Here is a 271,042-nt window from a genome sequence, read left to right on the forward strand (position 1 = left end):
CGAGTAGGCTTTAGTTTATAGGCGACAAGCGCTTATCACGATATCGCATGGAGAAAGCACGTATGAATTTTACAGACACTCATCACAATCACAAAGTTCGAGGTTTTAGGGTTCTTAGGAGTAGGCTTTAGCTACATTACGCGCGCATTTAATGCTATCGCGAAGGAACAAAGTCCATGTCATATCCATACTGTAAACATTATGGAAAAACATACACAAACCCCTCAATAGATCTGATCGTTAATAACTGGTGACTATTCCGATCCCACTTGACAATGTACTTTTGATTCTTGTAGCCTAAATAAATAGTCGTAATGCCTGAATGCACCCATTCACAAGTCCTTGTCCCGAGGCCATCACTATAAAGACTTTTGGTTTAGATTTGAAAATATCTTTGACAAAAGTACAAGTATGGACTCCGAAAATACAGTTAGTACAATATATAGCCGAGTGTATTAAATATCTTTTGGTACAGTTTAGTGTCAGTATTTTGTGTTATACTTGTACTTTTGTCAAATACATTTTGTTGACATTTACTGACACATTACGCGTGCATTTAATGCTATCGCAATGAAAAAAGAGCCCGTTTCAACTGCGAAATGCCAATTTCATTATGATTTAGCCTATTCTTGTGTTTTATTTTATTTTCAGCTCGTTTTCTGTGTAAAATCAACGGGTCGGGCGACGGAGCTTTGATAACATGTCACAATTTGGAATACCTCGTTCTTCTAATTTTTACTTTGAGAAAAAAAAAATTCTATGCAATTTACCATTCCAACCATATAAAATTCGTTTTTAATTTGTCAATGTAATCCCCCGCGTCTCCAAAATGTAAGACCATCACATATTTGCTGAGCGAAAGTTTTTGGTGAGATGTCTCAGTTTGAGAAATGTGTCGCGTATACGTCTATGTCACGGTCCACTCACTTAATACTATGCACAGTGGTGGAACGATACCGGCGGCACAGAGATACGGGATTTAAGTATTAAATCTCTTGTGTGCACATATCATGACTGATGCATTTTCTCCAATAGGCCATTTTCGTAATGTAACCAAATTGAATGCATAAGTCTGTGTGGACTGTCTCAATACAAATTATTTCATTCACCTAATAAGAATAATAGTATTTCAATAGTCAGAATGCAAACTGCATATATTAAGTGTTGCTTGGTAGGTCAAGCCATAATGTTTTTCCAACCTGGCAACAACTTATGTATGCAGTTCGGATTCTGTCTATTAAAATACTATTATTCTTATCAGGTGAATGAAATAATTTGTATTGAGGCACTTCACAAAGACTTATGCATTAAATTTAGTTACATTACGAAAATGGTCTATTCCAATAGGGTCCATTCAGTTGGAAACCTTTTGATATGAGGAACAGTGTCCAACGAGGTGCACAATGTAAATTGTAGAAAATATATCAATTCACATCGTATGATGAAATACACAAGAGGCATGGTTCAACTTCAAAAGCGCTTTCGATTTATTCTCATCAGAAGAAGTTAGCAAGTCATGGAAAGAGACAGAGAGAATGATAGAGAAGACAGAACAGAGATGACAGAAATTACTGAAGGTGTACAGACTACCTGTTTTCTATACACCTTAACACCTGATCCTAAACATAAAAAAGGAAACACAGGATAATCAAAGCCGTAAAATCAACTTTTACTCCATAAAACGGCTTCTTTATCCTGGTCCTAATTTGAATACAACTGAGTAACCATATAATAAATTATATACCGTGTGAGTCAAAACAAGTTTACACCTAAAAAATTGCTTATCATTTAAAAAATCATCTTTAAACAGTAAATTATTATACATCTTATGAAAAAGTGTTTTATCCCAAATCATTTGATTTCATTTTTGTGTGGTATGTTTTCGCGCTTGGATGAACAGGAGACATTGTTTGCGAGAGTGCAAAATTCGACTTGCGCCAAAGTAATACCTACAGTATGAATTATGTTGGGATTAGTGGAGAGAGAGAATGAATTGAATGTATCAAATGAAACGCATTGCATAGGCCTATGTTTTTCCAGAAGCAAAGTCAAACACACACACACACACACACGCGCGCACACATGTTCGTTGATATTTGATATTCGATATTCGACATTATTTTGTGGCATTCAATAGCATTCAAATGTCAGCATGAATTGGCTCCTCTCTACTTACAACAGCTTCTCAATGAGTATCATCTAATTAGGCAGCTTCGTTCTAGTTCAAAACAGTTGTTTGTCCCCCTTACGGTATCTACAATATCATATGGGCATAGAGCATTTCAATATGCAGTCCCTCAACTATGGAACAAACTTCCCTATTAATATAAAACAATTTTCTTCTCTTGATATATTCAAGCCTCTGTTAAAGTCTTACCTTTTGCAAACGTAATTTTGTACCATTCTTTGTACAATACAATGTATTATACATGTACATGTAGTTTCAGTTTGGATATTCATCATGCTATTATGTTTTTTTAATGCATTTCTTCAGTATTCACTTTTGAATTTTTTCTGTTTGCACAGCGCTTAGAGACTTAATTGCAATTTGCGCTATATAAAAACTGAGTATTATTATTATAATTGTTATTATTAATTTTGTTAGGGATGTTATTTGTATCTGCAAAGGCCGAATTAATACCCAAATCCCAATTACTTTATTCAAACATCACATAAGCAACTTTGGCGCAAGTCGATTTTTGCACTCTCGCATACAATGCATTCTGTTCATCCAAGCGTGAACACATACCACACAAAACGATTTTAAATGATTCGGGATAAAAATATTCTTTTAATAAGATGTATAATAATTTACTGTTCATAGATGATTTTTAAAATAATTAGCAATTTTCTAGGTGTAAACTTTTTTTGGACTCACGCTGTATAGCTATGTAAAACCTTAAAGGTGAAATTTAAAAGAAAATTACAAATATGTCAACTAATGTATCACTAGAAACTGGTAAGCTAACAGATGGCCATCGTACAAGTTTTAGGTCCACTACATATCGGGTGATTTATAAAAATAAAAATACAACCACCTCCATAGCAGCTGGGATAAACGAGAGATCCGCCGGGAAAATAACGATGTTTTAATGACGTCATTATATGGACCAATACTGCCCAAGCAGACGACATCCCATAGAGAATGAACATAATTGCAAAGCTATTATTTGTCAAATTATGATGAGTTTAGTGAATATAAATGTAATGGCATGTCAAACCATTAAAAAGGGAATATGACCCGATTCTGATAAATAAAATCTTTTGCTTGTAAATACACAGGATAGGGGTTAATTAACAATCAAAGAATCCAGGTTTCAAATTGAAACCCCCCCCCGGAATGATATTAAGGACGGCATTTGTTCCCTCTTGAAACGCCGAACATACCGCGGTGTGTGCAGCTGAAGATGCAATGGCGTCTTATTTTGTTTACAAGCGAAAGATTCCTTTATTTTTGTATCGCTGCATTATTTTGTCATCAAAATAAAACCATGCTCGGGGTTTAGAGTGAGGCAATAAATTATGAATTTAACCTGACGGTAGTGAAGTAAGAGAAAGAACTCAAGATAAGATGAAAACACAGGCACTGAAAACGTGTGAGATGCCATGGGACATCGTCTGCTTGTGCAAACCATGTCCATACTGTGATCTCACATATCTCGGCAGCGTTCGGAGAGCTCTTCAGGTGCTATGCCGGGGCTGTATTTAAGCGTTTTGTAATTTATAATAATCATTACTCCGAATGTTTCCATACATTGAATTTTGATAACCTTGTCGAATCAAAGTTTCAACTTTGCAATAATAAAAATAAAGTTATTTTTTAAAATCAATGAATATCTACTTTAAAATACTAATTTCACCTGATGAGAATAAATCGAAGCGCTTGTGAAGTTTAAATATATATATATATATATATATATATATATATATATATATATATATATATATATAAATATATACAAATGAAAGAACTAATGAGCCTCCTTGCAAGAAGAAATTAAGGAAATTGTGATACAATTTCTCCTTGTACAGATCGAAGGATCATTATGTTCTTATTTCTTGTGTTTTTGTTTTTCTCGAACTTCGACCAGGAATCACTTCTCTCTCCCCCTCTTTCTCTGTACATACATATATATATATATATTTATCTGTGCGCGTGTGTGTGTGTATGGGCGTATGTTTAGGTATGTGGTGTGTTTGTGTGTGTGTATGTGTTGATATCCCATTGAAAATTGCAACTAAACGTATAAAAGCTCATGATACTAAGATAATACATAACAATTCATACGAGAGAAATGGCTTGTATAGTAATCGAATAATGTACAAAAAGCGAGACAGAAATTTATCGGATTAATGAAAACACATTTTTTGGATGTAATAAAGACGTCGTTTCATGCTGCTTTTAAAGCCAAATATAGTGATGTAATATGCGACAGCACTTTGGGTACAAACATAAATAGCGTGCTCTATTAAGCGAGTACATGTATTTTGTCTATATTAATATCTGGTTGCTAGGGTTGATTAGGTCAATAATTTTCTCTGGTTGACAGGTATTATCTTAATTGATGTTCCCATGGTAACAGCATACCACTAATTAAACATTTTTATGAGATCTAACCACTTACAATGTACTGCCGATATCGCGTTATAAGTATTCAGCCCACGCACCCGCCCCCCTCTCTCTCTCTCTCTAATAAATATTTTAAATTCTGACTGTAGTTGACTTGAATCTATTTTTATGGTGTGTTGATAATTTACACAAATTATTTTGCTGAATGGTACGACAATGGTATATCGCCAGAGGGCTGTTAGTGACGGGTTGGGATTTGAACCCGCAGTCCTTGGATCGGTAATCAATTCAGTGAACCTCTAAACCACGAAATCTTATTGCACTCGAGGCGTCATTTCGATTGCGTCATTAATTGCGCTAATCAATTCCGTGATGGCAGCTGAGCTAGCCCATAGGCCAGTGTGATTCCATGACATTTGCTCCGGCGACAATTGCTCCGCTGTGAATTTCATACACTAATCGAATGGCTAACTTCAACCCTGGATTCAACACTATACCCTACCCTAAACCTAACCCTAAACCTAACATAAAACCCTATTGAAACCCTAACCCTAACCCTACATCTTAGACGAAATAAAGCCCGGAGCAATTGTCGCAGGAGCAAATGTCGTGTCACCGCCAGTGTTGCAACGCAATGAATGTACGCGCACTGCTCATTTGCTGTCACTTCCTGTATGACGTCACTGATGCATTTCCACATCAAGCAAATGACGCGTCGTTCGCAATGGACAGCGTGTTTACATTGGTCGCATCTGTCTGTCCGCAGGTCCGTATGCAAATGAGCAAATCCGCGATATTTATTGATCGAGAGCAAAGTGCCTCTAGAGTCGCTTTTCTGTAATTATTGATACCATTTACCAAACACCGCGCAAACTTGTAGCTTATAGCTTATAGCTTGTAGCTTAATATGCTTATGTTGAGCGGAAGCGAGGACACACCCTAATCCTCTCTGCACCATAACGTGTGTGGGCGTCGACAATGCTCCTGCGAATAATAAGCTCTTATCAGCATTATTGGTCAGAAAAAGTACGCATGACCTTACTGTGTTAGTTTTAATTTCACCATATGATTAATAGTTTATTGGATATCTATGCGATACATAATCCCTGCCCACGCTTTTTAGTTATTCTCAACTTACGACGATTGGTTAGCCAGTGGCGTAGAGTGACCATGTCCAGTCGTTGAGAGGTGGTGGATGGGGGGGGGGGGGGGGGGGGGGGGGGTGGTTCATCTGTCTTACTGGACATATTATTAAATTCAAATATAACAATTATTATCATCATCATCCCGTGGGTCCTCTATATGGGGAGGAGTTTGGGAGGGGGTGGCGGGGGGGGGGGGGGGTATCGTCGGTACCGCTCTCCATCTCGTATTTGATTATGCGGCGTCCGATTAAAGGTGGGTGTGAAAGGCAAAAGTGGTCCTGCTATTTTCGTTCCACTTCCCTCTCCCCCTTTCTTCCCTTTTTGTCTTTCTCCTCCCTACCCTTTTCTTCTTTTTCCACAGTGTTCGTCATTAAATTAGGGAGGTATCCCCGTGCCCCTTTAGCTACGTCCATGTTCCTAGCGAGATCAAGCTCATTGAATTGACCGATGTTCGTCCATCTTCACGCGCATCATCCTCTGGGCATTGTAGCCCGCATGTTTTTTTGTAACCTGGTGCCGGGCAGAGTTTGCTCATAATTAACATTACATTTGAAGTTCTGATCAAAGAGACACTGCGAGCATCTACTTCGTCGTCAAACATCCTTGGCTCCGCAGTGTATTTCAAAACAAACTGATGCATCATCTATTGTCTAATACTACTCAATCAACGAAATGAGAGCACTGCCTCTGTAACAAGCAAAATCATTCCTTGTGATTGTCTCTTTGATGGATATTCCCACCTCCTGCGGTGGAAATTTCATGTTATTTTGAATTAAAATAATTACCCGTTTGGTCATCAACGCCATCTTGCATAGTATTCATGCTATTTGGGATAACTTTGAAGCAGACTTCGACCATGATGACGACCCTGACGTTACTATTGTTATTTGGATTAATTCAAGCATCTTATGGCAAGTATTTACGAAAAATTGGCTCATACGCGATTCATTTTCGGATTTGAAACTTAATTTTCCATTGTAAAGAACGCACATTTAAGAAATATAAGGCCTAAAAAAGAGATGTGTTTTGCCCTTTGCGACCAACCCCAAAATTTTGAAATCTACGGTCGGCTTTTTTAAAAGATTATTTTAAACCGTTTTTTAGAAAAAAAAAAAAATGTATTAAAGTATTCAAAACTGAGAAATATCAGCCCATTAAAGAGAGAGTAAAAAAAAAAAGAAAAAGATTTCCGACCGACCGACCTATGGTTTGGCACCTAAAGGGCAATAAAACATCTTTCTTTCATTTTAGGCCTGAAAGCCATTTTTTTCCTCCAAATTGTTGTTTTCGTCGTATACCTATTCTCATCTATATAGCTTATTTACTTGGGACCGTTTGCATTACCCATTATCTATAATGTGAGATTTCGTGAACTTATCATCACCCCTTTCCTATTGTCCCTATTCTTTTAATCACATTATTCATTCGTGACAATACCAGTAAATACTGCATTTCAAAAATACTAAACTATTTAGAGATGTGTTCTATGCTATCGCAACCAGTTTCCCATGCTATTATTATGGTAATGCTATACATCTAATGTCTTTTGTTGGAAATGTGTTGATTGGGAGGGGGGGGGGTAGTAAGAGATGAGTGAATTTATTAGTTAATAATTATAAGTCCCGTTTTGACAGCTCTACATTGGTGGCCAATGGAATATACTTGTTTTCCATTGTTTGCATTGTACTGCCCCAAAGTACAACTCGACTTTGATCACTTTCGTTACAGTAAGACAACTCAGATCTTCTAACTCTTCTCTTCTTGTAGTTCCGAAACAACAAAATCGACCTTTTGCGCATGCTAGATCAGTTTTATGGAGATATTTACCGAAGCTTCTTGAGGAAATAACAACCGTAAACTCATTCAAGTCTTCTCTTAAAACTCACTTGTTCAAAATCGTTTTTGATTAATTCAATATATCCACATTTCATCTTTGCCATTCATTTATATTTCCTTAGTTTATATGTGTGTCAACTTATTTCTTTGATCTACTCTTTATTGTTCATGTCCTCTGTATTGTAATTTAGGTCAAATTACAGAGTACATTTTTCATGTATACTGTTAGTGCTTGAGTATATTATGGAAAATGGATATTATTAATATAAATTCATATGTCTCCTGTTTCATTTCTTATAAGTGAGCGTTAAAGCATTTTTTTTGTGTATGTATCCAAATTGTTTAATTCATTAATACTTCTTGCCTTATTAGTTCTAGAATACTAAGAAAAAGGAAATCAATTTTTTTTGTCCATTCATAGTTTTTTCTGTAGTTGATGTTTAACATTTTTGTTTATATATACAGCGTTCCTATATCCTGGAATGTATAAAATGTGGTATAAAACAATTCTCATCATCGTTATTACTGCCGGGTTTCTGATATTTTAAAGCTTTTATTTCCATCTGAATGAAATATATTAGAAAAAATACTGAACGGGTGAATAGAATATTGAAAGAGTCTGATATTATGTCACATGTTGTTTAATATCAATACAGAAATCGGAATCCAACCTTAATAGCAAACTTTTCTTTAAAACAGGCAGAACAATCAAAGTAGCAGACTGCTGAAAGTTTGAAAAAAATCGGACAGAATATGAAAACTTATGATTAAAAATAACACATTTGCAATCACTATAGGTATAGACTTTTCAAATTGGCTGAATCGGTCATATCGCTGTGATGTAGTGGCGGACAACTTCCCCATTCGTTTCACCACACACAATATCTAAGATATCAAATTAAAAAAAATGTATGACTCGAGATGGTCTTTTTTTTAAGAGGACCTGTAAGAATATTTTCTCCATAACAATAGTGTCTCAAGGGTGAAGGCACTAGGGAGAAAACAGAAATTAGTGATATTTGTGTACACGACAAATGGGATATAAGCCTCACTACGTTGCAATCCACTGACAATATTGTAAATTTAAGATTCGCATAGCGGAAGCGGTCTCTCATTTTAAACATTCATAAACTCCTTATAACAAGGGGTTGAATTGCCCTTTTAAATGTGGCATATCATGATTTATTTCATAGGGGAATTGGGGGAGAAAAAGAAGTACGCAACACATATCCACGAATGATTGTGTTAAAGGGACTTGGTAACATTGTACAGATGAGAGAAAATGGTGCTAAGGTATTGACTTTAATGGTAGATAAACAATTAAAGATAATCTGAAAGTTTGAGTGAAAACAGACCATTATTAATGATAGAAATGGGGAAAACTGACCTGATCGATACCTTAATTCTCCCAACTATATTATTACAATTTGATTACATTTTAGGTTAATGCAAATCGTCACAAAGCAATTAATCGGCTCTATATACCATTCCAGATATGTACGTGTTGACATATGTTTTTAAAGCATGTGTTATGTCTTATTTTGTTATGGAAAACCGGTTGGGAAAATTCAAAAATGGTTAGGGGAATTTACTGTAAGAGGGTGTTGCACAGTGACGCCTTCAGAGAAAACAATAAATATCTTTGTGGTTTGAGAATTTGTTCAGGATGTTAGAGGGTTAGTGCAGTAGAATGAATATAATAAGTAACATTTCATACGAAAATTACGCATTTTTTTCATCAACCTTCAACAATTTTACTGAGTCACTTAAAAACAGAGATTTTCACATTCCAGAGGAGGGGGAGTTAAGGAATGATGGGAAAGTTAACAATTCCTACCAACAACAACAAAAAAATCACCGTTATAATCCAATTTCTATTTTCTTGCCATTGTTTGGAATGTTTAAATTTGATAGCTGAAGCTTTACTTGGGTGGAATTTTTAAATTCAATTCAATCAAACAAAATAAGCGGTCGAATGCATACGCCGTTCTCGTTGGGGTATTGCTAGAAGATGAATTATTTACATGATTTAGAATTTCATGAGTTTGGAAGTATTACAAATCCTCTCAACGAAATTTGCCCATTATTTTCCATAGCAGCTACAAGGCCAAAGGAAAGTGGACGCTGAAAATGACACAGATCAGCACAAATTGGGGGCGGTGGGGGGGGGGGGGGGGGGATAACACAAAAGCAATAAGCCTACAAGATCCTTGATGATTAACGTGTAGTTGATGATAAAGGCCAATGGGAAATTGACATTTGACGGTTCGATTTGTCACCTTGTCATTTGCGATGATACGCGTCAACGTTGTTAATGTGTTTGCTTTAACTGAAGGAGTTAATGCATCCTAAGTAATTAACCTGGTTCCTTCATAGGTGATCTGTGGCGTAGATATAAAGAACGCAGGGGCCCACCCCCTCCCATTGAAGTACAAACATCAAGGGAAAGATATAGAGAAAGAGAAAGAGATAGAGAGGGTGAGAGGGCGAGAGGGTGAGAGAGAGAGAGAGAGAGAGAGAGAGAAAGAGAGAGAGAGGTGGAGAGAGGTAGAAAATGGAATGGGGGATGCAATTAGAAAAGAAAATGCTTCCAGGGGAGTGGGGTACTGTCCCCATCGAAAAACGAAGAAGAAAAAGGAATATACAAAATGAAGAACGAGAGAGAGAGGGAGGGGGCAACGTGAAATGTTGATACGACTCTCTAGAATGTTTTATTCACTCATACTTCAGCTAGAATTAGAGAAAGAACGGACCTACCCCCCCCCCCCCATCCCGCACTGCCCACTCCCTCCCCGCCAATGACAAAATTGCCATCTCATTAATGGCTGATCCCACAATACGCTACAGTACACTGTGTACACATTACCTGCTTAATGTAGAGACGGATTTGAGACCCCGAATTTTAGATGGAAAAGTGAAGCTTTCTGTTTAGGCGTTGGTATCAATTTTTAATGGGATTTTAATTTGCCGGCCTTCAGCATTCCTGTAACGAGGTTTGTGTCATAGATGGTGGAGGGAAAGAGACATCGCAACAATTATAGATTATATGACAAATGGATAAGTAACACAGTTTTATTCGACAGCAAAGAAGAGTGACAAATATTGTCGGAAGCAATAATCATGGCAGAAATAGTAGAAGTAGCAATAGTAGTACTACTACTCCTATTAGTAGCAATAGTACTAGAAGTAGTTGAAATAATAATATTAAAGAGAAGGTTGAGTTTTGGGAAGAGGTGAAAAATAATTTGTGAGCGTTATCATTCTTATTATGCAAGTGTGGAGGAACATCAGATAAGACATGTTCCCTGAAAAGCATGGCTCTTTAAATGCCTTTATATTCTAAATATGTCATGTAACATCGTAAAACTCGGGGGTAGGATTTTTACTCCACGTGTTCGTGTAGTCCCATATACATCTTTCTGTGTACAGTGTTTGTAACTTTACGAAGACTTGGCCAAATTTATTATCATTTTGATGATTCCAGAACATTGCATTACACACAAATGCTTATATGCTAGATCAGGCCTTCTCAACTAGTTTATTAGAAGTGCCAAAACAAAAATGTAATGAGGTTGAAGTGCCAACCTGTATGTTTGGTGACTGTGATGCGAGGGAGCGTAGCCGATACCGGGTGGGGTACAGGGGGCGAAACCCTGGAAGCTAGTGGATTTTAGGGCTTTTTGAAGGCCAAGATGTGGCATTTTTAACACCTTTCTATTCCATAAAATATCAATCACAATCTCATATTGAAGTGAAATAATTAGTACAATTCCTGGGTAAATGGAAGTAAATTTATATGTAGTTAATGTGTGCAATAAAGACGGAAAATGTCAAAATCAAGTGAAAATCAAACAAACAAAATGGCTTGGTTACATTTTGGACTCTACTTCGACTGCGACCTTTTGATTTTGCTGATTTTTTTAATTTTAGAATATAGTTTTTTGATTTTTCTTTCTTTAATTTTAAATTTTTATTTTTATTAATTTTTTTTATTAATTTCTTGGAACAGCCGCGCGCCACTCCAACTGACCGCATGCGCCACAAGTGGCGCGCGCGCCGCCAGTTGAGAAGGCCTGTGCTAGATGATCAACCTTTTCTGATCGATTCCACATCGTTTCTTTCACAATGCAATCGCATGACCAGAACTCAACTTCATCTTTAATAGCAGATGTATTAGTAGTTTAGTACTAGTATAGAAGAGGGAGAGAGAAAAAGAGAGAGAGAGAGAGAGAGAGAGAGATTAAGATGATAATGATATGAAATTAAGGGGCCTACCCAGGGTGTTAGAAGGGGCAACGTTCTGAAATCTCCATTCACTTAAATTCATCTTTTTTTTGGGGGGGGGGGGGGGAGCAATCCCATCAGCTCTCCCATGGTTCCGAAACAGGGGCCACCAGAATATGTCATCCATAAATTTCACAATGCAATCACATGACCAGAACTCAACTTCATCTTTAATAGCAGATGTATTAGTAGTTTAGTACTAGTATAGAAGAGGGAGAGAGAAAGAGAGAGAGAGAGAGAGAGAGATTAAGATGATAATGATATGAAATTAAGGGGCCTACCCAGGGTGTTAGAAGGGGCAACGTTCTGAAATCTCCATTCACTTAAATTCATCTCTTTTTTTTTGGGGGGGGGGGGGGAGCAATCCCATCAGCTCTCCCATGGTTCCGAAAGAGGGGCCACCAGAATATGTCATCCATAAAAGCGCCCACTTTTTGTTTCTGTTTAAAACATTCTTTCGGGGGGGGGGGGGGAGGGGGCGTTTCACCTAAACAGCCAACCCCCTCCTAGACCTTCATTATCATTTTGATTCTATAACTTGGCTGCTATCACTAAAAAGAGATACGTTTTCAATAAACTGAAGGCAAACGAAGATCGTTGATAACAATATATGTCAATATTTGCACTTTCTCATCAGCTCTCGGAAGAAACAATAATTCTCAGAGCGTTCTGCTAAAGCAGCTCTTAGACAACTATGGACCAATCACAGTTAGACCTGTGCGTGACGTCAGCCGATCAACGAATGTGACCTTCAGATTCCTTCCGGTTGAGCTCATTAAGTTCGTAAGTAAATATCATTCATTAAAATTCAGTTTACGTTTTTAAAAAAAGATTCAAGATGTATAGGACAGGGGGTCCGGGCACTTAGAACATTATACAGTTGTCGTGTTTACCAATGGATAACATGAACAAGAAGCATCATGTAGACTACCTAACATGGATAAGTTTATCCTCGATGCCATTGTCAAGTATACAAATAATACACAGCAATGAGGAAATTAGTAAGAATTACCAACACAAGGTACCTTTGGAAAAATCTAACACGCCCGAGGCAATAGCCGAGGGTGTTTGGACTGTTTCGAAGGTGGCGTGTGGTTCATTTTAAATGCCCGAACAAAATGATGTGTATTATTTGTTTTATAACAAGATGTTTTATTTGTTTTATAACATGATTTTACTAATGACCGGTCATTAGTAAAATTAAGTATTAGACAAAATAAATGCCTGGTCACATGTACGCTCTCTACGTATCCTTGATTAGGATCCGCTTCATCATCTTATAATACACACTATCAAAGGTTTCAGAAGTTATGCGTTTAAACCTTTTACTAATTAATGTTTAAAATCACCTTTCCTGATATTCAACCTATCGGAACAACCGACATGTTGGTATACGCATAATTCTGTTAGTGAAACCATAAACGTACATTTATGGTGAAACTGCATCAGTATTGCCTATACATTTCTCTTAATGGTCGGTGTTGTTGATATTAGGAACATTACAGAATCTCCGGAATCCACCAGACTTTCAAGTACCGTTTTTCGCTCCAGAGCATAGAATTTTGTAATTATTGTTCTTTCACTTTTCTGTTGACAGGACGAAGAAAACCAACAAGCGAAGCTGTCGGCATACATACGAATGGTAAGATTTTGTTCAGTAGATAAACTTTCTCAAAAACGTATTCGACATTATTTCGGGTACATTTTTTGTTGGTATCTTCCTTTTATCACACTTGACAGGAGCGCGGTATATACAGTCTTGATCTATTGTTCCTTTGAATAAGCCAGTTCACTGACAGATACAATCTGCGCATGGGCAGATGAAGGTCATTTGTACCAAAATGGTAAAACCCACAGAGATGAATACTGGATATGCGCTCATGAAAGTTATGTAACATTATTCATGTATGCACCAACGGTACATTCTATGATACGCTAGTGGAAGTATTCATTTCAAGAGGTCAAACAAAAGGTATTCATGAAGCACCTCTAGGACTTTGGCAGTTATTATTCCAAGATGCTCAAAGTGGAACTTCTCTATGTGTAAAAGGTCTGTGGATATTTGGGGTCATTTGTACCATGTGCTATCTGTAAACTCCCTTATTGTTCACATAAAGTTGAAATACACGTGAGATTATGAGCGATGTATCATCATATCTGCCTCAAGTATTTTTTAAACAAAGTGGAACAACAATCCCCAACAATTATGACGACACAGTGGCTGTAGCCCCTACCGAATAGTAAAACACATGAACAGGAAAGAGAGAAAGGGAGAGGAGGAGGGCAACGTGCAAATAAATTCATAGGCCCTCTTGAACGCCCCCCCCTCATTTTATATCTTGGTTTTTTTTGTGTTGTCCTCGACTCTCCGTAGGTATATATGCACCTTATATTATTATCATTGTCATTATTATTTGTATTATCATGAATTATTTGTATTAATGTTATTTTCATTATTATTATTAATATTATTAGTAGTAGTAGTATAAGTATTTATTGCAAATTCACGTTATTTTTTTATTCAGATATGGACGGATGAGAACATGATATGGGATCCCTTGGATTTCGGTGGCGTCGATTACGTGACCGTAAAAAAAAACGATGTCTGGCTTCCCGACATCTGCCTCTATCAAAAGTAAGATGACGTCATTATTAAAGAATCGTTTTTAAGCTGAGATACACGGCCCTACGTGTTATCAGTGTCTGTAATATGATGTAATATTGCAGCCCGAAACAAACTGCGCTTCAAAATGAAGAAGAAGTGCCTCAAAAAAAGGAAAAATCTTTGAGCGACCGGTTTTACCATATTTGTTTTCCCCAATAGACTGTAGTGGTACGAAAACCGTTAGGAAAACGCAAAATTTGATTTCGATTTCCAATCATATGTATCTTGATAATCAAACAGGCGTTCGGCTTGTAAAAGTCATGGGATTCCTGACTGACCTACCGGTTTATAGCTGTCATTGCAGCATGAGCTAAATCCAGGATTTTGTTTCACAATCTGAGGCAAACTTACTGGATCCCTATAAACAACTGTTTAAATCTTACTTCAGGCCCATAAAACGTAGGGGTTCTGGGGTTGGAGCAAAGACTCTTACCCCTCGAAACCACCCTACCCCCTTCCCCTACATAATATTAGAACTATCATTACAAATATGTATATTTTGCTCGTCAAAGAATTCAGGGGAGAAAAGGGGGACGAATTTCATCAACTCCGTTTGTTTAAACATACGTGCATGTACAGTCCTTTCAGCACATTAAGAGAACCGATGTTGACTTTGTTTTCGAATGAGTAAATTGTCACGCGCATGTATTATTAGAAAATTCAAATACTCGATCGGCTTCTCGCGAACGGTCGTAGTTATGATTATGGGGGATGTATATTTTAAAGACATGAAGCATCTATTATGAAGCGCATACAATTCGCAATAAGGTGACCTTCACATGTAATTACTGTCGTAGAATAATTTTCTTGTCGCTCATTGTCTCCCTATCTGCCTTGCTCTCCCGCGGGCCGTTGATCAACCATATTGCCCTTGTCGCTATCCCCAATTTTTACCTAGGCTTTATTTACCCCCCTCCCCCTCTCTCGTTCATTTAATAACATTTAAATGTCACGTTATTTCCTCAATGTCAGCGAACTCTCGCAGGGACCTGGGGTCCGTTTCATAAAACTTGTTAATTATTACCACTGCTACATTTCTATGACAAATTTGCTCTCAGCCAATCAGATGCCATGATTTCAGAAGCTTATAACAGTAGCTTGTAACTTGTTATTTGATATCAAGTTTTATGAAACAGGGCCCTGATCCAGGGTTTAACCCTTTGCTTACGGGAACCTGGTGGTCCCTGCATGTGTTAAGCCTATGGGACTTATAGAATTCGGTAGTCAACGGGTTAATGTCTGCTTTGTTTAGCGTCTGTTTCGTAGATAACGGCTATGATACAGTGGAAAACACCCTTCACTCAGACAGGACGTTAATGCACCTTCGCATAGTTTGAACCCCCTACACTATTTGTAAAAGAGCAGGGGAACCCAAGTCTAGTGGTCCACCTACACTACCCAATCCGTTATACAGGGAGGAGGGACCCGAGGGTTACAGTGATTCAGCTCATTTTCTCCCTCTTAGGCACATGGGACACCAAATACTCAATAGTACCAATTCAAAATAAAACTAGACTTTAATTCGTCACTTTGACGAATTAGGTGATACGTATGCTAATGATTTACACAATGAAGAATGCATTTTCACGATTTCATATCGTTATATAAAATGCTTCTCCCGTTATGATCTATCCATATATATATATATATATATGAATGAAGGCAATGACAAACGAGAGCGAGAGAGAGAGAGAGAGAGAGAGAATATGGCCCGGTTCAAATTCAGTTTTCTTTAAATCAGACCCAGTACTGAGGATCTTTCGATGTGCCATGTTTTTGTTATTTGATGGCCTTTGAAGCTACATAGAAATGCCGTCTTTTGTCACCAAATATTGTTCAAATAGCATTGTAGAGACGATGAACAACTACGAACGCAAAGTCGTTAGCCATGAGAATGTCAATTTCTATCAACCAAGTAGAATCAACTGTTTTTTTCTTTTGTCACCAAATATTGTTCAAATAGCATTGTAGAGACGATGAACAACTACGAACGCAAAGTCGTTAGCCATGAGAATGTCAATTTCTATCTCGTTCTGCTAAATAATCCGAACAATAGAATCAACCAAGTAGAATCAACTGTTAAACGAATTTATCACGAGTTCTGAAATTTCAATTTGTTACTGCACGTCATAATAGTATTAAAGAGCAGCAATGGCGAACGATTGTCGCTAAAATTCAAAAATTGTTGCTTAGATTGATTAAATTACCACGAGACATCAAGCTACATACGGTAGAACTATGATCGACAAACATGATATTGTTTCGAAAACAGTCTGAAAACATTGGAGGTAGAATGAATAAGAGATAATGTGGTCATGTAAACAAGTGCATTATGTCCATGTTAATCCCCTAGTTCCAAAATCATGATTGTATTCTCTATTTATTTCTCCTATATAATTTATTTCAATTTAAAATAGAAATTCTAATGTTCCTTCTTTTGGCTTGATAATATTTCAGCAACGAATCGACAGTTTTGGTAGACATCTTGGATGTATCTTAGCAATACATTCTTGGCACATGACGTATTGTGTATACGATAATAATGATAAGAAGAAGAAGCATACAAATAACTATAAGAATAATAACAATAACACATAATTACTATAATAATGATTATAATTACGATATTTACTATGATAATCAATATAATAATGATTATTATGATACTGCTGCTATTACTACTACTACTACAACTACTATAAGAAGAAGTAAATGAAGAAAAATGGTAGGAGAAGAATCATTTCAGCGATATTAGTGAGTATATTCTAAATGATTGAGGTATACACGTGCATAAACATTACATATTCCGTGGTAAGAATAAAGTAAGCGAGGAAAATGAAGGCAATGACAAACGAGAGCGAGAGGGAGAGAGAGAGAGAGAGAATATGGCCGGGTTCAAATTCAGTTTTCTTTAAATCAGACCCAGTACTGAGGATCTTTTCATGTGCCATGTTTTTGTTATTTGATGGCCTTTGAAGCTACATAGAAATGCCGTCTTTTGTCACCAAATATTGTTCAAATAGCATTGTAGAGACGATGAACAACTACGAACGCAAAGTCGTTAACCATGAGAATGTCAATTTCTATCTCGTTCTGCTAAATAATCCGAACAATAGAATCAACCAAGTAGAATCAACTGTTAAACGAATTTATCACGAGTTCTGAAATTTCAATTTGTTACTGCACGTCATAATAGTATTAAAGAGCAGCAATGGCGAACGATTGTCGCTAAAATTCAAAAATTGTTGCTTAGATTGATTAAATGACCATGAGACATCAAGCTACATAGAACTATGATCGACAAACATGATATTGTTTTGAAAACAGTCTGAAAACATTGGAGGTAGAATGAATAAGAGATAATGTGGTCATGTAAGCAAGTGCATTATGTCCATGTTAATCCCCTAGTTCCAAAATCATGATTGTATTCTCTATTAATTTATTTCAATTTAAAATAGAAATTCTAATGTTCCTTCTTTTGGCTTGATTTTTTCAGCAACGAATTGACAGTTTTGATAGACATCTTGGATGTATCATAGCAATACATTCTTGGCACATGACGTATTGTGTATACGATAATAATGATAAGAAGAAGAAGCATACAAATAACTATAAGAATAATAACAATAACACATAATTACTATAATAATGATTATAATTACGATATTTACTATGATAATCAATATAACAATGATAATAATAATGATTATTATGATACTGCTGCTATTACTACTACTACTACAACTACTATAAGGAAAAGTAAATGAAGAAAAAATAGTAGGAGAAGAATCATTTCAGCGATATTAGGGAGTATATTCTCAATGATTGAGGCATACACGTGCATAAACGTTACATATTCCGTGGTAAGAATAAAGTAAGCGAGGGAAATGAAGGCAATGACAAACGAGAGCGAGAGAGAGAGAGAGAGAGAGAGAGACAGAATATGGCCGGGTTCAACTTCAGTTTTCTTTAAATCAGACCCAGTACTGAGGATCTTTTCATGTGCCATGTTTTTGTTATTTGATGGCCTTTGAAGCTACATAGAAATGCCGTCTTTTGTCACCAAATATTGTTCAAATAGCATTGTAGAGACGATGAACAACTACGAACGCAAAGTCGTTAGCCATGAGAATGTCAATTTCTATCAACCAAGTAGAATCAACTGTTTTTTTCTTTTGTCACCAAATATTGTTCGAATAGCATTGTAGAGACGATGATCAACTACGAACGCAAAGTCGTTAGCCATGAGAATGTCAATTTCTATCTCGTTCTGCTAAATAATCCGAACAATAAAATCAACCAAGTAGAATCAACTGTTAAACGAATTTATCACGAGTTCTGAAATTTCAATTTGTTACTGCACGTCATAATAGTATTAAAGAGCAGCAATGGCGAACGATTGTCGCTAAAATTCAAAAATTGTTGCTTAGATTGATTAAATTACCATGAGACATCAAGCCACATAGAACTATTATCGACAAACATGATATTGTTTTGAAAACAGTCTGAAAACATTGGAGGTAGAATGAATAAGAGATAATGTGGTCATGTAAGCAAGTGCATTATGTCCATGTTAATCCCCTAGTTCCAAAATCATGATTGTATTCTCTATTTATTTCTCCTATATAATTTATTTCAATTTAAAATAGAAATTCTAATGTTCCTTCTTTTGGCTTGATTTTTTTCAGCAACGAATTGACAGTTTTGATAGACATCTTGGATGTATCATAGCAATAAATTCTTGGCACATGACGTATTGTGTATACGATAATAATGATAAGAAGAAGAAGCATACAAATAACTATAAGAATAATAACAATAACACATAATTACTATAATAATGATTATAATTACGATATTTACTATGATAATCAATATAACAATGATAATAATAATGATTATTATGATACTGCTGCTATTACTACTACTACTACTACAACTACTAAGAAGAAGTAAATGAAGAAAAAGTTGTAGGAGAAGAATCATTTCAGCGATATTAGTGAGTAGTGAGAAAGTGCATACATTGTGTGTTGGCAAGCCAGAATCCGATAACCGGGGTAAAAATGTAAAGCGCTTAGAAACTCGGACATTCCCGACGTACATGTATTAAGCGCTATGTAAGCAAAAATATTATTATTAATGTTATCATTATTACAGTGTCGTCAAGGATTTCATCAGTTACGCAGATACTTACATTGTCGTGTCGAGCAATGGCACCATGGACTGGTACGCGCCGGTCATCGTAGCCACGTCCTGCCCCATCGATATTACCTACTTCCCCTACGATGTGCAGCACTGTAACCTGACCTTTGGCCCTTGGTCACTGAACACAGAAAGGGTGAGACAGGGCGAATCAAATATTTTGGTCCCCCTCCCACTCCCTACAAAAAAGGGAAACAAGACAAGAGTGCACTATTTTTAAAATAGGCGTCACATTTCTGGATCTTATACACAGACCTCATTTAATTCGCACAGGGCGTTTGCTCGCGGTTTTCAAACATATTCCATATCTGAATCATCCTTTAAGGGAGCTCGGTAATATGTTCATTTGAGAAACGTCAATTAGGTTATGAGATTGGATATGGCCGTTTGTGGCATTATGAGGTTTTCTGGCTTTCAACGTCATGGGCGTCACTGTGAGAGGGTGAGGGGGAGGGGAAGGGTGGGGGAGGAGGTTAGCATCCAGTGGCTGATCCAGGGTTTGCCGATAGGAGAGGGCCTAAAGGTCTGTCAGGCACTACCTAAATGAGATGAGAAATTATTCTTGCAATGATCAAAGCTACCGCCTGCTGAGTTTACAAACCTGGACGATAACTGCTAAAGCATACTGCTCATTTTCCAATTCGAGTTGTTTGAAAGTTGTAAAACTTTATTTATTCCTTCAATAATATTGTTCCAGGTCCGTTTTCAAATTTCAACCGACGCCGATGCCAATGTGGACTTATTCCATAAAAATGGAGTCTGGATACTGGAAAAGACAACATCCAGAAATCAGATCGTTGAATCGTGTTGCTACAATATCTCTTGGTCCTCAGTCCAGTTTATCCTGCAAATCCGCCGTCAATCGAGTAAGTATACTTTCTAATACCATAATTAGGCCAAATACATTAATAAATCCATTGATTAATTCATTCATGTGTGCATTCATTAATTCATCATTCATTCATATATTCATTCATTCATTCATTTATTCATTAATTCATACATTCATTCATTCATTTATTCATTCATTCATGCATCCATGCATTCATTCATTCATTCATTCAACCAAGTCATTGGTCCAATGGACATTTAAACATGTAAAATTGTTTTGCTGAAATCAACAGGTTCAAGTATAATTTTCGCATTACAGAAACCTAAGTCAATCGATGACATGTTACATTACTGCGATATATATATATATATATATATATATATATGATTAAAATATTAATTTTGGTTAAAACAAATTTTAAGCTAATCTTTTTTTTCACATACTATTGAAAACACCACTTAATTAATTCCTTCTTTCTCGTCACTTCCTTCTTTCCCTTTTAGGCCCACCTAATTTTGTTATATTTGAAGAATTTGAGGGCATCTAAACATAAGGGTAGTTAACAAAAAATCATTAATTTATAGCAATATCTTTTTGAGCGTGTGTAGTGCATATATTCAGATAAAATTACTTTCAATGGAAATGTGCTAGCATTGACTCAATGGTAAAAAAAATATGAAATATCAAGTAAAATATGATGAATATTGAAAAAGGTTATATTTGCATATATAAACAGAGTACATTTGTATATTTGAGTAGGGTGCAATTGCGGACTCAAACCGGGTACATTTCGATATATTCGTCACAAATGCAGGTTTCTACACTCGTACTGTCGTTGTCCCATGTATTCTCCTGACGGCGTTGATGGCGCTCGTCTGTTGGCTTCATCCAGCGTCTGGAGAGAAGGTGACCTTGGCGGTCAGTAACCTTCTGGCGTTGATCCTCTTCCAGCAGCTCGTTGCCGATAGACTGCCACCAAGCGGTGAGACTACGTCCATCATTGGTAAGTATGCCTATACTAAAGAGGCGGCTGAGGAGAAACACAAATTGTCTTTTTCTAATTCTTTGTACGTCGGTTTGGAATAAAATCTTAGTAGACCGGATCCACACGTCCTTTGAAAAGAATCGTTCATCAAAATAATGCTCTTAAAATTATTAAAAATAGCCTATAACAAGAGATACCTGAAAAAATTAACCAAACTCTCAAGCCACATATATATGTAGTCCCATTAGCCCATTCCTGGTTGCAGTGCATTAAAAAAAAAAGCAAGATTCGTTTTTGTTTTACGCCCCTGGCCCCCTTTAAAAAGTTACTAATCACGTGGCACCCTCTTCTCATCTTACAGTGATTTTCTTCATCGTGATGATTGGGTTGAGCTGTGCAGAGGTGGTCTGCTCCATCGTTGTCCTGCGACTCTACCATACCGGTGGAAGGCGGCAGATACCCAACTGGTTGAGACGCACGATGCTGCACCCGTTCATCATGCGTCTCTACACGAACGCAGAGTGTACCACCATGCTGCGTGCCGAGGATAAGGCCAACGAGTAAGTATAGCCCGATGCCACTAAACAATCATTGACAATTATTTTCATGCAAACTGCTTATCCCCGAAAACTGCCCCCTTGAACAAATCTATCTCCTATTAAGTCAATGTTGCCTTGTTAAGTAGTACTAATAGTATCAACGCATGTTTATGTAGTATTTCATATTTTGTTGTCAAGGGGGTGTTTCATCAACTCAAATTGATTTCGATCTTGAAAAACAATTTCAAGACCGAGTCAATTCTAGGCTGTTATTGGATACCCATCAAGTTTAAGAACAATTTTAAGGCTTTAATCTGTATAAATTATGTTCTTTCCTTTTTCAGACTCCTGATTATGAATTCACTGAGTAATCCGACTCCACAAAACAACACCATCAACTCAACACAAAACCAAGAAAATGGGATGCATGTGGAGAAGAAAGCAAACGGTGTCGTCCAAACCATCAGCCAACTGCCTGAATTCGACACTGTGAGCATGCGCTATGACCTGGAAGTGCTTAGCAGGACGTGGCAGGAAGTGGCCATCGTCTGCGACAAGTTCTTGTTTATTCTTCTGCTACTGGTCACTTTTGTCGCTTGGTCGTATCTTCTTGTTAGCTTTCTGACGATGAAGGCGTATTAGCTCAGTCGGTAGAGCAGTGGTCTCGTAATCCGGTGACCCGGGTTCGAAACCAAGGCGATCCGCTTAGGTCCCTCGTAGACGACTTAAAGCAGTCGGCCGTCTGGTTGCTTACTTACCAGCATATATGCTTTCTTAGCAGTCAGGTAAAATAACCACCACCACCTAAAAAAAATAGTCAAAACAATGGGACTGAATAGACAGGGGGAGATGAGGATTGCCTCATGATAATATACCCTTGCCTACGTTGTAACTGTAATAAGTTGTCAAGAAATATTAGTTTTATGCGACGCATTCAGTATCTCTTGCCTAAGCAAGTACTAGTAATGATTTAAATTAATCCCTTTTAACCTCACATTGACTCCTGCAATATTACAAGAGTTCAATAATTACAAAAGCGCTATGCTAGATTTATGCTACATGCCTATTTGTGTAAAAGTGGCACAATGCCTGGGTGTCATGATTGACGAGGAGTTACGTTGGACGGAACATGTGGAAAAGGTTATAAAAACTGCTCAAAAGATACAAGTGTAATTGAGCGAGCCAAACGTTATGTTCCAACAAGATCTCAGAAACTTCTATTTAATGCAATCGTACTTCCTTAATTTGATTATTGTTCCTCGGTTCTATCAAGACGTCACCTACTTTGAACAGTCTTAAACACACTCTAAAAGCCCTGTTATCTGCAGATGACGTGTAAGTTAACCTTTGGTTCTTTTTCGTGCGAAGCTGACCAATTTTCCCTAATTGCAAAATTACTAAAGGTTGATATGGTTAACCCTATATTATGCATACATACATCTAATGTATCCATTTTCAGCTACCTTGTAAACAACCTACGTGTGTAAGTTAAAGTGCAATCGAATGTAAATATGTACAGTATATAACAATGTTGGTATCCCGTGCCCGTGTGTTAAGCTATATCAGATTATTAAAAATGTATGCTTTCAATCATTTTGTTGACTTTCTTTTAAATACGTGGTTATCATCTATTCTTCTTTTTATTTTCCATATTTTAATTTATTTTCTATTAAAATTGAAAATTCCATTCACACATTTCTTGTAATTGATCAAGGATAATTATTGAATGAGCAGTTATTTCATGAGGATACCATTAAATTTGTACTTCACCTGTTTATATGCTTGTGTATCTATCTATGTTTGTTTTTTGCTGCTGTTATTTTTATTCTTATCAAACAGGGCCTCATTAAAGATCACCAAATTGGTGATATGTGCCACCCTGTATAAATATTAGAAATAAATAGATAAATATCATCTTTACTTTCTTTCACGAGGTGATGTAAATACTTTACCATTTTAAATGCACTCGCAGCCAGTTTATCGTATTAAATCTGAATTGTAATTTTTTGGTAAACAATTTTTAGGGGTTATGACTTATTTCTGTGTTTTTTAAAATCGTAACCTCGTATATTTTGTAGTCTTTCTTAATGTTTATATTTTCATTGTGTCATGTAATGTTGAAATGTGTGTACGTATTTATAATTGTACAGACAGGGTCACTTGGAGGAGCAATATTCGTTCATTGAAAGGGCTACCCTGGATAAAGAAGACTTGAAGAAAACAAATAAATAAAATATAGCTTTATAATTATTTAACCATGGTGACAGGACAACAATAATAATAATAATTATAATATTTGTGCTTATATAGCGCTTAATACGTCAGGAGTGTCCGAGTTTCTAAGTGCTTTACATTATTACCCCGGTCATCGGATTCTGGCTCACCTGCACACAATGTATGCACTTTCTCCACTCCCTGGGGAGCATTCCGACAATAGCTACTCGGCTCAAATTGTTAAAGCATACCAAAAGACTGAAGTATGGTCAAGGATCGTGGTGAAGCATAATAAATGGCTTGATTTGCCCCCCCCCCCTTTGATGCCACCGACCTATAGGAAGTTATGTAAAGGTCAATACGACGAGGGACGATTCATTTTGTGTATGCTATTCCAACGGTAGAAAACATAGAAGAAAATCATGACGCAAACATGATTCGCAAAATACAATGTTCTTCACTTTAATGTAATAAAAGAGTGGCCGTATTAAATTTTTCTTATCGTAGTTCACGTACTAAAGTTTACAAAATCACAGCATTTTTGCTAGTTTAGTCATCGTTTTCAATTCAAAGTCTGACGATATAAATGTCAGTCAGATACAACTTCGGAAAAGCGAGCACCCCGAAATCTGCGTATAACGCATCATGAATACCGTGTGAGTCAAACAAAAAATTACACCTAAAAAATTGCTTATCATTTTAAAAATCATCTATAAACAGTAAATTATTATACATCTTATGAATAATTTGTTTTATCCCAAATTATTTGGTTTCAGTTTTGTGTCGTTTGTGTTGACGCTTGGATGAACAGGAGGCATTGTTTGCGAGAGTGCGAGAATCGATACACGCTAATCCTCGCTGCACCATAACGCGTGTGGGCGTCGACAATGTTACTACGAATAATAAGCTCTTTAGGGGCATTTACACTGTGTTCCAAACACGCCAAAAAATGTCAAACCGGAGCCTGGCCGCGATGTTAACAAGGGCAACTACGCTTTACCGGCAGACATGCCAAGCCCGAAACATTCCAAAACGAAGTGTGATCTTTTGGCGTGTTTTGGCGTGTTTTGGCGTGTTTTGGCGTGTTTGGCAAGTATGAACGCTCGCAGTTGTAACATCGCGATGTTAGGTCACGTGACTTTAGGAGCTGAGCTAGCTGCCGTCCTTGAAGAAAATGATAGAACGATGTAAACAAAGAACAACATAAGAGAAGATGATAGAAGGAAGAAACAAAGAATAACATAAGGAAACACAAAGGAGGAAGTGGTAGAAGGAAGACGCAACGAATAACATAAGGAAACACAGAAAGAGAAAGTGATAGAAGGAAGTGATAAAGAATAACATAAGAGAAGGTGCTAGAAGGAAAAACAAAGAATAACATAAGGAAAGACAGAAAGAGGAAAGTTTTTGCATCGGAGTGCCGCGCATGCGCATTACCAACTAAAACACGCCAAAACATCACTGAGCTTTTCAGTCGGTGATGTTTCCGCACAAGTGTAAACGGGTGCGCGAAACATCGCGACTTTTCAAAATGAGGTATTTGACAGTATAAATGCGCCTATAATAATTGGTCAGAAAAAGTACGCATGACCTTACTGTTTTAGTTTTAATTTCATTGGATATATATGCGATACACAATCCCTGCCCACGCTCTCTTGTTATTCTGAACATATGACGTAATAGCCGGTGGCGTAGCGTGACCAGGTCAAGTCGTTGAGGGGGTGGGGGGGGGGGGGGGGTGGGGGCTCATCGGTCTTACTGGATATATCATGCAATGCAAATATAACAATAATTATCATCATCATCACGTGGGTCCTCTATATGGGGCGGAGTAGGGGGGGGTGGCGGGTTGGGTATCCTCATTACCGCTCTCCATCTCAAATATGATTATGCGGCGTCCGATTAAAGGTGGGTTTGAAAGGCAAAAGTAGTCCTGTTATTTTCGTTCCACTTCCCTCTCCCCCTTTCTACCCTTTTCGTCTTTTCCCTCCCCGTCCCTACCCCTTTCTTCTTTTCTCAGTGTTCGTCATTTAATTGCGGAGGTAGCCCCGTGCCCCTTTAGCTACGTCCCTGTTCCTAGCGAGATCAAGCTCACTGAATTGACTGATGTTCGCCCATCTTCACGCGCATCATCATCTGGGCATTGTAGCCCGCATGTTTTTTGTTAGCTGGTGCCGGGCAGAGTTTGCTCAAAATTAACATTACATTTGAAGTTCTGATCAAAGAGACACTGCGAGCACCTACTTCGTCTTCAAACATCCTTTGCTCCGCAGTGACAGTGTATTTCAAGCAAACTGATGCATCTTTAGTGTCTAATACTACTCAATCAACGGAATAAGACCGCTGCCTCTGTAACAAACAAAAGCATTCCTTGTGATTGTCTCTTTGATGGATATTCCCACCTCCTGCGGTGGAAATTTAATATTATTTTGAATTAAAATAATTACCCGTTTTGTCATCCCCGCCATCTTGCATACTATTCATGCTATTTGGAATAACTTTGAAGCAGACTTCCACCCTGATGACTACCTTGACGTTTCTATTGTTATTTGGATTAATTCAAGCATCGTATGGCAAGTATTTACGAAAAGTTAACTTATACGCGATTCCATACCCTATGTTATGTCCCACAGAAATCATATTTGGATTGGATACTTAATATGCCATTGTAAAGTACGCCTAATTAAGAAAGGTAGCGTATATAAAGCCTAAACAAAAGAGATGTGTTTTGCCCTTTGCGACCGACCCAAAAATCTTGAAATCTACGTTCGGCTTTTTTAATTATTTTTTTATAGCGTTTTTTAGAGAAAAAAAATGTATTAAAGCATTCAAAACTGAGAAATATCAGCCCAAAGAGAGAGTAAAAAAAGAAAGAAGATATTTCCGACCGACCGAGTTGTAAGAGATAAGTGAATTTATTAGTTTATAATTATAACTCCCGTTTTGACATCTCTACATTGGTTGCCGATTCAATGGCGTACAGAACGTAATATTTTATTACTTGTATTTCATTGTTTGCATTGTACTGCCCCTAAGCACAACTCGACTTTGTTCAATTTCCTTATAATAAGACAACTCAGATCTTCTAACTCTTCTCATCTTGTAGTCCCCAAAACAACAAAATCGATCTTTTACGCATGCTAGATCAGTTCTATGGAATCAATTACCAAAGCCTCTTAAGAAAATTCAATTGTTCAAAATCATTTTTGATTAATTCAATATATCCACATTCCATCCTTGTCATTCCTTTATATTTCCTTAACTTATATGTGTGTCAACGTATTTCTTCGATGTACTCTTAATTATTTTGTTCATGTCCCCTGTATTGCAATCCATGTCTATTTATAGTGTACATTTTTCATGTATACTGCCAGCGCTTGTGTATATTCTAGGAAATGGATAATATTAATATAAATTCATGTCATTCATGTCTCCTATTTCATTTTTTAAAGGTGGGCGTTATAGCATTTCTTTTTTTTATGTATCCAAGTTGTTGAATTCATTAATACTTCATGCATTATTAGTTATAGAATGCTAAGAAACATGAATCCAAAATGTTGTCCATTCATAGTTTTTTTCTTCTGTTGGTATTTAAAGAGAAGGTTGAGTTCTGGGAAGAGGTGAAAATAATTTGTGAGCATTACTCTTTCTTATTATGCAAGTGTGGAAGAAAATCAGTTAAGACATGTTCCCTGAAAAGCATGGCTCTTCAAATGCCTTCATATTCTAAATATGCATGTAACATCGTAAAAATCGGGGGGGGGGGGGCGGCTTTTTACGCAACGTGTTCGTGTAGTCCCATATACATCTTTCTGTGTAACTTTACCAAGACTTGGCCATATTTCTTATCATTTTGATGATTCCAGAACCTTGCAATACACACAAATTCTAATATGCTAGATGATCAACCTTTTCTGGTCGGTTCCACACCGTTTCTTTCACAATGCAATCGCATGACTAGAACTCAACTTCATCTTTTACATTTAAAAAAATATACATTGTTCCTATATCCTGGAATGTATAATGGTGATATAATACAATTCTCATCATCGTTATTACTGCCGGGTTTTAGAATTTCTTTTTTCCAGCTTTTATTTCCATCCGAACGAAATATATTATTTAAAAAAATACTGAATGGGTGAATAGAATATTGAGAGAGTCTGATATTACGTCACAAGCTGTTTAATATCAATACAGAAATCGGAATCCAACCTCAATGGCAAGCTTTTCTAAAACGAAGCAGAAAAAATCAAAGTAGCACACTGTTGAAAGTTTGAAGGAAATCGGACAGAATATGAAAACTTTATAAATATGAATGATTTATAAGACAAAAAGTTGCAATCACTACCTGTATAGGTATGTGCTTTTCAAATTGACTGAATCGGTCATATCGCTGTGATGTAGTGGCGGACAACTTTCTCATTCGTTCCACCACACACAATATCTAAGATTTCAAATTTAAAAAATGTATGACTCTAGATGGTCTTTTCTTTTAAAGACAGTCAATACTACTGGGCCAGAAGGGATTAGACCACACAGCGAGGTCACTGACAGGTGGCTATCTCATTAACTCAGCTCTCAACTAACGTAATAAAAAGGGGATCATGGGGGACCAACAGGCACCGATTGGGGAAGTTTTCTATATAGAGGGAGCAAGTAGCTATAAATAGGACAGTGGGGCTTAAGAGGACCTGTAAGAATATTCTCTCCATACAAATTACGTAGCGTCCCAAGAGTGAAGGCACTTGGGAGAAAAAAAATGAAATCAGTGATATTTGTGTACACGACAAACGGGCTATAGTTATCCGTCACCACGTTACAATCCACTGACAAAATTGTAAATTTAAGATTCGCATAGCTGTAGTGACCTCACATTTCAAACATTCATAACTTTCTTATTGCAAGGGGTTGGATTGCCCTTTTAATGTGGCATATCATGATTTATTTCGAAGGGGAATTGGGGGAGAAGAGAAGTATGCAACACATATCCGCGAATGATTGTGTTAAAGGGGCTTAGTAACATTTTTCAGACGAGAGAAAGTGGTGCTAAGGTAGTGACTTCACCGTAGAGGATTAAAGATAATCTGAAAGTTTGAGTGAAAACAGACCATTATTAATGATAGAAATTGAGAAAAACTGATCTGATCGACTCCTAAATTCTCCCAACTATATTATCGCAATGCAATTACATATTAGGTTAATGAAAATCGTCGCAAGCAATGAATCGGCTCTATTATACCATTCCAGACATGTAAGTGTTGAAATGTTTTTGAAGTCTGTTTTATGTCTTATTTTTTTATGGAAAACCGGTTGGAAAAATTCAAGAATGGTTGGGGAATTGACTGTAAGAGGGTGTCACACAAGTGACGCCTTCAAAGAAAACCCTAAATCTCTTTGTAGTTTGAGAATTTTTTTTCTCAGGATTTGTTTGCATGTTAGAAGGTTAGTACATTATAAGGAATATACTCCTTTCATACAAAATTTACGCCGTTTTTTCATCAACCTTTTAACAATGTTACCGAGTCACTTTAAAACATAGATTCTCACGTTCCAGAGGAGGGAGTCGAGGAATGATGGGAAAGTTCACAATTCCTACCAGAAAAAAAAAAATCACCGTTATAATCGAATTTCTATTTTCTTGTAATTTTCTGGAATGTTTAAATTTGATAGAGCTGGAGCTTCAAATCCATCCTTCCCCTTTTTACTTGTGTGGCATTTTAAATTCAATTCAATCAAACAAAAATGATTAGCGGTTGAATGCATACGCCGTTCTGGTTACAGTCTAGCTAGAAGATGAATTATTTACGTGATTTAGAATTTCATGAGTTTGGAAGTATTACAAATCCTCTCAACGAAATTTGCCCATTATTTCCATAGCAACTACAAGGTTAGAGGAAAGTGGACGCTGAAAATGAAACAAGTAAGCACAAATTGGGGGCGGGGGGGGGGGGGGGAAATAACACAAAAGCAATAAGCCTACAAGATCCTTGATGATTAAAGGTAAAGACCAGTATTGGAAACGCCCCAATTTCAAAAAATGAAATAGAAGCTCTTATTACCAATCATGTGAAAGAATATGTTTTGACTAATACATGATGATAACAAATTAGCCGGGAATCCGCCTACTAATTGATATATTTGGTAAATTAGTTTATATATTGGTATGTGAGAGATAAACGCACGTGTCGCGCACGTGTGCGTAGTTCCATATACATCTTTCTGTGTACAGTGCTTGTAACTTTACAAAGACTGGGCCAAATTTCTTATAATTTTGATGATTCCAGAACCTTGCAGTACACACCAATATTTATATGCTAGATGATCAACCTTTTCTAATCGATTCCACAACGTTTCTTTCACAATGCAATCGCATGACCATAACTGGTCTTTATCTTTAACGTGTAGTTGATGATAAAGGCCAATAGGAAATTGAAATTTGGCGATACGATGTGTCACCTTGTCATTTGCGATGATACGCGTCAACGTTGTTAATGTGTGGCGTAGATATGGGGAACACAGGGGCCCACTCCTCCCATTGAACTACAAACATCAAGGGAAAGATATAAAGATAGAGAAAGAGATAGAGAGGGCGAGAGAAAGAGAGAGAGAGAGAGAGAGAGAGAGAGAGGACGGGCAGAGAGCAAGAGAGAGAGAGAGAGAGAGAGAGAGGGTGAGAGCGAGAGAGAAAGAAAGAGAGAGCCAGAGAGGAAGGGGCAGGGAAAGAGAGAGAGAGAGAGAGAGAGAGAGAGGTGAAAAGACGTAGAAAATGAAATTGGGAGGCAATCAGAAAAGAAGATGCTTCCGGGGGAGTCGGGTCCCGTCCCCATCGAATAACGAAAAAGTTAGTAAAAAGGAATATAGAAATTAAGAAAGAGAGAGAAGGACAGAAAGAGGGGGGGGGGCAAGGTGAAAGGATAATACGACTCTTTAGAAGGTTGTATTCACTCATATTTCAGCTAGAAATAGAGAAAGAACGGTTCCCCCAGCCCCCCCCCCCCTCCAATGGCTTCGATGGCTGATCCAACAATACGCTACTATACCGTATATAATTATACGTAACCTGCTTAATTCAACCCCGTCAATAAGAGACGGATTTGAGACCTCGAATATTAGATGGAAAAGTGAGGCTTTATGTTTGGGCGTTGGTATCAATATTAATGGGATTTTAATTTGCCGGCCTTCAGCATTCCTGTAACGAGGTCTGTATCGTAGATGGTGGACGGAAAGAGACATTGCGACATATAGATTCTATGACTGGATAGTTTTATTCGACAGCAAAGAAGAGTGACAAATATTTTCGGAGCAGTAATCATGGCAGAATTAGTAGAAGTAGCAATAGTAGTACTACTACCCCTATTAGTAGCAGGAGTACTAGAAGTAGTTGAAATAATAATATTAATAGCAGATGTATTAGTAGCTTAGTGCTAGTAGTATAGAAGAGGGAGAGAGAAAGAAAGAGAGAGAGAGAGAGAGTGAGTGAGCGAGAGGGAGAGAGAGAGAGAGAGAGAGGGAGAGATTAAAATGATATTGATATGACATTAAGGGGCCTACCCAGGGTGTTCGAAGGGGCAGCGTTCCGCAATCTCCATTCACTTAAATCCATCTGTTTTTTTTTGTTGGGGGGGGGGGGGGATCAATCCCATCAGCTCTCCCAAGGCTCCGAAAGAGGGGCCATCAGAATCTTTCATCTATAAAAGGGACGATTTTTTGTTTCTGTTTGGAACATTCTTTCGGGGGGGGGGGGGGCGTTTCACCTAAACATCCAACCCCCTCCTAGACCTTCATTATCATCTTGCTTCTATAACTTGGCTGCTATCACTAAAAAGAGGTATATTTTCATAAAACTGAAGGCAAACGAAGATCGTTGATAATAATATCGAGCTAGATCAATTAAATGATGGTAATAGCATAAGTAGTAGTAGTAGTAGTAGTAGTAGTAGTAGTAGTAGTAGAAGTCGTAAAAATAACAACAATAATAACATTAATGATATATGTCCATATTTCGCCCTTTCCTCATCAGGTCTGGGAAGAAACAATAATTCTCAGAGCGTTCTTCTAAAGCAACTCTTAGATAACTATGGACCAATCACAGTCAGACCTGTGCGTGACGTCAGCCGATCTACGAATGTGACCTTCAGATTCCTTCCGGTTGAGCTCATCAAGTTTGTAAGTATATATCTTTCATTAAAAGTTAGTTTTCGTTTTCAAAAAAGGTTCAAGATGTATAGGACAGAGGGGGTGGGGGGGGGGGGTGGGTCCGGGCATTGAAAACATATAGTTGTCGTGTTTGCCGTTTGATTACATGAACAATAATCATCACACCCGAGGCGATAGACGAGGGTGTTTGGACTGTTTCGAAGGTACCGAGTGTGGGTAATTTAAATGATGAATATTATTTGTTTCATAAGATGATGTTTTATTTTTTTATAATATGAGGTTTTATAACATGATTTTACTAATGACCGGTCATTAATACAATTACGTGTTAGGCAAAATAAATGCCTGGTCACTTGTACGCTCTCTACCAATCTTTTGATTAGGATCCGCTTCATCATCTTATAATATACACTATCAAGGGTTTCAGAAGTTATGCGTTTAAACCTTTTACTAATTAATGTTTAAAATCACCTTTCCTGATATTCAACCTATCGCAACAAAAGACGTGTTGGTATACGCATAATTCTGTTAGTGAACCTGCATCAGTATTGCCTATACATTTCTCTTAATGGTTGGTGTTGTTGATATTGGGAACATTACAGAATCTCCGGAATCCACCAGACTTCCAAGTACCGTTTTTTCTTTCATTTTTATTTTGGCAGGACGAAGAAAACCAACAAGTGAAGCTGTCGGCATACATACGAATGGTAAGATTTTGTTTAGTAGATAAACTTTCTCAAAAACGTATTCAAAATTATTTCGGGTACACTGTTGGCATCTTTCTTTTATCACAGTTGACAGGTGCGCGGTATATACAGTGCGTCCCAGAAAAAACGAAACCGAGAACTATCGATGTTTTATCATACCTTAGTCACATTTATAATTAAGAAATGACACATATTTGGAAAGCTTAGATCTTCCTCTTTAATTTGATGCAACTCACATGATGCATATTTCACGCATGAGTGATTACAGTCAGTTTGAAGAGAGAAAACCAAAAAGTTGTTTGGCGGACGGTATCTGAATTTCAAAGAGAAAATTACATTTCTAGAAAGTTGAGTTTCTGCTCTTTCATATGGAATAACAAAGTTCTGTTTGTTTAAATTAGTGCTTGCATTTCCATAATTTTATCAAACGAATTCGTTTTCACTGGCTGCCTGCCGTAGCAAAAAGCAGAATTGACAAAAGACTTAACTCCGTTTCGTAGACAATCTTCCATGCATAAAGTCTTTCGTCAACGGCTGATTGCTAACGAAACGGAGTTAAGTCTTTTGTTAATTCCGTTGTTGCTACGGCAGGAAGCCAGTGAAAACGAATTCGTTTGATAAAATTATGGAAATGCAAGCACTAATTTAAACAAACAGAACTTTGTTATTCCTAGCTCATTTTTCATGGTTGAGGTGTCATATGAAAGGGCAGAAACTCAACTTTCTAGAAATATGATTTTTTTTCTTTGTAATTCAGATACCGTCCGCCAAATGACTTCTTGGTTTCCTCTCTTCAAATTCATTTAAATCACTCATGCGTGAAATATACATTATATGACTTGCATCAAATGAAAGAGGAGGGTCTAAGCTTTCCAAATATGTGTCATTTATTAATTGTAATTGTGATTAAGTTATGATAAAACATTGATAATTCTCGGTTTCGTTTTTTCTGGGACGCACTGTATAGTCTTGATCTATTGTTCCTTTTAAATGTTCACATACATGTGCAATCATGAGCGGTGCATCACCATATCTGCCACATGTATCTTTTAAACCAAGTGGAACAACTATTCCCAACAATTATGACGACACAGTGGCTTTAGCCCCTATCGAATTAAAAACATGAACAGGAAAGAGAGAAAGGGAGAGGAGGAGGGCAACGTGAAAATAAATTCATAGGCCCTCTTCAACGCCCCCCTCATTCAATTTCTTGGTGGTTTTATTTTATCCTCGACTATCCGTTGGTATATATGCACCTAATATTATTATCATTATTTATGTTACTATTATCATTATTATTTGTATTATCATTAATTATTTATATTATTGTTATTTTCATTATTATTATCAATATTATTATTATTATTATTATTATTATTATTATTATTATTATTATTATTATTATTATTAATTGCATATTCACGTTTTTTTTTAAATTCAGATATGGACGGATGAGAACATGATATGGGATCCCTTGGATTTCGATGGCGTCGATTACGTGACCGTAAAAAAAAACGATGTCTGGCTTCCCGACATCTGCCTCTATCAAAAGTAAGATGACGCCATTATTAAAGGCATCGTTTAACAATGTTAAATCTGAGATGCAGGCCCTACGTGTTATCAGTGTCTTTGATATGGTGTTATATTGAAGCCCTAAAAAAAAAATTCGCGCTTCAAAATGATCAAGAAGTGCCTCAAAAAAAGTAAAAATCTGTGAATGACCGTTTTTTTTTACCATACTCGTTTCCCCCAATAGACTGTAGTGTTATGAAAAACCGTTAGGAAAACTCAAAAGTGGGTATTAATTTCCAATCATAAATATCCTGATAATTAGAGAGGCGATCGGCTTGTAAAAGTCATGGAGTTTCTGAATGACCTAAAGGTTTATAACTATCATTGCAGCATGAGCTAAATCCAGGATTTTGTTTCAGAATCTGAAACAAAGTTACCGGATCCCTATAAACATCTGTTTAAATCTTACTTCAGGCCCATAAAACGTAGGGGTTCTGGGGTTGGAGCGAACCCTCCTACCCCTCGATACCCCCCTACCCCCTTCCCCTACATAATATTAGGACTACCATTACAAATATATATATTTTGCTCGTCACTTTAGGGGAGAAAAGGGGACGAATTTCATCAACTCCGTTTGTTTAAACATACGTGCATGTACTGTCCTTTCAGCACATTAAGAGAACCGATGTTGACTTTGTTTTTGAATGAGTAAATTGTCACGCACATGTATTATTAGAAAAGCCAAATACGCGATCGGCTTCTAGCGAACGGTCGTAGATATGATTATGGGGACGTATATTTTAAAGACATAAAGCATTTGGAAAAGCCTAATACGAGACCAAACAACAACAAACTGACAAGAACCAAAAAAGTTATCATTTTGTTTCCACGAGTCATTTGGCTCCAAACATCGAAATTTGGGTAGGGAAACCTTTCTTTTGTGTACTTAACGCTTGCAACACTGCTTTGAAATGGGTACATGCTGGCCGGTTGTGCCCTCATAAACTATTGGCCTCATAGTCCCAATCCACTATGGTTCTTACTCCATCACAGGTGTTATGGTCAAGTGAATACGCTGCCGGACTGTCAATCACAAGGTCCGCGGTTCGAGTCCCGCCGCGGCACTAATGTCCTTTGGCAAGACATTGATCTACATTTGCCACTCTCCACCCAGGTGTTAAATGGGTACCCGGTAGGATGCGAAAGCCAATGTGATATGCTTAGCAATTTGGGCGTAGTAGCTCTTGTTGGAATGCTCCCCAGGGAGTGGAGAAAGTGCATACATTGTGTGCGGGCAAGCCAGAATCCGATGACCGGGGTAATAATGTAAAGCGCTTAGAAACTCGGACATTCCCGACGTGCATGTATTAAGCGCTTTATAAGCAAAAATATTATTTTTATTGTTATCATTATTATCACAGTGTCGTCAAGGATTTCATCAGCTACGCAGATACTTACATTGTCGTGTCGAGCAACGGCACCATGGACTGGTACGTCCCGGTCATCATAGCCACTTCCTGCCCCATCGATATCACCTATTTCCCCTACGATGTGCAGCACTGTAACCTGACCTTTGGCCCCTGGACACTTAACACAGACAGGGTGAGACATAGCCTTTTGACAAGGCCTCGTGACTCTGACTATTTTGCATCCTAAACAGCGGCTGGGATGAGTCTAGATACTGAACGCGCGACCGAGTGGCGCTAGCCACGAGGCCTTTTGCAATCTAGATTTTACTGCTCTGTATGAATTATTCATTACTTTGGATTTATTGACCAATCAGAACGGCCATCTTCCAGTTGGCTTCGTTTGTGATTCGTTCATTATCAAAACATGTAAGAAAAGGTAAAAGACGTAAATAAGTCTTGTTATATGAGACATATTGCTCCGTTTATTCTCATTTCACAACGCCCCCTATCGTCAGAGCATCGTCAGAGTCAGCAGCCTAACATGTTAGCCTATGGACGCTTAAAAAAAAAAAATCGTTAATATTTGTTTTGTTTAAACAAAAAGCACATCCACCCCGACGTACGTTATCACTAGCTCTTTCATTTGAGCCCTCATGTCTCATTGACTTTTGAAAGTTCACCCACCGTAATTTTTCAAAATAGGTTGCAAGCTCGTCATTGCCTATAATACACATGTGAAACAAGTCTAACTTTGGACTCAGTTTTCCAAGCGATTTGAAGATTATAGGTCGAGCACACAAAACATAAAAAGCATGAATTATCATAGATCACTTCTGCCTATTTCATTTTTTCCATTTCATCCAACCCCCCACCGAAATTTTTCAATTTAGTAAAAGCAAACATTTTGCCGAGGTAAGCAAAAACAAGAATATTCATGAACGGTCAGACAATACATCCTTTTAGTACGTAACGGAGAGTGAATGGGAATGGGCGATGATCCGTGTAGGAGGTAGAGGTCAGTAGTTTGTGCTGGCAATGTTCACGCGAGCGAAAATGAGACAATCGGAGCAATATGTGAACATATAAATGATAGATTCAAAATATCACATTCAAATCTATTTTACATGCAAAATTACAATACAATAGGAAGCATTTGATGACTTATGCTAACAATCATAAATGAGATAATTGGACTTTCCCTGTATATAAAATGAACCAGTCCAACTCGTTTTCGTTTCATGTAGAGGTCAGAGGTCTTAGCCCGGACGTCATTCTTAGTTCATAGTAGACCATGTACGTACTACGTAGAGTTTACTGTGCTTGTGTGTGTGTGTGTGTGTGTGTGTGATGGATACTAAAAGCTGACGTCATATGCGAGGATACGTTCGCTGATTGGACGCTACCATTTCGGTAGAGAATTCCAGTCAGAAACAAATATTAACATAAGAAATACAATCTAGATTACTAAAGGCTACTTGGCTGCGCTATTCGCTCTATCGTTCACTCGGGTTTTCGCGATTAGTCTCTTTTTAGTCGTTCGGCGTCTATCAGACATGTGGCCTTGTTTGGCTGCGCTACTCGCTCTGTCGTTCACTCGGGTTTTCGCGATTAGTCTCTTTTTATTCGCTTGGCGTCTATCAGACATGTGGCCTTGTTTAAAGGCTAGCTGCGCTACTCGCTCTGTCGTTCACTCGGGTTTTCGCGATTAGTCTCTTTTTAGTCGCTCGGCGTCTATCAGACACGTGGCCTTGTTTAAAGGCTAGGTGAGACAGGGCAGATCAAATATTTTGGACCCCTCCCACTCCCTACAAAAAGGAGGAAACAAGACAAAAGTGCACAGTTCCATATAAACTGCGCGGCTTTTTAAGATAGGCGTCACATTCCTGGATCTTATACACAGAGCTCAGTTAATTCGCACAGGGCGTTTGCGCGCGGTTTTCAATCATATTCCATATCTGAATCATCCTTTAAGGGGGCTGGGTAATATGTTTGAGAAACGCCAATTAGGTTATGAGATTGGAAACGGCCGTTTGTGGCATTATGAGGTTTTCTGGCTTTCAACGACATGGGCGTCAATGTGAGAGGGTGAGGGGGAAAGGGCGGGGAGGAGGGTAGCATCCAGTGGCTGATCCAGGATTTGCTGATAGGGGGGGGGGGGGGGCTAAAATTCGAAAATCGTGCCTACCAATATTGCGCTCAGTGGGGGGGGGGGGGGGGAGGAGTGGGGGTAGTGAGCATAATTTTTTTTCTCGTTTTTGTCCCTGAAAATTTGGAAATTAAAACTTCCTAACAAGTCATGAAATTGATAATTGTTTAATTGCATATCAAACAAGTTAAATCTTCCTGGGCCGCCAACTAAAAATCAACGTTTATTGCGTTTATCAAAGTCAAGTTTGAAATAAAGAACTGTCTACCATACATGAAAAGAACAAAATCCCAACCAAATTTGCAAACAAATGTGTGTGTGTGTGGGGGGGGGGGGTGTGGTGTGCGTGCGTGTGTGTGCGTGTGAGTATGTGTGTGTGTGTGATAGATAATATAATCAATAATATAACAAATAATTCAATGTTAATAATCACCCGTCACTGTAACATACAAATAATGATTAAAAGATCTGAAATAAAAATCCTTGGAGTTCATTTCTTCACCATGACCGGCGCAACGAAATAAACACAAATAATGCGTATAATGGCATTGCGTTAAAATGACGCTTTGCTTGGCAACGAGAATATCATATTATGTAGTGTGTAAGAGAAGTAGGAGACCGAAAATGAGACGGAGACAACTAATCACAAAGTACACTATCCTGAAAATGTCTGTCAGGCACTCCCTCAATGAGATGAGAAATTATTCTTACAATGATCAAAGCTACCGCCTGCTGAGTTTACAAACCTGGACGATAACTGCAAAAGCATACTGCTCATTTTCCAATTCGAGTTGTTTGAAAGTTGTAAAACCTTATTTATTCCTTCAATAATATTGTTCCAGGTCCGTTTTCAAATTTCAACCGACGACGATGCCAATGTGAACTTATTCCATAAAAATGGAGTCTGGATACTGGAAAAGACAACATCCAGAAATCAGATCGTTGAATTATGTTGCTACAATATCTCTTTGTCCTCAGTCCAGTTTATCCTGCAAATCCGCCGTGAATCGAGTAAGTATACATTCTAATACCATAATTAGGCCAAATACATTAATAAATCCATTGATTAATTCATTCATGTATGCATTCATTAATTCATCATTCATTCATATATTCATTCATTCATTCATTTATTCATTAATTCATACATTCATTCATTCATTTATTCATTCATGCATCCATGCATTCATTCATTCATTCAACCAAGTCATTGGTCCAATGTTCATTTAAACATGTAAAATTGTTTTGCTGAAATCAACAGGTTCAAGTATAATTTTCGCATTAAAATATTTATTTTGGTTAAAAAAATTTTTAAGCTAATCTTTTTTTTCACATACTATTGAAAACACCACTTAATTAATTCCTTCTTTCTCGTCACTTCCTTCTTTCCCTTTTTGGCCCGCCTAATTTTGTTATATTTGAAGAATTTGAGGGCATCTAAACCTAAGGGTAGTTAACAAAAAATCATTAATTTATAGCAATATCTTTTTGAGCGTGTGTAGTGCATATATTCAGATAAAATTACTTTCAATAGAAATGTGCTAGCATTGACTCAATGGTAAAAAAAATATGAAATATCAAGTAAAATATGATGAATATTGAAAAAGGTTATATTTGCATATATAAACAGAGTACATTTGTATATTTGAGTAGGGTGCAATTGCGGACTCAAACCGGGTACATTTCGATATATTCGTCACAAATGCAGGTTTCTACACTCGTACTGTCGTTGTCCCATGTATTCTCCTGACGGCGTTGATGGCGCTCGTCTGTTGGCTTCATCCAGCGTCTGGTGAGAAGGTGACCTTGGCGGTCAGTAACCTTCTGGCATTGATCCTCTTCCAGCAGCTCGTGGCCGATAGACTGCCACCAAGCGGTGAGACTACGTCCATCATTGGTAAGAAGAGACGGCATGAGTAGAAACACAAGTTTTCGTTTTCTAATTACGGTGTACGTCGGTATGGAATAAAATCTGTTAGTAGACCTACATGTCCTTTGAAAAGAATTGTTCATCAAAATAATGCCCTCATAATTATTCGAAATAGCCTATAACAAAAAAAAATGAACAAAACTGAAATTCACTTTGTCCCATTTCTGTTTGCAGTGCATTAAAAAAAAAAAAAGCAAGATTCGTTTTTGTTTTACGCCCCCCCCCTTAGAAAAGTTACTTATTCACGTGACACCCTCTTCTCATCCTACAGTGATTTTCTTCACCGTGATGATTGGGTTGAGCTGTGCAGAGGTGGTCTGCTCCATCATTGTCCTGCGACTCTACCATACCGGTGGAAGGCGGCAGATACCCAACTGGTTGAGACGCACGATGCTTCACCCGTTCATCATGCGTCTCTACACGAACGCAGAGTGTACCGCCATGTTGCGTGCCGAGGATAAGGCCAACGAGTAAGTAAAGCCCGATGCCAGTGAAAGATCATTGACAATTACTGTCCTATTTACGGACAGGTTATCCCGGAAAAATGCCCCTTGGACAAATCTATCTCCCATTAAAATCACCCCTTAGGTCAGTAGTACTGATAATATCAACGCATGTTCATGTAGTATTTCATTTTTTGTTGTCAAGGGGGTGTTTCATCAACTCAAATTGATTTCGATCTTGAAAAACAATTTCAAGACCGAGTCAATTCTAGGCTGTTATTGGATACCCATCAAGTTTAAGAACAATTTTAAGGCTTTAATCTGTATGAATTATGTTCTTTCCTTTTCAGACTCCTGATTATGAATTCACTGAGTAATCCGACTCAACAAAACAACACCATCATCTCAACACAAAACCAAGAAAACGGGATGTACGAGGAAAAGAAAACAAACGGTGTCGTCCAAACCATCAGCCAACCGCCGGAAGTCGACACTGTGAGCATGCGCTATGACCTGGAAGTGGTTAACCGGACGTGGCAGGAAGTGGCCATCGTCTGCGACAAGTTCTTGTTTATTCTTCTGCTACTGGTCACTTTTGTCGCTTGGTTGTATCTTCTTGTTAGCTTTCTGACGATGAAACAATGGTAACAGGCAGGAGAAGATGAGAATTACCTCATGATAATATACCCTTGCCTACGTTGTAACTGTAATAAGTTGTCAAGAAATATTAGTTTTATGCGACGCATTCAGTATCTCTTGCCTAAGCAAGTACTAGTAATGATTTAAATTAATCCCTTTTAACCTCACATTGACTCCTGCAATATTAATAGAGTTCAATAATTGCAAAAGCGCTATGCGAGACTTATGCTACATGCCTATTTGTGTAAAAGTGGCAAAATGCCTGGGTATCATGATAGACGAGGAGTTACGTTGGGCGGAACATGTGGAAAAAGTTATAAAAACTGCTCAAAAAATACAAGTGTAATTGAGCGAGCCAAACGTTATGTTCCAACAAGATCTCAGAAACTTCTATATAATGCCATCGTACTTCCTTAATTTGATTATTGTTCCTCGGTTCTATCAAGACGTCACCTACTTTGAACATTTTTAAACACAATCTAAAAGCCCTGTTATCTGCAGATGACATGTAAGTTAACCTTTGGGTTTTTTTTCGTGCGAAGCTAACCAATTTTTCCTAATTGCAAAATTACTAAAGGTTGATATGGTTAACCCTATATCCTGCATACATACATGTAATTTATCCATTTTCAGATACCTTGTAAACAACCTACGTGTATAAGTTAGAGAGCAATCGAATGTAAATATGTACTTGCTCTCGGTTCCCAGGAGTCGTACACGCTTTGGGGATCGATCTTTTTCTGTTTCCGCACCACGTCTCTGGAACAATCTCCCTCAGGCTGTACGATCTTCTCCTTCTCTCGCTATCTTTCAACGTTCCTTGAAAACCTTTCTCTTTAATAGTTGAATTTATATATTTTTGTGTACGTAATTTTATTGTTTGCTATCAATGTCAATTAAGTAATGTAATGTTGTAAAGCGCTGTGATACACATGTATGTCTGTAAGAGCGCTATATAAATGCCAATATTATTATTATTATTATTACAGTATATAACAATGTTGGTATCCCGTGCCCGTGTGTTAAGCTTTATCAGATTAGTAAAAATGTATGTTTTCAATCATTTTGTTGACTTTCTTTTAAATACGTGGTTATCATCTATTCTTCATTTTTTTCTCCATAGTTGAATTTAATTTCTATTAAAATTGAAAATTCCATACACACATTTCTTGTAATGAATCAAGTATAATTATTGAATGATCAGTTATTTCATGAGGATACCAATACATTTGTACTTCACCTGTTCATATGCTTGTGTATTAATCTGTTGTTTTTGCTGCTGTTATTTTGTTTTATTCTTACCAAACAGGGCCTCATTGAAGACCACCAAATTGGTGATATTTCCCACCCTGTATAAATATCTGAAATAAATAGATAAATATCATCTTTACTTTCTTTCACGAGGCGATGTAAATACTTTACCATTATAAATGCACTCGCATCCATTTTATCGTATCAAATTTGAATATAATATTTTGGTAAACAATCTTTAGGAGTTAAGATTTATTTCCGTTCTTTTAAATCTTAACCTTGTATATTTCGTATTATATTTTCAATGTTTTATGTAATGTTGAAATGTTTGAAGGTATTCATAATTGTACAGACGTGGCCGGGCTATATTTGTTATTGAAAGGGCTACCCTGAATAAAGAAGACTTGAATAAAACAAATAAATAAAATATAGCTTTCTAATGATGTAACCATGACAACACTGAGGGCAACAAAACTGAAGTGTGATCAAGGATCATGGTGAAGTATAATACCTTGGTATGATTTGTCCCCCCCCCTTTGATGTCACCGACCTATTGGAAGTTATGTAAAGGCCAATATGACGAGAGACGAATTATTTTGTGTATGCTATTCCAACGGTAAAAAACATAGAAGAAAATTATGACGCAAACACGATTCGCAAAATACAAACATTTTCAGTTGAATGTAAAGAGTGTTCGTATAATTTTTCTCTTATTGTAGTGCACTTTAATACTAAATTTTTACAAAATTACAGCAATTTCTAGATTAATCATCGTTTTCAATTCAAAGTCTGACGATATTAATGTCAGTCAGACACAATTTCGGAAAACCGAGCATTCCGAAATCGGCGTAAGACACACGATGAATATAGACAAATATATTGTTAAGTCATAATGCTGTTGATACATTGTAATGCTTGTAATGCTTGTAACAAAAATTACCTAATTTCCTGCCAGTAATTTACAATTTCTGTAATTTCTGTAATCTCTTTCATGTCTTCTGTATCATTCTATGTCTCTCTCTCTCTCTCTCTCTCTCTCTCTCTGTTTCTCTCTCCCCCTCTCACTTTATATCACATAAAACCCTCCATGTTTGTAATTATAAGACCGCAATACAGGTACTATGTAATATACATTTTCAAATTTACAATGACATTGTATGTAATATGCTTCTTAAGTTTGATGAAAAATAATGTTGTACCGTGTATTTGCATATATTTTACTACATTCTTCATATTACCATTAGGCTGTCTCTCACTTTATATCACATATAACCTTCCATGTTTGTAATTATAAGACCACAATACAGGTACTATGTAATATACATTTTCAAATTTACAATGACATTGTATGTAATATGCTTCTTAAGTTTGATGAAAAATAATGTTGTACCGTGTATTTGCATATATTTTACTACATTCTTCATATTACCATTAGGCTGTTTCTCACTTTATATCACATATAAACCTCCATGTTTGTAATTATAAGACCACAATACAGGTACTATGTAATATACATTTTCAAATTTACAGTGACATTGTATGTAATATGCTTCTTAAGTTTGATGAAAAATAATGTTGTACCGTGTATTTGCATATATTTTACTATATTCTTCATATTACCATTAGTTTGTGAACGTACACTATTTGATACTTTTCCACAATAATTACAGCCTCTTTCAGTCTCTAGTTGTGTCAAGCACAGAGTCTAGGTGTGAGTAGACCGTGCAATCGGCAACATCTCTTAGTTCAGACATTCTGGCGCACGTTACTATGACATACATGGGTTTGTGCTATGGGCCATCTACGAATAAGGGGTTTACAAATACAATCTGCGCATGGGCAGATAAAGGTAATTTGTACCAAAATGGTAAAACCCACAGAGACGAATGCTGGATATGTGATCATGAAAGTTATGTAACATGATTCATTTATGCACCAACGGTACATTCTATGATACGCAGGTGGAAGTATTCTTTTCAAGAGGTCAAACAAAAGGTATTCATGAAGCTCATCTAGGACTTTGGCAGTTATTATTCTAAGATGCTCAATGAAGTGGAACTTCTCCATGTGTAAAAGATCTGTGGATATTTGGGGTCATTTGTACCATGTGCTATCTTTAAACTCCCTTATTGGTCTATTCATCATGAAGCTGTAGTAGTACATTTCTGACTTCTTATTTTAAGTTATAATATTTCCATTTTATTTGATATAAATAAAAAAATGTTAATAGTTAATTGTCCTTCTCCAAACATGATTTGTTTTGAAGAAAAGGGAAAAGGAATCAGTGCGGTCTTCAGTATTAGGGACATTAAAAGAATGTCACAGTACCTTAAAACGACGTCACACGTAGCAGTCCTCTATCTCGAAGGGCAAATCTAACATTTCATATAGTTACCGCAGGCTGAGCTGCTGGTTCAAGTTGAGGCAATAGTGGGTGTCGAATTTCAAAAAAATAAACAAAGAAAAACAATCGCATTTCATCAGACCCTGATGTGTTTAAAGGGGTAAATATACGGAGGGGCGGTTTTTGTGTACTTTGAAATGCATATTGGGGTTTGGCAAGGGGCAGGGGGCATACCCTCCACCCCTTGAATACTGCACTGTCGGGCATTTGTATCATTTCATGTTCTTGACAGAAGATGAATGTGACCATATTTCCATGATGTGGCAAAAATATTGGCAAAAATATTTTGCTCAAATCTAAAAATATCTAACAGCTAATTTGGATTAAGCGAACAATATGTCAAAGGTGTCGTCAGGCTAAGCTGTAGATATAAAGACGCATTTCAAGAAGAACTAGGAGAGAGAGAGAGAGAGAGAGGGAGGGGGAAAGGGATACAGAGAGATAGACAGAGAAAGAGAGAAAGAGAGAAAGAGAGAGAGAGAGAGAGGGGGAAAGGGATACAGAGATATAAACAGAGAAAGAGAGAAAAAGAGAGAGAGAGAGGGGGAAAGGGATATAGAGAGATAAGCAGAGAAAGAGAGAGAGAGAGGGGTACAGAGAGAGAAAGAGAGAGGGAGGAAAAAAAAAGATACAGAGAGAGAGAGAGACGGGGGAGGTGTTGGAGGGACAGTGACAATACGAATAGAAAACATTCTCACCCCGGACTTCTTAGTTCATATTCTTCGGTATACCCATTCAGCCCGGTACCCTCAATTCACGATAATACCCCCCCCCCCCCCCCTCTAACGATTATAACGATCGGGCCTCATTTTAAAGCTGTTACTTATCATATTTAGAACATGAAGGCATTTGAAGAGCCATGCTTTTTTTTCTGTCTCTGATGTTTTCCACATTTGTATAATAACAAGGATAATGCTCACAAGTTATTGTTTACCTCTCCCCAGAACCAGAACTCAACCTTCCCTTTAAGGTTGCGTATGTTGATCCTCCCTGAGATTTTTTATCTTTGACGACAATAACACATGTATGTCCTATCCCATTCCTAACACTATATTTGTTAAATGAAATTAAACAAAATATACCATAATAATTTAAAGACAATAATGCATCACAATGAAGGCGGAATTCAAAGAATCTGACTTTCTTTGAAAACAAAACAAAAAAGTTAAAGATTTCAAAAGAAATGATCTTAAAGATAAAATGAAAAAATGAGTCTATTTGCAGAAGTTACAAACTAATTGATCATATTGTTCTGTTTAAAAAAAAAGTCGACTTACATTTGTATTTATTATTATATATTACCATACAAATATTTCACCACAATTTCTGAACAACTACAATGACAAAGGTGGAACCAAATCAAATTACCTTGATTGCGATAGGCAGTGTGATCTTGTATGCAATGCATGCACATAGAAACAGGTAACAGAAAGCCGTGCTGTTGCATATAGTTCTTATCGTAAATAGCCTTTGTCGCTGGTTGGCGCCCTTCGCGCAAAGGCCTCTGGGATAGAAAAGGGAGCAAACACGATCCCGGCTTTCGGAAAGCCCAACGCCATACGTTTTGTGTACAGTAGTACTACCTGAAGTCCAAGCTATTTTTAATCAAATTTTCTGCTCTTTCAGCCGCAGTTTGTAAACGATTTGATACTCATACCCAGAGCTACAGAAATAATCTTTGTTTTGTGGTTCTTCACTGCAATCATGGCAGACGGAGCTCGTCGGTTTTTACAGTTTTCAGCCACTGAACTCAAGAAGTTTTTGAGGGATAGGCGCGTACCATTCAATGATGAAAAGCACGCTGAACTTGCTGAAAAAGCCTACTTGGCAGAAAAGCTTGATTTGCAAGTACCCAGATAACAATACGGCGTTGGGCCAACGTCGGCCATGGTCGGCAGGGTCGCAGTCGGCAAGCCAACGTTGGCTAATCGTTGGGCCATCGTCGCCATTCTTTACTGATTAATGGTGGCAATTGGTTGGCTCATTCGACGTTGAGCCAATGTTGGCTGAACGTTGGTCCATTGTCGCCATTTTCACTGATAAATGGTGGCTATTGGTTGGCTATTCGACGTTGGGCCAATGTTGGCTGAACGTTGGTCCATTGTCGCCATTTTCACTGATAAATGGTGGCTATTGGTTGGCTATTCGACGTTGGTCCAATGTTGGCTGAACGTTGGTCCATTGTCGCCCTTTTCACTGATAAATGGTGGCTATTGGTTGGCTATTCGACGTTGGGCCAATGTTGGCTGAACGTTGGTCCATTGTCGCCATTTTCACCGATAAATGGTGGCTATTGGTTGGCGCTTCGACGTTGGGCCAATGTTGGCTGAACGTTGGTCCATTGTCGCCATTTTCACTGATAAATGGTGGCTTTTGGTTGGCTATTCGACGTTGGGCTATTGTTGGTTTAATGTTGGTCCATTGTCGCCATTTTCACTGATAAATGGTGGCTTTGGGTTGGCTATTCGACGTTGGGCCAATGTTGGCTAAATGTTGGTCCATCGTCTCGATTATCACGGATAAATATTGGCTATTGATTGGCTATTCGACGTTGGGTTAACGTTGGTCCATTGTCGCCATTTTCACTGATAAATGGTGGCTATTGGTTGGCTATTCGACGTTGGGCCAATGTTGGCTGAACGTTGGTCCATTGTCGCCATTTTCACTGATAAATGGTGGCTATTGGTTGGCTATTCGACGTTTGGCCAATGTTGGCTAAATGTTGGTCCATCGTCTCAATTATCACTGATAAATGTTGGCTATTGGTTGGCTATTCGACGTTGGGCCAATGTTGGTTGAACGTTGGTCTATTGTCTCATTTATTACTGATAAATGTTGGCTTTTGGTTGCCTATTCGACATTGGGCTAACGTTGGCTCATTGTCGCCATTTTCACTGATAATGGTGGCTATTAGTTGGCTATTCGACGTTGGGCCAATGTTGGCTGAACATTGGTCCATTGTCACTATTTTTACTGATAAATGGTGGCTATTGGTTGGCTATTCGACGTTAAGCTAAAGTTGGCTCAACGTAATTGGTCCATTGTCGCCATTTACACTGATAAATGGTGGCTATTGGTTGGCTATTCGACGTTGGGCCAATGTTGGCTGAACGTTGGTCCATTGTCTCAAATATTACTGATAACTGTTGGCGTTTGGTTGGCTATTCGACGTTAGGCCAATGTGGGCTGAAAGTTGGACCATCGTCTTAATTTTAACTTATAAATGTTGGCTATTGGTTGGCTATTCGGCGTTGGGCCAATGTTGGCTTCATGTTGGTCCATCGTCTCAATTTTTTTTTTAAATGGTGGCTTTGGGTTGGCTATTCGACGTTGGGCTAACGTCGGCTGAACGTTGGTCCATCGTCTCAATTTTAAATTTTAAATGTTGGCTTTTGGCTGGCCATTCGATGTTGGGCCAATGTTGGCTGAACGTTGGTCCATCGTCTCAATTATTACTGATAAATTGTGGCTGTTAATTGGCTATTCGACGTTTGGCTATTAACGTTGGCCCAATGTTGGTCCATCGTTTCAAATTTTACTGAGAAATGGTGGATATGTTGGCTAATATACGCGACGTTGGGCCAACCTTGGCTTAACGTTGGTCTATATCGTCTCCATCTTTACTGATAAATAGTGCATGTATTGGTTGGCTATATGACGTTGGGCCAACGTAGCAAATACGACCTAGTACCGCTACATCCGGGTAAAAAAAAATTGCATGCGTGCGCATGCCCATGTGCTCATGCAATTGCAACGTACGTCAGCCATATCCTGTCCATTTGTCTGGATCAGTTGCCGGGGAGTACCAACACTGCATGGTAAATGAATGATTTTCTTTCTCTTTCAACGTTATTTTTGTGAGCATGTCGCGTGAAACTGATAAATTGTATAGTGTGAGAACTCCCCGTCACAAAGCGAGGGAAATAGCATGAGAAATTGTTAAAGTAATCATTGATAATTCCCTGTCCAAAGTGAAAGTGCATGAGTACGAGTGTACCGCTCGGAAGTGTGAGTGATGGCTATGATGGCTATGATGGGGGCCGAAGTGTCGGCATCAGATGCATTGAGTGTTTGCCGTGATAAATGTTAATATGTTCCTGACTTAGAGTTAGACCTAGATGATGTATTGATGCATCATGTTGCAGCGTCCGTGACAGTGATGATGTTCATCCCAATATGCATATCGACCATGAATCAAATGATTGTGAATCTGTTGGTGTTACAAGTGTTGAAGGTGCTGATGCATTGTTGGAAAGACCTATTGAATCAAATAGAGCTGAATGGGAAGACGCATCATTTTTTTATGCATATCTAAATGATATTATAGTCTCTGATACTTTCAGATTTAGAAGTAGGTCTATACTATACTCTGTAGTAGCTCAATATAGACCCTATGCTGATGATGATTCAGTTCGAAAAGGAATAAATTACGAGATTGGGCTGTGAATTAAGATATCCCGCTAGTACATGTTTCTAGCCTCCTGAAATCTTACAAGGGAGTGTGCCAAGTCTACCAAAATATGCAAGAACTTTGTACCAACACATTTAGTGGATTGTGAGTGTGATGTGAAAGAGGTAGCTGGTGGGAATTACCCTCATCTTGGCATTTGCAATCATTTAAAGTCGCAATTGGCCAAGAACCTCAATTTGATCAAATAGTAAATGGGAAAAAATATTGGGGGTAGGGGTAACACTGATCGATCCCATAATTTTCATTCACAATTTGCATTCACAAATTTGATTATTGCTGCATTTTTATTCTCATTTTCAAATTAGTTTGTATTGTTTATGCACATGTATATTAAATTGCTATAATTTGAACTGAAGGTAAATATTCTAATTATTTATTTTTAAAATTCTGACGTTCTTTATTAATACATTCAATTCTATATAGCTCTTCCAAATCCCAATACTTTTTTCTCCCATAATCCCTACAATTCTGAAATTTAAATATGAAATCCTGCATTTCATATCGTCAACTTTACAACAAATTCCAGATTCCTCTACCCGTTCAGATCCAGCTACCCCTACCTCGATCATCCAGAACAGCATCAACAGCACCGAGGACCCCTTCGACATCGACCCCATCAACCTCCAGAACACTGTCGACCCCAACGACCCCATTGACCTCAACATTCAGAAATATGGGTATGTCATTTGGCATTTTATTCATTTTGTATTTAGTTATCCATGTAGACAGGATAGCACTTCTTGGTATTCGTTATAGTTGTGCCCTGCACACAAAGTACAAATGTACTGGATTAATGTACGTTTGTGTAGGACATAGCTGCTAACGGATGCTAGTATTTTTTTCCTGATTATATTGAGAAACTGCATTGTGATCACTTACAAAACTATTCAACAACAACAAATCTTGAAATACTGCTTATAGCAGTATTTTTTGGGAAACAATTCTGAATGCAGGGTGCTACAAAAAACAAAACACAGTCAATTGATTTGTTTCTTAAGCAACTAACGATATAGCTTTGTGTTTTTGTTTCTACTTTGAAGCCCCTCGAGCTCTCTCAAGTATTGGGAGCTTACATAAATACAAAAAAAAGTATTGGGAGCTTCACATTTCACTTCAATGTCATAATGATGTGAAAGAAAATGCCACTCTTCTTCAAAAATTTGTCCTAAAAATTAGAAAGAATACAAACTTACTAAGGGTTTTGTGTTGTATGCAGAAAACGCAAATTTTGTATTATTTCATCCATATTCTACTTCAAACACATTTGTTAGGGCAATATTCTATTTGCAAAAGTGTCCGGGTGTTAATGACATCCTCTTTTACATCATACCATTTAAGTGAGGTTGTGCCATCTATTCTTTGGCTAATTTTGGGATCCAACACTTAAGAGGGGCTTTAAACTGTTATCAATCAAGCATCTCAACACTGAGCAAACAGATACTATAAATTGGTTCTTTCTATTGAAGAATATTACTGCCATTTTACCTCAAATGTATATTTCCTTTGTTAAGAAGAGTGTTTGATGCTATTCTAATTAAACAAGACAAAATAAAAGAAATCCATTCCTTTCTAATTTCCATACGTCTGGGTCATTCGCTCTAAAGTTTGAACGAAGTTATTTTCATGACAAGGTACTTCTATCCATGAAATTTCATCAAAACTAGGGAGGATGTGCCACTCAGGACTACTTCCCTTGAATGCCGTACTATTTGATTAATATCCGTACTATTTCAAGGTGATGTTTCCATGATCTGCTTTTAAATCTTGTTTGGTTTCTTTCTTCTTCTTTTTTTTTGCCGCAGATGTCGAAGTTGTACCACCACAAGCTAGACAAGATTTTGATTCCGACTAACCCGTTCTTTAAAGGTCCATTGCCTTAGGAAATTAAAACTTTTATGTCTTGTATCAAGACCCTTTTAAAGCAACATAATAACAATTGTTTCATAAATAAATGCCTCCTTATATTTTTTACAATTTTTTGAAAACCTCTCCAAGTTGCTCGTCTAATGGTGGACCCCGCCCCTTACAATTCTCAGAGTTCCTCGGAATGATTGACCACAGGATTAGTGATGTTATATCAAGAACGATCTCCGCTTAGGCAAGCTACGGTGCTTGCTAGCCAGCTCTGCAGGCATTATGTTTTGTACACAAACATAAACAATAACTTTTGTTATTAAATAGTGTGCTATGCATCTTTACTTGTTATTTATTGTGGTGAAATTTCACTAATGGCCCAATTTTAAAAAGAGAGCTATACCATGAGTCGAAGAAGGTCGTAATTGATTTGAATGCCTGTATAACGTGTCAACTAAATGCATGCTATAAAGAATTTCAAAGGTAAGAAAAAAATGTTTCATATATCTAAGTGACTGAATGTTTTTCGTACTACCTTCTTCTCAATTTAAAGAAATATTGAAAGTGGTATATCAGAGTGAAGAAACTTGTGTTTTTCCCTTTACAAGCTCTGCTCTTTCTTACTTCACTTTCAAATTTCCTCTCTTGTTATATAAACATTTAGCGATTGCTTTACTTCACACATTAAAGCAATGTATACTATCCCTCCTAAAAAAAAACAGTTTGTAGATGTGTTAACAATAGATATGGCGACGAAATGTATCAGCATCTCTGAAATGCCTAAGCATAACAAATGTTGGCAATTTCTCTGAATTTTATTTTTTATTTTTTATGGAACATTGTTTACATTAATTGCCTAGTTTTTGGTATGCAAATGGTGGACACTTTATTAATTTCTTTATATTTTTGTGCTGTACATATGTAGAGGAATCTTGTCATAAGCAATCGTGTTCGTCTGCCAGAAAGTTTGTTTTGTTTTACTCGGGAAGTTGTGAGGATTGTTTATTATATTCGTACAATGAATTTCAGTATGTTATGTTGTGTTACGTGTAAGCGACAATTCATTTTATAACAGCTCCTATTGTCCTAGCATTCATTGATAGTAGGCCTATATTGTGACACATTGAGATACCTTGAACTTGAAACTATGTTTACATCTTTTTCGAATTCAAACGAAAATACAAAAGAAAGATGCACAATAATTGTATTCACATTTACAACAGTTTGTTTATTACACATAAAATAAAGTATGTTTTATCACAAAATCAGTTTATTTTCCTTGTTCTTTTGTTTTGGAGGGAGGGGGATGTATTCAGAGCAAATTCTAAGAAGCACGATGGTGAACTTTTCATTAAAATGGGACAAATAAGTTGTTATCAAGTTTTGATAGTGATTAAAATGTACAAGATAATAGACATGACGAAATTAAAATAACATGTCCCTCTTGCTTCAATATTGTTATTATACATATCTTCCAGCGGGATCTAGGTCGAGTTCTATAATGAACTTTTCTAAAATTCAGTCTAATTTTGATGAAATTGTTACTATCTTAATTTTGTGGATTTTGCTCTGTTTATTTATTTAATCCAATCTTAAACTACTTGGCTTTTCCTTGTCACGTTGTGATGCATGTGTTTGAATGATTGTACATGTCCGATGTAGTATGATCTTGACGATGTTCTTATGAACGGACGACTGATGTTGGTGTGAATATGTTTTTGAGTTGGTGTTGGTAATGTCAGAAGAATGTTGGCATGAACTGGAAAGGGGAGGTACAACGTCGGCACATGGTGGGATACGGGTTGGCATAACGTTGCTTCTACGTCGGCAAATGGTGGAGAAGAGGTTGGCATAACGTTGGTCTAGCATTGGCACATGGTGGAGGAGGGGTCGGCACTTGGTGGGAAAAGGGTTGGCATTATGTTAGGACAACGTCGGGGAGACGTCGGCACATATGGTGGAAAAGGGGTTGGCATTACGTTTGTCCTATGTCGGCATATGGTGGGATAGGGGTTGACATGACGTTGGTCATACGTCGGGGGGACGTTGGCCCGATGTTGGCGTAATGTCATTTCGTCGCTGTCGAGCCAACGTTGGCCCGCCGGCAAGAAAGCCGTTGGCCCAACATCACATTGACGACGATGGCGCAACGTAACAGCCCACGACGTCGGCACATGGTGGGATAGGGGTTGGCATAACGTTGGTCCAATGTCGGAACTACGTCGGCAAATGGTTGGATAGGGGTTGGAATAACGTTGGCCCTACGTCGTGGAGACGTCGGCACATGGTTGAAAAAGGGTTGGTATAACGTTGGGCCAATGTCGAGGAGACGTCGGCACATGGTGGGATAAGGGTTGGCATAACGTTTATCCAATGTCGGAACAACGTCGGCACATGGTGGGATAGGGGTTGGCATAACGTTGGTCGTACGTCGGCACATGGTTAAAAAAGGGTTGGGACGACGTTGGTCCAATGTCGGAAAGACGTCGGCATACGGTGGAAAAGAGGTTGGCATAACGTTGGTTCAATGTCGGGAGGACATCGGCACATATGGTCGGATAGGGGTCGGCATAACGTTGGCCCGATGTTGGCTTAATGTCATTTTGTCACTGTCGGGCCAACGTTGGCCCACCGGCAAGAAAGCCGTGGGCCCAACATCATGTTGGCGACGTTGGACCAACGTAACAGCTTACGTTGGCCCCACGTTGGCGTAACGTCGTATTGTTATCTGGGTAAAGCCTTATGATGAGAAAGCTGAGAATAAAATAATTAAGTGTCAGCAGGAAAAGTTGATACTTGATGATGGTTTAATACGACTTCCAAGACCAGAGACGCTTACAAACGGTTGGGAAGATGGTCCTGCCAATCTGCCTGACATATCCCGTGATCACATTGACACCCGATACCAATACAGTTACAGTAAAGTATCGAAGCAGATTACCCAAAGTTGCTCAGTAATATCAGAGCAGAATATGTAATCTGAAACCCAGGTGACAAAGTTGCTCTGGTAATGAACTGGAACTATTGTCACCTAGGTTAGATTTATAGAACAGTAGTGAACTGTAGGATTGAGTAATTTGTGCGCCCTGATAGTACACTGGTCTGATGAGTTTTCTTTACTCCAGACTTTACCTATTTTTAATCGCATGGGCAATGAAAATATAAATGATATAAAATAAAACGCGTGCATGCTCCTCTGTGTAAGTTGTTCATGTTGTTTAATGTTCACTTATTGATTTAGATTTTGTTGGCACTGACATAACTTTTTTTAATTAACTTTTTTAAATATTTTTAGGGGGGTAGGGGCAATGCTTCATGCATGCATAAACAACGAATTAAGCAAGATCATAGCTTTAAAAGAACCTAGCGGTAAAGAGTACCAATTGATCACCAAAACAAAGGTTGTAGTGAAGTTAGGAGTTTCATTTGTTCATAGGCCGATTGTATAACATTTTAAAAGAGCTATACATTGATATTACCCCTATTTATAGACCCTCGATTAACATAAAATCGTCTTGTGAGTAGACTATTACCTCTTACTTAAATGTTATCCAGATTACGGTAGCCACAGTAACGCACTGTTCCTCTTTATCACCTGAGTATTATAGTGTCTCTCCTTCTTTCCTCGTCCCCTTCTATTCTCTCGATCCCTCATCCCCATTCTCCTTTGATTTTCCCCTGCCCCCCCCCCACCCCCCATGCACCCCTTCAGCCATTTCCCTCTCTTCGCCGTAAACCCAATCATCTTTCCCCCATCCTCTCTAAACTCGTTCTTCCGCCGGTTTGCTTGCTCATCCCTCCCCTCCTCCCCTTGCCTTACCGCTTCCCTTCTCTAGCTCTCTGTTTACCACTCTCTCCTTCTTTTTTCTCTCCCCTTTCATTCTCTCCTTCCTCATTCTCCTCCAACTTTCGTCTTCTACCTTTAATTCGCTCTTATCCGTTAATCCCAGTTTATCCAATCCTTTCCCCTAGTTCCTTTACTCCCTTTTCCCAAACCTTCATCAACTCATTCTCCAGTCGGCCTGCTTATTCCGCCACCCGCCCCCCCCCCTCCTCAATCTTCCTTCCCTCCACCCCGCACGCGCTCTTTCTCCCTCTCTCTTTCCCTTCACTATCCTGCGCTAGCTCTTCTTATTTCCCCTCATTTCCTAAACGCTCCACGGAGTATACGCCCTTATTCCCTTACCCGGCCGGCCGCCCTCTTAAATCCAAAAGAATGCCCCCTTTCGCCTTCTCCCCACCTCCGCTCCCTTTTCTCCACGTCTTATTAATGTTGGTCCCTCTCTCGATCCCCCTTTCTCCCTGCTTCCCCTCTCAAGGCGCGGATCCAGGATTTCTTAGGGGTGGGGGCCCAATTTTTTTTCTTTTTGCTCCCGGAAATTTGAAAATCGCGCCAGCCGAAAATGCGCTCAGTGGGGGGTTGGGGGGGGGGGGGGGGTGGCGGGTAGTAGTGAGCACATTTTTTTGGGGGGGAAGCCCTCTAAAATTTGCATCCCCCCCCCCTCCCCCTTGAACGCCAGGGGGGGGGGGGGAATCTCCCCAAAAAGGTAAAATTAACGTGTTTTTACACGTTTTATTTTTGAAGGGGGGGGGGGACGGCCCCCCCCCCCGATCCGCCACTGCCCCTCTCTTACATCGCTCTCTCAGCTCCACCGTTCCTCTCTGTTTCCTCTACTTTTTGTTCCCCCTTTAACCTCCCGTTAGTGGGGTAGTGAGCACATTTTTTTTGGGGGGAGGGCCCTCTAAATTTTGCCCCCCCCCTTGAGCGGCAGGGGGGGGGGGCGTGGGGGGGGGGGGGGTAGGGTAAAATTAACGTGTTTTTACATTTTTATTTTCGAAGGGGGCCCCCCCCCCCACCCAGATCCGCCACTGCCCCTCTCTTACCTCGCTCTCTCAGCTCCACCGTTCCTCTCGCTTTCCTCTACTTATTGTTCCCCCTTTAACCTCCCCTTAGTGGGGTAGTGAGCACATTTTTTTTGGGGGGGGGGGCCCTCTAAATTTTGCCCCCCCCCCTTGAGCGGGGGGGGCGTGGGGGGGGTGGGGTAAAATTAATGTGTGTTTTTACATTTTTATTTTCGAAGGGGGCCCCCCCCCCCCCACCCAGATCCGCCACTGCCCCTCTCTCTCCACCGTTCCTCTCGCTTTCCTCTACTTTTTGTTCCCCCTTTAACCTCCCCTTAGTGGGGTAGTGAGCACATTTTTTTTTTTTTTTTGGGGGGGGCCCTCTTAATTCCCCCCCCCCCCCTTGGTGCTCAAGGGGGGGGGGGGGGGGGGCGGGGCATCTCCCCCAAAAGGTTAAATCGACGTGTTTTTACACGTTTTATTTTTGAAGGGACGGCCCCCCCCCCCCCCCCCCCTCCTCCCCGGATCCGCCACTGCCCCTCTCTCACCTCGCTCTCTCAGCTCCACCATTCCTCTCTGTTTCCTCTACTTTCTGTTCTCCCTTTAACCCCCCCCCCCCCCATTAATTCCTCTTTTTCCCCCTGCTTTCACAGAGTCTATATCACCTCCCATTTCTTGGTCTTCCTCCTCTTTCAGCCTAACATCATATATCGGGCATATATCATTATTATTGTCCCACTCATTTCTAGCCCTTCCTCCATTTTCTTCCCCATTTCATCCTCTTTTTCCTCATTCAATCCATCTCCTCCCTTCTTCCCTATTCTACTCTATATACCTCTCTCTTCTACCTCCTGCTCCCGCCCTCCTTTACCCCTCCAATTCTGTTTTCCACACTCAGTCTCCTTCTCACCTCGTCCCCTTCTATTCTCTCGATCCTCCTTCCCCACCCTCTCTAAACTCATTCTATCGCCTCATTCGCCGTCTTGCTCATCGTGTTGATATAGGTGATATATTACTATATTATCCTTGTCTCCTTATGTAGAAAACAAAACCTGTTACAATACAAAATATGGGGCACCTATCCCTCTTCACCAACCTCTCCCCGAATCAAAGAATATGTACAACTCATGGTTGGGAGGAACAAAAATTTAAATTTCCTCATAAAAGGAATCAATGTTACTGATCATGCTGAGCTTATAATGCAGTCGCTTGTCTTCACACATTCTTTATATATGAAACAGCCCCGGCAACTGAGTGGCCGGTGGCCGCCAATCACACTGCCCAAATCGCGTTCCAGAGAAGAACAAAGTCCACACAAAGAAATAAAATTCTCGACAAGAGTCAAGTGTTGAAGTGGATAGTAACTTTATTACAATTTATTACATATAATCATGAAAAGTCACATCTATGGGCTGGAAGCCCCCAACTCTGCTAAAACTTTAGCACCTCATGGCGGCAAAGGAAATGAGGTATGAAACAAAATGAGGAAGTCATCCGAAAAGTAAAAGCTCGTGCCAATTCAGGAACTGCTTCCCATTTTATACCTTCTGACACGTGTGTTGCCCCTTAATAGGGCGTGTCACTACGAGGCATTGCGTCAAATTAATCCCTGGAACCATATACACCCATATTAAAAGGAAATTTATTAATTTTGCGAACTTAACCTCCAGAGTTGAGCTCACCGGACCCACCATTACTCCTCTACAATCCATTGATGTGTATTGCATGTAGTCCACAGTCAGGAGGGTCACAAACCCCTCTACATGTACATCCACTGTCACATCTTGATTCTTGAGATGAACTCGGTAGAAGTATCCACATTGTTTTGGAGTTGCATGCTCCTTCTGGTGACTGCTCCCCCCTTCAGCTACTAGTACAGAAAAGTCCAATGGCATCCTTGTACGCAATTCCGACAAGCCGGCTGTTCATGAATAAAATATAAACTATTTTCAAATAGTATACAACTTTAGGAAGTCAAGCTGACATCATCAGTGTATTTCTTCTTCTTTTTCTTCTTGTTCTACTTCTTCTAGTAAGTAATCTTCAAAGAGTTATTCGTTTTATAAAAACATATTGTTCGTTCGACAGGAGTACATTCCTTATTTTCCATGCTTATCAGCCCAACGACAGATCCCAGATAATTATAATAATACATGGTCTTCATGGTCTGAAATGAAATTACTGTATTACCAAACATGCTTTTCATTACTAATATACTACGTTTGCGTAAAAGATCTAATTAAACATTCAGACCATTGTTTTTATGTTTAAAATCACCAATCCAAACGTTGAACTTGGGTTACTGTTGTTAAGAAAATATATTGTGAAAGTGGGATGGGTTGCATGTGGTAAGGATGTGTTGCATGTTAACAATTGCAACAGAAAGTTCTCGCTCTTCTATGGGGCGACTTACTTCAGACACTGTCATCTGGCCTCCGAGCTTTAGACAGCAAGGTCCTTGTCTACCATATCATTGTGAGCTTCTCATTCTACCCTTCATTTGCATGAAATACATTACATGTACAGGCACCTGTTTGTATAGAGACATAAAATAAATTCACTTTTACGGCATGTTCATGAAAGCAATGTGAAGTACTAATTATAAAGTGAACAGCAGGGTAGGGTTCTTGCAGAATTTCTAGAACTCGCAGTAAGGGTGTAATAAATATAAACTTTGAACAATACTGGTATGTAGAAAGGGATTTAGGGTAGCCCGAAATTGGGTCTGGCAATGTTTAATACATTTAGGGTTGACATTATGTTTAGCAATGGATCCAGGATTAAAGTTAAGAATTCATTTTGTGTTACAACATAACCAGTACATAAATGCCAATAGAGCACGTTGTAAAAATCGCTGAATTCTTTTAATTGGTAATACAGTGCTACATGTTTCACAAACTGCAGGCCAGTGTGTTTTTACTTTATAAAATCTATTTTAAATGATACTGTGTTACATACTTTTTTCTCTTCCACTCTACATCATGTTTCTGCTTTCACAATACAGAGGAAGATTTTAAAACTACCATTGATGAGTAAAAGATACATGCAGCTCCACCAGCACCTGGAAAATCAAGTTGTACAACACCTTCTCCTGAGACAATTGCTTCACATAATTTTTCTACACTATTAAACTTCATCCCTAGGCCTAACCCTAAACCTAAACCACCTTAATCACAATTCCAACCCTCAGTCTAACCCTACACCTTTGACAAAATAAAGCCTAGAGTAGTCGTTGCAGGAGCAAATGTTGAGTTACTAAAAATGCCATGACAGACTCATATGCTATGAATTTATCTCTGTTTCTTTCCCTGATTTGTTAAAAAAACATTGTAATATGCATTATGAATTACCAGTCCATTGTGCTTCGCTCATATATTGCCAGGCACAAGAGGCCATCGCTTAGAGGTAAGGGGCAGAACATCAAGACTGGAAGTGGAACCTCAAGGCACCCCATGATCTCTCAACAGCAAGCCCTTCCTCTCCATCTCTGGAACCGAATTATAAAAATATTCAATAAATATTAACCAAATATGTAAGAATACACAAAAATTGCATTATTTTTTTTTCTTCAATTGTCTTCAATGTTTACTTTCTTTTTCAGCAAAATATGAAGGTCAATTATTTTCTTTTTGCTTGTCATTCTGTTTCGTGTATAGGACTCCCCCCCCCCCCCCCCTCCCCCCATCCCTTCTTCAAGGCCTTCAAATGTTAATTATAAAAAAATATATATTGGAAGTTAAAATGCACTATAAATAAACACTACAGCAACTTGTTAGTAGACATCTTGTTGCACACATACCATGTAGCCACCCCTGAATCGATACTTCTCATACCAGCCCTTTGCATACCCCTCCAACTTGGCCTTATTTAATGCCCTCACCCATTTAAAAATTTCCTTTTACTTGACTAACTAAACAGGTGAAGTTTTAAAAAGTCCAAGTTAAAAAAAAAATTAAAAAAAATTACCTTTTCTTGTTGTGGACGGTTTTCTCCAGGACATTCTTGTTTCAGGCACATACTCAAAGAAGCAAGCATATGGTAATACACTCTGTATATTTCCTGTAAAAGAGAGGGGGAAAATTTATTCTTAAAATAGCTAGGTTCACATTCAGACTCAGTGACTGAAAACAACAGTCACTGCTACAATGTTTGCAGTCTAAAGACTGAGAGTAGAGACAGAGTCTTGACGTAAACTAAGAGACATAGAGTCAAGACTGCGCCAAAAAAAGATCAATACTCTAGAGTAAATTTAGAAACCACTAGCATGACTAGGCACCAGACTACACTACACTGCAGAGTGCAGTATACTTCTTCTCCTTCTTGAAGATAATCTGCCTCCTATCCTTCAATACCGGTACTGAAGATTCTTGCAGATGCCGTATATTCATGTATATATATATATATATATATTCGGCCTGAGTGGGGTGTGCAGGTAGACCACTACATCAGGTTTTTCCCCTATTCTTATACGAATAGTGCCGTGGGTTCTTAACGTGCAAGGGTAGTGATTATCCTGTACACGGGGTCTCCTTTTAACATCCTATCCGAGACGGATTGTTTTCCATGTAACATAGCCTGCGTCTATGAAACAACAAGGGGAGGGGCACGTTAACACACAACGCTTGCTTCAGTCATCCGCCTGGGTGCGATTCGAACCCAAGATCTTTGGGCCGACAGGCAGACGCTTTACCGACTGAGCCAATTTGCCTCCTAGTCCTCCTACTGTCTACCGACTAGACTCTAGATTATTTACATTTCTATTTTAATTCTAACTTAACTAAAGTCTAGTGAAATCTTTACTCCAGGGAGCTCCGTCACCGAAGCCCTTCGGAGGCCGTAGGCGGAGTTCTCTGAAGCATGTACATGTATAGCATGGAGTTAGTGAAATCTAAACACTGTTTGGGGGTTTGCAGTTTATTGCAGGAGTTGTTGTTTTGGCTGCTTACAGCTTAGCCTGCCCTTGAAATAAAAATGGAATTTTCAATTCTAAATTTATTAAATCCGACAGCCAAGTCCGGATAACAGCAACGGATGACAGTAGATCTACTACTACAGTATACCACTCCAGCAAAGTATAGACTGATATAGACCGAAAGCTTCAGTCTCTGATATCGACGGTTGTTCTGCTGAAATTGCATCTGGCTCATCTGACCGCCTCTATACATAGACTGAAGTACGTCCTATGGTGACTGAGTGGAACAAATGGTTTGGTTCGGCAGGACCGCGATGAATGAGATATGCAACAAGATTTTTACTCTTTACATCCTCATATATTCACTTTGGCTGTAAAATTACATTTGACTATATTAACAAATAAAAAATAACAAAGAAATATCTACTTTGACTTACGATAGCTTGCTCATTTAGATCCTACATTAACAAGTCAACGCAAAGCGTAGCATCCCCTCGCAGGGTACAAATGGCCTATATACATGTACATCAGAACAAGTTAACTCCATTGGACTATACTATTATATTACTAGGCAAGGAAGTTAACCACATTTTCACATATATGACCTTTCACCTTTCACCTACATACTCGGAAATTAAACTTAGCCTGTATTTTGATATCATGTACCTTCATATCAAATTTCATTAAAATCCGTCAAACATTACCGAAGTTATTGATCGGAATCCAAAATTGTTACGGACGCACGCACGGACGCACGGAAGGGCGGACGGCAGTGTTTCTATATCCCCTCCGACTTCGTTGCTAGGGGATAATGATTAATCCGAGAAAGTCTTGTAGTCAACATGATTCGTTGTCAGCCACCTGGTTTTTAGATGATGAATATTCATTTTTTCTAGACTAGTACTAGCCTAGATCTAGTAGTAGTAGACCTCTAGGTGTCATCAATTGTCACTAGATCTAAGTAAAGTACACATTTTGAGTGAAATCAGCTGAGTTTTGTAAAGTGCTGTGTGAAATGTTGAGAATCAATAGCACAGCTTTTAATGGGGTCCAGACAACTCGCCACAAAGACAACCCGCCCCAAGACAACCCGCCACAATACCCTGGACATCCCGCCACAATACCCTGGACAACCCGCCACAATACCCTGGACAACTCGCCACAGCCTTTTCGGACAACTCGCCACACTTTTTCCCATCATGATTTCTAGATCTAAAATGAAATGAAATTGTAATTTTTCATGATTTTCGTGCTTTTATAAACACAGTCATTACAAAGAATAAAGAATAAAGTTGATTTCCCTAATTGTAACAATAATATATATTGAAATGAAATTGTCATTTTTCATGATTTTCGTGCTTTTATAAACACAGTCATTACAAAGATTAAAGTTGATTTCCCTTGTAACAATATATTGAAATGAAATTGTCATTTTTCATGATTTTCGTGCTTCTATAAACACAGTCATTACAAAGAATAAAGTTGATTTCCCTTGTAACAATATGATCGCAAGAATGGCTGGATTTCTGAAAAAGGGGCACCTACAAAGGGACACATCAACAATAATAAAAACCATTTTTAGATATTTGTATAAAGGCCTACGCCTTCATCAAGATTGTGAATACATTACCACGAATGACATCCATATTTGTTTATTTCTTTACGTGGAACAACATATTGTTTAAGCAACGTACTTCGCAATTTGGTGTGATGAACTGAATATCGATTTTCGAGCAAGCGAGCTAAAAGTATAAGGTCCCATTTGAAAAATTACATGATGAATATTAAAGACAATCTAATGAAGAAAGACTGAAAAGTTCTTTTCTGTAATTATGAGTAACATAATTAAAACATCGGAGAAAGAAAAGTAGGCACTTATCAGAAGGGAAAAGGACATGTACAAAATGATAAGGGGGCACTTTAGGGGAACCTGAAAAAGTGGAGGCACAGTGCCCCCCCCCCCTCCCAACCAAGAATGCCGCCTCTGACTGTGGGCAAAAGTGCGAAACTAACCCAGAAAATCTAGAAATAAACCAAATTTCAATTTTATATCGCTGGTCAACTGCCCCCTCCCCCATCAGTACGCCAGTGCTTCCAGGAGGCCTATCCTTCTATGAATTCCTACCATTAAAAATTATCAGAAGGGAAAAGGACATGTACAAAGGATAAGGGGGCACTTTAGGGGAACCTGGAAAAGTGGGGGCACAGTATCCCCCCCCCCCAACCAAGAATGCCGCCTCTGACTGTGGGCAAAAGTGCGAAACTAACCCAGAAAATCTAGAAATAAACCAAATTCCAATTTTATTTCGCGGGTCAACTGCCCCCCCCCCCCCCCTATCAGTACGCCAGTGCTTCCAGTATCCTACCATTAAAAAAATTCTGGGACAGAAAAATGCAGCTGTTATAGACCTCTAGATCAAAAGTATATTATTGTTACAAGGGAAATCAACTTTATTCTTTGTAATGACTGTGTTTATAAAAGCACGAAAATCATGAAAAATGACAATTTCATTTCAATATATATTATTGTTACAAGGGAAATCAACTTTATTCTTTGTAATGACTGTGTTTATAAAAGCACGAAAATCATGAAAAATGACAATTTCATTTCAATATATATTATTGTTACACTTAGGGAAATCGACGTTATTCTTTATTCTTTGTAATGACTGTGTTTATAAAAGCACGAAAATCATGAAAAATGACAATTTCATTTCATTTTAGATCTAGAAATCATGATGGGAAAAAGTGTGGCGAGTTGTCCGAAAAGGCTGTGGCGAGTTGTCCAGGGTATTGTGGCGGGTTGTCCAGGGTATTGTGGCGGGATGTCCAGGGTATTGTGGCGGGTTGTCTTGGGGCGGGTTGTCTTTGTGGCGAGTTGTCTGGGATTCCTTTTAATACACAGCCAGGACGCAGGAGGCGAGTTTGCTCAGTTAGTAAAGCGTCTGCCTGTCGAAGCAAACATGGAGATATAGATCTAGGTCACGTCTACTAGAATAGCGCTTAATACAAATGTCTCTCAGCGCCTTTACTTTAGGCCTAAGCGCTTTACAACAAGTATATAGACCCTAAATATTATTAGATCTACTATCCTTCTTCTTCAAGATAATCTGCCTCCGGCCTCCTTCAATACTGAAGATTCTTCAAGATGCCTGCCCTAGAATCTATACCATTGCCATATAGTACTAGGCCTGATTGGGGTGTGCATGTGGACCATTACACTAGGGTCTAGATTTCACTACTTACTAGACCTCTAGCTATAATTTATAGCTACGAATAGTGCAATGAAATGGATCTTTGCAAGGGTGGTGACTCTCCTGTACACGGGGCCTCCATTTAACGTCCTATCCTGTTTTCCACTTGACATAACCTGCGCCTATGAACAAGGGAAGGGGAACGTTAACACACTTCAGTCATCCGCCTGGGTTCGGGTCGAACCCGGGATCTCCCTTCTTAGATCTAGACTAGACCTATATAAAAATTCAATATTATTTATTATTATTATGCAGCTAGACTATGTGTGTTCAGTAGACAGTAGGCCGTAGGGTCTGTTGCGAAAATGCCCGGGAGTTCTAGGGCGGGCACTACATGCAGCTTCCGCTCTCAGGTCGCGCCTGAAATTGGGCAATTTAATTAGATCCGTCTAACTTACTTAGGCCTACTCATGCACTCGCCCCGGCACACGAGCTCTAACTCTCAGGATCAATCTTTGTTTAACCTCCGGAAAGTATTCAAATATCAAAAAATACATAAATATCACCTTATGAATACGAAATTACGGAATAAATATGACATGTACTTACAGGATTTCTACAGAAAACCGTGTCCAGCACCGAAGTTGCCTAGCTGTTACTGTATGTTGTCACAGATAAGGTCGTTGTTGTTGTTGTTGTTGTTTGGTATTATCGGCGTTTCATTCTTTTTTAGAATATTTACGCCTTTTACTTTATTTCTTTCTTTTTTTTCTTCTATATTTTGGTACTATTTGTAAATTCATACTCATCTCTTTTTTTTTTTTTTGGATAATATAATCTCAGATCTACTGGTCCATGAAAACCCCTCACCGCAATTGGCACCTTCCTGCCAGACCGGCGCGGTACATTGCGCAATCTTCTCGGCCATCATTGGCCTAGGCAACTCTGGTGCCGGTGAGAGGATTCTGGGGTAGATCTCCAGAGTCTCTTGTTTGGGGTTTACCGTCCTCAATCCGTCTTTACTCTTTCTTACCTTTTCTCTTCTAGTATTTTTCCATTTTGTAAAACCTTATTTTTCTATCTAAGTAGGTATCAACATCTTAGGGCATTTGGTTGTCGTGCGATATGTGCAAAAAAAAAAAAAAAAAAAAAAAAAAAAAAAAAAAAAAAAAAAAAAAAAAAAAAAAAAAAAAAAAAAAAAAATTAGGAACACTCAAAACGCCTCGTTCTACGAACGAAACGGATCAGTGCTCTCTGGGTCGCACTTTCTGTTGATTTTAGGAGTTTCATAATTTCGTTTGGGCTCGTTATATCACTTTCCATTATCAGCATTGCTCTTTCTATTGTATATGTTGGACATTCCATCAGATAGTGTGTTATTGTTTCAGGGGTGTTACAGTATTTACAATTTTTGTTGGCTTGGCCAGGTTGGGTTGTTTGGGATACCCATACTTTTGAGGGGTCTGCGTTTAGTCCTATGTTGCAAAGTCTGAGCCTACGAATTATGACTTCGCAGTCTCTAAAAAGGGTGCTCTCAAAGTTATGTTGAATTGTTGGTTTGAAAGGTCTTACGTTTGTTTTATTGTAATTTTGCCATGTTTCTTCCCAACTCTTGTATAGTTCTATTTTCAATACTGCTTTCATTTCAGACAAACATAGCTTGTTATTTATTTGTATTTCTTCAGTTAGGGCTTGTTTTGCGAGAAGGTCCGCTATTTCGTTTCCCTGTATTCCACAGTGAGAGGGGATCCATTCTAGATGGACTTGAATGCCTTTGTATGCCAGTCTTGTGTATATATACTTGATGTCGTTTATGAAGTTATCTGACTTATCTCCTTTCATTGATTGCATTGAGAGGAGTGCGCTGAGGGAGTCTGTGAATATCACAACCCCTGCGTGCAGGTTTAGTTGTTCAACCCATAATAGGGCAATTGTTATTGCTGCTAACTCTGCTCGGTAGCTTGAGGTATGGTCTGTAAGACGTTTAGATTGTCTTATTGAAAAATGTGGGACAAAAAAGGACGCAGCTGCTGTGCCTGATGGGGATTTTGAGCCATCCGTATATATATGAAGGCTGTTATTCCATTTTGATTTTATGAGTTCTATGCTTCTTAGTCTCATTTCACTCGGGTTATCATTTTTTCTTATTGATTCAGTTAGTTCAATGGATATTTGGGGAGTGTAGTTGTGCCAGGGGGGGATAGGAAGTGGTATGACTTTTTCTGTAATTGAGTCTATTATTTTTTCATTTTTTATTCTCAAACCAAAAGGTTGTCTCACTTTTTTATTCTTTAACTTTTCAAATTGCCAACATGGTTGGATGTTTGGTTTTAATGGGTGGTTTGTCATACGGGAAAGATGGACGTGATACTTTTCTGTCAGCATTTTCCTTCTTAACTCAAGAGGGGGCTCGTCCATTTCCACCTGTAGGGCGGCGAGGGATGTGCCGTGTAAAGCACCTGCACATATACGTAGGGACATGTATTGCATAGTGTTTAAAACTTTTTTGGAGCTTTCGCTTGCCGAGTCATATGCCTCGCACCCGTAGTCTAGCATTGATCTTATTAAAGATCGATATAGCATCAGTAATGTTTTTGTGTTACTTCCCCAACTTGTATGAGCGACGCTTTTCAGGATATTAATTTTTTTTCTACATCTGTTTCTGATATCTTGTATATGGGTATTCCATGTTAATTTTTTATCAAACGTGACGCCAAGAAATTTATGATTTGCTTGGAATTGCAGTTCTTTTTCTTTAAGTTTTATTACGGGGAGGTTTGTTCTGTTGCTATTGCTGAAGAGCACCGGGGTACTTTTATTTTCGGAGAGATTAAAGCCCCTTTGCTCGAACCAAATTTGTAGGTTGTTTAAGCAGTTTTGAATTCTATTTACTATAAAATTAATGTTAGGTCCTGAAGTCCAAATGGCGCAATCATCTGCGTATAAAGATATGGAGACTGAGGGGGTTGTGGGAATTTGACAGAGCATAAGGTTGAACAGGATTGGACTTATGGTACTACCTTGCGATAGACCGTTTTCTGTGTTGTTTATGTGCGACAGTGTATTTTCTATTTTTACCTGGAATGTTCTATTTCTTAGAGAATCGTTTATAAAGTTTAGTGTTTTACCTCGTATACCTATATCATAAAGATTTGATATCAATCCGTCTACCCAAAGTGTATCATAAGCTTTTTCTATGTCGAGAAAAATGGCGACTGTATGCTGTTTAATGGCTATGTTTTTCTGTATTTCATTTTCTAAACTGACGATACTATCTGTAGTGCTTCTATTCTTTCTAAATCCTATTTGGAATGAAGGGAGTATTTCCTGTTTTTCGATGAACCACTGTAGTCTTACATTCACCATTCCTTCCATGATTTTGATGAAACAAGCTGTGAGTGCAATTGGTCTATACGATGATACTTTATGAGGTTCTTTGTTAGGTTTTTTGATTGGGATAATAATTGAGTGTTTACATTGCCTTGGAATTTGCCCCGAGCTCCAAATTTGATTTATCAAATTTAGCATGGTCTGTTTTGCTGATTTCGTGAGTTTTTGGTATATTAAATATTTAATCTTATCGTGTCCGGGGGTAGAGGAGGAATTTTGACGTTCGATTGCTGCTTCTAATTCTGATAGTGTGAAATTGTCGTTTAGGACTGAGGGAAAATTTTCTGGTTCTTTATTTTTAATTTTCTCTATATTATTTGCTACGTGAGTGTACAGTTGGGAGCTAGGGTCAACTTTGTGTTTAGTTACGTAAGTATAATCTTCAGCTATCTTGTTGACCTTTTCCTGATCGGTAATATATTCTATATCATTTTCTTTTAGTGTTGGTAAGCATTCTTTTTTTGGTATGATATTGTTGTATCTTTTTATCATTTTCCAAATTTCTGAAGTCGGAGTGAATCTATTAAGCCTGGAGCAGTATTTGTTCCAATGTTGTCTTTTTGCTTCTCTTATTGTCTTCTGTGCAAGGGCTTTCTTATTTAGGTATTCGTAGAGATAATCTTTCGTCATGTATTTGATGGCTTTATTTTTGGCTTTGTTTCGTTCTTTAATTCTCTTTTGGCAGTCTTCATTCCACCATGGATTGTGTGGTTTATGTTTTTTTGTTACTGTTGGTATGGTTTCCTTCATAATTTTCTTTGTGACGTTTATGAATTCGTTGTAGTATTCTTCTGTGTTTTCATTTGGAGTTATATTGGATAGTTCTGTGTCGCATAATTGTTCAAATGCTTTCCAGTCTGCTTTTTTGTAACTAAGATATGGTTCGTTTCGTTTTGTATATTCTCTTTCATGTATTTCTTCTACAGGATGTAGATTGATTTGTATTTCTATAGGGAAGTGATCACTTCCTAACTTATCTTGCTTTACATTCCACTGACATCTATTAGCTATGGAGGGTGTTGCTAAGCTTAGGTCTAGACAGGATAATTTTCCCGTATGGTGATCCATTCTCGTACCTGATCCATCGTTTAGTATTATAATATTTTTATTTTCAATAAATTCTTCTATGATGCGGCCATTTACATCGGTAGTGTTACTGCCCCATAATGAGTTGTGGCTGTTAAAGTCTCCTAGGATTAGCAGGTACTTTGGGGTAGCATATTCTGGAATGATGGCCTTAAGGGTATCTATGTCTAATCGCTGACATGGATTGTAATAATTTACTACTGTCATGCAGGAAGTTTTGAGGTGCAGTTGAATAGTTTGCAATTCAAAGGTATTATGGAGTGTTATATTTTTGAAATATACAGAGTTGTGTACGTAAATGGCGCATCCGCCTCTCACTCCGGTTTTTCTGTTGCGTGGTATACATGTATAATTTGGTATTTGTAATATATTATTTTCTGTAAACCACGTTTCTTGAATGCACAATATATGGTAAGGGTTATTCCTGCGTGACAGTAGCAATTGAACTAGTTCGTCCCCGTGCCCCCCTTGGAGACCTTGGGCATTCCATTGTAGTATGGATAGTGCCGCCATGAAAAGGAGAATTTTAATTATGTTCTCCATGGTGTTTCATTATTTCTAGCTCTTCAGGTAATATATTGAGACATGTCTGGGCTTCTGCGAGAAATTTGTTCATCTTTTGTGTTTGTGGGATGTCTTGTTGCATTATTTCTATGACGCGGAAAAGAAACATTAGGAGATCCAGGGAGATGTGACTTCTCCCTGGGAGATCAGTGTTCTTGGCTGTGGTAATGATGTTGGGTTTACCGTGACCACCGCTGTTGGAATGTTGAATTCTCCCCTGTTCTACAAATACGGAGGGGGTAATAAAACTTTCGCTTTGATTGTTTTCTATTTCAATGTGTTGTGTAGGGTCTGTATTTGGTCTGCTTTGTGTGGGAATTGTTTTACTCTTTGTTTCTTTCTTTTCTTTGTTTGTGGGTACTTTACTATTGCCGTTTGTGCTCGATTCCTTAGAGTTAGTTTTTTCCTCTACTTTTGTTGCCTCTTTGAAATGTTTCGTGGCTTCGGCATAACTTATTTTCTTTTCCAAGCGGATTTCTTGGACAATTCTTGCGTTTTTGGCTTCGATGCATCCTTTGAATGCTGCTGAGTGGTTTCCTTTGCAGTTAACACAAAAGGGATTAGATTTTCTGGGACATTGGTCGAAAGGGTGGTCTTCTCCACACCTGACGCATCTTTGCTTGCTATTGCATTGCGAAATTACATGTCCCATGCGTTGACATTTGAAACATCTGGGGACAGGGGGGATGAATTCTTTTACTTTAAATTCCTGATAGAATAGTATGATTTGTTTTGGTATCGTTTTACTTTCAGTTGGATATAGTTGGATATAGTTGGATATAGGATATAGGCGCGCGCGCTAGAGCGAGCGCGACAGTGCAATTAGACTCGTTCGCGAACTATCAATACATATTATTGACTATATAAACTTGTTATTTGTTTTATGAAACGGATTTTTACTTCTATCGCAGATTGAATTCTTAATTAGATGTGTTATAAATAACAAATTTGTTATATTTATTCGATTCTGAGTTCAATGCTGCGGATATATTCGAGTCTCTTAAGACTTCTGGTGCATTTGAGTCTTGAACAAGACTATTCAGTCGCTACCCTTGGTAGGCTGTTCTTAAAGAAAAGATCCGCAATTGTCAATGACTGCTAATTTGTGTCGATCACGTTGTCATTTAAGTTGTAGGCAGTTTTGTTTGTTAAAGTTCTGTTTCAAAGGGAAACAATTATCTTCATAAGCCAATTAAGTCGAATTCAGAAGAATGTTAGATGGTGCAGAGGTACAGCTCAATTAGACTATACTGTGAAACCAGGGCTTGTAATAAATGGATTCCGCATCTAAGAGGGCCCTTTGAAGCAGTCCGTTGCACCGAGAGTCTTTTTTCCCCCTATCATAATCCCGTTAATCCCCCACCCGGACCGCACAGCTCGTAAATCTCACTCCCGAAACTGAGTGACATAGGGCTCGCGAAATGCATTGTTGGAAATACACATCGGCTGCTATCGACAAAAATGGCGGCGTACAGTAGGGAAGAGTATTTGGTAGGCGACGATTTAGACTTTCTGACTGATTTTGAGGAAGATTTTCTTGAGCCTGGTGTATGGGAAGTTGGAGACCAATACAAGTTATGCACGTGTGAAATTCCATCAACGGAAAATCTTATTCGTTGCAGCGAACCAGAATGTACGGTTAAATGGTTTCATCGTGAATGCGTAGGCCGCTCCATGTAAATAGGCAGTATTTGAATACATGAATAGTCAATACACTCACAACATACAGTACAAATGCACATAATCATCCCGATGCGGTTGATCGGCAAGTTTGACAGTAGACTCACAATTTTAATTTTTAAATTATTCTTTCTAACATCAGAAAGTTGAACAAATTGTATTTTAATGCTCTTTAGGTGTCATCAATCGTCACTATAGTACTGCCTTTGAATGAAATCAGTTGAGTTTTGTACAGTGGTGTTTGAAATGTTGAGAATCAATAGCACAACTTTCAATACACGGCCAGGGTAGAAATGCAGCTATGTGTGTTTCCACCAACAACATCCAGCATGTACAGCCCAGCGAGCACGGCGGCTTTCGCGTCGCCGGCCCGTACTCGGGGTGAGAAGTGGTGATGAATTGACAACTTCTAACCCTCATTAAACCAAATGCGCAATTATACAACACAGTTTCATTTAGTTATTTTAAGAGATAAACTTATGGACTACCTTCCTAGCTATGTAAAAATTTCGGAAACTTTCGGAAAATGTCAATAATTAGAAGAGAACGTGATGATGATGAGAAACTTGCATTCACTCTAACTCACGATTTCCTTGGTCGATTTCGCTGGTTCAGATGGCTACGTCTTCAGAAGAGTTATCCGAGCACAGCGAAAGCATTTGATAACCAATAGCAGGTTGCCTTGTGCCATAAGTTGTCGATTTTGTATTTTTGTCTGTTATAGCTATATACATCTTCAATGAGTATGACGTCATTTTCTCGGTGACTCGCATGGCTTCAAAGCCTTTTTTTTACGACCAAGTGTTTGGAGAGCTTAGGGAAGCAGGCCGCGTTGCGTAACACTTCGTAACATTTGGATCGCCAGAGGGCATCTGTGGTCTGATAAGGGCGGCTGTTGATGGATTTGATGGCTGAAGAGGGTTACATTACTTGTTGTTAAGCCAAGTTAATCTTGAATATCTTTCCCTCGGGAAATTCTTTCGAGACGGAATCTCCATTAAAGTCTCACCTCCCTGGTGAAACTAAGGTCAGTATATAGCTAGAGAAACACTGATAATGAATATATGATGATGACGATAATAATAATAATAGTAATAATAATGATAATAATAACAACAATAAAAACTTACAATAATGATAATAAACCATATGTTTGAGGCTTGGAGCTTTTATGTCACTGAGTCAATTCAGTTCGCACCATTTGACAGTTTTGGTTAAATTATGCTCTCGCCAGATCAGACATTGAATATATATTTTTCAAATTAAAACTTTGTATGTATTTAAAAACAAAATTGAATAGCGGAACTACAATTCATCGCCCCAGATTTAATACCGCTTGAACACTCATGCTGAGGATCAATTTACAAGAAACATAATAGCATATATACCTCAAAGTTAATTGTGCTGAAAATAAAGTTTATTGAGGGGGTGCATTAAAAGAAAACATATGGAGATAATGAATAATAACATATGCAAGGTAAACCAAAAAAGCCCAAATCTATACCATATAGATGAATACCAAGGTTTGATTGTTCTAAAACGACTGCAGGATTAAATAAATTCCTATTATGCGAATGATTTATTTAACATGAAATGGGTATACATAAACATTGTTAATATCGTGATATCCAATAATCATACAACTTAAATAGTTTCATATTATACACACTAAGCAGTGGCAAACCCTACACACACAACAGCTCTTACATCTATTTGTCACATATTGCAGCTATAATCTTCTATAGATTTCTTGTGTTAGAATATTCACCACATAATGTGTATAATTTTGTTAGTTTTACACTAATTATTATGGAAAGACATAAGAACGTATTAGGTTCAACTTTGCATATGAACTGCATAATAAATAAATGGCAGGAAAAAAAAAATCTGAATTCGTCTAATTGCTACGCAAATTCTACCTTTAATTAAACGTAATTAAACGGCGTGATACACCCTTTCCTGCATGTAAAATACACGACGTGTAAATCGATTTCCACACAATCTGTCACGAATGGGATCCATCCTGAATGGAAAAATGTGTATGTACGAAGGTTTACAGTTCGAGATGGTGTTATTGTCCTGTTTAGGTACTTTGTTCAACTTTTTGTCTTGCGCTTTAAATTGATGATTCAAACTTTGTAGAGTGATAGTTCATGCCATTACATATTTTTAGAATCAATTTTTGAAACACGGTTACATTAAAAACATATTTTAAAAATTAATTAACCTAATCTATTTTGAAGAGCGCCCTCGCTTTTATCCTCGTATCGACGTACCTAATAATATTGCACTTTACTTTTATGTCAGCTTTTTTTTCTGGTCAATAATATAGAGGTTTCTTTCAGCTAGATTCCTTTCGTGTGCATTCAACCTTCTTTCAAATTGGTCTTACAACTGATTGGATTCAAATGTTTGTCCCTAAACGGAAAATGTGCTTAAATAGCGCATTGTTCTTAATATGTGTGCCATGTTTTGTCAATGGAGGCTTCTAATTGTAGCCACTGCCCCCTTTTAAATATAAGACGGATTATCTACAAACTATATCAAAACCGTGTAACAATTTAGGAAATTTATCAAGGAGAATTACAAAAAATGATTATAGATTATTGAAAATAAAATTTAGCCATGCCCATACATTCAGTAGAATTGCCTTAGTAAGATATATTGAATGTCTTAAATCATAGATGTAATTTTAATTTTAACGGGGCATTGCAGGAAAATGTGAAAAATAGTATTTGACAAAATATTGTGCATCAGTTTATAAAATGTACATTGTATGAGTGATGAGGGGCAGCATTGTAATGAAAAGCTTGACAATTTTGGCCCTAGAATATAGTTTTTTGATTTTGTTGTTACATAAGAGGGTTTTCATGACATGCAGTGAAATCACAGGGTTATATCAATGCCCTTCTAGTTCCCAATTTGCGACATAGAGTAGAGAACACCGATGTGTTTTGAACAGCTATCATGTTTCTGTGGAGATCCAGAATATAATCTAGCTCTGAGCAGATGTTTTACTTTTCTCGGAATCTCACAGCCCTTAGTCCAAATATATTTTTACTTTACTTTAGCGGCGTCCTACCGGTTTCTCGTAATATGATGGACCAGGACTCCCCTCTCCAAATCTCAACAACCCATTTCACATCAAGTCTCTCTTAATCACACCAAGGCACAGCTGGCAGCCATTATACTTAAAGTATGTGGCGTCTACACTCAGGGGCGGATCCAGCCGGCGAAAAAGGGGGGGGGGGGGGGGGGGGGTAAATCTTGAGAAAACAATTTAGCGCCGACTAAGCCGGCCGGTGAAAAATGAAAAAAACGCGGGGGGGGGGGGCTGGGTGTAGAAGCACATTTTTTTGGGGGGGTACAGTTTTAGAGGAAAAATTTAGCGCCGACTCAGCCGGCTGTGAATAAGCGGGGGGGGGGGGGGGGGGGGGGGGGGGGTAAGAGCACATATATATTTTTTTAATATATTGGGCCCACTTCGTGAGAAAATATTTAGCAGCGATTCATCCAGTCGGTGAATACGCAGGGGGGGGGGGTGTAATATTTTGTTTTGGTGTGGGCGAAATTTTTTAAAAAATTTTTGGGCGCCGCTTTTGTTTTTGTTTAAAAAAAGGTTAAATTTACGTTATTATTCTATTTTTTTAAACATTTTTTTTAGACTAGAGGGTGGGGGGGGGGGGAGCAGGGCCGGAAAAATCGCCACGTGGATCCGCGTCTGTCTACACTGACTTAATGGCACAAACGAACAATTCAAAGACATGAAATTGCAAAAGAATAAATCTCATCCAGTTTGAAGTACATGTAGTACAATACTGATAAAATCGTTTATTAAAGATATAATTCTTCTGTCAATATTGTTAGAAGAAACACATTCTTGGTAATAATATAACGTCGGGTATTTAGGGTAGCTGAACAACAACAAATGTAAAAACACATAGATGTTTATACAGGCAAATAAAGTACAAATTGCATTCAGAGAAAGGATCCATCACCAAAGAAAAAAACAAATTATAATAGAACCTACAAATGTACTCGTTATTACACATCTCATGATTGCAATTAATATAAAGATGTCAATACAAGTTGATACTATGAAAGAGAGAAAAGACTAATGCACATGCCTCTCAAAAAAGACATACAAAAGATATAACCTCGCACTCATCAGAGCGAAACTGGAGAACATAGAGCCAAAATAACTACATTACTTTAAGATCCTTTCCTATCCAATCCAACAAGTCTGAAAATTTGAGACAAAAGGCATCATTATGTAATTGCTGAACTAACCCAATTACACATTCCTCTATCGATTGATTTGCTTGAGAGGAATACCTATAGGGGGGGGGGGGGGAGGGGTATCTGAAATGATATGTGACATCCCATCAAGGAGTGAAAAGAAAAGTAAAGGAATGCAACATGATCGACCCCTCCCACATATGCTCCAACTTGAGATTCCAGTTATCTGTCTAAACAATTAATTCAATTAATAAGAGCAGCAGCCCCCCCCCCATGACATCAGTGCCCTCTCAGTAACTCAACCCATGCTAAACTATTAACACTACCGATTAATTATCAAAAAACCAAGATCATGACAAGATATCAGTTGACAAGTCTTAAACTGCCTATAACAGGAATATCAATTATTTAAGTTAAACTTACACTGTACATGCACTATGTATTTTCTGAGAAGACTGTAGGTATTTGTTTAACCTTTTCCCTCATAAAAGATAGAGAGATTATATAAAACTTGCACACCAGAGAATTCGAAAATTTACCAGCAATTACCCTTAGCTTAATTACCTAATGTGATGGGTGTATTTTTGCTACCAAAGAATACATGCCAAAATAAAATCAATATGATTTTAAAGAATTGTATACATTTGAATGTGGGCAATTCAACTAAAATTGACCATGAGCCGAACTCATGAAAATTGGCAATGACTTCAAAAATATATATTTCCTGTAATGACAAATTTAGTACCAAACACAGGAAAAAAGGTATACAAATAGGAAAAAAATCACCCCGTTCTTTTCTTTGAGTAGAATAATAATATTGAAAATTGTTTACGCATGGCTTAATTGGGTTAACATCTAGCAAGAACTTTAGTACCCCAAAAATGCTCCAAAAAGAAATTGTATAGCAATTGTAAATAGTATAACCTTATATTTAAACAATTATGTTCAGAGTATAAGCTTTTGTTGATACCTAAATAAGACTTATTACTTATTGAGCTCTAAAACTCATACAGTTTTGAATTAAACCGACAATGGTTAATGAAAGAAATGAAATCCCATCGCAAACACAAATAAAAGCAGTCACAAAAAGTCAACACCACCCTCTCCTCAGAAAATACATGCCTATAATTGTGATTTCAAAATTCTGTAATAACCGATACATTGGTTAATTGGTGTGAAAAACCTAAATACAAGCTAAACATAATGAATAAAAAGATTGATTAAAAAGATACTTCATTCTGAGATGACTCTTTTGTAATTAATCAAAATTGTAATAATAATCATAATGCATGTAAGTACTTTAATTGCTGATTTAGAGAGAAGGAGAAAAAGTACATGAGAGGGGAGGATAAAATAATGAAGAATGGAAAAGAGAAGAATGAAAAACAATAATATGGTAAGCAAAAATAAATAAATACAAACATGACAAAGATAATTAAAATCACAGTTGGTTGTTAAGGAGTTGTACGATATAGGGAATAATTGAAGTGCGGTGTCTCTCAGTTCTACAATAGGGTATAGTTATGTGTAGAGAGTTTCATAGTTCATGGCAAGAGGTTTGGCGACGAGTTGGCGATAGAACATAATTCGATCTGGTGATGACTTAAACAGTTTGAGAGAAAAGGATTCAAGAAGGGCAAGACGGCAAGAAGTTAGACTCTGGAGAGAAACGAGTGGTTTCATACAACTGTTCTTATCCAAGGATAATACAGCAGACACGTTTCTGCACTTTCTTCAGACTGCAAGATAACTGTTCGGGAAATTGATGTGGACCAAACTGGAGAAGCGTATTCTAGCGAAGATCGGATATATGTCGAGAAGATGTCTGCTAGATCTTCACATGATACTCTGAGATGTCGTAAATGTATAGTCGCTTGCCGGCACTTGATATCATATCAAACACTTGGAAATTCCATTTGAGATCTGACTGTAACTCCCAGAATTGTCGGAGTGGTGCAGTTTTGGATGGCCTTGTGGTCTAGGTGCAGCATTTGAAGGGCTGGTTGGATACACTTGAGGAAAACTTACTTGGATTTGGTTTTGAACTGCTCACGTGAGTAAAATTCCTTGTCCATTACTAGCTAGTACTTCTGTACTTGTCATGTCTAGTATAGTTACACAGAGTCCAGTTTCTCTCCAACTATTCAGTTACATACTGTGCAATGCAGTGAATGCTCCTGATGGTAAAATGTATCTAAATCACTGACTGTTCTTGCCCCTTTTAATTCTCCCGCAAGATGTCTGAAATGACCATGGTTATTTCAAAATCGCATGTCTTTTCAACTGGAGTTCACCATTCTTTGGGATGTGCTGTTTTGTTTTGGGGAAACCAGGTGAATATTGCTCCACTGATAACTTTGGTCGAGCCATTTGATGCAGTGTTGAAGTTGTTCCTTTGCTAGTAGCTCTATCAAATAAAAGAAACAAAACAGAAAAGAAAAAATTCATTAAATTTTGATAAAAAGTGAAGGAATAATGTAATAACGGATGCTGAGCTTGAGCAAAGCTGCAAAGGAGATAAAAAGAGGGACACCAATCAGACTACTGTAAGATAATTTCTCATTTCAACACTTCGACACAAATTTCCTTACGTGCTTGAGGCTCTATTTTGTTTCCTTTGCAGGACTTTATCTGTTTCAAAGTATTGCAGACTGCTGGCCTCAACTTATCTTCACATTACTGATTTTTTTTTTAATAAATAGTGTATAATATAGGCTTAAACACTATCATTTTAATCTTGAATAAATACCCTTTTTACTTTGTACAGATTAATGTGGCACATTTAAACATTAATATGAATATCATAAGTAGGTGTTTCTTCTAAATGATCCAACAGATGCAATACTAATTGGTAAAGATCGAAAATTACATATCTTGAAAACAGTCCAACATGAAGAAAACTGCACGTTCTCGCAAAACAGTTTATGTTATGCCTCAACAATAACGTTTGCTGTAAAAAGTGCGTGACTATTTCAACACTCTATGCTAGTGGGAGGCGGGTCCGCCAAAACATATATCTTGAGATCAAAGTATCATTAGATTAAATTTTCATTCCTGGATTTTGTACAGTTTGGGGTTTCAGAGATTAAAAAATAAAAAATAAAATCCCTCCATTGTGTAAATTCTATAACGTTATCTGTATCAAACAATGTGAGAGTTTTTTCTATTGGCATAAAGAGAAATCCTTATGTGACCTTTGACCTACTTACCCCAAAATATAATCAGATTGTCTTCCTAAAGTGATACATACATGTACTATTAGCAGGTTTGAAGTTCATACCTCAAATGATTACTAAGATATCGCAATTACAAGGCTTAAAACGCATTCATTAAAAAAAAAAGTGGCAACAACCAAAGGAAATTGGAAATGCCCTTTAGGCTCCCTGCACCAAAAGCAGGCATGGTGTTAGGACTTGTATGTGACAGAAGTAATTGTGAGGCAAAAGAAGCTGTGAAGGTGGAAGGATAGCGAGGATATCGTACATGATCAAGAATGTCAAATGCAATCAGATCTATAAACGAAACTTAAAACAGAATTGGGTGTACAGAATCATGCTACTTGTATGACATCAAAGTATGCCCCCCCCCATGCCCCATGCTAAAACAAAATTCACTCAAATGTGAAGATGCAAGGAAATTTATAAAATTGACTTAATCTCTGGGAAAATCACAAATGATGGGAACACTGGATGTAGCATTAGGTGTATAGGATCATGCTACTTGTATAGCATAAACGTATGACCCCCGCCCATGATGATTATACGACTGAGAGTGCGTCAACCATGATCACTGCTGTTAATGAGACAGCCCCACACCCATTGCTGCTTCGATGTACTTACCCCAATATGTAATTTCTTTCATAGCAGGTAATTAGCAGGCAAGTGGTTGTGTCTAAGGGTTGAATAACAGCTTCAATTGAGGCAAAGTGTCCCCAGTGCTGTCAGCTGCACCATAATCAGGCACGGTGTTTAATAGGACTTGTTACAGAGGTAATTGTGAGGCAAAAGAAGCTGCGAAGGTGGATGGATAGCAAGGATCTCCTACATCTTCAAGCATGTTTGGTTTCTGTTCATAATTGATGCAATATTAACATGAAATTACACTAATTTTATGACAGCTAGCATTCAAATCAATGTGAAGATGTAATCAAATTTATAAACGTAACTTAAAACAGAATAGGGTGTACAGAATCATGCTACTTGTATGACATCAAAGTATGACCACCCCCCCCCCCCAAGGCCCCATGCTAAAACAAAATTCACTCAAATGTGAAGATGCAAGGAAATTTATAAAATTGACTTAATCTCTGGGAAAATCACAAATGATGGGAACACTGGATGTAGCATTAGGTGTATAGGATCATGCTACTTGTATAGCATCAACATATGACCCCCGCCCATGATGATTATACGACTGAGAGTACGTCAACCATGATCACTGCTGTTAGTGAGACAGCCCCACATCCATTGCTGCTTCGATGTACTTACCACAATATGTAATTTCTTTCATAGCAGGTAATTAACAGGCAAGTGGTTGTGTCTAAGGGTTGAATAACATCTTCAATTGAGGCAAAGTGTCCCCAGTGCTGTCAGCTGCACCATAATCAGGCACGGTGTTTGATAGGGCTTGTGACAGAGGTAATTGTGAGGCAAAAGAAGCTGCGAAGGTGGATGGATAGCGAGGATCTTCTACATCTTCAAGCATGTTAGGTTTTCTGTTTGTATTAAAAAGATGCAATATGAAAATAAAATTAAAAAATTGCTCAAACGGCATTCGATCACTCCAATTTGAAGATGCAAGCAAATTTATAAAATTGACTTAAATAATGTTTGGAAAAATCACAAATGATAGGAACCACTAGATGCTGAATTGGGTGTATAGGACCACCCTACTTGTATGGTGCAAAGTATAACCCCCCCCCTTATGGCTTATATTCATGACTGAGAGGTCAACCTTGATCACTGCTGTCAGTGTAAGGGTTGAATAACAGCTTCAATTGAGGCTTAGGGGGGGGGGGGGGGGGCTAAGTTTTCAGAGGGGGGGGGGGGGGGTAAAATGTCCTTTTGCGGTAATTGTCAGGGGTGATTGTCGGGGGGGGGGGGGGGGGGTAATAGTCTATAGAACCCTATAACAACACGTACTACACCGATGCAGAATTAGGTGCATAGGATCATTACCCCCCCCCCCCTCCCTCCACTATAAATAGCTTTCCCTGAATTGTTCAAGTCAGTGCTTATTGTGTACTACTGTATATGCCCTTTGCTTGTTCGTATTGTTAGATTACAACAGTAATTACCAAAACAATAACATTTTTTTCTTCAAAAATAGAGTTGGGCCAGTGTATGATCCTAAGAAACAATTTTACCAAAAAAAAATTACATTGATAACTCATTTCAATGAAAACATATAAAATCTGATTGATTAAAATATAATGAAATTATAACATAAAGAACAATTAATATACTCCATCTACAAAATATTCAGTGAAAAATCCTGGTTATTATGTGTTAATGGCCAATAACATGCTGTCTGCTCCATAATGCATCATCATTCCATTTTGCCATTTAATGGTCCCAAATACAAAAATAGATAGTTTTTTTTTTTTTTTTCAAATCTTGTGATGTGTATTTCTAACAATGAGTTATTCCTATCATTCTCTATCTTTATGAAAAAGAAAAATAATAATTGCAAATTACAATTATGGATGTGGCTCTTTTACTTGTCCTTGCATGGCCCTAGCTTGACTTCCTGCAGGGTACTTTGTGCCAAGTTATTTCTCTAAGAGTGGAATTGATGTGAGGAATATTGCCATTTTCAGTAGGGGCACTGGTCTGAGAATGAAGATTGTCCGCATAAACAAGAATATCCTGGTAAACGCGGACAAGTCTCGACCTAAAAAAATAAGGATAGTCTGCAATTTTCACAGACGTTTTTTCTTCTTCGGTGCTCTGCGGGTACAGGGTTCCTGATCCGCGTGCTGGCAATTAATGCGAAAAAAACGGATTCCGCGTAATAAAATACCCCCAGTTCACCGTCTACTTTCTATGGGTTGTCCGTCTTCCCTAGGATTTATTGTTCATAAAAGTGTAAGTCTCTGCGTAAGTGTAAAATGCATTATGGAGCATCATCGCGGAATTCGTTTTTCGCATCACCAACGCGCGGATCAGGAATCCGGATCCTTCACAAAAATGTGGATGATCCTTATTTTTCTGGATGCGAATGGTCTGCGTTTACGAGGGTATTGTCGTTTATGCGGACGATGCTTATTCACGTACCAGCACCCCTACTGATTTTGTGAATAAACCATTGTTGTTGTTTTTTATCGTGTAGGCCTATATAATCTACAGACATGTGCAAGCATTGCGCACAATGAACCGTTAGGCTATACTGTGCAGAGTCCTTGAATGAGTGGTGGAATATTTCACAAGCATGTCAAGAATTTGTAGACAATATGGTCATCTTGACTATAAAATAATTATTTAAAATGAAATACCTACATAGTACATTGGCTATATAGCGCCAAACATGCCAAATGAGGAGAGTGAGCAGCACAAATAGCCGCAGTATTATCAAGGTTTGCCCAAAATTTCATTGAATTTTCTGTTGATCTAGACAGAGTCTATCATAAAGTCTATCGATGCGCAAACGCTAGTGAAACAAAGTGCAATGGAATAGTATCAAGCTTTCAAGGGGCATTTTTTGCAGTTTTTCAACGCGATTTTGAGCTGTGACTGTGAGTGTGAATCAGATGAAATTAAATAAGAGAACTGATTTTTTAAGGTTATTTAAACTGCAGTATGATTTTGAAGCATCATAATGATTTAGATCTATATTCAATATTCAATTGAACAATAATTTACATTTTCTCCTATTTATAATTTAGTAGGCATAGACACCTAGATCTAGATCTAGGCTACCGGTATTTGTTTTGTAGACCTAGAAATCAACATAGATCTACATGCATGTGTGGAAAAGTACTAGTAGTAGTAATAGGAAATCCAATGAGTTTTATGACGTCGATACCGGTTAATTAATGGCTAGACCTTATGCATTGAAATTATAGGAGTGTGAAGTGGAATTTGGTATGCTCAAGTTGGATGAATTTTGATTGTACAACACTTTTTCGTAGAAAAATTGCCAACACACACACACAAATAACGATAGAATCACACACAGAAAAGTTTATATTTGGGACTAGATCTAGATAGGTCTCATGAAATACAAAGGCAAATGGTTTTCAAACAATATTAGTCCTTATAATTAGACTCTATCGATTATTCCTCTGACTGAGATGAATATCTAGATCTATATATTTAAAACTTACGGTATACATTGTAGATATTTTTGGAGTGAAGACAAGGAACCACCAGCAGGGCAAGGCTAGCTGCGCCGACCAGCTGAAACTGTATCTGATGCTAGCCGCAGGTATGCGAGCTCTGCGGGTCTAGCGGGGACGCCGGCGGTCGACGCCAGTCCTGGGCGTACTGCAGAGAGCTAGCCTTGCCGGGTCGCACTAGCTAGCCCTGCCAGCTAGGCCGGACCCATGGGGAGCGTCGGGGTTTTAATGCCCCCTTTTCCTTCCAAAAAAAGCCAAGAATTTTCAAATAAATGTTCAGTTTACGCATTCAGAAATGCCTCAGAATGTACCATAAAGCATCTTATAGTTCAATTTTTTTCCGGGGCCCTTTGGCCCCGGACCCCACGCCGATTTAACTCTTCATGCCCCTCCTTTAAAAAAAAACTCTTGGATCCGCCGCTACAGCGGGTCGAGCATGATGTATTTCGCATAGGCTGCACTCCCTGATAATACGCACGCGTATTCCGCACAAGCATTCCCAGCAACTTACTGTTACAGAATATAATCTAAAGGCGACGATCTACAGAAGCTGAGTAGCGCGCGCGCTGGAAGACTTGTTTCCTCAGTATCTTACTGGGTCATCAGTATATTCTAGGTGACAATATAGTTCCAGTACATGACTATTGCAACTATATCACCTAGGTTATCAGATTATATTCTGCTCTGATATTAACCGACCACATTGGGTAATCCGCTACGGTACTTTGCTGACTCGATTATTGGTATCAGGTGACATTGACAGCTTCATCAAAGCTGGTGAGTTTTTTTTTTTTTTTTTTTACATCAAAAGGTTCAATAAAGGTTAAATGGTTTTAAAAATATGTATTTAACTGAATCATGAATAAAAACTGTAAGACTGAAGATAAAATATCTAGTGTAATTACGTCTAGTGTAGATTAGATTTGGAATCTTGGACTCTTATGTTGGAGCATTACGTCTCGTTTCTGAATCTGATCAACATGGTCATGGCAGAGGTCTATATGCAATTACTACAGGATTAAGCTGAGAACAATATAGTATTAATGACTGCTTTGAGAGAAATAGTTGTTTTATTACGCTCAAGGGAAGGTTAGAATTTTGCTATTCCCCGAGGCTTGCCGAGGGGAATAGCCCAATTCTAACCTTCCCGAGAGCGTATGAAAACAACTATTTCTCGAATATTAAAGCAGTCATTAATACTTTTATATGCCGAAAAAAAATAGACTAAAAAATGAAAAATTAAAAATATTTATCAGTTTAGTCGAAGACGGGATTCGAACTCTTGCGTACAACAAGAGGTGTACCGAAAACCAACGCTTAGACCACTCGGCTATGGCCCGCCGTTAACATGCTTGGCAGTTTTCTTTAATATATACATTAAAATGGATTGAAACCGGCTTCGCGTGTGATGAATGCTTCGCAAAAGCTCCATATACGGACTCTTCTTTTACTTTTGCAATGCATATTGGCACGAACTTAGATCAAGATCTATCGGCAGATGTTGTTTTTAATACTAGCAGTCATTAATACTTTTATATGCCGAAAAAAATAGACTAAAAAATGTAAAATTAAAAATATTTATCATTTTTGTCGAAGACGGGATTCGAACTCTTGCGTACAACAAAAGGTGTACCGAAAACCAACGCTTAGACCACTCGGCTATGGCCCGCCGTTAACATGCTTGGCAGTTTTCTCCAATATATACATTAAAATGGATTGAAACCGGCTTCGCGTGTGATGAATGCTTCGCAAAAGCTCCATATACGGACTCTTCTTTTACTTTTGCAATGCATATTGGCACGAACTTAGATCAAGATCTATCGGCAGATGTTGTTTTTTTGTTTTTGGAAGTTTATTTTCGTCTTCATGTCAACAATGCAAGATAAAATTGTCGGTAAGATCGATCGAGATTCAATTGTATTGAAATTACCGACCCATCCTTCGCACACATACGGCATCCTCCATCGCTCAAACCATTTTTTAACATGTAAACCTATGGGGTAACCATGGACGCTGACCAACTTTTTTTAATAACCATGGTTATTAAAAATATTGAAATGTTTTATGCATGGTTACCGAGAATTTTACAGGAACAGTTGAAGTTTATGAATGCAATTCGACCAATCAGATGGCTGGATTTCTTAAGTGAGGTATATAACAGCTGTTATAATCTATTAGTCTATTCATATATTAATTATTTGTATATATTTCTTTGCACAGGAAACCGCAGAACTGGAAGGGTAAAAACAGAAGGGAGGAGAACTCTTGCGTTTGGCAAAGGTCTTTACATGTCTGGTCATGTGCAGTCAGTCCAATATCATGACATCAACCCAAAGATTTGCTACTGCTTCGTGCGAGGAAAGGTATATATCAGTCATATTATTTTAGTACTTAGTAGACTTAGAATAGGTTCATATTTAAAAATAAAATTTATATGATATAATTGTTTAAAGAGAAATACATGTAGCTTAAATCACAGTGTGGCTATGAGACTATTCTGAAGAAGTAATGACTAATGCCAACACCATTATTTTGTACCTTAACCTTATAAAATAACATTGTTGTAGTGGTTCTTCATTCTTTTTTCTCAATGTATAGGTCGTTTCTCAGGTCAAGACTTCTGAGCCAGCATACTTGACATGGCTAGTGCTGCAGAAAGACACAGGAAGAATCTGCACAGCTGAATGCAACTGTTGCTCAGGGTAAGCATTTTAATAAAAAAAAATGCAGTCACATAAATTGTAGAAATTTCGGAGTGCATTACCACAAAAATTGACTAGACTTGCAGATGAAGCTGAATCCAAAGATTAAAGTTTCTTAGCTAATTTTAATTTGCATTCTAACCCTAAACCCAACCATAGATTTTACCTCAAATATACCCAATGCTTGCGTCATTTATACATTAAACATTTTAAAAATAATTAATTAGTTTTCGTAACAAGTTTTTGTGACTTCGAAATCATAACACTAAAAGGGATGGGTATGGAGGAAATTTTCTTTGTAAGTAATACTTTTTCCTTCTTATATTTTGATCTCGCAGTGTACAGGCCACCTGCAAGCACATTGCGGCTCTCCTGTTTACTGTAGCAGAAGTAGTGGCGGTCGAAGGGCGCCACGCATCCTGTACGTCACAGCCTAAAGCATGGGGCCTTCCGCCAAAACGGAGGATGAAAGAGGCTCTCCACCAACCTCAATTTACTGAGGACAATGAAGTTGTGGGAATGACAGAGGATGTTATGCATCACGAGCTAGGCAATGGTAGACTTAATCGTTCGAACTTTGACCCTAGACTCCATTGCCATCGTGCCAAACGAAATATTAATGATTTCGACCTAGACTGGCTCGCCTCCATCACAAACGGGAACTGTGGTTTGTTAGCGTACACCAAGCGGGAGCCCAATGAACTACGATCAACGCCGAACATTTCAGAGGTCGACAGATATGAAGAGGTAGTCTCTTGCGATTTCCCTTAGACTATGTCAGAGGCTCTTCAAGATCGCTCAGACATCCAGCTTATGGAAATAAGTACCCACCAGCAACAGGTCATCATAATAGAAACAAAACAACAGGCGAAGTCGAAGCGTTGGAAGAAACACAGAGTTACATGGTCGCATATCTGCTTAGTGTTTCTGGGGACTGTATGTGAAGCAGGTCAAGCAGCTGTGAGAAATGGTACTATCCATGACCTCTCCCAAGTTGCACGAGTGATGGGGTACTTTGGATCAGCCTGACAGAAGTTCGAGGTCCTATTACACGGCACCTTTATTCGTAAGAGGTATGGGTTGTATTGAGTATGCAAACTAACTTTCTTGAGTTGATCAACGTTGTCCAAGAATCAATCAAATGTAGTGTCCTGTCCTGGCAAGCTGAAATATGGCAAGACAAACTCGTGATGAAATGGTGAGACGAAATCTGATTTCGTTGAGCAGTTATTAAAACTTTGAATAGCGTTACGAATTACTGTTCCTCATGGCAACGGACCACGAATCGAATCTGATTGGAGAACGTTGTCCAAAATACTTTCAAAAGCAGTTATGAATAACAGCAAATTTATTTTACTTAATTTTTGATAAATTATGCACAACTTGTAATAAACAAAGATTACGTACAGCGAAACTTTGGGAAAGTAACAACCATTCGAAAGAGGTTAATAAAAAATTTCATCATAGAAATGTTATTGGAAATACAAAGAAAATATAAGATACCTCGATTTAGTGAAGAAGTTAAGAAAGTAATAAAAATGTTATAATGATCATTATGTTAGAAATTATGTTGATCTTGTATATAATTAATGTTACATTTCACTTGTTTTGTAAATAGTATATATCTATTTTGAAATGGAATAATAATGTCCCTCTGAAGAGGTAAAGAGAAAGAAAAAAAAAAGTAGTTAGACCTGTTCTTTATTTCAAGCTGAAATATTGCGCGACTTGTGATAAATTCGGGAGACGAAATTTGATCGATACACGTTGACTTTGATAAGTGCGGGAATCAATGAGGTTCCTGATTACAATGGTCCATGGAAAGTGAATCGAATGTGCCTCGAAAACGTTGTTCAAAATGCTATCAACATAATAATCGAAAGCAGTGATGTATTTTGTGACCTGAATTCCTGCTCGAAATGAGATGAATTCGTTAGCAACAGTCTTCAACTCGAACACAATTGGCTTTGAAGATACCTTTCATGATGTATTGATGTTATGACGTAACAAGGGAGAAGGAGGATATACCATCAAACAAAAGATCCATTCATGATAATGCTCTTTTCAGTTCACCTCGTTGTTTTATAATGTAGAGTTCTTTGGAGCGAATACAAAAGGAAGTTTGCTCTAAAAGAAAGAACAGGATATGTGGCAGGATTTCACGCTCGGGATTTAGGAGAGAACAAAAGATTGACATTCCAAGGGGTGTTTTAATTCAAAATAATTCTATAGCTCTTTTAGCCAGTGGAATGAATAGAATCTCTTTTTTTTAAGAGAGACCAAAAACTGTATTGAGCTAATGAAACATTCCTTTGTTAAGGAAAGAATAATAAAAAAAAGGAACTGAAAAAAAAAAAATCATCTATGTTATCATTTTGTTCTATGAATCGAGCTAACTAGGGCGGAGAAAAGTTAATGATGATGGGATTCATTTACTTCACCTCGCTGTTGGATAAAATTAAGGAGTGATCACAAAAGAAACAAAGATTTTAAAATAAAGAACATGAACTTTTTAGATCACAAGTGTGTGATTTAAGAAGAAGAGAAACAATTCCGTCTCGTCAGGGTGTGTTTGTTTTATATTAGCATTTTGAAGAAAGAAAACAAAAAATCACAGATCGGTTGAACTTTTTAGACCCCCCCCCCCCTTTTTTTTTATTTATTTATTTTTTTTTATATATGTATGTGCCCCCTCCCCCCAAACATCGAACTCTGGCTACGTGCCTGCATATGACCAAATGCAAAGTCAAAGGCCCGAATTCACAACGGAGGTCTGAGGACAGACCCGGTTTGATCAGACCAAGGTTTGTACAAACCTCGGTCTGAGCTCAAACCTGGTTTATTTTCAAACCCATTCCACAAAGGAAGGTTTGTATAAACCTTGGTCTGTAATTCCCAAACCTCCGACCAAGGTTTGTAAAACTAGTCTCAGCCATAGGGTTTCTAACATAATTTTTATGGGCTAGGGTTTAAATGTTAAGAATTGAAAAAACTGTTAAACTAAGCATTCTTAGTACGATCCGGACATCTTAATGAGCAATCTTGAAAAGATGATGGTTAGAACATCTCTGAAATAAACTTTTGAATTGTATTTTCATGAATTAATCGAACCAAACTGGCGCGCCGATGCAGAAAGTGCCCCACGTACTCACATTTGTGTGGTGCTGGTGAAGCACTCAATCTGACCCAGAACAAATTGACATCGGCACCTGAAAACCTTCGTTAGATAAATACATCTAAGGTTGTCAAGGGCTCTTTTAAATTAACTGTAAGAGTCTTATTGTTTTGGGGGTTACACATTCTTATCAATAAAATCACCTAATAATAATAATAATAATAATAATGATTTAATATGAATTAAGTTTTTATTGTGATTAATATATTAATTCATTTGATTGCAATTGTTAATTACTATACATCTATATAGTTATTTTGTTAGAATGGTCAATCAATTATTATTTTAACTAGTTCCCCGTTTGTTTCCCCTACTGGCTATTTTTTTCACATCAAAATTGCAACTGGTAAATGATTTGTTTCCATATAATATTAATTTTTAAAAATTCCTCTATGGCCATCTTTTCTTTCTCTCTCCCTCCCTGTCTCTTTCTCTGTCCCCGTCCCTCTCTCTTTCTACCCATTTTTGTTCTCTCTCCCTCCCTTTCTCTATTAATTCTTTTTCTTTCTCCCCTCTTTCTCTATTCATCTTTCTCTCTCTCCCTCCCTGTCTCTTTCTCTGTCCCCGTCCCTCCTCTCTTTCTATACCCATTTTTGTTCTCTCTCTCTCCTTTTCTCTCTCTATTAATTCTTTTTCTTTCTCCCCTCTCTCTCTCTCTCTCCCTCCCTTTCTCTCTCTATTAATTTTTTTCTTTGTCCCCTCTCTCTCTCTATTCAACTTTCTCTCTCTCTCTCTTCTTCTTTTTTGCAATGAAACACATAATGCAAAACCATGCAAACTGCAAACACACACATCTGCACCCCCCCCCCCCAAAAAAAAAAGGGAGAAAGAGAGAGAGAGATAATCTGACACATATCTATTTCGGTTATCTTTGTAAATATATGAAAGCAAGAATATTGTATTTGTATTTTCATGTTTTACATAAATAATTGAGCATACAACACAATAGTAATCTACCGTTTGTTCAAACAATGCAGTTCACATTTGTAAATTTTGTAGCATGCTTATATGAAATATAGCCCACTAGAGGTTAAGAGAGGCTCTGGAAGGCCAATTAAAAGTCTCACTGTAGCGCTATTAGCAGAAAGAAAATCAGAAATACAACAAAATGGGTGACGAAAATTCAAATTTGCACATAAAAGTTCTTTAATTCTGACTTCGCTTAGTACAGTAAATAATATTTGTTCGAATACTCTCCCCTAGCTGCCAACCAAATAATTTATATTGACCCACCCCTCAACTCAGCAGTACAATGCTAATTATAGTTAAATCGGGTGCATTTAATCTATAGAGAACACTTAATTACAAATACCGTCAGAGTGACAACAAATACTTATCAACTAAACATAACATCAAAAATATTCAACACCCAGGTTCTTGATGTAATGCTGCATAACTACGAAGTATTGTGGGAACACCAAGGAGGGGCCGTATTTTGAAATACTCTTAGTATTGATGAGGCATGGAACGTCCTCATCCTTGCATTTAATAAATATGCGCTCAATCACACATCTCCCTTTTTTGTGTGTGAAGTGTTAAAGCCCCACTGTACTACTTTTAGCTACTTGCTCCCTCTATATAGAAAACTTCCCCAATCTGTGCCTGTTAATCCCCCATGATCCTCTTTTTCTTATGTTAATTGAGAACTGAATTGATGAGATAGCCTCCCGTCAGTGACCTTGCTGGGTTGTCTAATCCTCTTTGGCTGAACTAGTACAGATGGCCTTTAAAGCACATCTGTGGTCGACCCTCTGAATGAAGAAATGGCTTCTGATGAGGCAGAGAAGGCATGGATACCTGCAAAATTGAATGAACAAAATAAACAATATCATAAACAATATTTTTAATTCCGACTTGTTCATTTTTTTTCTTGGAGGGGGGTGGGGGGGGGGGGGGGGTAATACTATAGAAAGGATACAATGTATTGTACACATAATCAGGAATTATTCAATCCTGTGTCACTAATACAAAAACTATGAGGTTCCACTTGACAACAAACTAATCAAGTTGCATCCAGATATCAAAAACATTAATTGTGATTTGTGAACTGAAATTTAAAAGCACATGAGCTCGTTTGAATTAATTACTTAATGCGAGTTGTTACTATATTACCAAATGAACATTCCTAACATGTCACATGTTGGCCAAATACAAAAAAAGAAACAAGATTGATTAAGAAAAAGAATAAACAAATGTTTTCATATAAAGAAATAATCTACAGTACCTACCCTATAGTCTATCTCCAAGAATCAACTGTTATTCATATGCCCTAGCATCAAGCTGTCAATTCAGTGCACACTCAGAAAAGATCCTGGCATCGTGGCTGCTACCAGTCCAGGCCACCTTGCAACGATACTAGTTATTTTCCCAGCATAATCACAGACAACCTGTCAATATGAAATAACATGTTGGCATTCATTAGTTATGAAAACTCACTCATTTCACACTTCAGATAGGCCGTGAAATGTATAAATTTCACTTGTTATTTATGGTAATTAATGCAAATGCAGTTGAATATGTGATAATTGCTTTTCAATATCTATTCATACAACAAAAATTGGAAGAAAATTCTAATTACCCTATATTTATTGACTGATGAAGTATTTCTTCATTTTTAACTCATGTTTTCATTGTTTATCTTGTAACAATGTAAACAAAAATAATCTCACTTTTAACAAAACATTTCGAGCCTAAAACAACAAATGCTTTGTTTGTGTGTGGGGGGGGGGGGGGGGGGGGAGGGGGTACCCACTCTCGCATCTTTTTATTGGAAATGAACCTGTTTGTTTTTCTATAGTTTAAAATATATAGTGGTAATTGCCATTGATCAATTTACATGCTTCTCTTTGTTGTTTTTTCTTTCATTGATCAATGGCAAAAACAGTGGCCCAATTGCCATGGCCATCAACAAAATATCAGAAATCTAGAGGTCATATCCGTATTGCCAATAGAAGGATGGAACAAGTTTTGATTTTTCAAATTTCCCTTTCGTTAAAAAGATATTAACGAGTGTTAGGATTTTTAAGTTTAACTATCCATTGGATATTCTTAACTGTGTACAAAGGCAGTGAAATGAGTACCTGTACGCGAATATTACTTTAATATCCATTTGGCCACTAGAAATCTTGCATTGGTCACCAATGAATTAGCATGGATGTACAACACACAAGACTGGAGAGTGTATATATCTAATGTGAAAATTTTGCAAGGTACAAAAAAAAAGGTCTAAAGGGAAAGCCGTGCTGGATCCAGTCATGATGTATTCATTTATTCTCACCTGAACATCGATGGAGTACCTGTTCTTCCTATTGAAGTAGTACCTGGCTCTTGCCCCACCAGGGCTCCTGATGTAAACATGTGTCCCATCAACAGCAACTCCTGGAAATCTGCAGTACTGGAAAAACTGCTTCTGAATAGTAGTCACTATTGCCTTGTAACTTGTAGGAAACTTCATGACTTGTCCCTTTCTTCTGACAACAGCTTCGGAAACATCCCTCACTACTCTCCATTCGGCCAACAGATGAATATGACACGGCATGCCGCCTCCTCACGGTGCATCCTTTAGATCGAATTACCTTTTTAAAAAAATTTAAAAAACAAGCATTCAAATAAATCATTTTTTTGCTGGTTTATGCTATTATATTTTTACATCCCCAACTGTCACTGTCACTTTACAAAAAAAAAATCCTGATTTCTAGATGTGGTGTGAATCAATTTAACGTAAAAGACAAAATTGTCTATGCCTTTTCTAATCTCCTTCACGGCTTCACCTTTTGAAAAATAAGTTTAAGTAGTTAAGTAGTTTTACACAAAACAAGAAATCACAAACCTGTTTCCAACACATAATCTGAATAATTTCCTCATGTATTAAAGCCAAATAACAGTATTGGGAAATGCCCCACACACAAATTATGAACATTAATGCTCCCATCACCTACAGTACCATGTAAAAGAATAAATATCATAACTAATCTATCAATGTATCGAATATGACAGAAAATGCTTAGAAATTGAATAAATTTATGTAAATGCACATGTGTATTGCATTGGGGGCTTGCACGGTCGTAGGCAGACCAGCGAAGCGGGGCAAACGAACAGTGAATTTAGGCGGTCAACATGAATTGAAATATTTCTGCATTTTAATAACGACACTAGTCTAGGGTTGGATTTTACAACAGAAGCCCTTTTTTTGTATAGCTATGTTAACAATATTCATCAAGTAGTTTGGCCATGTTTTCAGCAACTTTCCCAATACAGAATTTGAATTCAAAGTAGCCTACCTCAATCTAAAACAAAAGGCTCATCATCCAGCGGGTTTTCCCAATCTCAGACTCAGAGGCCTCTGCCCGGTTGTGCTGCTATATATTGCTCCAGCTCCTCCTTCAGGTACACCAGCTCATTATGCTGAATCAGCTGCATTTCTACCATCTTTATTAGAGTGAAGATAAAATTAAACAAATGTTTAAACAATGTTTTTAAATTAAAGAAATGTTATTACTTGTGCTTGTGACTTTGTGGGTGATCCTTGCTCTGGAGACTAAGCCAGTTAATTAAGACAATCAGAACCAGATCTAAATTTAATAAAACTAAGCTTTGCGTGTCACGACTCATACTAGATCTAGTCATAGACAGAAATAACCGTCTGAGTGATATGGGTCATTTCTTTAATAAAAATAATATTAAAACTGACATTTGTTGACATTCTATAATCGGAGGTCTAGTGGAGCCAGGCGTAGTCTCAGTGAACAACCGGCGATATAGAGAGACTGAAGCTTTTGGTCCATGCCTGTCAGTGTGATTCATTTTGGGGAACATTGGCATTGCTGATCATGATGCCATTTTAATTTCTATTTATTTAGGTACCAGTGTCAGTGAAACAAGTCAAGTGATGGACATCATTGCCAGGCCTATACTAGGCTAGAGCCTGGTATTATTATCATTATCATGAATTTGTAATAACTAGTGTAGGTCTAGGCCTATTCTAATAGGCATGTGTCATGGCATTGCTGACAACAAGACGAAATTAAACATGACAGTCATACTGACATACTCAGATATAGCCTACTGTAGGCCCGGCTAGATAGGCCCAACTCCAGCCCAGGGTCAGAGGGTGCGAGCTCCCCCGCCGCCTTGGGCGTTGGACTCGAGCTCCCTCGGACTCAGTCCCTGAACTCTGGAACTGAGAGGCCGTCGGATATGTAAACACCGAACATTTCATGGAAAATGGAAAGTTATAAAGCATATCACATATTGAAATCTCAGTAACGTGAAGAGTATGGATTCGACTACATGTACAGGTTTTATACTTACGATTTTAAGGAAAGGATCGAGAGATTGAGAGATTTCAATTGCACTAAAATCGGGCTGACCAGATACTATCGCAGATTGTTTAGGCGGTGAATTATTTGGATAAAATCAATCGAGCATAAATTATCTCCACCCAGTGCTGCATCCTGATTGGTTGATAGCTCTCAAACCAGGTTTGAGAAATTACAAACCTCCTATCTGAGCAGTCTGTAAATTTCGGGTCTGATGACGTACATAAACCTGGTCTGAGGACAAACCTTGCTTTGTGAAATGTAATTTCAGACCAAGGTCTGAACTCAAACCTGAAACGCGTCATATGACGTACATAAACCTTGGTCTGAGGACAAACCGGCTTTGTGAAATGCATTTCAGACCAAGGTCTGAACCAAGGTCTAAAACGCGTCATATGACGTACGTAAACCTTGGTCTGAGCTCAAACCTTGCTTTGTGAATTCGGGCCATAGAGTACATATGGGTACAACCTATCGATGTACCAGTCGTAGAGGGCGTTCAGCAGCTTCGTGGTGACGCGAGGGTGAATGAAATTCAGTGGCGGTACCTTGTGTTAGGATTCGTTTTGGTTTGATTTCCATTCTCACCCTTGCCACCTGGTTTGATATTATCATCATCATTTTGTCGAGAAAAGATCCCACGACTTAACATTCTCGTTGAGCCCATCGCACAAACTGCAAAATGTATGTATAAGAAGATAATCTTCAGCGACGGAAGAGATACTTTTTTTGTTTTCTTCTTCTTTTTTCTGTTCTTTCTTCGTCATGTAATTTGTTACGTCTTCTTGTTTACAGTCATTACGTGTTTTAATAAATGTTCTTTGTTGGCCACTATTCTTCTTTCATTGATTATGTATTCCATATTTTTTCACACTCATTATTATCTGAGGGGTCCACAATTTACAAGCTCTGCTTTTCAAAATATAAATGCAGTTAAATTTTAAAATTTATTTTTTGTCTTCCTAAAATGTATAAATTATTATTGAGATTTGTTTATTACAAATATAACTATGTTTTGTATACATTTTACATTGTATTCATTATTACGTATTGTACTTTGTTGGAAATGAAAAAATGAAAATGAAATGAAATACTTATAATAGACTAAAAAAGAAAAAGGGTTCTGTTTCACATATTTACGTACTTACGTACGCTTTTATTATATTGTTTTGAGCAAATTGAGTATATACAGATATATGTGTGTGTATGTGGGTGTGTGTGTGTTCGTGTGTGTATGTACACTGTTGGTCATAATGATGGAATATTTATTTTTACCCCAATTTATTGAATGATTTTGACAATGAATAGATCTAGATAATAGTATACATTCTCAGATTTTATTGAATGACAATTGGGGAGTGTTTGTTTTGCGTGACTACTAAATCAACTAGGGGACCTACGTTCTTAAGTCATAACTGACAGTAATAGGGATTAATGCCTCATACAAGGGCACTAATATAGCACATAGACACGGTTTTTATCCTGGGGGCTCACAGTTACGAGGCCATTGCTTATCGAATGAATCATGACTGTACGCAGCGGGCACTAAGGTACGTCGACGCCCCCACAAAAACAAAACATCAAAGAAAATGCAATAAATTTTCAATAATTCATAAGTTTGCCCCAGCCCCCAACATAAGAAAACCTCTATGTGGGCATGCCTTGAACCATAATGCATGACCCTGCAGAGGATTTGTTCCTGTTGGGAATTTGGGGAAATGCAATGAATCATTGATCATTTATTGTATTTCCTTTGTTTATTTTTGTGTATGGGGGCGTCGACGTACCCTAGCGCCCGCTGCGTACAGTAATGATTCATTGGCTAAGCAATGGCCTCGTTACTGTGAGCCCCCATAATCAAAGCCGTGTAGATGTGCTATATTAGTGCCCTTTTATGAGGCATTATCCCCATTACTGTCAGTTATGACTTAAGAACGTAGGTCCCAAAGTTGATTAGCATAGTAGCACACACAAGCTTTAGCAGTCACGCAAAACAAACACTCCCCAATTGCCATTCACTAAAATCTGAGAATGTATACTATTATCTAGATCTATGAGAAATAAATCATTGTCAAAATCATTCAATAAATTGGGGGAAAATAATTATTCCAGCATTAATATGACCAAAGGTGTATATACAAAATAGTCCCCAGATCAAAATCCTCTCTATCTAATGATTTACACTTTAATAAACAAAAATGCTATTCCATTTATGCTTTACACAATTGGCGAGCACATCGGGTGAAGTGGGAATGTGATTGTGTCTAATAATTGCTTTGTCATATTAAAAGGGTCCTGTTCAAAAAACAAATTGTTATGAATGACAACAGCCACATGTCTATTACTATGATAACAGATAAAAGTGGTTCACCTGCACCGAATCCGAAACAGCCATTTGCCACATGAAATTGTTCATAGGTAATAGTGTATGTGAGAGAGATAGAGAGAAAGAGATAGAGAGAGAGAGAGAGAGAGCACTGAATTTCAAGGAAATAATGCAATAACAATTTTAAGGTGTAAACTACAATTTCTATTGCTCAAGACGGATTCCTTAAAAGTTTTGAATTGCTAAAACTCGAAAGCATCCGATACCGACAGGGCTCTGCCCTGCAACACAGGGTCTTAAGCATAGCCAAATACAGTAACAGGACAGGACCTTGGACCCTACCCCGAAGGAGTCACGCTTATGCTCTTTGGGTTACGCCCAACTCCCCTCCTTTTCGTAAATCCTGGATCTACCGCTGTCATGGTAACCGTAACACTACATTTTCGATAAAATATACCCTGGAGGATTTGTCCTAAGACCAAGAATTGTCGGGCACCGTTTAATATTTCTTATGAACCATTTAAATGACTCGTTCAATCATGATATTACTATCGCTCTTCAATCCCAAATACGTTTTACACGCATAAAACCAGTCCCCCAGCCTCTCCGATTAATAATTATAATTTCCCTTCTATTTCTTTAGTACACCCTCTCTTTCTCTCTTTCTCCCTCTCTTTCTCTCTCAATAGTATACATACATACACAACATTTGATTTGATTTGAAGTGATTTATTGGTTTCTGCATCTTTTTTTCTTTTTTTCACCATACATTTTCATGAACATGATATGGTTGGATACAATAGTTTAAGTTTATATAATTGCATAAAGATAATAAACGAAATTTAGGGGGTAAGGGCACATAGTTTTGTTTTGTCCCGACAATTGGAAAATGATGCCGACCGATTTTCGTTCAGTGGGGGGGGGGGGGGGGGAAGGTAAGTTTTTTCACCATTTAGCACACCCAAAATAATATTTTTTTTCCCCTTTTTTTTCTTTATTTGACATAAAAGTGAGGGGGGTTATCCTCCAATAAAAAAAATATAACAAAAAATTGAGAGGGGAGGGTTAACCCCAACCCCCCATCTACTTACGCGCCTGATATATATATACACACACACACACACACACACACACACACACACCTGTTTATGTATATACATATATATATATATATATATATATATATATACTTAGATTTGGTCTATTCCTCCATTAGTCTGCCTTATCCAATATATATATATATATATATATATATACAGACAAATTTGGTACTTAATTATTTGACGAACTAATTGCTAAGAAAGTTCGGATTTTATAGTAACAGGAGGTGTACAAAAATATGCATGTAGCATAAGTCTCTCATAGCGGTTTTGTAATTGTTGAACTCTTGTAATATTGCATACTACACTCTGTGTTCCCATATTATATTACAGTAGTCAATGTGAGGTAAAAAGAGATTATTATAAGTCATTACTAGGACTTGCTTGAGCAAGAGATACCGAATGCGTCTGATAAAACTAATAGTTCTTGACAACTTATTATATAATACATTAAACATAAAGTTGAGTTATGGTCATGCGATTGCATTGTTAAAGAAAAGGTGTGGAATGGTTCAGAAACAAAGTTGATCATGTAGCATTTATTGGTGTGTACTGTAAGGTTCTGGAGTCATCGAAATCATAAACAATTTGGCCCAGTCTTGGTAAAGTAGCATGCACGGTACACAGAAAGATGTATACGGGACTACACAAATGGTGTCGGGGCTACTTACCTTGATGTCCTTATCTTAGTATGCTCATTACTCAGCCGGTATACATAGAAAGATGTATACGGGACTACACAAATGGTGTCGGGGCTACTTACCTTGATGTCCTTATCTTAGTATGCTCATTACTCAGCCGATATACATTTTCTACCAACATTGTTTGGCAAATGACATTTATTTGTAATCTTGAACATTCAGTGTAAGTTTCGTTTGATCTTGTGAGAATTTATTTTCTTCTTTATTTTACCAGAACTCAAGTTTATCTTTAATATGACAATCCCAACTTAGGCAAGAGTCTATTATCAACCTGAGGTACCTAAATTGAACATCTTGTTCGAGTGTGTTATGATTTACTTGCATTTGCAGTTCTTTATTCTTCACCTCTGGACGAGTCCCAATCAAGATCCAATTTGTTTTCTTTATATTTAAGATTGTTATCAATCTGTTGTAATATTTTATTCATTCCAAACTCTAGCTCTTTCTGAATGAATGAAACCGCTTTATCCCGACAAGATATAGCAGTATAGTCTGTACACACATCATTTGAACTGATTACCAAACTTGGTATTACATGCATCACTCAAAAATGTAGAAGATAACATTGGCCAAAGCATACTCCTTCGGGTTCACCTTTTGATATAGGTCTGACATCTGACAATATTAATTCAACACATTATTCACGGCAGTGTAAATAATTCGACAACCAAATTGCTTCTGTTTCGTTAACGCCGTAACTCGATAATTTAGATAAAAGTAAGTTAAGCGATACCGAATCAAATGCGCTTTTTTAATCATTGAAAACTACTCCAGTCACTAAACTGTTTTCGATCTAAAGTACAATATATTCATTAACATCAATTAAAACACTACTTGTTGAATGTAGTATACGAAAGCCAGATTGCCGGGGACTCAATAGATCTAGAACATTGTCCGCAAAATAATTGTAAAGTTGAGAGTGTAAAGCTTTTTATAGTATTTTTATTATTTGCGAGAGAACTAATAGAAGTCTATGGGTTTGTAATTTCTTGTTTTTAAACAGAGGAGTAACTCGTGCCCTTTTCCAATTTTTTGGAATGCAACCTGTTCGAAGGAATGTATTGAAGATGTGATTACATCACAAATTAAAAAAAGCTATAATATAGTACATGTACATCCGAACCACATAAAAAGTGACCAGCAGCAAAAGCGGAAATATAAATTTGCCCTCCGTGACTTCTAAGTGGTAGAGGCAATCCTCATCTTCTCCTACCGTTATCATTTCTACATCAGAAGGCAAACAAGTACATACAACCAAGTGACTAAAGTGACCAGTAGCAGAAGGATAAACAAAACCTTGTCGCAGACGATGGCCACTTCCTGCCACGTCCTGCTAACCAATTCCAGGTCACTGCGCATGCTTACAGTGTCGAATTTAGGCAACTGACTCATAGTTTGCACGACACCATTCTTTTCCGTTTCCTCGTGCATCCCGTGTTCTTGGTTTTGTGTTGAAATGTTGGTGTGGTTTTGTGGAGTCGGATTACTTACTGAATTCATAGTCAGGAGTCTGAAAAAGGAAATAAAAAAAAATTATACAGATTATGTTCTGGTACGACTGGCCATGTATTACTAGTGATCGCCATCTGCGCACATTCAGTTTTGAATAACTTGTCTATGCAAATTTAATCTTTGATCACTAAATATTTCGGTTTAGAAAATAAATACCCGTTAAATTTCGTTTTATTCCCAATGGAATGAGTAAAATTCCTCCGTTGAAAAATCAAGAGGAACACAGGTGTTTGTCATGTTTGTTATGCATGGTCGGGCCGTAGGCCAAGGCATGCGATTCGTACGAAGGAGCGCCGCAAGAAGCCCCTCCCCCCCCCCCCCCCCAATGATGTTAAAGATAACGATCAGTTGTGGTCATGCGATTGCATTGTGAAAGAAACGTTGTGGAATCGATCAGAAAAGGTTGCTCATCTAGCATATAAGTAATGGTGTGTACTGCAAGGTTCTGGAATCATCAAAATGATAAGAAATTTGGCCCAGTCTTGGTAAATTTACAAGCACCGTACACAGAAAGATGTATGGGACTAGGCAAACGTGCGCAACACGTGCATTTTCTCTCTCACACGCTCTCACATCCCAATAGATAAACTAATTTAGCAAATATATCAATTAGTAGGCGGTTTCCCGGCAACATTTTTATCATCACGTATTATTCAAAACATATTCTTTCACATGATTGGTAATAACAGCTTCCATTTCATATTTATGAAATTGAGGCTTTTCCAAAACTGGTCTTTACCTTTTATAATGAAATGAATGAATAAATAAATAAATTAGAATTTAAAACATTGCCACTCATAAACACTCTTGGGTTCCGTCTATATAGCCTCTTGTCGATAGCCCTGTTGCTCTTGTAGTCCGTAGTCGACATCGAGGCGAAACAAGCCGAGGCGCTTGCGCCGGGGGCTCTTAAAGATACTATGTCCCTTTTGCAGCCAACATGAAATTATGTAGAACTTTGCAGGAATTATAAATATGTCATGTATGTCCTATCTGTAAAATTTAAATGTTAGCAGTGTCCTAATATTTAAATTATGCAAGGAAACTTGTTTAATTGCTAGACATCACTGTCAGACACTATTGAGTGACTCACTGGCTTTTTTCTTCTTTGGTAATAAAATACATAACATAAGCTGTAAAGGGTACATGAGCATTTGTCTTCATCAATAACTCACTTCTTGTAATGGCCAAAATTAAACTGATTGACTGATTGACTATTTGCGCAGCAGAAACGTACGACTATTCGGTACAATGGTCTGAAAATCAGACTATTACTTACTGGCTCTATAGCTCTTAAGTTGATTCGGGAACTAATAGTCGTTATTTTTTCCACTTAAAGACATTTTCAAGCCCCCATCTTTTGAGGGAAGTTCTAAATTATTATTATCTTTCAAATGCCGTTGGAATTTAACATTTTTTTGGCCTGCAAATGGGACATAGTACCTTTAACAAGTGATCTGAATGTCTTATATTTTTCATTGTTTGGGGAATATTCCGACCCAACTGTGGTTCGGTGAAAATCATCCAATCAGAGAGAGCTACTATGACGTAATATCAAATATTCATGACTGACTCGTGTGTATATGCATGACCTGCGCATTGTGACCTACTGGGAAACGAAAGAGCCGACAGTTTGGCTAAAAATGCAAACACAAAAAGAACACAAAGAATTAACTGTACCACGGAATAGGTGTACCACTGAATTAACTAACCACATGCGTCAATTTTATCAGCATTTATGGCAAAATCAGTGGGAAACAACAGACAGACAAAGGTAAATTCTTATTTTAGATCCATTCATAAACATCGAGACTTATTAACTTTTCTGGTTTTTGTAGACAAGATGACAGATTATTACATCAAATGAAAGTGGGAAAATGCAAATTAAGCTTTTAAAAATTCAGTATTAATAAACATGAAAATGGTTTATGCGATTTTTGTCATGGAACTGGAAAAATCGAACATTATTTATTGTTTTGTAAGAAATATGTACGAGAGAGGAACAGGTTGTTTTCTCGGTTGTAAATTAAAGATAAGAGTTTAAAGAATTTACTGGTGAATAAAGATCATCTGTACACTCTGTTGGCTTTCATAAAAGCTACAGGTAGATACCAGTCATTATAGCTAACAAGTTATAAGTAACTCTCTTGGAGAGGAAGGGAAGGGTAAGTATAGTTTAGCACTGCAAAGTTAACCCCTATTATTAATAAAATACTCACACCCTGTTCGTGGTCGACACCTAAATTATTGCCCGCACCATCGAATAAACGGAAGCTGCACAGTGCATGATACCCACTGAAGAGGGAAAGAAACAGCGCCATCTAATCATCAGTGATGAACAACTAAAAAAAACCATGACAGCCAGGCAGAAATAATGTTTTTAGATTGGTCAGCCTTGAAACCCAAGAACAACAACAACAACAACAACAACATTCAAAATGGCTGTTCACTTTTGTTCCGCGACGGATGATGACGATATCTCGGAGAGCATCGAATATGCAGCCAGAAGGTTGAAAATTGACCGATTTAAAGATAATGAAATTTATGCAATAAGGTAAAATCTGCACTAAAAGGATAAGATGTGTTTGTAAATCTTCCTAGTGGCTAGTGTGATCTTTCATGCGCTACCGCTCTGTGCTGATTTCCTCCGTGAGAGTGAGACTGCTGCTTCGCGAGAACCAGGCCGCGATTCTGCAGGGGCTTTGCCGGGCAGCAAAGGGTCAGGTACAGGTAGACTATTAATAGGGACTTTTAGATTTGCACGTCGACAGCTTTGACTGCAACGTGTGACGTCATTGTAAGGCACTGCGCATGCGTTACATCGTCTCAATCGGCGATCGAGAATGCGTCAACCCTGATTTTCCTAAATCTAGTACATACATACATACATATTGATATGTATATAGCGCCTTTACATGCTCAAGGTACTAGTATGCCGCGTGCGCATAAAATATACAGTTCCTCAGGTAGACAAAGGAACATCCCTTCCCTGCTATTATGTAAAAATGTGTAGAACAGGTGTCACATGCATATTCACCTGTTCTACACATTTTTACATAATAGCAGTGAAGGGGGTGTTCTTTTGTTGAGGGTAGAATGAGGAACTGTATATTTTGTCCTCTTTCTTTGTCCGTGATGTTCATAGTGTTACTTCCTGTATGCATGTTTACCGTCGAGTGCAATGCATAAGATTTCTAATTGTAGTCAACATGGGCAGTTAAGTACGTTGACACGCATGATCAGTCGGCGTTCATCGTGTTCTCGTCCACTCAATCTGAAAGTCACTAATGATAGCTTTTCAGCACTGATGCAAAGACGCATCTGTTGCTGCACGGAAAATTTTATTTCCCATTTGTGATTATTTGTAAATATATGATGGTCCACTGGCGTACTGCTGGGGGGGGGGGGGGGGCGCCAGCCCCCCCCCCCCGTCCCAAATGAAATTGAACCATGACTTATTTTCAACTCCATATACAAGTGATGTATAAAAGTTTGTGATATCACATGATTTTCAACAAAATGCGCGTTTCTCCATTTCTGTTGCAAACTGATACATTCCGAAATGGCCAGGAAGAGCATAAAACAGTTACACTAGTCAAAATTGAATTCAGAAAAGATTAAGAGTAATGAACGGTACAACGAATCGAATCGTCTTATTTCTCTAAAAATTAAATGAAACGGCAAAGCTTCCGCGCTTCGGGGAGGGGAGGGGGGGGGGGGAGAGGGGGGCAACTGAATTCAGACTAGAATTAAGAGTCGAGAACGGTACAACGAATCGTCTTCCTTCTTTAAAGGTACTATGTCCCTTTTGCAGCCAACCTCAAATTCTGTAAAACTTTGCAGGAATTATGAATATGTCATGTATGTCCTATCTGTGAAATTTAAACTTTAGCAGTGTCCTCATATTCAAAATATGCAAGGAAACCCGTTTACTTGCTAGACTTCACTGTCAGACACTATAGAGTGACTGACTGGCTTTTTTCTTCTTTGGTATTACATGAAAAGAGTTGTAAAGGGTACATGAGCATTTTGTCTACATCAATAACCCACTTCTTGTGATGGCCAAGATTAAACTAATTGAATGTTTGCGCAGCATAAAACGTATGACCATTCGGTACAATTGTCTGAAAATCAAGACTATTACTTTTGGGCTCTATAGCCCTAAAGTCGATTTGACAACTAATAGTCATTGTTTTCCCACTTGAAGACATTTTCAAGCCCCACCTTTTTTAGGGAAGTTCTAAATTAGTAATATCTTTCAAATGCAGTTGGAATTTAACTTTTTCATTTTTTTGGCCTGCAAATGGGACATAGTACCTTTAATAATTAAATGAAACGGCAAAGCTTCCGCGCTTCGGGGAGGGAGGGGGAACTGAATTCAGACTAGGATTAAGAGTCGAGAACGGTACAACGAATCGCCTTTCTTCTTTAATAATTTAATGAAGTGCCAAAACTTCCACGTACGCTTTGCGCGGGAGGAGGGGGGGGGGGGGGGGCTGAATTCAGACAAGAACACGATACAAGTAATCTTTCTTTAATAATCTAATGAAACGTGAAAGCTTCCGCGCTTTGCGCGGGATGTGCGAAAATGAATTCAGACAAGGATTAAGGGTAATAATTTATTGATACGTCAAAGCTTCCGCGCTTCGCGCGAGATGGCCGAAAATGAATTCAGACAAGGATTAAGGGTAATAGTTTAATGAAACGTCAGAGTTTCCACGCTTCACACGAGATAGGCGATAATGAATTCAGACAAGGATTGAGAGACGGAAGGAATCGTCTTCTTTCTCTAATAATTTAATGAAGTGTCAAAGCTTCTGCGCTTTGCGCTAAGGGGGGAACTGAATTCAGACAAGAACACGATACAACGAATCGTCCTCTTTCTCTAATAATTTAATGAAACGTCAAAGCTTCCACGTTTCGCGCGGGATAGGCGAAAATGAATTCAGACAAGAATTAAGAGTATTAATTTATTGAAACGTCAAAACTGCTGCGCTTCGCGCGGGAGGGGGGGGGGGAACTGGATCCAAACAAGAATTAAGAGTCGAGAACGGTACAACGGATCGTTTGCTTTGATTTGTCTCATAAAAGAAGTTGAGCACAAGCTGACTCCCACACGGTGTTGAGTGCTCAGGGGTCACGGACCACTGGCTTCACCGGGCAGGTAGTTCCATTATGTGAATGGGTAAATTAACTATTACAAAATGAGGGGACACATTACATTGTACAATAGGGACACACATTGTTTTTATTGTGCAGAGCATACTCTTTTATTGACTGACTTATTGAATGAAACTATAAAAACAACATGCATTTTGTATTCTAACAATTGGAGTACAAAGAATCATAACAGGTGAATGAAATGCATAAACACCACCCCTGGGAAGGAAGCATTCATAAATTTAAATACATATAGTTGATAAACGACTCCGCTTGAAGCTATAAAACCAAAATGTAATTTGCGTTCTGGCAATTGGAGTACAAAGAATGATAGCAGGTGAATGAAATGCTTCAACAACACAAACACCTGGGGAGGAAGCATCCATAAATTTGAATAATTTAGTTGATAAACGATTCCGCATGTCACTATGAACATGACTGACAAAGAAAGCGGACAAAATATACAGTTCCTCAGGTAGTCAAAGGAACATTCCTTCACTGCTTTTATGTAAAAATGTGTAGAACACAGGTGTCACATGCATATTCACCCTTTTACATAATAGCAGTGAAGGGATGTTTCTTTGTCTACCTGAGGAACTGTATATTTTGTCCGCTTTCTTTGTCCGCTATATTCATAGTGTGTGGACGTTTGGTCGAGCAGAAAGCAGTGGATTCTTAACAACACGAACCCATTTAACAGAATGTCGGAACGTAATTGATTTAATATTGGCGCAGTTGGAAAATGCATCTTTCTACCATGTGACTTTAATGGTACGATCCGGTAAATTAAAACAGTAAAATGGCTCTTGTTTTAAAATTACTCATTAAATAAAACCCAAAACTTCAGTGATATCAGACAAAATATGTTATATCTTACTCATAATTAAAAAAAAAGATATATAAACATTGTGAAAGTTATCATTTTACGATAAAAGACACCGAATGAGCGAAGATGACTTCATTAGAACCTTTGTATGTGCGCTTTTATAAGGGACTTCAAGGTCAAAAGGTCAATTCAGACGCTGATAAGTTATTGGTCAAGCCGTTTCGTTTCCTTTATTCCGACAAAATTATACAATCAATAAAAACAAGTTTAATACCAGAAGAAAGCTAACGATAAGTATTTTCATTAACCGCTTGCCCTAAAGTCGCTTGACCACAGTGAAACGAGTGAGAGCTTGCGAGAACGGCCAAAGTATGGTTGAAACTTGCTTTTTGCTCTTCTCCAACGCAAAAAGAGACGACATTGTGCTGGATAAATCTATTTTTTCCGACAAAAGTACAGAAAATTTGCATATGGTCTTTTTATATTATACTTTATGAAATGTTACCCGAGTGACTCCCGGGCGCCCCAATGCTGGAAAGAAACGCTCATTTTAGAAAACTTCGCTTTTTCATAGAAAAGTGCTTATTTGTTCTATGCACGTAAGTCAGATTGAGCGGATGATACAACGTTTCCATATGAGTGTCCGCGCTTCGCGCGGGAGGGGGAGACTGAAAAATAACTTAGTTCCTGGCCCGGGTTTATAGGGTTAAATTTGTAGCCATTTGGACATTGGCTTTAATATATTTGTCGGTAATTGGTTGCTCGTTTTGTCGGTAATCGGTGGCCTCTACACCCTCCCCACTCCACCACCTCCCCACTGACAAAAATCTAACGACGCCCCTGATAACGACACCGTTTACACACTCGAAATTTTTTTTGCAAGTACTACTGATGAAGTACCGGACCATCGTCTTTGTGCATTGTGTGGCATCAAAGCATATACAACGTCTCAAGACGTGACAGATCACTTTTCTCTAACCTTTTACCAATCAGAAGGCCTCGTTTTTTTTCTCCAGGAAGTGCCGGTGGAATTTAATGCGCCAAATGTGGTTCTCAAATTGGAAAAGATCCCTACTCTTGGAAGGGGTAGGAGAAAGCAATTTTACGTCATATTACGCTAGGAAGTGCCTGAAAATGCGTCTAATTTGGTTCTAAACTTGCAAATGCTTCTTACTCTGGGAGGGGGCCAAAACCCCCTCCCAGACACACCCCCGCTTGGTCGCTCCGCTACCTCGCCGCTAAAGCCTCGTTCTATCGCTTCGTTGTTTTATATATATTTTACCCCATGCCATTTTGTGCCCCCCCCCCCGGTAAGAAATTCCAGGATCCGCCACTGATGCCCATAACCCTTGAGATTCGGGGGCTCCGCCTCTTGACCCCCGCCGGGGCTTTGCCCCTAGACCCCACTTTGCGAAACGTTTAGCGGGGCCTGCATGTTAGAGTGGGGTGCTGCGGATTTTTTTTCTTCAGCCCCCCCAAACGTTTTTGCTCATTGCGCCACTGTGATGGTCTATGTTAAAAATGCAATATCTTTAATGAGTAAATTATCAAATATTTCATAATATACTTACGTGTTAATATATTATGAGCGTGAGATTTACATGACTCCCCCAATAAATAATAGACTATTCCAAAATTGAAAAAAGAAATCATTGAGATTTCATTGGCTAAATTGCTGGGCAATCGCTGCGGTGATTACGTAATTCACGTATACATGCATAATTCAGTAGGAAATCGGGTCTCGTGAATATATAATTCTGATCACTTGTTAAGAGGCCCTCGCCTCGATGTCGACTACGGACTCCGTCCAACAGCGCAAGGGCAATCGACAAGAGGCTCCATCTAATAAAGAGTTGCGATTAATTGGTCCAAATCAATCTCAAGTCCTAAAATCAATCACAACTTTGCAATCTCCTATATTTGTTATGTACATAGTTGCCATTGATATAAAACGAAAATAAGTCGCGATTAATATCAACTCTTTATAAGACGGGGCCGAGGGAGGGGGGGGGGGGCGATCATTAAGTCTTGAATTTGATTAATTTTAATAGGCTTAAATTGATTCGGTTTCGGAATTGATTTTTAAGATCGAAACACAACCTTAACAACAAAATATGAAATATTAGATAGTATAAGTATTACTAAACTAGGCGACATTGACGTAAGAGGCGATTCTAATAGGAGATAGATTTGTCCAAGGGGTAGTTTTCCGGGAAAAGCTGTCTGTGGGACAGTAATTGTCAAGGATCTTTCAGTGGCATCGGGCTATACTTACTCGTTATCCTTATCCTCGGCTCGCAGCATGGCGGTACACTCTGCGTTCGTGTAGAGACGCATGATGAACGGGTGCAGCATCGTGCGTCTCAACCAGTTGGGTATCGGCCGCCTTCCACCGGTGTGGTAGAGTCGCAGGACAATGATGGAGCACACCACCTCAGCAGAACTCAACCCAATCATCACGGTGAAGAAAATCACTGAGGGTGAGAAGAGGGTGTCACGTAATTAGTAACTTTTCTAAAGGGGGCCTGGGGCGTAAAACAAAAAGACCGAATCTTGCTTCTTCTTTTTTTTTAATGCACTGCAAACAGAAATGTGCTAATGGGAAAACAGTTATTTGTGGTATAGACTATTAAGTATAATTATGAGGGCATTTGATAAACGATTCTTATCAAAGGACGCGTGGGCCTACTACGATTCTGTTCAAAACCGACGTACAAAGAATTAGACAACTACTCAGCCGTCTCTTAAGTAAAGGCATATTTACCAATGATGGACGTAGTCTCACCGCTTGGTGGCAGTCTATCGGCCACGAGCTGCTGGAAGAGGATCAACGCCAGAAGGTTACTGACCGCCAAGGTCACCTTCTCACCAGACGCTGGATGAAGCCAACAGACGAGCACCATCAACGCCGACAGGAGAATACATGGGACAACGACAGTACGAGTGTAGAAACCTGCATTCGCGACGAATATATGAAAATGTAACCAGTTTAAATCACAACTGCACCCTACTCAAATATGCAATTGTACTCTGTTTGAATATGCAAATATAGTCTGTTTAAATATGCAAATATAGCATTTTTTAATATTCATTTTATTTTACTTAATTTATTTTGCATTTTTTCTGTACATAAAAATATTTCTGGGTCAAAGCTAGCACATTTTTTTTAAAGGTGACCTCACCCCATGAAATGAATTTACTTATTCTGAGATATTTATCATATTATTTCCCATTAATCTACAAGATTCCCCACCGACGTGTATGAGAGAGCGTATCCGGATACCTACCCCCTGGACAACCACCCCCCGGATACCCCCATAGGATAACCATCCTCTAAGATAACTACCCCCTAGGACAACTACCCCCTAGGGCAACCACCCTCTAGGACGACTACCGCCCTATGACAACTACACCCCGGACATCTACCCCCAGACAACTACCCCTGGACATGGCAATAGGAACGACTAGAACGTGGACTGCCACGTGTGGCATCCTTTTAAGGCACTGTCAGTGCCCGACAGTGCCATAAAAGGACGTCGTATTGTCTTAAAAGGATATCACTCGTCGCAGTCCACGTTCTCGTCGTGCAAATCTAAAAGTCCCTAATATATCAGAGCGGTGTCAAAGTCAACGGGTCAGTATATCTCTGCCGAACGGATCTACGGTGAATTTGTAATGGACTTGAAAAACCTGCAAGCAGGAGGCATCATGACAAAGTAAGCTGCTGGGCAAAATTTGTCTGAGTCACCGGTTTCGTTACAGTATGAATGAATGGATGAATGAATAATTATGAATGAATGAATGAATGAATGAATAATTAAATGAATACATGAATGAATGAACGAAAGGATGAATGAGTTAATAAATGCATGAATTAACTGATCAAAAAAATTGCATCAAAAATGCATTTGGCCCTTATTATGATAATGGAATGTATACTTACTCGATTGACGGCTGATTTGCAGGGTAAAGTGGACTGCGGACCAAGAGAGATTGTACCAACACGATTCAAAGATCAGATTTATGGATATTGTCTGTTCCAGTATCCAGACTCCATTTTTACGAAATCTGTTCCCCGAGGCATCGGCGTTGGTTGACTTTTGTAAAAGGACCTTGCAAATTTGTTGAAGGAATAAAAGTAATAAATAAGGTTTTTCAATTGTCCAATAACTCCAAATTGAATATGAGCGGTCTGCAATTGCAGTTTTGGTCTAAGCTCGGCAGTCGGTAGCCTTGATTTGCAATATTAATTTCACATCTCAGTTTAGTATACAGTGCCTGACAGACAGTTTCTGGATATTGTGCTTTGTCATTTGTTGTCTATGTTTCATTTTCTGTCTAACTTGAAAAAGCTGTGGCTCTGAGGTTGGCTTTTTCATGGGAAGTTCTTGAGCTACTTAAACTTGGCTGTCTTCACCGACATCGTGGTCCCATCTCGATGTCATCGTACTATAATACGATGGGTACACGATGGTATTGCGAGGGCTTCACGTAGTCGTGTTGCCTTCCGAAGACAATCGGGCAGCTTTTTGTTTCATTCGTATTGTCTTCGTAAGGGGATAAATGCCCGATGGCACCAATGATCACACTAAGTGAAGAGTCAGATGAAGATGAGACGATTAGAAGGACAATATGGACACACGAATTCAACACGAAAATGAACCTTCGCAAGGTCTTTGGGTAATTTTTTGTCACGCCAAAGATTTTGCCATCGCTCACGAAGTTGCTGCCGGAGCCTGAAAAATCCAATGGCGGTCATACGATGGCTTAAAGGGATCGTTTAACAATGTTAAATCTGAGATACACGGCCCTACGCGTTATCAGTGTCTGTGATATGGTGTAATATTGAAGCCCTACAAAAATTGCGCTTCAAAATGATCAAGAAGTGCCTCAAAAAAGTAAAAATCTTTGAGTGACCGGTTTTACCATACTCTTTTTCCCCAATAGACTGTAGTGTTATGAAAACCGTCAGGCGAACGGTTTTCAAAATTTGTAATTCCAATCATAAATATCTTGATAATCAGACAAGCGATCGGCTTGTAAAAGTCATGGGGTTCCTGACTGACCTAAAGGTTTATAATTATCATTGCATCATGAGCTAAATCCAGAATTTTGTTTCAGAATCTGAGACAAAGTTACCGGATCCCTTTAAGATGCCCTCACAAATGGCCCGATATGGCCCGATGTCTTTACGATCAGAGCCGAATTTGAAAATTTCTTTCATCATGTGTCCATCTTATGTCAACCTCGGGACAGTGTGACGCGGGCATTATCGGGATTTTGTTGGAACACGATTGCGGTCCCTCCGACCTCGGAGTGGGGGGGGGGGGGGGGGGGGGTCTTACCTCATGTGTTTTCAGTGACCAAGGGCCAAAGGTCAGGTTACAGTGCTGCACATCGTAGGGGAAGTAGGTAATATCGATGGGGCAGGAAGCGGCTATGATGACCTGGACGTACCAGTCCATGGTCCCGTCGTTCGACACGATGATGTAAGTATCTGCGTAGCTGATGAAATCCTTGACGACACTGTGACGGAGTAAGAATCGTAGTGGATTGGGACTATGACACCAACAGTTTATGGGGGCACAACCGGCCTGTACCTATTTCAAAGCAGTGTCGCAAAGGTTAAGTACACAAATAAAAGGTTCCCCTACCCAAATATCGATGTTCGTAGCCAAATGACTCGTGGAAACAAATTTTTTTTTCTTTTTTTTCTTATCAACATTTTTGTTTTTGAATTTGTATTATTGAGTATTTGGTGTCAACTGTGCCTAAGAGGGTGAAAAGAGAGCTAAATCACTGCAACCCTAGGGTCTTTCCTACCTGTATTACTGATTGGGATGTACAGGTGGACCATTACACCTGGGTTTCCCCTACTCTTATACAAATAGTGTAGTAGGTTCTAACTATGAGAAGGTGGTGACTCTTCTCCATTTAATAGCCTGTCCGATAGTCCACGATTCGGCCTATTGAGCACCATACCGGATTCCATGTGCGCATGCGCTGGTTTCCCTCGCGAGGTAAATCTGGGCTCGCCGTGGTACGAAATAATAGGGACTTTATATTTGCACGTCGACAGCTTCGACTGCAACGTGTGACGTCATGTTAAGGCACTGCGCATGCGTCACGTCGTCAAAGTCGGCGATGGGGAATACGTCAACCTTGATTTTCCTAAATCTAGTACATACACACATATTGATATTTATTTAGCTTTTACATTTTACATAAACATGCTCAATGTACTAGTATGCCGCGTGCGCATAAAATATACAGTTCCTTAGGACGACAAAGGAACATCGATCCCTTCCCTGCTATTATGTAAAAATGTGTAGAACAGGTGTCACATGTATATTCACCTGTTCTACACATTTTTACATAATAGCAGTGAAGGGATGTTCTTTTGTCCGTCATGTTCATAGTGTTACTTCCTGCATGCATGTTTATCGTCGAGTGCAATCTAAGATTAGGGACTTTAAGATTGAGTGGACGAGAACACGACGAACGCCGACTGATCATGCGTGTCAACGTACTCAACTGCCCATGTTGACTACAATTAGAAATCAATTAGATTGCACTCGACGATATACATGCATGCAGGAAGTAACACTATGAACATGACGGACAAAAAAAAGAGGACAAAATATACAGTTCCTCATTCTACTCTCAACAATTACTGTGGTAGACAAAAGAACATTCCTTCACTGCTATCATGTAAAAATGTGTAGAGCAGGTGAATATGCATGTCACACCTGTTTTACACATTTTTACATAATAGCAGGGAAGGGATGTTCCTTTGTCTACCTGAGGAACTGTACCGTACTCACTATGAACATGACTGACAAAAAAAGCGGACAAAATATACAGTTCTTCAGGTAGACAAAGGAACATCCCTTCACTGCTATTATGCAAAAATGTGTAGAACAGGTGAATATGCATGTGACACCTGTTCTACACATTTTTACATAATAGCAGTGAAGGATGTTCCTTTGTCTACGTGAAGAACTGTATATTTTGTCCGCTTTCTTTGTCAGTCATATTCATAGTGACTAGATTTAGGAAAATCAAGGTTGACGTATTCCCCATCGCCGACTTTGACGACGTGACGCATGCGCAGTGCTTTAAAATGACGTCGCACGTTGCAGTCAAAGCTGTCGACGTGCAAATCTAAAAGTCCGTATTGTCTTTTGTTCATGACCGTGTTAAAGGGGGTGGTGGGAGGGGGCAGTCGATGTTCCATTTAACGACCAAAAAAGAAGCACAGAAAAAAAATTGCGCCTTGTTGTGAGTGTCAAAGTGAAGCCAAGCAATTATGTGTAAAGACGGCCCTGAGTAACCCACTTTTAAGGCTCGTTCGGACACCCCAATCCCTCCCCCTCCCCCGCCGTAGTTATCATTTGGTTTTTAAGGTTTGAAAAGAATGACAACTGACGGTGCAACCGAAATGACGCGCGTGTTCACTGAACTCTGTGTTATTATTAAAGACCAGAAGGTAAAGCGAAAGTGAGAGAATGAATTGAATGTATCAAATGAGATGCTGAAGCAAAGTCACACACACACATACACACGCACAAATGTTCTTTGATATTTGAAATTTGATATGTGATATGTGTGGCATGATTAATTTTGTTAGGGATGTTATTTGGATCTGCAAAGACCGAATTAATACTTAAATTCCAATCGTTTTATTCAAACATCGCATAAGTAACTTTGGCGCAAGTCGTTTTTTGCACTCTCGCAAACAATGCCTCCTGTCCATCCAAGCGTAATCACATTCAACACAACAAATGATACTAAATGATTCGGGATCAAACACTCTTTCATAAGATGTATAATAATTTAGTGTTCATAGATGATTTTTAAATAATTAGCAATTTTCTAGATGTTTAGTTTTTTTTTACCCACACTGTATATTGCCTAAGTAAAATAATTGGAGATAGCAACAAGGGTAATACGGTTGATCAACGTGTAGTAATTACAATTATAATCTCTTTCACGGGAGAGCACGGCCGACTGTAATTACATGATGAGGGAGGTGTGAAGCTCCCTTTATTGCGAATTGTAAAACAAAGTAAGGAGTTTCTCGTCCGGTCTTTAAAAAAAAAAGGAGGAGGCAGTGATTTACTACTTACTTCTTTGTATTTCTTTTCTCAAGATGGCCGCCATGCTAAATATGGCTGACCTAGGTATATCTTTTCATTGCATCAACTCAAATAGCACAATATTTGTGAATAGATATACCTTGGAAAAAATTGTAAAAAAATGGAAAATAATAAATAGTAAAGCGCTGCCTCCTCCTCCTTTTTTGAAAAGGTCCGGAAGAGAAACTCATTACATTTGTTTTTTACTTGACCTTATCATACAACCATTCGCTATAGAAGCCGATCGCGTATTTGGCTTTTCCAATAATACATGTGCCTGACAATTTACTCATTCAAAAACAAGGTCAACATTACTTATTGTGCTGAAAGCACAATGCATGCACGTATGTGTAAACGACCGGAGTTTATGAAATTCCTCCTCCTTTTCTCCCCCAAATTCTCTGACGAGCAACACATTTTTTTGTATATATTTTTTAAAATAGTAGTCCTAACATTATGTGGCAGCTTTTTGTCAATACAAAATATAAAAACAATTAGATAAACATGTTCAGGAGGGGGGAGGGGGTAGAGGGGACGGGGTTGGAGGATAGGAGGGCTTACTCCAACCCCCAGAACTCCTACGTTGTATGGGCCTGAAGTAAGATTTAAACAGTGGTTAATGACGTCATCTTACCTTTGATAGAGGCAGATGTCGGGAAGCCAGACATCGTTCTTTTTAACGGTCACGTAATCGACGCCATCGAAATCCAAAGGATCCCATATCATGTTCTCATCCGTCCATATCTGAATGAAATAATAAGGTGAATATGCAATTAATGACGATGATGATGATGATAATAATAATAATGGAAATATTAATAATAATAACGCCGCCCTTCCTAATAATAATAATAATAATAATACAGATTATAATGACATTAGCTGTATATTACGCACGTATCCATACCACCGAGGCACTTGCAAAGTATTCTTATGCATGCCCTCTTACATGTTTTTTAGTATGTTATGGCCGCTGTCCTATGACATATGTATATGTAAATGTGTAATGGCTAGGTTCCTTTCTCGGCATAATTTTAACTCTAATTTTTAACATCATAGGGTCTATCTCTAGCTTGCAATGTCGAATGTCGATAACTCGTTGTTTGTCTTTTTTACCACGTACAGTCACTGTTCTTGATAGCCTGTACTCTATTTCATCTCTTCACATCCAGAACTCCTCGTTTTCTGTCACCTTCTCTCACTATGAACATGACAGACAAAGAAAGCGGACAAAATATACAGTTCCTCAGGTAGACAAAGGAACATCCCTTCACTGCCATTATGTAAAAAGGTGCATGTGTCACCTGTTCTACACATTTGTACATAATAGCAGTGAAGGGATGTTCCTTTGTCTACATGAGGAACTGTATATTTTGTCCGCTTTCTTTGTCAGTCATATTCATAGTGTCTTTCTCCCTCACATTTCCTTTCTGTTCTACTCCATGCGACTCATCTTTCTCTCTCTCTCTCTCTCTCTCTCTCTCTCTCTTTCTCTCTCTCTCGCTCTCATTTGTTCTTTCCTCTGTTTTTTCCTCATACTCTCCCTCTATCTTACTTTTTTCTCTCTCTCTATGCTCTCTTGGAATTTTCTTTATTGTATGTTACTTGTACCATCTAAATACTTAAAAGAAAAAAAAACATTTCGCTGACATATTCCCCTCTTTTCACCATTGATCTTTTTAAACCCAGTCTTAAGCATTTTAATTTTCTTTTTAATGGACTCTCGTTTTAGTTATTGCACAGCTCGGTAATTGCACAGTAATTGTAATGATGTATACGTATTGTTGTTATTGTACATATGCCCTTTTTTGCAATATTTACTGATAATAGTTTAGTTATTAGATATTTTAAGTTATGTAACTTATGTATTCATTCATTACTGCTATTTTATCATGTATATTTGATTTAAATTTTATTTTGTACCCAAGACAGTTGTCAGTATTTGGACTGTTTGCTCTTGGGTTTTAATTTTTTGATTTCAATAAAATCCTATATATATATATATATATATATATATATATACCATTTCTGGGACATAAGGGGTGAATGTTCAGAGCACTTTTATTTCATCTATTTCGTGCATTCTTTGCATTCTCGAGCTTCGATTTTTAATGCCAGTTTTTTAATTTTACATGTCAGTTTTGCTATTCCTATTATTATTATTATTAATATTATTATTATTATTATTATTATTGTTGTTGTATTTTCTTTGTATTCTCGAATGTATTTATATATCGTTTATGTTGTTTGTATATGACACTCGCCAGTGGAGGACGAATTTCTGTATTTTGTAAATCAGACAATAAATTATCTTGAATTATCAGGAATTACCCTGGCTTTAGCCAATTAGCTGCCCTCATGCGCTGAAAGCATTCGAATAATATATTCCTACCAGGTATCCATTTTCTACTCCTGGTTGGATAGTGGCAATTGTTGATTAATGTCTAGCCAAAAGACGCGGCGGGACTGGAACTGCGAATCATGTGATCTACCAGACGATTTTTCTTTCATTTGATTTTATTTCTGCATTTTTCCAAATACAATAACTGAACAACAAAGAACATATTAACGTAAGGTATAATACAAAATATACAAACAATAATAACTTCGTGTCAAAACGTTTACATAAATACATACAATAACGATCTTGATATTTCTATAACACATTTCATACATTTAACCCTAAAAAGGTCGGGCTATTTGAGGTCTTAGTACGGCCGGGGGGGGGGGGTATTATGGCCCCCCCCCCTGAAGATCTCGGCCGCAAAGCGGCCGATCGCCGCGAAAATTTGCACGCATGTCAAGTGAAGTGTATAGAATAATATGATAATTTCGATTTTTTGAAAAATTCACTCATTTGCATATTTATGGTAATTTATGCAAATAAAGTCATAAAAATCACATTTTTACCCATAAATCATATATTATTAATATTTAAAGGTAAAGACCAGTTATGGTCATGCGATTGCATTGTGAAAGAAACGTTGTGGAATCGATCAGAAAAGGTTGATCATCTAGCATCTAGCATCTGCAAGGTTCTGGAATCATCAAAATGATAAGAAATTTGGCCCATTCTTCGTAAAGTTACATGCACTATACACAGAAAGATGTATATGGGACTACCCTATATATCTCACAGACCATGAGAGAAATGAATTTACCAAATATATGAATTAGTAGGCGGTTTCCCGGCAAATCTTTTATCATCATGTATTAGTCAAAACATATTCTTTCACATGATTGGTAATGAGAGCTTCCATTTCATTTTTTGAAATTGGGGCGTTTCCAATACTGGTCTTTACCTTTAAGCATTCTTTTTCACTAAATGTATTCATTAGACCATTCTGAATAATAATACGACAAAAAATTGGAAGAGCAAGCTTATTCCTTATGTTATCCCTTGTTTTGATAATTTCTTATGTATTTCATTGTTTTGTTGTTTTATTTCATTTCTTACTACAATTCAACTATTTTGACTCCAAAAACAACCACCTAAACTTCAAACAAGACCCAATAACCCATGTTTGATCTGTTTTTAGGAAAAATGACATTTCCATATGTTTTGTACACAAATCACGAAAATGAGCGATTTTCGGGCTGACATGCAAAGACAAAAGGTCACGTGACCTTGTAACCGTAGGTCCGATTTTCAAAAAAATTCTTTTAAAAGTTGCGCAAGACTCAAAAGAAAAAAGTCAACGAGCGGCGGGGCGCCATTCATATGCGTTCCCGAGCAATCAGAAAAATCGTGGAGGGGGGGGGGGGGCATAATGGCCCCCCCCCTGGCCTTATTAGGGTTAAAGTATTATCCGAACTATCTGTGGAATAAAGTGCAGGAGACCGCTACCACCAGCGATGCTTGACTAGGATAGCGACCTCGAAAGAAAAATCTTCAGGGGAAATTTACAATTTAATTTTTGTTTTGTTTTACTATCTCCATTAAGATACATGTACTTTGCATGTTGTCGCTTAGACCTATATCACGTAATAGTCATAATTTCCAAGATTTGGGAGCGACAACAAAAATTGAATCTTACTTGTCCTGTCAGTGGAGTTGCGAGGGATCAGTTAAGGGAGGGGGGGGGGGGGGGTTGGACTAGGTGGATGAAATTGGATAAAATAAAACCATGATGATATTGAAGGGGGCATATAAATTTATTTACACGTTGCCCTCCTCTCCCTTTCTCTCTTTCCTGTTCATGTATTTAACTATTCAATGGGGGTATACGGCCACTGTGTCGTTATAATTGTTTGGAATTATTGTTCCACTTTGTTTAAAAGATACATGTGGCAGATATGGTGATGCACCGCTCATGACTTCTCGTGTATATTTAAAAGGAACAATAGATCAACTTCTCAACTGTGATGAAGGAAAGATACCAACAGTGTACCCAAAAATAAATTTGAATACATTTGTTGAGAAAATTTATCTACTGAACGGATTCTTACCATTCGCATGTGTGCCGATAGCTTCACTTGTTGGTTTTCTTCGTCCTGTCAAAAAAAGGTGAAAGGAAAATGATTACACAATTATATGCTCTCGAGCGAAAACGGTGCTTTTTCAATTCGTTTTCAGTGGCTACCTGCCGTAGCAACAAACGGAATTAACAAAAGATTTAACTCCGTTTCGTTGACAATCATACGTAGACGAAAGACTTCATGCATGGCTAATTGTCAACGAAACGGAGATAAGTCTTTTGTCGATTCTGTTTGTTGCTACAGCAGGCAGCCAGGGAAAACGCATTCGTTTGATAAAATTATGGAAATGCAAGCACTAGTTTAAACAAACAGAACTTTGTTATTCCTAGCTCATATTTCCTGACTGAGGTATTATGAAAGGGCAGAAACATAGCTTTCTAGAAATGTGATTTTCTCTTTGAAATTCAGATACCGCCCGCCAAATAACTTTTTGGTTTCCTCTCTTCAAATTCATTTTAATCACCCATGCGTGAAATATGCATCATTAAGAGTTATGTCAAATAAAAGAAGAGGATCTAAGCTTTTTAAATATGTGTCATTTATCGATTATAAATGTGGCTAAGTAATGATAAAACATCGATAATTCTCGGTTTTCATTTTTCTGTTTTTCTGTCCATTATCGACTGTATATGGAAATGTGATTATAAGCATCAATTTGTAGAACGACTCCAATATTTTAATAACCTTTCAAAATTTATGTTCGATAAACGCCTCAATGATAAACTTATTAATGGTGGTTTAATAGTGAGTTGATGCTTATTAACTTTACTTACGAACTTGATGAGCTCAGCCGGAAGGAGTCTGAAGGACACATTCGTAGATCGTCTGACGTCACGCACAGGTCTGACTGTGATTGGTCCATAGTTATCTAAGAGTTGCTTTAGCAGAACGCTCTGAGTATTATTGTTTCTTCCCAAAGCTGCTGAGGACAATCAAATATATACAAATATATATATAGACATGATATTTCAATATGATCATCATCATCATCTGAATTTTTGTGTATCATCATTAATAGTATTCTTTTTCTAATCATTACGACTACTATCATTACTACTACTGCTATTACTATAAATAATTGATCTAGCTTGTTATTGTTTTTAACAATCTTCGTTTGCGTTCAGTTTGATGAGGATGTATCTATTTTAAGTGATGGCAGCCAAGTTATAGAGGCAAGATGACATTGGATCTCTAAGATTCGGATTTGTAGTTGAAACGCTCTCCCCCCCCCCCGAAGTAGGCCCTTTTATGGATGAACGATACTTAGGGCCTCCCTTTTGGAGCGTTTGGAGAGCTGATTGGACTCCCTCCCCCATAATAGACGGATTAAAAAATAGGGATAGCGGAACCGTGCCCATTCTGACACCCCGGGTTGGACTCTTAAAGGTATTATGTCCCATTTGCAGGCCAAAACATAAAAAGGTTAAAATTCCAACGACATTTGAAAGATAATTCTAATTTAGAACTTCCCTAAAAAAGGGGGGCTTGAACATGTCTTTAAGTGAGAAAATAACGACTATTAGTTGTCGAATCGGCTTAAGAGCTATAGAGCCAGTAAGTAATAGTGTGATTTTCAGACCATTGTGCCGAATGGTCGTAAGTTTTATGCTGCGCAAAGATTCAATCAGTTTATTGATGTAGACATAATTGCTCATATATCCTTTACAGCTCATTTTATGTATGTATTTACCAACAAAGAAAAAAGCCAAACAGTCACTCAATAGTGTTAGACAGTAAAGTTTAGCAAGTAAACGGGTTTCCTTGCATAATTTGAATATTAGGACACTGGTAACGTTTAACTTTTACAGATAGGACATACATGACATATTCATAATTCCTCCAAAGTTCTATAGAATTTGATGTTGGCTGCAAAAGGGACATAGTATCTTTAATGTCATATCATAAATATCATTTAAACGTCTCTCTCTATCTATCTATCTCTCTGTCTCTCTCTGTCTCTCTCTGTCTGTCTCTCTCTGTCTCTCTCTCTGTCTCTCTCTCTTTCTCTCTCTCTTATTCATTTGTTAATATTATCACATGTTTATCATTGTTCATATTATCACATGTTTGTCTTTGTTCATATTAACACATGTTTATCATTGTTATACTATTGTTATATTGATACTATGTTGTAAATATGTTTGTACTCCCATGCCCCGAGAGGGGGTCGATAGAGTCAATAAAATCTTATAATTTTACTACTACTGCTATTAAAACAACTGCTACCACTATTACTAATGATAATAATACTAATACTACTATTGCTGCTGCTACTACTACTTCTACTACTACTACTACTACTACTACTACTACTACTACTAATATTATTACTACTACTACTACTACTACTACTACACTACTACTTCTACAATGATTACTGCTTCAACAATATTTGTCGCTCTTATTTGCTGTCGAATGAAACTATTTTAACCATTTTATTCTAAAATATATGATTGCCGCAATGTCTCTTTCCCTCAACCATCTATGACACAAACCTCGTTACAGAAATCCTAAGGGTCGACAAAATGACCATTAATATTGATACCAACGCCCAAACAAAAAGCTTCACCTTTTTATCTAATATTCGAGGTCTCAAATCCGTCTCTACATTATTGGTGGTGTTGAATTAAGCAGGTTACGTATACGGTATGGTAGTATATTGAGGGATCGGCTATTGAGGTGGTAGTCTTTGGCGCGGAAGGGGGGGAGGGGGGGGGGCTGGGGGAGGCACCGTTCTTTCTCTATTTCTGGCTGAAGTATGGGTGAATATAACCTTGGGCGTATCATCTTTTCACGTTGCCCCTCTGTCCCCCCCCCCCTCTCTCTCTCTCTCTCTCTCTCTCTCCTTCTCTTTCTTAATTTTTCTATTTCTTTCTTTTTTTCCCTTTTTTGCTTTTCGATGGCGACGGAACCCGATTCGCCCGGAAGCATCTCCTTTTCAAATTGCCTCCCTATTTCCTTTTCTACCTCCTCCCACAACTCAATCTCTCTCTCTCTCTCTCTCTCTCTTTCTTTCTCCCTGCCTCTCTCTATCTTGCTCTCTCTCGCCCTCTCTCGCCCTCTCTATGTATTTCTCTATCTTTATCTTTTCCCTTCCTTTTTTTGTTTAATGGGGGAGGTGGGCCCCTGTGTTCCCTATATCTACGCCACGGTTTACCTATAAAGGAACCAGGTTAATTACTAAGAACGCATTAGCTATTTCAGTTAAAGCAAACACATTAACAACGTTGACGCGTATAATCGCCAATGACAACACTGTAAAAATGTGGGCGTTTGTTTACTGACATGTTTTTGTCCAAAAAATCAAAACACATGCACTATAAACAAAAATATGTTTTTTTAGGTTTTTTAAAACGCAGGTAAATTAGCACTCATTGTTAAAACAATCAGTGCATCCGCTCGTTAACAAACAGTTTTGTCTCTTACTGTTAGATATTGAATGGTTTTATCCGTTGTGAAATTGATCAAGATAAGTAAGCGTTTGTAGACACGCGGCTGCTAACAGTTTACAAGCTCTAGATTCATAAACAATCGTTTGGACACAAGCACATACAAATAGGTCAAAATTTAGGGTGACAGATTATATCGTCAAATGTCAATTTCCAATTGGGCTTTAACATCAACTACGCGTCAATTCATCAAGAAATTTGTAGGCTTATTGCTTTAATGTTAAACTTTTCACTATATTTTGCTTATCTGGGTCATTTTCATCATCCACTTTCCTTTAGCCTTGTAGTTGCTATGGAAAATGATTGGCAAATTTCGTTGAGAGGATTTGTAACACTTCCAAACTAATGAAATTCTAAATCATGTGAATATATTAATCATCTAGCTTCACCATAACTAGAACAGCGTAGCATTTAGCCGCTTTTTTGTCTGATTAAATTGAATTTAAAATGTCACGCGAGTAAAAAGAGGAATGATGAATTTGAAGCTCCTGCTATCAAATTTGTAAACCTTCCAGAAAATGACAAGAAAAATTGAAATTGTATTATAATGGTGATTTTTTTTTTCTAGTAGAAATTATATTTTAACCTTCCTATCTTTCCTTTTCTCCCCTCCTCGGGAATGTGAGATTCTCTGTTTTAAAACAATCATTCGCAGATATGTGTTGCATACTTCTTTTTCTCCCCCAATTTCTCTTTGAAATTCATCATGATATGCCACATTCAAAAGGACAATCCAACCCCTTGTAATAAGAAAGTTATGAATGTTCGAAATATGAGATCACTACAGCTGTGCGAATCCTAAATTGACAGTTTGGTCACTGGATATGTAACGTAGTGGATAACTTGTAGTGAATTTATGCTCCATTATAGTGTCAACGAACTTTATGTAATGTTTTGATATTGCCTTGTTGTGCCGACAACTTTTGAGAAATTTACGCTGATAATTTATGCAGTTTTCCTGCGACGTCGTATGTTTCACATTCTTGACACATTTTGGCACCTGCCTTCACATATCTCGTCGCCATGGTTTGTTTTCGTAATGTGACCAATCACAGCTTCCGCTGGTCACGTTTTCGCCACGGAGCTGGGGTTTTCGTTAGTTAGCCTGCATGATCTCGTAAGATCATCACGTATTGGATTGATTCACTTTTATAGCGATCTTCGCGATTTTTCATCCAGCAGCTACGGCGACATAGTGTAGCGTTTTCCGTTGGATTTTCACTAGTACACGCATGTGATTTCTTCACAACTGTTAATAGCGAACTGCTTGTTTTCTCTTCGCGACTCGACATCTCGTGACTTCAATTCTGACACTTATTTCACTTGGAATACGCGGTTTCCGTACAACGCACCAGTGGTTATTTTCGTGTACTTTCTTCCTGGGCTAGCATATTTTGATTTACGCTTGTGCTAGTCCGAGGTGTTTATATTTACGTTACTTCATTTTTGCCACAACTTTAGAAGAACGCGATCCGCTTCTCGTACTTTAACCGAGGCCTCCGGTTATTAGATAGCGTTTATATTACCAATTCTTGCCACAACTAGACTCCACTTCTTCAGTCTTCAGTCTAGTATGTTGTATATAGCCGTCGGGGACATTTACTACGAACACTCCCTCTGTTCCCCAACATTTAGGAGTGTCAATTTCTACAATTCTTCTTCAACGTGTTACACTCGACATTGTATATTGATCAACACACATCGCGATCGCCATTGTCATCTTCATACTACATATATATATCACTCTCAAGTTTCTACACAACAAAAGACAGTGGTGAGTAAAAGTCTAGCTCGTACTCATTATAGTCAGCATAGAATTTTTACAAACTCTCCCGTTTGTCATGCTCAAAATAATATCACTAAGTTCTGTTTTTCTACCAAGTGCCTTCACACATGGGACATTATTCAAAATAAACTATAGAGAGTATATTCTTACAGGTCCTCTTAAAAGAAAATAATATGATAATCAGGATTTATAAGGCGCTTAATACAGAATACCGTGTCTAAGCGCTATCGGATTCATTCATGCACAATGTGCACCATCTACACTCCCTGTGGAGTATTCCTACCACAATGGTCATCGTGAGGGCATAGACAATTACTAACACAAATGCTTTCGTCATCCTACCGGATCCCAATTTCTGTCTAGGATATTGAGTTGCAAATGTAGATTAATGACATTTAAAGGACATTAAGTGCTATGTCAGGGATCGAACTACGATCTTTGAAATTCAAGTCAAATGCATCGAGAACGGTACAACGAATCGTCTTCTTTCTCTAATAATTTAATGAAACTTAAAAGCTTCCGCGCTTCGCGCTGGGAGGGGGTACCTTAATCCAGACCAGGATTAAGAGTCGAGAAATGTACAACGAATCGACTTCTTTCTCTAATGATTTAATGAATCGTAAAAGCTTCCTCGCTTCGCGCAGGGGGGGGGGGGGGATGAATTTAGACTAGGATTAATGGTCGAGAACGGTACAACGGATCGTCTTCTTTCTCTAATGATTTAATGAAACGTAAAAGCTTCCTTGCTTCGCGCGGGAGGGGAAAAACTGTATTCAAACGAAGATTATTTTCGAGAACGGTACAACGAATCGTCTTCTTTCTCTAATAATTTAATGAAACTTAAAAGCTTCCGCGCTTCGCGCTGTAGGGGGTACCTTAATCAAGACGAGGATTAAGAGTCGAGAACTGTACTTCGAATCGTCTTCTTTCTCTAATGATATAATGAATCGTAAAAGCTTCCGCGCTTGGCGCGGGAGGGGAAAAAGTGAAGAAAATGCAATAAATTTTCAATAATTCATTACATTTTACCCCGCTTCCCAACATAACACAAATCCTCTGTGTGCCCATACCTTGAGCCATAATGCATGGCAGTCCAGAGGATTTTTTTTTTATTTTGGAGACCGGGGTAACATGCAATAAATTATTGAAAATTTATTGCATTTTCTGTGTTTTTTATTTTTATTTATGGAAACTGCCCCATACCCTAGCCCCCGCTGCGTACAGTCATCGTTCAGTGACAAAGCAATGGCCTCGTAGCTGTGAGGCCTCAGGATCAAAACCGTATCGATGTGCTATATTAGTGCCCTTTTGTGGGGCATTAATCCTCATTACTGTCATTTATGACTTAAGGGCGTAGGTCCCCTAGTAGATAAGCATTGTAGCATACACATGATTTAGCAGTCACTTAAAACACACATTGGCAAATTATTATTCAATAAAATCTGAGAATGTATACTATTATCTAGATCTATTATGTTTAAATTATTTTTAAAATAATTCCATAAATTGGGGTAAAACAAAAATATTCCAACTTTATGAGCGACAGTGTACATGCAGGTAAAACGCAGGTTAATTAGCACTTATTGCTAAAATAATTAGTGCATCCCGCTCGTTAGCAAACAGTTTTGTCTCTTACTGTTGTATATAGAATGGTTTATCCGTTGTGAAATTGGTCAAGATAAGTAAGCGTTTGTAGACACGCTACTGATAACATTTTACAAGCTTTATTTTCCGAAACACGTGTCTTTATCATCCATTCATAGCTCTCATTTCATCGGGAAAATATGATATTTGATATTTTGCTGGATATCTGGTATGTACATTTGTATACGAATGCATGTTGTTTGTATGTAGACCTACTTTGTAATCATTCATAATTTGATTATAAAAATATAAAAAATCATGCTCAGGTCTGTTAGGGGAAAAAAGGCAAGGACTCATGTTATGTCTTGTCAAGTTTTTTTTTGCAATTTATGAAAGTGATTTAGGGATTATTAGTTTACCAGAAAAAAAGTTATTCAATGATTTAATATTAGAAACATCAAGGGGTTGAATCGTTTGAATACAAGCACACACAAATGGGTCAAAATTTAGAAAGAAGGTGACAGATTGTATCGTCAAATGTCAATTTCCAATTGGGCTTTATCATCAACTACGCGTAAATCATCAAGAAATTTGTAGGCTTATTGCTTTAATGTTAAATTTCTCACTATATTTTGCTTATCTGTGTCATTTTCATCATCCACTTTCCTTAAGCCTTGTAATTGCTATGGAAAATGATTGGCAAATTTCGTTGAGAGGATTTGTAACACTTCCAAACTAATGAAATTCTAAATCATGTCAATCATTAATCATCTAGCTATACCATAACCAGAACAGCGTATGCATTCAGCCGCTTATTTTTGTTTGATTAAATTGAATTTAAAATGTCACACGAGTAAAAAGAGGAATGATGAATTTGAAGCTCCAGCTATCAAATTTGTAAACAACAAAATATAAATTGTATTATAATGGTGATTTTTTTTCTGGTAGGAATTATTAACCTTTCTATCATTTCTCTTTTTCCCTCCTCGGGAATTTGAAAAAACTGCGTTATTTTTGTATGAAATGTTTATATTCCTTTTATTGTACCAACCCTCTACATGCAAACATCCTGAAAAAATTCTCAAACCTCAAAAATATTTATGGTTTTCTTTGGAGGCGTCACTGTGCAACACCCTCTTACTTAACAGTAAATTCCCCCAACCATTTTTTGATTTTCCAACCGGTTTCCATAAAAATTAGGCATAAAACAGGCTTTTAAACAAATCTGTCAACACTAAATGTCTAACATGGTATTTAAAGCCGATTCAATGCTTTATGAAGATTTTCATTAAATGTACTATGTCCCTTTTGCAACCAACTTCAAATTCTGTAGAACTTTGCAGGAATTATGAATATGTCATATATGTCCTATCTAGTTCTGATTGCCGCTACGAGAGGAAAAACTACAAAAAAGGTCATACGGAACTTACATGATTTGAACAAACTACCATAATAAACCAATGGACACATGCATGCGATGATACATTCCACTACTTTGACTAGCATTTTCCCCACAATTGACTAAATTAGTCCTGATTTGCTTTTAATATTTCGTGTTGTATTCTTATAATAAGTAAATTTTGAATGTTACTTGTTGTCATTAAATTTTTACTTCATTTTTTCTTCCATTTATAAATTGTTCTTCTATTTCAACAGTATTTTAAAATCTCTGAACGTTTGTGTAGTTTGTTTAAGTTGTTGAACTGTTTTAAGTTATTGGTTTTAATTGTGTGTGTTTTAGGCTTTGGTTTCGTAACCTTAGTTTTGTATGTTCGTTTATATTATCTGTGTCATGTACACGTTTTTCTATTTTCTCTTTATTTTTTATGTCAAAATGCCAGTGAAAATGATCGGAATAAATGTGAAATATAGATGCCTATAGAACCCAAAGATATACATCAGTTATTAAGTCCAACTACAGAGGAGGATGAAGAATATGGACCAAATAGTTTTTGTTATACGTCCGAGGAATTTAACTCATGTTTAAACACTTTTACTTCTCATTCTAAAGTATATTTTACATCAAGTTACCTTCATATAAATTGTCGCAGTTTAAATAAGAATTATAGTGCAATATTTTTGCTTTTAGATGATATTGATATGCAATTTTCTGCTATTGGTTTTACTGAAATTTGGATTAAAGAGGATGACCCATTCTACAATGTTAATAATTATATTTTTTTTATTGAATGTAAGACAAGGTAAGAAAGGAGGAGGAGTAGGAGTTTTAATAAATGAGAAATTGAAATATAAACAACGTAAGGATTTAGATGTAAATAATGAATGTTTTGAGTCAATGTTTATAGAAATTGAAAAGGTAAAGAAAAATGTTTTAATTGGTGTTATTTACCGGCCTCCAAATCAACCAGTGCAACCGTTTTTAGATATTTTAGAAGATACTTTAAATGTTGTTCATAAGGAAAATAAAGACATATATCTTATGGGCGATTTTAATATTAATTTATTTGATGTTAACTCTTGCCAATCTGTTAATGATTTTTTAGAATTATTGATGACTCATTTTTTATATCCCATGATTCATTGTCCAACCCGAATAACTGACAGGTCTTGTATTTTAATTGATAATATTTTTACGAACAATTTAGAAGAAGTTTGGTGTGGAACAATTTTAAGTGACGTAAGTGACCATTTGCCAGTATTTTTAATCAATACAAAACAGTGCATACAAAATGAAGATAATAATTTTGTTTTACGTGATCTAAATGAGGAAAATATTGGAAAATTTATGCATGAAATATATAACACTGATTGGACTTTAAATTCTAATGATCCAAATTATAGTTATGAATGTTTTTTAAGACAGTATGTTTGTATTTTTAATAAATTTTTTCCTTTGAAAAAATGTGTAAAGAGTAAAAAATATAATAACCGATGGTTTACTAAAGAGTTACGCAAAATGTGCAAAGAAAAATGTGAATTATATAAGAAGATCCAATTGAATATAAAAAAGATAAATACAACAAATATAGAAATATGGTGAATGGTAAAATTAAAAAAGCTAAAATAGAATATTTTAAGGCCAAATTTAGAAATGCATCAGGAAACATACGGAACACATGGAAATTAATCAATGAAAGTCTCGGTAAGAGTACGAGTAAGCGTAATATGCTCGACTCGGTTATGTGTAATCATCAAGCTATATGTGATAAGAAAGAAATATGCTCTGTTTTTAATAATTTTTTTATTAATATAGGACCTAACTTAACTGATAATTTAGACAACAACATAGATAATGATTTTAGTAATGATGACATTTATAGTAATATTGATTTTAATTTATGTACAGTTTTTTTTAATCCAATTACCCCCACAGAAATAATCAATATTGTAAGTAAATTAAAAAATAATAAGAGTTGTGGTCATGATGATGTAAATGTTAAATTATTGAAAAAAGTTGTTCATATTATATCATGTCCTTTAAGTGCAATACTCAATATTTCTTTATCTGCAGGTATAGTACCAGAGCAATTAAAACTTGCAAAGGTTATTCCTGTTTTTAAAAATGGCACTAATGAAATGTTTCTAATTATCGAACTATATCTATACTCCCTGTTTTCTCAAAGATTTTAGAAAGAGCTGTTTATAATCGACTTTTTATATTTTTAAATAAGTGTAATATTATCACTGAATGTCAATATGGTTTTAGACCTGGGCACTCTACATCTAATGCGATTATGCATTTTATTTATAATGTTTTGAAAACTTTTGAAAATAATCATATCTTAATGGGCCTTTTTTTAGATTTAAGTAAAGCATTTGATACATTAGACCGCACTATTTTATTGAAAAAATTATATTATTATGGTATTCGTTGAGTAACTTTAAAATGGTTTGAAAGTTATTTAGAAAATAGAACCCAATTTGTACAAATAAATAAAGATAAATCTAATATTGAAAAACTTAGATGTGGAGTGCCTCAAGGATCCATCCTTGGACCTCTTTTATTTATTATTTATGTTAATGACATGTGCAATATTTCTGATAAACTAAAGTTTATTTTATTTGCTGATGACACAAGTGTTTTTATGTCTCATTCTGATGTCCAGGTTTTACAAAATGTTTTTAAGCAATAAATTTTGAAACTTTCTAATTAGTTTTTATATAATAAATTGGTTTTGAATTATGATAAAACTAAGTTCATGGTTTTTAGAAATAGAAATATTGATTTTAACAACAATCACTAACGAGTAAATGATCATAATTTTGAACGTGTAGATAATCTTAAGTTTTTAGGTATTGTAATTAATCATAAATTGAAGTGGCATGAGCATATAAATGTGTTGTGCAATAAAATAGCAAAAAATATTGGTATTTTATATAAATTTCATTTTTATCCCTTAAATATTTTGAAAATGTTGTATCATACTCTAATAACACCATATTTTAATTACTGTATAATAATTAGCAAAATTTGTTAGAATCATTATGTCATATTTTTCAAAAGATCCAAGGGTAGATGGTAATACTGCAAATGATAGCTCACAGATAAGCAATGTTGTTAGGCACACTCGTAGCGGTAGGAGGGTGAATTGCCCAGTTCGCCTTGATTTGTAAATATGTTTATTTGTTCATATTATCACATATTTATCATTGTTCATATTATCACATGTTTATTATTGTTCATATTATCACATGTTTATCATTGTTCATATTATCACATGTTTGTCTTTGTTTATACTATCTTATTATGTTCATCAATTTTCATGTTATCACATGTTTATCATTGTTATACTATTGTTATATTGATACTATGTTGTAAATATGTTTGTACTCTCATACCCCGAGAGGGGGTCGATAGAGTCAATAAAATCTTACAATCTTACAATCTTACAATCTTACAGTTGCATGGGCAAATTTTAATAAAGTTGATATGTTAAGGTTACTTAAGCTTCAAAAGAAAGCAATACGCATTATAACTCATTCCCAATATTATGCTCACTGTAATCCTTTATTTTGTAAACTTGGAATTTTGAATGTAATCGATATGCATAATTTTTATAACACAAATGCTTTAGTCATCCTACCGGGTCCCAATTTCTGTCTAGGATATTGAGTTGCAAATGTAGATTAACGACTTGCCAAAGGACATTAAGTGCTATGTCAGGGATCGAACTACGATCTTTGAAATTCAAGTCAAATGCATCGCTCGATTACGACACTTCTACGACCATCGGGTCGTAGAATTTTTTTTAATTTGAAAACTTAGTTATTTTGTTTGATGATACAAATGGGAATGTAGTCCGCCACTGCATCTCAGCCGTATCACCGATTCGGCCAATTTGAAAAGCCCATACCTTTAGCGATTGCAACTTTAATTTTTTTTAAAACAAGTTTTTATATTTTGTCCGATTTTCTTCAAACTTTAAACAGTCTGCTTTTCTAATTTGTCTGCATTCTTTTAGAGCAGTTTGCTATTAAGGTTGCATTCCCCTCTTCAGATTACGGTATTGATATTAAACAGTATGTCATGTAGTATCAGACTCGTTCAATATTATATTTACCACTTTAGTATATCGTTCTAATATATTTCATTCGAATGGAAATAAAAGCTGGAAGAAAAAATATCGAAAATTCGTCAGTAATTACGACTAAGAGAAATGTTTTGTATCACCATTATCATGACATTTCAGGATATAGGAAGAATTGTTTTCAAAATAATGTTAAGGACCAATAACAAAAGAAAAAAAAATGAATGGACAGCATTTTTTATTCATGTTCCGAGCATTCTATAGCTAAAAGGCATGAAATAATAATAAACTAAACAATTGAATTTATAATAATAATATCCATTTCGCAGAATATACTCAAGCGCTGAAAGTATTCATGAAAAATGTACACTATAATTTCATGTAAATTGCAATACAGACGACATGAACAACACTATTAAGAGTACATCGTTGAAATAAGTTGACACAAATATAGACTAAGGAAATATAAAATAATGACAAAGATGTAATGTGGACAAATTGAATTAATCAAACATGGTTTTGAACAACGGTTGCTATTTCTTTAAGAAGCTCTGGTAACTGATTCCATAGAACTGATCAAGCATTTGCAAAAGATCGCCCCATGCCCCATGATTTTGTTGTGTTCATGACTACAAGAAGAGAAGTTGTCTTACTATTATTATTAAGGAAAGTAAACAAAGTACAGTTGTCTTTAGGGGAAGTACAAACAATGAAAAACAAGTAAAAAAAATATAACATACTGTACGACATTAAATCGGCAACCAATGTAGATATCTCAAAACGGGATTCATGATGATTAAATAATAAATTCACTCATCTGTAACTATTAAACCATGAAACACTTTTTCCAACAAGAGACATTGTGTGTATACAGAATAGGAAACTGTGTGCGATAACACAAAACACATCTCTAAATAATGTTAGTATTTCTAAAAGGCAGTATTCACTGGTATTGCCATTAATAGTGCCGATAAAGAAATATGGAAAATACAAAGTGGGTCATAAAAGGTTCACAAATTCTCAAGTATATAAGCTATATGGATGAGAATAATTATGTATAACACGATAATAACTAGTTGAGGAAAAAAAATCAACGGTCCCAAGTATATAAGCTATATAGATGAGAATAGGTATTTTATAACACGATAACAACTGGTTGAAGAAAGAAAAATCATCCTAAGGCATTTTCAATGGCTTTATACGTCATCTTCCTTAAATGTGCGAACATCACAATTGCATATGAAGTATTAAATCCGATAATGGTTTATATAGAACATAAAGTAGGGTATGGAATCGCTTATGAGTTAATTTTTCGAAAATACTTGCCATACGATGCTTGAATGAATCCAAATAATACTAGAAACGTCCAGGTCATCATCATGGTCGAACTCTGCCTTAAAGTAATCCCAAATAGCATGAATAGTATGCACGATGGCGTTGATGACAAAACTGGTAATTATTTCAATTAAAAATAATATGAAAATTCTACCGCTGGAGGTAGGAATATCCGTCAAAGAGACAACCAAAAGGAATGCCTTTGTTGTTACAGAAGCAGCGGTCTCATTTCGTTAATTGAGTAGTATTAGACACTAAAGATGCATCAGTTTGTTTTGAAATACACTGTAGAGCCAAGGATGTTTGACGACGAAGTAGATGCTCGCAGTGTCTCTTTGTTCCGAAGGTAATTTTAATTATGAGCAAACTCTGCGCGGCACCAGCTAACTTCAAACAATGCGGGCTACACTGCTAAGAGGATGATGCGCGTTAGGATTGGCGAATACCAGTCAATTCATTGAGCTTGATCTCGCTAGGAACAGGTACGTAGCTAAAGGGGCGCGGGGATACCTCCCCCATTAAACAACGAACATTGAGTCAAAGACGGAAAGGATAGGGAGCACAAGTGGAACGAAAATAACAGGACCACTTTTACCTTTCGAGCCCACCTTTAATCGGACGCCTCATAATTATATTCAAGATGTAGGGCGGTAACGAGGATGACCACCCTTTCCGCATAGAGGGGACCCACGGGATAATGATGACATTGATTGTTATATTTGCATAGCATAATGTACACGAGGCGTCATTTGCGTAGGAATGCGTCTGCGACTGCTTTGGTTAAGGACGCATATTATGTGATAACATACTCAGTGCAGTTCAGTCTTTATTTTATTCTTAATTAAAACAATTATATCAAGGGGGCAAAACCCGATTTTTATTTTTTTATTTTTTATTTATTTTATTTTTTTTTGGGGGGGGGGGAGAGAGGGGGGGGGGTTGAGACATGTGAGCACAATTTACAATACAATTGTGAACCAAAAGCGTGAATTCTAACAATTTTTTCCAAAAAATTGATTTGCCCCATAATACATATTTCTCCATATGGAAAGAATTATGATGACTACTGACTTTTATGGTATGGTTAATATTATATTAAAATTTGAAGTTCATTGCATTTTTAACAAAATAGATATGGGCGCTCTAAAGTTGACACTTTGATATCAAATGAAACGGCAAATTCGGTTGCTAAGGGCTGTCTTCTCCTTAGCAACACTAACATAGTGAGCTGAACATAGAGTACAACGCGAGTAGATGCTATCATCAAACAGATGACTATTTTGATAGGTAATGTGATGTCAGATGATGCAGTTCCGTCATATTTTAATGATATACATCTCTTAGTTCCAGTTCCTATGGTAATAATATGCCTGGCAACCAAAATGTGTTCTCAGAATCCAAATTAGGCTATCAGTCAAATAGTACATATAATAAAACCTGATTCCAAGGGACATTCATGATTTGCAGCGTAAAACATGTGCAAGGTGCATGATGTGGTTCAGAACTTTCACCCTGCCCCCGGGTCCCTCCCTCCTTTGAAATGCCCCTTCCCCCATTAAAATCAAGAGAAATTTCGGGATGGGGGGCATTAAATTGTGTAGTGTGTGTTCAGAAACGATGTAGGCAATCGGCCGAATAATACATTTGAAAAATCCGGATCCACATAATAGTAATAGTCATGATTGTCAGTCTGAACCATAAAAATAATGTCTGATGGAATTCAGAATTCGCACCCTACCCAACTTCTGTGACCCCCACCCACTACCCACCCCCTTAAAAAAAATGTGAAATAAACCGATTATCATGAAATTAACTGACATAATATGAGACTTAGATTTAATAAAATAGATTTACACTGTGAAATACACTGTCGGTCATATAGTTGGAATATATTTTTTTTACCCCAATTTTAGAAGTATTTTGACAATGATTTATTCCTAATAGATCTAGATAATAGTATACATTCTCAGATTTCATTGAATAATAATTTGCCAGTGTTTATTTTGCGTGACTGCTAAAACATGTGTATGCTACTATGCTTATCAACTACGGGACCTACGCCCTTTAGTCATAAATGACAGTAATGAGGATTAATGCCCCACAAAAGGGCACTAATATGGCACATCGACACAGTTTTGATCCTTGGGCCTCACAGTTTCGAGGCCATTGCTTTACCACTAAACCATGACTGTACGCAACGGGGACTAAGGTAGGGGGCAGTTCCCACAAATAAAAAAAGAAAAAAGAAAATGCAATACATTTTTTAATAATTCATTGAATTTTATCCCAGTCCCCAACTTAAAAAATCCTCTGTACGACCATGCATTATGGCTCAAGGCATGGGCACACAGAACTATTTCTATGTTGGGGACCTGGGTAAAACTAAGCCCATAATACCCTTCTGCCTTCGAGAAATTGGATAATCAACAAATTACCGGTGCTCCAGGTAAATTTCAAATATTTCAAATAGCACCAAAAGCCATTCCAGGGTAGCTGTGGCCATGAAAATCTCAGAATATGCAGATCTGTATATGATTTCTAAACGGGAATAGCAAATTGGTCGATTGTGGTCAAGAAACATTGTTCTAAAGCTAAAGTAATATCAGTCTTGAGAGGGAACTATACAGCATAAAGAGTTTATTATTTACACTTTCTTATTTTTGCATTCGATTTCAACCGCGATAACGATCATCGAATATTGTAAAATTACATAAGTTTCCAATATGTTAATTTGAACCAAATTCTTGAAGCAATAACAAAACTTTGTATTACCTTTTATAATAATTTCCCTTTTATCTCACAAACGCAAATCATTTTCCCACCCCTCGCTCATTCTCTTTCTTTCCCTCCACCCTCCTCTTCTCCCCTCTCTCATCATGTCTCTCACATCCAGGCGCATACGCAAGAGGGGGGGGGGGGGGGTTACCTCCCCCCCCCTCAAAAATAAAATAGTACTCACTACTCACTATAAATCAACATTTATTATGAATAATTACAACTAATTATAACGTTTTTTATTCAATTTTATTCGCATAACTTGATAACTTGATAATAGTAGAGACTCCTGGGACTGTGGAAATTATTCCTGCGCCTATTCCTGCGTTCCACGGATCTTGCTAGTTGCCATAGCCCAATTTCTAATAATCTGTTCTGTTTTAGTTGCGTTTTTTTCTTCATCTAATTCGTCTCCATCCATCCGCAACGTACTAGCTTGCGTATGATTAATTTTTTTTCGTTCATTGATTTCATGATTTTTTCCGGATAATGTTTTACTGGTGAAAACATAAAATCATCGACTTCTGAATTAAGCATACAAATTGCGTGAAGTTGTCTTCAGCCGTTCGGGTATGACCAAACCTAATGGCTCCTCAGGGATAATACATACAAACATGTACATTCTGGTCGCCGTATCATGCCATACGATAATTATGAATCGAGTGAATATCTATTTATTTTCTTACAAATGTATTTGGTTCCAAGATGTAATAATGATTCGGGTCCGGATATATTAGATTAACAGGAGTAAAATTCGCAGACGACTACTGCGAGTGAGCGAAAGTTTGTTTTAGTCGAGAAGTTTTTTTGTAATGTAATTATCATCATAATTTTCATCATTATCAAATTTATCAGTATCACCATCATTCCCATCATCAATAACATCCTTGTTATCATGATTTGTATCATCATCATCATCATAATTCTTATCATCATCATCATCATCATCACCATCATCTTCATTATCATCATTACCTTAGTGATGACGATGATGATGATGCTGACTAGTTTTGAGCAATATATTAATCATTATTATTATAATTGTTAATATTGCTGTTGGTGATTATTATTAATATTTTCTTCATCATCATTATTATTTTCTTCATCATCAGACTACTCTCTCAGCAGTCCAAAGGAAACTAAATCCCTCACCTGCTGCAAGACGAAGATGGCGCACTAACAAAACTGAAAAGACGTCTGTTCAACTATAACGTGGGCGCACCTGCCGGGCGGCGAAAATCTTTAATCATAGGAACTGAGAAAGGATACAAGCTACGCTTTAAACGAACCGTCGACCATCCAATAATTACTCATATTCTCAATAATGAATACACTTAATTAGATATCAATGCTGATCAAAGACCTATTTATAGTAGTACAATATGTGATTTAGGATTTGAAGTAGAGTTCGGGTCACGTTTAGGGTTTAGGATTTCAACGAGTTTAAGGTTAGCATTAGGATATATTGGGTATCCTAGTTATACAATAAAATCGTAACAATCCAACGCATACTCACCAGGGCTTAAATTAATTTTTTGTCCATGGGGGCTCTTCCAAAATAAAAAGAGCCACCGTGAGCCTTCTCACGGGGCTCTTTTAGTACTGGCGGGGGCTCTTTTCTAATACAAATTTTCATTGAATTGGTGATACCCATGAAACTCCTAAATTATTTGTTATTTCATCATTATCATTAATAGTCGGCATTATTTTCCTCTTATAATTTTACAAGTTACAACATGCACCTAATAGTCAGATGTCCTCCGTCTGTACGAAATGTCTGGTCCAAGCCAGCCCGTATACATTCGCCTCCTTGCCAACAGGTTTCCATTTACTAATTTTAGCTTTCGGTTGATTTACTGGTCGAGGTTCATTATTTGCTGGTCTTTAGGAATCACCAAATTTCAGAGGACTCATGATTTTCACAACGAAAAACTTCTCCACGCTTCGGTCCTTGCGCGATCGCTTCTAGCTCCAGCAGATATGGGGCAGCAGCGTGCACACCAGTATACTACCGGCGCACAGTGGGCCAGGGAGGAACCAAAGTGCGCCAAAACTCATTTTTGATGATTTTTTTCCCTCAACTTTTTTCTTGCCCAGTTGAAAGGTAACACATTGAGGAATACATCAGTAAAATATTTAATTCCGATATGCACAATAAGGGTATAAATTTACTCCTTTAAACAGCAAAATCCTACATATTCACAGGTTTAGTGCAAAAGTGACTTATTTTATAGATCTTTCGATGTAACATGTAGTTTTTAAGTTATTGATATGAAATTGCTCTCACATATTCCTGATAGTTCATTTCGTTGCATGATTGGGTTAAAATTGATAGAAACACAATCTTCATGATATACTATAGGGTAATTCACTGAAAAATGTTTAGATCTCCTCAGAGTACCGCTTACATTTTAATGCCACCATTTTTTCTGATGTCTAAGCTTAAGTTGATACCAAATTTGGCTGCCCGATCTTGCCCGTTGTTATGTTAGAGCCGATTTTCCTTGCCACATTACCCCGATTTTTTTTTTTAAGGTCCGCGGCTGAATCAATGTTGCAAGGAAAATGGCTCTAACATAATAACGGGCATAATCGGGCAGCCAAATCTGGTATCAAATTAAACAAATTCAAATTAAAGCTTAGGCATCAGAAAAAATGTTGGTAATAAAATTTAAGCGGAAATCACTGGAAATCTAAACATTTCCTCTGAATTTATAAAAGATAAATCCCCCAAATGAGTTTTGGCGCACTTTCGCTCCTCCCTGGCCCACTGGGCGGCGCAGCTGGTATAATCCCCGCCCCCCCCCACTAAGTGTTATTTAGGGTACGCATAATTATGCTTGTTCCCTCTTTTTGAAAGCACCCCCTATCTGAGGACTGCCAACATTTTCAAACCCCCCTTTCGCGGGCTTTTCGCGGCTTTTCCTGCCTGGGAGACCCTCCTAAATCAGGAAAAATGCTCTATGTACCCCCCTAAATTTGGAATAATTTCTCAGGAGTCCAAAGAGATAAGAGGAAAAAAAAAGAAAAAATACCTCCTTTTTAAAGAAATCTCCGGGTGAAAAGTAAAATACACCCCCTTTTTTTTTACAATTCTCGGGCCGGACTTTGTCGCACGAAAAGTACCGAACATTTTGGCAACACGCATGCGGTCATTCCGACCTCTGAGTGGGGGGGGGGGGGGGGGGGGGGGGGGGGGGGGGCGGGGTATAGTCGCTGCTGACGGCCGCAGTGCACTGCGAGCTTCCGTTGTTTGTATCCGTAATACCCATAGAGATGTGGAGAGGGGAGATATAGCGCAATCTTGCGGCGAAAAGCGTTTATTTCTTTACAATATGGCAGCCTCTAGACACCGAAAAATTCGAGCGAGAAATCCTGCACGCTATTAAAATATAACTTCCATAGTTCCATTTCATTGGGTTAAGGTTTGAAAGTTGAAACTCATTATTGTGTGAAAGCTATAACAGAAAGGATCATCTTTATTTTAAAATTCCACGGGGGCGATTTTTAATTTTGCAATCGCCCCCGTGAGCACTCTGACGGAGGCGATTGTGTAGCTCACGGGGGCGAATCGCCCACCGCCCCCGTGTATTTTGAGCGCTGGATATTACCATGGTGACAGGACAATAATAATAATGATAATAATCATAATATTTTTGCTTATATAGCGCTTAATCCGTCAGGAATGTCTGAGTCTCTAAGCGCTTTGCATTATTACCCCGGTCATCGGATTCTGGCTCACCCGCACACAATGTATGCACTTTCTCCACTCCCTTGGGAGCATTCTGACAATAGCTACTCGGCTCAAATTGTTAAAGCATACCAAAAGACTGAAGTATGATCAAGGATCGTGGTGAAGCATAATATCTTGGTATGATTTGCCCCCCCCCCCTTTGATGTCACCGACCTATAGGAAGTTATGTAAAGGTCAATATGATGAAGGACGAATCATTTTGTGTATGCTTTTTCAACGGCAGAGAACACAGAAGAAAAATTATGACGCAAACATCATTCGCAAATTACAAAAAAATTCACTTTAATGTAAAGAGTGGTCGTTTCAAATTTGTCTTATTGTAGTTCACTTACTAAATTTTAACAAAAATACTGAATTTTTTAGATTAATCATCGTTTTCAATTCAAAGTCTAAAGATATAAATGTCAATCAGATACAACTTCGGAAAACCGAGCACTCCGAAACGGCGTAAAATGCATGATGAATATAGAGCTCTTAACATTGAGTGTGAGTCAGTGTGTAAAAAAAGGGCATATGGAAATATTGTAAAGTAATAACGCTGTTGATACATTAAAATGCTTGTAACAAAAATTACCTAATTTCCAGCTAGTAATGTACAATTTCTGTCAATTTTATAAACTCTGTCCTGCCTTCCCTACCATTCTCTCTCTCTCTCTCTCTCTTTCTCTCTCTCTCTGTGTCGCTCTGTCTCTCTCTCACTTTATATCACATATAACCCTCCATGTTTCTAATTGTAAGACCACAGTACAGGTACTATGTTATTATATTTTCAAAGTTACAATGACATTGTATGTAATATGCTTCTTAAGTTTGATGAAAAATAATGTTGTACCATGTATTTGCATATATTTTAATATATTCTTTATATTACCATTACTTTGTGAACGTACACTATTTGACATTTTCCCACAATAATCAGAGCCTCTTTAAGTCTGTGTCAAGCACAGAGCCTAGGTGTGAGTAGACCGTGAAATCGGCAAAATCTCTTAGTTCAGACATTCTGGCACTGACAGACATGTGTTTGTGCGAATCTACGAATTGGTCTTTTCATCATAAACTGTAGTTTTGTACATTTTTGACTTCTTCTTTTAAATTATAATATTTCCATTTTATTTATTTGATATAAATAAATAAATGTTAATAGTAAATTGTCTTTCTCCATATATACATGATTTGTTTTGAAGAAAAGAGAACAGGAATCAGTTTGGTCATCAGTATTGTTACCGCAGGCTGAGCTGCTGGTTCACGTTTAGGCGATAGTAGGTGCTGAATTTCAAAAAAATTAACAAAGAAAATTAATCGCATTTCGTCAGGTGAGTTTGGACCCTAAGATTGTTTAAAGGGGAACATTATCGGAGGGGGGGGGGGGCAGGTTTTTGTGTACTTTGAAATTCATATTGGAGTTTGGCAGGTGGCAGGGGGCATACCCTCCACCACCTTTAATGCTGCACTGTGGGGAATTTGTATCATTCCATGTTCTTGACAGAACATGAATGTGGCCATATTTTCATGTGGCTAAAATATCGGCAAAAATATTTTGCTCAAATCTAAAATATCTAACAGCTGATTTGGATTTAGCGAACAATATATCAAAGGTGTTGTCAGGGTAAGCTGTAGATATAAAGACGCAATTCAGAAAGAACTAGGAGAGAGAGAGAGAGATACAGAGAGATAGACAGAGCACTAGATACAGCGAGAGATAGAGAAAAAAGAAATACAGAGAGATAGATAGATAGACAGAGAGAGAGAGAGAGAGAAAGACGGGGGAGGTGTTGGAGGGACCGTGACAATATAAATAGAAAACACTCTCACCCCGGACTTCTTAGTTAATATTCTTCGGTATACCCATTTAGCCCGGTGCCCTCAATTTACGATAATATCCCCCCCCCCCCCCCTCTAAGGGTCGGGCCTCACTTTTAAGCTTTTACTTGTCATATTTAGAATATGAAGGCATTTGAAGAGCCATGCTTTTTTTTCCTCTGTGATGTTCTTCCACATTTGTATAATAACAATGCTGTTTACCTCTCCCCAGAACCAGAACTCAACCTTCTCTTTGAGGTTGCATATGTTGATCCTCCATTAGATTTTTTATCATTGACGACGATCACACATGTATGTCCTTTCCTATTCCTAAAACTGTTTTTGTTAAATGAATTTATACAAAATATATTCCATAAGGATTTAAATACAATAGTGCATCACAATGAAGGGGAAATTCAAAGAATCTGACTTCTTTTGAAAACAAAAACAAAAGTTGAAGATTTAAAAAGAAATGATCTTAACAATAAAATGAAAAATGAGCCTATTTGCAAAAGTTACAAACTAATTGATCATATTGTTTTGTTTTAAAATATTTTTTTTTAAATCGACTTTCGTTTGTATTTATTTTTGTATAGTACGATATAAATATTTCACCACCAATTCTGTACAACGACAATGAAAAACGTGGAACCAAATCGAATTACCTTGATTGCGACTGTAGGCAGTGTGATCTTTTATTCTGCCATTACTCATGTAGAAATATGCAGTGCATGCACATAGAAACAGGTAACTGAAAGCCGTGCTGTTGCGTATAGTTCTTATCGCTGGTTGGCGCCCTTCGCGCAAAGGCATCTGGGATAGAAAAGGAAAGCACAATGCCATACATTTTGTGTAGTACTACCTGAAGTCCAAGCTATTTTTAATCAATTTACTGCTCTTTCAGTCGCAGTTTGTAAACGATTTGATACTCGTACCCAGAGCTACAGAACTAATCTTTGTTTTGTGGGACTTCACTGCAATTATGGCAGACGGAGCTCGTAGGTTTTTACAGTTTTCTGCCACAGAACTCAAGACGTTTTTGAGGGATAGCCGCGTACCAGTCAATGAGGAAAAACACGCTGAACTTGCTGAAAAAGCCTACTGGGCGGAAAAGCTTGATTTGCAAGTGAAACCTTCTGATGAGAAAACTGATCAAGAGATTTTAAAGTGTCAGCAGGAAAGGTTGATACTTGATGATGGTTTAATACGACTTCCAAGACCAGAGACGCTCACAAACGGTTGGGAAGATAGTCCTGCCAATCTGCCTGCCATATCCCGTGATCACATCGACAGCTTCATCAAAGCCGGTGAGTTGTGTGTTTGTTTTTTTACATCAAAAGGTAAATAAAGGATGAATGGTTTTAAAAATATGTATTTAACTGAAGTACAAATATAAACTCTAAGACTAAAGATAAAATATGTAGTGTAATTACGTCTAGTCTAGATAAGATTTGGATTCTTGGACTTAATGTGGGAGCATCACGTCTCTTTTCTGAATGTGATCATCATGGGCCTGGCCATGACAGGGGTCTACATGTAATTAATATAGGATGAAGTTGAGAACAACAATTGCCATAAGTTATTAGTCTATTCATATATAAATTATTTTTTTTATCTATTTCTTTGCACAGGAAACCGCAGAATTGGACTAGAAGGGAGGAGAATTCTTGCGCTGGGCAAAGGTCTTTACATGTCTGGTCATGTGCAGTCAGAAATGTACGATTTCTGCAACGTTGAAGAAATCTGCAATGCGCGCATGCCCGATTTCTACAACGTTGAAGATTCCCGACACCATAGAGTGTCGGAAATCTTCAACGTACAACTGCATTGCTGTCAACGCAAACGTACATTAATCAACGCAACCTTTGGGTACAATCATCTGAAAGAGTAAGTACTTTTAACGTTTTTCACCCTGTATTTTAAAAATCCTACCTGTAGTTTTGAAAATATTCGATTATGAATTCATCTTGACACACCAACTCGGCAAATTGTACCCTCTGAGGCGAGAAAATGTAACTTTTTGAGCTGTGACGGGCCTCCTCCAAACTTGAGTTCAAATGAATCACCGCAGAACTGAAAGTTATTACCCATAGTTCAACAAAATATGCAAATCAGTTAGGGATAGTCTCAGAAATGCTTCGCTCTTATATTTGTGGATGAATACGAGTATATTTCATAATGTATTTCCATTTTTGAATAGTTATTTTGCAAATTGAAAGTCTTGGACAAAAAATACTATCTGAAGTCGTAAAGAATCTGATTATGAGGATGGATCACTTTTTCGCCTAATTTGTGTAATTTTATTGAAAGAAATTGAAATTATGGCAAATGTTTTCTTTGGTAGTGTAATGCGCAAGTTCAACCGATCTTGGAAATGTTAGGGGGCATGTGCCCCCCCCCCCCCAGTGGCTACGTGCCTGGTAATGCGGCGTGCATGTGTATGCCTAATAATAGCATAATGATGATGATAATAATAATAATAATAACAAGTTAATCATGTCCTTTTATCAACCCATTTCATAACAAATTTCTATTTATAATATCTTTTTTGCAAACAAAGTCTTGGACAAAAAGTACTATCTCAAGTTCTATCTGAAGAATATGATTATGAGGATGGATCACTTTTTCGCCTACTTTGCGTAATTTTATTAAAAGAGATTGAAATTATGGCAATTGTTTTCTTTGGTAGTGTAATGCGGTGTGCATGTGTATGTCTAATAATAGCAATAATAATAATAATAATAATGATAATAATAATAATAATATTAATAATAATGATAATAGTAATAATAAAAAAAATATTGATACAACAAAACCGAAAAAATTATGATAATAATAACCACCTCACGACCGCCCCTCCCCCTTTTTCTTCCAGCCTACTAAAATGGACGAGGAGTATTTCCTAGCTCTAGAGAGGGAAGTAAATGAGGAAAGAAGGAAAAGGGAGAAAGGTGGGCAGAAGACTGTAGTAAGTCACAAGAAGGAGTCGGGGGCCAGGAGGAGCTGCTATAGCAGGCGGGCACGAACATTATTGAAAAACGTGAGTGCAGTATAGTAACTAAATTATGATAATAATAACCACCTCACGACCGCCCCTCCCCCTTTTTCTTCCAGCCTACTAAAATGGACGAGGAGTATTTCCTAGCTCTAGAGAGGGAAGTAAATGAGGAAAGAAGGAAAAGGGAGAAAGGTGGGCAGAAGACTGTAGTAAGTCACAAGAAGGAGTCGGGGGCCAGGAGGAGCTGCTATAGCAGGCGGGCACGAACATTATTGAAAAACGTGAGTGCAGTATAGTAACTATATCCCTGACAAAGAATATATCTTCAACCTCTGTTCTAAAAAAATGCAAATAACCTATAGGACCAATGTGAGTGTCATTAAACATATTATTGCATTATATATCTCTATTTTTTTTAAACAAGAAAGACGTAATACCTGCCCTCCCCCCCCCCCCCCCCCGATCCCCTTTTTATATCTCTCTCTCCCTCTTTTTGCATTAATGCAGGCCAAAGAGATAGCAGTAGAAACAAGATGCTCCGTGAACTTGTCAATTCGTCCAACATGGATGAAGGGAAAAAGCTGGTGCTTCTCCACACCAGATGCAGCTACCCCAAGATCAAGAGATTGGAATAACCGTGAGACGGAGAGGGACATTGCTGCGACATCGGTAATGGCAACGCCCAGAAAACGTCATGCCATTGTAGATAACGTTGATGGGCCCAGTACTGGCAAGCTCAACAAGGATGCTTGTCGTGTCTGTAACCGCCGAGAGGACATTGACCTCTGGATCGGGTGCAGCTTCACAAAGCGATCCAAATCTGCTTGCCAGTACTGGGTCCACCAGAAATGCATTGGCCTGGCGTACATATCTGAAGAGGAGCTGGAGGCCGTCCCATTCTACTGCCCTCATCACATCAAAGACATTTGAACATTATTTTGAAACGTTTGAATAATTCTAACTCCATTTCTTTGTCTCTGGTGTTATGTATATTTTATCCCTGTACTTTTTTCACTGTATTTGTTATCGTTTATGCAAACTTACTTTGTTTTTACTTTACACATTGAAATGGAAATAAATATATCAAATATATAATAACTGGCAACGAAAGTTGATTTAAGAAAATAAAATAAAAATACCTTAAAATTCTTCCAATACATATACTTCGTCATTCGTGTTTGCTTGCTTCTTGACATCTTCCTTGTACTGTTTATATTTTTCTTGTGATGTTGACAAGACATTCACGAGGTCTTTTTGAAGGGGGCGGTTCTCCAGGGACCTCAAAGGGAGTGAGTCGTACGGGTTTTGTAGCATACCAGACTCTCTAATATGTCTTCTAATGGCCTGGACTTCCAACTCATGGTTGAAGATTGAGCTTCCATCGCTGCCAGGATCTTCAACCCCTGCTCTTTGGAAGACAGCTTTTCTGTTAACTGCAAGGGGTTTAGAGCAGCGGCTGGAAGCTACCCAACTCTTTAAAGTTGGGATCCCTGGAGAAAGATTTGACTTTAGTGTTCTGTTTTCTGCCTTCGTGATGAAATCACCGCCCTCTCCACGGAACGGATCTCCACTGCGAGAGAACGACTCGTTATCTGTGATGTATCTCTTCAGCTCTTCTGGAGCTTCTACACGTTTCGTCATGTCGCTTAACAAAATCTTCTGATAAATATAATGATTGTTACAGTAGAAGAGTGGTGCAACCGTCTGCCTCCCAGCAACAATGGCTTCTGAATTGTTGCACCTTACTCCACTGCGATGACAGTGTGCTCCAGTAAAATACTGAAAAATAATATCAAACATTAAATTATAATTAGGGTTAATTACCCTTTCCTTCCATGATAGCATGCCTGTTAATGACGGAGTTGTGCCTTCCTCGATGCATTTAGAAACATATACATACATCAGTTCCCTCGCAAATGCGTCGTATGTAATTCTGAAGACCTGCCATGACACGTGGTGATTTGTGGCTCCACTGACGAAATCTTTGGCTCGTTGGGACTTAAAACCCAGAACACCTGACACATAGTCTAGAAATATCGGCTTACAAAGCCGAAATAATGTCCGGATGGAATTAATTTCGACATGACCTGCTCCTAAAGCTAGAAGTACGGAGTCAAAAAGTTGTCTGTGTGCTACGTTAGTCATTCCGGGATGGACAGAAGAGATGTGAAAATCGAACGATTTTTTTTTGCAAGTCCACCTCCTCCCCACAAACACTACAAATCACAATATCGTTTATCAAAGAGTCTGCTATTCTGTACGGCACCCCATCAAAACCTATCCTGATCCATTTCCTTTCATTCGGTACATTTCCCTGCCTTAGTAACTCTTTTAGCACATGTTTGATGGTTTGTCGTGAGTTTGGATTAACCCCAATAATTTCGCCCATGGCAACTTTTGCCGGTTGCGGGGGGTGGTTGACGTCAACAAACTTATACAATTTTGACCGATCACTAATATTGTTTGGATTGTGATTACAGTGAGTACACAGATTGTAGTTTTTTCCATACACTTTGGAACAATTGACACACACGTTGACTCCTTCATTTGCGACACAATTTTGGACATGATCTTTAACTTCTCCTGTGATGTTGTCAACTTCGATTTCTTGTTTGACTTTTTCCAGGGCCTCACTTTGCTGTCGACATCTATAAGGCCGGAAGACAGACGCATTCAGAGATTCCTCCAGTTATGTTACCTTCTTGTTTATTTCTGTCATGTTCATTTTCCCTGACCAGTTGGAAGGTTTTAGATTTTCATTTGTCTGCGTATCTGATGGTTGATTTCTTTGTATGAAGACAACGTTAGTCACTGTATGTACCGGTGTTATTCCACTTTCCCTCACACGTCCCGTTTTCCCAACCCTTTGCGAGTTGTCGGCAAATACCTCGACGTCCCCAGGTGAGAAGCATTTATTGGGCTGCTTTGAAGAGTTGTCAAGTACCTTTTTTAGTGTGGTCACACTTCCCGATGGCGTTGTGGCCCCATCAATGGTTGTTATTGTTTTACTACCAGCAAGGGCCCACTTAACCAGTGACTGACTGAATGAAACATTGCCAGTATAGTTTTTATTCCGAACATAGTACAATTGTTCAACTAAAATGGCAAATGCTGTTTTCTTAGAGAGAGATGCATTTTCTGTGCAGATATTGGTTGCACCAGATAAGAAATTCACCAGTTCCTTTGGTCTTCCTTTCAGAAATTGTTGAATATCAAAGTTTGCAAGATTATCTAGATTGGCATAATCTCCTGCCAGGGTTTTCGTATCGTCAAGTATCTTCTTGTTTATGGAATCACCCAAGTTGAAGTAAAGATGCTCTCTTTGATCTTCTGTTAATTCTTGTACTCGTTGCAAAATATCCTCCACTGCAGGATCGAGTATTGGTGGTTCAATTTCATGATTGCCTTCGTCATCATCATGGCTTGACACCGACGTGGAAGCTTGAGTTTCACAATTACGCTTGGCATAGTTAATACAATTCACGCATACGTAGTTTGAAGTTGAAGATAAAAGTTTGCTGGATATTAGCCATTGCCAGTGATCTTTCACATAAAGTCGGCTTGATTTCTTGAAAAGAGATGGTGCAGGCGACTGTGTGGCATCATGGAGTTCACACCTGCATCTCTTCGAGAACCCAGGCGTCCGCGGAGTCTGGCGCGTCTTCCTTTTTGGTGGTTGACTTTTCCCCATCCTTACCTAAAATTGAAAACATAAAACATAGCATGACCACCTGTCGGTCTACCTGAAACATTTTGTTGTTGTGTGTGTTTTGTTAAATCCAGATATAATTGTTTCCGGCTGACAGGTGCGTACGCAGACGGGGGGAGGGAGGGGAGGGGCGTTAACCCCCCTTGAATTTATTTAATATGTGGGTATTTTGTCAAATGAAGAAAGAAAAAACAACTTTTTTTTTTTTTTTTTTTTTTTTTTTTTTTGGGGGGGGGGGGGGTGCTAAAGAGTGAAAAAACGACCTTACCCCCCCCCCCCCCCCTCCCACTGAACGAAATTTCAGTCGGCATAATTTAAAAATTTCCGGGATAACCAAATAAATATGTGCTCTTACCCCCCCCCCCCCCCCCCCCCCCTTCTCCTCCTGAAAAAATCCTGCGTACGCTACTGCCGGCTGGAATATAGCTCTTGTGCATGGGTGTTGATCCGGCCTTATCTAAGTTAGATATAGAACTGTTGCCTCTGATCTTTATTAACCTCTCACATGTTGACTACTTGTATTTATATTTATATATATCCTTTCAATATATCTCCCATCTCTCTCTTGTTCTTGCTTACAGCTCTTTAAATCTTTTCTTTTCTTGATCCCTTAATTCTCAAGGCTTGATCCCTTGACCTTGGTCATGAATGCGCGCTTATATAGTACTATTGCTTTTCTAAGGCGATCCCCGCGTCACTAGAACTTCACCGCGAAATCTGAACTTGTCTTTTTAAGTTCATTTAGCAATTCAATTGAGGTCTTTATTTAAGTTTATTACATCATGAGCATCCTAGAGACCAAGAAACTTGTTAAGGAGAGGGGCTGGGGTGGCCCAGGGAAGGCAGTGATTAGTTTCACTTCAACAGTCAATGGGTAAGTAATGAGAAATACATGTTCTTATTCACTCATTTTCTATTTCCGGTTTTCCTTGTCTTAAATCATCTCATGAAATGCATCACTCATTCGCTTATCACACATAATGACAACGTATTTTTTTCTCTTTCATTTTTATATTCCAAGGTTGAACTTACCAAGTTCTTTTCTCCTTTATTTATATTTGTTTTTACAGATATCACCACTTCAAGAAGAGGCCATTCCAAGGATCACAATTCTTGATGCAATGCAGGCCTGAGATGGGGAATAAATACGACAAAGCGGCAACTTTGGTGGTGGCTCCAAAGCTAGACGTCGTCGCTCCAGAGTTGCACGACAAAGAGACAAGGGCAGCATCTACGTCGGGTCGCGATCGCCAGCAGACAGTACGAGAGATATGTGGCCATCCAGTCGGTAGGGTACCGAAGGGGCTATCGGCAGTGGTCCGTTTCGCTATCAACAGTGGTTGGGGGGCCTACTGCTGGTATCTTGGGACGATGACCCATGACGGGCCCGTGAGAGGAGGGGGGCCCAAGTTGAACGTGTGTTATGTGATGGTGGGGGGAAAGAGGATGGCAGACGAGATAGTACGTCAGATCAGGAGGAACGGAGGAAGAGACATTAATGTGTTATAGTCATGATCCGTGTGTAGTCAAGATGACATTGAATATCAAAATTAAAGAAATGAAACCATATTATTATGTTTTTGATGTTTTTATTGTCTACATGCATGTCTCTTCACCAATTTCTTCATTTTTTAACAGATTGTGATTGTGAAATAGCACTTTGTTCTTATTTTAAAAAGTGGCATATTTCGTTGAGCATGAGATATAAAGAGAGTGAAAGGGGTTGAGGGTAAAGAAGATGTGTGTTGAACTGGTAAAAAAGGATGAATTGATCAATTGACTAAAAAGAAAACACGTAAACAAATTAAATTGGAAGTCAAGTTTATTCATGAATCATTATATGACAATTTTACATGATCAACAAGCTCATGATCGAAAATTAAACAATTTACATTTTCAAAGTAACACACAAAATGAATGAAAAAAAAATTGTTAACTTGTTCAACTTCCATCATTCTTTAATTCTGAATGTTTTTCATGATGTACATATTAGGGGCATCTTCAAATACAAATAGCAATGTTTGAATAAACCAAATTAATAATAGTAATAGTATAAGTAGAGTAAAACATAAATATCATTCTTTTTGTTAAATCAATAAAACATATCAAAACATGATTGCTACTTCCATACTTCTTTTTTAAAAACATTTCTATAAAAGACAATAATTATTATTAATAATAACATCATAATCTAAAAAATACCCCGCCCCCCAAAAAACAGATGACAGCCTGTCGGCATACATTGCATAAATATAACATGTTCACAAGAGATAAACATAACACAAACAACATACAAAATGGAAAATGTATGTTTAACATAAAAATTATCAGGGCTTAGCTGATAAACGCCAGAAACAAAATTTGATGTCTTTATAGCATCCCTCAGCCCTTTCGCCACCTTAAGAGGGTAATAAAGAAGACAGTTGCATGTATTTTGAAAGAAAGGAACTAGAAAGAGAGCAGGGATCGAGGGGAGTGAAGAATATATATATGTTAGCACTAAAGAAAAATCATTTTTGAACAAGTTCAACTTTAAACCATTATTCAAACTGTTATTACACTATCCCACATAGATCTATAGTTTATTTATTTTCATTTATCTCTCCACCCCTTGACACTGCCCCCTCCCCTATACAAGCACACCCCCCCCCCCCCCACCCGAGCTCCCTCCCCCTAGTACATGAGCTACGGCGCACGCGGCATCATTGCATCGTTGCAGAAATCTGCAACGTAAACAATCAAACGCGCCCTCTATGCGCATTCGCGGTGTAACGTTGCGGATTTCTTCAACGTTGCAGAAATCGTACATTTCCCGAATCATGGCATCAACCCAAGGATTTGCTACTGCTTCGTGCGAGGACAGGTATATATCAGTGATATAATTTTAGTGCTTAGAAGACGTAGAATAGATTCATATTTAAAAATAAAATGTGTATGATATAATTGTTTAAAGAGAAATACATGTAGCCTAAATCACAGTGTACCTTGTGTTTGTCTCTTCCGAAAGGTCCGCTAGGAACTATAACTGGAAGTATAACTTGGCGTGACGAGAGTATAGATTTGTGTATTTCAGGGGTTATGCTATTTGATTTAGTTTTTGGGTTGCAGATTTGAAGACTGTGCTGGATTTGATGTCCACGTTTAGTTAAGGTAGGTCATTCCATAGTTTTACAGCTTCAGGGAAGAAGGATTCTGCAAATGGTGTTGATGAGCACTGAAAGGTAGTCAACTGTTTGTCATGTGTCCGCCTAGAGAGTATTCTGAAGAAGTAATGACTAATGGCAACATTATTATTATATAACTTAACCTTATAAAATAACATTGTTGTGGTGGTTTTCTTCATTCCTTTTATTTCACAATTTGTAGGTCATTCCTCAGGTCAAGACTTCTAAGCCAGCATACTTGACATGGCTAGTGCTGCAGAAAGAGACAGGAAGAATCTGCACAGCTGAATGCAACTGTTGCGTAGGGTAAGCCGTTAAAAAAATTAAGTCACGTAAATTGTAGAAATAACTTCGGAGTACATTACCACAAAAATTGACTAGACTTGCAGATGAAGCTGAATCCAAAGATTAAAGTTTCTTAGCTGATTTTAATTTTCATTCTAACCCTAATCCCAACCCTAGATTTTACCTCAAATTTTCTCAATGCTTCCATCATTTATAGATTAAACATTTTTAAAATAAATAATTAGTCTTCGTAACAGGTTTTGTGATTTCATAACAATCAAAGGGATGGGTAGAGGACATTTTCTTTGTAAGTAATTATTTTTCCCTTCTTATTTTTTGTTCTCTCACAGTTTACAGGCCACCTGCAAGCACATTGCGGCTCTCCTGTTTACTGTAGCAGAAGTAGTGGAGGAAGGGCGCAACGCATCCTGCACGTCACAGCCTGGGGCCTTCCGCCAAACAAGAGGACGAAAGGGACACTACATCAACCTCAATTTGCTGAGAGCAATAAAGTCGTGGGAATGAAAGAGGATGTTATGCATCAAGAGCTAAACAATAGTAGACTTAATCGTTCGAACTTTGACCCTAGACTCCATTGCCATCATGCCAAACGAAATATCAATGATTTCGACCTAGACTGGCTCGCCTCCATCACAAACGGAAACTGTGGTTTGTTAGCGTACACCAAGCGGGAGCCCAATGAACTACGATCAACGCCGAACATTTCAGAGGTCGACAGGTATGAAGAGGTATAGTCTCTTGCGATTACCCTTAGACTATGTCAGAGGCTCTTCAAGATCGCTCAGACATCCAGCTTATGGAAATAAGTACCCACCAGCAACAGTTCATCATAAGAGAAAGGAAACAACAGGCGAAGTCAAAGCGTTGGAAGAAACACAGAGTTGCATGGTCGCATAACTGCTTAGTGTTTCTGGGGACTGTATGTGAAGCAGGTCTAGCAGCTGTGAGATGGTACTATCCGTGACCTCTCCCAGGTTGCACGAGTGATGGGGTACTTTGGATCAGCCGGACAGAAGTTCAAGGTCCTATTACACGGCACCTTTATTCGTAAGAGGTATGGGTTGTATTGAGTATGCAAACTAACTTTCTTGAGTTGATCAACGTTGTCCAAGAATCAATCAAATGTAGTGTCCTGTCCTGGCAAGCTGAAATATGGCAAGACAAACTCGTGATGAAATGGTGAGACGAAATCTGATTTCGCTGAGCAGTTATTAAAACTTTGAATAGCGTTACGAATTACTGTTCCTCATGGCAACGGACCACGAATCGAATCTGGTCGGGGAACGTTGTCCAAAATACTTTCAAAAGCAGTTATGAATAACAGCAAATTTATTTTACTTAATTTTTTGATAAACTATGCACAACTTGTAATAAACAAAGATTACGTACGGCGGAACTTTGGGAAAGTACCAACCATTCCAAAGAGGTTAATAAATAATTTTATTTCATCATAGAAATGTTATTGGAAATACAAAGAAAATATAATATACCTCGATTTAGTGAAGAAGTTAAGTAAGTAATAGAAATGTTATAATGATCATTATGTTAGAAATTATGTTGATCTTGTATATAATTAATGTTACATTTCACTTGTTTTGTAAATAGTATATATGTATTTTGAAATGGAATAATAATGTCCCTCTGAAGAGGTAAAGAGAAAGAAAAAAAAAGTAGTTATACCTGTTCATCATTTCAAGCTGAAATATTGCGCGACTTGTGATAAATTCGGGAGACGAAATTTGATCGATACACGTTGACTTTGATAAGTGCGGGAATCAATGAGGTTCCTGATTACAATGGTCCATGGAAAGTGAATCGAATGTGCCTCGAGAACGTTGTTCAAATTGCTATCAACATAATAATCGAAAGCAGTGATGTATTTTGTGACCTGAATTCCTGCTCGAAATGAAATGAATTCGTTAGCAACAGTCTTCAACTCGAACACAATTGGCTTTGAAGATACCTTTTATGATGTATTGATGTTATGACGTAACAATGGAGAAGGAGGATATACCATCAAACAAAAGATCCATTCATGATAATGCTCTTTCAGTTCACCTCGTTGTTTTATAATGTAGAGTTCTTTGGAGCGAATACAAAAGGATGTTTGCTCTAAAAGAAAGAACAGGATATATGGCAGAATTTCACGCTCGTGATTTAGGAGAGAACAAAAGATTGACATTCCAAGGGGTGTTTTAATTAAAAATAATTCTATAGCTCTTTTAACCAGTGGAATGAATAGAATCTCTTTTTTTTTTAAGAGAGACCAAAAACTGTATTGAGCTAGTGAAACATTCCTTTGTTAAGGAAAGAATAATAAAAAAAAAAAGGAACTGAAAAAAAAATCATCTATGTTATCATTTTGTTCTATGAATCGAGTTGATGATGATGAAAAGTTAATGATGATGGGATTCTTTTACTTCACCTCGCTGTTGGATAAAATTAAGGAGTGATCACAAAAGAAACAAAGATTTCGAAATAAAGAACATGAACTTTTTCGATCACAATTGTGTGATTTAAGAAGAAGAGAAACAATTCCGTCTCGTCAGGGTGTGTTTGTTTTATATTAGCATTTTGAAGAAAGACAAAAAAAATTCACAGATCGGTTGAACTTTTTAGACCCCCCCCCCCCCTTTTTGTTTACCTCGATCGATTACATGTATGTGCCCCCCCTCAAACATCGAACTCTGGCTACGTGCCTGCATTTGACAAACTGCAAAGTCGAAGAGTACATATGGGTGCAACCTATCGATGTACCAGTCGTAGAGGGCGTTCAGCAGCTTCGTGGTGACGCGAGGGTGAATGAAATTCAGTGGCGATACCTTGTGTTAGGATTCGTTTTGGTTTGATTTCCATTCTCACCCTTGCCACTTGGTTTGATATTATCATCATCATTTTGTCGAGAAAAGATCCCACGAATTAACATTCTCGTTGATTCCATCGCACAAACTGCAAAATGTATGTATAAGAAGATAATCTTCAGCGACGGAAGAGATACTTTTTTGTTTTCTTCTTCTTTTTTCTGTTCTTTCTTCGTAATGTTATTTGTTACGTCTTCTTGTTTACATGTTTACATTACGTGTGTTAATAAATGTTCTCTGTTGGCCACTATTTTTCTTTCATTGATTATGTATTCCATATTTTGTTCACACTCATTATTTTCTGAGGGGTCCACAATTAACAAGCTCTGCTTTTCAGTGGACCTTTCCATTTCCTCAAAATATAAATGCAGTTAAATTTTAAAATTTATTTTTTGTCTTCCTAAAATGTATTAATTATTATTAAGATTTGTTTATTACAAATGTAACTATGTTTTGTATACATTTTACATTGTATTCATTATTATGTATTGTATTTTGTTGGAAATGAAAAAATAAAAATAAAATGAAATGAAAAACTTATAATAGACTAAAAAAGAAAACGGGTTCTGTTTCACATATTTACGTACTTACGTACTCTTTTATTATATTGTTTTGAGCAAATTGAGTATATACAGATATGTGTGTGTGTATGTGGGTGTATGTGCGTGTTCGTGTGTGTATGTACACTGTTGGTCATAATGGTGGAATATTTATTTTTACCCCAATTTATTGAATGATTTTGACAATGAATAGATCTAGATAATAGTATACATTCTCAGATTTTATTGAATGACAATTGGGGAGTGTTTGTTTTGCGTGACTGCTAAATCATGTGTGTGCTATTATGCTAATCAACTAGGGGACCTACGTTCTTAAGTCATAACTGACAGTAATGGGGATTAATGCCTCATACAAGGGCACTAATATAGCACATAGACACGGTTTCTATCCTGGGGGCTCACAGTTACGAGGCCATTGCTTATCGAATGAATCATGACTGTACGCAGCGGGCGCTAAGGTACGTCGACGCCCCCCACAAAAACAAAGCATCAAAGAAAATGCAATAAATTTTCAATAATTCATTGCATTTTGCCCGAATCCCCAACATAAGAAAACCTCTATGTGGGCATGCCTTGAACCATAATGCATGGCCCTGCAGAGGATTTGTTCCTGTTGGGAATTGGGGGAAATGCAATGAATCATTGATAATTTATTGTATTTTCTTTGTTTATTTTGTGTGTGGGGGCGTCGACGTACCCTAGCGCCCGCTGCGTACAGTCATGATTCATTGGCTAAGCAATGGCCTCGTTACTGTGAACCCCCATGATCAAAGCCGTGTAGATGTGCTATATTAGTGCCCTTTTATGAGGCATTATCCCCATTACTGTCAGTTATGACTTAAGAACGTAGGTCCCCTAGTTGATTAGCATAGTAGCACACACATGCTTTAGCAGTCACGCAAAACAAACACTCCCCAATTGCCATTCAAAAAAATCTTAGAATGTATACTATTATCTAGATCTATTAGGAATAAATCATTGTCAAAATCATTCAATAAATTGGGGGAAAAATAATTATTCCACCATTAATATGACCAACGGTGTATATACAAAATAGTCCCCAGAGCGAAATCCTCTCTATCTAATGATTTACAATTTAATAAACAAAAATGCTATTCCATTTATGCTTTATACAATTGGCGAGCACATCGGGTGAAATGGGGATGTGATTGTGTCTAATAATTGCTTTGTCATATTAAAAGGGTCCTGTTCACAAAACAAATTGTTATGAATGACAACAGCCACATGTCTATTACTATGATAACAGATAAAAGTGGTTCACCTGCACCGAATCCAAAACAGCCATTTGCCACATGAAATTGTTCATAGGAAATGGTGTGTGTGAGAGAGATAGAGAGAAAGAGATAGAGAGAGAGAGAGAGAGAGAGAGCACTGAATTTCAAGGAAATAATGCAATAACAATTTTGAGGCATAAACTACAATTTCTATTGCTCAAGACGGATTCCTTGAAAGTTTTGAATTGCTAAAACTCGAAAGCATCCGATCCCGACAGGGCTCTGCCCTGCAACACAGGGTCTTAAGCATAGCCAAATACAGTAACAGGACAGGACCTTGGACCCTACCCCGAAGGAGTCACGCTTATGCTCTTTGGGTTACGCCCAACTCCCCTCCTTTTCGTAAATCCTGGATCTACCCCTGTTATGGTAACCGTAACACTACATTTTCGATAAAATATATTCCCTGGAGGATTTGTCCTAAGACCAAGAATTGTCGGGCACCGTTTAATATTTCTTATGAACCATTTAAATGACTCGTTCAATCATAATATTACTATCGCTCTTCAATCCCAAATACGTTTTACACGCATAAAACCAGTCCCCCAGCCTCTCCGATTAATAATTATAATTTCCCTTCTACTTCTTTAGTACCCCCTCTCTTTCTCTCTTTCTCCCTCTCTTTCTCCCTCTCTTTCTCTCTCAATAGTATACATACATACATACACAACATTTGATTTGATTTGAATTGATTTATTGGTTTCTGCATCTTTTTTCTTTTTTTCACCATACATTTTTATGAACATGATATGGTTTGATACAATAGTTTAAGTTTATATAATTGTAAAAAGATAATAAACGAAATTTAGGGGGTAAGAGCACATAGTTTGGAAAATGTCGACCGATTTTCGTTCAGTGGGGGGGGGGGGGAAGGTAAGTGTTTTCAACATTTAGCACACCAAAAATAATAATCTTTTTTCCCCTTTTTTTTCTTTATTTGACATAAAAGTGAGGGGGGTTATCCTCCGATAAAAAAAAATATATAACAAAAAAATTGAGGGGGGGGGGGGTTAACCCCAACCCCCCCCCATCTACGTACACGTCTGATATATACACACACATACACACACACCTGTTTATTTATATACATATATATATATATATATATATAGACACATTTGGTACTTAATTATTTGACGAACTAATTGCTAAGAAAGTTCGGAATTTATAGTAACAGGAGGTGTACAAAAATATACATGTAGCATAAGTCTCTCATAGCGGTTTTGTAATTGTTGAACTCTTGTAATATTGCATTACACTCTGTGTTCCCATATTATATTACAGTAGTCAATGTGAGGTAAAAAGAGATTATTATAAGTCATTACTAGGACTTGCTTGGGCAAGATATACCGAATGCGTCTGATAATTTCCGTTTCGGTTTAATAAAATTTGGAGTGGACTATTAGGCTATTATTATTATTATTATTAAAACTAATAGCTCTTGACAACTTATTATATAATACATTAAGGATAAAGTTGAGTCCTGGTCATGCGATTGCATTGTTAAAGAAAGGTGTGGAATGGTTCAGAAACAAAGTTGATCATGTAGCATGTATTGGTGTGTACTGCAAGGTTCTGGAGTCATCAAAATCATAAACAATTTGGCCCAGTCTTGGTAAAGTAACATGCACTGTACATAGAAAGATGTATACGGGACTACACAAATGGTGTCGGGGCTACTTACCTTGATGTCCTTATCTTAGTATGCTCATTACTCAGCCGGTATACATGGAAAGATGTATACGGGACTACACAAATGGTGTCGGGGCTACTAATCTTGATGTCCTTATCTTAGTATGCTCATTACTCAGCCGGTATACATTTTCTACCAACATTGTTTGGCAAATGACATTTATTTGTAATCTTGAACATTCAGTGTAAGTTTCGTTTGATCTTGTGAGAATTCATTTTCTTCTTTATTTTACCAGAACTCAAGTTTTTCTTTAATATGACAATTCCAACGTAGGCAAGAGTCTATTATCAACCTGAGGTACCTAAATTGAACATCTTGTTCGAGTCTGTATGATTTACACACATTTGCAGTCTTTTATTCTTCACCTTTAGACGAGTCTCAATCAAGATGCAATTTATTTTCTTTATATTTAAGATTGTTATCAATCTCGGGAGAGGTTTACGGTACACCATGTGTAAAGTCCTAGAAGGACTAAGGAAAGTGGATAGAAAATAGAAGTGAAATAGAAAGGCGAGAAAGTGGAGGTTGGAAGGAAGAGTATCTTTCGGAAGTGAGTAGTCCTGAAAAGGACTGTAAACCAGAAAGTTGTAGATAGAATGAGAGGTTTGAGTAGAAGACTGGATTGAGTTGGAGAGTTGAGTAGAGTTGCAGAGCAGGAGCAGCAACTCTACTCAACTCTCCAGCTCTTTCTGAATGAATGAAACCGCTTTATCCCGACAAAATATAGCAGTATCGTCTGTATAAACACATAATTTGAACTGATTACCAAATTTGTTATTACATCCATCACTCGAAAATGTCGAAAATAACATTGGCCAAAGCATACTCCCCCGTGTACACCTTTTGATATAGGTCTGAAATCTGATAAATATTAATTCAACACATTGTACACGGCAGCGTAAATAATTTGATATTACCAAATTGCTTCTGTTTCGTTAACGCCGTAACTCGATAATTTAGATAGAAGTAAGTTATGCGATACCGAATCAAAGGCGCTTTTTAAATCTATGAAAACTACTCCAGTCACTAAACTGTCTTCGATCTTACGTACAATATATTCATTAACATCAATTAAAACACTACTTGTTGAATGTAGTATACGAAAGCCAGATTGCCGGGGACTCAATAGATCTAGAACATTGTCCGCAAAATAATTGTAAAGTTGAGAGTGTAAAGCTTTTTATAGTATTTTTATTATTTGCGAGAGAACTAATAGAAGTCTATGGGTTTGTAATTTCTTGTTTTTAAACAGAGGAGTAACTCGTGCCCTTTTCCAATTTTTTGGAATGCAACCTGTTCGAAGGAATGTATTGAAGATGTGATTAAATCACAAATAAAACAAAGCTATAATATAGTACATTTACATCCGAGCCACATAAAAAGTGACCAGCAGCAGAGGCGGAAATATAAATTTGCCCTCCCTGACTTCTAAGTGGTAGAGGCAATCCTCATCTTCTCCTACCGTTATCATTTCTGCATCAGAAAGCTAACAAGTACATACAACCAAGTGACTAAAGTGACCAGTAGCAGAAGGATAAATAAAACCTTGTCGCAGACGATGGCCACTTCCTGCCACGTCCTGCTAACCAATTCCAGGTCATTGCGCATGCTCACAGTGTCGAATTCAGGCGACTGACTCATAGTTTGCACGACACCATTATTTTCCGTTTCCTCGTGCATCCCGTGTTCTTGGTTTTGTGTTGAAATGTTGGTGTGGTTTTGTGGAGTCGGATTACTTACTGAATTCATAGTCAGGAGTCTGAAAAAGGAAATAAAAAAAATTATACAGATTATGTTCTGGTCGGGGTTCTGGTACGACTGGCCATGTATTACTATTAATCGCCATCTGCGCACATTCAGTTTTGAATAACTTGTCTATGCAAATTTAATCTTTGATCACTAAATATTTCGGTTTAGAAAATAAATACCCGTTAAATTTCGTTTTATTCCCATTGGAATGAGTAAAATTCCTCTGTTTAAAAATCAAGAGGAACACAGGTGTTTGTCATGTCTGTTATGCATGGTCGGGCCGTAGGCCAACGCATGCGATTCGTACGAAGGAGCGCCGCAAGAAGCCCCGCCCCCAATAATGTTAAAGATAAAGATCAGTTATGGACATGCGATTGCATTGTGAAAGAAACGTTGTGGAATCGATCAGAAAAGGTTGATCATCTAGCATATAAGTAATGGTGTGTACTGCAAGGTTCTGGAATCATCAAAATGATAAGAAATTTGGCCCAGACTTGGTAAAGTTACAAGCACCGTACACAGAAAGATGTATGGGACTAGGCAAACGTGCGCAACACGTGCGTTTTATCTCTCACATCCCAAAGGATAAACTAATTTAGCAAATATATCAATTAGTAGGCGGTTTCCCGGCAACATTTTTATCATCACGTATTATTCAAAACATATTCTTTCACATGATTGGTAATAACAGCTTCTATTTCATATTTATGAAATTGAGCCTTTCCCAAAACTGGTCTTTACCTTTAATAATGAAATGAATGAATAAATAAATAAATTAGAATTAAAACATCGCCACTCATAAACACTCTTGGGTTCCGTCTATATAGCCTCTTGTCGATAGCCCTGTTGCTCTTGTAGTCCGTAGTCGACATCGAGGCGAAACAAGCCGAGGCGCTTGCGCCGGGGCCTCTTAAAGATACTTTTTCCCTTTTGCAGCCAACATAAAATTATGTAGAACTTTGCAGGAATTATAAATATGTCATGTATGTCCTATCTGTACAATTTAAATGTTAGCAGTGTCCTAATATTTAAATTATGCAAGGAAACTTGTTTAATTGCTAGACTTCACTGTCAGACACTATTGAGTGACTCACTGGCTTTTTTCTTCTTTGGTAATAAAATACATAAAATAAGCTGTAAAGGGTACATGAGCATTTGTCTACATCAATAACTCACTTCTTGTAATGGCCAAAATTAAACTGATTGACTGATTGACTATTTGCGCAGCAGAAACGTACGACTATTCGGTACAATGGTCTGAAAATCAGACTATTCCTTACTGGCTCTATAGCTCTTAAGTTGATTCGGGAACTAATAGTCGTTATTTTCCCACTTAAAGGTAAAGACCAGTATTGGAAACGCCCCAATTTCAAAAAATGAAATGGAAGCTCTCATTACCAATCATGTGAAAGAATATGTTTTGACTAATACATGATGATAACAAATTCGCCGGGAAACCGCCTACTTATTCATATATTTGGTAAATTTGTTTCTCTCATGGTCTGTGAGAGATATAGGGTAGTCCCATATACATCTTTCTGTGTATAGTGCTTGTAACTTTACGAAGAATGGGCCAAATTTCTTATCATTTTGATGATTCCAGAACCTTGCAGATGCTAGATGCTAGATGATCAACCTTTTCTGATCGATTCCACAACGTTTCTTTCACAATGCAATCGCATGACCATAACTGGTCTTTACCTTTAAAGACATTTTCAAGCCCCCATCTTTTGAGGGAAGTTCAAATTATTATTATCTTTCAAATGCCGTTGGAATTTAACATTTTCTTGGCCTGCAAATGGGACATAGTACCTTTAACAAGTGATCTGAATGTCTCATGTTTTTCATTGTTTGGCGAATATTCCGACCCAACTGTGGTTCGGTGAAAATCATCCAATCAGAGAGAGCTACTATGACGTAATATCAAATATTCATGACTGACTCGTGCATATATGCATGACCTGCGCATTGTGACCTACTGGGAAACGAAAGAGCCGACAGTTTGGCTAAAAATGCAAACACAAAAAGAACACAAAGAATTAACTGTACCACGGAATAGGTGTACCACTGAATTAACTAACCACATGCGTCAATTTTATCAGCATTTATGGCAAAATCAGTGGGAAACAACAGACAGACAAAGGTAAATTCTTATTTTAGATCCATTCATAAACATCGAGACTTATTAACTTTTCTGGTTTTTGTAGACAAGATGACAGATTATTACATCAAATGAAAGTGGGAAAATGCAAATTAAGCTTTTAAAAATTCAGTATTAATAAACATGAAAATGGTTTATGCGATTTTTGTCATGGAACTGGAAAAATCGAACATTATTTATTGTTTTGTAAGAAATATGTACGAGAGAGGAACAGGTTGTTTTCTCGGTTGTAAATTAAAGATAAGAGTTTAAAGAATTTACTGGGGAATAAAGATCATCTGTACACTCTGTTGGCTTTCATAAAAGCTACAGGTAGATACCAATCATTATAGCTAACGAGTTATAAGTAACTCTCTTGGAGAGGAAGAGAAGGGAAAGTATAGTTTAGCACTGCACAGTTAACCCCTATTATTAATAAAATACTCACACCCTGTTCATGGTCGACACCTAAATTATTGCCCGCACCATCGAATAAACGGAAGCTGCACAGTGCATGATACCCACTGAAGAGGGAAAGAAACAGCGCCATCTAATCATAAGTGATGAACAACTAAAAAAAACCATGACAGTCAGGCAGAAATAATCTTTTTAGATTGGTCAGCCTTGAAACCCAAGAACAACAACAACAACAACAACAACAACATTCAAAATGGCTGTTCACTTTTGTTCCGCGACGGATGATGACGATATTTCGGAGAGCATCGAATATGCAGCCAGAAGGTTGAAAATTGACCGATTTAAAAATAATCAAATAAAATGCAACAAGGTAAAATCTGCACTTAAAGGATAAGATGTGTTTGTAAATCTTCCTAGTGGCTATGGGTAAAGTGTGATCTTTCATGCGCTACCGCTCTGTGCTGATTTCCTCCGTGAGAGTGAGACTGCTGCTTCGCGAGAACCAGGCCGCCGATCTCCCGGGGCTTTGCCGGGCAGTAAAGGGTCAGGTACAGGTAGACTATTAATGATAGCTTTTCAGCACTGATGCAAAGACGCATCTATTGCTGCACGGAAAATTTTATTTCCCATTTGTGATTATATGTTGGTCCACTGGCGTACTGGTAGGGGAGGGGGGGGGGGGGGGCGCCAGCCCCCCCCCCCCCCCCCAAATGAAATTGAACCATGACTTATTTTCAATTCCATATACAAGTGATGTATAAAAGTTTGTGATATCACATGATTTTCAACAAAATGCGCGTTTCTCCATTTCTGTTGCAAACTGACACATTCCGAAATGGCCAGGAAGAGCATTTAACAGTAACACAAGTCAAAATTGAATTAAGAAAAGATTAAGAGTAGTAAACGGTACAACGAATCGTCTTCTTTCTCTAATAATTAAATGAAACGGCAAAGCTCAGACAAGAACACGATACAAGGAATCTTTCTCTAATAATCTAATGAAACGTGAAAGCTTCCGCGCTTCGCGCGGGATGTGCGAAAATGAATTCAGACAAGGATTAAGAGTAATAATATAATGAATCGTCAAAGCTTCCACGCTTCGCGCGGGATGGGCGAAAATGAATTCAGACAAGAATTAAGAGTAATAATTTATTGAAACGTCAAAACTGCTGCGCTTCGCGCGGGAGGGGGGGGGGGGGGGGGAACTGGATCAAAACAAGAATTAAGAGTCGAGAACGGTACAACGGATCGTCTTCTTTCTCCAATAATTTAATGAAGTGTCAACATATGGAAACGTTTGCTTTGATTTGTCTCAGAAAAGAAGTTGACCACAAACTGACTCCCACACGGTGTTGAGTGCTCAGGGGTCACGGACCACTGGCTTCACCGGGCATGTAGTTCCATTATGTGAATGGGTAAATTAACTATTACAAAATGAGGCGATACATTACATTGTACAATAGGGACACACATTGTTTTTATTGTGCAGAACATACTCTTTTATTGACTTACTTATTGAATGAAGCTATAAAACCAAAATGTAATTTGCGTTCTGGCAATCGGAGTACAAAGAATGATAGCAGGTGAATAAAATGCTTCAACAACACAAATACCTGGGAAGGAAGCATCCACAAATTTGAATAATTTAGTTGATAAACGATTCCGCATGTGGACGTTTGGTTGAGCAGAAAGCAGTGGATTCTAACAACACGAACCCATTTAACAGAATGTCGGAACGTAATTAATTATAATAATAATAATAATAATAATAATAATAATAATAATAATATGGATATTTATATAGCGCCGGTATTCGCCAGGCTCTGACGCTCATGGCGCTGTACATACATGTATTACTATTACAAAAATATAACTTTCTTAACTAAAATAATAATAATAATTTAATATTGGCGCGGTTGGAAAATGCATCTTTCTACCATGTGACTTTAATGGTACGATCCAGTAAATTAAAACAGTAAAATGGCTCTTGTTTTAAAACTCATTAAATAAAACCCAAAACTTCAGTGATATCAAACAAAATATGTTATATCTTACTCATAGTTTAAAAAAAAGATGTATAAACATTGTGAAAGTTATCATTTTATGATAAAAGACACCGAATGAGCGAAGATGACGTCATTAGAACCTGTTTATGTGCGCTTTGATAAGGGAATTTAAGGTCAAAAGGTCAATTCAGACGCTGATAAGTTATTGGTCAAGCCTTTTTGTTTCCTTTATTCCGACAAAATTATACAATCAATAAAAACAAGTTTAATACCGGAAGAAAGCTAACGATTAGTATTTTCATTAACCGCTTGCCCTAAAGTCGCTTGACCACAGTGAAACGAGTGAGAGCTTGCGAGAACGGCCAAAGTATGATTGAAACTTGCTTTTTGCTCTTCTCAAACGTAAAAAGAGACGACATTGTGCTGGATAAATCTATTTTTTCCGACAAAAGTACAGAAAATTTGCATATGGTCTTTTTATATTATACTTTATGAAATGTTACCCGAGTGACTCCCGGGCGCCCCAATGCCGGAAAGAAACGCACATTTTAGAAAACTTCCCTTTTCATGGAAAAATGCGTATTTGTTCTATGCACGCAAGTCAGATTGAGCGGATGATACAACGTTTCCATATGAGTGTCCGCGCTTCGCGCGGGATGGGGAGACTGAAAAATAACTTAGTTCCTGGCCCCGGGTTTATAGGGTTAAAATTGTAGACATTTGGACATTGGCATTAAGATTGTATTGTATTTATTTTCCGTCATTTAAAAAATACATCAACATATATATATATATATATACAATCATAAAGACAAACTTATAAAAAAGAAAGACGGAGGGATGGCCCTACTCAGCGTTGTTAGCATAACAATGCTGGTTTACAGAGGGGTCCCTAATATATTTGTCGGTAATTGGTTGCTCGTTTTGTCGGTAATCGGTGGCCTCTACACCCTCCCCACTCCACCACTGACAAAGATCTAGCGACGCCCCTGATAACGACACCGTTTACACACTCGAGAATTTTTTTGCAAGTACTACTGATAAAGTACCGGACCATCGTCTTTGTGCATTGTGCGGCATCAAAGCATATCCAACGTCTCAAGACGTCACAGATCACTTTTCTCTAACCTTTAACCAATCAGAAGGCCTCGTTTTTTCTCCAGGAAGTGCCGGTGGACATTAATGTGCCAAATATGGTTCTCAAATTGCAAAAGATCCCTACTCTTGGAAGGGGTAGGGGAAAGCAATTTTACGTCATATTACGCTAGGAAGTGCCTGAAAATGCGTCTAATTTGGTTCTAAAATTACAAATGCTTCTTACTCTGGGAGGGGGCCAAAACCCCCTCCCAGACCCACCCCCGCTTGGTCGCTCCGCGACCTCGCCGCTAAAGCCTCGTTCTATCGCTTCGTCGTTTTATATATATATTTCACCCCATGCCATTTTGTGCCCCCCCCCCCCCCCGGTAAGAAATTTCTGGATCCGCCACTGATGCCCATACCCCTTGAGCTTCGGGGGCTCCGCCTCTTGACCCCCGCCAGGGCTTTGACCCTAGACCCCACTTTGCGAAACGTTTAGCGGGGCCTGCATGTTTGAGTGGGGTGCTGTGGATTTTTTTTTCAGCCCCCCCCCCCCAAAAAAAAAAAAAAACGTTTGTGCTCATTACGCCACTGTGATGGTCTATGTTAAAAATGCAATATCTTTAATGATTAAATTATCAAATATTTCATTATATACTTGCGTGTAAATATATTATGAGCGTGAGATTTACATGACTCACCCAATAAATAATAGACTATTCCAAAACTGAAAGAAGAAATCATTGAGATTTCATTGGCTAAATTGCTGGGCAATCGCTGCGGTGATTACGTAATTAACGTATACATGCATAATTCAGTAGGAAATCGGGTCTCGTGAATATATAATTCTGATCACTTGTTAAGAGGCCCTCGGCGCAAGCGCCTCGGCCTTCTGGCTTCGCCTCGATGTCGACTACGGACTCCGTCCAACAGCGCAAGGGCAATCGACATTTTTAAGATCGAAACACAACCTTAACAACAAAATATGAAATATTAGATAGTATAAGTACTACTAAACTAGGCGACATTGACGTATAAGAGGCGATTCTAATAGGAGATAGATTTGTCCAAGGGGTAGTTTTCCGGGATAAGCTGTCTGTGGGACAGTAATTGTCAAGGATCTTTCAGTGGCATCGGGCTATACTTACTCGTTATCCTTATCCTCGGCTCGCAGCATGGCGGTACACTCTGCGTTCGTGTAGAGACGCATGATGAACGGGTGCAGCATCGTGCGTCTCAACCAGTTGGGTATCGGCCGCCTTCCACCGGTATGGTAGAGTCGCAGGACAATGATGGAGCACACCACCTCAACAGAACTCAACCCAATCATCACGGTGAAGAAAATCACTGAGGGTGAGAAGAGGGTGTCACGTAATTAGTAACTTTTCTAAAGGGGGCCTGGGGCGTAAAACAAAAAGACCGAATCTTGCTTTTTTTTTTAATGCACTGCAAACAGAAATGTGCTAATGGGAAAACAGTTATTTGTGGTATAGACTATTTAGTATAATTATGAGGGCATTTGATAAACGATTCTTTTCAAAGGTCGTGTGGGCCTATACTACGATTCTGTTCAAAACCGACGTACAAAGAATTAGAAAACTACTCAGCCGTCTCTTAAGTAAAGGCATATTTACCAATGATGGACGTTGTCTCACCGCTTGGTGGCAGTCTATCGGCCACGAGCTGCTGGAAGAGGATCAACGCCAGAAGGTTACTGACCGCCAAGGTCACCTTCTCACCAGACGCTGGATGAAGCCAACAGACGAGCACCATTAACGCCGACAGGAGAATACATGGGACAACGACAGTACGAGTGTAGAAACCTGCATTCGCGACGAATATATGAAAATGTAACCAGTTTAAATCACAACTGCACTCTACTCAAATATGCAAATGTACTCTGTTTGAATATGCAAATATAGTCTGTTTAAATATGCAAATAAAGCATTTTTTCAATATTCATTTTATTTTACTTACTTTTTGTTTGCATTTTTTCTGTACATACAAATATTTCTGGGTCAAAGCTAGTAAAAAAAAAAAAAGTAAAAAAAAGGTGACCTCACCCCATGAAATAAATTTACTTATTCTGAGATATTTATTATATTCTTTCCCATTAATCTACAAGATTCCCCACCGATGTGTATGAGAGAGTGTATCCGGATACCTACCCCCTGAAAAGCCATCCCCCGGATATCCCCATAGGATAACCATCCTCTAAGATAACTACCCCCTAGGACAACTACCCCCTAGGGCAACCACCTTCTAGGACGACTACCGCCCTATGACAACTACACCCCGGACATCTACCCCCAGACAACTAACCCCTAGGACAACTACCCCTGGACATGGCAATAGGGACTTTTAGATTTGAACGACGAGAACGTGGACTGCCACATGTGGCATCCTTTTAAGGCACTGTCAGCGCCCGACAGTGTCTTAAAAGGACGTCGCATTGCCTTAAAAGGATACCACCCGTCGCAGTCCACGTTCTCGTCGTGCAAATCTAAAAGTCCCTAATATATCAGAGTGGTGTCAAGGTCAACGGGGCAGTATATCTCTGTCGAACGGATCTACGGTGAATTTGTAATGGACTTGAAAAACCTGCAAGCAGGAGGCATCATGACAAGGTAAGCTGCTGGGCAAAATTTGTCAGAGTCACCGGTTTCGTTACAGTATGAATGAATGGATGAATGAATATATATATGAATGAATGAGTTAATAAATGCATGAATTAACTAATCAAACAATTAATGAAAGAATGAATTAATTAATGCATTTGGCCCTTATTATGATAATAGAATGTATACTTACTCGATTGACGGCGGATTTGCAGGATAAACTGGACTGTGGACCAAGAGAGATTGTAGCAACACGATTCAAAGATATGATTTCTGGATATTGCATTTTCCAGTATCCAGACTCCATTTTTAAAAAATAAGGTCACATTGGCGTCGGTTGAAATTTGAAAAAGGACCTGGAACAAAATTGTTGAAGGAATAAAAGTAATAAATAAGGTTTTTCAATTTTCCAATAACTCCAAATTGAATATGAGCGGTCTGCAATTGCAGTTTTGGTCTAAGCTCGGCAGTCGGTAGCCTTGATTTGCAATATTAATTTCACATCTCAGTTGAGTATACAGTGCCTGACAGACAGTTTCTGGATATTGTGCTTTGTCATTTGTTGTCTATGTTTCATTTTCTGTCTAAACTTGAAAAAGCTGTGGCTCTGAGGTTGGCTTTTTCATGGGAAGTTCTTGAGCTACTTAAATTTGGCTGTCTTCACCGACATCGTGGTCCCATCTCGATGTCATCGTACTATAATACGATGGGTACACGATGGTATTGCGAGGGCTTCACGTAGTCGTGTTGCCTTCCAAAGACAATCGGGCAGCTTTTTGTTTCATTCGTATTGTCTTCGTAAGGGGATAAATGCCCGATGGCACCGATGATCACACTAAGTGAAGAGTCAGACGAAGATGAGACGATTGGAAGGGCAATATGGACACATGAATTCAACACGAAAATAAACCTTTGCAAGGTCTTCGGGTAATTTTTTGTCACGCCAAAGATTTTGCCATCGCTCACGAAGTTGCTGCCGGAGCCTGAAAAATCCAATGGCGGTCATACGATGGCTTAAGATGCCCTCACGAATGGCCCGATATGGCCCGATGTCTTTACGATCAGAGCCGAATTTGAACATTTCTTTCATCATTTGTCCATCTTATGTCAACCTCGGGTCAGTGTGATGCGGGCATTACCGGGATTTTTTTGGAACACGATTGCGGTCCCTCCGACCTCGGAGGGGGGGGGGGGGGGGGGGGGGGGGGGGGGAGGGTCTTACCTTATCTGTTCCCAGTGACCAAGGGCCAAAGTTCAGGTAACAGGTCTGCACATCGTAGGGGAAGTAGGTAATATCGATGGGGCAGGAAGCCAATACGATGGCCAGGACGTACCAGACCATGGTCCCGTCGTTCGACACGATGATGTAAGTATCTGCGTAGCTGAAGGAATCCTTGACGACACTGTGACGGAGTAAGAATCGTAGTAGATTGGCACTATGACACCAACAGTTTATGGGGGCACAACCGGCCTGTACCTATTTCAAAGCAGTGTCGCAAACGTTAAGTACACAAATGAAACGTTCCCCTACCCAAATATCGATGTTCGTAGCCAAATGGCTCGTGGAAACAAAATTAATTTTTTTGTTTTCTTATCAACATTTTTGTTTTTGAATTTGAAATATTGAGTATTTGGTGTCAACTGTGCCTAAGAGGGTGAAAAGAGAGCTAAATCACTGCAACCCTAGGGTCTTTCCTACCTGTATTACTGATTGGGATGTACAGGTGGACCATTACACCTGGGTTTCCCCTACTCTTATACAAATAGTGTAGTAGGTTCTAACTATGAGAAGGTGGTGACTCTTCTCCATTTAATAGCCTGTCCGATAGTCCACAATTCGGCCTATTGAGCACCCTACCGGATTCCATGTGCGCATGCGCTGGTTTCTTTCGCGAGTGTGCATGCGCAGGTTTCCCTCGCGAGGTAAATCTGGGCTCGCCGTGGTACGAAATAATAGGGACTTTTAGATTTGCACGTCGACAGCTTTGACTGCAACGTGTGACGTCATTTTAAGGCACTGCGCATGCGTCACGTCGTCTCAGTCGGCGATGGGGAATGCGTCAACCTTGATTTTCCTAAATCTAGTACATACACACATATTGATATTTATATAGCTCTTACATAAACATGCTCAATGTACTAGTATGCCGCGTGCGCATAAAATATACAGTTCCTCAGGTAGACAAAGGAACACCCTTTCCCTGCTATTATGTAAAAATGTGTAAAACAGGTGTGACATGCATATTCACCTGTTCTACACATTTTACATAATAGCAGTGAAGGGATGTTCTTTTGTCTACCACAGCAATTGTTAAGGGTAGAATGAGGAACTGTATATTTTGTCCTCTTTTTTGTCCGTCATGTTCATAGTGTTACTTCCTGCATGCATGTATATCGTCGAGTGCAATCTAATTTATTTCTAATCGTAGTCAACATGGGCAGCTGAGTACGTTGACACGCATGATCAGTCGGCGTTCGTCGTGTTCTCGTCCACTCAATCTTAAAGTCCCTAATAAGACGCGAACCGGCCACATTCCGTCCGATTGACGGGTGTTTTCAACTGTAACCTAGCCTGCGTCTATGAAACAGAAGCTAAACCCTGGATCCGGCTCCTACGATCGATCGCTGTCATTCAAGAAATAACGTGACGCTTAGACGATATTGAATTAATGAACACGTGGGGTATACCGTGTAAGTCAAAAAAGTTTACACCTAGAAAATTGCTAATTATTTTAAAAATCATCTATGAACAGTTAATTATTATACATCTTATGAAAGAGTGTTTTATCCCAAATGATGTTCACAGGAGGCATTGTTTGCGAGATTGCAAAAATCGACCTGTGCAATAATGTGATGTTTAATCCTTTCAAATTTCAATTAGCACGCTAAGCCTTGTTGATCGGGTGGTAATGTCTTTTGTTCATGGCCGTGTTAAAGGGGGTGGTGGGAGGGGGCGGTCGATGTTCCATTTAACGACCAAAAAAGAAGCACAGACAAAAAATTGCGCCTTGTTGTGAGTGTCAAAGTAAAGCCAAGCAATTATGTGTAAAGACGGCCCTGAGTAACCCACTTTTAAGGCTCGTTCGGACACCCCAACCCCTCCCCCTCCCCCGCCATAGTTATTATTTGTTTTTTTAATGTTTAAAAAGATTGACAACTGACGGTGCAACCGAAATGACGCGCGTGTTCACTGAACTCTGTGTTATTATTAAAGACCAGAAGGTAAAGCGAAAGTGAGAGAATGAATTGAATGTATCAAATGAGATGCATTGCATATGCTTTTTGCTGAAGCAAAGTCACACGCACACATACACACGCACAAATGTTCTTTGATATTTGAAATTTGATATGTGATATGTGTGGCATGATTAATTTTGTTAGGGATGTTATTTGGATCTGCAAAGACCGAATTAATACTTAAATTCCAATCGTTTTATTCAAACATCGCATAAGTAACTTTGGCGCAAGTCGATTTTTGCACTCTCGCAAACACTGCCTCCTGTCCATCCAAGCGTAATCACATTCAACACAACAAATGATACTAAATTATTCGGGATAAAACACTCTTTCATAAGATGTATAATAATTTAGTGTTCATAGATGATTTTTAAAATAATTAGCAATTTTCTAGATGTTAAGTTTTTTTTTTTTACCCACACTGTATATTGCCTAAGTAAAAGAATGGGATATAGCAACAAGGGTAATTCGGTTGATGAGCGTGTAGTAATTATAATTATAATCTCTCTCACGGGAGAGCACGGCCCACTGTAATTACATGATGAGGGAGGGGTGAAGCTCCCTTTATTGCGAATTGTAAAACAAAATAAGGAGTTTCTCGTCCGGTCTTTTAAAAAAAGGAGGAGGCAGTGTTTTACAACTTACTTCTTTGTATTTTTTTTTCTCAAGATGGCCGCCATGCTAAATATGGCTGACCTAGGTATATCTTTTCATCGCATCAACTCAAATACCACAATATTTGTGAATAGATATGGTGGTAGAGGGGACGGGGTTGGAGGGTAGGAGGGCTTACTCCAACCCCCAGAACTCCTTGTATGGGCCTGAAGTAAGATTTAAACAGTGGTTAATGACGTCATCTTACCTTTCATAGAGGCAGATGTCGGGAAGCCAGACATCGTTCTTTTTAACGGCCACGTAATCGACGCCATCGAAATCCAAAGGATCCCATATCATGTTCTCATCCGTCCATATCTGAATGAAATAATAAGGTGAATATGCAATTAATGACGATGATGATGATGATAATAATAATAATGGAAATATTAATAATAATAACGCCGCCCTTCCTAATAATAATAATAATAATACAGATTATAATGACATTAGCTGTATATTACGCACGTATCCATACCACCGAGGCACTTGCAAAGTATTCTTATGCATGCCCTCTTACATGTTTTTTAGTATGTTATGGCCGCTGTCCTATGACATATGTATATGTAAATGTGTAATGGCTAGGTTCCTTTCTCGGCATAATTTTAACTCTAATTTTTAACATCATAGGATCTATCTCTAGCTTGCAATGTCGAATGTCGATAACTCGTTGTTTGTCTTTTTTACCACGTACAGTCACTGTTCTTGATAGCCTGTACTCTATTTCATCTCTTCACATCCAGAACTCCTCGTTTTCTGTCACCTTCTCTCACTATGAACATGACAGACAAAGAAAGCGGACAAAATATACAGTTTCTCAGGTAGACAAAGGAACATCCCTTCACTGCCATTATGTAAAAAGGTGCATGTGTCACCTGTTCTACACATTTGTACATAATAGCAGTGAAGGGATGTTCCTTTGTCTACATGAGAAACTGTATATTTTGTCCGCTTTCTTTGTCAGTCATATTCATAGTGTCTTTCTCCCTCACATTTCCTTTCTGTTCTACTCCATGCGACTCATCTCTCTCTCTCTCTCTCTCTCTCTCTCTTTCTCTCTCTCTCGCTCTCATTTGTTCTTTCCTCTGTTTTTTCCTCATACTCTCCCTATATCTTACTTTTTTCTCTCTCTACACTCTAAGAAATATTGAGTAAAATTTTACTCCAAATGAAGTCGTATGGGCACATGGTCAGAATTGAGTAAAGGTTTTTAATCAACTAGATGGGTAATATTTTACCCGTTATTGAGCTTTGTTTTACTCAGTGAATAGTAAAGTGTGTTTTACTCAAATTTCAGGTAATTTTCGTTTTACTAAAATAAGGCCAGAAAACTCCTTTCACAATGCTCCTTGTGGTTTAATTGATGTTTTACATCAAATTTGACCATGTGTCCTTTTTCATATGTGTCATGTGTAAACGTCATTTTAGTCATAAATTAGCAATTCATTATGTAAATCAATTTTTATTTGGTAATGTCATCATGGACCCCAATGTTCCTTTTTACAGGACATATCTTTAAACTCTGCTGAAAATGAACTCCAAGGCCAAGACGGAATGATGTTATGTTATGAAATTATGCATATAAATAGAGCCTCAAAACCAGTATGCATGAAACTCACAGAAAAGTGGAATATATATGCCAGTATATAATTGTCCAAATTAAAAAAAAAAACATATCTGAAAAAGACTCCATAACGTTACAAAGCAGGCGGTACCTTAATGCCGGTGTGTAGTTTACAAAAAGATCTTTTAATTTCTTCATCTTATAACAAGAAAGCAAATATTAAAATGCATATCAAAACACAGAACATTAAAAAATCTAAGGAAATTCAGCCTAAAAAAAAAAGAAGGGAGAAAAAAAGAAGCCCAACATTTATTATTGTAGAAACAAGAAGTAAAAGGTAGTTGCATAATTAGAAAAATAAGACACTTTTGTATTTAGCAATTAGAGATAATGATCAGATGATTACAGTCTACCCTCTAAAATTTGACTTCAAAAGAACTTCAATAATCTGCAGAGCAAACAAGAAAAAATGGCTCTTGTTCTTTAACACTTAACACGCTTAGGAAAGAAAAAATACAATTTTTTTTAATCTTCAATTTTTCAAAAATTTTCATATTCAAGCTGATTCTAACAAATTTTCGCAGCATGAAAGAGTATGCAATTTTGTGTCAAAATTGAAGAAGGCTGAAGCATCTGTTACATGTAATTTCTCATTGTTTTTACAAAAAGAAAAACACTAAAAATGTAGCTGATAGAAACCGTGGTCACTATTATTCTGGCTTTTTCACTAATGCACTCACACCCAATATCCACTCAGAATTAGTAGAATGGCTTCATACCAGTGCCAGTTTATGGGTTTCGCAAAAACCATGATGTTTGCCCCATTTGTGTGAAGTAGTCCTGGCCACATGGGAATGTGAATTTTGTTGTATTGGCATATATATAATTAACAAATACAGAAAATGGCATGTACATAAGCCATAAATTTGGTTCACAATAAAAATCTCAATATATGCTTTTAACATTTTGGCTGCATACAACTATAACAATGAAACATGCCCAGGACAATATGCAACACAAGAAAGCAAATATTAAAATGCATATCAAAACACAGAACATTAAGAAATCTAAGGAAATTCAGCCTAAAAAAAAAAGAAGGGAGAAAAAAAGAAGCCCAACATTTATTATTGTAGAAACAAGAAGTAAAAGGTAGTTGCATAATTAGAAAAATAAGACACTTTTGTATTTAGCAATTAGAGATAATGATCAGATGATTACAGTCTACCCTCTAAAATTTGACTTCAAAAGAACTTCAATAATCTGCAGAGCAAACAAGAAAAAATGGCTCTTGTTCTTTAACACTTAATACGCTTAGGAAAGAAAAAATACAATTTTTTTTAATCTTCCATTTTTCAAAAATTTTCATATTCAAGCTGATTCTAACAAATTTTCGCAGCATGAAAGAGTATGCAATTTTGTGTTAAAATTGAAGAAGGCTGAAGCATCTGTTCCATGTAATTTCTCATTGTTTTTACAAAAAGAAAAACACTAAAAATGTAGCTGATAGAAACCGTGGTCACTATTATTCTGGCTTTTTCACTCATGCACTCACACCCAATATCCACTCAGAATTAGTAGAATGGCTTCATACCAGTGCCAGTTTATGGGTTTCGCAAAAACCATGATGTTTGCCCCATTTGTGTGAAGTAGTCCTGGCCACATGGGAATGTGAATTTTGTTGTATTGGCATATATATAATTAACAAATACAGAAAATGGCATGTACATAAGCCATAAATTTGGTTCACAATAAAAATCTCAATATATGCTGTTACCGTTTTGGCTGCATATAACTACAACAATGAAACATGCCCAGGACAATATGCAACACAAGAGTTGCCCTCATATAAAAACCAATGCTAATTCAAAATGTTACAAATTCGAAGAGTTGTTGATTATTTGAGAGAACAATGGAGAGCACATTGCAAGCATCTTTCTGTATGATTGGTTTTTCCAAAGAACATGAATATGATGTTATTAAAATCCTAAGATAACAACAGGAATTGTAAATCTAAAAACTGTGCTGCATTACCAAGTGAATAAAAAAAAACTAAACACTTAGAAAATTTTCATTATAAAGAAAACCAATTTATGAACCCCAAATTATACATATTTTGGAAGAGTAACTTTTCCCGCATCTTCGTCACCATTTAATGTGGAATGTGTTTACGCTTGGTTGAACATGGTGCATTGTTTGCGAACATGTATAATTCGACTTGTGCCAAAAAATCAAAACAACAAAAAAGCAACTCCATCCTGATCAAAGTGGCATAACATTTTAACGAAAAGGTTTTGAGCAAAGTAACTTAGCAAGAGTGCTGTTACACCTATCGACTAAATTCTGTGTAAAGATTAGATTGATCTATCAAGTTATTCTATGAGTGAGCACACATCAAAGAGAAAATGGTCACTTATAGACATAAAAAGGACTATTGATACTCTTGAAAAGTGATCATTGTTTTCTTTGACGTGTGCTCACTCGTGAATGGCTCCATGGATCTATCTCATTTTTTTACACAGAATGTAGTTGTTAGGTGTAAGAACACTTCTTTTAAGTTAATTGCTCAATACTGTTCCGTTAAAAAGTTACACCAGTTTGATATGTGTGGGGTTGTTTTTTGGGGGGTTATTTCAACTACACCCCTACTCTGACACTTTTTACATCTTTTGATCAATGTGCTATGTTCATCCAAGCGTAAACACATACCACACAAAAATGGTACCGAAGATGTGGGAGGAGTTACTCTTTCAAAATATTATAATAGTTTGGGGTTCATAAATCTGTTTTCTTTTTAATGACAATTTTCTAAGTGATCATTTCAATTTCAAAAGGCCTGTTGATAGAACAACACATTCCAAGGCTTTATTTCTGGTTGAAATGGTAATATGCCCTGAAGGCTCTCACTGCACCAGACTCTTGAGCTCCTGGTTTGACATCAAAAGCAATGGTGTCCATCACGACCCACATTGCTCTTGCCTGGCATGGATACTGTAGATCAAAGATCTGAAAGATCTTGTAGCACAAATCTACAGCTGCAACGAGACTCTTCTGCTCAAGAACGTGGTGCTCCAATACAACAAAAGTCTGAGCTGGATTGCAGAAGTGTCCTCCTAGGGCTAGGATGAAAGGTTGGTTCCTCCCATGCGAAGATTTGTATGCCTCTACATTGGTCCCCTCCTGACATGAAAGAAAAGAAAAAAAATTGCCACCATGAAATGTGCATAATAATTGCTTGTAACACACTCTCATATGCTGAAGTACAGTTGAAATGTAATGTTAGGTGCATCAGAAATTATCCAGGGGGTATTATTACTTATTTGACTGACCATTAAATCTAATCTTTAAATATACAGTGACATTGTTATCGACCAACTTAGTTATTCCTGGGTATGGAAAGAAACAATAGTGATATTGTGTCTTGGAAAGTTGCAAAAATAAGTAGAAATATCTCCAGCTAAGGTGCCACATATATCCACAGCCCATTGTGAAATATTTGCCATAGAATGTATCATCCCACAAAATTTGAGAGAAGGGCTATTTCATGTAATGCTTCACACTTTCACCTTCTTACCTTCTAACCACTTCCCCTTCCCAATCTACCAAAAAAAAAAAAACAGTTCTTTTTTGGAATGGCCATGAATCTTCTCATTGCTATAATTACCTTTTGAAAGTCAATGAAATTATCCAAGGCTTCTTGGATGGAAGCTCTTCCTCCCTTTGTTGACTTCTTTCCAGGGAACAAATGCGAGAGAAGGCAAAATGCCAGGTTCATCCTCTCATCTGTATCAATAATATTAAAGAAAATTTCTTTAGACTGATGATACATGTTTATCATATTTCCATGCACTATTTGACTCGGCCTTCATTGTATCCATCGACTTAAAAAAAAATATTTGTGACGACTTTTAATGCTGAAATCTATAAATGAAAAAAAAAAAAAAAAAAATAGATGGAATCACAACTGCACAGTCAAAATTAACCCCTCCCCCCTTCCGATGTATATATGGGTTTGTTATTTGTTCCTTCTTCAAACATAATGTAAATAAGATTTAATCTGAAAACTTGTTTATTTTGGTACAAACTACTCAATCATAGATTTTCTTCATAACACAATAAGAACTACAGAAAAACTTTGGGTGATGGTGAAGCGAGCAGTACAATTATTTGCCAATTTGCTTACTATATCTGTAAACAATATCATACCTTGACTGAAGTCTGTGTCTTTTCTATGCTGAACGTTAAATCTGGCCTTCCACCCTGGGCTTACTCGGTTTGCATATTCTAGGATGCACGCAGACACCACCGGCCACTTTGTATAGAGGTGCTTTCCTCTCCCCGAAAACAGCATTTCGTAGTCTTGCTCAATCTATGAATCAGAAAGATAACATCTATAGCATGCATATCTCATTGTCTTTTTTTTACGGGTGTATTTTTTTTCTTCTTTTGGCCATGTATTGGCCTGCATCAATTTGACATGAAAATCATAAGAATAGTACAAGTAAAACAAGTCGTGCACAGTCTGCAATGTGATCCAGCAAATACTTGGGTGGGTGAATGCATATTTACAAGATTAGGACTTCAAATTAAATAGATATTGAATAAACTGTATCAAAATTTATCCCAGTCAAATTTGCTTAAATGTAACATTTTGAATCATGGAATTCCTCTGGGAATGAAATCAACAAAAAAAAGATAAAAAAGAAAATATAGATAACATGTCTGGACAATTAATAAAGTGGGTGAAATAAAAAAAAAAAGACCCTAACCTACTTTTCTAACCACTTCACTGGACGATTCTTGAGGAGTTCTTCATACAATGTCATTTTCAGAATGTGTGCAGGTATTTTTTTTTGTTTTTGTTGAATGCTCCATGTAGATATAACAGAAAAAGCAGTTATTTTTATGTGTACATGCGTATATCACATACATACATCTATAACCGACTGTATTAATATCCTTCATCTTGATTTCGTTAGATAAGGGACCTGCTTATTAAACCGTAATGACAGTTAACAAAGGTAATGAAACATTTACTTACCATTCCAGGGGAAAGGAGATGTGGAAACTCATCCAGCACTTCAGCCACACAAGGCTTTTTCCTGGAACTTCCCGGCAGTGTTGAATGTACAAAGTCCTTTCTATATGCTGATGTCAGCTGCATTTTGGCCACAACATCTTTTTGGGGGGTGTTATGACTTTTCAACCATTCAGTGATGACTTTCATGTCTGCAAGATCTGATCAATAATAATGGAACTCTTAAGATATCAATCATTATCAAATCAAGCCCGAGTTAAAATGGATGAACCTCCTGTTCATCCTAGTATTTTTCTAACTTTAAGCTGTATGTTTTATCAGGCAGCATTAAAATTTAATTTGGCTGCTAATTAGTATCAAAGTAAACAAGGTTTTACCAGGTAGTATTTGACTTATTTTTTAATACAGTTAAACCTGATTAGTCGACCTTTCATACGTCAAATATTCGCCCAAGTCAAAGCAATCTTTAAGACCAGATTATGCAAACATGTGTTAATGTATACTCTTCTAGGTTAAATTTCTCCCAAGCAAAACAGATTTCTATGGTCCCAAAAGATTCAACATAGCCAAATTACCTGTAATTGAAAAGAGTGTCACATTACCAGCATTTACTCCCTTCAAGAAGAGCTGATTTTGCTATAACATGCATTTGCCAGACCCCAACCAAAGAAATTAGTACTTCAATGGGACAAAAAGGAAATACAAAATTACATTCAACTCGAAAAATGCAAAGAAAGTCGGATCCCTTTCTCTAAGTTTTGCTATAAACATGCCCATGGCGGCCAAACTATGAAAATTAACACAATCTACATATAACAATGGTTATTTACTACTTAGCTTGAACCCCGGGAACAAATTTTTTGCTACTGGGCAAGTATTTTTTAAGCCTGCTTGACTATCCAAAAAGGAGAACCGGAATCAACTGGACCAGTTACACCAGTAAAAATTCAACTGGTAACTCTGGAAATTGGAACAAAATAATACTGTTCCAGTTGAACTGGACCAGTAAAAATTCAACAGGTTGCATTAGACTGTTATATGCTTTGGAAATTATTGGTAACATCTGTAAGTGCATACCATAATTCATCTGAGGAGATGCTAGATCCTCACTGGAAGATGATGAAGCTATATCCTCAGGACTGCCAACCCCGACTTGCTTCTTGTCTTTCTCCGCTGTTATTCTTCTTAAATACTTGAGTCTATTCTCTATCCTACCACCTGCAGGACATTTGGAGCTTTTGAAGTACCATTCCTCCTTTAAAAAAAAAATCCTGTGCATTAGCATGAATAATGTAACAATTCAAGGAGTAAACTATATAGCCATAACTTCAAATAAATTACTATCTTCAAAGTTCATGAGAAAATATAAAATATTAATCAGGCCATTATCACATTAATAAAGAGCTAGATGAAAGTAACTCACAGACAGAACATTTGAAACTGAAACTTCCATCATGAAGCACAAGGGAAAATTTAATAATGTGCTTCCTATCACAATATTCTAATGAGTAACAAGAAATTTTTCTTTGGACTAAAAGGACTTTACTGATATGTGCCACAGATGAGTTTTAATTGAAATACTGACACAAAGTCAGTCTCCACAAACTGTCTACTCACATCTCCATTTCCAGCTGGATCTTTCAGGAAGGGGAACTCTGCGATGATTGAGGAGGCCATTGCCCCTTTCATGTCAGGGCCAGGTCTGTTTAGTAAGAGAAATTAACATTACAGTTTAATGTACATGTACTTATGTTAGAAAATACACATGTGGAACAGTGTCTAGAATGAAATTATTGTGGTGTAGTTGAGCTTACTCCAAATCAAAGGATGTGGTTTGAGCTAACCTAATGTGCATGCCCCAATGTTTCGGTGAAACAGTTCTTTTTCTTATTGAATTTCACGAACACCATATTTTCGTTCTCAAAGACACCGTAAATTTCCCAGGTTACTTTGCAGCCACAATACTTTGACGATGAAGAAGTTTGACGAATTTGCAGACGGCAAATTTACCTTTATTTCCTGATTTGTCGAGGCTAATATCGCCCAAAGAGTAAGTAATATGAAAGTTAAATATCTTTAATAATGATATGAAAGAGAAAGGAATTTGATAAATTCTAGATACGATGTTTTGAGATTGAAGTTTGATGTCAAAATTGTTATTTACACAGAGTTATCGTTAATGTGTTCGCTACGCTACATGTATTAGCAAGTGAAGAGTGTCAATTTCATAAACAAAGAGTAAAATTGTCTAGTTTGCTTGATAAGATTAAGCCTACAAAAGTACTGAAATTCTGGTACAAAACAAAGGTTTGATTTGTAGGATTAAGCTATGTCAAATTTGGTACAATGTACAAGATGTATTTTGAAAGCCATTTTGTGTTCTTAGTAGGTTTCATGTATTTAAAAGGGATACAGAACAGACGGAACAAAAGAATGCCTGAGAAAAGGGCTGAATGTTTAAACAGGTTTTATAAATGAATGCTGTTAAGCTGCATTTTGCCTGAGCTTGTATTCAAGATATTTTGGTCAGTCAAGATGTAGGTCGATAGGCAAAGGTCATATTTCATTTCGGTCAGATTTATCTGGAATGAGCTCTGGATAAATTAATTTGGATGTTCTTTTGAGCCACAAAAAGAAACAATGCAGCAGTAATAAAGCATGTCATTTAATGATTAAGAAAAAGCAAAGACCATATGTGAATAGTGGAAATATTGTTATATATAAACCATCCAAGAGGTTTCAAGGTTATTTAGTGCTTTGTTAAGCATGGTTTATTTATTCAGGATTTAGTTTGGTTTAAATGCAGTAAAGAGCAAATTAGGTAGTTTGAATGAAAATCATACATTTGAAAGATTATACATTGCATGTGTTTTAAGGAGATTTCGGTATTTCCACAGGACGTTAAATTTCTAGTCAACTAGTTAATTGAATTTCTTAAAACCAAGTGAAGCTTGTGATTTTCTGAATTCTTAAAGAAAACATAATTTTGCTACTATTGACGTATAAATAAGTCACTCATGACAACTGATTATTCCATGAAGCGATATATGTTTATTAGCAGACAAGAAGATGTAAATCTCTGAGTATTGCACTAAACAATGTGTTTTTATTCTCTCTGTTTTCATCTACAGATTGAATGATTTGGAAGGGAGTTCCAAAATAAACTTCCATCCTCCATAGACCATACAATATGCGGTGTTAGCCTTGTTATTTGTTGTCTCACTTGACTCAAGGTTACTAGTAGCAGGTATATTTTAAGCTTGGCAAATATCCTTCAGAGCCCTGTTATACCATACTTTGAAAAATGAGATGCCTGATGAGGGAAAGGAGGATTTTCAAATCAACTGGACATGAGAAAGGGACCTAGTCAGGAAGGTCAAAGTCTTGCTGTAAAGTGAATGTGATTTCTTGCAAAAGAAAGAAGAAGAATGCACAATGCAGACAGAAACAAGGCAATAGCATATGAGCCATTGCAAATACATGTAACATTCATTACCTTAGGCCATGCAAGTTTACAAGGTGCTCTGTACACAAATTACAGACGACACGAGTGTTGTGTGGTGCGCAGACTTTCATTCGAGTTACTTCCTCCAACGTTTTTCTTCCTTCCATGGTTTTCTTTAGAATTTCACCCACATCCTATAAAAAAATCAGAATTGCACGAGTTAAGAAAATGTTGTGTGTGTGTTTTTTTTATTTTTTATCATAATAGTACAGGTGGTATTAAATCTTTTCTGGCACATTTCAACATCTTCCAAAAGCATTTGCTAAAAAGGGATTCTTACAGATACAGTGCATGTATTTTTGATCGATTTTGCATGCATAGTAATAAATGGGATAATCACAGCTCAAAATAACATGCAAAAAATGTGCTACCCAGCAGATAGAGTGTTCTTTGTTTTCAACAGACCTTGGTGATAAAAATAGCAACTGGGAGTCAATTTAATTAAATCTCTGAATTCTAAAGGGACTTACAATTTCAATGTTTTTATTATTGTTCTGAACTTAACATCATAGACAGCGTGGCTCTTAAATACTTTGCTCAGGGACACACAGAGTGGTAGACTTTTATTTCCACATAAAAAAAGAATAGATCTGATTGAAAGCTTTCGTTAACGCCATGTGGTAAGCCTTAGGGAAAAGGCCGTTGATATACATGTATCTTTCTTCAAGGGACCCACTTATAGGGCAATTAGAGGAATAAAGGAAAGGAAGTGAATGCAATGGAATTTGAATTTAGAAACACAAACACAAGACTTGTTTTTTAGCTTTCAATTTGATACGTTTTTAGCTTTTTGTTTTGGTGTTGAAAACACTGAAAAATGAAATGAAATGGAAAGAGGAAAAATAGAAAAAGATCAAGATCAGAAAATTTGTGACCAGTTCACAAATTCGAAGAGTTTAGTTCTGAAAAGAACTGTTGGTATTCCTTGTTGAGTTTATTTCTGTAAAGAACGGTTGGTTTCTTGAAAGGGTTAACTATAGTATTTGTAACTATAGTATTATTTCCGCCATGAGCGTCAGAGCCTGGCGGATACCGGCGCTATATAAATATCCATATTATTATTATTATAAAAGGAGATATCGACTCGACATGTTTCGAACAGTATGCTCTATTCGTCGTCAGGAGTATAACTCAAAGAATCATTCAGTGCAACTGGCTTTTTATGCAGTGGGAACCGCACAAATGGGTCCGGCGCTAGCGGAATTGTGATTGTTTAACGAAAGCTTTCAATTGTGAATACTCACTCACCATGAAAACCTAGAGAACATTTAGAATAGCCATGATATAAATACACGTAAATAATATAATATGGCCTAATTATTTAGACTGAATGAATTACAATTTTTTTTTTAAATGTGAACTTACGTATCTTACTGCTTTCTGGCGCTTGAGTGGTGGCGTGTCACTGCTGCTGTTCAAATCATTGACTACTGATGAGCATGAATCTTCATCTACTGCAATAGTTGAAGCCTGAGAAAGGTCGAAAGGAACTGATTCCACATCTGATATCATGAAATCATCAGACAGCTCGGGTGACTCCCAGCCCATCTGCATGCCTGTCAGTACAGATTCTGCAGAATCGTTTGCTTTATCCTGAAAGGATGAAAATACACAGTCTGTCAAAAGGTTTCTGCAATTCAACATTTAAATTATTATCTCGATTTTTCACATCATTTTACTTGAAATCAAAATTATTGAAATGTACTTGTAATGTATGTCTATTCTCCTTTGAAAAGATGCTTCTGATTGTACTAGTTCAAATAGCTATAAAATTAAACATTATGGAACAGGGAATAATTTTCCTGGTATCGCATCGCAATTTGCTATGCATTTTTGCATGACTGCTATACAAAATATCTTTTGTGTAGCAGTTTTCTTCCATAGAAATGTACAGAATTGCATTTGAAATATTTATCCATCGGCTGAAATTGCTAATCAAAAAATTTGAGGAAAATTATTCCCTGTGGAATGTGTAAGACAACTGAATTACGGTACCATGTCAAAAGTGAAAATTAGTGTTCACTGTCGATGGCAAATTTCTTAATTTGTTTTAGGATAGATAGAGTGTAATTGATCTTGTCATATTGAAGTGGTTCTGCATGAGTGCCAACATTGTATCCTAAAGATAATTAAACACTTTTGAACTAATAGTGTTTACATTTAAGGTGTTTTATACCTTCCATTATTTGAGATTCATTACTGATTGATTGTTTGAAATGGAAATGAACTGACATTCCTATTATATGAATGTATAATGATGCATAGAAGTGCTACAGTAAACAGAGATATGGATGATCAAAGTTAAATTACAAAAATGTCTTTGAGGGGTTTACTTTGCTCCTTCTAAATATTCAGTTCTATGTATTAAGAAAAAAAAATGTACATACACATTTTTTCGTTGAAAGAAAGTACATAAGTTTGAACGGGTATTGAGGAATTGAAACTACAGTGTATTGTACCTGTAAGTCACTTTTGGCTCTGAGTTAACTTTGATGCAGTTATGACAGCATGTATCGGGTAGGAATGTACCACCGATGATCTGCAATACCATGACTCTTCACTGCATGAACAGGTCTGTGTTCAAACAGGTTTTCAGGATCAACCAACTGCAGTGTAGCCAACTCATCTTCTGATGCAACATAGGCTTGAAAGTGATCATGAAAGTAATTTGTCTTCCATGGTTGGATCATCAAATATAGTCTATCCTGCCTTCTCATAAGACAATCAATTCTTGAGAAAGATGGTAGTTCACCACACCAGTCAGTTAGCAACATTATATTAGGTCTGTATGTGTATCCATAAAATGTTACTTTATCACACAATTCTAGTACAGCATCAGGTTCACAGCTCAACAGCTGACATACTTCTGCCTCACTATCAAGATCACACACTTTAACAAATTCTGAACTGTGGATGCATACACATTCGCTGTTGATGTTTTCTTTCTTGAGCATTCTGAATGCTTGATCTTCCTGGTGTTTACGTGCAATTGTTTTGGCAATGTTCTTGTAGTTATTGCAAGTTTTTGCCCACCTTTTCAAAGGCTTGTGCTTTCCTTCTTGCCTCATACAAGCATACTGTGACAAAGGACCTAGCTCTCTCATTGCTCGGGGATAGTGGAGAAGATTGTGATGCTTGGGGAGGAGATGGTTATCAGGAAATAGTTGCAAATACAACTGATGATGCTCACTAATCCTTGACTGCAAGTAGTAGGTAACAGCAATGCTAATGTTTGGTGCTATGACCAGCTGGAAGATTTCCAGAAGAATTGTGAACAACCTCCAGTATTTACACCCTTCTTCAACTTTATCTCCCACAATCAGAGGTATGAATTCAACAAGACAGCTCATCTGTGATGCCTTTTGACCACTTGCTCCAAATGGGTTGTTAAGGTGACTTTGAAGGATGAGGCTGGGCTTGTTTGCGTGTTCTGTTACGCCGTAGCTGAATGACCGAATACGACTGTTTAGTTCATCAAGGCTAAATCTGCCCTGTTGTATGAGCTCAGACAGGACAAGTTTCATCTCAAATGGAAGTAACCCTTCTAGGAAATCGTGCATCAGGTCAGGAGCATAGTTTTGTGATACGTGGTAATAGCTCAGTGAATTGAGAGCACATGATCTCCGGAGTCCTGTTTGGGATACATCTTTTAAACTGATATCATAATCAACGTTTTCTTTAGTACGAAGTAACCTTTCATCAACAACTACCTGTTTTCTGCATATTGCCTTAAGTGCCTTGCAGAACCTGCAATAGTAGTTTGCACTAAAACTTCCAGCAAAGCCAAGTATGGTATTGAGAGCCAAGTTATCACCGACTGCCTGGAGAAGTCTGAGACGAATGGTGCCGTTGAATCCATCTGGACTATCTATATGAAGACCTTCGGTAAAGAGAACTTCAAGATCATCAGAAATACGCTGCAGAACAGCATTAACACCATATTTGGACACAAGAGAAGATTTTGCTAAAGCGACCAAAAGTACATTTTCAAGCTTAGCTTGATATTTCTTGGGCAAAGAAGCAACAGTTAAATAGACTCCAAGAAGTTTGTGTTTCCCTTTCTTTGAACCGAGGGGATTTGCTGTCTCGAAGTCATCATTATAGAGTAACAATTCAATATCCAAACAGTTTTGTTTCCCTTCAAAAGTCCTATAATATGATCCATCTCTATAAGTCTGAAGAACTTCTTTCTCACCAGCACAGTCTTTTTCTTGACTGATGACCGACATATAGCCTGGTTGTTCCAACAACACTTTAAGACTGTCTCCTATTGGCACATACTGAAAAGTTTCATCAACTTGTTTTTGCTCAGTCCTTCCAGTACGCACATTCAAACATTCTCTGTATGCTTTGCCCAAAACAATTTCTTCTGGCTTAATAAGAACTTTACATTCGTGGGCATATTGGTTTTGCTTGTGGACAGTAGATAAACTGAAATAATCAAATGGATCTTTCACCATGTGGAGGACTGACTGTAGACTGTCAATTTTATCATCTGACGGTTTGATATCATGAGCTATGTCCTCAATGACGGGGGCTGACACTTGTAGAACTGCTTCATTTACATTCCTGAGCAGCTCCCGTGTGTCACAAATGATGCTTTGCACAGTAGATGATGGCAGGGAAGAGCTTTTAAGTTTTGCTACATATTCAGAAACAGAATGTTTGATATTTGCTGATATTTCCTCGTTGGGTTTTTCATTTGGCAGCACTTCTGACTGATCTGATACACTTTCATCATCAGAAACAGCATTTCCATGAGAATCTTCATCACTGACATTTTGTGCAATGGAATCATGATATTGTAAGTGCCGCTTGTAGCTATAACCATGATAAAATGTTTTAAAACATTCTTGCACATGACACACAAGTTTTGTTCTGGTCTTCGTATTGATGTTATGGATCTTTAAATGGTTCCATAGATCCCCACTTTTTTCAAATGATTTCACACATTTGCAACACGAAAACATTTTCTTTCCAGGAATATCTTATGGCTGCTTACTAACCTTTCTCTTCCAGTTATCAAAACGGTCAATGAATTTAAGTCTTGGACCCAACTGCGGGATCACGTCCTTCACAAGACTTGCATCAAGCAGCTTGAATGCTGATGAGTCAATGCCACAATCTAAATGGAAAGAAAAAGATATGGTAAATTCCACTTTTTGTAAAAAATTATCAATTATCAATACAACGATGATTAACTAGGTGTGATTCAATCCATACAGAATACATGACAATCGCATTTTTACTTCAGTCATTTCTATCTAGGGTCTATATCTAAGTTAGATGTAGACCCCTCGGCTCTATACATTGTAGGATCTAGCTTTCTTCTTAATGATTCGAGTCAAATAAAAAACAAAAACAAAAAACACCTGTAGGAAAAAAAATAAATAAAGAGGATTTATCTTTGTTATATTTTGTTTGGTATAAACAATTCTCCCTATCTCATATCATTTCGGGCAAACTCAGAATTCGGAAGTCTTCCGATTTCGGCAGTCTTTTAATTATCATACATACATGTAGAGTCTAGGCCTAGACTCTAAGTTAGAGTCTAGTCAGTAGCCTAGAATCTAGATCAGATGGAGTAAATATATAAATGCTATACAATGTTGATTCAAGATCAAAGAAAAAGCTGTACTGCTGTAGACCTAGTTTTAACTTAGACACAGCATGCACAGACCAAAATCAGGTACCAGCTAGGAGACAGGACCGCACGCGACCACGGCCGGCTCAGCCCGGGGCTGCGCCACCCAGTACAACGGCTGGGCGTTCGAGCTGCAATACCCAGTGCCCGATCAGACAGTACCAAAAAAAAAAATCATGTTGAAGAATTAGAAAGAAATATATACTCTGGTCTACTGGTAATGCATACTTACTTCTAAAATTGACGATTTGGTCGGTCAGCTCCCATTTCCTCAACAACGAAGCAACTTTGTCGTCCGCCATTTCACCGCTGTGTACTCAGGTTGGTTGGTGTACTAATACTAGATCTATATAGGGCCAGGGCCTTTAGTATATACCGTATGCATGTATTATGCACACATGTTTTTTATCCTATGCGGCCGCGTGCTGTGCAGGGCTTTTCGTGGAGGCAGTGTAAATCTGGGAGTGCAATTTACTCAGAGTTAAGTAAAATTTAATGCCACTGGAGCAAACTTTACTCATCAAGAATGAGCAAAACTAAAAATAGACAAAAATTGGAGCAAACTTTACTCAACAAGAATGAGCAAAACTTAAAAAGGAAAAAAAAAGAGTAAATAGTCAGAGTTTGCTCAATATAGGAGACTTGTACGTTGTAAAAAGTACATTATTGCTCATTATACAACACCTACGTGGATCCTTGTCATTTGATTGGACAATTGTTGGTCACATGATATTCAATAGATGGTATATTGCACGGTCGTGCATTTTTGGTTATATGCGCCGTGCATTTTTGGTTATATGCAGACTGCGTACCTCTCTGCTGCATGTGCGCGCGCGTATCCCTGCGTGTATCTGACGCGAAGGCAATCTGCATGTAATTGAGAAGGCTTGACTCGAACTGTAATTTATCTTTATAAGGAGTAAAGCATAATTTGTTGATTAACGTTCTATTAGGTCTTCTTCGATGTTGTATAAAACAAATAATGAATGTTTTTCATTCGTTTAATAGTGCAAATATGTTCATTCGTTGAAAGATTAACGTTAATTCTATTCAACTCGGCTGACGCCTCGTTGAATAGAATGTTAATCTTTCAACTCATGAACATATTCGCACTATTGAACTCATAACCATTCATTATTTGTATAATATTGAGCACTCTTGTGTTTACCTCGGCGATATTTTACCCCATGGATTTAGAGTGTATGCTCTCTTGGAATTTTCTTTATTGTATGTTACTTGTACCATCTAAATACTTAAAAGAAAAAAAAACATTTCGCTGACATATTCCCCTCTTTTCACCATTGATCTTTTTAAACCCAGTCTTAAGCATTTTAATTTTCTTTTTAATGGACTCTCGTTTTAGTTATTGCACAGCTCGGTAATTGCACAGTAATTGTAATGATGTATACGTATTGTTGTTATTGTACATATGCCCTTTTTTGCAATATTTACTGATAATAGTTTAGTTATTAGATATTTTAAGTTATGTAACTTATGTATTCATTCATTACTGCTATTTTATCATGTATATTTGATTTAAATTTTATTTTGTACCCAAGACAGTTGTCAGTATTTGGACTGTTTGCTCTTGGGTTTTAATTTTTTGATTTCAATAAAATCCTATATATATATATATATATATATATATATATATATATAATTTCTGGGACATAAGGGGTGAATGTTCAGAGCACTTTTATTTCATCTATTTCATGCATTCTTTGCATTCTCGAGCTTCGATTTTTAATGCCAGTTTTTTAATTTTACATGTCAGTTTTGCTATTCCTATTATTATTATTATTAATATTATTATTATTATTATTATTATTGTTGTTGTATTTTCTTTGTATCCTCGAATGTATTTATATATCGTTTATGTTGTTTGTATATGTCACTCGCCAGTGGAGGACGAATTTCTGTATTTTGTAAATCAGACAATAAATTATCTTGAATTATCAGGAATTACCCTGGCTTTAGCCAATTAGCTGCCCTCATGCGCTGAAAGCATTCGAATAATATATTCCTACCAGGTATCCATTTTCTACTCCTGGTTGGATAGTGGCAATTGTTGATTAATGTCTAGCCAAAAGACGCGGCGGGACTGGAACTGCGAATCATGTGATCTAAAAGACGATATTTCTTTCATTTGATTTTATTTCTGCATTTTTCCAAATACAATAACTGAACAACAAAGAACATATTAACGTAAGGTATAATACAAAATATACAAACAATAATAACTTCGTGTCAAAACGTTTACATAAATACATACAATAACGATCTTGATATTTCTATAACACATTTCATACATTTAACCCTAAAAAGGCCGGGCTATTTGAGGTCTTAGTACGGCCGGGGGGGGGCATTATGGCCCCCCCCCTGAAGATCTCGGCCGCAAAGCGGCCGATCGCCGCGAAAATTTGCACGCATGTCAAGTGAAGTGTATAGAATAATATGATAATTTCAATTTTTTGAAAAATTCACTCATTTGCATATTTATGGTAATTTATGCAAATAAAGTCATAAAAATCACATTTTTACCCATAAATCATATATTATTCATATTTAAAGGTAAAGACCAGTTATGGTCATGCGATTGCATTGTGAAAGAAACGTTGTGGAATCGATCAGAAAAGGTTGATCATCTAGCATCTAGCATCTGCAAGGTTCTGGAATCATCAACATGATAAGAAATTTGGCCCATTCTTCGTAAAGTTACATGCACTATACACAGAAAGATGTATATGGGACTACCCTATATATCTCACAGACCATGAGAGAAATGAATTTACCAAATATATGAATTAGTAGGCGGTTTCCCGGCAAATTTGTTATCATCATGTATTAGTCAAAACATATTCTTTCACATGATTGGTAATGAGAGCTTCCATTTCATTTTTTGAAATTGGGGCGTTTCCAATACTGGTCTTTACCTTTAAGCATTCTTTTTCAATAAATGTATTCATTAGACCATTCTGAATAATAATACGACAAAAAATTGGAAGAGCAAGCTTATTCCTTATGTTATCCCTTGTTTTGATAATTTCTTATGTATTTCATTGTTTTTTTAACTTAAGTATTTCATTGTTTTGTTGTTTTATTTCATTTCTTACTACAATTCAACTATTTTGACTCCAAAAACAACCACCTAAACTTCAAACAAGACCTAATAACCCATGTTTGATCTGTTTTTAGGAAAAATGACATTTCCATATGTTTTGTACACAAATCACGAAAATGAGCGATTTTCGGGCTGACATGCAAAGACAAAAGGTCACGTGACCTTGTAACCGTAGGTCCGATTTTCAAAAAAATTCTTTTAAAAGTTGCGCAAGACTCAAAAGAAAAAAGTCAACGAGCGGCGGGGCGCCATTCATATGCGTTCCCGAGCAATCAGAAAACTCGTGGAGGGGGGGGGGGCATAATGGCCCCCCTGGCCTTATTAGGGTTAAAGTATTATCCGAACTATCTGTGGAATAAAGTGCAGGAGACCGCTACCACCAGCGATGCTTGACTAGGATAGCGACCTCGAAAGAAAAATCTTCAGGGGAAATTTACAATTTAATTTTTTGTTTGTTTTACTATCTCCATTAAGATACATGTACTTTGCATGTTGTCGCTTAGACCTATATCACGTAATAGTCATAATTTCCAAGATTTGGGAGCGACAACAAAAATTGAATCTTACTTGTCCTGTCAGTGGAGTTGCGAGGGATCAGTTAAGGGAGGGGGGGGGGGGGGGGGTTGGACTAGGTGGATGAAATTGGATAAAATAAAACCATGATGATATTGAAGGGGGCATATAAATTTATTTACACGTTGCCCTCCTCTCCCTTTCTCTCTTTCCTGTTCATGTATTTAACTATTCAATGGGGGTATACGGCCACTGTGTCGTTATAATTGTTTGGAATTATTGTTCCACTTTGTTTAAAAGATACATGTGGCAGATATGGTGATGCACCGCTCATGACTTCTCGTGTATATTTAAAAGGAACAATAGATCAACTTCTCAACTGTGATGAAGGAAAGATACCAACAGTGTACCCAAAAATAAATTTGAATACATTTGTTGAGAAAATTTATCTACTGAACGGATTCTTACCATTCGCATGTGTGCCGATAGCTTCACTTGTTGGTTTTCTTCGTCCTGTCAAAAAAAGGTGAAAGGAAAATGATTACACAATTATATGCTCTCGAGCGAAAACGGTGCTTTTTCAATTCGTTTTCAGTGGCTACCTGCCGTAGCAACAAACGGAATTAACAAAAGACTTAACTCCGTTTCGTTGACAATCATACGTAGACGAAAGACTTCATGCATGGCTAATTGTCAACGAAACGGAGATAAGTCTTTTGTCGATTCTGTTTGTTGCTACAGCAGGCAGCCAGGGAAAACGCATTCGTTTGATAAAATTATGGAAATGCAAGCACTAGTTTAAACAAACAGAACTTTGTTATTCCTAGCTCATATTTCCTGACTGAGGTATTATGAAAGGGCAGAAACTCAGCTTTCTAGAAATGTGATCTTCTCTTTGAAATTCAGATACCGCCCGCCAAATAACTTTTTGGTTTCCTCTCTTCAAAATTCATTTTAATCACCCATGCGTGAAATATGCATCATTAAGAGTTATGTCAAATAAAAGAAGAGGATCTAAGCTTTTTAAATATGTGTCATTTATCGATTATAAATGTGGCTAAGTTATGATAAAACATCGATAATTCTCGGTTTTCATTTTTCTGTTTTTTCTGTCCATTATCGACTGTATATGGAAATGTGATTATAAGCATCAATTTGTAGAACGACTCCAATATTCTAATAACCTTTCAAAATTTATGTTCGATAATAGCCTCAATGATAAACTTATTAATGGTGGTTTAATAGTGAGTTGATGCTTATTAACTTTACTTACGAACTTGATGAGCTCAGCCGGAAGGAGTCTGAAGGACACATTCGTAGATCGTCTGACGTCACGCACAGGTCTGACTGTGATTGGTCCATAGTTATCTAAGAGTTGCTTTAGCAGAACGCTCTGAGTATTATTGTTTCTTCCCAAAGCTGCTGAGGACAATCAAATATATACAAATATATATATAGACATGATATTTCAATATGATCATCATCATCATCTGAATTTTCGTGTATCATCATTAATAGTATTCTTTTTCTAATCATTACGACTACTATCATTACTACTACTGCTATTACTATAATTAATTGATCTAGCTTGTTATTGTTTTTAACAATCTTCGTTTGCGTTCAGTTTGATGAGGATGTATCTATTTTAAGTGATGGCAGCCAAGTTATAGAGGCAAGATGACATTGGATCTCTAAGATTCGGATTTGTAGTTGAAACGCTCTCCCCCAACCCCCCCCCCCCCCCCCCCCCGAAGTAGGCCCTTTTATGGATGAACGATACTTGGGGCCTCCCTTTTGGAGCGTTTGGAGAGCTGATTGGACTCCCTCCCCCATAATAGACGGATTAAAAAATAGGGATAGCGGAACCGTGCCCATTCTGACACCCCGGGTTGGACTCTTAAAGGTATTATGTCCCATTTGCAGGCCAAAACATAAAAAGGTTAAAATTCCAACGACATTTGAAAGATAATTCTAATTTAGAACTTCCCTAAAAAAGGGGGGCTTGAACATGTCTTTAAGTGAGAAAATAACGACTATTAGTTGTCGAATCGGCTTAAGAGCTATAGAGCCAGTAAGTAATAGTGTGATTTTCAGACCATTGTGCCGAACGGTCGTAAGTTTTATGCTGCGCAAAGATTCAATCAGTTTATTGATGTAGACATAATTGCTCATATATCCTTTACAGCTCATTTTATGTATGTATTTACCAACAAAGAAAAAAGCCAAACAGTCACTCAATAGTGTTAGACAGTAAAGTTTAGCAAGTAAACGGGTTTCCTTGCATAATTTGAATATTAGGACACTGGTAACGTTTAACTTTTACAGATAGGACATACATGACATATTCATAATTCCTCCAAAGTTCTATAGAATTTGATGTTGGCTGCAAAAGGGACATAGTATCTTTAATGTCATATCATAAATATCATTTAAACGTCTCTCTCTATCTATCTATCTCTCTGTCTCTCTCTGTCTCTCTCTGTCTGTCTCTCTCTGTCTCTCTCTCTGTCTCTCTCTCTTTCTCTCTCTCTTATTCATTTGTTAATATTATCACATGTTTATCATTGTTCATATTATCACATGTTTGTCTTTGTTCATATTAACACATGTTTATCATTGTTATACTATTGTTATATTGATACTATGTTGTAAATATGTTTGTACTCCCATGCCCCGAGAGGGGGTCGATAGAGTCAATAAAATCTTATAATTTTACTACTACTGCTATTAAAACAACTGCTACCACTATTACTAATGATAATAATACTAATACTACTATTGCTGCTGCTACTACTACTTCTACTACTACTACCACTACTACTACTACTACTAATATTATTATTACTACTACTACTACTACACTACTACTTCTACAATGATTACTGCTTCAACAATATTTGTCGCTCTTATTTGCTGTCGAATAAAACTATTTTAACCATTTATTCTAAAATATATGATTGCCGCAATGTCTCTTTCCCTCAACCATCTATGACACAAACCTCGTTACAGAAATCCTAAGGGTCGACAAAATGACCATTAATATTGATACCAACGCCCAAACAAAAAGCTTCACTTTTTTATCTAATATTCGAGGTCTCAAATCCGTCTCTACATTATTGGTGGTGTTGAATTAAGCAGGTTACGTATACGGTATGGTAGTATATTGAGGGATCGGCTATTGAGGTGGTAGTCTTTGGCGCGGAAGGGGGGGGGGGGGCTGGGGGAGGCACCGTTCTTTCTCTATTTCTGGCTGAAGTATGGGTGAATATAACCTTGGGCGTATCATCTTTTCACGTTGCCCCTCTGTCCCTCTCTCTCTCTACTTCTCTTTCTTAATTTTTCTATTTCTTTCTTTTTTTCCCTTTTTTGCTTTTCGATGGCGACGGAACCCGATTCGCCCGGAAGCATCTCCTTTTCAAATTGCCTCCCTATTTCCTTTTCTACCTCCTCCCACAACTCAATCTCTCTCTCTCTCTCTCTCTTTCTTTCTCCCTGCCTCTCTCTATCTTGCTCTCTCTCGCCCTCTCTATGTATTTCTCTATCTTTATCTTTTCCCTTCCTTTTTTTGTTTAATGGGGGAGGTGGGCCCCTGTGTTCCCTATATCTACGCCACGGTTTACCTATAAAGGAACCAGGTTAATTACTAAGAACGCATTAGCTATTTCAGTTAAAGCAAACACATTAACAACGTTGACGCGTATAATCGCCAATGACAACACTGTAAAAATGTGGGCGTTTGTTTACTGACATGTTTTTGTCCAAAAAATCAAAACACATGCACTATAAACAAAAATATGTTTTTTTAGGTTTTTTAAAACGCAGGTAAATTAGCACTCATTGTTAAAACAATCAGTGCATCCGCTCGTTAACAAACAGTTTTGTCTCTTACTGTTAGATATTGAATGGTTTTATCCGTTGTGAAATTGATCAAGATAAGTAAGCGTTTATAGACACGCGGCTGCTAACAGTTTACAAGCTCTAGATTCATAAACAATCGTTTGAACACAAGCACATACAAATAGGTCAAAATTTAGGGTGACAGATTATATCGTCAAATGTCAATTTCCAATTGGGCTTTAACATCAACTACGCGTCAATTCATCAAGGAATTTGTAGGCTTATTGCTTTAATGTTAAATTTTTCACTATATTTTGCTTATCTGGGTCATTTTCATCATCCACTTTCCTTTAGCCTTGTAGTTGCTATGGAAAATGATTGGCAAATTTCGTTGAGAGGATTTGTAACACTTCCAAACTAATGAAATTCTAAATCATGTCAATCATTAATCATCTAGCTATACCATAACCAGAACAGCGTATGCATTCAGCCGCTTATTTTTGTTTGATTAAATTGAATTTAAAATGTCACACGATAGTAAAAAGAGGAATGATGAATTTGAAGCTCCAGCTATCAAATTTGTAAACCTTCCAGAAAATGACAAGAAAAATTGAAATTGTATTATAATGGTGATTTTTTTTTTCTAGTAGAAATTATATTTTAACCTTCCTATCTTTCCTTTTCTCCCCTCCTCGGGAATGTGAGATTCTCTGTTTTAAAACAATCATTCGCAGATATGTGTTGCATACTTCTTTTTCTCCCCCAATTTCTCTTTGAAATTCATCATGATATGCCACATTTAAAAGGACAATCCAACCCCTTGTAATAAGACAGTTATGAATGTTCGAAATATGAGATCACTACAGCTGTGCGAATCCTAAATTGACAGTTTGGTCACTGGATATGTAACGTAGTTGTCACAAGGATTGTGGTTGTCTAAGTGGCGATACACACATATAAAAACAATCAATGAAAGAATGAGTTGTAATATGATAGTGTGGATTTTAATTACACAATACAACGAGATGCAACATAAATTCAAGATATTGAGCGTTGACAAATCCAAAATATATCAGCTTATAACTTCCTAAGAGGGTCAATTAAATTAAGGCTGCCATTATACTAAACCGGTGTTTGTTCAAAGGATAACGCGTTAAAAACGTTGGAGTTCGTGACAAAGCCCACCGCGTCAGACGATTGTGTGCGCGAAAATGTCCACCGCGTTAGATGCACGTAGAATCATGTAGAATGAGAATTGCGTCGAAGGGCTCGATGGCTCGTGACGAGTTCACCATATTGCAGGGTAGAAGTCAATCCAAATCGGTCTCTTGTACTTCGTAGAGTCGATCAATGGAATGTGGTTGAACACCACCCTAAACGGCTGTAATACAATCAATAAACAATAATAAACATGGTATCCTATCATATTAGTTTGATACAAAAATACATCAACAAATGTTCTTAACATGTAAGGACTTTCTCACAATATAAACATACAATGTTGACTTAAACATCATTAATAGAAATACACAAAATCAGTTAGCTTTAACATATCTAAAGACAGAAACTTCCTTTCCAGTATCTCATACCAGCCTTTGTAAATAATGCTAATAACATTTCACATTATTTCTGGCTTTTAGAAATATGTTTATAACAGAAACAGTTAATGCATTCTGTTTGCATCAAAATTCAAGATGGCTACCTGCGATTTAATATAGTAAAAATGGCTGACTTTCAAAATGGCTGACATTCCGACTTTCCGTGTCTGCCGGAATAAAGGCACTTACAAAAACAATAAATATTTCAAACATGTATTGTGTCGTTTCACATGACACAAATCCCAATTAAATTACTTAAAGACAAATATTCATATGCAACATCTAAAAACATTTCTCCAGGCATCCGTTTACACTATAGGGCATAAAACAGGGTCATAAATGTGAATAAAATGAGAGATATGAGCTTAGAGGTAAAACTTACAGTTATTCTGTAGATTGAAGACCCCGTTGCCTGCCTCCCGGAGGGATCGTGTCCGAAGGACGGTTGTCTGCTCTTTCCGCTCCCAACAGCAGAATGAGAAAGCAGCAATAAAAAAGGGGACCACACTCACTCTGAACAGCGAGCCCAAAAATCCTCCCTTCACTGTCAAACGTACTCCCTCCCCAAGGATGACACAGCAGGTCCTTCTCTACTCGCAACAAAATGGCTTCTGCCCACCACTCTCGCTAACGTATAACATGTACACATTCACACTTTCCCAAACGTAACCCAGTCACATGCGCGCTAGTGTCAAATTTGCATATCTAAATTCCTAGGACGAAGGAACAAAGGAAAAGGAATGCGCGCATCCAGACTTCGCATCTGAATAAGAATTAGAGAGGTCAGAGGGCAAATGGAAAGCTATGCATGAATATTCACCCAGCTAGGAAAACCATTAATCAATGCATTTTATTTTGACAATTACCCCCTTTCTAAGTTTTTTTTTTCTTTCTTAGAAACAAAAATCCGCTCTGTTTTGCCTTAAATAGAGACACAAAATAGAATACTATCTATTACTTTCCTATATTCTGAAAGGAAAACTAACTCATAAATTACTCTAAGATTTACATCTTAATCCATGCGGCTTAAATAATCCGCACCAACATTATCCTTGCCTTTGATGGCCTCTACCCGAAATTGGTAAGGCTGCAAGGCAAGTGACCCCCGGTGGGGTCACTCCCCTGCAAAGAGTGACACGTATGACCGTTACCACCAATGCATATAACCCCCTTTTGCGGTCAATTTCAAGGACATTTTGTGAAATTTAACCCCCTTTTTTACGTCAAAACAAGGACAAAATCCTACTTTGGAATACCCCTATTTATAAGATTGTAAAGACACTTTCGCAAATTTACCCCTATTTTACCATATTTAAAGGACAAGACTCGGCTCCGAGAATTTTTCTTCCCGGTTTTCTCTTTTCCCTTTTCCTGACCCCTATTTATCAATTTCGGGGACACCTGTGCACCCCTATTTTCTTTATTTCGAGGAATATTTTGTCCGCGGACATTGCTTGAAATTGACCCCTTTTTCCGCGATTTTGGTAACGGTCATGCGGTCCGGAAGTCACATTGAGTGACTCCACCGGGCAAGTGACCACCTCAGAACACGTCCGTTAGCCATCTTTCCTTTCTTCATGGATCTAAGTGGCTCGTGATCGACTTCCAATACGAACTCTCTTCCGTATAGATAGGGCTCAAATTTCTGGACCGCCCAAACAACTCCAAGGCATTCTTTCTCGATGGTTGAGTAATTCTTCTCGCGTGGTAGGAGCTTCTTACTTGCGTAAGCCACAGGGAATTTCTTGCCTTCATCCTCTTGCATGAGGACTGCACCGACTCCTGTGTCAGATGCATCCGTTCGTAGGATGAAAGGCTTCTCAACATCCGGGAGATGAAGAATGGGTGCAGCAGAGAGCAAGGACTTCAAAGTCTGAAATGATAGCTCCTGTGCTTCCTCCCACATCACGTCGTTTGACAATCTTTTCTTTGTCTTGTCGGTGAGGGGCACTGCGATGGCAGAGAAATTCGGGACAAACTTCCGATAGTACCCAGCCAGACCCAAAAAGGACCTAAGTTGTTTCTTGGACTGTGGGCGACGTGCATTCACGATAGCATCAATCTTGTCCAAATTCGGCTTCAAACACCCCTTGCTCACCTGATGACCGAGGAACTCGATGGTCTCGAAACCTAGGAAACACTTGCTTGGTTTTGCCTTCAAGTTGGCCTTGCTGAGTAGACGAAGAACTTCCTCAAGTACTTCAAGATGATGTTCCCATGACCTGGTATGTATTAGGATGTCATCTATGAAGTTGACTACACATGGCACTCCTCGAAGAACTGATCTCATTACACGGGAGAATGTTGCTGGAGCATTTACCAGACCGAAAGGCATTGTACAGAATTGGTACAATCCATCAGGAGTCACAAAGGCAGTAAGGGGCTTGGCTTGATTCGTAAGAGGCACTTGCCAATACCCTTTCGTCAAGTCTATCTTTGAGAAGTAGTAATCGTTGGCGAGTTTTGCAAATATCTCATCCTGGTCGGGGATTGGTTCTGCATCTTTAACTGTCACTAGATTCAGCTTTCTGTAGTCACAGCAGAATCTGTTTGAACCGTCTTTCTTGGTAACGATGACTACAGGCGATGCATATGGTGAAGATGACGATTCTATGACGCCTAACTTCAACATCTCTTTGATTTCTTTGTTGACAGTCTCTCTCATAGCATGAGGGAGAGGATAGGGTCTGCTCTTGATCGGCCTAGAGTCAGAAAGTACGATGTCGTGATGTCCGACTTTGGTTACACCGGGGACATCAATCAGAGTATCAGAGTACTTCTTCAGAAGACACTGAAGTTCAACTTTCTGGTCATCATTGAGCTCCGGGTTAATGACAACATCTTTGTGTGTCTGCGTCTGTTTCAGACTAGGACTATGTAGTAGATCCTTCTTGATTGGTTTGTCAGGATTTGGATCATCTGACGGGTCTTCTCCGTCTTCCTCATAGTCATTGACGACGGATGTAGCAGCTATATCCATAGGAGTCGTGGTACTTCCGACGACATCCATATCATTGTCAGACTCCTCGTTAGTCTGTTGGCGTTCATCACCCCTGCGGGGATACTTCTTTAGAAGGTTTGCGTGGAACGTGGTCACACGATGTCCTGTGTCGATGCGGTAGTCAAGCTTACCGACGACACCTACAACCCGAAAAGGTCCTTTCCAATGCATTAGGAGCTTGTTTCGGTCAGTAGGGAGAAGCAACAGTGCTTCATCGCCTACCTTGAACGTCCTAGATCTGGCCTTCCTGTTGTAGTTCTTCCGGTAACGATCATGCGACTTCACGAGCTCCCGTCTTGCTATCTCGCAGGTCTTCTCCATCTTCTCTCTCAGATCAATCAAGTATTGGTATGCGGTCTTGGTCTCTGGCAAAGCCTCATCATTGGACCAAAGCTCTCTCAGGATCATGAGTGGTCCTCTGATGTCTCTTCCATACAGCAACTCAAACGGTGCGAAACCTGTACTGTCCTGTGGAGTTTCTCTGTATGCAAAAAGGAGAGAATCTATGTAACGATCCCAATCACTTGGTCTTTCTTCACACATTTTCTTCAACATGGACTTCAATGTCCCATTGAACCGTTCTACCAGACCATTACACGCTGGATGGTACGGTGTGGTAGTAAGATGGCGGATGGATAGTAATCTGCTCACCTCCTTCATCAATTCAGAAGTGAACTGGGGTCCACGATCTGTAAGCATCTCTCTTGGAAAACCGACTCGGGAAAATACACTAAGTAGAGCCTCAGCGACAGTGGGGGTGTCGATATTCCTTAAGGCTACTGCTTCTGGATATCGCGTTGCGTAGTCCACTATTGTGAGGATGTATCTGTTCCCTTTTGACGTAATGGGTGCAATTGGTCCGACGATGTCAACGGCGATACGCCTGAATGGCTCGTCGATAAGAGGCGTTGAACCAAGAGGCACTTTGGTAACTTTGCCCTTGGGCAGTGAACGCTGACATTCATCACATGAACGGCAGTAGCGTCTAGTATCGGCCTGCACTCCTGGCCAATAGAAGTGAGCACTAATCTTGTCAATTGTCTTCTTCGCACCGAGATGTCCACCTAAAATTGACTCGTGGGCTAGTAATAAGACCTGTCTTCGGTATTTCTCGGGGACAATTAGCTGCAGCGTAGTCTCATCAGGCTCTCTCGTAGAGAATTGTCGATACATCAAGTTGGTTTTCATGATGAACTTTGACTTGTTCCCTGTGAGACTGACTTTCTCGTCACCTGAGGTGATCTTCTCACGAAGTCCGTTAAGTGACGGATCCACTTCCTGTTCTCTGCGAAACTGTTCCGCCGACACACCATCGACTTGGCCAGGAACAATTAGTTTTCGCAAGGGTTTATCAGCTTGCCGGCGCTGTTGTCTCGTCTGAACTGCGAGACCTTCCTCCTTAGAGGACTTCCAATCTGGTTTTGGATCACTCGCGTCTCTGACATTAGCGACGTTACCTAGTATCAAGTCATAGAGGGGATTCTCAACAACTAATACTTCCACCTCACCAGTATAGAATGGGGTGTCCACAAATACAATAGCGACAGGAAATTTCCTCACAGAGCGATCAATCAGGAGGCAATATTTCACCTGGCCAGTGAACTGTTCTTTCCTGATGAGATCTTTCTTCGCAATAACAGTAGAGCATCCACTATCACGTAGCACCTCCACTCGCGTCTCGTTGAGGAGACCTTCCACAACGGGCATGTCCGTAACCAGCTTGGCTCCACAAGCAGCACTAACGGTTGGCAGCTCGTCATTATTCATTTGATCGAATCGAATGAGGAGACAACCCTTCTCAATGTCCCCTTCTATTGGGTCTGATCCTTCGATCTTCTTGCCGGCTGTACCGTCCTTACGCCGTTGATCTGACGAACTTTTCCCTTGGGAGATACCTTGCTCGTCGTCATTCATCTGTACGATGCCAGCAGCCAGCTTCTCCTTCCTGATGCGCTTTGTGCAGTCCCTGTATTTGTGTCCAGGCTTTCCACAGAAGAAGCATAATGGTCTAGGAATTCCTTGCCTTGGCAATCCATCTGTAGGCTTCGAATTACCTGCATTGTTAGTTCGACTTGGATTATACTTGGGAGTAGGAGATGGCTGACTCTGCTGAGACTTACCACTAGTCCATCCTGACCTAGCATCCACATATCGATCAGCAGCTTTCACCAATTCTGCCAATGTTCTTGGCTTCTGTTCCTTTATGAACACAACTAATTCTCTGGGACTACTGGAGTAGAACTGCTCCATAAGTACAACCTGTGCTAAATCTTCGAATGTCTTCGTCAACTCAGAAAGTTCTAACCATTTGTCGAGATAACCCTGTAATCTGTGTACAAATTGTGCGGCTGTCTCCCCACTGTCTGGGCGAGCCGTACGTAGCTTCTTTCTATACCCATCACTAGTCAAAGAATATCGTTTTAGAATTGCTGACTTTAGCACTTGGTAATCCTGTGCATCAAAATCCGACAGTCTAGAATATGTATCTAATGCCTTACCTGAAAGCAGTGCACTTAAATTGATAGCCCAAACACTTTGTGGCCACTGTTGTGCAGTAGCGTACCTTTCAAAACGACCCAGATAAGCATCTAACCTATCCTTATCTTCCGCAAAAACTGGTAGTTTAGGCAACTTAGGGGGTATGACAGTACGCGCAGTTTCCTCATTACTATCTACATTCGCAACTTGGGCTTTAGCAAGTTCCAACTGTAGAGCCACTAATTCACTTTCCTCCTTCGCCCTAGAACGCGATTCAGCGCGCTCCGCTCTAGCGATTTCTTGTTGTTCCTTAATGAAACCCTGCAACTCACTGCCACTGAGGCCTAGCGTCTCTCCAATACGCGAGAGTTTCTCAATCTCCATTTCACATTCACCACTCCGATCACACAATGGACCCAGGGATTTAAAGCTTACCACACACCGGCTAAGAGCGGAAGGGCAGTGACGTATCCAATGGACTCGATCCCGGATAACCGTGCAGCGGCACAAGGAGGGCAGAACAGCGGGACCTCCAACGAAAACGCAGTTCCTAATGACAAACAATGTAAAAATTTAAAGCAGTTAAATTGGTATACCCTTAAATCCTAGTTACTAATTTAGATATAAATCATCAACACATGCTATTCAAGGTTTTAGCAAATTATCAACATAAACATTTCATGTACTCGTTCTAAAGGATATTATCATACAATCCCAATGACAATTAGTATAAATGTCCCTTCGTGGTCGCCAAAAATGTCACAAGGATTGTGGTTGTCTAAGTGGCGATACACACATATAAAAACAATCAATGAAAGAATGAGTTGTAATATGATAGTGTGGATTTTAATTACACAATACAACGAGATGCAACATAAATTCAAGATATTGAGCCTTGACAAATCCAAAATATATCAGCTTATAACTTCCTAAGAGGGTCAATTAAATTAAGGCTGCCATTATACTAAACCGGTGTTTGTTCAAAGGATAACGCGTTAAAAACGTTGGAGTTCGTGACAAAGCCCACCGCGTCAGACGATTGTGTGCGCGAAAATGTCCACCGCGTTAGATGCACGTAGAATCATGTAGAATGAGAATTGCGTCGAAGGGCGTCGCTAACGTATAACATGTACACATTCACACTTTCCCAAACGTAACCCAGTCACATGCGCGCTAGTGTCAAATTTGCATATCTAAATTCCTAGGACGAAGGAACAAAGGAAAAGGAATGCGCGCATCCAGACTTCGCATCTGAATAAGAATTAGAGAGGTCAGAGGGCAAATGGAAAGCTATGCATGAATATTCACCCAGCTAGGAAAACCATTAATCAATGCATTTTATTTTTATGTGTTGCATACTTCTTTTTCTCCCCCAATTTCTCTTTGAAATTCATCATGATATGCCACATTTAAAAGGACAATCCAACCCCTTGTAATAAGACAGTTATGAATGTTCGAAATATGAGATCACTACAGCTGTGCGAATCCTAAATTGACAGTTTGGTCACCCCTTGTAATAAGACAGTTATGAATGTTCGAAATATGAGATCACTACAGCTGTGCGAATCCTAAATTGACAGTTTGGTCACTGGATATGTAACGTAGTGACGGATAACTTGTAGTGAATTTATGCTCCATTATAGTGTCAACGAACTTTATGTAATGTTTTGATATTGTCTTGTTGTGCCGACAACTTTTGAGAAATTTACGCTGATAATTTATGCAGTTTTCCTGCGACGTCGTATGTTTTACATTCTTGACACATTTTGGCACCTGCCTTCACATATCTCGTCGCCATGGTTTGTTTTCGTAATGTGACCAATCACAGCTTCCGCTGGTCACGTTTTCGCCACGGAGCTGGGGTTTTCGTTAGTTAGCCTGCATGATCTCGTAAGATCATCACGTATTGGATTGATTCACTTTTATAGCGATCTTCGCGATTTTTCATCCAGCAGCTACGGCGACATAGTGTAGCGTTTTCCGTTGGATTTTCACTAGTACACGCATGTGATTTCTTCACGACAACTGTTAATAGCGAACTGCTTGTTTTCTCTTCGCGACTCGACATCTCGTGACTTCAATTCTGACACTTATTTCACTTGGAATACGCGGTTTATTTACAACGCGCCAGTGGTTATTTTCGTGTACTTTCTTCCTGGGCTAGCATATTTTGATTTACGCTTGTGCTAGTCCGAGGTGTTTATATTTACGTTACTTCATTTTTGCCACAACTTTAGAAGAACGCGATCCGCTTCTCGTACTTTAACCGAGGCCTCCGGTTATTAGATAGCGTTTATATTACCAATTCTTGCCACAACTAGACTCCACTTCTTCAGTCTTCAGTCTAGTATTTTGTATATAGCCGTCGGGGACATTTACTACGAACACTCCCTCTGTTCCCCAACATTTAGGAGTGTCAATTTCTACAATTCTTCTTCAACGTGTTACACTCGACATTGTATATTGATCAACACACATCGCGATCGCCATTGTCATCTTCATACTACATATATATGATCACTCTCAAGTTTCTACACAACAAAAGACAGTGGTGAGTAAAAGTCTAGCTCGTACTCATTATAGTCAGCATAGAATTTTTACAAACTCTCCCGTTTGTCATGCTCAAAATAATATCACTAAGTTCTGTTTTTCTACCAAGTGCCTTCACACATGGGACATTATTCAAAATAAACTATAGAGAGTATATTCTTACAGGTCCTCTTAAAAGAAAATAATATGATAATCAGGATTTATAAGGCGCTTAATACAGAATACCGTGTCTAAGCGCTATCGGATTCATTCATGCACAATGTGCACCATCTACACTCCCTGTGGAGTATTCCTACCACAATGGTCATCGTGAGGGCATAGACAATTACTAACACAAATGCTTTCGTCATCCTACCGGATCCCAATTTCTGTCTAGGATATTGAGTTGCAAATGTAGATTAATGACATTTAAAGGACATTAAGTGCTATGTCAGGGATCGAACTACGATCTTTGAAATTCAAGTCAAATGCATCGAGAACGGTACAACGAATCGTCTTCTTTCTCTAATAATTTAATGAAACTTAAAAGCTTCCGCGCTTCGCGCTGGGAGTGGGTACCTTAATCCAGACCAGGATTAAGAGTCGAGAAATGTACAACGAATCGACTTCTTTCTCTAATGATTTAATGAATCGTAAAAGCTTCCTCGCTTCGCGCAGGGGGGATGGGGGGATGAATTTAGACTAGGATTAATGGTCGAGAACGGTACAACGGATCGTCTTCTTTCTCTAATGATTTAATGAAACGTAAAAGCTTCCTTGCTTCGCGCGGGAGGGGAAAAACTGTATTCAAACGAGGATTATTTTCGAGAACGGTACAACGAATCGTCTTCTTTCTCTAATAATTTAATGAAACTTAAAAGCTTCCGCGCTTCGCGCTGTAGGGGGTACCTTAATCAAGACGAGGATTAACAGTCGAGAACTGTACTTCGAATCGTCTTCTTTCTCTAATGATATAATGAATCGTAAAAGCTTCCGCGCTTGGCGCGGGAGGGGAAAAACTGAAGAAAATGCAATAAATTTTCAATAATTCATTACATTTTACCCCGCTTCCCAACATAACACAAATCCTCTGTGTGCCCATACCTTGAGCCATAATGCATGGCAGTCCAGAGGATTTTTTTTTATTTTGGAGACCGGGGTAACATGCAATAAATTATTGAAAATTTATTGCATTTTCTGTGTTTTTTTTATTTTATTTATGGAAACTGCCCCATACCCTAGCCCCCGCTGCGTACAGTCATCGTTCAGTGACAAAGCAATGGCCTCGTAGCTGTGAGGCCTCAGGATCAAAACCGTATCGATGTGCTATATTAGTGCCCTTTTGTGGGGCATTAATCCTCATTACTGTCATTTATGACTTAAGGGCGTAGGTCCCCTAGTAGATAAGCATAGTAGCATACACATGATTTAGCAGTCACTCAAAACACACATTGGCAAATTATTATTCAATAAAATCTGAGAATGTATACTATTATCTAGATCTATTATTTTTAAATTATTTTTAAAATAATTCCATAAATTGGGGTAAAACAAAAATATTCCAAATTTATGAGCGACAGTGTACATGCAGGTAAAACGCAGGTTAATTAGCACTTATTGCTAAAATAATTAGTGCATCCCGCTCGTTAGCAAACAGTTTTGTCTCTTACTGTTGTATATAGAATGGTTTATCCGTTGTGAAATTGGTCAAGATAAGTAAGCGTTTGTAGACACGCTACTGATAACATTTTACAAGCTTTATTTTCCGAAACACGTGTCTTTATCATCCATTCATAGCTCTCTTTTCATCGGGAAAATATGATATTTGATATTTTGCTGGATATCTGGTATGTACATTTGTATACGAATGCATGTTGTTTGTATGTAGACCTATTTTGTAATCATTCATAATTTGATTATAAAAATATAAAAAATCATGCTCAGGTCTGTTAGGGGAAAAAAGGCAAGGACTCATGTTATGTCTTGTCAAGTTTTTTTTTGCAATTTATGAAAGTGATTTAGGGATTATTAGTTTACCAGAAAAAAAGTTATTCAATGATTTAATATTAGAAACATCAAGGGGTTGAATCGTTTGAACACAAGCACACACAAATGAGTCAAAATTTAGAAAGAAGGTGACAGATTGTATCGTCAAATGTCAATTTCCAATTGGGCTTTATCATCAACTACGCGTAAATCATCAAGAAATTTGTAGGCTTATTGCTTTAATGTTAAATTTCTCACTTTATTTTGCTTATCTGTGTCATTTTCATCATCCACTTTCCTTAAGCCTTGTAATTGCTATGGAAAATGATTGGCAAATTTCGTTGAGAGGATTTGTAACACTTCCAAACTAATGAAATTCTAAATCATGTCAACCATTAATCATCTAGCTATACCATAACCAGAACAGCGTATGCATTCAGCCGCTTATTTTTGTTTGATTAAATTGAATTTAAAATGTCACACGAGTAAAAAGAGGAATGATGAATTTGAAGCTCCAGCTATCAAATTTGTAAACCTTCCAGAAAATGACAACAAAATATAAATTGTATTATAATGGTGATTTTTTTTCTGGTAGGAATTATTAACCTTTCTATCATTTCTCTTTTTCCCTCCTCGGGAATTTGAAAAAACTGCGTTATTTGTGTATGAAATGTTTATATTCCTTTTATTGTACCAACCCTCTACATGCAAACATCCTGAAAAAATTCTCAAACCTCAAAAATATTTATGGTTTTCTTTGAAGGCGTCACTGTGCAACACCCTCTTACTTAACAGTAAATTCCCCCAACCATTTTTTGATTTTTCCAACCGGTTTCCATAAAAATTAGGCATAAAACAGGCTTTTAAACAAATCTGTCAACACTAAATGTCTAACATGGTATTTAAAGCCGATTCAATGCTTTATGAAGATTTTCATTAAATGTACTATGTCCCTTTTGCAACCAACTTCAAATTCTGTAGAACTTTGCAGGAATTATGAATATGTCATATATGTCCTATCTAGTTCAGATTGCCGCTACGAGAGGAAAAACTACAAAAAAGGTCATACGGAACTTACATGATTTGAACAAACTACCATAATAAACCAATGGACACATGCATGCGATGATACATTCCACTACTTTGACTAGCATTTTCCCCACAATTGACTAAATTAGTCCTGATCTGCTTTTAATATTTCGTGTTGTATTCTTATAATAAGTAAATTTTGAATGTTACTTGTTGTCATTAATTTTTTACTTCATTTTTTCTTCCATTTATAAATTGTTCTTCTATTTCAACAGTATTTTAAAATCTCTGAACGTTTGTGTAGTTTGTTTAAGTTGTTGAACTGTTTTAAGTTATTGGTTTTAATTGTGTGTGTTTTAGGCTTTGGTTTCGTAACCTTAGTTTTGTATGTTCGTTTATATTATCTGTGTCATGTACACGTTTTTCTATTTTCTCTTTATTTTTTATGTCAAAATGCCAGTGAAAATGATCGGAATAAATGTGAAATATAGATGCCTATAGAACCCAAAGATATACATCAGTTATTAAGTCCAACTACAGAGGAGGATGAAGAATATGGACCAAATAGTTTTTGTTATACGTCCGAGGAATTTAACTCATGTTTAAACACTTTTAATTCTCATTCTAAAGTATATTTTACATCAAGTTACCTTCATATAAATTGTCGCAGTTTAAATAAGAATTATAGTGCAATATTTTTCGCTTTTAGATGCTATTGATATGCAATTTTCTGCTATTGGTTTTACTGAAATTTGGATTAAAGAGGCTGACCCATTCTACAATGTTAATAATTATATTTTTTTATTGAATGTAAGACAAGGTAAGAAAGGAGGAGGAGTAGGAGTTTTAATAAATGAGAAATTGAAATATAAACAACGTAAGGATTTAGATGTAAATAATGAATGTTTTGAGTCAATGTTTATAGAAATTGAAAAGGTAAAGAAAAATGTTTTAATTGGTGTTATTTACCGGCCTCCAAATCAACCAGTGCAACCGTCTTTAGATATTTTAGAAGATACTTTAAATGTTGATCATAAGGAAAATAAAGACATATATCTTATGGGCGATTTTAATATTAATTTATTTGATGTTAACTCTTGCCAATCTGTTAATGATTTTTTAGAATTATTGATGACTCATTTTTTATATCCCATGATTCATTGTCCAACCCGAATAACTGACAGGTCTTGTACTTTAATTGATAATATTTTTACGAACAATTTAGAAGAAGTGTGGTGTGGAACAATTTTAAGTGACGTAAGTGACCATTTGCCAGTATTTTTAATCAATACAAAACAGTGCATACAAAATGAAGATAATAATTTTGTTTTACGTGATCTAAATGAGGAAAATATTGGAAAATTTATGCATGAAATATATAACACTGATTGGACTTTAAATTCTAATGATCCAAATTATAGTTATGAATGTTTTTTAAGACAGTATGTTTGTATTTTTAATAAATTTTTTCCTTTGAAAAAATGTGTAAAGAGTAAAAATATAATAACCGATGGTTTACTAAAGAGTTACGCAAAATGTGCAAAGAAAAATGTGAATTATATAAGAAGTACTTGAAAGATCCAATTGAATATAAAAAAGATAAATACAACAAATATAGAAATATGGTGAATGGTAAAATTAAAAAAGCTAAAATAGAATATTTTAAGGCCAAATTTAGAAATGCATCAGGAAACATACGGAACACATGGAAATTAATCAATGAAAGTCTCGGTAAGAGAACGAGTAAGCGTAATATGCTCGACTCGGTTATGTGTAATGATCAAGCTATATGTGATAAGAAAGAAATATGCTCTGTTTTTAATAATTTTTTTATTAATATAGGACCTAACTTAACTGATAATTTAGACAACAACATAGATAATGATTTTAGTAATGATGACATTTATAGTAATATTGATTTTAATTTATGTACAGTTTTTTTAATCCAATTACCCCCACAGAAATAATCAATATTGTAAGTAAATTAAAAAATAATAAGAGTTGTGGTCATGATGATGTAAATGTTAAATTATTGAAAAAAGTTGTTCATATTATATCATGTCCTTTAAGTGCAATATTCAATATTTCTTTATCTGCAGGTATAGTACCAGAGCAATTAAAACTTGCAAAGGTTATTCCTGTTTTTAAAAATGGCACTAATGAAATGTTTCTAATTATCGAACTATATCTATAATCCCTGTTTTCTCAAAGATTTTAGAAAGAGCTGTTTATAATCGACTTTTTATATTTTTAAATAAGTGTAATATTATCACTGAATGTCAATATGGTTTTAGACCTGGGCACTCTACATCTAATGCGATTATGCATTTTATTTATAATGTTTTGAAAACTTTTGAAAATAATCATATCTTAATGGGCCTTTTTTTAGATTTAAGTAAAGCATTTGATACATTAGACCGCACTATTTTATTGAAAAAATTATATTATTATGGTATTCGTTGAGTAACTTTAAAATGGTTTGAAAGTTATTTAGAAAATAGAACCCAATTTGTACAAATAAATAAAGATAAATCTAATATTGAAAAACTTAGATGTGGAGTGCCTCAAGGATCCATCCTTGGGCCTCTTTTATTTATTATTTATGTTAATGACATGTGCAATATTTCTGATAAACTAAAGTTTATTTTATTTGCTGATGACACAAGTGTTTTTATGTCTCATTCTGATGTCCAGGTTTTACAAAATGTTTTTAAGCAAGAAATTTTGAAACTTTCTAATTGGTTTTTATATAATAAATTGGTTTTAAATTATGATAAAACTAAGTTCATGGTTTTTAGAAATAGAAATATTGATTTTAACAACAATCACTAACGAGTAAATGATCATAATTTTGAACGTGTAGATAATTTTAAGTTTTTAGGTATTGTAATTAATCATAAATTGAAGTGGCATGAGCATATAAATGTGTTGTGCAATAAAATAGCAAAAAATATTGGTATTTTATATAAAGTTCATTTTTATCCCTTAAATATTTTGAAAATGTTGAATCATACTCTAATAACACCATATTTTAATTACTGTATAGTAATTAGCAAAATTTGTTAGAATCATTATGTCATATTTTTCAAAAGATCCAAGGGTAGATGGTAATACTGCAAATGATAGCTCACAGATAAGCAATGTTGTTAGGCACACTCGTAGCGGTAGGAGGGTGAATTGCCCAGTTCGCCTTGATTTGTAAATATGTTTATTTGTTCATATTATCACATGTTTATCATTGTTCATATTATCACATGTTTATTATTGTTCATATTATCACATGTTTATCATTGTTCATATTATCACATGTTTGTCTTTGTTTATACTATCTTATTATGTTCATCAATTTTCATGTTATCACATGTTTATCATTGTTATACTATTGTTATATTGATACTATGTTGTAAATATGTGTGTACTCTCATACCCCGAGAGGGGGTCGATAGAGTCAATAAATTCTTACAATCTTACAATCTTACAATCTTACAGTTGCATGGGCAAATTTTAATAAAGTTGATATGTTAAGGTTACTTAAGCTTCAAAAGAAAGCAATACGCATTATAACTCATTCCCAATATTATGCTCACTGTAATCCTTTATTTTGTAAACTTGGAATTTTGAATGTAATCGATATGCATAATTTTTATAACACAAATGCTTTCGTCATCCTACCGGGTCCCAATTTCTGTCTAGGATATTGAGTTGCAAATGTAGATTAACGACTTGCCAAAGGACATTAAGTGCTATGTCAGGGATCGAACTACGATCTTTGAAATTCAAGTCAAATGCATCGCTCGATTACGACACTTCTACGACCATCGGGTCGTAGAATTTTTTTTAATTTGAAAACTTAGTTATTTTGTTTGATGATACAAATGGGAATGTAGTCCGCCACTGCATCTCAGCCGTATCACCGATTCGGCCAATTTGAAAAGCCCATACCTTTAGCGATTGCAACTTTAATTTTTTTTAAACAAGTTTTTATATTTTGTCCGATTTTCTTCAAACTTTAAACAGTCTGCTTCTCTAATTTGTCTGCATTCTTTTAGAGCAGTTTGCTATTAAGGTTGCATTCCCCTCTTCAGATTACGGTATTGATATTAAACAGTATGTCATGTAGTATCAGACTCGTTCAATATTATATTTACCACTTTAGTATATTGTTCTAATATATTTCATTCGAATGGAAATAAAAGCTGGAAGAAAAAATATCGAAAATTCGTCAGTAATTACGACTAAGAGAAATGTTTTGTATCACCATTATCATGACATTTCAGGATATAGGAAGAATTGTTTTCAAAATAATGTTAAGGACCAATAACAAAAGAAAAAAAAATGAATGGACAGCATTTTTTATTCATGTTCCGAGCATTCTATAGCTAAAAGGCATGAAATAATAATAAACTAAACAATTGAATTTATAATAATAATATCCATTTCGCAGAATATACTCAAGCGCTGAAAGTATTCATGAAAAATGTACACTATAATTTCATGTAAATTGCAATACAGACGACATGAACAACACTATTAAGAGTACATCGTTGAAATAAGTTGACACAAATATAGACTAAGGAAATATAAAATAATGAAAAAGATGTAATGTGGACAAATTGAATTAATCAAACATGGTTTTGAACAACGGTTGCTATTTCTTTAAGAAGCTCTGGTAACTGATTCCATAGAACTGATCAAGCATTTGCAAAAGATCGCCCCATGCCCCATGATTTTGTTGTGTTCATGACTACAAGAAGAGAAGTTGTCTTACTATTATTATTAAGGAAAGTAAACAAAGTACAGTTGTCTTTAGGGGAAGTACAAACAATGAAAAACAAGTTAAAAAAAATATAACATAATGTACGACATTAAATCGGCAACCAATGTAGATATCTCAAAACGGGATTCATGATGATTAAATAATAAATTCACTCATCTGTAACTATTAAACCATGAAACACTTTTTCCAACAAGAGACATTGTGTGTATACAGAATAGGAAACTGTGTGCGATAACACAAAACACATCTCTAAATAATGTTAGTATTTCTAAAAGGCAGTATTCACTGGTATTGCCATTAATAGTGCCGATAAAAAAATATGGAAAATACAAAGTGGGTCATAAAAGGTTCACAAATTCTCAAGTATATAAGCTATATGGATGAGAATAATTATGTATAACACGATAATAACTAGTTGAAGAAAAAAAATAAACGGTCCCAAGTATATAAGCTATATAGATGAGAATAGGTATTTTATAACACGATAACAACTGGTTGAAGAAAGAAAAATTACCCTAAGAAATTTTCAATGGCTTTATACGTCATCTTCCTTAAATGTGCGAACATCACAATTGCATATGAAGTATTAAATCCGATAATGGTTTATATAGAACATAAAGTAGGGTATGGAATCGCTTATGAGTTAATTTTTCGAAAATACTTGCCATACGATGCTTCAATGAATCCAAATAATACTAGAAACGTCCAGGTCATCATCATGGTCGAACTCTGCTTCAAAGTTATCCCAAATAGCATGAATAGTATGCAAGATGGCGTTGATGACAAAACGGGTAATTATTTCAATTCAAAATAATATGAAAATTCTACCGCAGGAGGTAGGAATATCCATCAAAGAGACAATTAAAAGGAATGCCTTAATTGTTACAGAAGCAGCTGTCTCATTTCGTTAATTGAGTAGTATTAGACACTAAAGATGCATCAGTTTGTTTTGAAATACACTGTAGAGCCAAGGATGTTTGACGACGAAGTAGATGCTAGCAGTGTCTCTTTGATCAGAAGGTAATTTTAATTATGAGCAAACTCTGCGCGGCACAAGCTAACTTCAAACAATGCGGGCTACACTGCTAAGAGGATGATGCGCGTTAGGATTGGCGAATATCAGTCAATTCATTGAGCTTGATCTCGCTAGGAACAGGTACGTAGCTAAAGGGGCGCGGGGATACCTCCCCCATTAAACAACGAACATTGAGTCAAAGACGGAAAGGTTAGGGAGCACAAGTGGAACGAAAATAACAGGACCACTTTTACCTTTCGAGCCCACCTTTAATCGGACGCCTCATAATCATATTCAAGATGTAGGGCGGTAACGAGGATGACCACCCCTTCCCCATAGAGGGGACCCACGGGATAATGATGACATTGATTGTTATATTTGCATTGCATAATGTACACGAGGCGTCATTTGCGTTGGAATGCGTCTGCGACTGCTTTGGTTATGGACGCACATTATGTGATAACATACTCAGTGCAGTTCAGTCTTTATTTTATTCTTAATTAAAACAATTATATCAAGGGGGCAAAACCCGATTTTCTTTATTTATTTTTATTATTTTTTTTTTTTTTTGGGGGGGGAGAGGGGGGGGGGGCGTTGAGACATGTGAGCACAATTTACAATACAATTGTGAACCAAAAGCGTGAATTCTAACAATTTTTTCCAAAGATTTGATTTGCCCCATAATACATATTTCTCCATTTGGAAAGTATTATGATGACTACTGACTTTTATGGTATGGTTAATATTACATTAAAATTTGAAGTTCATTGCATTTTTAACAAAATAGATATGGGCGCTCTAAAGTTGACACTTTGATATCAAATGAAACGGCAACTTCGGTTGCTAAGGGCTGTCTTCTCCTTAGCAACACTAACATAGTGAGCTGAACATAGAGTACAACGCGAGTAGATGCTATCATCAAACAGATGACTATTTTGATAGGTAGTGTGATGTCAGATGATGCAGTTCCATCACATTTTAATGATATACATCTCTTAGTTCCAGTTCCTATGGTAATAATATGCCTGGCAACCAATAATGTGTTCTCAGAGTCCAAATTAGGCTATCAGTCAAATAGTACATTTAATAAGACCTGATTCCAAGGGACATTCATGATTTGCAGCGTAAAACATGTGCAAGGTGCATGATGTGGTTCAGAACTTTCACCCTGCCCCCGGGTCCCTCCCTCCTTTGAAATGCCCCTTCCCCCATTAAAATCAAGAGAAATTCGGGACGGGGGCAATAAATTGTGTAGTGTGTGTTCAGAAACGATGTAGGCAATCGGTCGAATGATACATTTTGAAAAATCCGGATCCACATAATAGTAATAGTCATGATTGTCAGTCTGAACCATGAAAATAATGTCTGATGGAATTCAGAATTCGCACCCTATCCAACTTCTGTGACCCCTACCCCCTACCCACCCCCTTAAAAAAAATGTGAAATAAACCGATTATTATGAAATTAACTGACATAATATGAGACTTAGATTTAATAAAATAGATTTACACTGTGAAATACACTGTCGGTCGTATAGTTGGAATATATTTTTTTTACCCCAATTTTAGAAGTATTTTGACAATGATTTATTCCTAATAGATCTAGATAATAGTATACATTCTCAGATTTCATTGAATAATAATTTGCCAGTGTTTATTTTGCGTGACTGCTAAAACATGTGTATGCTACTATGCTTATCAACTACGGGACCTTCGCCCTTTAGTCATAAATGACAGTAATGAGGATTAATGCCCCACAAAAGGGCACTAATATGGCACATCGACACAGTTTTGATCCTTGGGCCTCACAGTTTCGAGGCCATTGCTTTACCACTAAACCATGACTGTACGCAACGGGGACTAGGGTAGGGGGCAGTTCCCACAAATAAAAAAAAGAAAAGAAAATGTAATACATTTTTTAATAATTCGTTGAATTTTATCCCAGTCCCCAACTTAAAAAATCCTCTGTACGACCATGCATTATGGCTCAAGGCATGGGCACACAGAACTATTTCTATGTTGGGGACCTGGGTTAAACTAAGCCCATAATACCCTTCTGCCTTCGAGAAATTGGATAATCAACAAATTACCGGTGCTCCTGGTAAATTTCAAATATTTCAAATAGCACCAAAAGCCATTCCAGGGTAGCTGTGGCCATGAAAATCTCAGAATATGCAGATCTGTATATGATTTCTAAACGGGAATAGCAAATTGGTCGATTGTAGTCAAGAAACATTGTTCTAAAGCTAAAGTAATATCAGTCTTGAGAGGGAACTATACAGCATAAAAAGTTTATTATTTACAATTTCTTATTTTTGCATTCGATTTCAACCGCGATAACGATCATCGAAAACTGTAAAATTACATAAGCTTCCAATATGTTAATTTGAACCAAATTCTTGAAGCAATAACAAAACTTTGTATTACCTTTTATAAAAATTTCCCTTTTATCTCACAAACGCAAATCATTTTCCCACCCCCTCGCTCATTCTCTTTCTTTCCCTCCATCCTCCTCTTCTCCCCTCTCTCATCATGTCTCTCACATCCAGGTACATACGCAAGGGGGAAGGGGTTGGGGGGGGGGTTACCCCCCCCCCCCTCACAAATAAAATAGTACTCACTACTCACTATAAATCAACATTCATTATGAATAATTACAACTAATTATAACGTTTTTTATTCAATTTTATTCGCATAACTTGATAACTTGATAATAGTAGAGACTCCTGGGACTGTGGAAATTATTCCTGCGCCTATTCCTGCGTTCCACGGATCTTGCTAGTTGCCATAGCCCAATTTCTAATAATCTGTTCTGTTTTAGTTGCGTTTTTTTCTTCATCTAATTCGTCTCCATCCATCCGCAACGTACTAGCTTGCGTATGATTAATTTTTTTTCGTTCATTGATTTCATGATTTTTTCCGGATAATGTTTTGGTGGTGAAACCATAAAATCATCGACTTCTAAATTAAGCATACAAATTGCGTGAAGTTGTCTTCAGCCGTTCGGGTATGACCAAACCTAATGGCTCCTCAGGGATAATACATACAAACATGTACATTCTGGTCGCCGTATCATGCCATACGATAATTATGAATCGAGTGAATATCTATTTATTTTCTTACAAATGTATTTGGTTCCAAGATGTAATAATGATTCGGGTCCGGATATATTAGATTAACAGGAGTAAAATTCGCAGACGACTACTGCGAGTGAGCGAAAGTTTGTTTTAGTCGAGAAGTTTTTGTGTAATGTAATTATCATCATAATTTTCATCATTATCAAATTTATCAGTATCACCATCATTCCCATCATAAATAACATCCTTGTTATCATAATTTGTATCATCATCATCATCATAATTATTATCATTATCATCATCATCATCTTCATTATCATCATTACCTTAGTGATGACGATGATGATGATGCTGACTAGTTTTGAGCAATATATTAATCATTATTATTATAATTGTTAATATTGCTGTTGGTGATTATTATTAATATTTTCTTCATCATCATTATTTTTTTCTTCATCATCAGACTACTCTCTCAGCAGTCCAAAGGAAACTAAATCCCTCACCTGCTGCAAGACGAAGATGGCGCACTAACAAAACTGAAAAGACGTCTGTTCAACTATAACGTGGGCGCACCTGCCGGGCGGCGAAAATCTTTAATCATAGGAACTGAGAAAGGATACAAGCTACGCTTTAAACGAACCGTCGACCATCCAATAATTACTCATATTCTCAATAATGAATACACTTAATTAGATATCAATGCTGATCAAAGACCTATTTATAGTAGTACAAAATGTGATTTAGGATTTGAAGTAGAGTTCGGGTCACGTTTAGGGTTTAGGATTTCAACGAGTTTAAGGTTAGCATTAGGATATATTGGGTATCCTAGTTATACAATAAAATCGTAACAATCCAACGCATACTCACGGTATTGAAGTTTGTTGCTCAATAGTACATGTATGTGCCATCGAAATATAATGGAGAACTGAATACTAAACTTTGATACGAGTAACAGTAATACACACTATAAGACTTATCGCATAGCTTGCATTTAAATCTTCACTTGCCATCCTACGATTAATCAAATATCTGCTGCCGGCCGGCGTACACATTTGGGGATCACGTCACCTTCGGCTTGCTGTATTAAAGCAATGGAGCTCTCATTATTGGTGGAGTTTCTAAAAGGGGAAGTCCATCCAGATATCAAGTTGGGTTTGATAGATGCAGAAAAATAGGCCAGGTCAGTGAATGGGTTTTCAAAGTTGCGATTCAATCAAACTCAATTTGGCAACTCTGTGACGTATCTTGCAAGCTCTCGTTCCGTTTGGTATGCACTAAACAAATCTGAAAATTAGACTTTTCTTCTAGAAAAAAATGTCAATCATACCTGCACCCTAAATATATTTATTGCAAATGAGTTTCTATAAAATCCCTGTATGGAAAAAACTATATCTTCGTAAAAAATGAAGGGAATGAAAGTTCATGAAAACTGGAGAGGAGCTCGCAAGATACGTCGCATTTGCTCTGTACTAAAACAATCAGAAAATTGCATTTTACTTCTAGAAAGCTGTCAATTATACCTGCATACTAAATATAACTATTGAAAATATGTTTCTATACAACCCCTGTATGCAAAAAGAAATCTAATACGTCATTAATAACGACGAAAATGAAAGTATATGCAATTTTCTGTATAATGCAAAGCGGAGAGTCGCTTGCAAAGTACATCACAGTATTGTGTGCAAATTGTGTTTGACTTCAAAAATTCATAACTTTCTCATTTTTTATCGGAATTTGATCAAACTTTCACTGAACTGTTCTTCTGATATGTTATTTACAGCAAGAATTGAGTAATTTTTCTCTTTCATTTTGATTATTCTAATCTAAAACCTCGTAGCAAACAGCATCACTACGGTTTTACAAGACCAACCGGTCCTAGGTCATTCCAGACAGTTTCTTTCGCATTATTATTTCATGATCAGTATTTAATATCATCAGACTCTATAAAATACAGCGCAAACAAATACATCAAACCACGAAAGCATTATCAATTTATTTGCTTGTTTGTTTTTAACAAGACGTAGGACGATGCCCGATTGAGAAAAGAATATCACAGGTCCTCTGACATGAGGACGCCGTATTAGCTGATCCATCCTGACGAGTACCCGAACAACTTTATCAAAACCTAGTGAAGATAATGATACAAATTGTATTTGTTTTCTCATTTCACATCAGGCTTATATATACGGATCAACATGATAGCCAAATAAGTTAAAATCGGCAGCATACAGCATAGCAAGTTTGTACACAAGTGACCTAGGTACATCCCGGTAAAATTTATCGGCCAACGTTGGGTCAGAACTGTTTGTCATAGAAGACAGATTTGGTTTGGGAAATGTAATGTCTGGATCAATGTTTGCAAGTCGAAGAACAAAGTCGGCATCTTCGTTTATTGTCTCGTATTTGCCAATGATGTCATAGTCGATATCGCAAGGTAGGCACATGGAATAGATATCAGACCAGTGTCGGTTGTAGGAATCTGTATCGGCATCCACCAGAAACCGAATAAATTCTGAAAAAGTAAGATCGTATTCTTGTTTCCAGTTTGAGCTAACACGGCGGGCTTCCGAGTTGCCGCGGTACCTCTTTATAATCTGTTTTCCATATTTTGAAACCCATTGCTCCTTTTCGTCTCCATGCCGAAAAAAGAAAGAAATATTCGGAGCGAGCTTGTTTCGGAAAGCGGAAAGAATCCGAGTGAAGGGATGTCTCACGAAGACGAACTTCGTGTAGTTTTGTAGCATGAATCGCCTCTGGCTGATGTTGTACTGGTGAAGGTAATCAAGATAGAGTCTTCCTTTTGCATTGGGACCGAGATGGTATTTGCCTGAAGTATTGAGATGCGCAAAGCCTCCTAACTCCAGAAAAACGGTCTTCCAATTGGTACAGGCCACTTTAGGTACGTTACAGTAGATGATTCGATGTTCTTCGTTAACGATGAGGTGTTCTGGTGGATGTAAGGCTACATCTTGGATCTGATGAGTTTCTCTCATGAGGGCGCACTGTTCTTTCAACCGTGCCTTCCGCTGCTGAAGGATGGATATAAGTTGATGATCTGCCTCAACTTTCCTGCTAGAAGGGTTATCCTAGAATTGAGGAAATGGAAAATCAAAATAACGATTTCAAAAATACATATTGTACCCCAATTTTAAAATTAGAGTAGGTTGACTACATATTTTTATGAGCGTCGTAGCATCCTTTGTTACAACTCAACTAAAAAAAACATGATGACATGTGCTAACATATTTTGTCAGTAATATGTGGATATGTCTTCTTTATAAAACCGGGATCACGTGAACGGGACTTTTTGAGCAACGATTTGGGCTTGCTCCCTCTTTCTCCCACCGCCTCAATAGCTCTCTGTCTATGAGGCATGAAATTCACATGGTATGGACAGCGGAAAGGTGATTTACATGAGGCTTTTAGAATAGGGACTAAATCGGCGTAAGGCCACAGCTGGTGACACCATCACAGGTATAATATATAAATTCTGCACAAATGAACGAACTGTTGGGAGCTAGAAAGGCGTCAACTTTTTGTGGAAATATACACTGTTGGTCATCATGGAGGAATTGTTTTTTTTACCCCGATTTATATAAAGATTTTAACAACGATTTATTCATAAATAAAGCATATCGAAACAGTTTTGCTCCTAGGGGCTCACAGCAACGGGGCCATTGCTTAACCACTGAATTATGACTGTACGCAGCGGGGGGGGGGGGGGGGGGGGGGGCTAGGGTACGTCGCCGCCCCCCCAAAAAAAATCAATAAATTTTCAATCATTCATTGCATTTCCCCCCGGTCTCAAACATTAACAATTTCTCTGTAGGACAATGCATTATGGGTCAAGGCATGCCCACATAGGTGATTCTTTTATCTTAGGGCTTGGGGCAAAATGCAATGAATTATTGACAATTAATTGCATTTTCTTTGTTTTTTTTATTTGTGGGGGCGGCGACGTACCCTAGCTCTCGCTGCGTATAGTCGTGATTCAGTGGCTAAGCAATGGCCTCGTTACTGTGAGTCCCCAGGATCAAAACTGTGTCGATATGCTTTATTAGTGCCCTTTTATGAGGCATTATTCCTCATTGCTGCCAGTTATGACTTAAGGACGTAGGTCCTCTAGTAGATTAGCAGAGTAGCATACACATGCGTTAATAGCATTCACGCAAAACTAACACTCACAAATTATTATTCAATAAAATCAAAGAATGTATATTACTATCTAGATCTAGTAGGAATAAATCATTGTTAAAATCTTTCCATAAATCGGGGTTTTAAAAAATTATTGCACCTTTATGGCCAACAGTGTATTACATAACGTCATTGTGGCTCCAAACCGAGGAAACATGCAATAAATAAATTAGATTTACGTCCGCTTCAAACTATACGATCCGAATGCGGTACGATTTGGGAGAAGTTGCGATATCAAAGAAGATAAAAATGTTCACGTCTGACAAATCTCCCCACTTAAGGTTCGCTTTGCTCATATAGATAGTAAAACGAGAAAAAAAAATCGAATTCCAAAATTGAAAAAGAAAGAATATCTTGTGACTGGTCATTACTAGGACTGCAATGATACGTATGTTTTTACCGAAGGTTAAAAGTGCCGACGAGATGACGACGTAATGTAGGACAAGAAGACGAGAAGACAAGTTAAAAGACGAGAAGATGAGTTGTTTGAGCTCGGCAAGTCAATATTTAGGACAATAATACAAGGCAACGAGTTGTTGGAACTCTGCAAATCTTTTTGGGGTAGTTTACCACCATATAATATGGCTCCACCCTTTTCTTCGCTTGTCTGCCGAAAGGTGAGTCATATACCAGGTGACCATTATCCTTACCCCAAGATATTGATTTTTAAACAGCCTTGGTTGTGGAGGAAAAAATACATCGGAGTTCCCCCTACCCACTTCAACCTTAAATCGATTTCCAGTGTTGTCACCATGGCGACATTTCTTCCTCTCGTCCTGAACAACAAGTCAACTTGTAGAGTTTCAACAACTCGTCGTCTCGTCTGTTTGTCCCAATCTATTTCGTCATCTTGTCGGCACTTTTAAGATTCCGAACTGTTCAAATATTCAGTCAATATTATCAACAAGACCTAAAAAAATTAAATTTTCATTTAATTATTTCTTCCACAACAGTTTTAGATGAGCTGGCTCAGTCTGCCTTGTGTGTGAACGTGCCCCTCCCCTTGTTTCATAGATGCAGGCTATGTTAAATGGAATACACTCCGTCCCTCGGATAAGACGTTACATGGAGGCCCTGTGTAGAGGAGAGTCACCACCTTTGCACGTTAAGTACCTACTGCACTTTTTGTATAAGAGTAGGTGGGTAACCCCGGTGACATGCTCAACCTGCACACCCCTAATCAGTTATACCGGGAGGAGAGACCCGAGGGTTACAGTGATTCAGTTCGCTTTTCGCCATCCATGCACAGGTGACGCCACATAATAGATTTTTGCCCTTTTTGCGATGTGCTCAAAGAGAAAGTTGAGTTCTGGTTGGATGAAAAATAATTTTGAACTTTCTTGTTATCCTCAGTTTGAATGAATGTCATGGTCCGCTGAAAGTGGCTGCTCTTCAAATGCGCAGAGGGCGCAGGTAGCTATAAGTAGTGCAGTGGGACTTAACAGCAAGAATACGCTTTATTTTTCGATAATTTAACACAAAAAACAAAAAAACTTATAGTATATGTATATATATATATTTATATATTTATATAGCAATTCCTATGCATTGCATTTCCAGCCTTTCCCAATTTCTTTCGCAATGTAATCGTATTAACAGTTCTCAACTTTATGTTAAATTCGATGTGTATCATACATACTAGATTCGTGCCCTGAGTGAGACGTTGAACGGAGTCCTTCATTAGCTTCTCCCTGGGTATGTTGTCCTCAGCTGCAAAGGTTGACCATAAATAAGTGAAAATTGGAATTGATGTTGAAATTTATACTCTTACTACTCTTACTACTACTACTACTACTACTACTACTACTACTACAAACTACTATTACTACTACTTCTACGAAAGTCATTTCAGCGATATCAGTTGGTATTTTCTCAATGATCGGGGTATACACATGCACTTTACTGTAAGAAGTGCGAAAGAAAGGGTAAAGGAAGTTAATGACGAAGAGAGAGTGAGGGAATTTTTTTGGCACTAGGGTTCAAATTCAATTTTCTTTTAATAGTTTTTACGCCCGGTACCGATGATCATTTACTTACCATGTGACGCTAAGCGAAAAAAATACCATAGCGCCATTTATTGTAATTGAAAGCAAGTCAGAATTTTGTTTGGGAACCAGCGGGATCTACTGGTTGCAAGCCTAACATTTCTTAACAACAATTTTCCTAGGAAGCCTAGCACTTGACAATGCTGTTTATTCAATTACTAGTAGCATTGGCGAGATGATTGAAAAATAAGAATGATATTACAACGTCGTTAATCGTGAGAAATTTAACTTCTATCTCTTTTTGCGAACAGTAGAATCAACAGTAAAATGAATCCTCATAAATTATGCTTCAAAAGAGTAAATTGCTACTCCATGTCATGTTTGTATTAAAGAGCAGCAATGGCGAATACTTGTTATTCAGCAACAATAATTGCTAAGATTGCTTTTGGGAGATGAGGCTAGATAAAAATATAGCCAACAAAATTGATATCGTCTTGACAAAAATAGATAACATTTAAAATTGAATAAATAAGACATAAATGTGATCTCTATAGCCGAGGATGACGAATTTAATTTTAATTTGACGAATTTGGATGCGAAAGGATTAAATTGATTGGACAAAGTTAAACCAAAAAAAAAATGAACGACCGAAGGGGGAAATTGACTATGCCATGTGCAAGATTAGAAAGTTTTGGGACAATTCATTGGAAAAAATGTTCAAATGGGCGGGAGAATCTGAATATACGTTGTCGTTAATCGTGAAAATATTTTCTTCTCTCTTCCTCTCTGGTAAATCCTCCGAACACTAGGAGGGTTTTTTTGTTAAAATCCTTTCACTATGAAGGTTGAAGAGAATGCCGATACTATTTGGTAGAAAACAATGTCAACAAGTTATTTATCAGCATGAGAATATTCACCTCTCTCTCCCTCTCTCCCTCTCTGCTATATCCTCCGAACACAAACAGGAAACATTAGCCAAACTAGGGCGAAGGTCACCCTATGCCAGAAGATATATAAGAGCAAGTTGCAGTATTTTTCGACAAAAATTAGGAGAGAAGGGTGACAACCTGGAAAAGATCATTACCCAATGTCATGTTGAGGGTCAACGAACGAAACGTGGAAGGCCAAGAGTTCGATGTGCTGACGGAATAAAAGAGATTACTGGCATGAACATCTGCACAGCTCATCGCTATGAACAGTATATAAGTGGTTGTAACGTCATCATCAATAGGGTCACTCAGGGTCATTCTTGACTCGTCAATCCAAATAACATATTAGGGACTTTTAGATTCGCACGAAGACAATGGGGATTGCTACGGTCGACGTTCTTTTAATGCACTGCCTTGAATGGACGTCACACGTATCAGTCCACGCAAATCTAAAAGTTCCTATTTATAGAGCACTGCGGTATATTGGAGAAGGCTCTTGACTCTCATACAAAAGGTTCGTCTCTTACTCAATGCTGCTTACATCCTTAGGCAAGGTGTTTTGCCCACATATTCCCTCTTGACCCAAGTGTACCTAGCAACGATGGAGTAATAACATGTGCAGGGCCCACGGGAAGGGCAGTGTTGATAGTGATGTGGCTATACCCTGGCTAAATTAGACTACATTTTCACAGTGACCAAAATTCTCATACTTTTTCTGTTTATTTTTGCAAGGCAAGAGTCGGAAACAATAATAACGACTGATCAATTTTATTCAAAAGACAGAGTATTATTGTTATCATTTCATCGTGTTTTTTCATGTGATATTGACCCATCCTATCCCATTAAATCTACATGTAGTTTCTTGTCGTAAAGAAATGATAACGGGCATTATTTGTTCATCTTCCCAAATTAGTTCACATTGAGGTAATTATTCAGGTTTTATTGTTTATTGTTCAATTGTGGCAATCAAAAGACAATTGCTCAATTATGGAAAAATAAAAAAATCATCTGTTTTGTTTTCATATAAAAGATCACTTTTTTATCCTGTGAAAACCGCATTGAAAATATAAAATCCAAACTACTACTTTGTGTGGATTCCACTAAATTTAAGTGGAATAAACTCTAAAACGAAGTGATTCCTAATTATGAGTCCGGAAAGAGTGAATCGAAACGTTATGCCCTGGTTCTTTTAAAGAGCAGCAATGACAAACGATGGTTGCTTAAATTCAGCCACAACCGTTGCTAAGATTGTTTTCCCTAAAAATTATAAAATGAGACATAAACAAGGTATTGGAAGTTGGTAACACATCCAGGCAATGTTGCAACAATGAGTTGTCAGAGCAACTGCTCTACCAGACATAACTATTACCCGAAAGCAATGTTCTGGATCTTGATTTGAATCTAGTAAACAGTTGGAAATTCGAATAAAAAGACATGGCTGTTCCTTTATATATCAGTCAGTAACATTAATATTTTTCCAAAAATTTAATTTCTTATAATACCTTTTTCAGTACAAATATCGTTTGTTCTACCTTATCGTTACATCAATTGGCTCAGATAAGATTGCAATCAAACTGGAAGCTAAAATTAAACAAACTTAGATGCTTACATTTTGTTTGTATGTTTGTATCAAGTTAGTTTGAGAAAAATATCAAAGAAATTGTGTATCAATTCATATCTCCCACTTATGAAGAAATACATCTAAACCTGTATTTATATTTCTGCTTGTACATGAATATATGCAATTATTGCACTTTTTGATGACATGCGCATACTAATTGTTATGTATCACCTTACAGGTTAATCCGATTTCGGCGAAAATGTTATCAAAATGGTCGTCAGGCTTAAAGATACTATGTCCCTTTTGAAACCCGTTTGCTTTCTAGACTTCACTGTCAGACCCTATTGATTGACTGACTGGCTTTGTTCTTCTTTGGTATTAACATACATAAAATGAGCTGTAAAGGGTACATGGGCATTTGTCTACATCAATAACCCACTTCTTGTAATGGCCATTATTAAAATGATTGGATCTTTGCGCAGCATAAAACGTACGACCCTTCGGTAACATGGTCTGAAAATTAGACTATTACTTACTGACTCTATAGCTCTTGAGTCGATTCGACAACTAATAGTTGTCATTTTCCCACTTTAAAACATTTTCAAGCCCTCTGTTGTTTAGGGAAGTTCTAAATTAGTATTATCTTTCAAATGCCGTTGGAATTTTAACCTTTTAATTTGTTTGGCCTGCAAATGGGTCATAGTACCTTTAAGGAAAAGAAATAATGAAACGACAATTTAAAATACAAAGCGGCTGCGGTGCAGTCTCCAACAAAAAGAAAGGGAGGCCTCCCAGGCCCTCCATCCGTACAATAAGGCTTAAACGGACCACAAACAACAAAATGGCATCCGGACGGTTACGCATGAGTGCTTTGAGAAAACGAAGAGCCAGGTGACCTTGATTGGATGCTGGAAAATTCACCTTCGAAGTTTGACAGGAACTGGCATAGAGGAAAGGACCTGGATAGGGCACACAAGCACTACGTGGAAAGCGAATGGGATTATGAAAATATTAGATTAAGAAGAAGAATACGATTTCAGAACGTCAATCCCTTAAGAAAAGAGACAAAAAGACAACGATGATGATAACTATACCTACTTGTTATAGGAAAATTACTAGAATTCATTAATTTACTAACTTACCTTGATCGATATTGTAAGTCGAATGACCCTCTATTCTGCCATTACGAGTCAGGTAAAGAACTGCAGCACCTGCACATACAACGAAGAAGCAGAGTGTAACCAGTTGGTTCCGTCTAGGCATCCTGACGATTGACACACTATTAAGCCTTGTAGGAACCTAGGTAATCATTACTTCCCGTCACCCTCTCTTCTGACCTAGACTACGTCATCCCGACATGTATAACCTCGATACACGCAGAACCTGTAGTAAAGTCATACAGCGAAAACGCATTTATAATCCAACCGTAAGTGAGACGACGATCACTAGATGTGAGAAGTTTACCGCTAACTTCCTTTGGCAAGACATCAATCTACAATCGCCACACTAGACCCGGGTGTAGTTATAATGGGTACCTTGCAGAAATTTTTTCCTTGAAATGCGGGAGCGCAGCTGTAAAGTCAGACATGTAAAAGCTGCCAGAGTTCCAAGTGTTTTGTGACAGGCATGCACGCTTTACAAGAACCCGCACTATGATGTATTGATGGTATGACGTAACAAGGGAGAAGGAGGATATACCATCAAACAAAAGATCCATTCATGATAATGCTCTTTTCAGTTCACCTCGCTGTTTGATAATGTAGAGTTCTTTGGAGCGAATACAAAAGGAAGTTTGCTCTAAAGAAAGAACAGGATATGTAGCAGGATTTCACGCTCGTGATTTAGGAGAGAACAAAAGATTGACATTCCAAGGGGTATTTTAATTCAAAATAATTCTATAGCTCTTTTAACCAGTGGAATGAATAGAATCTCGCTTTTTTAAGAGAGACCAAAAACTGTATTGAGCTAATGAAACATTCCTTTGTTAAGGAAAGAATAATAAAAAAAAAGGAACTGAAAAAAAATCATCTATGTTATCATTTTGTATATGAATCGAGCTGACTAGGGCGGAGAAAAGTTAATGATGATGGGATTCTTTTACTTCACCTCGCTGTTGGATAAAATTAAGGAGTGATCACAAAAGAAACAAAGATTTTAAAATAAAGAACATGAACTTTTTCGATCACAAGTGTGTGATTTAAGAAGAAGAGAAACAATTCCGTCTCGTCAGGGTGTGTTTGTTTTATATTAGCATTTTGAAGAAAGAAAAAAAAATTCACAGATCGGTTGAACTTTTTAGACCCCCCCCCCCCCTTTTTTTTTACCTCGATCGATTACATGTATGTCCCCCCCCAAAAAAAAACAACAACATCGAACTCTGGCTACGTGCCTGCATATGACCAACTGCGAAGTCAAAGAGTACATATGGGTACAACCTATCGATGTACCAGTCCTAGAGGGCGTTCAGCAGCTTCGTGGTGACGCGAGGGTGAATGAAATTCAGTGGCGGTACCTTGTGTTAGGATTCGTTTTGGTTTGATTTCCATTCTCACCCTTGCCACCTGGTTTGATATTATCATCATCAATTTGTCGAGAAAAGATCCCACGACTTAACATTCTCGTTGAGCCCATCGCACAAACTGCAAAATGTATGTATAAGAAGATAATCTTCAGCGACGGAAGAGATACTTTTTTTTGTTTCTTCTTCTTTTTTCTGTTCTTTCTTCGTCATGTAATTTGTTACGTCTTCTTGTTTACAGTCATTACGTGTTTTAATAAATGTTCTCTGTTGGCCACTATTCTTCTTTCATTGATAATGAATTCCATATTTTTTCACACTCATTATTATCTGAGGGGTCCACAATTTACAAGCTCTGCTTTTCAGTAGACCTCTCCATTTCCTCAAAATATAAATGCAGTTATATTTTAAAATTTATTTTTTGTCTTCCTAAAATGTATTAATTATTATTAAGATTTGTTTATTACAAATGTAACTATGTTTTATATATATTTTACATTGTATTCATTATTATGTATTGTATTTTGTTGGAAATGAAAAAATAAAAATGAAATGAAATGAAATACTTATAATAGACTAAAAAAGAAAAAGGGTTCTGTTTTACATATTTACGTACTTACGTGCTCTTTTATTATATTGTTTTGAGCAAATTGAGTATATACAGATATATGTGTGTGTATGTGGGTGTGTGTGTGAGCGTGTGTTCGTGTGTGTATGTACACTGTTGGTCATAATGGTGGAATATTTATTTTTACCCCAATTTATTGAATGATTTTGACAATGAATAGATCTAGATAATAGTATACATTCTCAGATTTTATTGAATGACAATTGGGGAGTGTTTGTTTTGCGTGACTTCTAAATCATGTGTGTGCTACTATGCTAATCAACTAGGGGACCTACGTTCTTAAGTCATAACTGACAGTAATGGGGATAATGCCTCATAAAAGGGCACTAATATAGCACATCTACACGGTTTTGATAAAAATAATTATTCCACCATTAATATGACCAACGGTGTATATACAAAATAGTCCCCAGAGCGAAATCCTCTCTATCTAATGATTTACACTTTAATAAACAAAAATGCTATTCCATTTATGCTTAACACAATTGGCGAGCACATCGGGTGAAATGGGGATGTGATTGTGTCTAATAATTGCTTTGTCATATTAAAAGGGTCCTGTTCAAAAAACAAATTGTTATGAATGACAACAGCCACATGTCTATTACTATGATAACAGATAAAAGTGGTTCACCTGCACCGAATCCAAAACAGCCATTTGCCACATGAAATTGTTCATAGGAAATAGTGTGTGTGAGAGAGATAGAGAGAAAGAGATAGAGAGAGAGAGAGAGCACTGAATTTCAAGGAAATAATGCAATAACAATTTTAAGGTGTAAACTACAATTTCTATTGCTCAAGACGGATTCCTTGAAAGTTTTGAATTGCTAAAACTCGAAAGCATCCGATCCCGACAGGGCTCTGCCCTGCAACACAGGGTCTTAAGCATAGCCAAATACAGTAACAGGACAGGACCTTGGACCCTACCCCGAAGGAGTCACGCTTATGCTCTTTGGGTTACGCCCAACTCCCCTCCTTTTCGTAAATCCTGGATCTACCGCTGTCATGGTAACAGTAACACTACATTTTCGATAAAATATACCCTGGAGGATTTGTCCTAAGACCAAGAATTGTCGGGCACCGTTTAATATTTCTTATGAACCATTTAAATGACTCGTTCAATCATGATATTACTATCGCTCTTCAATCCCAAATACGTTTTACACGCATAAAACCAGTCCCCCAGCCTCTCCGATTAATAATTATAATTTCCCTTCTACTTCTTTAGTACACCCTCTCTTTCTCTGTTTCTCCCTCTGTTTCTCCCTCTGTTTCTCCCTCTGTTTCTCTCTCAATAGTATACATACATACATACACAACATTTGATTTGATTTGAATTGATTTATTGGTTTCTGCATCTTTTTTCTTTTTTTCACATTACATTTTCATGAACATGATATGGTTGGATACAATAGTATAAGTTTATATAATTGCATAAAGATAATAAACGAAATTTAGGGGGTAAGGGCACATAGTTTTGTCTTGTCCCGAGAATTGGAAAATTATGCCGACCGATTTTCGTTCAGTGGGGGGGGGGGGGGGGGGGGGGGGGTAAGTTTTTTTTTCACCATTTAGCACACCAAAAATAATATTTTTTTCCCCCTTTTTTTTCTTTATTTGACATAAAAGTGAGGGGGGTTATCCTCCGATAAAAAAAATATAACAAAAAATTGAGGGGGGAGGGTTAACCCCAACCCCCCATCTACGTACGCGCCTGATACACACACACACACACGCACACACACACACACACCTGTTTATGTATATACATATATATATATATATATATATAGACAAATTTGGTACTTAATTATTTGACGAACTAATTGCTAAGAAAGTTCGGATGTTATAGTAACAGGAGGTGTACAAAAATATACATGTAGCATAAGTCTTTCATAGCGGTTTTGTAATTGTTGAACTCTTGTAATATTGCATATTACACTCTGTGTTCCCATATTATATTACAGTAGTCAATGTGAGTTAAAAAGAGATTATTATAAGTCATTACTAGGACTTGCTTGGGCAAGATATACCGAATGCGTCTGATAAAACTAATAGCTCTTGACAACTTATTATATAATACATTAAAGATAAAGTTGAGTTCTGGTCATGCGATTGCATTGTTAAAGAAAAGGTGTGGAATGGTTCAGAAACAAAGTTGATCATGAAGCATGTATTGGTGTGTACTGCAAGGTTCTGGAGTCATCAAAATCATAAACAATTTGGCCCAGTCTTGGTAAAGTAACATGCACTGTACACAGAAAGATGTATACGGGACTACACAAATGGTGTCGGGGCTACTTACCTTGATGTCCTTATCTTAGTATGATCATTACTCAGCCGAAATACATTTCTACCAACATTGTTTGGCAAATGACATTTATTTGTAATCTTGAACATTCAGTGTAAGTTTCGTTTGATCTTGTGAGAATTTATTTTCTTCTTTATTTTACCAGAACTCAAGTTTATCTTTAATATGACAATCCCAACGTAGGCAAGAGTCTATTATCAACCTGAGGTACCTAAATTGAGCATCTTGTTCGAGTGTGTTATGATTTACTTGCATTTGCAGTTCTTTATTCTTCACCTCTGGACGAGTCCCAATCAAGATCCAATTTCTTTTCTTTATATTTAAGATTGTTATCAATCTGTTGTAAGATTTTATTCATTCCAAACTCTAGCTCTTTCTGAATGAATGAAACCGCTTTATCCCGACAAGATATAGCAGAATAGTCTGTATACATATCATTTGAACTGATTACCAAACTTGTTATTACATGCATCACTCAAAAATGTAGAAGATAACATTGGCCAAAGCATACTCCTTCGGGTTCACCTTTTGATATAGGTCTGAAATCTGATGAATATTAACTCAACACATTGTTCACGGCAGTGTAAATAATTCGACAACCAAATTGCTTCTGTTTCGTTAACGCCGTAACTCGATAATTTAGATAAAAGTAAGTTAAGCGATACCGAATCAAAGGCGCTTTTTAAATCTATGAAAACTACTCCAGTCACTAAACTGTCTTCGATCTAAAGTACAATATATTCATTAACATCAATTAAAACACTACTTGTTGAATGTAGTATACGAAAGCCAGATTGCCGGGGACTCAATAGATCTAGAACATTGTCCGCAAAATAATTGTAAAGTTGAGAGTGTAAAGCTTTTTATAGTATTTTTATTATTTGCGAGAGAGCTAATAGAAGTCTATGGGTTTGTAATTTCTTGTTTTTAAACAGAGGAGTAACTCGTGCCCTTTTCCAATTTTTCGGAATGCAACCTGTTCGAAGGAATGTATTGAAGATGTGATTACATCACAAATAAAAAAAAAAGCTATAATATAGTACATGTACATCCGAGCTACATAAAAAGTGACCAGCAGCAAAAGCGGAAATATAAATTTGCCCTCCGTGACTTCTAAGTGGTAGAGGCAATCCTCATCTTCTCCTACCGTTATCATTTCTACATCAGAAAGCTAACAAGTACATACAACCAAGTGAATAAAGTGACCAGTAGCAGAAGGATAAACAAAACCTTGTCGCAGACGATGGCCACTTCCTGCCACGTCCTGCTAACCAATTCCAGGTCACTGCGCATGCTCACAGTGTCGAATTCAGGCGACTGACTCATAGTTTGCACGACACCATTCTTCTCCGTTTCCTCGTGCATCCCGTGTTCTTGGTTTTGTGTTGAAATGTTGGTGTGGTTTTGTGGAGTCGGATTACTTACTGAATTCAAAGCCAGGAGTCTGAAAAAGGAAATAAAAACAATTATACAGATTATGTTCTGATCGGGGTTCTGGTACGACGGGCCATGTATTACTATTAATTGCCATCTGCGCACATTCAGTTTTGAATAACTTGTCTATGCAAATTTAATCTTTGATCACTAAATATTTCGGTTTAGAAAATAAATACCCGTTAAATTTCGTTTTATTCCCATTGGAATGAGTAAAATTACTCTGTTTAAAAATCAAGAGGAACACAGGTGTTTGTCATGTTTGTTATGCATGGTTGGGCCGTAGACCAACGTATGCGATTCGTACGAAGGAGCGCCGCAAGAATCCCCGCCCCCCCCCAATAATGTTAAAGATAAAGATCAGTTATGGTCATGCGATTGCATTGTGAAAGAAACGTTGTGGAATCGATCAGAAAAGGTTGATCATCTAGCATATAAGTAATGGTGTGTACTGCAAGGTTCTGGAATCATCAAAATGATAAGAAACTTGGTAAAGTTACATGCAACGTACACAGAAAGATGTATGGGACTAGGCAAACGTGCGCAACACGTGCGTTTTATCTCTCACATCCCAAAGGATAAACTAATTTAGCAAATATATCAATTAGTAGGCGGTTTCCCGGCAACATTTTTATCATCACGTATTATTCAAAACATATTCTTTCACATGATTGGTAATAAGAGCTTCCATTTCATATTTTTGAAATTGAGGCTTTTCCAAAACTGGTCTTTACCTTTTATAATGAAATGAATGAATAAATAAATAAATTAGAATTTAAAACATTGCCACTCATAAACACTCTTGGGTCCCGTCTATATAGCCTCTTGTCGATAGCCATGTTGCTCTTGTAGTCCGTAGTCGACATCGAGGCGAAACAAGCCGAGGCGCTTGCGCCGGGGCCTCTTAAACATACTATGTCCCTTTTGCAGCCAACATAAAATTATGTAGAACTTTGCAGGAATTATAAATATGTCATGTATGTCCTATCTGTAAAATTTAAAAGTTAGCAGTGTCCTAATATTTAAATTATGCAAGGAAACTTGTTTACTTGCTAGACTTCACTGTCAGACACTATTGAGTGACTCACTGGCCTTTTTCTTCTTTGGTAATAAAATACATAAAATAAGCTGTAAAGGGTACATGAGCATTTGTCTACATCAATAACTCACTTCTTGTAATGGCCAAAATTAAACTGATTGACTGATTGACTATTTGCGCAGCAGAAACGTACGACTATTCGGTACAATGGTCTGAAAATCAGACTATTACTTACTGGCTCTATAGCTCTTAAGTTGATTCGGGAACTAATAGTTGTTATTTTTCCACTTAAAGGCATTTTTAAGCCCTCATCTTTTGAGGGAAGTTTTAAATTATTATTATCTTTCAAATGCCGTTGGAATTTAACATTATCTTGGCCTGCAAATGGGACATAGTACCTTTAACAAATGATCTGAATGTCTTATATTTTTCATTGTTTGGCGAATATTCCGACCCAACTGTGGTTCGGTGAAAATCATCCAATCAGAGAGAGCTACTATGACGTAATATCAAATATTCATGACTGACTCGTGCATATATGCATGACCTGCGCATTGTGACCTACTGGGAAACGAAAGAGCCGACAGTTTGGCTAAAAACGCAAACACAAAAAGATCACAAAGAATTAACTGTACCACGGAATAGGTGTACCACTGAATTAACTAACCACATGCGTCAATTTTATCAGCAGTTATGGCAAAATCAGTGGGAAACAACAGGCAGACAAAGGTAAATTCTTATTTTAGATCCATTCATAAACATCGAGACTTATTACCTTTTCTGGTTTTTGTAGACAAGATGAAAGATTATTACATCAAATGAAAATGGGAAAATGCAAATTAAGCTTTTAAAAATTCAGTATTAATAAACATGAAAATGGTTTATGTGATTTTTGTCATGGAACTGGAAAAATCGAACATTATTTTTTGTTTTATAAGAAATATGTACGAGAGAGGAAGAGGTTGTTTTCTCGGTTGTAAATTAAAAATAAGAGTTTAAAGAATTTACTGGTGAATAAAGATCATCTGTACACTCTGTTGGCTTTCATAAAAGCTACAGGTAGATACCAGTCATTATAGCTAACAAGTTAAAAGTAACTCTCTTGGAGAGGAAGGGAAGGGAAAGTATAGTTTAGCACTGCAAAGTTAACCCCTATTATTAATAAAATACTCACACCCTGTTCATGGTCGACACCTAAATTATTGCCCGCACCATCGAATAAACGGAAGCTGCACAGTGCATGATACCCACTGAAGAGGGAAAGAAACAGCGCCATCTAATCATCAGTGATGAACAACTAAAAAAAACCATGACAGCCAGGCAGAAATAATCTTTTTAGATTGGTCAGCCTTGAAACCCAAGAACAACAACAACAACAACAACAACATTCAAAATGGCTGTTCACTTTTGTTCCGCGACGGATGATGACGATATCTCGGAGAGCATCGAATATGCAGCCAGAAGGTTGAAAATTGACCGATTTAAAGATAATGAAATTTATGCAATAAGGTAAAATCTGCACTAAAAGGATAAGATGTGTTTGTAAATCTTCCTAGTGGCTAGTGTGATCTTTCATGCGCTACCGCTCTGTGCTGATTTGCTCCGTGAGAGTGAGACTGCTGCTTCGCGAGAACCAGGCCGCGATTCTGCAGGGGCTTTGCCGGGCAGCAAAGGGTCAGGTACAGGTAGACTATTAATAGGGACTTTTAGATTTGCACGTCGACAGCTTTGACTGCAACGTGTGACGTCATTGTAAGGCACTGCGCATGCGTTACATCGTCTCAATCGGCGATCGAGAATGCGTCAACCCTGATTTTCCTAAATCTAGTACATACATACATACATATTGATATGTATATAGCGCCTTTACATGCTCAAGGTACTAGTATGCCGCGTGCGCATAAAATATACAGTTCCTCAGGTAGACAAAGGAACATCCCTTCCCTGCTATTATGTAAAAATGTGTAGAACAGGTGTCACATGCATATTCACCTGTTCTACACATTTTTTACATAATAGCAGTGAAGGGGGTGTTCTTTTGTTGAGGGTAGAATGAGGAACTGTATATTTGTCCTCTTTCTTTGTCCGTGATGTTCATAGTGTTACTTCCTGTATGCATGTTTACCGTCGAGTGCAATGTATAAGATTTCTAATTGTAGTCAACATGGGCAGTTAAGTACTGTAACGAAACCGGAGCTCTGTCGAATACTCCCCAGCAGCTTATCTTGTCAGGATGCCTTCTGCTGGTATGTTTTCCTAGTCCGGTACCAATTTCGCCGTGGATCCGTTTGGCAGAGATATACTGCCCCGTTGACCTTGCACCACCTCTCGACCACCGTCCAGTCGACACTACCAGACCGTTTACAGGTCTGTACTTCACCACCGTCTTCTACCAACCGTTGTACCGTCGTGTACCACCAGCCGACTAAACCAGTCCGCTTCTGCACCTTTCAAACGTCTATACTAGTCTGCTTGTGCATGCAACTCCAATTGGCCGCACCAGTTTGTTTCATGCACCTTTCAGACGTCTATACCAGTCTGCTTGTGCATGCAACTTCCATTGGCCGCATGCACGCACCTTCAAACAACCAGACCGTCTATCTTTGTACAGTCAGCTTACTCAACCATGCCACTGGCTCTGTTACGCAGTAGTCCCTACCATCCGTCTACTACCAGACCACGATCACCGGACCACCGAAAGAGCAACCCCTGGTATTGTCTTATGCTAGAACGCAAAAGACCCAACAAACACAACCTAAATTCTAACCATGGTCATCAGAAATCAATCTTAGGCTTCCTCATGGAAAGACATGCAAACGATCATCTCAATCATTTCGTTGCACGCAATACTTTATTGGGCAAATATCCAAACATAGCCTAATTGCCTTACAGTCTAAGTGTGCCCAGTGGGCGACGGCAATTATGTAGACTATGACAGGAAACTCGTCTACATTAATGACACTTGATTTATATACACATTTCTTAAATATTTGTTATTCTCGTTAGGTTTCCAAGAATTACATAAACATTGATATAACTTCACTTTCCAATATCAGATTGAAACAAACCATATATCAAATGAAAGCAGTAGTTTTAATCTATAAAACTAAACAGAAGAGAACAAGTAATTATTCATGGTAGAAAAGTAATTAGACTAAAACTGTCGAAAACATGCACGATCAAACATTCTTGAAATTGACACGTGACTATAGCATCGTTTATTTAACTTGAATTACGCCACCTACGCCGAAATAGCTATCTACGAAATGAAACCAATTTCGTGACAGTACGTTGACACGCATGATCAGTCGGCGTTCATCGTGTTCTCGTCCACTCAATCTAAAAGTCACTAATGATAGCTTTTCAGCACTGATGCAAAGACGCATCTGTTGCTGCACGGAAAATTTTATTTCCCATTTGTGATTATTTGTAAATATATGATGGTCCACTGGCGTACTGCTGGGAGGGGGGGGGGCTAGGGGGGGGGGGGGGCGCCAGCCCCCCCCCCCCCCCGTCCCAAATGAAATTGAACCATGACTTATTTTCATCTCCATATACGAGTGAGGTATAAAAGTTTGTGATATCACATGATTTTCAACAAAATGCGCGTTTCTCCATTTCTGTTGCAAACTGATACATTCCGAAATGGCCAGGAAGAGCATAAAACAGTTACACTAGTCAAAATTGAATTCAGAAAAGATTAAGAGTAATGAACGGTACAACGAATCGAATCGTCTTATTTCTCTAAAAATTGAATGAAACGGCAAAGCTTCCGCGCTTCGGGGAGGGGAGGGGGGGGGGGAGAGGGGGGGGGGCAACTGAATTCAGACTAGAATTAAGAGTCGAGAACGGTACAACGAATCGTCTTCCTTCTTTAAAGGTACTATGTCCCTTTTGCAGCCAACCTCAAATTCTGTAAAACTTTGCAGGAATTATGAATATGTCATGTATGTCCTATCTGTGAAATTTAAACTTTAGCAGTGTCCTCATATTCAAAATATGCAAGGAAACCCGTTTACTTGCTAGACTTCACTGTCAGACACTATCGAGTGACTGACTGGCTTTTTTTCTTCTTTGGTAATAACATACATGAAAAGAGTTGTAAAGGGTACATGAGCATTTTGTCTACATCAATAACCCACTTCTTGTGATGGCCAAGATTAAACTAATTGAATCTTTGCGCAGCATAAAACGTATGACCATTCGGTACAATTGTCTGAAAATCAAGACTATTACTTTTGGGCTCTATAGCCCTAAAGTCGATTTGACAACTAATAGTCATTGTTTTCCCACTTGAAGACATTTTCAAGCCCCACCTTTTTTAGGGAAGTTCTAAATTAGTAATATCTTTCAAATGCAGTTGGAATTTAACTTTTTCATTTTTTTGGCCTGCAAATGGGACATAGTACCTTTAATAATTAAATGAAACGGCAAAGCTTCCGCGCTTCGGGGAGGGAGGGGGGAACTGAATTCAGACTAGGATTAAGAGTCGAGAACGGTACAACGAATCGCCTTTCCTCTTTAATAATTTAATGAAGTGCCAAAACTTCCACGTACGCTTTGCGCGGGAGGAGGGGGGGGGGGCTGAATTCAGACAAGAACACGATACAAGTAATCTTTCTTTAATAATCTAATGAAACGTGAAAGCTTCCGCGCTTTGCGCGGGATGTGCGAAAATGAATTCAGACAAGGATTAAGGGTAATAATTTATTGATACGTCAAAGCTTCCGCGCTTCGCGCGAGATGGCCGAAAATGAATTCAGACAAGGATTAAGGGTAATAGTTTAATGAAACGTCAGAGTTTCCACGCTTCACACGAGATAGGCGAAAATGAATTCAGACAAGGATTGAGAGACGGAAGGAATCGTCTTCTTTCTCTAATAATTTAATGAAGTGTCAAAGCTTCTGCGCTTTGCGCTAAGGGGGGAACTGAATTCAGACAAGAACACGATACAACGAATCGTCCTCTTTCTCTAATAATTTAATGAAACGTCAAAGCTTCCACGCTTCGCGCGGGATAGGCGAAAATGAATTCAGACAAGAATTAAGAGTATTAATTTATTGAAACGTCAAAACTGCTGCGCTTCGCGCGGGGGGGGGGGGGGGGGGGGGGGAACTGGATCCAAACAAGAATTAAGAGTCGAGAACGGTACAACGGATCGTTTGCTTTGATTTGTCTCATAAAAGAAGTTGACCACAAACTGACTCCCGCACGGTGTTGAGTGCTCAGGGGTCACGGACCACTGGCTTCACCGGGCAGGTAGTTCCATTATGTGAATGGGTAAATTAACTATTACAAAATGAGGGGACACATTACATTGTACAATAGGGACACACATCTATATTACTTATACCACTAATCGCCGCGGGGGGTCCAAACGGGTACAAAACGGTTCCTCAAAAACGTCTTTCCCCGACCCCGCCCGCCTCCGCCGTGGCGCGGGGAGGGCGGCACAATTCCACGAGGTCTGTCTCCCGTAACCCGCGTGCCACGTCGACCCCGTGATCGACGTCCATGCCGTTAAACGCGGTTTCGGGGTGCCGGGGAGGACGGGCGGACGAGAGCACGGCGGGCGTCGTGGATTGCGAGGAGGCGACGAACCCGCGAGAGCGAGTCGGCAAGGCGTGCACCCGCCCTCTGTCTAATTATCAAAGAGAGACGAAGAGACACACGATGGACGAGAATCCACTCGGGTCAACGGGTGTAGCAAGTCTCATTGAAAAAGCTGCGGCGTATCCCGAGTAAGACCTCTTGCTATAGGGTTCGCTTTGTAGCATGTAAGAGAAATACACATCAACAGACGACTCACCCGGGTGAGGGAATGTAGCCAATATGTATCCTCAACGGGTTGAGCTTACCCGTGCTATGCGTCTTTCTATAGGATATGCTTTGTAGGCTAGGCGGCCCTGCTGTGTGTACGAACGTACGTGTATAATGTTTGCGATTATTCTACGCTCACCGTCACACGCACAGCTCAGTCGGTTCGACTCTGATTCTATGATGATTGCCGTGATTTGTATATAGTTTACGTGAATAGAGGTATGCAAGCAGGGTTACTTTGGTATTAATCTGTCCATGTTTACTGAATTTTGAAAATCATTCTTCAAAGTAAAGTTTTCACAAGAAATTCATCGTATTTTGAAATTGCTCTTATTGCCCCTATTTCAATATAGTTTCGTGACTAAAGAGGTATGAAACCTGAGCTTAGATTGTGATTATTCTGTCCATGTATAGTTGTATGCTGAATTTCGATAATCATTTTTCAAAGTAAAGTTTCCACAGTGTATTGCCACCGCAGCTGAGCGCTGCTGTCGGAGCTGAGTGTGTGAGCATGGAGTAGCGGTGACCTGAGTAGCCAGGCCTGTCCGTGGTGTAAGGAGAGTCTAAACAACACTTTGAAATTGCTATTATTGCCCCGATTTCAATATAGTTTCGTGAATAGATGTATGAAACCTTGGCTTAGATTGTGATTATTCTGGCCATGTATAGTTGTATACTGAATTTCGATAATCATTTTTCAAAGTAAAGTTTTCACAAGCAAAGTAAAGTTTTTAACAAGAAAATCAGACGGTCGTCATGGTCGTTTAAAAACATGATAATACTTTTAGTATGATACAGTTCTTGCATCAAATCAATTTTTAAAGTATGGGGGGGGGGGGGGTCAGGTAACTCAAAGCGATTTGAGTGCAGGCGTGGTGTCCACGGGTACAAAGGGCTGAACCCCCGAAAGCTCGGGGGTTTTGGGCATTTAACTACGGTCAGATGAGCATATTTTTAATACCTTATTTGTGACACTGGCAGGTCGATCACTAATTGGCGTAGGGTCCATAGTAAAGTTGCGTACCAACTACGCTGAGCTGAGGGTACGCTGGCCTACGTTACCATACCCTGAGGAACGCAAAAAAGTACGCAAGATGGACGCAAACAATTTAATATGTTTAACAAAATTCGCGTACTTTCGGCGTAGAAACTTGACGCAGAAAGTACACCTTTTTTTACATAACACTACGCTACTAAACTAAACAAACTGCATCTTTAAATTAATTAATGAAAAATTAGCCCAAAATTTTCCCAAAATTTGATATAGATCGAGTCCCCGAAAAAAAATCTTTCACTGGATTCTACGCTCACAGTCCCACACACAGTCGAGTCAATTTGTGCACAAACCGTCCGATTTTTCGCGTAAAATCTTTACTTTGAAAATAATTGTACACATTTTGTGAACAATGCCAACATAATCATAATCTAAGCCTCTGCATATGTAGTCTTTTCATGAAACTCAATGAAATCACAACATTAATAATGCAAATAAATCGTAATTATCGAGATCCTATCTGACATAGTTTGTTTTACGATGCGCCATTTGTGGTCAAACAGCATATATTATAAAAAATTCTCTATATAAAGATAATCTATTTTTTGGGATAGCACATAGGCCTCTATCTATCTATCTATTTGGCCCCCTCCCCTAGAATCCCGTGGATTTTCCACGGGTCCTGCTAGTCTATATTACTAATACGCAAAATCGCCGCGGGGGGTCCAACACGGGCCAAAACGGTTCCTCAAAAACGTCTTTCCCCGACCCCGCCCGCCTCCGCCGTGGCGCGGGGAGGGCGGCACAATTCCACGAGGCCTGTCTCCCGTAACCCGCGTGCCACCTCGACCCCGCGATCGACGTCCATGCCGTTAAACGCGGTTTAGGGGCGGCCGGGAGGACGGGCGGACGAGAGCACGGCGGGCGTCGCGGATTGCGAGGAGGCGACGAACCCGCGAGAGCGAGTCGGCAAGGCGTACACCCGCCCTCTGTCTAATTATCAAAGAGAGACGAAGAGACACACGATGGACGAGAATCCACTCGCGTCAACGGGTGTAGCAAGTCTCATTGTAAAGGCTGCGGCATATCCCGAGTAAGGCCTCTTGCTATACGATTCGCTTTGTAGCATGTAAGAGAAATACACATCAACAGACGACTCACCCGGGTGATGGGATGTAGCCAATATGTACGCTCAACGGGTTGAGCTTACCCGTGTTATGCGTCTTTCTATAGGATATGCTTTGTAGGCCAGGCGCCCACAGTGTACGTGTATTACACGCTCTCAGGTCACAAACATGCACACACCACAGTCGATTCGAGTCGAGGCGATTGCGACAACTGGTGCAAACCATGGACCTATTTTCACGTAAAATCTTTACTCTGAAAATAATTATACAAATTCTGTGATCTATGCCAACATAATCATAGTCCAAGCTTCTGTTTTATTGGTCTTTTCATGAAAACTACATCGAAATCACAACAAGAATAGCGCAAATAGATCTGTGATAGTACGCCTTCACGTGACAGTTCAGTTGCAAACTGCCTGAGTCCACACAGTGTATTGCCACCGCAGCTGAGCGCTGCTGTCGGCGGTGCTGTCGGAGCGCCTGAGTGTGCGAGCGGTGACCGGAGTAGCCAGGCCTGTCCGTGGTGTGAGGAGAGTCTAAACAACACTTTGAAATTGCTATTATTGCCCCGATTTCAATATAGTTTCGTGAATAGATGTATAAAACCTGGGCTTGGATTGTGATTATACGATTTCAATATAGTTTCGTGAATAGATGTATAAAACCTGGGCTTGGATTGTGATTATTCTGGCCATGTATAGTTGTATACTGAATTTCGATAATCATTTTTCAAAGTAAAGTTTTCACAAGAAAATCAGACGGTCGTCATGGTCGTTTAAAAACATGATAATACTTTTAGTATGATACAGTTCTTGCATCAAATCAATTTTTAAAGTATGGGGGGGGGGGTCAGGTAACTCAAAGCGATTTGAGTGCAGGCGTGGTGTCCACGGGTACAAAGGGCTGAACCCCCGAAAGCTCAGGGGTTTTAGGCATTTAATTACGGTCAGATGAGCATATTTTTAATGCCTTATTTGTGACACTGGCAGGTCGATCACTAATTGGCGTGGGGTCCATAGTTGAGTTGCGTACCAACTACGCTGAGCTGATAGTAAGCTGGCCTACGTTACTATACCCTGAGGGACGCAAAAAAGTACGCAAGATGGACGCAAACAATTTAATATGTTTAACAAAATTCGCGTACTTTCGGCGTAGAAACTTGACGCAGAAAGTACGCCTTTTTTACGTAACACTACGCTACTAAACTAAACAAACTGCATCTTTAAATGAATTAATGAAAAATTAGCCCAAGAAAAATGAGCCCCCGAAAGATAAAAAAAAAAGTAGCCCCAAAAAATTTTCCCCAAATTTGATATAGATCGAGTCCCCGAAAAAAAAAAATCTTTCACTGGATTCTACGCTCACAGTCCCACACACAGTCGAGTCAATTTGTGCACAAACCGTCCGATTTTTCGCGTAAAATCTTTACTTTGAAAATAATTATACACATTTTGTGAACAATGCCAACATAATCATAATCCAAGCCTCTGCATATGTAGTCTTTTCATGAAACTACATTGAAATCACAACAATAATAATGCAAATAAATAGTAATTATCGAGATCCTATCTGACATAGTTTGTTTTACGATGCGCCATTCATGGTCAAACAGCATATATTATAAAAATTCTCTATATAAAGATAATCTAATTTTTTTTTGGATAGCACATAGGCCTCTATCTATCTATCTATTTGGCCCCCTCCCCTAGAATCCCGTGGATTTTCCACGGGTCCTGCTAGTCTATATTATTAATACGCAAAATCGCCGCGGGGGGTCCAACACGGGCCAAAACGGTTCCTCAAAAACGTCTTTCCCCGACCGCGCTTACCTCCGCCGTGGCGCGGTGACGGCGGCACAATTCCACGAGGCATGTCTCCCGTAACCCGCGTGCCACGTCGACCCCGCGATCGACGTCCATGCCGTTAAACGCGGTTTCGGGGTGCCGGGGAGGACGGGCGAACAAGAGCACGGCGGGCGTGGTGGATTGCAAGGAGGCGACGAACCCGCGAGAGCGAGTCGGCAAGGCGTGCATCCGCCCTCTGTGCAATCAACAAAGAGACACACGGCGGACGAGAATCCACTTCTGTCAATGGGTGTAGCACATCACGTAGTAACGGGTGTGGCTTACCCCGAGTTAAGGCCTCTTGCTATAGGATACGCTTTGTAGCATGTAAGAGAAATACACATTAACAGATGACTCACCCGGGAGATGGGATGTAGAAAATGCACGCTCTCACGGGTTGGGCTTACCCGTGTTATGCGTCTTTCTATATGATATGCTTTGTAGGCCAGCCGGACCTGCTGCGTGTACGAACGTACGTGTATAATGTATGCGATGATTCTACGCTCACTATCACACGCACAGCTCAGTCGCTTCGTCTTTGATTCTATGATGATTGCCGTGATTTATATATAGTTTACGTGAATAGAGGTATGCAAGCAGGGTTACTTTGGTATTATCCTGTTCATGTTTACTGAATTTTGAAAATCATTCTTCAAAGTAAAGTTTTCACAAAAAATTCATCGTAACTGACGGTTCAGTTGCAGTTGCATGGTAGCTGTAGTGAGGCACGGGCAGTGCAGTGCGCCACTGCTGCCGAGCACTGTCGGAACTGTGACTGTGTGTGAGGTGAGGTGAGGTGAGCTGAGCTATTATAGAGTAGACTCGACAATATTTTGAAATTGCTGTTATTGCCCCTATTTCAATATAGTTTCGTGACTATAGAGGTATGAAACCTGAGCTTAGATTGTGATTATTCTGTCCATGTATAGTTGTATGCTGAATTTCGATAATCATTTTTCAAAGTAAAGTTTTCACAAGAAAATCAGACGGTCGTTTAAAAACATAGCCATTGGCATTGTCTATAGCTGGATAGAATACTTTTACTATGATACAGTTCCTTCATCAAATCAATGCATTAAAACGGGTATTACGGAGCGCCATTCATGGTCAAACAGCGTTATAAAAATCGTCTAGATTCTAGGCCTAGACCTTATATAAAAATAATCAAATTTTATTTTCGATAGCACATAGGGTCTAGGCCTCTTTCTATTTACCCCCCCCCCCCCCTCCCCTGCCCTCCCCCTAGAATCCCGTGGATTTTCCACGGGTCCTGCTAGTTGTTTTTATTGTGCAGAGCATACTCTTTTATTGACTGACTTATTGAATGAAACTATAAAAACAACATGCATTTTGTATTCTAACAATTGGAGTACAAAGAATAATAACAGGTGAATGAAATGCATAAACACCACCCCTGGGAAGGAAGCATTCATAAATTTAAATACATATAGTTGATAAACGACTCCGCTTGAAGCTATAAAACCAAAATGTAATTTGCGTTCTGGCAATTGGAGTACAAAGAATGATAGCAGGTGAATGAAATGCTTCAACAACACAAACACCTGGGGAGGAAGCATCCATAAATTTGAATAATTTAGTTGATAAACGATTCCGCATGTCACTATGAACATGACTGACAAAGAAAGCGGACAAAATATACAGTTCCTCAGGTAGTCAAAGGAACATTCCTTCACTGCTTTTATGTAAAAATGTGTAGAACACAGGTGTCACATGCATATTCACCCTTTTACATAATAGCAGTGAAGGGATGTTTCTTTGTCTACCTGAGGAACTGTATATTTTGTCCGCTTTCTTTGTCCGCTATATTCATAGTGTGTGGACGTTTGGTCGAGCAGAAAGCAGTGGATTCTTAACAACACGAACCCATTTAACAGAATGTCGGAACGTAATTGATTTAATATTGGCGCAGTTGGAAAATGCATCTTTCTACCATGTGACTTTAATGGTACGATCCGGTAAATTAAAACAGTAAAATGGCTCTTGTTTTAAAATTACTCATTAAATAAAACCCAAAACTTCAGTGATATCAGACAAAATATGTTATATCTTACTCATAATTAAAAAAAAAAATATATAAACATTGTGAAAGTTATCATTTTACGATAAAAGACACCGAATGAGCGAAGATGACTTTATTAGAACCTTTGTATGTGCGCTTTTATAAGGGACTTCAAGGTCAAAAGGTCAATTCAGACGCTGATAAGTTATTGGTCAAGCCGTTTTGTTTCCTTTATTCCGACAAAATTATACAATCAATAAAAACAAGTTTAATACCAGAAGAAAGCTAACGATAAGTATTTTCATTAACCGCTTGCCCTAAAGTCGCTTGACCACAGTGAAACGAGTGAGAGCTTGCGAGAACGGCCAAAGTATGGTTGAATCTTGCTTTTTGCTCTTCTCCAACGCAAAAAGAGACGACATTGTGCTGGATAAATCTATTTTTTCCGACAAAAGTACAGAAAATTTGCATATGGTCTTTTTACATTATACTTTATGAAATGTTACCCGAGTGACTCCCGGGCGCCCCAATGCCGGAAAGAAACGCACATTTTAGAAAACTTCACTTTTTCATAGAAAAGTGCTTATTTGTTCTATGCACGTAAGTCAGATTGAGCGGATGATACAACGTTTCCATATGAGTGTCCGCGCTTCGCGCGGGAGGGGGAGACTGAAAAATAACTTAGTTCCTGGCCCCGGGTTTATAGGGTTAAATTTGTAGCCATTTGGACATTGGCATTAATATATTTGTCGGTAATTGGTTGCTCGTTTTGTCGGTAATCGGTGGCCTCTACACCCTCCCCACTCCACCACCTCCCCACTGACAAAAATCTAACGACGCCCCTGATAACGACACCGTTTACACACTCGAATTTTTTTTTGCAAGTACTACTGATGAAGTACCGGACCATCGTCTTTGTGCATTGTGCGGCATCAAAGCATATACAACGTCTCAAGACGTGACAGATCACTTTTCTCTAACCTTTTACCAATCAGAAGGCCTCGTTTTTTTTCTCCAGGAAGTGCCGGTGGAATTTAATGCGCCAAATGTGGTTCTCAAATTGGAAAAGATCCCTACTCTTGGAAGGGGTAGGAGAAAGCAATTTTACGTCATATTACGCTAGGAAGTGCCTGAAAATGCGTCTAATTTGGTTCTAAACTTGCAAATGCTTCTTACTCTGGGAGGGGGCCAAAACCCCCTCCCAGACACACCCCCGCTTGGTCGCTCCGCTACCTCGCCGCTAAAGCCTCGTTCTATCGCTTCGTCGTTTTATATATATTTTACCCCATGCCATTTTGTGCCCCCCCCCGGTAAGATGCCCATAACCCTTGAGCTTCGGGGGCTCCGCCTCTTGACCTCCGCCGGGGCTTTGCCCCTAGACCCCACTTTGCGAAACGTTTAGCGGGGCCTGCATGTTAGAGTGGGGTGCTGCGGATTTTTTTTTTCAGCCCCCCCAAACGTTTTTGCTCATTACGCCACTGTGATGGTCTATGTTAAAAATGCAATATCTTTAATGAGTAAATTATCAAATATTTCATAATATACTTACGTGTTAATAATATATTATGAGCGTGAGATTTACATGACTCCCCCAATAAATAATAGACTATTCCAAAATTGAAAGAAGAAATCATTGAGATTTCATTGGCTAAATTGCTGGGCAATCGCTGCGGTGATTACGTAATTCACGTATACATGCATAATTCAGTAGGAAATCGGGTCTCGTGAATATATAATTCTGATCACTTGTTAAGAGGCCCTCGCCTCGATGTCGACTACGGACTCCGTCCAACAGCGCAAGGGCAATCGACAAGAGGCTCCATCTAATAAAGAGTTGCGATTAATTGGTCCAAATCAATCTCAAGTCCTAAAATCAATCACAACTTTGCAATCTCCTATATTTGTTATGTACATAGTTGCCATTGATATAAAACGAAAATAAGTCGCGATTAATATCAACTCTTTATAAGACGGGGCCGAGGGAGGGGGGGGGGGGCGATCATTAAGTCTTATTTTGATCAATTTTAATAGGCTTAAATTGATTCGGTTTCGGAATTGATTTTTAAGATCGAAACACAACCTTAACAACAAAATATGAAATATTAGATAGTATAAGTATTACTAAACTAGGCGACATTGACGTAAGAGGCGATTTTAATAGGAGATAGATTTGTCCAAGGGGTAGTTTTCCGGGATAAGCTGTCTGTGGGACAGTAATTGTTAAGGATCTTTCAGTGGCATCGGGCTATACTTACTCGTTATCCTTATCCTCGGCTCGCAGCATGGCGGTACACTCTGCGTTCGTGTAGAGACGCATGATGAACGGGTGCAGCATCGTGCGTCTCAACCAGTTGGGTATCGGCCGCCTTCCACCGGTGTGGTAGAGTCGCAGGACAATGATGGAGCACACCACCTCAGCAGAACTCAACCCAATCATCACGGTGAAGAAAATCACTGAGGGTGAGAAGAGGGTGTCACGTCATTAGTAACTTTTCTAAAGGGGGCCTGGGGCGTAAAACAAAAAGACCGAATCTTGCTTCTTCTTTTTTTTAATGCACTGCAAACAGAAATGTGCTAATGGGAAAATAGTTATTTGTGGTATAGACTATTTAGTATAATTATGAGGGCATTTGATAAACGATTCTTATCAAAGGATGTGTGGGCCTACTACGATTCTGTTCAAAACCGACGTACAAAGAATTAGACAACTACTCAGCCGTCTCTTAAGTAAAGGCATATTTACCAATGATGGACGTAGTCTCACCGCTTGGTGGCAGTCTATCGGCCACGAGCTGCTGGAAGAGGATCAACGCCAGAAGGTTACTGACCGCCAGGGTCACCTTCTCACCAGACGCTGGATGAAGCCAACAGACGAGCACCATCAACGCCGACAGGAGAATACATGGGACAACGACAGTACGAGTGTAGAAACCTGCATTCGCGACGAATATATGAAAATGTAACCAGTTTAAATCACAACTGCACTCTACTCAAATATGCAAATGTACTCTGTTTGAATATGCAAATATAGTAATATGCAAATAAAGCATATTGTCAATATTTATTTTATTTTACTTACTTTCTTTTGCATTTTTTCTGTACATACAAATATTTCTGGGTCAAAGCTAGTAAAAAAAAAAAAAAAAAGAAAAAAAAAGGTGACCTCACCCCATGAAATAAATTTACTTATTCTGAGATATTTATTATATTCTTTCCCATTAATCTACAAGATTCCCCACCGATGTGTATGAGAGAGCGTATCCGGATACCTACCCCCTGGACAGCCATCCCCCGGATATCCCCATAATGGATAACCATCCTCTAAGATAACTACCCCCTAGGACAACTACCCCCTAGGGCAACCACCCTCTAGGACGACTACCGCCCTATGACAACTACACCCCGGACTTCTACCCCCAGACAACTAACACCTAGGACAACTACCCCTGGACATGGCAATAGGGACTTTTGAGATTTGAACGACGAGAACGTGGACTGCCACGTGTGGCATCCTTTTAAGGCACTGTCAGTGCCCGACAGTGTCTTAAAAGGACGTCGCATTGCCTTAAAAGGATACCACCCGTCGCAGTCCACGTTCTCGTCGTGCAAATCTAAAAGTCCCTAATATATCAGAGTGGTGTCAAGGTCAACGGGGCAGTATATCTCTGTCGAACGGATCTACGGTGAATTTGTAATGGACTTGAAAAACCTGCAAGCAGGAGGCAAAATGACAAGGTAAGCTGCTGGGCAAAATTTGTCAGAGTCACCGGTTTCGTTACAGTATGAATGAATGGATGAATGAATATATATATGAATGAATGAATGAATGAATAATTAAATGAATACATGAATGAATGAATGAATGGATGAATTAGTTAATAAATGCATGAATTAACTAATCAAAAATTAATGAAAGAATGAATTAAGCAATGCATTTGGCCCTTATTATGATAATGGAATGTATACTTACTTGATTGACGGCGGATTTGCAGGGTAAACTTGACTGTGGACCAAGAGAAATTGTAGCAACACGATTCTGTGATCTCATTTCTGTATATTGTCTTTTCCAGTATCCAGACTCCATTTTTATGGAATAAGTTCCAATTGGCATCGGCGAAAAAGGACTTTTGAAAAAGGACCTGGAACAAAATTGTTGAAGGAATAAAAGTAATAAATAAGGTTTTTCAATTTTCCAATAACTCCAAATTGAATATGAGCGGTCTGCAATTGCAGTTTTGGTCTAAGCTCGGCAGTCGGTAGCCTTGATTTGCAATATTAATTTCACATCTCAGTTGAGTATACAGTGCCTGACAGACAGTTTCTGGATATTGTGCTTTGTCATTTGTTGTCTATGTTTCATTTTCTGTCTAACTTGAAAAAGCTGTGGCTCTGAGGTTGGCTTTTTCATGGGAAGTTCTTGAGCTACTTAAATTTGGCTGTCTTCACCGACATCGGGGTCCCATCTCGATGTCATCGTTCTATAATACGATGGGTACACGATGGTATTGCGAGAGCTTCATGTAGTCGTGTTGCCTTCCGAAGACAATCGGGCAGCTTTTTGTTTCATTCGTATTGTCTTCGTAAGAGGATAAATGCCCGATGGCACCGATGATCACACTAAGTGAAGAGTCAGACGAAGATGAGACGATTGGAAGGGCAATATGGACACATGAATTCAACACGAAAATTAACCTTCGCAAGGTCTTCGGGTAATTTTTTGTCACGCCAAAGATTTTGCCATCGCTCACGAAGTTGCTGCCGGAGCCTGAAAAATCCAATGGCGGTCATACGATGGCTTAAGATGCCCTCACGAATGGCCCGATATGGCCCGATGTCTTTACGATCAGAGCCGAATTTGAACATATCTTTCATCATGTGTCCATCTTATGTCAACCTCGGGACAGTGTGACGCGGGCATTACCGGGATTTTTTTTGGTTAACGATTGCGGTCCCTCCGACCTCGGAGTGGGGGGGGGGGGGGGGATCCTTACCTCATCTGTTATCAGTGACCAAGGGCCAAAGGTCAGGTTACAGTGCTGCACATCGTAGGGAAAGTAGGTATTATCGATGGGGCAGGAAGCGGCTACGATGACCTGGACGTACCAGTCCATGGTCCCGTCGTTCGACACGATGATGTAAGTATCTGCGTAGCTGATGAAATCCTTGACGACACTGTGACGGAGTAAGAATCGTAGTGGATTGGGACTATGACACCAACAGTTAATGGGGGCACAACCGGCCTGGACCTATTTCAAAGCAGTGTCGCAAACGTTATGTACACAAATGAAAGGTTCCCCTACCCAAATATCGATGTTCGTAGCCAAATGACTCGTGGAAACAAAATTAAATTTTTTGTTTTCTTATCAACATTTTTGTTTTTGAATTTGTATTATTGGGTATTTGGTGTCAACTGTGCCTAAGAGGGTGAAAAGAGAGCTAAATCACTGCAACCCTAGGGTCTCTCCTACCTGTATTACTGACTGGGATGTACAGGTGGACCATTACACCTGGGTTTCCCCTACTCTTATACAAATAGTGTAGTAGGTTCTAACTATGAGAAGGTGGTGACTCTTCTCCATTTAATAGCCTGTCCGATAGTCCACAATTCGGCCTATTGAGCACCCTACCGGTTTCCTTCGCGATTGTGCATGCGCAGGTTTCCCTCGCGAGGTAAATCTGGGCTCGCCGTGGTACGAAATAATAGGGACTTTTAGATTTGCACGTCGACAGCTTTGACTGTAACGTGTGACGTCATTTTAAGGCACTGCGCATGCGTCACGTCGTCTCAGTCGGCAATGGGGAATGCGTCAACCTTGATTTTCCTAAATCTAGTACATACACACATATTGATATTTATATAGCTTTTACATAAACATGCTCAATGTACTAGTATGCCGCGTGCGCATAAAATATACAGTTCCTCAGGTAGACAAAGGACATCCCTTCCCTGCTATTATGTAAAAATGTGTAAAACAGGTGTGACATGCATATTCACCTGTTCTACACATTTTTACATAATAGCAGTGAAGGGATGTTCTTTTGTCTACCACAGCAATTGTTGAGGGTAGAATGAGGAACTGTATATTTTGTCCTCTTTTTTTGTCCGTCATGTTCATAGTGTTACTTCCTGCATGCATGTATATCGTCGAGTGCAATCTAATTGATTTCTAATTGTAGTAAACGTGGGCAGTTGAGTACGTTGACACGCATGATCAGTCGGCGTTCGTCGTGTTCTCGTCCACTCAATCTTAAAGTCCCTAATAAGACGCGAACCGGCCACATTCCGTCCGAGTGACGGGTGTTTTCAACTGTAACCTAGCCTGCGTCTATGAAACAGAAGCTAAACCCTGGATCCGGCTCCTTCGATCGATCGCTGTCATTTAGGAAATAACGTGACGCTTAGACGATATTGAATTAATGAACACGTGGGCTATACCTTGTAAGTAAAAAAATGTTTACACCTAGAAAATTGCTAATTATTTTAAAAATCATCTATGAACAGTTAATTATTATACATCTTATGAAAGAGTGTTTTATCCCAAATGAAGTTGCATCATTTTTGTGTGGTATGTGTTCACGCTTGGATGAACAGTTGTTATTGGAAAAAAATAATGATTTAAATTAACACCCTTTTGTTTTGATGAACTGAATCTTAAAGAAAACATTGATCTACTGAACAGTAATGGACTGAATGATATACAATGTTGTTTTAGTTAAATGGAATGTGAGATTGTAAACTGTTTGAATTTTGATAGTTTTGCAAACGAAAAGATCTCTGATCTTAACGAATAGAAATGGAGTGAATTACTTTTTGGTAAGTTTGAATTTGAATGTGAAGATTATGAACTGTTTTGAATTTTAAAATTTTGACATATTTGCTAATGAAAATCATTTTATTACATTTACATTCATCATAAATTGTTTTGGAAAACATTGATAAATTGATCTAAGGAACAGAAATGGACTGAATGATGAATAATAATGTTTAATTCAATGTGAAGTTTGGGAACTGGTTGTGAATGTTTTTGTTAAGCCTGCAAATGACCGGCAAATGACAAGATTTCACTTAACAAACAAAATGGACCGAGTGACCTATAAACTTTTGTTTTGTTAAAGTGAATGTGAAGTTTGTGAACTGATATGAGTTCATTATATTTAAATTTATCTGGATTTGTTTTGTTTTGTTTTTTTGTTTTTTAAAACACTGGTTTAATGAACAAAAATTCATTCAAAAAGTCACTAAATGTCAAATATCTGGTTGAATTCAATATGAAGTGTGTGAACTGATATTTTGAATTTGATAAGTTTGCAAATGACAGGCATTTGACAAGATCAGATCTAACGAACAGAAATGTTCTGTGAGCTGTTTTGAATTTTGAATTTTGAATGTTGATATTTTTCGCAAATAAAGCAGTTATTATATTTACATTTCTCATGATTTGATTTAAACACGACAAATTCATAATATTATAGATCTATATAATATAAAATAAATGTTGTGCAAAGGATAAATTTACCGATTTACCCAAATTTGCACTTTTTCATTTATCCCAATATAGGTGTTCTATGCATGGTTCAAGTATTCAATGATGGTAATATCACCCCCCCCCCCTCTCCCCTGCCCCCTTAACACACACTTCGAATTCTAGTTTCATGAAGCATGCACTACAGTAGCAAGCATGAATTTACGCTACCATCGGGTTTTTGGGGTCTAAACTGAGCAGTTTGTAATACGTACCGTTTCATTGGCTCAGAACCCATACAATCCACTGTGTTAATTGATGCTTATTGGTTTATTGACCTTTATAATGGTGTTTTAAAAGCGTTCTTTAATGCTTTGTTTAAAATGTTTTATTCATAATAATTGGTCATGGTTAATACATCATACGGTCCATATCGTGCTTGTTAGGAGTTCATCTATTTTAATTGTAACGCAAAATGTTCAATTCTTTGAACTACCCAATTTTCATTGATTTACTATATTTGCATTTATCTTGTTTATCCTAATTTGAGCGTTTCTATGCCTGGTTCAAATATTCAGTGATTCCCCCCCCCCGGGCATTGGAGGTTGGGTAATGCATTGCAGGTTGGGTAATGTATGGCAGGAATGTTTTAGACGGCTGAGCCGGGTGTCTTCACATGAGAGAAAGCTTAAACATAAAATAACCTTTTTTTCTGCCGTGCGCTTGGGATTGTGAACACTGGCTTTTCACTTTCACTGGAATGAAATTTTGGGAATGCTTTTCAAATTAGTAGATTGCTTTCTCTTATGACAGAGGCTTTTTGTTCGGCTGTCTAGGATTATTTGGGGTTTTCGCGTCCTACTTTTTAGTGTAATGATTGTTCTGTGGAATTAGCATCTCTGATGTCATGGACTTTCAAGCATGAATAAACACTATCATCGAGTGTTTGGGTTCGGAGCTGAGAGGTTAGTGTTATTGTCTGTTTACAGATCACGCTTCAAATAAGTTTTTGCGCTGACACTATTTTCTTGGCTCTGAACCCATATACCCTGTTCGTTTTCTTTTCAACATTCAGTATGCATGCTCTTAAGGTATTCTTATTCCTTTATTTATATTTCGTTAGTGAATTAATAAACGTAACCAAAATTCTGTTTTAATAGCCCTTCTTTTTAAAGATGATCTTTGGTTCTTAAAAATCCTCTTTGTCATTGTTTCCCCCCCCCTTCTTTTATCCCGCGGTTTACGCTTCGTTGACTTTGTCATTCTCAGCTCTTTTATACCCCATCCTTTCTCACTCAAATGTCTTTTGAATACTGACTTACATTTCCTGTTTTCGCCTTATTCTAAATAATTTTGATATTGGAGCTTGTAACATTTTTGTTGTTGTTTTTTTTCTGCCCTCAGGATGCTTTGCTCACGGTCTGCCACGATGCGCAATCGCATGAGGTCTAAATAAATAAGTATTTAATAATGACGTTTTTTTCTTTTTTCTTTTATTTGTTTTTTTGTATATGTATTTTCTAAAAAATGAAAGTAATTTTCATTATTATTTCTGTTATATTCACTCTTTTGTTGCGTATAATTATAATTATGACTAGTCTACATTGAAAATCTATTTCGAACTTCTTTATCTATATCAGGGAGTTCAAGATAGTGTTGTTTTGCTTTGTAATGCTTTGTTACGATTTTGCGGATGTTTATCGTTTGTTCTCCAAGCCTGCGGAGATTTCTTGTAATATATTCATATCTGTTAAATGTTCGTCTTTTGTTTGTCTATGTTTACTTGTGTATTTGTTCTTGTCTATACTTAATTTCCATTTTTATATCACAATGTTGTCCATACAGACCGATTCTCATTTTCTAACTAAATTTGAAACTTCCATTTTAGATACTGCGCATTATTGTATATTATACTACTATTTTGTTACGCAATCCTTTTGTGGTCAAACTCTAAATGGATACGTTACATAATAACTTAGCGTTTAATTCTCTTCGTGATGATCGATATGATGAGACTATCGCCAATTCTCTAACTGAGTACATTACTAACCATCAATTCAAAGACTTTATGTGTAATAATAATATTAATAAAGATACATTTTCTTTATTCCATTTAAATATTAGAAGTATTAATAAACATTTTGATGATTTTCAATTCCTCTTAGATAATTCGTCCCAATGTCTTCCCTCTATAATTGGGCTTACCGAGACTTGGTTAACCACAGATCCTAACCCACCATTTGCCCTACATGAACATGATTTTATCTTTAGTAGTAGGAAGGAAAAACTTGGAGGAGGTGTTGGTTTATATGTTTCAAAAAATTATTCTTACAATGTTTGTAATGATATTACTATAATGAACAATATCTTGGAATCCTTGTTTATTGAAATCTTATTGCCTGGTCGGAAGAATGTGATAATTGGTGTAGTTTATCGACCCCCAAGTAGTAATACTTTAGATTTTTTATCGTCCCTAACTGATATTTTGAATAATTCGGTAATGATTAATAAAGATTGCTTTATAATGGGTGACTTCAATATCAATTTATTAAAATATGATAGTGATAATTTATGTCATGATTTTTTGGAAATATTTTTATCAAATTCATTCTTCCCACTTATTTCTAAGCCCACTCGTGTAACTAATAATTCTGCTACATTGATTGATAATATCTTTAGTAATGTCATTCCACATCCTGATTCATACATTATACTTTCTGATATATCTGATCATTATCCCATTTTTACTCAGTTTACTCTTTCAAATTCAGTCCACGGTGGACGGCCTCGTCCATTAAGACGTCGAGCTTCCCCAGAGAATATAGCAAGACTTGGAGCCAGTTTAGAGCACGCAGATTGGTCAAGTGTTTATAACACTGATGATGTAAATAGTTCGTATAATAATTTTTTAGATATTCTGAATGAAGAGTTAGATACATGTATTCCCTTACAAAGAGATAAAGTAAATAATTATAAAATTACCCCTAGACTTCCCTGGATTTCGAAATCTCTTCTAAGGTGTATTAATAAAAAGAATAAGTTGTACTATAAGTATAAAGCAAATCTTACAGATAGAACTAAAAGTAAATATACTTCGTATAAGAATGCTTTGATTAGAATTTTGCGTTTTGAAAAGAAGAATTATTTCGTGAATCGCTTAGAGTTTTATAAACATGATATGGAGAATACTTGGAAAATTCTTAAACAGGCTATGAATTTGGTCCATAATAAAAATGATATTATTAAAATAAAAAGGGATAATGAAGTGATCGATGATTCTGATATGATTGTAAATATTTTTAATAAACACTTTTCTTCGATTGGTGAGACGTTAGCACAAAATATACCACAATCAAAAAAATCTTTCACAGATTTTTTAAACGCCCCAAATACAAATTCTATTTTCTTTGTTCCAGCTCATAGATTTGAAATAATAGATATTGTTTCTCATTTGAAAAACAAGAAAAGTTCTGGTGTTGATAATATTAATAACTTTATTTTAAAAGGGATAATACCTTTCATTGTAGATCCATTGGTTCATATCTTTAATTTGTCTTTCTTGAATGGAGAAGTACCTAATGTTATGAAAATTGCAAAAGTTATTCCACTATTTAAGAAGGGTGATAAGCAAGATGTAAATAATTATCGCCCGATATCTTTATTATCATCTCTTTCGAAGGTCTTAGAAAAACTTATACATAAAAGAACAGTTGCTTTTTTGAAAGTTCATAATATTTTTTGTGATTCCCAATTTGGATTTAGAGAGAAACATAGCACGAGTCATGCATTATTATCACTTGTTGAAAAGGTAGCTCATGCTCTCGACTCCTCTTATCATATGGTTGGAATACTCCTGGACTTCTCCAAGGCCTTCGACACGATCGACCACGATATTTTGCTTCATAAACTTTCTCATTATGGTATACGTGGGAAGGCCTTGGAGTGGTTCAGGAGTTACCTTTCCGATAGGAAACAGTTTGTATTTCTGGATGGTCACACTTCTGAATTACGAAATATTAATTGTGGGGTTCCTCAAGGTAGTTTGCTGGGCCCGCTTTTGTTTATTATTTATATTAATGATTTTTATAGATCATCAGATATGGCGTCTTTTATATCATTTGCTGATGATACAAATTTGTTCTTTTCACATACAAATCCAAATACTCTTGTTGAAATTGTAAATTTTGAATTAGAAAAAATTATTCAATGGATCCGAGCTAATAGGCTGTCTTTAAATTTACAAAAGACTAAATATATTCTTTTTAGTAATTCAATAGATTCTTTGCCAACTGATTTAGTTTTTGATGACACTCATTTGGAAAAGGTTACACATTCTAAATTTCTAGGTGTAATAATTGATAATAAGCTTTCATGGAAAGTTCATGTCGATAACATTTCTAAAAAAAATTCGAGAAATATTGGTATATTAAATAGACTTAAAACACAACTCCCATCTTCAGCATTATTAACATTATATTCATCCTTAACATTACCTTATCTGAATTATGGCTTACTCGCATGGGGTAACGCTCATCAGAACATTTTAGACAAACTTTTATTGTTACAGAAGAGAGCAGTTAGAATTATTTCCCAGGCAGATTTTCGTGCACACACTAATCCGTTGTTTTATGATAATAGTATTTTGAAAGTAAAAGATTTGTATTTGCTTCAATTAGGTCAATTTATGTATAAAAATACTAATGATTTGCTGCCAAAAATTTTTAAGACTATATGTTTTTAAAAAATCGCTCTTTTCATCAACATTCAACTAGACAATCGGAAGAGTACCATTTGCCATTACTTCGAACTTCCTTCGCTAAAAACACTTTTATCTATGATGGCCCAAATTTGTGGAATTCCTTTACTGATTCCTTGAAAAATGCCCCTTCATTATATACATTTAAGAAAAGATTAAAAATATTTTTGTTCTTAAAATATAAAGTAAATTAGTTTGATTTACCCCCCCCCCTGACACCCACACACACACACTAATACTTACACATTATACACGATGCATCATTGTCTTGGTCATTTTGAGGAGAATACGCGCATACTTTCCCCTTATTTTCTCTTTAATAATTATATGCGCAGTTATCGATTTATACGGTCTTACTTTTTACTGATAATCTGATTTGTATTGACAATAGTATACGGAATGTAGAATAACTGATTTGTTATTTTGGAAATGTTACGTCCACGTCTGTGCTGTATATTCGTTTTTTTTTTGTTATTGAATGTCTTTCTCTGTCTTACATTGTCTCTACTTGTTACTGTTCTGTCTTCGCGGGCTTGTCATTGTCTTTACTTTATTTTTTATTTTTTATTTTTATTTTTAAAAAAAAGAGCAAACTTTTATATTAATATATTTGTGTTTTTTGTTCTGTATAAGCTAATTTGTGTAATGCTACTTTGTTATTTTGAGGGACCCATAATCTACAAGTATCCACTTTTTAATGGGTCCCTCCATTTCCATAGAAAATATCAATTTTTTTTTGTATTATGTTATTCAAACTTTGTTTATATGCAGTTTAAGTATTTGTAAATGATATTATTCACATGTTATCTTGTTCAATTTTTTGTTTTGTTTTAATGAAATATTGTTCTGATTTCTGTGGAAATGAAAAATAAACTTGAATTGAATTGAATTGAACAGGAGGCATTGTTTGCGAGAGTGCAAAAATCGACCTGCGCAATAATGTGATGTTTAATCCGTTCAAATTTCAATTAGCACGCTAAGCCTTGTTGATCGGGTGGTAATGTCTTTTGTTCATGACCGTGTTAAAGGGGGTGGTGGGAGGGGGCGGTCGATGTTCCATTTAAGGACCAAAAAAGAAGCACAGAAAAAAAATTGCGCCTTGTTGTGAGTGTCAAAGTGAAGCCAAGCAATTATGTGTAAAGACGGCCCTGAGTACCCCACTTTTAAGGCTCGTTCGGACACCCCAACCCCTTCCCCCTCCCCCGCCGTAGTTATTATTTGTTTTTTAAGGTTTGAAAAGAATGACAACTGACGGTGCAACCGAAATGACGCGCGTGTTCACTGAACTCTGTGTTATTATTAAAGAACAGAAGGTAAAGCGAAAGTGAGAGAATGGATTGAATGTATCAAATGAGATGCATTGCATATGCTTTTTGCTGAAGCAAAGTCACACACACACATACACGCGCACAAATGTTCTTTGATATTTGAAATTTGATATGTAATATGTGTGACATGATTAATTTTGTTAGGGATGTTATTTGGATCTGCAAAGACCGAATTAATACTTAAATTCCAATCGTTTTATTCAAACATCGCATAAGTAACTTTGGCGCAAGTCGATTTTTGCACTCTCGCAAACAATGCCTCCTGTCCATCCAAGCGTAATCACATTCAACACAACAAATGATACTAAATGATTCGGGATAAAACACTCTTTCATAAGATGTATACAAATTTAGTGTTCATAGATGATTTTTAAAATAATTAGCAATTTTCTAGATGTTAAGTTTGTTTCGACCCACACTGTATATTGCCTAAGTAAACAAATTGGAGATAGCAACAAGGGTAATACGGTTGATCAACGTGTAGTAATTATAATTATAATCTCTCTCACGGGAGAGCACGGCCAACTGTAATTACATGATGAGGGAGGTGTGAAGCTCTCTTTATTGCGAATTGTAAAACAAAGTAAGGAGTTTCTCGTCCGGTCTTTTAAAAAAAGGAGGAGGCAGTGTTTTACTATTTACTTCTTTGTATTTTTTTTTCTCAAGATGGCCGCCATGCTAAATATGGCTGACCTAGGTATATCTTTTCATTGCATCAACTCAAATAGCACAATATTTGTGAAAAGATATACCTTGGAAAAAATTGTAAAAAAATGGAAAATAGTAAATAGTAAAGCGCTGCCTCCTCCTTTTTTTGAAAAGGTCCGGAAGAGAAACTCATTACATTTGTTTTTTTACTTGACCTTATCATATAACCATTCGCTGTAGAAGCCGATCGCGTATTTGGCTTTTCCAATAATACATGTGCCTGACAATTTACTCATTTAAAAACAAGTTCAACATTACTTATTGTGCTGAAAGCACAATGCATGCACGTATGTGTAAACGACCGAAGTTTATGAAATTCCTCCTCCTTTTCTCCCCCAAATTCTCTGACGAGCAACACATTTTTTTTGTATATATTTTTTAAAATAGTAGTCCTAACATTATGTGGCAGCTTTTTGTCAATACAAAATATAAAAACAATTAGATAAACATGTTCATGAGAGGGGAGGGGGTAGAGGGGACGGGGTTGGAGGGTAGGAGGGCTTACTCCAATCCCCAGAACTCCTACGTTGTATTGGCCTGAAGTAAGATTTAAACAGTGGTTAATGACGTCATCTTACCTTTCATAGAGGCAGATGTCGGGAACCCAGACATCGTTCTTTTTAACGGTCACGTATTTGACGCCATCGAAATCCAAAGGATCCCATATCATGTTCTCATCCGTCCATATCTGAATGAAATAATAAGGTGAATATGCAATTAATGACGATGATGATGATGATAATAATAATAATGGAAATATTAATAATAATAACGCCGCCCTTCCTAATAATAATAGTCATAATAATAATACAGATTATAATGACGTTAGCTGTATATTACGCACGTATCCATACAACCGAGGCACTTGCAAAGTATTCTAATGCATGCCCTCTTACATGTTTTTTAGTATGTTATGGCCGCTGTCCTATGACATATGTGTATTTAAATGTGTAATGGCTAGGTTCCTTTCTCGGCATAATTTTAATTCTAATTTTTAACATCATAGGGTCTATCTCTAGCTTGCAATGTCGAATGTCGATAACTCATTGTTTGTTTTTTCTACCACGCACAGTCACTGTTCTTGATAGCCTGTACTCTATTTCATCTCTTCACATCCAGAACTCCTCGTTTTCTGTCACCTTCTCTTTCTCCCTCACATTTCCTTTCTGTTCTACTCCATGCGACTCATCTTTCTCTCTCTCTCTCTCGCTCTCTTTTGTTCTTTTCTCTGTTTTTTCCTCAAACTCTCCCTCTATCTTACTCTTTTCTCTCTCTATGCTCTCTTGGAATTTTTCTTTATTGAATGTTACATGTATTTCAGTTTGATTGCAATGATGTCTACCATATTGAATACTTGGGCTGATTTTACAGATTCTACATAGGGTATTGATATTTCCCTAATTTTCTTCCTATCCTCTTCCTTCTCTCTTTCTCTCTCTCTCTCTCTCTCTCTCTTCTCCTTTCCCATTTTCTTCCTTTCTCTTCCTCTATCTTACTCTCTTCTCTTTCTAAACTCTCTTGGGTATTTCTTTATTGTATGTTACTTGTACCATCTCAATACTTAAAACAAAAAAACATTTCGCTGACATATTCCCCTCTTTTCACCATTGATCTTTTTAAACCCAGTCTTAAGCATTTTAATTTTCTTTTTAATGAACTCTCGTTATAGTTATTGCACAGCTCGGTAATTGCACAGTAATTCTAATGATGTATACGTATTGTTGTTATTGTATATATGTCCTTTTTGCAATATTTATTGATAATAGTTTAGTTATTAGATATTTTAAGTTATGTAACTTATGTATTCATTCATTACTGCTATTTTATTATGTATATTTGATTTAAATTTTATTTTGTACCCAAGACAATTGTCAGTATTTGGACTGTTTGCTCTTGGGTTTTAATGTTTTGATTTCAATAAAATCCTATATATATATATACCATTTATGGGACATAAGGGGTGAATGTTCAGAGCACTTTTATTTCATTTATTTTATGCATTCTTTGCATTCTCGAGCTTCGATTTTTAATGCCAGTTTTTTAAATTTACATGTCAGTTTTGTTATTCCTATTATTATTATTATTAGTATTATTATTATTATTATTATTATTATTATTATTATTGTATTTTCTTTGTATCCTCGAATGTATTTATATATTGTTTATGTTGTTTGTATATGTCACTCGCCAGTGGAGGACGAATTTCTGTATTTTGTAAATCAGATAATAAATTATCTTGAATCTTGAATTGAATCTGGAATTTCCCTGGCTTTAGCCAATTATCTGCCCTCATGCGCTGAAAGCATTCGAATAATATATTCCTACCAGGTACCCATTTTCTACTCCTGGTTGGATAGTGGCAATTGTTGATTAATGTCTAGCCAAAAGAAGCGGCGGGACTGGAACTGCGAAGCATGTGATCCACCAGATTTGATTTGATTTGATTTGATTTTATTTTATTTCTACATTTTTCCAAATACAATAACTGAACTACAAAGAACATATTAACGTAAGGTATAATACAAAATATACAAACAATAATAACTTCGTGTCAAAACGTTTACATAAATACATACAATAACGATCTTAATATTTCTATAACACATTTCATACATTTAAAGTATTATCCGAACTATCTATGGAATAAAGTGCAGGAGACCGCTACCATCAGCGATGCTTGACTAGGATAGCGACCTCAAAAGAAAAATCTTCAGAGGAAATTAATTTTTTTTCTCCATTAAGATACATGTACTTTGCATGTTGTCGCTTAGACCTATATCACGTAATAGTCATAATTTTCAAGATGTAGGAGCGACAACAAAACTTGAATCTTACTTGTTCAATAAGTCCTGTCAGTGGAGTTGCGAGGGATCAGTTAAGGGAGGGGTTGGACTGGGTGGATGAAATTGGATAAAATAACAACATGATGATATTGAAGGGGGCATATACATTTATTTACACGTTGCCCTCCTCTCCCTTTTTCTCTTTCCTGTTCATGTATTTAACTATTCAATGGGGGTATACGGCCACTGTGTCGTTATAATTGTTGGGAATTATTGTTCCACTTTGTTTAAAAGATACATGTGGCAGATATGGTGATGCACCGCTCATGACTTCACGTGTATATTTGAAAGGAACAATATATCAACTTCTCAACTGTGATAAAGGAAAGATACCAACAGTGTACCCAAAATAAATTTGAATACATTTTTTGAGAAAATTTATCTACTGAATGAACTCTTACCATTCGCATGTGTCCCGATAGCTTCACGTGTTGGTTTTCTTCGTCCTGTCAAAAAAGGTGAAAGGAAAATGATTACACAATTATATGCTCTCGAGCGAAAACGGTGCTTTTTCAATTCGTTTTCACTGGCTACCTGCCGTAGCAACAAACGGAATTAACAAAAGATTTAACTCCGTTTCGTTGACAATCATACGTAGACGAAAGACTTCATGCATGGCTGATTGTCAACGAAACGGAGTTAAGTCTTTTGTCAATTCTGTTTGTTGCTACAGCAGGTAGCCAGGGAAAACGCATTCGTTTGATAAAATTATGGAAATGCAAGCACTACTTTAAACAAACAGAACTTTGTTATTCCTAGCTCATATTTCCTGACTGAGGTATTATGAAAGGGCAGAAACTCAGCTTTCTAGAAATGTGATTTTCTCTTTGAAATTCAGGTACCGCCCGCCAAATAACTTTTTGGTTTCCTCTCTTCAAATTCATTTTAATCACCTATGCGTGAAATATGCATCATTAAGAGTTATGACAAATGAAAGTAGAGGATCTAAGCTTTCCAAATATGTGTCATTTATCGATTATAAATGTGACTAAGTTATGATAAAACATCGATAATTCTCGGTTTCCATTTTTCTGTTTTTTCTGTCCATTATCGACTGTATATGGACATGTGATTTTAAGCATCAATTTGTAAAACAACTCCAATATTTTAATAACCTTTTAGAATTGACGTTCGACAATAGCCTCAATGATAAACTTATTAATGGTGGTTTAATAGTGTGATGATGCTTATGAAATTCACTTACGAACTCGATGAGCTCACCCGGAAGGAGTCTGAAGGACACATTCGTAGATCGTCTGACGTCACGCACAGGTCTGACTGTGATTGGTCCATAGTTATCTAAGAGTTGCTTTAGCAGAACGCTCTGAGTATTATTGTTTCTTCCCAAAGCTGATGAGGACAATAAAATATAAACAAATATATATATATGTACATAGACATAATATTTCAATATGATTATCATCATCATCATCATTTTTTTGTATTATCATCAATATTATTCTTTTTCTAATCAATACGACTACTATCATTACTACTACTGCTATTACTATAATTAATTGATCTAGCTTGTTATTGTTTTTAACAAATTTCGTTTGCGTTCAGTTTGATGAGGATTTATCTATTTTAAGTGATGGCAGCCAAGTTATAGGGGCAAGATGACATTGGATCTCTAAGATTCGGATTTGTAGTTGAAACGCTCTCCCCCAACCCCCACCCCGAAGTGGGCCCTTTTATGGATGAACGATACTTGGGGCCTCCCTTTTGGAGCGTTTGGAGAGCTGATTGGACTCCCTCCCCCATAATAGACGGATTAAAAATAGGGATAGCGGAACCGTGCCCATTCTGACACCCCGGGTTGGACTCTTAAAGGTATTATGTCCCATTTGCAGGCCAAAACATAAAAAGGTTAAATTCCAACGACATTTGAAAGATAATTCTAATTTAGAACTTCCCTAAAAAAGGGGGGCTTGAAAATGTCTTTAAGTGAGAAAATAACGACTATTAGTTGTCGAATCGGCTTAAGAGCTATAGAGCCAGTAAGTAATAGTCTGATTTTCAGACCATTGTGCCGAATGGTCGTAAGTTTTATGCTGCGCAAAGATTCAATCGGTTTAATTTTGTCAATTACGAGAAGTGGGTTATTGATGTAGACATAATTGCTCATGTATCCTTTACAGCTCATTTTATGAATGTATTTACCAAAAAAGAAAAAAGCCAATCAGTCACTCAATAGTGTTAGACAGTAAAGTTTAGCAAGTAAACGGGTTTCCTTGCATAATTTAAATATTAGGACACTGGTAACGTTTAAATTTTACAGATAGGACATACATGACATATTCATAATTCCTCCAAAGTTCTATAGAATTTGATGTTGGCTGCAAAAGGGACATAGTATCTTTAATGTCATATCATTATCATTTAAACGTCTCTCTCTCTCTATCTATATCTCTCTATCTCTCTGTCTATCTCTCTCTCTATGTCTCTCTCTGTCTCTCTCTCTCTCTCCCTCTCTTTCTCTCTCTCTCTCTTATTCATTTGTTAATATTATCACATGTTTATCATTGTTCATATTATCACATGTTTGTCTTTGTTCATATTAACACATGTTTATCATTGTTATAATTGTTATATTGATACTATGTTGTAAATATGTTTGTACTCCCATGCCCCGAGAGGGGGTCGATAGAGTCAATAAAATCTTATAATTTTACTACTACTGCTATTAAAACAACTGCTACCACTATTACTAATGATAATAATACTAATACTACTACTGCTGCTGCTACTACTACTTCTACTACTATTACTACTACTACTACTACTACTACTACTAATGCTACTACTACTACTAATATTACTACTACTACTACTACTACTACTACTACTACTACTACTACTACTACTACTACACTACTACTTCTACAATGATTACTGCTTCAACAATATTTGTCGCTCTTATTTGCTGTCGAATAAAACTATTTTAACCATTTATTCTAAAATATATGATTGCCGCAATGTCTCTTTCCCTCAACCATCTATGACACAAACCTCGTTACAGAAATCCTGAAGGTCGACAAAATGACCATTAATATTGATACCAACGCCCAAACAAAAAGCTTCACTTTTTAATTTAGGTTTTTTTAGGTTTTTTAAAACGCAGGTAAATTAGCCCTCATTGTTAAAACAATCAGTGCATCCGCTCGTTAAGAAACAGTTTTGTCTCTTACTCTTAGATATTGAATTGTTTTATCCGTTGTGAAATTAATCAAGATAAGTAAGCGTTTGTAAAAACGCGGCTGCTAACAGTTTACAAGCTCTAGATTCATAAACAAGTGTTTGAATCGTTTGAACACAAGCACATACAAATGGGTCAAAATTTAGGGTGACATATTATATCGTCAAATGTCAATTTCCAATTGGGCTTTAACATCAACTACGCGTCAATCATCCAGGAATTTGTAGGCTTATTGCTTTAATGTTAAATTTCTCACTATATTTTGCTTATCTGTGACATTTTCATCATCCACTTTTCTTTAGCCTTGTGGTTGCTTTGGAAAATGATTGGCAAATTTCGTTGAGAGGATTTGTAACACTTCTAAGCTGATGATATTCTAGATCATGTGAATATATTAATCATCTAGCTTCACCATAACTAGAACAGCGTAGCATTTAGCCGCTTTTTTGTCTGATTAAATTGAATTTAAAATGTCACGCGAGTAAAAAGAGGAATGATGAATTTGAAGCTCCTGCTATCAAATTTTGTAAACCTTCCAGAAAATGACAAGAAAAATTGAAATTGTATTATAATGGTGATTTTTTTTCTGGTAGAAATTATATTTTAACCTTCCTATCTTTCCTTTTCTCCCCTCCTCGGGAATGTGAGATTCTCTGTTTTAAAACAATCATTCGCAGATATGTGTTGCATACTTCTTTTTCTCCCCCAATTCCTCTTTGAAATAAATCATGATATGCCACATTTAAAAGGGCAATCCAACCCCTTGTAATAAAAAAGTTATGAAGGTTTGAAATATGAGATCACTACAGCTGTGCGAATCCTAAATTGACAGTTTGGTCACTGGATATGTAACGTAGTGACGGATAACTCTCCCGTTTGTCGTGCATAAAATAATATCACTAAATTCTGTTTTTCTACCAAGTGCCTTCACCCATGGGACACTATTCAAAATATACTATGGAGATTATATTCTTACAGGTCCTCTTAAAAGAAAATAATATGATAATCAGGATTTATAAGGCGCTTCATACGGAATACCGTGTCTAAGCGCTATCGGATTCATTCACGCACAATGTGCACCATCTACACTCCCTGTGGAGTATTCCTACCACAATGGTCATCGTGAGGGCATAGGCAATTACTAACACAAATGCTTTCGTCATCCTACCGGGTCCCAATTTCTGTCTAGGATATTGAGTTGCAAATGAAGATTACTGCCTTGCCAAAGGACATTAAAGTAGATATTCATTTATTTTATAAACTAACTTTATTTTCATTACTGCAAAGTTGAAACTTTGATTCGACAAGGTTTTCAAAATTCAATGCTTGAAAATATTCGAAAAAAGATTATTATTAATTATAAAACGCTTAAATACAGCCCCGGCATAGCACCTGAATAGCTCTCCGAACGCTGGTGAGCTGTGTGAGATCACAGTATGGACATGACTTGCACAAGCAGACGATGTCCCATGACATCTCACACATTTTCAGTGCCTGTGTTTTCATCTTTTCTTGAGTTCTTTCTCTTACTTCACTACCGTCAGGCTAAATGTATAATCTATTGCCTCACTCTAAACCCCGCGCACAGTTTTATTTTCATGAAAAATGCAGCGATACAAAAATAAAGGAATCTGTCGCTTGTAAACAAAATAAGACGCCATTGTAAATTTAGCTGCACACATCGGGGTATGTTCGGCGTTTCAAGAGGGAACAAATGCCGTCCTTAATATTATTCCGGGGGGTTTTCAATTTGAAAGTCTGGTTTCTTTGATTGTTAATTAACCCCTATCCTGTTAATTTACAAGCAAAAGATTTTAGTTATCAGAATCGGGTCATATCCCCCTTTTGAATGGTTTGACTTGCCATTACATTTATATACACTAAACTCATTATAATTTGAGAAATAATAGCTTTGCAATTATTTTCATTCTCTATGGGATGTCGTCTGCTTGGGCAGTGTTGGTCCATATAGTGACGTCATTAAAACATCGTTATTTTTCTGGCGAATCTCTCGTATATCCCAGCTGCTATGGAAGTGATTGTAGTTGTATTTTTATAAATCACCCGATATGTAGTTGACCTAAAAATTGTCCGATGGCCTTCTGTTAGCTTACCAGTTTCTAGATACACATGGGGAAAGTAGTCCGCCACTACATGTGCAACTCAGCCATATCACCGATTCAGCCAATTTGAAAAGCCCATGCCTTTAGCGATCGCAAACTTAATTTTGTTAAAATAAATGTTCATATTTTTTCCGATTTTCTTTTACCAGTCTGCTTTTTTGATTGTTCTGCTTTCTTTTTAGAGCAGTTTGCTATTAAGGTTGGATTCCCCTCTTCAGATTACGGTATTGATATTAAACAGCATGTTATGTACGTAGTATTCGACTCTTTCAATATCTTTTTTACCCGTCTAGTATATTTTTCTAATATATTTCATTCGAATGGAAATAAAAGCTGGAAGAAAAAAATATCGAAAATCCGGCAGTAATTACGATTATGAGAAATGTTTTATATTACCATTATGACATTTCAGGATATAGGAACAATTTTTTTCAAAAAAATGTTAAGCACCAATAACAGAAGAAAAAAACATGAATGGACAGCATTTTGGAAACATGTTCCGAGCATTCTATAACTAAAAGGCATGAAATAATAATGAACTAAACAATTTGGATACATAAAAGAAAGAAACGCTATAAGTCCCACTTAAAAGAAAGGAAACAGGAGACATATGAATTTATAACAATGATATCCATTACTCAGAATATACTCAATCGCTGAGAGTAGTGATGAAAAATGTACACTTTAATTTCATCTACATTGCAATACAGACGACATGAACAATACTATTAAGAGTACATCAATGAAATAAGTTGACACAAATATAAACTAAGGAAATATAAAAGAATGACAAAGATGTAATGTGGAAAAATTGAATTAATCAAAATCGGTTTTGAACAAGTGAGTTTTAGGGAAGACCTGAATGAGTTCACGGTTGCTATTTCCTTAAGAGGCTCTGTTGATTGATTCCATAGAACTGTTCCAGCATTTGCAAAAAATTATCCCGCCCCCCATGATTTTGTTGTGTTCAGGACTACAAGAAGAGAAGTTGTCTTACTATTAAGGAAAGTAAACAAAGTACAGTTGTCCTTAGGGGAAGTACAATACAAACAATGAAAAACAAGTAACAAAATATTACATACTGAACGACGTTGAATCGACAACCAATGTGGAGATCTCAAAATGGGAGTTATGATTATTAAATAATAAATTCACTCATCTCTTACTAACCCCAAAACTTTTTTTTCCAACAGGAGACATTGGGTGTATAGCTGTAATACCATAATAATAGCATAGGAAACTATGTGCGATAACGCAAACAAAAATCTCTAAATAATTTTAGTATTTCTAAAAAAAAAGCAGTATTCACTGGTATTGCCACGAAAAATAGTGCCGATTTAAAAATATGGAATACGAAGTGGGGCATAAAAAGTTCACAAATTGTCATATTATAGATAAAGAGAAATGTAAACGGTCCCAAGTATATAAGCTATATGGATGAGAATAGGTATAACACGATAACAACTAGATGAAGAAAAATCAACGGTCCAAAGTTTAAAAGCTTTATGGATGAGAATAGGTATTTTATAACGCGATAACAAATAGTTGAAGAAAGAAAAATCACCGTAAGGCATTTTCAATGGCTTTATACGTCATCTTCCTTAAATATGCGAACATCACAATGGCATATGGAGTAACACATCCGAAAATGATTTACATAGAACATAACATAGGGTATTGAATCGTATATGAGTTAATATTTCGAAAATACTTGCCATACGATGCTTGAATCAATCCAAATAATAACAGAAACGTCCAGGTCATCATCATGGTCGAACTCTGCTTCAAAGTTATCCCAAATAGCATGAACAGTATGCAAGATGGTGTTGATGACAAAACGGGTAATTATTTCAATTCAAAATAATATGAAAATTCTACCGCAGGAGGTAGGAATATTCATCAAAGAGACAACCAAAAAGAAAGCCTTTGTTGTTACAGAAGCAGCGGTCTCATTTCGTTAATTGAGTAGCATTAGACACTAAAGATGCATCAGTTTGCTTTGAAATACACTGCTGAGCCAAGGATGTTTGAAGACGATTTAAATGCTCGCAGTGTCTCTTTGATCAGAAGGTAATGTTAATTGTGAGCAAACTCTGCGCGGCACCAACTAACTTCAAACAATGCGGGCTACACTGCTAAGAGGATGATGCGCGTTAGGATGGGCGAACATCAGTCAATTCAATGAGCTTGATCTCGCTAGGAACAGGGGCGTAGCTAAAGGGGCACGGGGATACCTCCCCCATTACATGACGAACATTGATACAAAGACGGAATGGATAGGGAGGAGGGCGGGGGGGGGGGGGGGAGGAGCACAAGTGGCACAAAAATAACAGGACCACTTTTACCTTTCAAACCCACCTTTAAAGGGATCATTTAACAATGTTAAATCTGATATACACGGCCCTACGTGTTATCAGTGAGGCTGTTCACACCGGCAGAGCTACACCGCGCTATCTCTGCGGTTTGGAAGGTACAACGTCGTTTCGGTCCGCCCAACAGCGAGCCACGGCGAGCCGAAACGGCGTGCCACTGGAGCACCTCTTGGGGGTGGTCCACGAGAGATAGCGCGGTCTAGCGCGCGCTAGAAAAAAAGGGGTGCTACGATAGACCGCGCTATCTCATTGCGGTGTGAACAGCCTCAGTGTCTGTGATATGGTGTAATATTGAAGCCCTAAAAAAAGTGCGCTTCAAAATGATCAAGAAGTGCCTTAAAAAAGTAAATATCTTTGATTGACCGGTTTTACCATACTCGTTTTCCCCAATAGACTGTAGTGTTATGAAAACCTTCAGGCGAACGGTTTTCAAAATTTGTAATTCCAATCATAAATATCTTGATAATCAGACAGGCGATTGGCTTGTAAAAGTCATGGGGTTCCTGACTGACCTAAAGGTGTACTATAACGAACCAGTTCGCCACAATTTAAGTTATCTTGCAGAAAACGTAGAGGGCGCAGTAAGCTTTTGGGGCGTAAGGGCTCAGAGCACGATTACGGACGCACCATGCGTAAAGCAGCTCTCAGTATTTCACGGTAATTTCGTCACTCCGACGCTGGCTCTCGTTTTGGTCAGATAGCGAACTCTCCGCTTTGCTCCATCTGAGCTAAAATAAGGAAAAGGATTGGAATTAGCGAGAAAAAGAGTTCCTACAAAAGGCAATCCCTGCCTTTACTACTTGTTGAGACTAATCCAGATAATTGGTGTGATAACGTGTTGGAGAAGTTGACTTATATTTTTATTAATAAAGTATACAGTTAAACAATCCATCGTTTCATAACGTGTGATTAGTTGAGTCTCCATAGACGGCTCGGTGTAAAAATGTCAGAGGTAAAAATGTCAGAGGAAAAAATGTCAGAGGAAAAAATGTCAGAGGTAAAAATGTCAGAGGTAAAAATGTCAGAGGTAAAAATGTCAGAGGAAAAAATGTCAGAGGAAAAAATGTCAGAGGTAAAAATGTCAGAGGTAAAAATGTCAGAGGAAAAAATGTCAGAGGAAAAAATGTCAGAGGTAAAAATGTCAGAGGAAAAAATGTCAGAGGTAAAAATGTCAGAGGTAAAAATGTCAGAGGTAAAAATGTCAGAGGTAAAAATGTCAGAGGTATAAATGTTAGAGGTAAAAATGTCAGAGGTAAAAATGTCAGAGGTATAAATGTTAGAGGTATAAAATAAAAACAAAATCATGTGGCAAGTTTGTTATGGTTACACGCGGGCCATATATTAGGCTTATCGAAAAAGAACAGCGAGGGATATTCTGCAGTCGTTATTTCACCGCTGCTTTATTTTCTACTTTCCCAGTTAAAATTTATTTACCTTTCGGTCCCAAATTGTGACTTTTTGCCCGATTATTGCCGAAGGAAGACGAGGGGGGGGGGGTATTCTTCTTCTGGGGCACGGTGACCCGGCTGCTCTCCCCTTCCTCTTATATTATGCTTTGATATCCTTCCGAACAGTGGTCAATGCCTAGGCAGAGCAGGCAGACTAATGGGACATGGTTTCTGTTCCGAGTTTCGCGCCTTGCAAGCAATCATCAGGCAATTGATATCATTCTTAAAAGTACATGATTATCTTATACAACCTTGGTACAAATACCCCTAAAATAAGACTTAACTAATGAAATACAATTAGAATTACTCATGAGTAATTCTCATTATATTTTATTCAGGTATTGTATTAGTTAAGTCTTATTTTGAGTGTATTTGTACCAAGGTTGCAGAGGAATCATGTACTTTGAAGAATGCTATCAGTTGTCTGATGATCGCTTGCAAGGCGTGAAACTCGGAGTAGCAACCATGCATGTCCCATTAGCATGCACGGGGGCGATTGCAAAATTTAAAATCGCCCCCGTGGAATTATAAAATAAAGATTATCTTTTCTGTTATAACTTTAACACAATATTGAGTTTCAATTTTCAAACCTTAACTCTTTATGCGCCACTTAAAAAAAACCCCTGTGCCACATTCTTTTAGGGTCACACATTTCGAGGGAATCTTTATTGACTCTGCTGAATCAAGAGGCTATAACTCTTCACTGGATGATCATGATGAAAAATATTGTGCAGCAAAGTTGTAGACCGGAAAACGTGCTTTTCGATGAACCGTCATTTGTTATATTTTGAATTATCATTTTTATAATAATCATAATTATATAATGTTTAATTTTTCTTATTTACGGCAGTTTTTTATCCCTCTAGAATTTCTTATTTAGCAATGATAAGACATCTTCAAATCGAATCTATTAGAAAGGTGGACTTCTTACCTTTCTTTACATACCTTGCTCAAGTATTCTAACAATTCAGAAGGTTAGTATTTAGGTTGTTGAAGAAAAGAAGTTCAATAGGGAGAGACTTGAAAGTACCCCGCTCAGCCACCCTTGACAATGGGCTAATCTGCCCATTGAAATCCCTATTACCCCAGGTTATTGTCAATGTCCGGTTTAGCGGGGCATGAAAAGGGACGTCGTGGGGATGTTTTTCTTTGTTGTGCCATGATAAGTCAATAAGAAATAAGAGAATGTTATTGATTTTGCCCACTGGTATGAGCATGTAAAAATGGTATAGGCATAATATATTATATGTGATATACATGACATAATCAGCATCTTATTGAAATGTCTCATTATGAATGTTCACCGCATCTGTTCTCTCACCTTCTTTACCCCTCAATAAAATTGATTTCAAGTACATTTATCA

At 37.6% G+C, this 271,042-nt stretch overlaps 15 protein-coding genes and 4 long non-coding RNA genes across 23 annotated transcripts in view; 8 read left to right on the forward strand and 11 right to left on the reverse strand.

Annotated features, from left to right (window-relative positions):
* Positions 1-240, reverse strand: part of LOC592969 (kynurenine/alpha-aminoadipate aminotransferase, mitochondrial) — a 17,701-nt gene extending 17,461 nt beyond the window's left edge. The window contains exon 1 of the mRNA XM_792467.4: positions 1-240. This exon is cut by the window's left edge and continues 236 nt beyond it. The gene's annotated coding sequence lies outside the window, so the exon portion shown is untranslated.
* Positions 241-11,156: 10,916 nt separating this feature from the next.
* On the forward strand, positions 11,157-23,657 carry LOC105444768 (neuronal acetylcholine receptor subunit alpha-10-like). The gene is made up of 9 exons (XM_030994339.1): positions 11,157-11,187; positions 12,473-12,618; positions 13,433-13,477; positions 14,361-14,470; positions 19,658-19,838; positions 20,400-20,568; positions 21,349-21,537; positions 21,881-22,079; positions 22,403-23,657. The coding sequence occupies exons 1-9, from the start codon at positions 11,157-11,159 to the stop codon at positions 22,698-22,700; spliced, it is 1,368 nt and encodes a 455-aa protein (XP_030850199.1). The 3' UTR covers positions 22,701-23,657.
* LOC115927955 (neuronal acetylcholine receptor subunit alpha-3-like) lies at positions 23,387-36,304 on the forward strand. The gene is made up of 5 exons (XM_030994340.1): positions 23,387-23,393; positions 32,293-32,438; positions 33,092-33,136; positions 34,578-34,687; positions 36,070-36,304. Exons 1-5 carry the CDS (start codon positions 23,387-23,389, stop codon positions 36,302-36,304), a joined length of 543 nt encoding a protein of 180 aa, XP_030850200.1.
* A 2,295-nt stretch (positions 36,305-38,599) lies between these two features.
* LOC105444765 (acetylcholine receptor subunit beta-type acr-3-like) lies at positions 38,600-42,768 on the forward strand. Its single transcript, XM_011679439.2, has 4 exons — positions 38,600-39,214; positions 39,912-40,100; positions 40,405-40,603; positions 40,927-42,768. Exons 2-4 carry the CDS (start codon positions 39,962-39,964, stop codon positions 41,222-41,224), a joined length of 636 nt encoding a protein of 211 aa, XP_011677741.1. The 5' UTR covers positions 38,600-39,214; positions 39,912-39,961; the 3' UTR covers positions 41,225-42,768.
* A 3,604-nt stretch (positions 42,769-46,372) lies between these two features.
* On the forward strand, positions 46,373-87,441 carry LOC115928029. Its single transcript, XM_030994560.1, has 6 exons — positions 46,373-46,718; positions 53,928-54,086; positions 83,194-83,215; positions 84,659-84,801; positions 85,037-85,140; positions 85,479-87,441. The coding sequence occupies exons 1-6, from the start codon at positions 46,575-46,577 to the stop codon at positions 85,909-85,911; spliced, it is 1,005 nt and encodes a 334-aa protein (XP_030850420.1). The 5' UTR covers positions 46,373-46,574; the 3' UTR covers positions 85,912-87,441.
* On the reverse strand, positions 57,384-64,853 carry LOC115928031. Of its 3 annotated transcripts, none has more exons than XR_004065831.1 (5): positions 64,753-64,853; positions 60,004-60,096; positions 59,388-59,524; positions 58,451-58,567; positions 57,384-57,958 (listed from the first exon to the last, which is right to left on the reverse strand). It is a non-coding gene; the product is annotated as an uncharacterized LOC115928031 (long non-coding RNA). The 3 variants fall into 3 exon arrangements; XR_004065832.1 differs by having other exon boundaries at positions 57,384-57,980; XR_004065833.1 differs by lacking the exon at positions 57,384-57,958 and having other exon boundaries at positions 57,987-59,098.
* Positions 74,634-82,818, reverse strand: LOC115928030. The gene is made up of 4 exons (XR_004065830.1): positions 82,427-82,818; positions 79,590-79,816; positions 78,942-79,167; positions 74,634-77,509 (listed from the first exon to the last, which is right to left on the reverse strand). It is a non-coding gene; the product is annotated as an uncharacterized LOC115928030 (long non-coding RNA).
* A 2,505-nt stretch (positions 87,442-89,946) lies between the features above and the next one.
* On the reverse strand, positions 89,947-93,920 carry LOC115928032. Its single transcript, XR_004065834.1, has 5 exons — positions 93,626-93,920; positions 92,596-92,743; positions 91,593-91,890; positions 90,544-90,702; positions 89,947-90,112 (listed from the first exon to the last, which is right to left on the reverse strand). It is a non-coding gene; the product is annotated as an uncharacterized LOC115928032 (long non-coding RNA).
* A 4,954-nt stretch (positions 93,921-98,874) lies between these two features.
* On the reverse strand, positions 98,875-108,247 carry LOC115928238 (acetylcholine receptor subunit beta-like). Its single transcript, XM_030995248.1, has 3 exons — positions 108,023-108,247; positions 107,534-107,732; positions 98,875-99,270 (listed from the first exon to the last, which is right to left on the reverse strand). The coding sequence occupies exons 1-3, from the start codon at positions 108,159-108,161 to the stop codon at positions 98,985-98,987; spliced, it is 624 nt and encodes a 207-aa protein (XP_030851108.1). The 5' UTR covers positions 108,162-108,247; the 3' UTR covers positions 98,875-98,984.
* A 1,424-nt stretch (positions 108,248-109,671) lies between these two features.
* Positions 109,672-122,349, reverse strand: LOC115927956 (neuronal acetylcholine receptor subunit alpha-3-like). The gene is made up of 6 exons (XM_030994341.1): positions 122,325-122,349; positions 118,649-118,794; positions 117,846-117,890; positions 114,031-114,140; positions 110,604-110,784; positions 109,672-109,707 (listed from the first exon to the last, which is right to left on the reverse strand). The coding sequence occupies exons 1-6, from the start codon at positions 122,347-122,349 to the stop codon at positions 109,672-109,674; spliced, it is 543 nt and encodes a 180-aa protein (XP_030850201.1).
* Positions 122,350-140,649: 18,300 nt separating this feature from the next.
* Positions 140,650-152,068, forward strand: VEB4 (very early blastula protein 4). Its single transcript, XM_030994563.1, is given in 9 exon segments — positions 140,650-141,154; positions 141,479-141,565; positions 149,371-149,417; positions 149,921-150,024; positions 150,354-150,442; positions 150,445-150,650; positions 150,652-150,777; positions 150,779-150,972; positions 150,974-152,068. Coding segments are annotated over 9 exon segments (1,299 nt in total). The 5' UTR covers positions 140,650-140,829; the 3' UTR covers positions 151,095-152,068.
* On the forward strand, positions 142,917-144,140 carry LOC105443245. The gene is made up of 2 exons (XM_011676198.2): positions 142,917-143,126; positions 143,353-144,140. Exons 1-2 carry the CDS (start codon positions 142,971-142,973, stop codon positions 143,773-143,775), a joined length of 579 nt encoding a protein of 192 aa, XP_011674500.2. The 5' UTR covers positions 142,917-142,970; the 3' UTR covers positions 143,776-144,140.
* On the forward strand, positions 146,916-148,123 carry LOC115928033. Its single transcript, XM_030994562.1, has 2 exons — positions 146,916-147,428; positions 147,625-148,123. Exons 1-2 carry the CDS (start codon positions 147,337-147,339, stop codon positions 148,061-148,063), a joined length of 531 nt encoding a protein of 176 aa, XP_030850422.1. The 5' UTR covers positions 146,916-147,336; the 3' UTR covers positions 148,064-148,123.
* A 5,066-nt stretch (positions 152,069-157,134) lies between the features above and the next one.
* On the reverse strand, positions 157,135-191,546 carry LOC585863 (neuronal acetylcholine receptor subunit alpha-10-like). The gene is made up of 9 exons (XM_030994342.1): positions 191,489-191,546; positions 190,987-191,132; positions 190,182-190,226; positions 170,540-170,649; positions 167,663-167,843; positions 166,634-166,796; positions 165,457-165,645; positions 164,971-165,169; positions 157,135-158,192 (listed from the first exon to the last, which is right to left on the reverse strand). Exons 1-9 carry the CDS (start codon positions 191,544-191,546, stop codon positions 157,901-157,903), a joined length of 1,383 nt encoding a protein of 460 aa, XP_030850202.1. The 3' UTR covers positions 157,135-157,900.
* LOC115928034 lies at positions 172,060-186,745 on the reverse strand. Of its 3 annotated transcripts, XM_030994565.1 has the most exons (10): positions 186,312-186,745; positions 185,442-185,560; positions 181,801-182,028; positions 180,427-180,569; positions 178,548-178,632; positions 178,008-178,185; positions 176,934-177,130; positions 176,099-176,261; positions 175,557-175,675; positions 172,060-175,072 (listed from the first exon to the last, which is right to left on the reverse strand). In XM_030994565.1, the coding sequence occupies exons 1-10, from the start codon at positions 186,379-186,381 to the stop codon at positions 174,758-174,760; spliced, it is 1,617 nt and encodes a 538-aa protein (XP_030850425.1). In that variant the 5' UTR covers positions 186,382-186,745; the 3' UTR covers positions 172,060-174,757. The 3 variants fall into 3 exon arrangements, with proteins under 3 accessions (XP_030850425.1, XP_030850424.1, XP_030850427.1); XM_030994564.1 differs by lacking the exon at positions 186,312-186,745 and having other exon boundaries at positions 184,146-185,768; XM_030994567.1 differs by lacking the exons at positions 185,442-185,560; positions 186,312-186,745 and adding an exon at positions 182,895-184,262.
* LOC105439337 lies at positions 178,628-180,116 on the forward strand. Its single transcript, XR_971264.2, has 2 exons — positions 178,628-178,980; positions 180,062-180,116. It is a non-coding gene; the product is annotated as an uncharacterized LOC105439337 (long non-coding RNA).
* Positions 191,547-196,655: 5,109 nt separating the features above from the next.
* On the reverse strand, positions 196,656-201,011 carry LOC756027. The gene has a single exon (XM_030994343.1). The coding sequence runs from the start codon at positions 201,009-201,011 to the stop codon at positions 196,656-196,658; it is 4,356 nt and encodes a 1,451-aa protein (XP_030850203.1).
* Positions 201,012-215,593: 14,582 nt separating this feature from the next.
* Positions 215,594-225,334, reverse strand: LOC753496 (carbohydrate sulfotransferase 11). Its single transcript, XM_030994569.1, has 3 exons — positions 224,851-225,334; positions 220,873-220,943; positions 215,594-218,125 (listed from the first exon to the last, which is right to left on the reverse strand). Exons 1-3 carry the CDS (start codon positions 224,969-224,971, stop codon positions 217,217-217,219), a joined length of 1,101 nt encoding a protein of 366 aa, XP_030850429.1. The 5' UTR covers positions 224,972-225,334; the 3' UTR covers positions 215,594-217,216.
* A 20,278-nt stretch (positions 225,335-245,612) lies between these two features.
* Positions 245,613-261,891, reverse strand: LOC115928036 (neuronal acetylcholine receptor subunit alpha-10-like). The gene is made up of 7 exons (XM_030994570.1): positions 261,744-261,891; positions 260,941-260,985; positions 258,275-258,384; positions 248,433-248,613; positions 247,412-247,580; positions 246,185-246,373; positions 245,613-245,895 (listed from the first exon to the last, which is right to left on the reverse strand). Exons 2-7 carry the CDS (start codon positions 260,947-260,949, stop codon positions 245,693-245,695), a joined length of 861 nt encoding a protein of 286 aa, XP_030850430.1. The 5' UTR covers positions 260,950-260,985; positions 261,744-261,891; the 3' UTR covers positions 245,613-245,692.
* Between the last annotated feature and the right edge of the window lie 9,151 nt (positions 261,892-271,042).

The sequence above is a fragment of the Strongylocentrotus purpuratus genome, unplaced genomic scaffold (genome assembly GCF_000002235.5).
Source record: "Strongylocentrotus purpuratus isolate Spur 01 unplaced genomic scaffold, Spur_5.0 spur5_scaffold_21, whole genome shotgun sequence".
NCBI classification, from domain to species: Eukaryota; Metazoa; Echinodermata; class Echinoidea; order Camarodonta; family Strongylocentrotidae; genus Strongylocentrotus; species Strongylocentrotus purpuratus.

What these genes read in the sequence shown, in the direction of transcription:
- LOC753496 (XM_030994569.1), bottom strand. Translation starts at nt 224,971, where the DNA reads ATGCCTAGACGGAACCAACTGGTTACACTCTGCTTCTTCGTTGTATGT. An exon ending in GACTTACAATATCGATCAAG is followed by an intron (nt 220,944 to 224,850) that starts GTAAGTTAGTAA and finishes CAACCTTTGCAG; the next exon opens with CTGAGGACAACATACCCAGG. An exon ending in TCACTCAGGGCACGAATCTA is followed by an intron (nt 218,126 to 220,872) that starts GTATGTATGATA and finishes CCTCAATTCTAG; the next exon opens with GATAACCCTTCTAGCAGGAA.
- LOC756027 (XM_030994343.1), bottom strand. Translation starts at nt 201,011, where the DNA reads ATGGAGATTGAGAAACTCTCGCGTATTGGAGAGACGCTAGGCCTCAGT.
- LOC105444765 (XM_011679439.2), top strand. Translation starts at nt 39,962, where the DNA reads ATGGCGCTCGTCTGTTGGCTTCATCCAGCGTCTGGTGAGAAGGTGACC. An exon ending in TGAGACTACGTCCATCATTG is followed by an intron (nt 40,101 to 40,404) that starts GTAAGAAGAGAC and finishes CTCATCCTACAG; the next exon opens with TGATTTTCTTCACCGTGATG. An exon ending in GCCGAGGATAAGGCCAACGA is followed by an intron (nt 40,604 to 40,926) that starts GTAAGTAAAGCC and finishes TTTCCTTTTCAG; the next exon opens with ACTCCTGATTATGAATTCAC.
- LOC115928029 (XM_030994560.1), top strand. Translation starts at nt 46,575, where the DNA reads ATGGCAGACGGAGCTCGTCGGTTTTTACAGTTTTCAGCCACTGAACTC. An exon ending in CTGACATATCCCGTGATCAC is followed by an intron (nt 54,087 to 83,193) that starts ATTGACACCCGA and finishes GTATCAGGTGAC; the next exon opens with ATTGACAGCTTCATCAAAGC. An exon ending in GAATGCAACTGTTGCTCAGG is followed by an intron (nt 85,141 to 85,478) that starts GTAAGCATTTTA and finishes TTGATCTCGCAG; the next exon opens with TGTACAGGCCACCTGCAAGC.
- LOC115927956 (XM_030994341.1), bottom strand. Translation starts at nt 122,349, where the DNA reads ATGGCGACGAGATATGTGAAGGCAG. An exon ending in GACGAGATATGTGAAGGCAG is followed by an intron (nt 118,795 to 122,324) that starts GTGCCAAAATGT and finishes TGTCCTCAGCAG; the next exon opens with CTTTGGGAAGAAACAATAAT. An exon ending in GGTCACTGAAAACACATGAG is followed by an intron (nt 109,708 to 110,603) that starts GTAAGACCCCCC and finishes ATCGTATTATAG; the next exon opens with TACGATGACATCGAGATGGG.
- LOC115928238 (XM_030995248.1), bottom strand. Translation starts at nt 108,161, where the DNA reads ATGGTGCTCGTCTGTTGGCTTCATCCAGCGTCTGGTGAGAAGGTGACC. An exon ending in TGAGACTACGTCCATCATTG is followed by an intron (nt 107,733 to 108,022) that starts GTAAATATGCCT and finishes TCTCACCCTCAG; the next exon opens with TGATTTTCTTCACCGTGATG. An exon ending in GCCGAGGATAAGGATAACGA is followed by an intron (nt 99,271 to 107,533) that starts GTAAGTATAGCC and finishes TTCCTTTTTCAG; the next exon opens with ACTCCTGACTATGAATTCAG.
- LOC115927955 (XM_030994340.1), top strand. An exon ending in TGTCGGCATACATACGAATG is followed by an intron (nt 33,137 to 34,577) that starts GTAAGATTTTGT and finishes TTTTAAATTCAG; the next exon opens with ATATGGACGGATGAGAACAT. An exon ending in GACATCTGCCTCTATCAAAA is followed by an intron (nt 34,688 to 36,069) that starts GTAAGATGACGC and finishes TTATTATCACAG; the next exon opens with TGTCGTCAAGGATTTCATCA.
- LOC585863 (XM_030994342.1), bottom strand. Translation starts at nt 191,546, where the DNA reads ATGGGGGAGGGAGTCCAATCAGCTCTCCAAACGCTCCAAAAGGGAGGC. An exon ending in GACATCTGCCTCTATGAAAG is followed by an intron (nt 167,844 to 170,539) that starts GTAAGATGACGT and finishes ACTCCGTCACAG; the next exon opens with TGTCGTCAAGGATTCCTTCA. An exon ending in GCCGAGGATAAGGATAACGA is followed by an intron (nt 158,193 to 164,970) that starts GTAAGTATAGCC and finishes TTCCTTTTTCAG; the next exon opens with ACTCCTGACTATGAATTCAG.
- LOC115928036 (XM_030994570.1), bottom strand. An exon ending in GACATCTGCCTCTATGAAAG is followed by an intron (nt 248,614 to 258,274) that starts GTAAGATGACGT and finishes ACTCCGTCACAG; the next exon opens with TGTCGTCAAGGATTTCATCA. An exon ending in GCAAATCCGCCGTCAATCAA is followed by an intron (nt 246,374 to 247,411) that starts GTAAGTATACAT and finishes TCGCGAATGCAG; the next exon opens with GTTTCTACACTCGTACTGTC.
- LOC105443245 (XM_011676198.2), top strand. Translation starts at nt 142,971, where the DNA reads ATGGACGAGGAGTATTTCCTAGCTCTAGAGAGGGAAGTAAATGAGGAA. An exon ending in CACGAACATTATTGAAAAAC is followed by an intron (nt 143,127 to 143,352) that starts GTGAGTGCAGTA and finishes GCATTAATGCAG; the next exon opens with GCCAAAGAGATAGCAGTAGA.
- LOC105444768 (XM_030994339.1), top strand. Translation starts at nt 11,157, where the DNA reads ATGCGAGGGAGCGTAGCCGATACCGGGTGGG. An exon ending in TGTCGGCATACATACGAATG is followed by an intron (nt 13,478 to 14,360) that starts GTAAGATTTTGT and finishes TTTTTTATTCAG; the next exon opens with ATATGGACGGATGAGAACAT. An exon ending in TGAGACTACGTCCATCATTG is followed by an intron (nt 21,538 to 21,880) that starts GTAAGTATGCCT and finishes CTCATCTTACAG; the next exon opens with TGATTTTCTTCATCGTGATG.
- LOC115928033 (XM_030994562.1), top strand. Translation starts at nt 147,337, where the DNA reads ATGAGCATCCTAGAGACCAAGAAACTTGTTAAGGAGAGGGGCTGGGGT. An exon ending in TTCACTTCAACAGTCAATGG is followed by an intron (nt 147,429 to 147,624) that starts GTAAGTAATGAG and finishes TTGTTTTTACAG; the next exon opens with ATATCACCACTTCAAGAAGA.
- LOC115928034 (XM_030994564.1), bottom strand. Translation starts at nt 185,405, where the DNA reads ATGTTTTCGTGTTGCAAATGTGTGAAATCATTTGAAAAAAGTGGGGAT. An exon ending in GTAAACTTGCATGGCCTAAG is followed by an intron (nt 178,633 to 180,426) that starts GTAATGAATGTT and finishes CTTACTAAACAG; the next exon opens with ACCTGGCCCTGACATGAAAG. An exon ending in ATCTCCTCAGATGAATTATG is followed by an intron (nt 177,131 to 178,007) that starts GTATGCACTTAC and finishes ATTATTGATCAG; the next exon opens with ATCTTGCAGACATGAAAGTC.